The sequence below is a fragment of the Rhopalosiphum padi genome, chromosome 3, assembly GCF_020882245.1.
Source record: "Rhopalosiphum padi isolate XX-2018 chromosome 3, ASM2088224v1, whole genome shotgun sequence".
NCBI classification, from domain to species: Eukaryota; Metazoa; Arthropoda; class Insecta; order Hemiptera; family Aphididae; genus Rhopalosiphum; species Rhopalosiphum padi.
Genome location: NC_083599.1, coordinates 5,894,179 through 6,167,910, shown reverse-complemented (window position 1 = coordinate 6,167,910; position 273,732 = coordinate 5,894,179). Strand labels below are relative to the sequence as shown.

The window sequence follows — 273,732 nt, the reverse complement described above, 5'->3', positions numbered from 1 at the left end:
TTTATAATCAATCTCACATGATGTGGCTCAATCTAATATAAATATTAAATGTATTAATTGTCTATAACTATAATATATTAATATATTATTATATCATGCTACTCAGTATATATATAAATATAGTAATCTGAGCAACACTGGTTTCCCTCCTTACACTATTCATGTTGTTCTTATATATCCAATACAATCAAATTTAATCTAATAAACCTTTTTTTTCCTTGTAAATCACTACACGAGGGCCTATACAGTATATAGTATATATCATAGGTAGTACATAATATATTACAGAATTACAGAATACAATTATTGAAAACGCTACATTTTATTATAAAATTGAAATAAAAATTTGAAAAAAATATGGTTAACGGCCGTAGTCAATACACAACTTGCTTCTAAATATGTATATGGTTGAAAACAATTCGTATGGTAAATCGTAAAATTCCGTCATTATTGCCAATAACGACCCGGTTATTATCATGCTTTTAATAATAAATGTTTGGTTGCTATTTCAAAACTTAATATTGCAAGGCGAGGGCGTGTATGTATAAATAGGCATTCTAAATAATAAATTTGAATAATTAAATGGAGTACAAATAATAATTAAACCTTAAACACTGAAATACGAGTTATTACTTAATTTTATAATATAGATTATCGCATTAGTTTATTTTTAATCCAGCATAATAATTCACTACTCATTATAGTCGAACACTCACGCTATCGCCAGTGCCGAACATGTATTCACCTAGGCAAACTAGGAAGCTGCCTAGCGGCCTTTACCTTCCCGGGGTCCAGGCCTCCCGCCAAGTATCAAAAAAGGGCCCTTCTTAAGTAGCTGTATTGTGACCCTGAGACGTTTAAGTTCGAAGCACTGGCTGGTGCATTATTTTTTTACTGTTTTCGTCCTATGTATTATATTTGAATATTTATCAATAGGTACTACTATTGTAATCCTATGGTTTTTTTCATTTTATAAAAAAACTGACTATGAATAATATATCTTCAAAACAAAAGAATATATCCATATAATATATACATATATTTATGTGTAGGTACTTATTGATAATAAGTATATACATTTTCGACATTATTGAGAAACGGTGGTGATGGTAAGTATACCCCCTCCCCTCGCAGAGGAAATTATAATATGTTTGCCAACGTATACCCCCCTCTTGACAAAATCCTAAATACGCCACTGGATTACAGTGGTCGATACGATTGAGAAATGAGAACACAAAATAGGAACTCGACACAACCGATGACGCGCGACGTAGCAGCTGTTTAACATATCATGTCTATTTAACACATGAGTAAATAGATGGCTATCGGCTATCAGCTGGGTATGTCATACAATTTCTGACAATTTCCTTTGATGAAACGTTCAGACGCAATCATCATAATATGAATCTGTTATTTTCCTTAGCAATATTATACAAAATTGGCATAACAGTTGGTACGGCTTAGTATGGACGGAACTGTTTTCAATATTTCGTGGATTTTGTAGGGTCAACCGATGATTTTAAGTGGTGTCGAGTACCAGGGGCCTAGCCAGAGGGCATGTGCGTGCCTCCGTAATTTTCTGATGGCGAGTCTGCCGCCACCGTCGGTCTACGATGATAACATACAGATGCATGGGTCCCTAGTAACTTAATTACATTTTGGAGGTACTTTACAATATCGGCAACAGGTAATCGGTTATGGCGGGAACTAAGTAAAAAAATCATAGCGGCGGCATGATAGTATATATTATCTCGAAGCAGGATCGGCGCATTTAAACAGTGTACATTTTGGTGTTTTTTTAACCGGAACTAACTCAGGGCCGTGTTTATTGGGGAGGGGGGCAACAGGGGGCTGTTGCCTCGGGCGGTTAACATATATTAAAATGTGAAAATGCTCAGAAATAATGAAAAAAAACTATATCTTACTAAAAGAAAAATTTACAAACGACAAATGTAGAAATAATTGTATTTTGTAAATGTTTACCAACACCAATATGATATTTTTATACAATTAATCTTATTTTTATTTATATTATATAATATATATTTGATTTATATAAAAAAATTAGGGATTTAACTGGTTACAACACGATTGTGCATTTTTTCCTTTTTTGACCGGACTAATTACACCATAATTACGCCCGGTAAACGGTCACTTTGTACGGACCATTGTTTAAATGTCATAAAGCGGACACTTTGTACTATTATATATATATATATAAAGTACATATTAATGTATATAGTAATATACCTAAGTGTTATATTTATATAATGTAAAAATTAAATATAAATAAAGTAAATTTATTAAACGTTATAAAATATAGTATATTATACTATTAGTCAAAATAATCAGTTTAAATCAATTAAAAACGTGTACAATATAAACATATGTCAAAAAAGAGAAATAATGTTAAAACCAACATGGCAACATATATAATATATGGAATTTAAAAATTCAAAATTATTTCTTTGTTTTGGTGCTGGTTACATAAAGTTAATAGCTTATTATTTTCACCAGAATTAGATTTTTGCTTCTTATGTAACCTATTGACACATTCGTCCAATTGTATTGCCCGCAAAACTGTCCAAAAACTCAAAATATGTATAAGTTACTTAGATTTACCAAATAATATTTAAACTTAATAATAATTTTAATAAAATTGTATATAATATATACATATGAATTATGTTTATACTTTATGTATATAATAGTATAAAGTGTCTGCGTTCTGCAATGTACTTTTTTACCCGACCGTACAAAGTGTCCGCGTTTCGCACTTTTGACGATCGACCGTACAAAGTGACCTAGAACCATTGCGCCCAGATCCCTTTTTACCTCTTAAAATCACAATACTATTACGCACTAAATGATATATGTACATACTATATTACTATTTATAATAACTTATGTACAAGATACTATATTTAATTAATTAAATTAATTACAATTTCTACCAATTTTATGGGCAGATAAACCATCAGAAGAAGCTAAAACAATTAATGGTCCAAACTCTTTTGATATGCACTATAATTTGCAGTATAATGCTTCGAATTCATCTACTTTCCAAGTAATAAACATATTATTAGGTATTCAAACTGAAACATAGTTAAAAATAAATAGTGTTAAACGTAATGAAAAAAATAAATTACGAAAAGAAAAAGGGGAAGTTAACATTAAATTTATTAGATTATTTTTATATGAACAAAATAATATAGACTAATGATTATGTCAATATAGAAATACATAGTATATACAGTAATATCAGTAAGTATATATATTTAGCATGAAAATAATATAGAAAAAAAAACAATTTTAACTATGCTAACGATGATAACTTGTTGACAGTGCAAGCCAATATTAATTGGGAAGGAAAATTGTGAATTAATAGGTAATAAGTTTGAATGCATCTAAATGAAAATTATAGAAAATATGTATTGTATACATTATTTATTTTATATTGTACAAATTATTATACATCGTTTATATTATATACAGTATAGTGTATACAGTATACACGTATCATTTGATGCGCAACGGTGTTGTGATTTTAATTGGTAAAAATGAATCGGGGCACAATCGTGTTGCAAATTATTTGCGTAATCATGGTGTAATTAGTCTGGTCAAAAAAGGAAAAATTGTACAATCGTTTTGTAGTGACCTAACTAGTGTAGTACCTGAAAAAATCCCAGATCCAATTAGTTTAGCAATTTTTAATTCGGGACCCAAGTCGGATGCGGCCATTTTGGTGATCGGGCTCGCGTATATCATATATCATACGCTCCCAACCTGTACAGGTAGGTTAAGTTTAATAAAACAATATAACCGGCCCCTTGCTCCCCTCCTTTGAATACGACATTGGCTACAAATATATACGAGTAGTCTTCGCACCGTCACAGCACCGCTTATTGAAGTACCTAATGAAAAATTCCAAGTATAGATACTAACAAAATTAATAATTATTATTTTTATTTATCTTGTGTCTTGTCGTGACGTCGTATTAGAATCAAATAACAGATTTTCCTAATTAGTAACTCACGAATGAATAATGAACTGTTGACAGTTACAAGTTGACCAACATTTTTTTGGAGGGGGATCCCTGTATCTTATGACTCCGCTCACCTATAATATTAGAATACTTATAAGATATAAGTTATAATTCTTTAAGTCATAAACTAGGTACTCGTCCATTTCGATGTTTATGTATCAAAAGACTCTGAAATATATTCTGCTTAATAACATGAAATTAAAAATGTATGTTATTATTCAAAAAATGTAGAAAACCTTAAAAATTACGAGTATAATGATACAAATATTTAATTTTTTTTAATATTGTTTTATTTTGACTAAAAATTGTATAAAAATATGTTATCAAAAACGTTATTAGATTTAAAAAAAAAATTGTTCTTCAATAAAATAATCATCCAATATATTTATTATGTGTGATTTCTTATTCTATTTTGTTGACTAATAATATTTTCTATTTTAAAAGTATTTTCCGTATATTTAAATTATTTTGTTATTAAAAAATGAACAAAAACATCTATGCTGTGTGTCCTGTTGGCATTTACCAACTAAACGATCATTATTTTCGCCACCGGTTAATACTTATCTAGTATAATAATTATTCTATATTAAATTATGTATGTTTCACTACACAGGCCGGATTTAAGGAGGAGGGAATGAACCGGGGCACTTGTCCCAAAATTGGAGAAAAAAGGCAAAATGAGTTATAGTTACTGAGCAGGCTTGCCGCTTGGTGAAATACCTTGTATATCATTTGAGTATCATAATTCATGATATATATTATTATATTGCAGTCATATTATTTTCCTTGATGCCAAATATTAAGATTACCCCTCCACTTTTCCAGGGATGTAATTTCAATATTTTAGCATCCATGTTAAAAAGTTGAAATTACATCTCTAATGCCACACACCAAAATATTTTAAAGTAATAAACATAGACCTAGTAGTGCACAATGCACATGCCACATATAACTTTGTTGCATAATTATTTTAGGTATTTATTAATAATTATTTAAAATTAGGGCACAGATGTTGTTGCATTTGCATTTTTTTCTACTTTTTCAATATACTGCTAAATACGTTTTAATGTAAGTACGAATTAAAATCTAAAAGTTTAAAGTGCAATTTTTCAATTTTTGGATTTTTATTCCAATTTTATTGAATTTACTGATTTATATATAACTATTTTAGTTATATAGTCGACACTCAACCGTAGTAACATCTACATTTATCTTATAAAATAAACATAATCATTAAAATAATAATATTAAAATAATTTGTGAAATATGACTATTTAACAATTATGCGTTATATTGTTATAATTTGTTCTTCAAATAAAATACTAAATTATTTATATTTATATTTTTGGTAGAATTTTAGATTATAACAGTCAATTTAAAACATTTATAACAAAACGCTGTTATTTTTTGTGCAATTATTAATATTTTAAGTGCAATTTTTGGTAGTTTTTAGTGTAATACTGCAATCGATTTTACTAGTTTTTTAGTACTATATATCCGTGCTTTACTTATTAATAATTTTCAATAATCAATATTAAAAAATATAAAAAAAAAAATATTAAAATATATAATATATATATATATATTTTATATTGAATATTAATCAAATAAAAATCTATAAAATCCGAAAAAATTACTGCACACTTTTAAATTTTTTACTACACATTTAATATTTTCTACTGCACATTTAATATTAGCTACTGCACACAATTTTAGGCCTGCTAAGGACATAAGTTACATGTAAATTGCGCACTTAAATAATAATAAATGTAGTTTCATATCGGTTAAACGTAGTTTAAATATTATTACCTATCGTAATATCATGAGGCTGGCGCTTTCCGTAAATTTTTTATTTTAATTACTTATTACTGAACAAAATATAATAGTTTCCATGTCACAATTAATTGCAATTCGAACATATGTTATGGTACCTACACATTATTACTCGCCTTGTTGCAAAATAATATTCATAGACATTTTTTATTTTGTATCGTTGTTACTTTTTAAGATTTTTACTATTTTTAATGATAACATCCATTTTTAATTTATATTCAATAGCAGAATATAACTGATTATTTATCTTCAAAAATCAAATTTCGTACTAGAAATTTATTAGTTATGAGTATTTAAAGTTTAAATGACCAAAATATGGTTGACCAAAATTTTGTGGGATTAGCTTTTTTTACACAGAGTTATAACGAAGTGTTTTAGGTGTGATTATTATGGCTGAGAGGAAGATCACCCTCAGTGAGTGGAACAGCAGGTTGATGCGCTCAGGGAAAGCGCCGTGGACCCACCGGCTCATATCAGATCTCGTCAGGTGGATTAACCGGACCGTCCCTAAGGTGCCCTGGACGTACCAGATGACCCTGGACCTTTCCGGCCACGGTTGCTTCCAGCAGTATCTCCACTGCATGGGTAGGACTCCCACCTCGAGGTGCATGTCGAACAAATTGTATAAAAAAGCTGTAACTTATTATTTGTCTTGAGATATTTTAATATTTTATAACAAATAACAAGACGTAAGTAAAGATGTTGTCTCAATACTGTTACTACCATTAGATTTGTCATATGATAATATTATAAATCAACAAATCAACCTTATAACGTCATAATATAATATTAAGTTCTGCATACCATAATAATTTTGGTATTATACAATAAATAGATTTGTAGATGGATAAACATTTTTTGTTTGATCGGAAAATAGAAGATTATATGTACATATTATGTACTATAAAAGAAAATGTAATAACAATGTCTACTTTCAAAATTACAAATGTTTTAAAATTGTTTAGTACATTTGATCTTGAATCCAAATTTCCAAATGTATATATAGCTATATATATATATATATATACACACACCTGTATATACAGATGATTCTTTTATCATTGAACAATCATTATTTCATCAATCAAGCATTGACTTTTTTCAAAAAATTTGTTTTATGCTTTTCGAAAACTATATAATATTTTTATTTTTTTTCTCTCTTATATTTAATAGTAAGACCACTATCAACTTTTGATTTTCAAAATTACATAATATGTAAATGTATTTTTCTCGAGCACTGACACGGTTATTAAGTAAACTTACATTTTACTCTAATTGACAATAACTAATAAATAATAATATAACTATAGAAACTTAATAAAAATATAAAATATGTAATTCTATATAAATCATATTGCGTATGAACACATTAATGCGGTTCAAATGTATTTTGTACTCGTACAATATTATGTTTTTACATTTCATATTTTAACGAATTATATAATTAATATAAATAATATAATATGAAATTTTTACAATAATATTGATAAACTATTCGTTTTAATTTATAATGTATTAAAGTACAACTTAATTGTCATAAATGAAAATTTATTTTCTATTCTTATAATATTCATTTTATGGTACATTTATTGAATGCACTTATCTGTTTAGAAATATCATGTTTTTGTCACGCTTACACTAGAATTTTTCGATGTCGTTTGAAACATTGAAAAATAACCTTTTTCGTTCAACTGATAGTAAAATATGTTTTTTTAATAAAGCAAAAAATATATTTAATTATTAAATAATATAATAATTATTATTTTGTCTTATTATTTATTTATTTCACTTTATAAACTAAATACTAAATAGTAATTAGGTCATTCCCGTACTGTTCTATGAAACAGTTTAGCCAATTAAGATACCAAAAACGGTGAGAAGCGTGTGGAATAATGAATATAGATTAAACACGCACTAATATCAATTGAGGCGTTTTCAGAGGCGGAAAATCATGAAAAAATAGCACCTATGTGTAATGTGTAGCTATGGCTTGTACTAGTGTGATGGGGAGGCAACTTTTGATTTTATATATAGTTGTGCACTTAATTCATACAATTTATGAATATAATATTGTGTGAAGGTAACAAATGTACCGTTTTTATTTTCTAAATAAACGTATAAGGTACAATATTATTATCTATACATTGTAAATTAATTTCACGGATGTGAATAAGAGCACAGAGAAAGAAAATAATTTTATAAAGGTAATTTAAAATATACATATATACATCAATCGAGAATAAACTTAGGAGTAGTCTAACGGTTCCTATATAGTTTTCAGGAAAACCCTTTATACAATAGAGTAGAAAATAAAGAAGTGTACATTTATTTTTTGTTTTAGAACGCATATTTTTTTTGTATTTACTTTAAACATTAATTTCCTCTTTATAGTCATGTAGGTACTATGTTTAAATTCATTGAAAAATAAAAATATTTCCTTCGTCTTATACAGTGTCTGGCGTACACATGAAATATTTTTTTTAATTCATCACGCATATTTTGGTGTAAGTTTTCTTTTATTTTTAAATTTTAAATGTCTTAGAACGTGAGCGAATTATACGCTATTTATTCGTGTCAATATTATTTATCATCTTCGTACACTAAATTCAAGGAAAGGAAATAATTAAAACGATAGATAATAAAAAAAAAACGAAATGATAATAAGCTACGATATTATTTCCATCGATTTAAATATACTTAGGTCATTTGAACCGCAAACAGTAAATGAAATGTTGGATTGATGTTTTGAAATTCATAAATAATAATAACTACTTCAAAAATGTTATAAGAAAACATGATTAACTAACCTACTACTTACAATAAATTGTTAAAAAAAAATACTAAGTATATTATGAACAAACAAAAAACGGTAAATATAGGTACTACTTTGCTGTATAACAGATGTTGAGAGAGTCACTGTAATGGATATGTTAAATTTAAATTTGAATTCAATGTTTTATAATTTTATACGAAAAATGATTCTGATTCGGGACAGTCTTTCAGCCAATATTACTAAATACATTATTTTAAGATGCGTTAGCCTAGAATATTTTACATAATACTTATATTTCCGTTAGTAATTTATTTTACTATTAACTATGATAAGTTGATTTAATCTAATTATTTAAAACATCACATTTATTACATTAATAATATTTAATTATTATAAAAGACCCCTAGTTTATATTAATTTAATTTTTACGCCTTATCATAGATAATTGTAAAATTTTAAAGTTTCCATAGTATATATAGGTATGTAAATGTAAAATACCAGCTAATTATTGACGTGGTGATAATTAACACAGAGGTGGTTAATTGTTAATATATCTACTGCAACTCCTGTAAGTTGATTTTTATTTACAATAAAATACATACAACTATAAATAAAAAAAATGTTTAAATGTTGATTAGATTTTAGGCATGTCCTACTTAACTTTATGAAACTAGGGGCTTTCGAAAAATGTATCAAATAATTTCTGTAAATTAAATTGAAAATAAAAATTTAGAATTATTTTTTTGAGAATATATGATTGTATAATTAATTATGTAATTTCATAATATTTAATAATAAAATAAAATAATAATACATAAATAGTGAATAACTTATTACTTCAATAATATCATATTATGGTGTTTAAAATGAAAAAATATGTACGAAATAATATTCAAATTAGGGGTTTCTATTAAAAAAAATTGCAGTTTTGTTACGTATGCACAAAATACATGAGTTAAAAAAATTGTAAGTCATATAGGAATTGATCCATTAGTCTAGTTTAATGTCCTACAAACAGAATTTAAAAATAAGTATTTATAGGGTTATGACTTATGAGTGATACGGTATACACTGTTTCTGCGGACACATGGTATATGAATAAACACAGTCAGTTTTTTTTAAAGTTGTACCTAAAAAAAGATCTGCCGTTTTCTTAGATATAAGATCACATTGGATAATAGGTTTTCTACCATGCAGCATTTATATCTACATACCTACAGATTGAATATTTTATCGAACAACATTCATTTATTTCAGAATTTGTTAACGTTTTTGAAAATATTTTTTCACATAAGTCACAGTCAAAATAAAAGATTATACAATTTTTAAATTATATTTAAAAAAAATTTCTATCTTAAAACTTTTTTGAATGACAACTTGCATTTTTTATTTTATAATTCGAAGCAGAATATATTTCGAAATATTTTGAGACATAAAAACCAAAATTCGGATGAATAGTTTTTAAGTTATAAATATTTAGGGTTTAGGTTAGCGAAGTTGAGTGGTGTGAGGATGATGATATTTATAAATAGGGCTTTAAATTTCTAGAAATGATTTTTTTGGTGCTTGTGAAAAGTAGCTTTGTAAGTACATAGTTTGAATTTTATGTATCAAAATATTCCAAACAATATTCTGCTTCGAAATATATGAAATTAAAAATGTGTGTTGTTTAATATAGTTAGAAACTTAAAAAGAAATATAAAAATATATATTATTTTATTTGTCTGGAAATTACGAAAAAAAGTACTTTCAAAAACATTAATAGATTTTGAAATAATAAGTATTGTTTGACCAAAAAATCACTTTGTATATGTATAATTGGTGCATGGTATGCAGTATTTAAAAACCTAATACCTATTATTCGAAATAATTGGATAAAATATCATATAGGTAATCAATATTAATTACCGGTACCTAGCGTATAATATACTAATAAAATAAAGAAATTGCAGGCCATAAACATACATTTTTTGAAAGGCTATAGCCACGAATATGAGTACACTTGTACTTTATATTATATACTACAATATGATACCCAATAAGGTCTTTAAATAGATCTTTAAGTACTTTAATTGTCTGTGTATTTCGTCATTATTGGCTTTCGTTTTTTTTCGATTTATTGGTGACAATATAATTTTAGAATATAAAAAATCTAATGTATAATATGTATTATACTAACGTATTGCTTAAAATTTAAATCGTTAATGATAATACTATTTTACTTTTCAAATGTGATACAATTATATTATTATCTACGTTTTATTTAGGACATTTTAACTATATATTTTAGCTAATGATAACGTTTACTTCGAGGAATTTATATATTATATACCAGGAGTATTTAACATATAAAATTAATTATTTTAGATTATGGGTAGAATGATGAATGTAATGATTTTTTAACGACTGCGGGTCTTCAATGTTGATGGTGGTTTTTGATTATGAATTGGATCTAATTAGTTCTATCGTAGTTATTTTCAAAATAAATACGGAAAACATCAAATTTTATACGCAAAACTAGCTCTTGACAAAATCAATGTTTTTTATTGTATTATCTATTTTGTAGTAGAAAATTTGAACGTTTATATTAATATAATAATCTGTAAGCATTTATTAATTTATAAGTCTTTTATACATAGTGTATGGGTACAATAATTGAGTTATCAATCGAAAAAATAAAAACCTTTGTTTGGTTATTTTTATTTACTATAGGTATAATATCCTAAACCTAAAAATTATCAACATTTAAAATGGTTAATAATTTATATAAACAAAAATTAAATCATTAAAAATGAAGGTATGATCATAATTCCACATAATATATCAGATGTTTTAATTTCGGCGTGTAAGAGGACTATACTGTACCCTTTTTTATGTAGTCTAAATATATATTTGCGTACAAGAGTCTGCATAATCACTGCTCTACATAATCATATATGTTTTAAAAAAATAATTCAATTAATTAGCCTATATTACATATAATAGCAGCATACAAGAACACAAAATAAACATCTCTAAAAATTATGTATCATAAACCTAGGCTTTTTTCTACTAGTCTACTACACCATATTATACTCAGAAACGAAACTCCAAAAAAAAATTATGATATAAATAACTTTGTATTAGCTAATACAAAATAACTTAATTGACAAAGCCATTCATAACCATATCACAAGAATCTTTTAGGTATTTTACAAAATTACACACTTCAAAATATAACAGCTATTTTAATAAGTGCTTTAAAATTATACGAAAAGCTTTCTTCACAAATAAAAAACTGTCAACAATTTATGATCTTAAAATTATATAAAAATATTTTATCAATATCATAATTTATAAGTTATAACTTATAACACATATTATATTATTATTTATTATTATTTTTATTTTTACTAGGTATGTTCATTATTCTTATGCAAAAAAAAACAATGTATATTTATTATTACTATTAGTTTTATTGTTATATTCTTCTTATTATCATTTTTAAAGGAACTCGTGTATTTAAAACATTTTATCCTAAGTTATGAACGAATCACTCGAAGAAGAATAATATTAATATATGTAATTCCATTTTGTAAACATCAATACTGTTAATTAAATTATTTTTTTTTTTTTTTACGAATTTGGGTTGCAGTTTTACTGAATTTGATCAGTCTACCAGAATAAAAAATTTAAATTACTCTTTTATAACGGTTATTTCACTTAGGTATTAAAAAGCCCTATAGACGGGAATGCCAATATATGTATATATTAGATAACTGTAAACAGTGTAAACACAATTTAGCTTCTTATTGAATGTATAATAATTATTATTATTTATTATGTATTTTGATTTTTGGGTAAATACTAAATACCTACAACCAATACCAAGTCGCTTTCGATACAACACCGCATTGTACAAACAATACATTTATCCACAACCCAATATCCAGAACCGGCGGTCTGCTATGGAGTCGAAAATGTTTGCACCGTATTATAAAAATTAACATTAATAACGAGATTCCCAAATTGAGGGTCGTGACCCAAAAGTAAGTAATAATTATAGTTTTGGTGGGTCACTACTCGCTACAGAATAGTATACATTGTCTGTAATGACTAACGATATTAACATCTTGTTTCGGTATTATAAGCTATATCATTCTGAATTATTTTATTATTATAAATAATTATAAAGTAAAAAAACATTTTAAGCAAACATTTATGTTTCCCAATATGACAATTAGTATAAATGTGTTTAAAATAAATTATTTTATAATGGATTACCTATATATGTATAATTAATCATCGCTATACTTTTTTAATTACCATCTATTATAACTATACCTTTAACTTGTATATTATATATTTTAATTGACGATTTATATTTTCCGTAGACTTTAACGACCGATCTATCTGAAATACATTTTTTCCAACTTGTCCTCTAAGGAAAAGAAAAAAAAGTAAGGATTTTCCGGAGTGCCAATACGAATGATTTACAATAGTGTAATAAATAATTACAATTATTTAGTTGGTCATATTTTTATTTTGCATAAATTATTATAATTTTAATTATATTATAGCTGGTCGAATAACCAGTATATAACTAAATAAGTGTCTGAAAAATAACTAAGTGCGTAAAATTTATGAATAATTATAATTTTTAGTTAATTAGTAAGGATCTTAAATCTGCATTTAACATTTTTAATAAATAGTTTTATATAAATAATTAAAATAAACTACTCTATATACTCCATATTATATTTAGAGACTTAAAATGTGTGTAACACCTTTATAAAATGTAAACACCTAAATAAATATATTATTATTATCATTATAATTCCTTATAGAAAGATTCTTACCACAGTAAGAATACTTTATATTTGAAGTATTTTTGTTTTTACTATTGGAGATTGGTAGATAATACATTTTAATAAATAATAATAAAGTACAAAGTGTTTAAAATTTAAATCTGTAATAATTTTCTCTTTCGTAAGAATTTAAATCAACTTTCTATTATTATTGTTGCTATCAGCTGTAGTTTTCGAATGTTAACTATAATGTACAATTGTGAATATTCTTTTATTTTGTATTTTGTATTTTTATTATTTTAGTTAGGGTTGGTCATACTGAATTTGAACGAAGTATTTTCGAGTGTATAATAATATTATAAAGGTCGTCTAAAATATTTGTCGTATACAAACTAACTCAATTCGATACCAGTGGCGTCGATAATCGACCCCTCGTCTGCATGAATAATGGCTTTGGGGTTCGAAACCGAGATACAATAAATTGTCCATATATATATTTTTATTTGTACAACTACAGTACATTGTTGAGGGTAGTTCAAGGACGTCACTGCGTTAGCTATAGATATAGCTATAGCTATAGATATATCTGCTGGAATTGCTAATCCTGTTTATAGTGTTGTTACTCGATGTCTCACAGAGTTGTATGGTATTTAATAGTTATTTTATTTCGTTTATATAATAAAATACAAGAATGTACTGCAATTATATGACTTTTCTGAAGGGGATTAAAAGCAGACGATTATATTTAACAATAGGATACTGAGACGGAAACTCCGTATATTATTGTTAAACTAATATATTATATATATTATTCTTAAAATAGAAATTTAGAAATTTAGAAATTAAAAATTCGAATTCAACAATAAATCATATAATATATTAAAGAAAATTATTGGCTAAGACTGAGTTTATTTATATGATTATAGTATATTACTCTAACAGTAATATTTTATATTATTTATGCAGTACATCGAAATAATTTTGCCCAAATCATCGTATAATAAGTAAAAAAAAATTCCCGTTTTTCCGTTACATTTTTACAGTGATGAGTTCGTTTTTTTTTGTATGTCTGAAATTTTCACTAGATGTTTATATTAACGTTATCTATTTACGATTAAATTTTCAAAATATTTTGATTTTTTTAAGCTATTTATTGACAATTTAAATTTTTGATATTTCTAAGTTTTTTTTTTTGAAATGCCGATAAAAAAATTTGGTAAAATCTTTAAAATTAAATACAAGGTTTATTATAAGTTGTACTTATCGCAGTAAAAAAAAAAAAAAATCAAAAATCGTTGGTCACAATTTTTGTTTATAAGCATTTATTGTTCAAATGTTTACGAAATATGTCAAAATTTGCAAGGAATTTTGAAGTTGAAAATTCATAAAATTGTTGTGATTTATACCGAAAGTTAAAAAACCCAACAAAAAATTCTCCATAACTTTTTCTTCAAATAACTGTAAAAAAAATTAATTTTTTACGAAATCACGTAAAATAACGATATACCTATCCTAAAACGATTTAAAATACTTCTTGTTATTCATACGTCGTAGAAACTTAAAACTTTCACCAGTAGTTGAGAAAAATAAATTATATGTATCAAAAAATACTAGAAAATCTACCTACATTATGTATTATTAATTGTTTTTATTGAATTAATTTATATAAGCAAAAGTTATTAGGCTTAATAAAAACCGTAAACTATTAAATGCACCGATGCACCAATTCATGCAGCACGATACAAAGATAATACATCCATTTGAAAAAAGTAATAATTAATGATGTATTTTAAATAATAAAATATGTAGTAATATTATTGAGTGGATTATAGATGGCGTTTAAGTCGCGCCTGTATGAGGAGTATAACACACTTTGTGTGACACTAACTATATAGTATATAGTAACTACTGACATTTAGTAGTTCCACTAGTACCGTATGTAGCAGTCGCGTATACAGCCCAGTACGTTCAAGGTTCAAAAATAAGTTAGATTTTGTAAATTTAAATTCTTAGTTCGTAGCATATACGAATTACGAATCATCGTTTAATTGTTTACACGGTACTACGTAATTCAAGAATGAACGTAGACTAGTAATGGTCAATCGTTTTTTTAAGAATAGGCGACCTATTATAGGATATCATCGTGCGTAAAAAACACATTTAACATTAACATTCATTGGGTTGTGAATTCGTGACGACTAAGAGACACCATCTACGACGTTGGTAGAAAATACCAATAATGTTGGTTAGTAAATAATTATGAGTTGTACTGTTTAATTCTACGTATGATGGCATCATACCGGTCGTTAGCGGTGGTGTTAGGTTGGGTTTCAGCTTCCATTCAATGACAATGTACAATGAGTGAGTAGACATTTTCAAATTTTTATTATTTGTTTTTAATGTTATATAGGTACAAGTAGTTATTTGTACGTATTAGTAGTTTATACGAGTAGTTTTTTGGAGTTCTTAACAAATTTTGAGTAGCATGTTTGGATACCTATATTCGGTTGAGGCCAAATTGAAAAAACTATAAAACTCAATATGAAATCTGATAATCTAAAATAACAGACCATTTTTTATTTATTTTTTTTGAGTACCTATGTTCAAAATGTTTAGAGTTAACTATCAAACTAATTTTATTGAGTAAATCATTTAATTTGGTAGATACATAATTTCCTTATTAGTGTTAATACTTATACGTAGTTGTTGATAACATGAACTATATATAAATAAATTTCTATTAGTCATATCTAAGAACTGGAATTATGTGGATATATGTTTTTATATCATTAATACATTTATTCACTAAGTTATATGATTCATCAATATTTTTATGTTTGATTAAAACTAATGTATCATCAGTGAAACATAATATTATATATATTTTTTCAATTTTAAAGTTAATTAAATAACCATTTTAATACATAAAAATAAATACCTAGGTTTTAAAATATTAAAATAGCAATAGGCTGTAGATAGTACTATCTATAATTTTAAGTTTGTACACAAAATTTAAAATGTATAAATCTTGATATCTGATATCAATAAACAAATGTAACAAACCCAGTAAGAAAAGTAAATTGGATTCAACCAGAGATCAAATCATTAACCTCATTAGCAGTACCATGTAATTATTTATTTTCTTTAATAAATAATAGCTGTATAAATGTTATTAATTCAGTGTTATGTAGTGTTGCACATATAATTCTATACCATTATAGTGTATAATTTCAAACCAATTGTTGATCAACATAATTCTCATTTTTATTGTAAGAAAGTATATAAATTATAAGCTTTAACAATAAAATATGCTAAGACTCTTTAAATATGTAAAATAAAATTTGGCCTAAAAATCTGTTTTATTTTAATACCAAACCTTCATAATTGTGCACGACACTCAGTATGAATATGCAAATACATACAATTCCAATCCCTAGTCATAACTCCTAATAAATAACAAATACCTAATATTATAGTTTAATATGTTTGAATAATTACTGAATTGTAAATTTCTAATTAGTTGAATTTAAAAATATGTGTTAACTTATTCTATTACAAAATTTAAACATTTTTTTTTAATTTTAATTTTAGCACTTAATAGAATTCAAATTTTAAATCAAATAGATAACAATAACTATAACCTAATTTTATTGTTGCAGTTCAATAATAAAATACTTAATCAACAAATAATATCAATAAGACATTTTAACTTAAATAATTTAATTAACTAACCATTTAAATTATTAATACTAAATAGTTTTACTGTCTTAAGAATTAACTTATATTATGTTGTAGGTATACTTAAGTAGCTTTTATTATTTAAAATGTTTAATATCGCTGTTTATTTTCAGGTTCGTTCAGCTTAACTATTTAACTAGCTTATAAGATTACAAATGAGATGTAGAGGACAACTAAGATAAATATAATCAAAATCATACTGAAAGTAGGTCAAATAAAATAAAAAATAAAAATTAATAAAAGATTCTTGAATAAATTTGTAACTAATGATTATTTAAAAAGCTGTAGATCCAGAAAAAATTATGGCAGTAGAATTGAATAAAAATATTTAAAACTTACCAGTTATAACTTTAAATGCATGTAGAAAGTATGCATAATATAAACAAGCTCAAAAGTTTTAGAGACAGAGAGGAAGAAAACAAAGATAGTGTTCTAGCAAGTGAAAACACTAAAATTTCACCTCAAAAAACACTATCGATTGACAAACCGATTGTTGTTAATAATACTACACAATTGGTGGAGATCACTGCTGAAACAAAACAAGAAGGTAATAAAAATGAACAGTTCTTGGTTATTATTGACACTAACATGTTAACAGAGCTAATTAACTTACCTATTGCGTTATCCATGCAATCAAACACTTTAAGTACTACAATGAATATCACCCAACCAATTAATAATAAATTAATTCAAAATTCCAATAATCAAGTACAAAGCTCACCGAGTACTATGAAGTCTTCTATTTTAACTACTAAACCAAATCTAGCGACTACAATTAATGTTCCTAAACCTTCAATAATATTATCAAATCTAACTGATGATATGTTTGTTGTTGAAACTCCATCTTTTACTGTGCCTTTTATTTATGAAGAACTCCCTAAAACATCATTAAAAGAATTTATTAATAACATTTTAAACATAAAAAATAATAAAAGAGATGAAGATGAAAATGAAAAATCTTTGGATAAAAAAAATAAAAATAATCACGAAGAAAAGTGTAGCAAAAAATTGGATACAAATGAAAAAATGGATATCAATGAATCAGAAAATAAGGTATCTGGTTACAAAAAAAAATTGGATAGTAGTAAAAAAAATATTGATGAACAAATGCTTGTGGATGAATCAGATAGGTCTAAAAAAATTGACTCTAAATCAAAAAATGTGTCTGAAAAAACAGATGTTAAACCAAAGATTCAAAGTCTCAACTACTTTGAAAATCCATTTGGCAAATTTTTTATGCAAATAGGTATAAACCTTGTTGAAGAGCATGTTCAACTCGATTTATTAAGAACACAAAGAAAAAAAAAGGATCGCAAGGGTAATAAATGCCCCGAAGAAAATCACATGGCTATTAATTCTTTAATTAAAACTTTAGAAATTAGTAAAAAAAATAATCATCTATTCCAATTTGATTTAAAAATGTGTGAACTATGTAATTTTAAATCTGAATCAAATTTAGTAATGGATCATCATTTAGAGATTTCACATAATATGACAGCCAATCACTGCTATAATGTTGATACTTTCCAAAAAGACAGTTCACATAAATTATTACTGCACATGGATAAACACAATATTAAAAGGCATTTAGAAAAAGGTCCAGCCTTACATCAATGTCCAAATTGTCCATTTGAAGTTAGTCATAAGGGCAAATTAAACCAGCATTTATATTTTTGTTTGGAAAAATATCCACTTAAACTCAATCAGGTGAATACAATTTTTTTTTATATTAAATGATGTATTATGTATAATATCAAGTCCATTTTATTTATGTTTATTAATTGTTTACTTGTAGGCACCTCCATTAGATTGGGAACCTCCAGCAAAAATACCTAGAGTATTACAAAATAAAGCTTCGCTGAATTCTAATCTTGAGCGTTCTGTTTACCGAGCAGTTACGTCTAGATTTAAACAATTTTATAATCTTAATGTGCAGAACTTACAACAACAACAATATAATAAAATGTTAACTGTGTCTGATGTTAAAGCTAATGATCATACTTTTTTACCACCAAGACAGCAGTTTCCTAAAATGGCACCTTCTTTTTTAACTATACTGCCAAAACAAATTTCTGAAGGTTTGTCATTTACTTAATAAATCCAATCAATCAAAACAAATAGCCATAAATTATTAATTTAAAATATTAATGCTTTAGTGCTTACTAAATTTATTTGAGTAAATAAAATGAAATTAATTAATTGATTAAGTTTGAAAAAAATTATCAAGTATTTTGAATGATTTATAGTTGAACTATTAACTATAATTTATATTTCAATTAATATAAATGCAACTTTCAATCAACATTTATTTTATCACATTTGTTCACAGGAATTGTATTTAAGAATACTAGTATTACATCAACCAATCATCCAAATATAATCCCTACACCGTATTCAATGAACAATCACACATATCAAGTAATAAATTTGTACTATATTACCAAATAAAATTAGAGGTTTTAAAATAAATATTTTTTTAAGTACCTATTTAATCTTACCATATAACTTGGTTATGTCCCTTTCTTCAAAAGTAAATTGAAGTATTACAAATTTAATTTAATTATGTGTTATAGTTAAAGTCAACATTTTAAAACACTAAAATTCAAATTAATTTAAATTTCAAACTCTAAACAAATATATATATTTTATATATTATTCTTATTACTAATAAATACTGTGAAAGTTGATGTTTTATTTAAAGATTCAATATAAACTTAACTTTTAATGTATAATGCTACTTAAAATTGAATAAGTAGATATTCTCCCTGGTATTCTCTTTATGAAAATGTTAACAAAAAAATATATTAAAAATTAAAAACAGAAGTGTAAAATTAATAAATAATTTATTTTACTCATAATCTAAAAGGTACATTATTTAAACAAATTAAAACATTTAATTGCTTAATAATCTAACTTATAATGGTAATAATAATTTATTTATTTAAAAATATTAAAAGTAATTATCTTGATAGATTAGTTAATTTATAAGAAACTTTTTTTTTCAACAAAATTCAAATAGTAGTAAATTTTTTCAACAGGCAACTACATCTACAACTTATCTACCTCTATCATTTCCATTAAATAGCACACAATCAACTGATGCATCTACCATGTATAAACCTGAACTCAATCACACTCAGTTATCATTCTCTTCAACAAATAATAACAAAAAATTAACCTTTCTATTATGTGAAATATGTGATGACTATATAAAAAACAAAGAAAAATTGCGTGAGCATATGCAATTTATACATAAAGTTAAAATTCGGCCAAGCCTGAGTTATGATGAACCAATAATACATTGTTCAATGTGTCAGTTTAAATGTTATACTGATAAAGGTCTTGAAAGACATCTCCTAGGTTCACATGGTTTGGTCACATCCCGTTATCAAAAGGCTGCCAATAATGGGAAAGATGGTGGAAGGTAATATTATTTTATTTTTATAATTATCTAGATATCATGTATTAATATTTTTAATAATATCAAAAATAGATGTCCAATATGTAGTAAAGATTTTCTATGTGAATTATTAAAACATGTATGCCGTGACCACTCTATTTCATTAAGGCCAGCAAACATATTTTACAAATGTAAGGATTGCATTTTAACATTTAAAATGTATACAAAGTTTGAAAACCATGTATATTTAAAACACAAATCTATAGCTAAAAAATCAAGTAAAAAAACTCTTGGCAATCAACCTGTTGCTACTTCATCAACTTCTACAACTGCTACACCAAAGGTAAATTAATATGTTTATTTTGGAATTTGATGTTCAAAAAATTTAATAATAATCTTGTTTTTATTTAATTAGCCATCAAAAATAAGTGATGAAATTATTACAAAAACCACAACCACCTAAGATTCAAAATATATGTTAAAATTGTAATATTAATAAGCCAGTTACATCAACTCGTAAATGAAGTTTAACTCAAACAGCAAAGGCTAAAGTATGAAAATTTAAAATTCTATATTCTTATATAATAAATGTTTATTCTTAAACATGATATGGGTAGTAAGTAACCTAATCATTAAATACATTTAATAAAATAACTTAATAGTAATTCTTCATTTACTTATTAACTAATAAATTCTAATATATATACAGTGAAATGTCTAAAGATTGGACACCCTTGGTCGCTGACATTTTGTCCGCTATTTGGAGGTGTCTGTTAAGGGAGGTTTCGCTGTATATACTTAAAAATAATATGAAGATATTTGATTTTAAGTTTTGAAGTACTTGAAAGATATTATTAATAGTTGTTTGCTTTTCTAGTTTATTTGAGTCATATTTAATCAGATCCAAAGAATGGACGGTAACATAATTACATTTAAATTTAATAATTCGCCTAATATAATTTTTATAAGTATAATGAATATTATTGTTGTTGATTTCAAAATCGTATTGTATTTTTTGATTACACTGGACAGTGTGTAGACCTATATTTAATTATATTTTAATAAAATGTTATCTATGAATATATAATTTGTTATAAGTATTACTAGGTAATTATCAACAATTTTATATTAATATTATTCTTAAAAATATTATGTATTATCTATGCATAACTGTAAATAACAGTACCTATGTTTATTTCTCAATGGAAGTGCACTTATTACTTTTATGTATCACATAATTAATTAAAAACTGAACTGTTCCCATCCTTTATTTATTTAATTAATTATTATAATTTTTTTTTTTTTTTACTTTATTGAAAACATTTGTAAAAGCCATAACAATTTATTCTAATAATTTAACTTTAGTTTAGATAAATACAATATAATATGCCAATACCAATGCTATTATTGTACCATATTGGATGTTTATTAAAAATATAGAATAAGCTTATATTTTTTTCTGAAATGTTATTTTTAGTTTCTTTTTGTTCAGAATAATCACTGATTTAATAAAATATATTAAAGTTAGTAATAAATGAATAAATTTAAAATTACTATTTATTTGGTTATTTTATCTTCAAATAATAAATGTCTGAAATATTGCAAAAAGATACTTATATTTATTAACAATTAATAGTTTATGCTTTTCTTGACTTGTAAATTTAAATATTTTTTTAAAATAAAATCACAAACCTAATGAGAAATATTTATTACTCAAACATAAGATAAGATAAGATAAGATAAGCTTGTTAACTATGTCAAATTTTATCTAAGCAATAAATACAGAGTTTAATAATTTCTATTCAAAACAACAACAAATTTGCTTTGAATTAATTTCAAGAAATAAGTAGTTTTTAAATAACAATTAATTATACTTACTACTACTAATATACAAAACTAAAATTAAAATACAATACAATAGTAGGTTTGTATACTTCTAGTGAATCTATATTTCCATACAATTAAAATGTATTAGAATATACTTAATATTATGAAAATATACATTCAAAATAAAAAAAGCAAAGGTTGGTCTGGTTTGATAATTTAAAAGATTCAATATAATTCATAATATTGAGATTTTAATATGTTTGTATTATTTAGTAGTATGTATACAAATTGTTCACTATCACTATTATTCTGATCTATATCGAATGTCTCCATATCCTTATCAATGCCATTTTGGACTACACAACAAAAATAAACCTTTTTAGGTAGTATTTTGTTGTTTTACTAGGATTTCACCCAAATAAACAACAATGTCAGTCAAAAAATGTTACAAACACACATAAATTATTTTTATAATATGTGTATATTATATAGCAATAAATTTATACATTCAATTCTTTGCAAGGTGGCATTTTGATTTGCATATATAACAAAAAAAAAAATAAAAAATTAACCATTAACATTGTACAATAAAATTACACAAGCCAGGTGAGCCACCTATGTTTATTGTTATAGCCACCTCCACAACCATCACTATTCATTAGCAGTCTACCTCAAATTTTACTGAAATAATTACAATAATCACCAATAAAAAAAATATTTTTGGGTATATTCATTTTTTTTTTATAAAGTCAATAAAAATGTTTTCCATCAGACAAAAATCTTGGAAATTTAATACAAGGTTCTTCACAAGTTGATTTATACATTTTTTAATTTTTAGTTACAATTTGAACTACTTATTAGAAAAATTGTATTACATTTACAAACTTAGGCTATACAAATTGAAAATAATATACATTTATTACTACAAATTTTTTAAATCGACATGATTTTAGCAATTTTTTTTTTAAATCTTGAACTTCAAATACATGTAAAAAGAATTTTCCCTATATATTTTTATATAAATATATGAACAATTTGTGTGCAATCTAACATTTTTCAACAATATTGACTCAGTAAATAATTTTTTATTATTTTTTATAGAAAATAAAAGCTAAAAAAAAGTAAGCAAGTGGGTACTGCTACTGCTTTATACATTAAGTATTTGGTTGGTCGTTAAAACAAATTTATGATAACAAATTTTTGTTTAAAAAAATACATTTTGTGATGTTAGCTTTAATATTAGAGTAAAATTACCTATTATCAAATTTAAAGGTAAGAATATTATCTAGACAATGACATATGCTTTTAATGATATTATTATTTTAAAGTGAGTTATAGCTATGTGAAATATTACAACTTTAAAATATTTATAACTCACTTTAAAATGATAATATCAATAAAATCATATGTCATTGTCTAGATAATATTCTTACCTTTAAATTTGATAATAGGTAAATTTACTCTAATATTAAAGCTAACGTCACAAAATGTATTCTGCTGAACGAAAATTTGTTATGATGCACGTTAGTAAGACAAAGACAACACATGCCAGTTTGGCATCCTTTTAACAGTTACAGATAGATGAATATAGCTATATAAATGTATGTAAGTATGCGAGTAGGTTGGGACGGATATGTATGGAGATCAAAAGATCTAATTGGACAAATAACTGCTTGGAAGTCAAATGCACAGATACCTAGAGGACAAACCAGACAACGATGGACAGATAGAATTAAATAAGACTTGAAGATGTTGGGAGTAAGGAATGAGGAAGAAACAGCAAAAGATAGAGAAGAGTGGAGGCAAGTAGTTGTTGTGTGTGTTGTGGCAATGGGACTGAAAGGCCTGTAAAAAGCCAAAAAAGAAAAAATGTATGTATGCTTGTTTGAAATAATGTAACTCAATCATAGTAGTCCAGTATAGTGCCATAGTGGACCGGTTTGTTGGGCAAATACTGAGTGTATTATTTTATGAGTATGAAAATATTTTTATACTAACTATATACATATATATAATCTACCTATGTGTGTCTTAGTAAGATAATATAATATAATATGTTAACTATGATATCTATATCCTTGTTGAACATTTATTAAAGTAGACAAAATGTACCTCATATAGGTACCTCTATAAACGTTTACAATGCAATTACGGCCTTTTGGGCACAGATAATAAAATAATAAAATACATAAATTAATAAATAAATAGTTTACATAATATGCACTCACTATATAAAAACTTGTTCGGAGCGCTAACTGTTCAGACGGATCCTAGTTAAATAATAGAAATAAAATAACAATTAATCACTGTGCGATTAGTGCACACAAGACACAACATGTGACACAAGATATAATTTTATAAAGTGTTGGCGATTTGAACACACGTTGCAACGATAATTTACTATCAAAACAACTACACTGATAAAAAAAAAAGTAGGCGATCTGTGCACTTATTTTTTACTGTAAGTGCACGGCCGCACGGGTAAAAAGTACCGGCAAATAAATGCAAGTGTGTTTTTCGCACCAGCAGATAATACAAAAAACAACGCGATTCGCATTCACGATATTATGAATCTATATCTATTTTAGATAAAAATATTTGACCACTAACGTCGTAAAAGTAATGAAAAAAAGGTTCACTCTAGAAGCGCGGTATTCCAGTTTATACAATATTAATAAACTGATAATACGCAAAGTCGGCCAATTCGTATAATAGTACCGGCAAATATGTGGTATGGCAGAGACGGATTTACACAATTGCCGCTTTAAGACAAATTTTGTTTTGCCGCACCATTAAACTTATAAACGAGAAAACATACTTTTAAGTACTTAATTAACATAACTACAAAAAAAAAATAAATCAGAAATACTGATACTAAACAATAACTATTGGTTATGTTAATAAACTGTTCTAATCAAGTAAATAGTACCAATACAATATTTTTATTAAAATATAATATATCACCACGTTTTTGAATAAATTTGCTCTACCAATTAAATATAATTAAGTTCCTTCAGCGCTATAATATTATAGTGTTTACTGTTTACTCACCAGTAATTTAAGTATACTAATATCTAAATATATATCTGCCTTGAATGTTGTGTTGAAAATAATCGAATGTCTAATCAGAATAAACCTATTTTCTACTTGGCCGTCCTCTATTTCATAGTCACGAAAAAAAATAAACAATCATTATAATAATTTTATCTTTTGGATAGAAAAAGTTTTATTTTTGTACACAGTACGAGAATATTATTTAAAAATATTCACAGTGATTGGTTTATAATTATTAGATTATCGTTCAAATGCGAACTGATCGTTACCCGTATTCGTATAAAATATATCATTTATGTATGTATTGTGCGTGTAGTGTGTACGCCGTGCGATCGAACAACCCACGACCGATTATTAATAATTTTTGAGAATTAGTAAAAAAAACAAAATAACGAAATATGTTATCTATGGTTAGTGTATAGATAATAGTCAATAGATATACTTCGCATACTTCTTTGCAGTCGTTCGATAATTTACTTGGACGTTTATTATTATGTATTATAAAATAAAGAAGAAATGTTAATTATATTAACAAGAATAATATATTATATTTAAATATTAAACATTTTTATTCGCCATCCTTCAGAGTAATCACCCTACATTAGAAAATCAAAATAAAACCTAGTATTCTCAATAAAATATTGGCCTAAAATTGCCGCCCCTAAAAATTTGCCGCCCTAGGCAACTGCCTACTTTGCCTGACGCTAAATCCACCACTGCATACCGGTATAGCAAGTTTCGAGGCGTATATTGTTTAAATTACAAGAACAAAATAAGAGTGAGATTCGTAACCACTACATGGATGAGATGACCGTGAAAATGGCGGATGTTATTTGCTAGTCAACGATAATTACGCAGATAGGTTTTTTCTTTAATTGTAGCAAATGGGTGGGACCGGTTTCGGTCAGGTTACCGGAGAAGGCAAGTTTGGCTCATGGAGGAAGCGATACAATATACATACAACTCATAGAACTATAAATGTTGAAAATTTCGTTTTAAATTCCCACCAACTCAACCAAACGGAAGAGTGATCAAAAATCTATGTCACAGAAGTTGAACATGTACGTAGTTTAACTCCAAAAGTCTCAAGTAGGTATAGACCATGATTAAATAAACTATTATCATTAGAATTATTAATTATTTAGTCTTTGAATTTACTACTAGTATAATATGATTCTATTGTCCAAAGCAATATTTCCTTAGTTTCCTAACCTTTTTGTAATGATGGTGATTTAATGGAAATTTAGTGGTTTTTAAGTACGTGATCCCCATTAAAAAAAAATTGCCTAGGTTATTATTTTATATATTATTATCAATATAGTCATCTAATAAATTTACAAACCTCACGAGTCGTGACCCATAAAAACATAACGAATAATAAAAATTGAAGTATGTTCAGGCAAAAATAATTATTAATTTTATTCCTTTAGAATGAATTTTAACAATTTTTTTATCAAATGTAATCTATTGTTAAATAAAAAAAAACTTAAAAATATAAAAATGTCAAAAAATCCAAAATAAAAGTTAATTTTTTTAATTCTTTGATGTAATGAATTTTGTGCTTGGAAAGCAATATTTTCGGAAAGAAATGCAATTTGCATTAAAATCCGTTCACTAGTTATAATCATAAAGGTATTAATTGATAGGTAATTAATAAATTAATGTTATTCATATATTTAACAACGATAATAACTATATCAAATATAGGTACTATATAGCAACAAAATTAAAATTATATATAATTGTTATATGCAGTAAAAAAATAAATTTTGGAAAAATGTAGCTAAGGGGTTAGGGAATTTTTATTGAACTACGGCGCGTGATAAGGCATTAACTTGTGAATAATATATTCATGGACAAATAAAACAACTAGAAAGCGAGTGCATACTACATTCCTGTAGGAATATTGAAGTCGTGTGATCATATTATGCTAATAAGTCAATGTCTACAAAATAAATCAATAGATAATAATATACCTATACTGACGAATGATGATTATTTAAATAATGAATTTCTTTTCATGGTTTTGTATAATATCAGAGCATAGCTCTGTTAGCATATATGATTGTCAACTTCTATATTGTCACTAAGTCAACTAATATGTACAGTTGTTTTATATGTAGGACGTAGGTATATGATGATATTACATACAAAAAGTCAAAGTCTCCAGCATGGCAGCTTCGGAGATAATACGAGTAAACTTTATACCTGGCCGACGCTATCGATAATTATTTTATTATTATTATTGTAACTATTGTCATTTTCGGATGTTAACTACAATTATTAATTGTGTGCATATTATTATTATTTTTTATTTTTATCATTTTATTGAAGGTTGGTATTACTGAATTTAAAGTGCATGTTTTCGAGCATTATAATTTATAATACATAATATTATGGTTGTCTGAAATCTTTGTCCTGTGGTTTCGAAATTGAGATAATACAGATAATTGTTCATGCACGTGTTTTATTGTAAAACTGCAGTATATTATTATAGGAGATAGTTCAAAAACGTTACTGCCTTAGTTATATTGCTAGAATGTTAATTCTTGAGTTTATGTAGTATTCGATACTTTAATGGTCTACAGAGCCATAATAATTAATAGTATAATATATCTATAGCCTATAGCTCGTATTCTATTATACAATTATTTTTTTAGTTTATAAAATATCAGAGTATACAATTTAATAACTTATTACTCTGAAGGAGATCGAAATAAACCGATTTCGCCGAGTATTCGTATATTATTGTTATATTATTGTATCATTTTTGATTTTATTCCACAAACCATCGATTGAATAGAATAAAACTTTGGAACCTCGATCTGTAGTATAGAATAGATTTAGAGTGTATGCGTATTCAGCGGCTGAAAGACCGAAAACTTTACCACTTACCCGTGTAGTGGATAATTTTGGCCTCTTTTACCTATACCACTATATAACTGCAAAGTTGGGCAAAATATTATCTAGATAATTATTCGAATAAAAATATAATAGAATAATTTTCAAACATAATGCTAATACAAAATACAATTAATATATTCGAATTCTTTACTTTCTAGTTTCTTCTTTAAATAGTTCTATACTTGTTTTGTTTATATTATTTTTCTATTTATTTAAAATAAAAGAAGATTTACAATCGTGAATTTAAAGTACAATGCTAAGTATTGTTTTTTAATACGTACTCGTAAATGTTTTAATTACCAAAATAGCAACCATATGTTAACTAATAAGATAAAATTACTGAAAATTATTCAAATAATATTGTTTTCAAATTATTCGAATAAAATATTATCTAAATAATCATCTAAATAAAATTTTATTATGATGCCCAACTCTTCCACTCAGATAATAATAGTTTTCCAAATAGTCAACTTGTAAATTTGTTTAGCCATTTATTTATAACTCAAGACCAGAGGCGGACTGGGCCAGTAAAAGCCTACTGTCCTCAGCATTGTAGAAGGCCTTTTTGATAAATTCAGAGAAGCAGTTACTTTTTTTTACATTATTTTTTTTATGCATTATTAAATGCATATCCATTACACTTCTAAATCTGTACGACTGTATCCATATGACATCTTTTTCAAAATTTAAATTTAAAACATCATCAGTTTTTAATATAATTGGTCTGTTATTGTTAATTTATAAATAATTCTAATTTATATTATGAACATTAGTATTTATAGTTAGTATACAATTCTACAAAATTAAATTTTTTATTTAAACCCCAATATTTTACTATTTTATACTGGTGACATTCTATAAGCAATCAACAATTTTCAAATAAATACATTTGGTTAATATTATTTGTTTTAGATTTTATCTGCAATGTTTGCATAATTACTTTACCCAACTAGAATGCTAAAAAGTGATATACGAACTAGAGAAAATTGTCAAGTAATATAAATGCAGTGTGGTACTGTCACAGTACTACAACTGTAGTAACTATACAAAGGATTAGAAATACATATAATAATTACCTAACTTTATTCCTTTATTAGTTATTACTTGCATTATAAACTGCATCTAATATTTCCATAACTTATTTATATTTTATTTCCTTTCAAAAATGTTGTTTAGTTGTATGTGTATAATAATATGTTAATATTAATCTCATTATTACCAAAGCAGTTTTGCTAGCGTAACATATGTATATTTTTTTCTGTTTCTAAATAAAGTAAAAATAAATTAAGAGATTATTTTTTATTTTCCTATAAATAATAATTTATTATTTCCAAGCTATACAACACCTAATATTTAATATGTATAATATGTATTTTAAAAAGTAGGATGTAAATTTAAATCAAGCTATGTTATATAAAAGGGTTTGTATTTTACAAATTAGTATGTATATTAAAGTAATCAGGAGTTTTAGTCAATTAGTAAGTTGTAAGTGCAAGGCGAGTAGCCATCCGGTGACAATTTATTTTGGTCGCAAAAAAATGGTTTAAAAATTAAGAACGTCAGTGCCTAACAAATTTTTTCTTTCAAATAGATAATACTTAGATAAAGGTGTATTACCTTAATAATAATACAATATTTTTTACAGTTTCACATGCGTAGGTAACATATAGTTTTTTCTGTCAGATTATTATTTATTTCTTTATATAATTAATTAAAAATTGATTGATTGGACGGCGTAATGTATAGACAATATAGGTACATCAATGCGTCGATTAATAATAATAACACATGACTTCCGGTACAATTCGAAAGGCTAGGACTGTTGAACGAAAGAAGATTATGAAGTTTATTTTATTTCGCCATAATTTAAAATATATTGTTTGAGGTAATTTAAAATTTTTACTTATATATTATTATATTTTATATAAATATTTACTTTTTTAAATATTTAAGTTTATTCTATATTATCGTCTATTTATAACACAAACTTATTAAAATATTTTTACGGTAAGTGGGTATTGACTCAAAAGTAACAATAGTATCTATATAATATAATTAATAAATAATTTTTTTCCTGTTTATAACCAACGATGCCACATAGATTAACACGGCCACCGTAATCTTGTCTTCTGCAGTACGTCGTCGCGTGAAGTCCAAAAAGGCCGTTAAATAATATTTTCATTTATACGCACGAAGTTGCTATTTTTTGTTATAAATATTTTTCTATATATTATTCTTTTTATATTTTATTGCGTGGGCGCTAATCGCCATATTGTGGTTATTAATTTCTATCATATCTATATACTTGTGTGCGAATTGCCACATTTACATTATATTATTATTATTTATTATATATATATTAGTGTCGTAATTCTTCGTCGTATTGTCATTCAGTTATACCGTTGTGAATATATTTGTTTTGTGTGAATTTTATTCAGCGTATAGGTATAGGAAGCAGCTGGCCAGCAGTGCGCCGACAAAGCCGTGAGTTATATTTTACATTGTTATTTCTTTATTTTACTCTGTTAAACCATAAGGGCCACGCAATTTCCATACCTATTTATTAATTATACTTTTCTGTTAATTTAATTTGTGTATACACTTGCTATTATTAGGTACCTAACTATTTTAGATATTATTATTATTTCTGGTTGTGCTGAACCGGTAAACCGGTAAGTTTACACACATACACACACACATGCACACACAATCCACCCACAGGATTTGCTCTGCGACCCTCTCCACCTCCTGTTGAGTGCTATATACATAAACATACACACAAATTTATACAGGTCGGTCGGTGTGTTTGTATCGTGCGAATTTTGTTAGGTAACTGGACGTGCGTATTATTTTTATCATATACATGTTCAATGAGTGTTTGATAGAAGAATCACCATGTTTAGTAATTATTTGTAAGTCACTTTGTTAATATTCAGTACTGTATGCTATATTATTTTTAATAACTGTAACAATGTAGTTAAATAAGTAGGTACTATGTAATAAAAATTTAACAATAAGAACAACAATAAAGAAAAATATAATGTAATCGAAATTTTTTCATGTGATACTTTTATATACTTAGTTAATATGTTTGCTAAAAAAAAAAAGCATTGAAATTATCGTCTCCATGTGTGCAATTACCTGGAGAAATTACCTCTGGATGGTGAATTAGAAGATAAATCATAATAAATACGTTATATTATATCAATGTTCAATACTAATGTATAATATTTAATGTTATGGGTTATATCCAATAAGTGGTTAATGTGCACATTATAGTCATGCACTCATAGTACTTGAATAAAGTAGATACTTGACATTTAAAATTATAGTTTCGTACAGATGGTTTTGAGTACGAGATGGCTATTGTTTAAGTGGTATAATTTAGGTAATTTCTAATCAAGTCAACGCCATCCGTGGTCGCTGTTGGTCGTAAATGGTTATTAGTGTTATTACAAAGAATGAGAAGTCATAGAAATTGCATATTTTTTCTATGTCTTCTATTTGTAGTTAGGTGAGCAAAAAATATGTTCTATAACCTAGTGAGTTCATATTTGAAGTTCTTTATGCATATTTTTTTTTAGTTTTGTCAAGAATTGCATATTAATTATTTTTCATTCATATAAATTGCATTTTTAGTAAATTAGTATTTATTTTTAGTACAATTTATCTCATAAAACAATATTTTAACAATAAATTTTGAAGGGTTAAGATAATAAATTAAAATATGCAAAATAAGTTGCAAATATAAAACTTCTGTATAGATGAGCTATGAATAGAATCTAGTTGTCCCGGAGATATATGCAAAATAATAAATATCCTATGTCAAGTATTTAATTGTAAATATTAAAATTGTAGTTTTATAAAAACACAATTGATAGTTTATGAGAATCAATTCGTTTAAAAACTCCTCGAAAATTGTGTTTTTGTATTTTTTTTGTTTTTAAAAATGTACAAGACACGTAAACATTTTAAAGTAACATCATCCGAGGTAGTATCAATGTAAAATATATCAAATATTTTTAATTCATTATATAACTATTATTTGTTTTTATTAGAATAATGGAATTTATTGGAGAAGAGTGGAATTGACGGATTTACCGAAATTAAAAAAAATGATAAACAAAGAATTGAGCGAATTGTTTGGTGAGTTTGATATTGCGCGAATAATGTACGTATTATATTTTTCGTCCGTAAAATGCATGAGTGTGTGTTTATTTCTATAATCTGTTAATTTTCTAGCACCAACAACCCATTGTCGCTGTGTCAGATCAATTCCAATGGAAAAATTACTGTTTTTATGTCACTATCCGATCGCCCCAACGTCAGCTGTATCGCTTCCGATAACTGGACAGAGTGGCTAAATTATTTTTATGAGTACAGACTACTTATATTAAGATAATATTATAATGTTTTTATTATAATTGATAATTTCATAAAAACATCGATTTCTCGCGTTCATTAGTCTGAAAAACATTGAGCTAAACAACACAATGTTTATTCACGTGCTCTTGTACCGGTGTGTCGACAGTTTAATTAATTTACCGGTGTTGCTCGAAATGGTTTACGTCCAGATTCCAGAGACTAAAACTATCATACTCATCAAACCACCAGGAACGAAAATCTGTTAGCATGCATGTACACTATTGCTGTACGTATCATATATTTATTGGCAGTTGTATAACACCATGTTTTTCCACGTAATATAGGCGCAGAAATGTGTTTACCATTTTCCACTTTATCCGCCAAAAGCGTCATCGATTCAGAATTTGGATGCCCTGAGATTCTTTACCACATTAGAGAGTTCTGCATTAATAAAATCAGTTTACGGATTGCCGAGTACATACCAATATAATAACGATGAAAATAACAGTAGGTACTCGTTAAGTAAGCTACCTACACATCGTAAATTAATTTCATTAAGTAAGTATGCTTCTCTGTCGTTTACAAAATACAAGCAAGTTTATTCATCGTGAATTATGTGTGATAAAATAATTATCAAATTGATGTTTCCACTTAAAAAAATCACACAAAAATATTGAAAAAAATTAAAAGTATTAACAACTCTTACTTATGATTATACGATTGTACGTTTGCGTAACATGAATGCAACTATTATACTGAAACAGAGAATTCATATTATTACTATAGTCTGTAGATATAAGAAATAATTTTAGATATCATACTTAACTGAAATATGTGGAGTAGGTAGCTTATTATTATACTTAACGAGTGTCGAGCATCTCCAAAAATAATAATAAAATAAACGCTATTCGCGGGTGGTTTATACTTGAGACGCTGTGCCATGAACTAACACGGTATTAAATTGATATTTTCTTTATATTGATTAACAGGGTAGACGACTTTATTGACTTGAGGGCCTACTTGAGACACCGATTGGACTTTTTGGATAATTATTACGGTCAGTATAGTTTGGCGAAAATCCTCGAGTTCCCGGGCGAAGACCGTATTAATTTAGTTCCTAATGTAAGTGAAAAATATTTTATAGGTCATCTACAACACACATGATACAATCGATACGAACGCCGTACGTTCATATTATTATTTTATTCATAAGAACGAAAATTTAATAATATAGGTACGTAGAAGGCAGAAAAATTAAAAAAATAAAATTTGTCTAAATCTTCCTTCCTCATTTTCACAATTATTCATTTATTTCCATCGGTGGTTATCATTTTTTCTCTGCATGATTTAGTGTTATATATAGTAACTCGGCTTAATTTTTTTAAGATTATATATTTGTTTGAATACAATTTTTCATATTTTTTATATATTTCTTTTATTATAGAAAAACAAGAATAGGGATGTTTGAAATATAACTATATAAGAATTAAATTTGTAGTTAGTTAAAAATAAATAATTATATAACAACTATATTATTATATATACGATATAATGATTAATGACTAATGAACTTATATATATCTAAATGTAAATAATTTATTTTTAAGAATTCAAACATTATTTTATGTTCGCTATCAAAGTAAAAATCATTAAGCGGTAGCGTACCGTAAATTATTAGTAAATTATTATTACACGTTTTATTTATATTTATATTATTATATTTTAAGAATATTTTAACGCATTATTTGTTTTCTTTATTAGGCACACGCATAAAGTATAATATATTACGTATTCACATAAAATCGTTTTTTTTTGTGATTTTTGAGTTTCAATCGGTTTTATATTTTATTATTATTTGACTTCATACTAAACTTTAAAAATAAAAACTGCCAAAACCATGAGGCTTTTTTAAGAAGAAAAAATGTACTGACACATGCACACATTGCACACGAATTATTGCTTATTTAGTGGTACTTATTGATTAGGTCAAGGTTAATGGGTTGGTGACTATATACACGAATTTGGACTATCCTTTTATGGACAATGTATTTGATTTGTACCAATACACGGGACTAATAGAGTTTAAAGACGAAAAAAAAAGAGTAACCGAACCCAAAATCATATTGCGATTAGCTACAGACCTTTCCAGAATGATGGAAAAGGCGAACATTTCAAATATTCAGTCAGAAATCAATATAAATTTCCAATAGTAAATGAAAATATTATATTTAAGTGAATTTTACACGATTCCGTGAAGAGTATAAATGGAAAAAACGGTTTCACATATGACGATGTATGCAATTCGATAAAGATATTATCACAATAGTATAAAGATTTAGTGTTTCTAAAATGAAACAAAATGTATTGGTTTCTCGTTTCTTCATAATACCTTAATTACTGGTTAATTATATTGAACGAATTGCATGCAGACGTTGTGTGACTGTGTTGCAATTTGAACAGGTTGATTATTTTTCATTTAAATTGTATCATTGTACATTTACCTATTAAAGATTATAATATGGATAACCGTGTGTCTTTACAGTGAATTTATATCAAATCAGTTCAAACAACTTACCGATAAACCAATGAAACAGTTTTTTCAAAGTAATATTCTTCAGAAAGATAGTGACACATTTTCTGTAGAACAGGAATCATCTCTCAAACAAGACCTCTCCAGCACTTCCGAGAGCGAAAAAAAAATGCAGTTTTTCAAAGAGATACACAATACGGAAAATAAAAGTTGGTATTTAAATTTTTTTTCGAAAATTTAAAAGATTTAACCAATTTATAGCAATTAATAAATATTCTAATGATGTAACACTTGATAAATGGTGAACGCGATCATACACAATTTATATGATTGCGTTAATACCATATATATCATTTATATATTTATAAATAAAAATAATATTCATGCAAACAATTTAAAATTATATATAAGTGATCTCACAAATGTATTTTTGAGTTATTTATCCATGTTACTGCTTCCTCTTTGGATTTGTGCAGTCTTGCTATACCCCCATTGAACTTAGAATTAGACACACTTCAATGATGTGTTGTATCAGCAAACACAGGGGAGAGTTTATCATATTCCATTTGTAGAGGAGACTTTTACTTCTACCCAAATTAGTCAATAGTCTTTGTTCTGTTTAAAGCTGTCCACACGTGTCGAGGCAGATTGAATCCTGGAACTATCATCATTGGATTTTAAATCAATATTAAGTTTTGAACTCCTGATTCTTTCCAACGATTTTTCCACAACTCAAATATCGGAAATGTCAGGTCCCAGATAGGATGCCCTGACTTCAATCTTTTTGGCGGGTATGAGATCATGTCGTTATATAGTGGAAGTTCAGGGTTGTTTGTTACTTTTTTTTATTTCATGCTCTGACTTCATTAACCTCCTTAATTCTAGAGGGATTTTGTTCACCAACACCAGCAACCACTAAGTTTTGATCGTTCTCACAGTCTCCGATATAATTCGCATTGACTTTTTGAGTTCTATATCTACTTTTTTATTTTTTACAATGAGGACTCCTTGATCACATAGGAGCACAATACTCGCCACGCTGTAAACCAATGATAGTGTAGATATTCGCAGAACTTACGTGTTGCTACCCCAGCTTGTACGCACCAATTTTGCTATAATATTATTTCTAAATTTCAGCTTGTTTTTAATTGCCTAGATATATCATTCCTTTTAAGGCATTAGATATAATTGTTGTTATGTTGATAGTACAAGGCTTATATTTTGTATAGCTTGATTTACTTATTTATTCGTCGTTAACATACTTATACCTATTTATATTTATATTTAACACACTTAACCACATTTTATTATGAATATAGTTATTTATATTTATGCCTGTTATGTATTTATGTATTTATTCATTTACTGATTTTCTTATTTATGTATTTAATATTTTATATCTATTGCTTAGTTTTGAAATTATGAAATGAATAAAAAAAAATTTTGTCGTTCTAAAATTTAAAGCGGGTTGTATACATTATACAATAGCGGCGCGGGCCACCCGCTGTCGACCACTGCAATAAACTATTAATTATTATTATATTATAATAGCCATGAATTATTTTAATTTATTTTCATTTAAATTTACAGATATAATCAAGGATTTCCTAAAGTTTCAAGATAAAGAGTCTAAACAAGCAAATGAAATGTCCTATTATATCAGCAGTTCATATTATGATTCGTCAGATAACATGAATTATACAAAAATAGACTATAAAAGAACTGCTTTTACGATCGAATTAATGTTGATAGACCTCGACGAAGAAAATAAGTAGCCACGATTTCTTATTAAAATTATTGCTTTGATTGGTGAGCATATTTTACACAATGTTTTTAGAGCCACGTGGGACTATTTGATTTCAATTTTTATTTATTTCACCGAATTTCCTCAGTATGAATATTGTTTAATGAACTTACTTACAATTACAACTCCTCCCGAACTTAAAAAGTTTTTTTGTGTAAGCGTATAATAGCTAAACACTGTTAATTTATTTAAATTATATTTTTATTAATGACACGAATGTATTTTAGAATGCCGATTTGAAACCCAATCGTACTTATCCTATGGGACTTTACATACTGCATCGATCTTTCCTAACTGGGTAAGCATATAATATAATTGCATCTAATGTAATAACTAATAATTAGTTGATTTCAATTTAAGTTTTAAATTTGCTCACTATAATTAACTTTATTATTTTAGAAAATTCTCTTGTGTATTAGTTACAAAAGAACATTTGGAACTTATGGAACTTATGATTGAAAATCACCCCCTCAAGCATATAATTTCAAATAATATATCTAAATCGGTTTTTGAAGATACGAGATATAGAACTTATATTTTTCAATGTAACGATCAACCCATTGGATACTGTGTAATTCGGTGATTATTTATTTCAGTGTATTGTACGTAATAGTATTAGTATATTATATGATTTAGACAAAAAAAAATTAATTAAAATCCATAGTAATTATACTCACATAAATTAAGTAATGCGGCTCATACAAAATAAAGATTTAAGGTTAGTGTAATTTATTCTGAAAATGTGTGCTTAAACATAGAATTATATGTTGACATATTAGTTACCTATTTTGGTCGAAACGTTAAAGACTCTAAACAAATCAACAAAAAAACACAACCCAATAACTACCAGAAAGCCGCACAATATTTATTTATGTAGCAAAAATCTTTTGTTCTTTTAGATTAAACGATGAAATTAAATTTTTGAATAGTTACTTTGATGTGGCCAGTTATGCGTATCCCAAACTGGCTCGTAATCATATGGCTATTTTACTGAATATGGATGTGCAGAGGACATTTATTAAGAAATCTCGTGGTTTGCTTAAGTTTGTAATGGAAGACAGTGACATCAATTGTTTGTTTTATAAACTTTATACAGATCTAACCATAATGGAAGAAGTATGTAAGACAGATAATAAACGTTACATTTTAATTTTAACTCTATGAATAATAATAATAAATATAATATTAAAATATTAACAATATTTGTTAATTTTAGTGTGAATTGTCTTACATTACTGAAATAAAAGAACTAATTCCTATTAAACCTCGAATTCGCATTCAATACGATCATGAAAACGTGTCTGGTGACCATGAAAAGTTTGCGTTATTTCATATAAATACACGATTATGCAGTACTCAAACAATGTCAATAGACGCCAAGATTGTTGTGGTTGGAGCATCTGTAGTAGCTTTATCTTTTTTAGAAAGTCTCTTATTCAAGTAGGTACTTTAAAATTGAATTTAATCTACTTTGATTAAAATTTACAGTATATTATCGTTTAGAATAAATAAAATTCATTAGATTACAAAATTTTTATTTCTTATGTTTAAAAACGCTTTTATCGCTTTTATTTGTACGTTAATATTATTTCGATCTTATTGTGCTACTGTCATTTTTAGATAGGTATTTAATTATCACACCTCAGTTAGGAGATTAGAATAAATACCTACACTGTTCAATAAACAAATATAGGTAATTAGTACGTATTCTATAGCCATTTATAAAAAATGAAATGAATAAAAACATTAAACTATAATATACAAACATTTGAAACTTCAAAAAATGATAACTCATTGATTGTTGAAAACAATACAATAATTATATAATATTTTGAGTGTCGGTTGGGACGGTTGGGTTATAGCTAAATACTTGAATATTGTGTTTATTAAAAATTCACCAAAAATGACATACAACTGTATTATAGGTACACTATCAATCCACCATATTATTAAGGATTGTGAAAATGTAGCAACATTTTTTTATAAATAATAACATAGTTGTTTAATATTTTTTTTTTAATCGTACCTAATTAATTTGTTGTTTTTAGCCCATTTAGTTATTACATTAGGTTCTCCGATATAGTACTCATTTCTGATTGTGGTACACCATATCAACGTACTTTAACTGATTTGGAGGATCAAATGATTCCAAAAGTAGCACACTTTAATTACGAGTACATGATTTCTATGGGTTTTAAATCATTTGTGGATGTCATCACCGGCACAGTAACAGCAATCAACAAGTTTGTAAAATTCACTGTATAATAACTTAAAAAAAAAAAATTAAAATTCTATAGAAAAGGTAGTAAGGTACCTATCTACAATTGTAGACTGTAATTAGTATTAGTTTATAGTAATATAAATAGTATTAGTATTAAATCAAAAATTAGTTATTGTGCTGTAGTCAAATGCAAAAAAATGCATTCAATTCGATTATTTAGTTTTTAATTTATATTATCTTTGCTGAGTAGTATTATAAAAATTTACTATATTGAACTGTTTTTGTTTAGAGCCGATAAATGTGTAACCGTTAATGAAGATGAACAAATATATTACGATTATTTATTTTTATTCCATGGTGAACAATTTGGGTACACTGCTGAGGAAAATGAAACTAAAAATTCTACCGAGTAAAATTAATGTACAATATTTGATATACATGCCTAATATTTTATCGGTTGTAATTTTCATATAATAGATCAATAAGTAATGGAAATAACATGCTGGAAAATTTATTTTTATTAAACTCTGAACTTGATGTCACCTATGTTTATAAATATATTGAATTAATAAAAAATAACGAAAAAGGTAATTTTTTAAATTATAAGAATACAAGATAAATATTATGTATGATTAAATTGAGTTAGCATATTATAATAGAATAGTGAACAATAAAATTGCTTAGCTTATCCCAACGCATTTAGTTCTGTATTCAAATTTTAAAATTCAAATCAATGATAAATTAGGTAGATTCCTATATTATATTATTTTATTTCGTTACAAAAAAAACTTTTTTCAGTGAACTTAATTGTCAAAGACAATGTTTAAAACCAATAAATTAGATGCCATATATTTGACTGTTAATATTGAATGCTAATAGAGCTTTAAGAAATTGTATTACTGTTTATAGCTCCCTTTCCCTATAGTGAATTAGGTATTCGGAAAAATAATAAATGTTCTCGCCACTCTTAAAATAAAATTAGAAGAAAAAAATTTGATATGAAACAATTTGAATAGTGAATTTACATAGTTATTGTACTTATCTATTTAGTATTAGTGGTTTTGTAACAAAAATTCATATCGAATGAATTTTTTAAATCATTAAATTATTATTGTATTGTTGATTATTATTTTATTTTATTTCTTGGTGTAAAAATAAACTATTTTTTGTAAAATAATAGACATTATTGTACTTGGAAAATATTTGGGATCACTAACTGTGATTAATGTTCTTCTCGAGAGCAATATTGATGGATCTCGAATAGTTTATGTTGAAACTTATGCCAAAGAAAATATTCCATTTATTGTTAATAAGTTTGTAAGTAATTTATTCGGAAAGTTCCATTTACAATGTACGGAATTCAAAAGTATACAATAATTAAGCATAATTTAACACGCCTAATTAGATTAGAAATGCTGTTTATAATGAACTGAAAAAACAAGGAGTGCGTGTGTACAAAAAATGTGTATTCGAAAAATTTACATTAAGCGAAGATCGAACGCGTTTACGGAAAGTGACGTTTACATCGAATGATGCTCAAATTGCGATTGATTGTGGTGCATTGTTTTGGTTCGGCCAGAAGTTAATTAGTAAAGTGAATTGGTTTAGTAAGTAATTTTTCTCGATTTACGTTGATAAGTGCTTTATTTTTAACTAATTCCACAGTGCTACTCAATTGGGGTGTTATAACGATAAATGGGTAATAAAGTAATTAAAATATAATTAAGAGATTGTTCAATGTTAAAGCAACGTGGCTAGGTTAGTGAATAAGACAGTGTATTAATGTATATCGTATATAATTTTATATGATATTTTTTAAATTTATATGAATATAAGAGTTAGGTTATGTATTCATTTTGTGTGTACAGTTATCAGTTTCAGTTTTTTCCCCGGGGTGACGTGCGTTCAAGTTTATTGAAGAAATACATATTTAATATTTGTTATGCATTCCAATGGCATTATAATAATAATTATAAAATATCAAAAAAAAATGTATTACCACGAAGAAATGGTGTAGGTACCTAAAATGTATATGTAAAACTAAACACTATGTGTTTTGACCATTGTGTAATTGTGAATTCGAACACTGAAAAATTAGCTGTTATCTAGGTACTAGCGTGGCATATCATAGATATATATTATAACGTTTTTAATTAAATAACTAATATATTAGTATTAGCACAGAAAAATATGTTATTTAATATTCACATTGAAACGTAAAATTAATTATTTTAAAGTAAATATAGTACAATATATACTATGATTAGGATTTTCAAATGGATAATTATTATGATTGTAATTATTTTAATTTAAAGTTATAATTTACATTAATGTAATTATTAAAATTGATTGGATTTATGTTTTTAGCAATGTTACAGTCCGCGTTGAAGTTTGATGGACATTTAGTAGTGAATACATCGTTCGAAACTAACATCGAATTTGTGTATGCTGCAGGACCCATGACGAGATTCATGCATAATGAATATTTTATCGTGTCACAGCATATGTATTATAACAGATTAGAGATTGGAGCTCGAGTGGCCAACGTGCTGATGAAACGCTTGGGAATTGTCGAAGATTGCAAATCAAACGACGAGTACGTTCGTCCACTTTTCGTTTACTGTCAACTCCCCGGAAAGTACAATTACTTGCACGCCGAAGTGCCCGTTCTGCGATATCCAAAGACTGATACGAGAAAGACAACACTCAGTACCGGGAATGCTACTGATGGATATTTTGAAATTCTCGTAGACACTAATGGCGACGTAGTAGCGTTGTCGTGTTATTCAAATAAAGTGAGTGAATATCGAATAATTATTTGCCTACTTTAAAAATTATTATAAGTATATATTTTTTCGATGCCTTTGTAATTTATATATTTATTTCATAGGATATTAAGTATTCAAATCTAATAAATTTATGCGGAAAACACGTGAATTTATTCAACGATATGATGTATCGCTTCAAAACGAATTCCATTCCATGTTTATTTGATTATTTCAACCAGCCTTGGTCGTACCCTTTGTACTCGGAGAAGTTTTGGAAGCTGTTAGACGAGACGAAACTGAAACGAGATAATAAAGTACCACCTTATTATAATGAATTTATTTTGAGAGTAAACCTTTATAATATATGTATACAGTTTATCAAAAAGTTCTTGTGCTGTGATGATGTTGCTACGTTGATGTCTGACTTGAAAGTCAATACGGTAAAAATTCAATACCGACTATCACCCGTCTAATACATAATATTATATCAAATCTGTATTACTGGGTTTTTATTCAGATTTCCCGGTTGTCGAGGTCAACTTATTTCGATAGACGTTTTGATCAGTTGTACGGAGAAAAAATAAACACAATTTTGATGAACTTCATTGCTAATAACGTGGACGATTTTCCAATGTTTTCCCATACCATTGATCAAAGGAAAACAGAAGATGAATATAACACGGTTTAAAATAAAAATACTCAATATATTTATAGTTTAATATTTTGATGGTTGTTTGAGTAGTCATTTCTACACAAAATGTAACAGTACGTAACTATAATACATAAAGTAGAACTAATTTTATAAAATATTTTATAATTACTACAATTATTATAATCTGTAACAATATCTAATATTTATCTGAGCCTATCGGAGTGTAGCGCCAAGTAAAATCCAAGCAGTATATAATATATTATGTATCTTTACATGAATCAATTCACCCGAGTTTTCACACTATCACATACATAATAAAATGACCTGAATAATAGCCTAAAAAATGCTTTAAATTTAGAAAAAGGCAAAATAACAACTTTACCTTTGAATTACTTGTTAGGCCATGGCCTAGAATTTTTAGATGAATTATGGTATTAATATTATTATATTATATACGTTTTGAACATAAATTTCTATTTGAAAATTATTAAAAAATATATTTTATAATGTAATATAATTACTTTAATAGTTTAATATCACTTTTCTTCAACCTTTATACAGTCGATTGTTTATTGATTCGGTTCGCATCAATATTTTCTATATGATTGAAAAGTGTTTTATTATAGATAATAACTCAGAGAACTGTCATAAATTATCAAATTATGATTCATAAATTAATAATTAACTTAAAATATAAAAATCAAGAGTTTAGTAATGACCTTCAAAACTTCAACCCACCAATAGTAAGTAAGGTAGGTAATGCTATTTATGTTATTTAGTGTTTTCTTTGTATTATAATAATCACGTAATAAATATTAAATGCATGCAGAAAACACGAGTCCACTTACGTATTAAAATTCTAGAAGTTTTTTATAAACTTATTATAATTTTAATCTTAAAATTAAAAAGAAGGCTGTAATAAACTTTTATACTGTACAGTAAGTAGTCTAGTGTATCTTCCTCGTCATTGAGTAGGCCATTTTATAGATACTGTTACATTTGGATTCAAATGATTCAATGATTATTTATGAAAAACAATTTTAGGCAACAATGGCCCATTGGTCTATCAGATTATTTGCAACGTATTATCATATATAAATTTGTTTATATTAATAAAATATATTATTAGTGTACTATTTATAGTAATATCATTGATTAATTGATCAATGGTAGTATGGAATAAGCTATATATTTATAACAGCGTAAAATTAATCTATTACTTTTAAAATATTATTATTATTTTTTTTTATTATCAAATATAGTAAAATTTGTAAGAAGTTTTAATTTCCCACAAATAATGATTTTAAATTCCAACAAAATAATCAGTATTCAGTATTCTTTGTTTAAATTTGAACTTTAAATATGACGTAAATGTATTTTTTAGTTGATTGATTTAATAATTATTGATTAATAATTTAATAATTATGTAATTATTGAAGATAATATAAATGCAAATTGTGTAAAAAATATTAAATATAGAGTATAAAGTATAAACCATTTAGACTATATTATAGTGCAAATATTTGTTTATCCAGTTAGTATATTATATAATATATTCATGAAAAATATTAGAAAAATATAATAACAATAGAAATGATTATATCTGAAATACCTTCAACCACCCTAAATTTATTAGTAGCTGATTACGCTGATGATTAATTAGTAATTTTAACTATAAGATTCTCTATGGCCTCAATTAATTTACAAAACTATCTTGACCGAATTTTTTAGTTTTTTTCTCTATAAAACATCGATGAAAAAAATTTTGCTGAGTCTAAATTCTTTAAAATGTGTTATAAGATTCTTTATAATTTATTATTATAACTATTTAAAAATATTTAAGTTACCTCGTATGCACGATAAGGTGCACACCAACTGCCATAAAGGAAGGTACCTATGGTGTTAAAAATTAACATATTTTAAGAAAACGTTGGGATGACAATGACGTAATAAAAACACTCGATGCTGTACGCATCACAATATGTGTATATGCTTATAAATGTTATATTATCCTAATAATCATTATTTATCAGTAATATGTTTTTACAGTGTGTATATTAAAAACATCAAACACAACGAAAACGTCGAGTGTTCAAAAATCGGTTTTTGTTTTTCTAATGCCTTTTTTTACTTCATATAATACGTTTAATTTAACACTACGCAACTTATATGATATATTAATAATTAACTTAAAGTACTAAAATCTACAGTATAATAATAGTATATATATATATACATACATATTATATAATATGTATATAATAAAATGTCTTAGCATATATTACATAATAATAATATATAGTTACATGTTGAAAATAAAATAAACAAACGGTTGGTATACAAAAGTCGGTAGGTAGGTATATTATATATTATTATATAATATTATAATACGACGGATGGGTGACTAGAAATATATAAATATAAATAATTATATTATAATATTAACGCAATAATAATAATAATTAAATAAACATGTGTTAGTAAAGGAGTAGTGATCGATCAGAGAACGATCGCCGTATACAGATCGTGTTAGTTTGTTTTTAATTTATTCGCGGGTATGTAATATAATATACATGTATAGGTACATGGAAGAAAGCGCAAAATCGCGTTCTGGGGTCAATTTTTTTGGGGGGGTTTTCTTCGGTGTAAAAATTGAAAGTAAAAAACAAATTCAAATACAAAAAACACAGGTACAATCTCGTATAATAATAATAATAATAATAAAAATATATGTACACGCGCGCGACACGTATTATAGTAATAGAAGGATATTCAGGGTATGTTACTTAAATCGTACGGTATAGAAGCCGAAAACGCAGAAAGTTAGATGTGTGTAACCGACAATAAACGTTTTGACACTGACCGATGATGACGCGTTTCGCGTCAGGATCGAGTTTTATTTTAATTAATTAATTTTATTTTCAATAAAATAATAGGTTTTACAGTATTCATGCGGAATTGAGTAATGTTTGGGTAAAATTAAAAAATCGTTTGCACGATAGAAATTGTGGAATTGCGCATTTAGTTGTAGAATCGTGTGTCACCCCGTAAGCAATCAAATAGGTTCATCGATAAAGTCCCTGCAGCGATTCGGCTGGAGACGATCGACAAAAACCGGAAGAGAGAAAAAAATCTGTCCGGAAGTGGGTTGTGCGATCACGATGTGTTTAACTTTGGTTAACATGAAGACGAAATAACGGGTAAACGGGTGAGCGTTGACGGGCGGGTGAGTGATGGGCTCGTCGCACGACAACGATAATATTATAATACGGTGTGTGTGTGTAAAAGGTACGACGAAGTAGATTTTAAGTACATAATATAGTTTAACGATTAATTAATATTAATAATTATTATAATATTATGACTTGTGTATCGCTGCGCGTGGGTCGTATATGTAGGTGGAAAGCGACTCGTAAATCGTAATAACATCACAATAACAATAATAATAATAATAATACACAATATTATTACGATGTTGAACGCAATTTATCATGGAATGTCTTGTTTCAATAACTAACCTATAATAAATTATTATTATTATTATTATTATTATCATTATCTTATTTTGTGTTTTTGATTATCATAGGCTACACCATAATACAAAACAAAATAATATTGTGTAAGAAAGAAAAAATAATTTTGTGTACTCAACATTTCATATATCTAAATGCAACACGTGACAGTGCGTCGTTGTACGCACACGGTTTAAGATTATTTTTTGTTTTTATTCATTTACATTGAGAACGATCACTTAGACGTACAACGAATGAAAAATTATTATATAATAATAGTAAGTACGCCTATTATCGATAGGTGTTAGTAGTAATATTATGTTCGACCTGCATGCAATATAATTATATTATATTATATTACCTTTTCGGTGGCCTTAAACGTAATTTGATCATTTGGTAGCGATACACAAAATATACTAACATACTCTATGATAATATTATGCGATGACATTCGTTCGACAACCACGACGACATTTTAAAGTACAACAAGACTTACAATTATTATAATACTATCGTGGTGCAAACCGGCCGCCACGGTCGTTAATTTAGTACAGTGCGGCGACGGGACGGCGGCCAGCCTAGCACTACCGTCTCATTGCGGATACAATACAAAATGAAAAAAAAAAAAATTTACATTTTGACGCCAAGTGTGGTGGTTGTAACGTCGAACGAAACGGACAAAATAAAAAACTTAAAGATAAGTGTGAAAAAAAGTTGTAGACACGGTCATAATAATATTAATAATAAATATATATATGTAGGTATACCGTAATGTTATATAATATAATCAAATTATCAATAAATTAATGTCTACATGAAATATAATAATAGTTATCATAATATAATAATAGGTAATTTAAAATTTATATAAATAAAACTAATCGTAAACTTATCAAAATTATTAATTTAATTTAATTTTTTTGTTTTTTTTTGCTTGTTTTAATTTTTCATGTTTAATAATAATAATAATAATAATAATATATAAAATTGGAACATCAGGTTAATACGCACTAGGACAAGATTTCTCTCTCTTTATATATATATATATAATATATATACCGTCTACGTTTCGTAATATATATGTATACATTAATAATATATAAATATAATAACAAATAAGGGATCTGTGGTTGTGATGTGGGTGGTTTGGGGTGGGCGTGGGGCAAAAGGGGTTGTATGGTGTGTCGTTTACACCTATACGATATATTTATAGAACAGCTATCTATATATTATAGTGATGATATTTTGTTCAGTATACTATAATCATATTGTTATCGATTTCAGTTGAATATCATATAAATTGTGCCGGGTGAAAACAAAACGTGATGTGGTATTATTAATTTATAATATTATAGTGAACTAATTAATGTATAATTTATATGATTTCAAATATAATGTACAATATTATCGTAAAATAGAAATGATAATTATTATATTATTATGTTTAATGTATAGTAAAACATTTTTTTTCATCTTTTTTTTTCCATCGAGAGATATGTACGAAAAGATTTCAATATAACAACATAATATTATATTATATTCGACCGAACAAAAAAATTGATTTTATGATTTGTCGACTCGGGTCGTGTTACGTTTATTATATATTATAATATTATTATATGTTACAGCTGTAATTATAATATTATATTATATATTGATTCACTCGATTTACAAATATAATTCAGTGTCAAATTTATACAATATATTGTTAAACAACTATAATATTGTGTAATCTAAACAGAAATTGAGCATACAATAAAAAAGTAGCGTTTGCCCTGAATATACGAGTATAATGGCAATAATTTGACGTACACAATGTTTTTTCTCAGTTTTGTATGAATAAAAATAGTAAAAACATTCGAGTGAAAATCAATCAATAATAAAACGATTTGCTCTTATATTGAGGTAATATATATATAAATATATATTATTTAATACAAAAAAACTCGACATTACTTGTAAGAAAAATAAAAATAAAAAACTACAAGAATGATGAAAGGGGTTGATGATAGAAAAAAAATGTTAACGAAAAGTCGCAGTATGAGGAGGGTACGACGAGGCTCTATAGTATTATGCATAATATATTTTAATAATTATTACAATTTAGTCCTGCAGTGGAGTGTAGTAGTAGTAACGCAACAATGTACATTATTGCTGGGATGGGTATTATAATATTATTATCATATAATGTAATATACTATAATACGGTAAAACAAACGATAAACGGTAAGCATATTTTATATAATATTATAATAAAATGGCAGCAAAATGGGAGTTGAGATCGTCTAATAATAATAATGTATATAGTGAGTTAAGTAAAAAAAAATTAATTAAAAAAAAATTAATCATGACTAGATTTTCAGTTCAATTATAGCGGCCCTGTGTGTATGTACAACGAAAATATTATTATTATTATGCATATTATTTATTATAAATACGAGTATACGACACGACGCGTAATGTGGTGCGATACGTCGTGATGATGAAGACAATAATAATATTATATTCTACACAACAGTTAGCTGTAAACGTGCTTTTCGTCTCCTCTACTGCTCCTCGTCCATCTCGCGTTCGCCGTCCCGGCTGTACATGTCGGCCAGCTTGTCGAAATGCGAACCCCAAGATACCAAGTACTCGTAGTCCTGGTGATCGTCCTCGGTACCTGCAACCGCAAAAGTACGATTAATATAATTGTATCGATTACCAGTATTACCAGTAGTCTTTGCTACCTATAATTTCGAACAATCATCGGTGCATTAAATCTTTTTTATAGGTATATTTAAAAATCAAACGATTGTGAACGATTTGTCGAGAGAGATTTTTGCTTGGTTTTAGTATAATTTTTTGTATAGTTATATAGAAAGTATAGTAAGTTTTCTACAGTATTTTTAAAATTTAACAAAATCCTTTCTTAATAGTTAATACACATCTACACGGTGGTATTCTGGTATTAAGGTACCATGGATATTTCAAGGTTACGACTATCAAAGTTTTAGCTTTATGTCGATTATGAATCAGTCAGTTAGACATTTTTCTTTTATTCAATAATGATATAATTTGGTTCAGTACGTAGCTCACGAATCGACTTTGTAACTAACTAGTAAACATTAACTTGGATAGATAGAAAAATCTTGTGATTTCATAAAAATCTGAGCCCTAGATATACGTTTTATAAGCTATAGGTGATCAAAAAAAATACATTATATATATTATAATATTAACTGATTAGCTCATTACTGCTGATTTGACGTTTATTTATAAACAAAATTGATAGTTGGTAAATATTAAAAAAAATATTGCTAATATTTTTGTAAATATTTTAATTTAATTAGTTGAGTCATTACATTTTAGAATAGTTGAACTTGCTATAAGTCAATAAGGGAATATTCAATTATTAAAATGCATATCTAAATAATTGTTTAGAAAAAATTATAAAACGAAAAGTGATTTGAATTCTGTAGTTTTAATAATATGTTTTATATTATATTAGGCAGACATTGAGAAAATTGTAAATATTTCACCCGATAATTTTAACAACCAAATGAAAATTTCAATTAATTTGGGTATTAAAATCATAGAATTTCCTTATAAAGTATATTTACTGTATCTTTTTTTTTTATTTGATTATAGTATTTGTACTCGTATTTTCAATTTTTCAATAGAACTAACTCGGAGTATGATGGCATTTTATTATAGTTTTCCATGACTAAATACAGGTTGGGGTAAATAAAATCGTACTGTATCCAAGGTTTGGCCCTGAGTTTTGTTTATTGTCATACCATATTATGCTATTTTTATTAGAAATTTATATCTTGTAAATAAAAAGGTTTAAAACCATGCTGATGATGACACGGAAGTAGATGTAACGTCACAAAAAACTTAACTATTCTAATATCTATTTAATTATTAGTTATTTGAAATTTTTTTTTTATAATGGCTTGTCCTTATGCCGAACACTCAGTTTAAAAATAAAATCACGCAAATTAGTAGAGTATAATCAGATGTCTGTATATGTAGGTATATAGAAATCGCGTCACATTTTTATAATATCATCAATGTGTTCGTCGTGTAATTTACCTGTGTTTAATGATGACAATGATCCGGCAGTACTGCCACCTCCTTCATAAGCGTAATTGCGTAAGTCGTCAAACGGCGGGGCGTTTGGATCACCGTCCGCGCGTTTCTTATGGTCTTCTATGAATATGCCGACGTTGGGTTCTACGCCCACGGGCATTGCTGGATCTATAAAAATCGATCGTTAGGTACTTTAATGTATAGACCGTGATGCTGCGGTAAAATATGTACTGATGACGATCGTGTACTAGTGATAGAGATTTGATGTGATGAGTGGTTAAAAAATTAATTTTAATTAAAAATATTTTTTTACAACTACTTTGTCGGTTAAATATATAACTAATAATCAAAACTTTCTTTCTATTGACCCATCCATCTAGTATGTTGTGGGTAACTAGGTAAGTGGTACCTACCTATATATATTATTATTATATAATACGTACATTTATATTTCTGTGGGTGCATGTTGTTCATCGATCCGCCGATGGGTATCTGTAACGGCGTGATGTCAAAAGCGGTCATGTCGTCTTCGCCGCCGCCCTCGTCGTCGTAATTGATTATGTTTTCTCTGACGTCGTCGTCTGGTCCAGGATATTTAATGTGTGACTCGCGTCGCCGGTTGTACACGACAAACATCAACACTAGAACTGCGTGGCAGAAAAGACAAATAAAAGAGTTAAATAAGCTGTGCGGATAAACGTGTTAATAGTGACGCGCTGTGGAAAATCGTTTTTATTGCAGTGACAAAAGAGTCGGATAATAAATCATAATTAAATATTTCTAATTGAAATAAGAAAAAACTTAGGTATATCGATAAAAAAATTGAAATTAAAACGAAAACTTTTCGTTTCAATTTTAAGCACAGCTACGAACAAAATGTAAATATTTCAATTAACATCTTTATTTACATTATATTACATCTTTCAACTATTTTAAAATTTTTGCTTGCGTGATACTCATTACTGATTTATTTTTAAAAAGCTCCAACGGATTATATTGTTTTTGATTTACTTAAGATATGTCATTAATATAATTCACGCACGAATTGGAAAAAATTATCGGTAAAATGGATACATTTATCTGTGCTTGTTATAAGGCTAGGTTGGATTATAACATATCAAAACTGCACTTACTGAGTATGATGAGGAGGCACACCAGTATAGCGGCCAGTGCACCCATGCCAAGTTTCAGTTTTTGGCCTTCTTGGACCAGTTCGCAGTTTTCGCCCCAAAAGCCGTCCGGGCATATGCAGCGGTAACGTATCCTAGGGTCTTGGTTCAGGCAAACGCCACCGTTCCGGCATGGACTGTCCAGGCACTCGTTTTTATCCACGCAGCCTTTGCGATCCGGAGTCATGATCCTACCTTCACCGCAACTGTAATATAATATAATACGTAAAGTAGAAATGTGTTTCGTTTTTCGATTGTGGTGTTACAAGAGTATAATATTATTGGTAAGTATTGCCATACCAGCAAATAGAAAGGAGGAATTTGTTTTATAATCGGGAATTTAAGATTTTATTTTATTATATATTTTTATCTCTACATTAAAATTAGCAGTGAAATAATTGATCAATTTTAAATAATGAAATGAGCATATTAACTATATTTTTGCTAGTAGGCAGTGGTGCATATATACAGTTAAAATATTTTAATCTTTACAAAAGCATTTTAAACGTATACGAATAAAAAGAGTATTCATTTTGCTATTATATAAGAACGACGAGACAAAAATGACCAAAATTACGTCATTATTATTAAAAATTAATTCATAGTACAGCTCTGTGTGATAAACGAATTTTAGATACGAATACAATTTATACGATAATTATTATGATTCTTTTATGTACGAAAACTTATAAAATCATATTTATTAATACATTGGCTTCCGTTTTTAAAATATAAAACATCTATCTCTTCCATCACATTTAAAATGAAAATGTATATGTAAATTTAATTTAATTAATTATTATTATAAATTTAATTTGATGTTTGAATATTTATAATTTATACATAGGTATACATTCGAACGTAGTGAAACAGTTTTTTTTTAGGAATTTCATAATATCAAAAAAGCTTCTTAGAATTTCACTACAAATTTGAGCCCCCCCCAAAAAAAAAAAAATAATTCAAAGAATAATCGTTATTATATGTACATATTTGTCAGATTTCATGATGGTGATGAACAGATTATAGAACTCACGTGCAATCGTAATAGTTCCAAAGGTCGACGCATTCGAAAGGCTCCTGACAAATGACGTTGGCACACGGTTTGTTTGATGGGCAATTCCTTTCAACGTTTCTAGCCATGGTAGCTTGACCCCATTGTGTTCCGTTGGTCGCTGGCGGCAGTGGCAAATATCTTCCCTCCAAGCGTATGTCGTCCAAGCAACCTTGAAAGATTTTACCATATTTATAATGTATAATGTATATACATATTACACATGGTAATACGAATTTGACAAGAAACACCACTGTATAGGCGATGTAAGATTCACTTTCATATTTGTTTTACTAGCGAAACGAATTTGAACAATTTTTATAATTGTTCGTGTACCAGAAAGACGAGGAAATTCTAGTTAGATGACTAAAAGCCCGATTTCTATTGATTCACTAAATAAATTAAACAATATTCTAGTTACGACATCACTTCATACGATTTAACTCAAAACTATACATCTACGTATAGGTAACAATAATTATTACAAAATCAGACTTTTAGCTATTATCAACGAGAATGCCGCCTTTCTTACAAAATTAAATATAAAAATAGTTTTAATCAGTCTAATGATAACTTCACAAATTATTCGCATCGCGTACCTATTAGTATTTTTTTTTTTGTATGAAATTTCACATTACCTTTTTGGAAGTCACCGTATACTTCAAATGTTCGAACGCCCGTGTACTCGGCCTTTCCACCAGCGTACACTCCTTCTTGCTTGTCTACCATTAGCCACTGATGCCCTTCGAACCGATAAGTTTCGTTATAATGTTTCCCTTCGCCACCGTCTAATTCTAAAATGGCTGATGAACCGTATCTTGACACTTTGGCTGTGTGCCATTTACCGTCGTCAACGGTTACAGCGCTTAGCCACACGTCCCTTTCCTCGGTTCGTAAGCTGTTCAAGTTGTATCGGAAATGCAGTTTGCTGTCTTTAATCTGCCAACATGATAAGATATTGCGGTATAATTATTAAGTAAGTGCAAATATTTCCATTCGCATTTCAAAAATAATTTTTTTAAATCTTAGAGATTAATATTTGTTTTTATTGTTTTATTATATTATATACAAATTTATATTAAAATTAGAGGCAATAATATACTAAAAGGCCTGGCAGTGAACTTAAATTAGAAAAAAATTAAATTCTTAGTGAAAAAAAAAAAATAATAATAAATAAACAAAGGAGAAAAATCCAGGTTTGATTTTGAAAAATTTGTATCACGACATTTTAAAATGACCATAAGTTGATCTCCAAGTGGTAAACACTAGATGTATAAGGGGCCTAAAGTGGGTAAGGCCATATTTATACGTTCATTTTTCAAATTGTTAGAACAAGCTCCTTTACGTCACTCAAAACAATGTTTATGTTAAAAAACATTTAGAAATATTTTGAACATTTTAATAAATAGCTAGTATTATATTTCTGAATTTAACTTATTTTACGACCAGCAACTTCTTTCATTTCAGCGATTGCTCGTATGTGGAGTACTTACAGTACAGGTAATACTAAAATTACTAATACCAATAATAATAATAATGCTAATAACAATATCGCACCTCGAGAATGGCATATTCGCGGTTGTGTTGGTCGCTGACTCTGAACAACTCTCCATGCTCTTCGCGCGTCCTGAACCGTAGTTGGATTTTGGTCATGAATTTGTCAGCGTCAAACGATAGGGCGTACTTCACGTAACTCTGGGGCCGGAACGTGGTTGGTATAGTGGGCGTGAGGCAATCGGCACCCGACCAGCCGGGGTTGCACTCGCATCGCGGTTCCACCATACTGCCCACGCACGATCCGTGTTCCGAACACCTGTGGCCAACTAACTGCATGCATAGATCTTCGGTTTGAGGACATCCGGCAACGCTGTTCCTGGTGAGTCCTGGGTTGGCCAGATCATAAAGCTGCGAATAACAGATGTTAATTGTATAACATTTTATGTCCATTATCGGGATTATTTATATTTTATAATGCACTGAGGTACCATAATACCATAATATAATAATAATAAATTATTCTAAATATTCCAAAATATACGAAATTATGCGTACTAAAACAATGAAAAAACTTTATGGTTATATATTAATATATTTTATATATATATATATAATGTATAATATATGACTTGGAAATGAAATAAATAGTATGGTAGGTACCTGAAATATTAGAATTGTACACATTCGTATATTTTGGAAAAATAAATACACAAATAAACTTATAACAAATGTATAGTAAATACATTTTACATTAAAATAACATTTTAAAATATTTTAATTCATATGCGTCAAATATTTTGCTATCCAAATTTCCAATAAAAATATAAAAATAATAGTTATACGCACTAAAGTCTAAAACATGCAAAACAAAATGTTTTCTTTAGAGAAGCGATGTCTTATATCAAAGTTATATACTAGTATCAGTAGTATCTCACCTAATTTGTGTTAAGAATATACTTAATTTATTTATTTTAATATTAAAAATTATATGAATTCAAGTACAGTAAGTGTATAATACATAATACAATATATATGGTAATATAAAAATGAGAATATCTCATATCTATTATATATTATAATTACCTATCACCCGATAAATGCGCATAATTCAATTGAATATTAATAATAGGAATAAAAAGAAAGTCAAAGTATAACATACGCGTAGGCAGACTAAAACATAAAAATAATCACTTCAGAGGTAGGTAATTGAATTTTTTTTATCAATCTATAACGGATTAATTACGTTATTTAATTTGACACCTTCTCGGGAAATACGATCGATTGGGTCTCAATAACCATTAATATGTGATTAAATGCGATGAATTTTTGTTGAGAACGTATAGAACAAAACAAGGATTAAAGGTATAAAGAGTATAATTTAATACAATTTTATAGCAGTCTTGTATAGCTGATTATTGCTGATGAATTCGAACATAAAATATGTATAATAGTTTGCGTAATCATCGTCAAGTCGAAAGTCACTTACCTTGCTGTTGTGATAGACGTTTTTAATGCAGCCGTCGAATCCTTTGCCGTACGGGGCAGATTGCCAATGATAGTGAGTGGGGTCAAAGTCCTGTACATACCGGCCGCCTATTTGTAGCGGTGAATTGATGTTTAGGTACTCGTTGAACGGTGGTATCGTGCCCTGGGCCTGGCAAGAGGCATCGTCGAACTCCGGATGCGAACCGTCTTCCAGTTCGGAAATGTCCGCTGAACGGCAGTTGTCCACCACCAAACGGATATTCTAAAATACGGGAAGATTCGTTGTAAAGTTATCCGTTGAGGTTATAGGTATAAATAGTACAATATAATAATATAATTTATGTAGGCATGAGCGGCAAATCGCATGCAAACTCGTGAGTGATACGTACCTCCGTGTCCCAAAATACATCAATTTTATGCCACTCGCCGTCGTCCAAACTCTTTTTTGTTTTCACCTTAAGCTCTAATGTACCGGACCCAAAGTCGATGAGCAAACGCGGTTGACCCCTATCCAACTCGATTGATATGAAATCTGTGAATAAACACGTTTGAAAATATTAATTTATGAGCATGTTTCCAACGAAGTTCTACAAAATTTATTTTTTGATAATTTCAAATATCGAATCTTTTGACAAATATTGACGATAAAGATTAAAATCCTACTACATTAATTATATAGGCAAGTTTCTTTCTGCAAGATGGTATATTATATCTATTAAGTATTACATAAATAACTGATTAATATAGTTAGTTATTTTCATAGAGCTACAAATAAAAAAATAATTGTATGACTTTTAAAAGGATATAGTTTATTTAATAAATAATATTATACTACATTTTATTGTGCACGTTTATTGGTATATTTTATATTCATATTTTTCACATATATATGATCACAGTAACTACGTATTTTCAAGATATTATGCAGATATTGGTAATTGTTTTTTATTTTGATAAAGTTTATATTAGAAAAATTGACAACAATTATTTAATAATGGTAGATTATGTAACTTTATTATAATAATTATTTATTTAAATATCTAAATAGCATTTTAATATAAAATTAATTAAAATTTTACTTTTTTCAAATTTGAAATCTTATGTATTTATGTTTTTAGTTCACAAGGGGATGATCATTGAACAGTTTTTTAAATTTAAATTATTAATTTTAAATGGTTTTTTGTTCTTTTTAAAAAAAAAAACATAAACAGTTCCCAATTTTAACTTTAACACACACACACACGTTACGTACCTGATACAAGCGTTTCTTCGGGTTCAGGTGGCACTATGGGACCGTTGTACAGCATTAGCCCGTCCGCTTTTCTTGTTACGAATTCGAGGCTCAAATGAGAGTTGTCACACATCTCCAAGGGCGGATACCATGCCCATCCGCTACCCTTGAAGCTCCTGGCCGTCTGCTGGCACCTGGGTCCGTTGAAGCCATTCAAGCATTCGCACGTCGGCCCGTTTCTGGTATCCGTGCACCGACCACCGTTCAGACATGGGCTCGATCGGCACGTTTCGATTTTCGTGAAGTTTCGGGCTCCGCAGGTGCATTCTGCGTAAGTATCGATTCGGACACCGACCAGTGCCGTCTTGTTGGCGTTCACCATGTACGGTAGCGTGTTAATCTCGAATACGTTCGTGCAACTACCCTCGCAGTTTACGTACTCGTACAGACATTCGTCAATTCCGACCATAGTGATGTTTATTCCCACATCTTTTTCAATCTGAGTTTAGAAAAAATAAATAAATACACATTAACGAATCCAATAAATTACGTATTATACAATTCCAATATTTTTTCCGATTTTAACAGCCTGTCTAATTTTTCAGTGGTATATTTTAGTGTTTAATATTTTTTATTTATATTTACAAATTTTGCAAGGATATTGTAAATAAACTCTATCCTGCAGATCAAATCCTATCTTGTTGTGACGAGGTGTTCTGGGAACTTAAGCTTTGTTATGATTGTTATTAAACCACATAATAAAGCTGGAAATATTTTATATCTTTAAAACCAAGGACTTAACTATTAAGTGTCAGAGCGGTCAGTTTTAGAAGTCAACATTCAATTTTAATGATAAACCTCTCTCAAGTATAAAAGCAACCAGTAAACTAAATCGAAAACTAGTACTAGAAAAACACGATTATATGGTCTGAACACGACAATAATCAGGTAGAACAGATGAGTGGTCAGAGATGAAACAATCTTCACGTCAAACAATATTTTAGAATAATATTATATTCCCGAATAAAATAAATGTATTAAATTGATATACAATAATACCATAAAAGTGTCTATACCATTAAAGATTTTTATTTTTAATTTAATTTTTAAACTTTCAATGATTATTCAATAATATTATAAGTATTGGAGATTAAAACGATCGTCATACCTCTTCGCGGTGCATCAATACCAGGCCGTTGAGTTTCACCGTTTTGTAGTAAGGCGATCCGTGAGCAGAGAACCTAATGTCAGTTAACGGAGGGTACTTTTGTTTCAACTGAACACTAAAAATGTCGATATTTTCTCTGGGTGTGTTTAAAATGTCCACAAGTTTATCCTTGAATTTATCGGCTTTGCTCCTGACTAAGCTCTGCGTCTAATAATTTAATAAAAAAAAATATGTGTTAGCGTGCTAACTTTTAATTAACTATTTTGCGTTCGGAATTTACTCTGTAGTTCCATATTCTGATGAAATCTTCGTCCGGATATTCCAGCGATACGTATTGACCCTGCGTTCATAACTGCCTCGGGCGAAATTTCTTTAACCGTAACAGTGACGTTCGCAGAGATGTCCGTTTGCGTGTGTGTTTTCGGTCATACACCTTGAATCGCAAGTGGTATTGGCCCTCTCTCGTACCATGGCGCATCATGATCATTCCCGTGGTGTCGTTTAGCTTAAATCGCGGATGTTCGGTGCCGTCCGGATAGAATTTTTTGTCGGGCAAATCCCAGTCGTCCAAATCGTACACGTACACCCGTCCGATTTCCGTGTCCGGAGCTTGGCCCTTAATTGGTTTATAACAGTATATTATTAGTATGATTATTAATATAATAATATTATATAGTTATAACTGTTAACCACAGTAATGAGAACACAAGAAATAATATGAACGCGTTTTCTTGTACACTCTTTACTTATGTATAGTAAAATATATATAATTTATAAATTTATTTCTAAGTTGCTATTTCTCATATTATAAATACCTATAATATTAATTCACATAAATATAATATGGTAGGTAATAATGGATTAAAATTTTTCAGAAGACTGTTTGTCTAAGTATATGGTAGTAATTTTGTTTTTCATTTAAACTTATTAAATTGACATAAATCTATTATATTGTTTAGTACATTTAGTAATTGCTTTTTTCATAAAAATTAATATTTTTTTTTTGCATTAAATCATTTTAAATTATTTTTTTATATTGTTTATATTGCTTTTAAATCCGAACCCTACTATGTAACTTACACTAGTAACTACTTAATTTAATTCGAGGTACAAAACAATGACTTAATAACATTTTCAATATTATAAGGTAGTAAAATATCGGTTCAATACCTAGAGGTTAATACCTCTTTTCAGGATTTGGTATTATACCAATAATCATTGTTATCGATATCTTACTCAATGACTGATCTACTGACTACGGTTATAGTATATGTGAAAATATTGACGTTGATATTTTACAAAATATTATACAATAATATACTTAGTAATAGTTTAAATGTATATTTTAAGTCTATAATAACTATTATGAGTAGACTGTAATTGGAAAATATAGCACATGGTGCAAAAATTAAATATTTTAAAAACAGTAATGAAAATTGAAAAAAATTACATTAAAATTTGGAATATAAGTCATAAACCATTAGTTTTACTTCTATCATTTCATGTTCTATTTTCAAGTGTTAGAAAAGGAAAAGTACCTATCGTTTAACCCCCTCAAATAATATCAGAGGAAAATTGCACTACATGTCACTTCTCCTCTACACAAATGTGGTCTATGATTACAAGGCTATTTTAGTAACTCAATAACATGTTTTATACATATAATATATTTAATACATTTTTAAAAACACGTTAGTAACTCACTCCATATTGATGACAGTATTCATAGTATAAATTTTAAATATTATTATTTACCATATAATTATAAGCAAATATTTCTTTGGATCCCGGTTGCATTTTGTTATCGTTCACGTCTCGAATGATAACTGTCAGAGTACTTGTGCCCGTCATTGCAGGATTACCGGAGTCTTTGATCACAATCGGTATAAGATATTCTTTCTGTTGTTCTCGGTCGAATGACCTGAGCGACGAGATTACAGCCATACCGTCACCGTTGGCACCCTCTGAAAACGAATTTTATGAATGATTCAAGATAAAATTATTACTCTGGTGATGAATCAGGCCCGTAGCTGGGTGGAAGTGCCGGAGATGACTACTTCACTTAGACCTATCTATTACTCCTTAGCAGGATTTTGCGCTTAAAATGTCTATCCTTAAGAGATGTACAAATAGGAAAAATGTTTATGATCAACCTTGAAAGTTTTTTTTTCAAATTTAGTGTAAATCATTTCTTGAGTATTTGTTTACATGTTCAAGGAGCTTTTATATTTGTTAGGTAGCTTAGACCTCTTATTTAAGTCACTTTCATATTATATATTAATATTTAATTAAACGTACAGTGAGATATGTTCAAAAATTGGCCCTATGCTAATATTATACTCAATAATAAAATAAAACTAAATTATAAATACTTAGTAAATTGTAGTTGATGTTACGTGAAAATAAAATAAAAATAAGCTACGGTATTGTCATTTTTAATATTTCCCTCAACCCTAAAATTCGGGTTGCTCCAGTCATAGTGTTTAATTGTTGCTACAGGCCTGTAGCAGATGGAGAAAAATAGCGCTGGTTATAGGTACTTTGATCATGTTCAACTTTGAACGATGCTCTGATCACGTCATCCGCGTTTGGATCCATCCTGAATGTAAATGGCGGCCCGTTGCTTTTCGAACGGTCGTCGTCGTCGGTCGCTAAGACTTCAACAACTTTTCTGGCTGGTACGTGTTCTGGCAATACCGGTCGGTAATCACGAAGAAGCTTTGGAGCGTTATCGTTGATGTCCTGGACAATAACCGTGAGGGTGGCTGTCGCTGTTTTTGGTGGAACGCCGTCGTCGATGGCCAAGATTTTTACCTGAAATCCAAGAAAACGATAACGTAAAAGGACAGGCAGATTGCTATTTAGTTTCTTTATTGTTTTTAATGATAATTAGACGCTTGTTTCGTAAGAAATCTGTTACATACGTTGTTAAACAAGTATGTATAATAGTATTTTGAGAAATATTAATTTTACCATATTTAGAGCTTCTTGATATTTTTTTTAGAACATTTTATAAAAAAATTTGGTTTAAAAAAATATTATTTTAAGACTGCACGAATATTTTTCTCAAAGTAACATAGACTTAATAACTAAAAATAAAACTCAAATTAATTATTATACAATTAAAACTTTTTAAAAACAATCCCTATACTAGACAAGAGAAATAATTGTATAATGTTATATACTAAGGTAAGGTACTAATTATATAAATTATATTTATGTAGTCATAAAATATTATTAAAAAATCAAATATTCGGATTATTAAATAAGTTATTACATATTTTTAAAATTATTAACAATTTAAGTAAAGTATTTTGAATTTTATTATGGACTTGTACTATATTGCGCTACAATACTTTTTTTTGGTTTTTATTCATGCATTTTGTTCTGTTTATTGCATTTATTTTTAAAATTATACAATAGCAATTACACATTAGCTATAATCATGGACCCTATCTATCGAATGAAATATTTTAAAATTTGTATCTTGCAATTCCATATTATTTTTTAAAATCGTTTTATAGCAATTTTCAAATAAATTATAGGCGCTTTAATTTAAACGCAAAATATAAATTTCCTTACGTTATTATTATATAAGTATCTGTATAATAGTTAGAACTACATACTTGATGTCTAGGAGTTTCTTCCCTGTCCAGCTGCCGTTGAATGGAAACGGTTCCTTCTTGACTGATGCGGAACTGACGGCGGCGGTCGGATACACGGTCAATAGCATACGACACTTTGCTCTTGCCTCCTTGGTCCGGATCAGTGGCTTTAAACGTTTCCAAGCTCTTGCCAACTTCCACGTTTTCGTACACCGACACTTCGATGTTGGGTCGTTCAAACTGTGGCTTGTTGTCGTTGATATCGCGCAGTTTGACGACAACCCATGAGTAAGCAACGTGGTATTTATCGTGGTCGTTGTCTTCGCCCTGGAAAAATCACAAACCATCCGTGAGTTATATAATAATATAATTAATACTATTATTATACTGTTATCCGAAGAAATTTTATAGAAAAACAGTTAGAAAAAACCTAGGTGGCTTCATAAATAAAAGACAAATTCATAATATAAAACAAAATGTTTACCATAAACAGACGAGAAACATTTTGACTGTGCATAATATGTATAGCATTTTTAAATATCACTTTACGAAAAAAGTTAGATATATTAAATTTCGTAAACATAAATTCAATAATAATAAATTATTTATTTGTATATAATAATATGTGATCTCAAAAATTGAAAACGATATAATAAAATTTAAATTGTACAATCAATATTTTCCTTTATATTTTTATAGTAAACATTTGGTTGTAACAAACATGTCAAGAGGCACACGACCTGTTGACCACGTTTAACCACGTTATTATTACCTTGTCATTGACTTGGATTCTGAAACGGAATCCGTTACTCTGCAGTTGGTCCTCATAATCCAACGGTTGAACGATTTTAAGCGATCCGGTGCCGTCATTGTTTCGTACCATGGTGAATTTATCCGCTCCGTAACCGCTGTTTTCTATCACCTAAAACGTGAAAAAAATAAGCAGATATTAAAATGCGATAAAAAAAATGATTGGTTCTACACAAATATTATTACGACGTGGCCTCACTTTGTATTGGAACTTGTTGGTCTCGTCTTCATCGTGTACCGTCACGGTCAATATGGGAGTTTCCGGGAAATTAAATCCGTCGGTCTCGTCAACTTCAGTGAGCCACTCTTCTTTCGTGAACTGCGGCGGCATGTCGTTGATATCCTTCACACGAATGGAAGCGGTGCCCGTACCTGTGTCAAAACAATTGTTACATAGAAAATCAACAGTCGAAAGTTTTCCGGAGGACACGTGACGCTAATTCGGGACGTTACATGTTCACATAATATTATGCATATTAATTTAAAGCTAGTCAAGCCTATGAGTTTTTTTTTAACTCAATTAAGTTAATATCTTTGATGAAAAAAAGTTAATACGCCATATTTTTACATTTTTTGCCAAGATAATAAAAGTTTTTCTTGCCTACAATAGCGCTGTCCTACTTTATATTTTTTACTTATTCAAAATTATATAGTATGTATAAAGTATTTCTATATTATAGTACTTTGTTTAAGTTTTTCACCACAAAAAAAAAATAGTTCTCACCAAACATTATCAGAAATATTTTTTGACACAAAGACATCGATTGAAATGTAAAAAAATAAAGTAACTTCTTAAAATGAAAATTTAATTCGTTGACAGCTTAGAGTAACTAAACATAATTTAAAAAAGTTAAAATTAAATTAACTTTTTGATTCATTAATACCCTGCCTTGCATAATATATATAGTTTGCCTAACCTTTTAGGCCTCCGCCGTCCATGGCAACCACTTGGATAGAATAGTCTGGAGTGCGTTCTCGATCTAAACAGCATACAGCTGTCTTGATGACACCCGTATCGGATTCGATTTCGAATATCGGAGTGCCAGTTTCTTCTTCTATCACGTTTTTCTCGATCGAATATATCAATTTAGCGTTAGTGCCTTCGGCTGGGTCGTCGTAATCCACCGCCGTCATTGTCATCACCACCATTCCTAAAAACACACACAATTATTGTGATATACGTTGTAATGTCGATTTTCAATGTTTCAGTGGTAGTAATAGTGATAATGTTATACCATAATATTATAAGTAAAACATGAGTAGTATAATGAATACACTACATTTTCTACCTATAACTATCCATTACCAAAAGTTAATTTTGAAGAAGACTTTGAAAAAAAAATAATTAACTTTTTTTATGTTTTTATCAATATTTCCCGTATTATTTTAATTTTAATCATAATTAGATAATACTTAATAATTATATATAATATAATAATTTTTAATTGATTGAACTTTAATTTCACAAACTCTAACTCGAGTTCAAACTTTTTATCTTGAAATTAGTCTACTTTTTAGTTAATTTTTTCTAACTTTTGAACTTTAAACGGATAACTATATGATTATAAAATCATACAAGCAAACTTATATGAACTAAACGGGAAAAATATAGTATACTAGTGTACGGTTATTTAAATTTTATACTTTTACAGAATATAAATTATAAATGGATTAATTATATACTATAGTATGGATATTAAACTTGATTTAACTAGAACTATTCGAGATGTTCGAGTTTCAAAAAATATTCAATTCGATTATTAATTACTAACGAATTTTGATTTGTTCGAATTTCTCAAAGTTGGATGTCGAGATTTTTATAATAGTTCGATAACCCGTCACTGGGTATAATAATTATCTATTTGCATCCGACAAGTTCGTCAAAACAAATTATTCCGATGACTATTATATTATAATAATACTATCTATTATCGACTATCTTACCTGCCTAATATACCTATTTGAACAAATCGAGTAAATTTGATTACTTAAAGTAACAAAAATAAAGAACATTATTTGTCATGTATGTACCTACATATTCTTTAATTATCCCAGGCTTATGTATTCACCTGAAATCGTGAGAAATACTTACCAGCTGTTCCGTTTTCGGTTACATTTCCCCAGTACACTCCTTGCGGGAATACCGGCGCGTTATCGTTGATGTCTTTTAAATTGACTTGGACGTCAGCATATCCGACTAATCCTTCGCCTCCTTCGTCCTGCGCGAACACGGTAAATCTCCACTGTGGTCTACCGTTCGGCTGATCTCTGTCTAAAGGCTGTGAACGCGTTTCAAGCGTGACATTTTAATAAAATATATTTTAGTTAGTAGGCGAATATCGCCTCGATCCGTTATCATTACCTTGAGAACGAATATTTCTCCCGATGTACGATTGATGTCGAATTTACTGTTGGCCGGGTTGTCGGGATCAATTCCCTGACCCGTGAGGAAATAAACGATGTTCTGCGGACGATCTTTGTCGCCATCGGTGGCCGTTACCTATATCATATTAGATATATTATTAAGATTGCTGTTGCCATTTTCAGAAAACAAGTTGATAAATATTTAAAAAAAATCGTGTAAAATATAAAAAGGGTTGCAACAATGATCTACAGCTATATTATTATAATAAACGAGTGCTGGATAAAACCGGATGCGACAAGACTATAGGTATCCTTACCTGTGGGGATCCGATTGGTTATAGCGAGATCTATATGCGAACGGGCGATAAACAAATCAGTAAATATATACCCCTTCAATGATAAACCAGCAGTCTTGTAAAGTACTAGAGTAAAAATATTCAAATACTTTTTAAGTAAGTACTCGAATACGAATTATAAATACTCTTTCAAATAATCTGTATTCATAATCAAACGCTAATACAATTTAATCATGTGAAATAATAATAATAATAAAAAAAAAATGAGAATATTATATAACAATTGTATAAAATAATACATTTTTATACGTGATTTTACTCAACTGAAAATTTAGAAATAAAACAGAAAAAGTTTTAAAAAGAAAACAGATGAGTAATTTAAAGTTGTACCAAGTTAGTACGTAAAACGCTCACAAAATTAATATAAAATACGAAAATGCCAAAAAACATTTGGTTCAGTTGATTTATTTGGTGGAAAACAATGTTTGCAAACAATTTTAAAATACTTGAAACTATCTGTACTCAATTCCTCTTTTACTCAGTATTCATATATGTATGTATTTAAAATACATTTTTAAATAAGTATCTGTAACTTAATACTTGTATATAGTTATAAAAAGTAGTTTTTACAAGACTGTAATCTGGTGTTATTATTGGCGGGCGTCCGTCTGTTCGTTCGATCTATCGGATACGTACTTGTAATAAATGGTGTGGATACGCTCCGACCAGTTCTTCTTCCATTTCGGTGGCATACAGCGGTGAGTTGAATACTGGCGGCATGTCATTTTTGTCGTTAATGTGAATCACCACTGTCGTTTTGCTATCTTGGAAGTTGTCGGAAGCGGCCAATATCAATTCGTACTACATTACAACCATGCAAACATGTAGATACACTTATCTGTGTTCTTATTTAATTAAACTACACTGGGCGCATGAAAAAAAGGGAAACGATGAAAAGGGTTGTTGATCGTTATTGGTTTGGGGGGGGGGGGATTGTAGGAGAGTTATACTGTACTTATAAATAGCAATATTGCTATGTTATTATATACTATTACTGCTGTTGTTTTTAAACGTACATTTCTTTTGAACAAGTAAATAAATAAACACTACAACACGTGCTCATATTTTATAAAATATTATCGATTTTTACTGATAAATCGGCAATTATACATAAACAATTATAAACATGCCGCGTCAAAATAATAAAATAATGCTAAACAGGATGACTAAGTATCGTAAGCATGCTTTATCCTCTTATTTCCTTCAGTAATGCAGTTATTCAAAATCTGATTTTTGGACTTTTTAATTATAGATACTAAAAGAATATATTTTCAAATTTGAGATTGCTTGTACTACTAAAAAGTTCCTGTAAGATACAAACTTCTGTTTAATTTTTAAAAAAAGAACATCATTATCTACTAAAAATTATTTAATTGATAATTTTTCAGAAAACTTTAAAAAATCAAACTAAATTTTTAACGTGTAGTTTTTGAGTTATTAAAATTTTTATACTGATGATAATATAGGCATATGATGATTGATGATAATGGATTTGGAAGATATGAGACTATGGTGGCTTAAAATTTCAATAATAATTTAAATTAATCTATCAACATTTTTAATATTTGTAAAAATGGTCCAAAATAAATACTATTATAATGAATTTATTTTACATTCAATTTCAGATGAAGGCGTAAGATAGGGTATAATCGTATGGTACAGGTATAATAATAATAATATAAAAGTAATTATATAATATTAACTAAATACAATAATTGATATTAAACTTTTAATTTTTTATTTATGTATAGCAAAGCATTACCAGGTCAGCTAAATTATAAATTCTTATAAAGTAATTTTAAGCACTATTATCCTTAATATAAAAAGTTTTGATAACTGAATAAACTAATCGTTTAAATTTTGATTTTGATTCGTTAAAATTTTCAAAAATATTATCTAATAAATTGTATATAGTATAGGGTGGTTTTATTTGGAAAATAGAAATTTCTATATTCACACAGGACACTATTTCAGTAATGAAAAAATATTTAATATGGTATAAAAATAAGGTCTATAAGTATATTATATTTAAATATTCTAAAATATTCAGAATTTGAAAAAATGTATTCACTACAAGAAAAAATGAGAGTGAGCATGCACGATAAATCATCTCGTAGAACACAATGTATTATACGTTATCATATTATTTTATTATTATTATAATTTAGTGAAAACTATTAACGGTTAGAATGCCGTTCGTGCAAAATTATGTATAGTACAACAATATCATTGTCATTAAACGCGCATTTCAGTGCAGCGGCCGTCGACTCGCGAGTTGCAACACTCTATAGACCTAACTAAATGATAAGTATAATACTTATATAATATTATATGCATGGTGAAATACGTCATGCTGCATGCAACGGGAAATCGCCTTAAAAACTACATGTGCGTTTGGCAAACGCGCCGGACCTGTAAGACGCGTTTGGGCAAGTTCCGATCGTCCTCTTCAGTGATTTGTGTCCTGTACGTGGGCCGTTCGAACACCGGTGGATTATCGTTAACGTCTTTCACGTGGATCACAACTATCGTGTGGTTTTCTTTCAAGTTGTCCGACGCGGATAGATGTAATTCGTACTGTACACACGGTGTTTTTTCGGAAGTCAAATATTTGATCATAAACATTGTAAATATTGATATTTTTCGATTATATAGCGATTGCGCAAGTGTTATATTAAAATAATAACAAAAAAAAAACAAAGAAAAACAAAAAATAAAAATATCGCAAACGATGTTGATGAAAAATGGAAGAAATCATAATCTCAGGGACAAAAAATATAAATCGAAAATAAAGAGATATAATATAAAATAACATCAATATTATATTATTATCGTGATGTACTCCCAACGGGGTTGCACCGGATAAAAACCAGTACATATGACTGGAATTTTCAGGCGCAAGTTCATTTGGCGCCAGATTAACACTACAGGTGTGGGCAGAGGTAGGGAGGATCATTGTTTGTAACATCACGATAAATAATAATAATACAATGTGACTTTACAGCGACATCGTGGGGAGCCAAAACGGTTTGGCGACAACTGCACTTTTTGAAAAGAAATAGATAATAATAATAATAATGTAAAAGGTTTGCCTATGGGTTTAGTCTATTCATATCGGAAGACCTGTTCAAAGTTTGAACTTATTGTTTATTTACCGTGAATAAAATATGTGCCACGATGATAAAAATGGTCTTAACGAAAACATTTTTATTTTTATTTTCAAATTATTTATAATATTTCAAAGAGGTACGGTAAGTCTTAATCTGGGTCTGTTAGACGTATGGATTGTACATTATTGTAATATATCGCAGACCCACATTTGAAAACCAAGTGGTGAATTATTATTCATAATGCGCTGATTGCAAACGAGTGAATTTTATAAAAACAGGATGACATGTACTTATTCTAGCTAGGTACATGATGTTATTATGTTTATTGCATTTCAAACAGTTTAAAAAATATAGTGTGTAGTTTTTGTGTTTGTAATGATATTTAACTATTATTTTGATGATTTTTTTTTTTTGTAAAATAAATTAGCAGTAATTGTCATTATCATGTTAAATAAAAGTAATAAATGAAAAAATAAAAAAATAAAATAAAAATTGAGCGGAATTAATCGAAACTTTAGTGATGTGAACAGGGAATGTTTTAAGTAACTGGAATATTCTCAAGAAAATATTTTATATTTTAGTGACAAGTATACAGCAATTATAGTCATATTTTAACTAATTTTATAATTTTTGTTATTGATAAGTATATGTATAGATGAAAAAATGGTGAATTATTTATATGTTCCTGATAAAGTAATAGTTACTAATAACAAGGATTTTGTAGAAAAACATTTTATTACTCAACACTATTAATATTATTATGAATGCAATTCTTGAGAATATTCCTTCCCAAAAAACAATTTCCCCAGTTTCACATCGGTATACCTTCAACTGGGCTATTAAATAATAATATTATGTTTATTAATTTATTAGGTAGTAAACAATGAATCAGCGGCACGTCGGGTGACGGCCAATAATGCGTTTTTTTGTCTTACCCTTTTCCTCGTCTCGTAGTCCAATGGACCGGCGACATAAATGGCACCGGTCATATTTTTGACTGCAAACGCCCCGCCGAGATTTCCTCCTGTTATCTCGTAACGTATTCTGGACGCTGTAAACGACACGAAAAATGAAAAACATTTATTTTTACACCCGAACGTTTCCAAATGACACATGATTTTGAGTCACATATTGTTTATAAAGGTTATTATAATAATATTATTATACTATGGACGAAGAAGTGATTACCATATTAGTAATGGGTATTTCACAGAATTATACGTTTTTATTAAATATTCATATCAATTTTTTTTCAAAAACGCAACGGCGTTGTTTTACAAGCGATTGTTTTTCCGAAAAAAATCTTATGTGAAATGTGGAAATATGTGGATGGCTTGTATAACAGTGACGGGTCTAGTTTTTTTTTTGGGAGGGGAGGTATTTCATTGTCTGACCTAAACATTTTAGTCACTTTTCTTCCTCATCTATTTAGATATAATATATAATTATTATCAGTATATAGTTGTATAATATACTAACATTCATCGTGGTCCTTCGCTGTCACGGTGAGTACTGTGTGCTGTATATCTTCGTTTTCGTCGACTTCAGCCTCGTATAAGGCCTTGTCAAAGTACGGTGGGTTGTCATTCTTATCAGCAATACCAATTCGTATGAACTTAGACACTAAAAAACACATTACGAGAACATTAATATAAAGTGTTACTAATAGGTAATAATACCTATACCTATATTATATCAGAGACGCGCACATGTTATAGCTAGAGAAATTAAATTTTTTATAAAGATAATAACTGATATTCCGGAATATATTATTTAAGTTTTTGAAAATGTATTTATTTTTTTATGTTTTAATAATTTGAAGTAATTACAGAATATTTAAATTAAAAAAAAGTATTTTTACTATTTTTTTTTTAAATTTTAATTATTTTTTAATTTATTTATTATTTATTATTATTATGTGTAATACTAACACAGAACAATTGTCCGTAAATTACATACACGTAATAATATATAAAAGAAATATATCAAAAGCTGTTAAAAATGTCGAGAAAATCAGTGTATTCCATTATAAGCGATTCACCCCGCCCTTTGACGTCGTGCTGAGGCGAATGCTGTTTGAAATGTGATTGTAAGTGAAAAGATTGGTTGTGAATGAGTGAGGTGGTTTAATTATTTACGGGTGGAGTGGTAACGATTTAATGGTTTCGTGTATAGTGCACAATATACCTGAATTCGGAGCTTCGCCATTGTTGGGCCTGGCAGATGGGGCTCCGTCTCGGGCTTCAACTTCCAGAGCGTACGCGCCTTGCTTTTCTCTGTCAAAAACTATTTTCGTGAATACCTCACCGGTTTCTGTGTTTATTTCAAAATAATCCTTTCCTTCATTCCGCGGCGAATCGACCACATAATAATATACCTGCAGCCAATAATAGATATTATTAAATATTGTAGTTTAGTCTTCCCTTGTCGATATTATTCATAATATTACGTTGTATAATATTATATAATATATTTTTTCGTAAACATAGAAATATATTAAATACTAGAGATTTTCATATTACTTTCTTCAAATGTGTAAGGAAACGACAATTATTTATGTGTTTCATTATATCCATTTATTTGATATACTGTCTAATATTATAATGCCCCATATATCGTATAATATTTTTAGATAATTGCTATGCACAAATAGTATAAAAATAATTTGAGTAATGCAAATATTCGTCTGTCGTCACCACCCTTTATTTTTAAGCATGGTTGTTTATACTGCCTATGACAGTGTTGTAAAGAATTTTAAAAAACGTATTTGAAATATTATTCAAATACAATTTTTAAGTATTTAACATACTTTTCAAACATAAAACAAAATTAAATTGAATTTCAAATTATATACTATTATAACATTATGAGTTATATGTATATTTTTTTAATAAGTCGTTATATTTCAGTCATTTTTAAGAGTTTAAAATGAGTTTCGGTCATCCATACTTACAATACAATTAATAATTGTACAGAATTAAATTTTTTAGTTCGTTAGAAATTTTAAATCACGATTTAAAATATATGCCTCTTCTAATAAATACAAATATTTACGAGTATCAATAATAAGTATTGACAAATGTAAATAGGTATAAGATAATAAAACTATTTTTGAAATAATATTCGATGAAAAATAATACGATTATTCAAAAGCTGTAAAACACAAATTTTAAATGGTAAAATTGAATTTATTTTTTACTATCTAGAACAAATTTCTAATTTTAACGTTATTTAACGCAAACTCTCAACGAGCATCAAAACTCAAGATAAATATAAGTCAACAAAAAAAAAAAAAAAAATGTAGACAAAAAAAGTAAATTTGTTGTTTAACGAATCAATTTCTATACCTTCCGTAAAAAATATTGTTAAGCTAATTTAAAAAAATATATATTTTGTTTTTGTCCCTGCTAAACGCTAAAATTTTTAATTTCCAGAAAGTCATCACGACGTTTATTCGTGACAACTAAGTCGCCGTCATCAGTAAATCGTGTGGGTAAATAGTAGCAAGAGTAAGACGTACCCGGTTGTTGGGGAACGTGCCGTCTTTGTCGATTGCATTGACTTGAGTTACTTTGGTGCCAATCGGCTCACCTTCTAGGACAGTCTCTTGTTCTCGTTCGGTAAACAACGGTATTTCGTCGTTCACGTCTTCCAGCATAATGTACACTGTCGCTTCAGACGCAAGTTGTTGAGCTCCGTTATTCTGCAAAACGAGACGGATATAATTGAATAATGATTATAAAACATACATTATATGATATATTTATTTTGGCATGATAAATTTACAAGAAAATTTGGCGCACAATTACAGTATATTTGCTACAATGATACAGTTATCTAAATTTCTAAAGAAATATAATTCTTCAAAGAATATTAATGTTAATACATTTTTAAGTGTAGAGCGTCATCATTACTGCATAAAATTTATCTAGAAGTATTTGATAAATGCGCATTTAATTTAGATCGATAACATTGGTGATGACTTCTGAGGTCCGTGTTTCAGCTACAGTGTATTTATCTAAGGGTTCTAGGTCTCTAGGAAAATAGTATAATGGGAATACATCATACATTATACTTAAATATAACAGGTGAAATTATCAATATAAGATACGCATATTTAGAAAACAAATATGTCAAAAAAATGTAAACAGGTCAAATTTGAAAAAAAGAACAAGGAGCCCTATCCCAATTTACGCCAATGGGTACCCATAACAAAGTACTTATATATTGCTTTAGGTTTATCTTTTCTCGTTTTTATTAATTTATTATTAATACACGTACAAATTATGTACCAACACTACGGACTAAGTACTAACCTCCACGCGAATAGTCAAATTGTATTCCTTGATCGTTTCGTAGTCTAGCGGATGATTGACTTTTATGTCAGCCCAAGTGAAACCGTTGTCTTGCCTCTGTTGCAAGTAGAACGTGTGGAACTTGTTCGTCTGCGCTGTGGATCCCGGCATTAGCCGATAGAACACTGTCGGATTTCCCTCGATGCCCGAGCTGAAAACACCGAAATTCCAATCAGTCTGTGAGCGAACATATTCGAACGATGGGACACGATCCGCGGTGAGGTTTCGATATTATCGTCGGATCCCGTATTCGTTGTTCGGCGAAACGACGGCCCTATATTCGTACACGCGGCATGACGACGGCGGCGATGACTATCGTCATTAGCTAGTAGATATATAGACAAAATCGATCGATCGCGAAAAAACATGATAATATTAATACGGCACCGAAAATCGTTTTGTGGTAGTTAAATAATATTATATGAAGTACGCATAGGATGAGTATAATATTATAGTATGGTAATATTAATATATGTACGAAATTTTGAACATACGATATGATCAAAACAATTTGTAAAAAATTGGCTATCGGTGACACGTAACATAATATTATTAGATGTATATTAAACTATCGTAAAACACGGTTAAAACATTTACATCCCATCAAAAAAAAATTGGTTGAAAATATAACGTCATAATGATGATTGACATAATGTATAAAATTGTTGACGTTTTACGTGTAACATGATCATGTTGATTGGATCGCGACTGAACTCTTTAGCCACTTAAAAAATAAAACGTGTTACGCGTATTACCTATATCTATATTTGTTAGAATATCGATAAAAATAAAAATCGTCACATATGAATCGCATAATATAATAATAGATAATAATTAGTGGACTCATAACGGTACCGTAAGTCATATTACCTAAGTGATATTCTGTAAAAAAATATATACACATAAATATATATTTATATATATATTATGCAACATGCACTCGTAGAAAAAAAATTTTTGAGCGTAAAAAAACAAAATTGGTCGAAAAAATAAAGTGACGTACGAAAAAACGGATGGGACATTAGCAAAATACAATAGACAAAAATAAAAAAAAAAACCGATCTTCTCTGCGTATATATTATGCAATAAAGCAATGAACTTAGTACTTATACTGACAAAACAAAACACAATATTATTTATGTATAATATAAATAAGTAACAATATAGCGATATGAAAAAAAAATAATAAAACCAACCAGACATGCCAAAAAACAATGTGACTGGTCAAAATCGATTAGGTACACAAAATACAAAAATACAAAAATACAAAATAAATAAAAATAAAAATGAAAATGAAAAATACACCTACGCAGTATTATCTAAAAAAATATGAAGAAAAAAATATCAAAGAACATTCATTGATTCCGCGGTAATATTTTCTCGAAAACTTTAAACAATATCATTCTATATATATATTAATGACATATATATATACATATTAATTTATTTAATTATGTCTGATCGTCGTAATAGGATGTCGCGTTTCGAATTCGATTCGGAAAACGGGCGTCTTTCGACAACGTTTTAGGTAATCATTAAAATGTGTGTTTCGTTAGTATAATAATCATATTATTATGTGATATTTCCAACACCGATTCCCGTAATTCCAATTAAATGTGCATTGGTACGATACGATAATATGCATATTATTATAGTATTATTTGCCAGTCAGATATATCATGGTTAATCGAAATACTTTTGTATTGAATTTATAAAATACAAGGGAATTCACCAAGCGTGCTTTCCTTCTTTTTAACATTTAAGCATTAATTTACATTCTGATTAATAGGGATTTACAATTATATTTTAAGGTAATTTTTTTAAATATTTAGATTTTCTGTACCATATCAGGAGTATTCGCCGAAATACAAACTTTAATAGTCTATAAAAATGATTTTACACAAAAATATTAAATAGATATATTATTGAACCTAGTATTTATTATACTTGTACAATTTTTACGAATTATAAAATACTAAAATATTAGTATTAACTACTATGGTTGTCAAATCATCAAAGTCCCATATATTATTAAGTTCATTAACATGGACTATTATCCATAATGTTTAATAACTAGGAGACTACTAATTAAATGTTCAATATAGATACATATAATTAAGTAATTGAAAATATGGTATTTTAGTAGATAGGTATAAACCTAAAAATTCTAAAAATCAAAATTTAAATAAATGTTAATTTTAAGTAAATAAAAGCGTGAGCTAGCTTGGTGAATCAGTGTATTTTATCATAAAATATGTAATAATTAACTCGGAATTCGAGTATTGACGTTAAAAAGGATAAACTATTTACACCATTAGTTTAATTTAATAATAATTATGGTTAGATATACTATATATTGCTGCAATTTCAGTGTGCGAGTGTATATAAAGATTAACACGACGATTTGTCGGTTTTATAAACGGATATACGGAAAAATAAACGAATACCTAATCGAAGAATTGAACATCTTAACGATCCGAGAGAAATGTATAATAAGTATTCAGAAATAATAAAACATATGTAAATCTGATCGATCATTTGTGTTCAATTTCGAACTTTAGAAATCGTTATCAACAAATAAACTGCGGAAAAATTTATGAATGATAAAAAAAAAAAATTATAATAATATTCTTAACGAAAAACGAGATATAGCAAAAAATATAACTAAAATTGAACAAAAAAATGTAATTCCGTTTAGACAAGATCCGCACATACACAACGTGCATTGTTTAGTGCGGACGTGCAAATGTCTTGACCTGCATGCGTTGTTTTGTCATTTAGAGACGCACCCGGAAATCGATATGATCGGTCGGATTGCAAAAATCTCGAAATGACAAAACAATAATATTTAACTACCTATAGTCAAACGCAGGCAGAGGTATATAATATAAGTATCTATATAAAATATGCGTCGCGAAATGTACAGATTGGACTTCATACGACTAAAAATAGCAAAATAATATGATACCCTAACTATAACATAAATATTGTTTATAGATTCGTCGAGAATCGAAAACGTCACGCGTGATGTAATATACAGAGCGTTCTACAATAAATGTGTAGGTACATTTTAAAATCGAAATAACGCAGAAATTTTCAAATCAACTTTATTTAAAGTTATCACTTTGTTTTCATTCCACCTACATGGTCTGCTCTCCTCATCAAAATATCTATACATATATATATATATAATGAAGTTGAAAATTTAAATTCACGTGTTGCAATTTGTATTATTTTGCAAGTTAGATATAAAATATTAAGCGGATTGTACAAAGTCAAAAACTCTGTGAAGTTGGTCCCCCTATAAATACCTAGGTCCTCGATTGTGGTGAAAAAATGAAATTGAAAATCTAAAAATACAAGTTGCAAAATATTGACATGGTTTTGGATCTAATTGTTTAAAATTGTGGTCCAACTCTACGGACGTTGGCGACCACTGCTGTTACACAGTCTAACTGGCTAGAGTTAGTTTAGCTGGAATTCGATTAATCTCAATATCATTTGTGTGGTGGTACGGAATATAGAAATGGATAGAGAATGCTTACTATGCCCCTCCCCCCCCCAAAAAAAATAATAATCAAATCTACTATTTTAAGATGGTAATGGTAAATGGAACATTTATGAGAATCCTGCAACATGACATGCTAAATTCGTTTTTAGAATATCTCTTACCAATAAAAATATATAAACATTCAAAATCAGTTCATTGTACTCATATTTTGTGGAACGCCCTGTATAATGTATATGCTCATATTATATTATGAACGTGGTTTGTGAAATGGAAAATAAATAATAATAAAAATTATAGTTACAAACAATCTCGGTCACAATCTGTATATAATCAAAACAATATTATATGCTTGGGTATGATACAAATTCGACACGCGTCTGTCCTCTGTACACTTCGTACTTATATACTATATAAATAATACATTATATCTCTATAAACGGGTTAAAAGTAATAATATTATTGAAAAAAAAAAAAATCGTAAAATGCAATACAATTTATATTGCTAGATAAATAATACATTACATCGTAATATACGTGAAAATTACGACTCTATAGATTCTGAGCGAAGCGAGGGTAGTTTTCGACTAATTTACGTCAGTGATTGGTATTTTTTAGGGGTATGGGTATGGTATGAAACGAGAAGCGGATCAGATCTAATCGTGCTTATATCACGTTAGTAAATCGCAAAATGATTTAGATCAGTAATTTTCGAATTGTGTTACGCAGAAGGTCATGTATTATTGAAAATTAATAAATTAATATTTTTACTAATGTTCCTAACGAATTCAATATTAATACATGTTTGTAATAAATATATTGCAAATTTTTAATTTTAAATCGTTTTTTTTTTTTTTTTTAGCAATGAGATATTAATAAAAACTTTGAATTAGTTGAAAATTTAAACTCTCATTGATATTTTTATTTAATAATAATACAGCTATGTACAAGTAGTACTGAATTTCAAACGAAATCATCGAGGGTTTTGTAATGGGGTATTTCGGATTTCGCTCAAAACGCTCAGAATCGTTGTTCTGTTTACTTTATAAATTTCACTTTATTTGATTATTAAAGATTTTTTTTTTTTTTTTAGTGCCGTGCATCAACAGTATATAGTTTTGAACATAATATTATACTATTACAATCTGACGTACAATGTATAGTAGCATATTGTTATTAATTAATATATAATATTAATAAATGACTAGAGTTTTTGTTCTGTGGAAATTGTTGGACCGACCTGGCTTTAATAGATACCACTTTTGCCCCGACTGGCTTGTTTTCTTTTATGTAGATGGGCCCGTACACGACGTGGTCCCAGACCGGTGGGTTGTTGGCTCGGTCCACCACGTCGATCTGGACCTCGACACTCCGAGACAAAGGAGGGTATCCCTTATCTTGGGCAGTGGCTTCCAGCTTGTACGTCTCGCGCTATATATATACACACGCCGCAACGGTATAATCACACACGCACATGAGGGAGGGGTTTAACATAAAATACAATAATAATGCATGTACACCTTGTGTACACTGACACACATAAATATATTATGTATATAAATATATATATATCAAAGGTTTTGTCTTAAAAGACAACGCGTACCTACTTTGTCATCATTGTCATCATTACATTGTTAACTAAACCGTGAAAAAAATAACACCGAATCGTCCGACTCAGAGATCGAACTATAATAATATTATCTTAACACGATCTGTGCGTACTGCACTTAGAGATACAGTATTTAATGATAAAAAATAGTCGATAAATTTACTATTAAAATGTACCTACGTAAAGGTAAAATATAGTCAACTGGTAATTTTTTAAGTGATTTATTTTTATTTTGTTTTACCTACCTATTAATCTATTCCTGTAACTGTTTTTACATGAATATTATTAAGTTATTACTTATATCATTGATGCAATAACATTATAAGAATTATGGTATTAAATATATTTTAAAATAATTTTAAACTATATAAATAAGTAACAGTATTATTAATCCAATAATGTTTAATACGGCATTTATTTATTAACAAAGTGTAAAAATAAATAATAATAAATTAATGCAGTCTGTATGTAGTCTTATGACTACCAAAATAGTACATTATAATAGGTAAGGAACATCTGTATCACGTTTTGAAAAACAACTGAAATGAGATGTCAATCGATTTTAACAACGATAAATGAATTATAAACCGGTAAGAAAACATCTGTAAGATTTACATAAATTTACCTATTTCTCATCTCTAACTGCATATTATGCGCCTGTACTATAGAGACTTTTCTCTTCGAATAATTTACAAATAAAAAATGTATACGCGTATTATAGTTCGATCAAGAGTCGAAGGTGTTTACTGTTGAATATATTTATATAGTTATATATATATATAATATACACATATATTTATGTATATTGATATTGTTTTATAAATGCCAGTTATGCTATCTTCATTTATAGTCACACCATATATTATATAATAATTTTGTAATAACAGAACCAAAACGGATGAAAATTAATACTTTTGGATCGCCGACACGGAACCTATTCATTACCTATTTATAGGTAACATGTACTGTACTATAAGTCTATAAACATATCATCGATATTACGTAGGTATATGCCGCAAACATTAAATTGTTATAGTGGCGTCACGACGTCACACGAGTACCGTCGGGCGCCTAAATAAAGCTCTCGCGGTAAACGGGGAAGGCGGTTGAGGCCAGGAATACAAACCTGGCTTTGACTGAGATCACAATGGTACCGATTGTGACATTCTCTTTGATGTGTGTAGGACCGTACACGCTCCGTTCCCACAGAGGAGGTTTATTGTTCCGATCAACGACGTCTAATTCAATATCGACCTCAGCGTACGACGGTGGATCACCACAATCCGAAGCTCTCACGCGTAGACGATACTTTTCTTGCTACATACACAATACCAAGGCCCCCGAAGTTAAGTTATAACGTATGAAAACAAAAACAAAAATAAATAAATGAGTAAATAAAAACACAAACAAAATATAAATAATGACATTGAAAAAAAAACATACAAATAATCTGCCACAAAAGAAAAATCGAAGCAAAAACAATAGTACACATATACGTACAATACATAGTTATATATTATGTAGATAATATGATACAGACATAATATTATAATGATATATTATAATAATATGATAGGACATCGAGTCGATGGTAAGTCGGTTGGTCGGTTAGTCGGTTGGTCGGTCGATCAGTAGGTAGATGATGTATCTATGGGTTCTAAATATACATAATATTCGAATGTAGACAGGACTGTTTTCACCCAAACATTATATTCGTACGATTCCTGTTTATATTAATTTAAAATTAATTTGTCATCGGTTGATCTATTCAGTTAAAATAATGTAGTATATTTTCTATAGTAATATTATTGAAATATGTAGGTAATAGGAATTTTTTATTTAAACTTTTTGATGTAAGTGTAGTTTTTTTTTTTAAATTATGGGTATTTATAAATATTGTGGATTAAATTTAAATTTGTTAAATTTTCCATACTTAAATAGCAAAAAAAATATTTTACACATTAAATTGAACATGATTTAAGCCGCTCTCTTGTGGTGTTATCTGGGTAATGCTAAATATGCCCAAATATTACTATAAATAATTTATGTACTACATATTATGTTGACTATACCAAAAATATGAAAAAAAAATGATTTTATTTTATTTTACAAAACTTTATTGCCAACTTAAATTTGAAATTGATCTATACTAGTCTAGGCGAAACGAGTGTTTGGGCAAAATGGACTACGCCTTTGCATGCTTATTGCTTATATAATATTCAAAGAAGAAAACGGCTCAACTATTATCCGTCGCCTTAGTTCTCATCTGGCAATTTATCATAATATGTGGTGGAAAAAAGATGTTTTGAATTTTGATTAGACCATCACATTAATGACATCTTTCCAGAAAGAAAAACAGTTTTTTTTTATTTTAGCACTGCAGTATAGTATATTAGATCGAAAAAAGTTTGCCAGTGTTCCATTCGTTGTCATACTATTATTATTATAATACTATTACTGTGCACCACACTACCTATTCTTACTCACGTCTGTTTATTTCGCGTCTTTTTTCTCGTTCGTCGTTGGTATCCCCGCTCGAGGCTGTGGATTTCGAGAAAACTGTCGCTATTTATAAGGCATAACACCTAACCTAAGGCGGCTTAAAACGAATCAAATAAAGTGGTTTTGACATCGTTCAGAAAACCGTAAGGCGGCATTATTGTCGTTGTATGTTTAGATACAAAAATATCGAGAAAGAAAAAGTGTTTTGAAAACGACATTTCGTGCTTCGGTATTTTACCCGTTTTATTCGCAACATTTAAGATGAGTTGAAAATAGTACATTATACTCAGTGCAATCAACTGATAACGTTTTTAGTTTTAAAACAATCATTTTAATTGAAACGTGAAATACTAACGATTAATAGTAAGTAAGATTTAATAAAAATACTATTGTTAACATATTTTTGAGTTATAACGATAAAATACAATTTATCACATAATGACCCTATATAAATTAATTGTATAATTGTAAGTTATTTTATAACCATTAAATTCTCAGTGAATTATAAAATAATGATAATATAATTAGCATTTTAAACGGTTAATTATAGCTCAGTTGTCATTGTTGTTTAATTGTTAAATAATATTATGGTTGTAATCCGTTCGATGTCGTTATCTAGTAGGTATATATAAATATAGGTATATTATAAATATATTATAATATATACATGCTAGATATTAATTTTTACATAATTTATTCTAGAAATCATAAAAAAAAATAATCAAAATCAATAAATTAAAACGGATATTCAAAGCAATCAATAAATTAAATTGTCGATAATGTTATTTATAGTAAGTTATATTGTATACGAGTGATACTCATAACAATTTTGTATCTGGAAACATGCTTTGGCGTTGTTATATTATAACTCGTATGGATAACCGCAGTCAACACATGCTGTAAACTCTATTAAATCAGTCAAGCATTCAGACAAATAATACAACTCAAACAAAACAACTAAGTAATACCAATTTTCATTAGTTATAGGTACCTACTGAACTATTCCATTATCATTCACATAATACTGTTAGGGCAATACTTTGTTCATTTCACTCAATTCGTCGTGGAAATATTTAGACGAACAGCAGTATTTTCGCGTAGGTGTACAGAAAAAAAAAACTATAAGTCATTTCCACAAACTAAATAATCTTTTAGAAGGTACATCGATTTGTGTAAGCAACAACGTCAATAGGTGCTGAAAACGACTTATTTTTTCTTTTTGCTAATGTTGTGCGCGTAAAATTAATGACGTGTATTTCTAAAGTAAAATTATATAATATTGCGGTAAAATATCCTACTAATATAATTCTTTCGCAAATCGTCTTCGACAATATTCTATACAGCCAACGAAAACATGACGGTTTAGTGTAGAAATACGATAATATATATTATAATTACAAAGTATTTCTCTATGATCGAACGTATGACTGTTTATAATGGAATAGTTCTTCAAAAATTAAACCGGAAATGTTGTTAAAATATAATTATTTGTGATAAATCCGTGTTATATCCGTAAAAAACCACTTGCTATAACAAAAATTATTGATGCCAGACTCGGGTGACCTCTTTCACCATCAAAAACTACAGCAATAAATTATCACATTCTCTATGCGAAATTGACAAAATATGTAAAGGAAAAACTAACTATGGTTGCCCATTTGGTTAAAAAATTTTCATTGTATTTTTATATTTATTGCAGTTAATAATTTTAACGAAATATCCAGCATCAAAATTAAAAAATAAGTTTTGGTACGTTTCATAGCCGCGTTTTTTATTGTTGCTTGATTACGAAATCTTGTATAATAAATAGATAGGTACTTACTAAACCATTTTGACGCAGATCGGCTGTTACTTAATAATATACTTCTCGGTAATACGAAAGATAAGAAACAATAGTTAAAGACTGATAAGTTATCAGTAATAACCTTTTTTGAGACATCATGTATCGATTTTTACAAATTACGTAAAATTTTAGCACAATTATACACGAGTTACAAGTTTTAATATTGATAAAAACTATTACATATTTAAAACCATTACATACATCATTAAAGTGTACACAATAGATTATAAATGTCAAACATATGTAGAAGCGTATGTTAATTGGTTATTGCATTTTTAAATCTACATTATATTATTTATCATTAACTCATGAAGATTATATAATTTCAGACGGATCTTAAGACGACTTTATTAAAGAATAATATCATTGATGTGAGAAAATTTAATTTAGCATACAGAAAAGAAAATAATTTATTTTAAAAATTTGAGTTTGTTGAAAGATAGAGCAGATCAAATAGGGAATAACGTAAATCATAGGACTCACTCCTATCACTGAGACTGAGTCATTCATAATATTTAATTTTTAAATTGTTTAAGTGTTTTTTTAACGGTCGAGACTTCTTTTAAAATAATATTTAAGCTAAATAATGAACATGATATTTCAAGATGTTATTATTCTTCATTTTTATAAGAATTATTTTAACTCTACCTATATAATTGTTCTATAAGCTATGTTATTATGTTATATGTTGCCGATCTTTGTCAACTTGTTTACGTACTGAATAATTTTGATGAGATATCTTAAAAATAATTGGTGCGATATTGTCCATTAATATATTATTATTATAATAAAATATTTCGTGCATTTTTGATTTTTTTTAGTTTTTTTATAAAATTACAACATTTCCGGTCAACTAAATAGGGATAAATAGTTATAGATACTAATTCTACTTAATAGTCATACATATACTTGGCATTTATCGGGAAGATCTACATATTATTAAACTACACTGGGGAAAATCATAAAATTCACTATGTTTACCCTGATCATTACAGGACAGGTTTTAATAAAAAAAAAAAAATTAAAAAATTAAAAAACCAAATGAAAAAAGAGGGATTATTAAAAATGAAAAAGCGCAATAACAAAACGATAGTAAAAACATTGTTTGTTGCCTAATTACACAGACCATGTACGGTGGTCCCAACACAGTTTTATAAAAAAAATGTCACAATTTTAAAAATGTGTTTGCGTTCAGAGGAAAGTCTCAAAAATATCATATCGACTTTTAAAAATCACCTCTGGAGCATTCCTGAAAAATTCTCCAATAAAAACGTTCACAATAATAATTTATTATTATTGCAAACAAAAAATTCCAAAAGTATTATTTTTTTTCCTGTTTGCTTAATCTTTAAAGAAAACAAAAATTAAAAATCAAAATACTGGTACATTTTTTATAAATGTACCTATATGTTTATATATAATATATATATTATATATTATAAAAATAAATATCAGATTTTTTAGAGTTTAGAAAAATAAATAATTAGGTAATGCAATATTATGCAAATAAATAAAAATAAAATGAAAATAATGGTGTGCTTATAAATTCAAATACCGTGGTGGCCTATTATATTAAACAAGGATTGTGCGATTAATATTAGAAAATAATAAATCAGACTTGTGCGATTTCAAATTATCAAAGAAACACAAAAGAAAAGTGATGTATAGTAAAACAAAATAAGCTTGAATTATATTTACACATTAAACCTAATATTCAACTGCACATATTTAACAATTTTTTTGATTAAGATTATATTAATACCCGTTGACAAGACCAAATTTATTAATTTATTTGCAGAAGTTTTCCTTTATTACCTACATGCATGTATAATTTTGGATGTTAAAAACGTTAAACATTATTGTATCGAAAAAATATGAATTGATAATAGTAATCATTAAGTATTTTTGTGTTTAAAAAGTTAATAGGTAACAAATAAAAGTATTAAGGTTATTTATAATGAGTTTATATCAATAAATATAATTTTATTTAGTCTCATTACAAATATGCATACATTTACTTAAGTAGTTTAATTTATTAGAAGTATTTAATATTTATAAAAGTATGTGTATTGTTTAAGATTTTTAAGTTATAATTAAAAAGTAACGAACAATTGTTGAAAAAAAATCACAGTACAAAATTTATCTGAAAAATCATTACATGAAAATGATAAAAAGACAGTTTTTCATAAAAATGTGTAAGTACGAGTTATTTTTAATTTTTAAATGGGTTATACAAATAATTATAAATTAGGTATTATTTATCATGTTTGATTGCAGTTGAATATTGTGTCGTTATCTATCGAGTTGTTTTTAAATTTACGAATAAATATTATTCAAGTGTTAGATAAGTATCTAATGTTAGAATTTAGTACAGGGCGTGTCGCGAAAGTTTGATATTTTGATTTGAAATTGACTAACTTACGCGACATGCCCTGCAGAGTCTTTGATTCAGCTGACTGCGAAACCATCAAATAACCGTGAAGCAATAGGTAATATATTTTGTTTATAATGTGTTTGAACAAGACTGTTTGAACAAAACGACGATCGTAATAAAAATACATATGAAATACAGTCGTAATTGAACGTTTTAAAAAAAAGTGTAATTGCTGGTGCACGACCGCGAGCTATCGTAATAGATTCGATTGTTTCGCTTTCAGCTGTTGTTTTTTTTAAAACTAAATTATTACAACTGTCAATATTAGTAGTTAATTAATATAAACATTTCGGCGAGACTATTGAAAACTTACGTCGAGTGGTTTCTTTAAAACGATCCACCCGGATTCCGGTTGAATCTCAAAGTAGTCCAAATCATCACCCGGGTATGGGGCGGTGAGCGAATAAACGATCGCGCCGTTATTGTCGGCGTCCTCGTCAGAAGCTGACACTCTCAGGATGTTCGTACCAATGCTGGCGTCTTGTTTCACGTTTTCCACGTATTTCTAAGCAAAGTTTCAAATAATTCATCCGTAATTCATTGAATTCCAAGCGTCACGATGGCATAATATTAGCACTTATAATATTATAATTATTATATTACCTGACGGTCGAACAACGGCGGATTGTCATTTACGTCAGTGATCTCGACTGTGAAAGAGCAAACGCCTTCTAGCGACGGATCTCCCTGATCGGTAGCTTTAATTGTGACGGATACAAATTTGCCATCGTCGCCTTCTCGATCAAACACCTAAAATTGAATTTCCAAATAATCAATAGATCAAGTTGAAATTAAAAACTTTGAAACTCACAACAGGTAATAGTAAATTAATAACTAATAAAATATCAAATTAGGTTGGTAGGTACGTGCATAACACAATGTCCAAAGTATGATTAGGTACCTATATAAGTTTTAGTGTGGAGAACGAATTTTATAAGTACACCTATATATAGTATTAAATAAATAATTCCATATATATAAATTGATTTCAAGATTTTTTTTAATGTATATGGGACTGTGAGCTAATATATTCGTATTTACAATTCATAAAATAAAAATTTGCATTAAAATCATATTTAAGTGATCACATACGTCTTTATCTATTTAAATGTGCAGATCAAATACATTAATAACATAAATTAAATTTATCGTTTACGAAAAAAATACAATTATCTTATTTATTACATAAAAAAACTAAGAAGTGATGGGTTCTCATTAGACATTTTTGCTAGTTTCATAATTGTATCAACATAATAATTGGGTAAATAATTATATTTGCCAAAAGAAACACAGGGTCTTAAAAGGAACATGCGATAACTGAACGCTGGGTTTCTAAAGGTTAGGACATTTTAAGAATGCGTATAAGTTATAAAAAGGGACATTTTAGTATATAAAGCTTTAATCCAAGTTCTCGAGCCCAAACAACATTAAGATAATCTCGTAACACAAAGATTATCAAATTGTGATTGGCGAATAAATTTTCTGACCCGCAAATAAGAAATTTATTTTTTAAATTATATATTCTTTAATTGTGAATGCAATAAGGTTTTATTTTATTTTTTGATTTTGTCTTTATTATTTATTTATTTTTTTTTTTTTGATAAATGTGTACATTCAATTTTAATAAACTATCAAAAACTTCCTGAATTCCTTAAATGGCTCTCTAAAAATGAATAGTTGATTATATCCTTTGTAACATATTGAATCGTTTTCAGCTATAATCATTTGGTCACGCCGTTTCATCAATTCTAGTGAGTTCCAATAAACGCACCCAAACAAATAAAATAGCATCATACAACATGTATAATAATATATCTATCACATAACAATCGATAATGGATCCAATGTAATAAATTTACTTTTACTTTTTATATTGATAAATTGTAATCATATCGAAAACGGTGTCCATGTCAAAATATTTGTATACGAGACAAAAGCGAAAGGGAGAAAAAATTCAATGGTTAAAATTGTAACATTAGACGTCTATAAAACACTATATTATAACAGTATCTATATTGTAGTTTTACAATACCAAAGTGTGGAAAAACGTAGTAAGATACGTGTAAATATAATAGTCGTACCTTATTGGTAGAAACTTCGCCTGTTTCTTCGTCGACAGTGAACTTTGTGCCTTTTTGATTCGGCTGCTGGACAATCGAGTATTTCACTTGTCCGTTGACACCTTTGTCCTCGTCAGTCGCGTGAACCTGTGGGTCATTATTATCATATGATTTTATTACACTAGTTATTATATGAAACACTGGCATCACCTTATAGACAAACATACAATTATCACTAAATTGGCTTTTTTGACACAAACAGTTATCAAACAGAAATTGAGTCCTATTTTTAATTGTATTATGTAAATTATATTTTCAATTTCTGCATAATTATTATGTCTATAGGGATATTATTAATTATTAAATCAATATTTTTGAAACTTGAGACTGCAGGCGATAGAATTGTATTAATATTGTTATTATATGGTTAAAAAATATTGGTTATGATGTTAATGTTGTTTATAATTTATAAAAAAAATTAAGCAAGTGGTCAAAATTCGTATAATGATTCTTTGCAAAAAGTTCAAACAAATAATTATTTTTGTTATTGCAATTCTTTCATTTTTACTGTATCATAATTTTCTTCTTATTTTTGTTCCCCGACTTTTCAAACTAATATAATATGCATTACTACTATATTTCTTTGAAATTCACCCAAATCGCAATTCACGTAGTATATAACTGTAATCTTTTTAGTCTCAGAGGTACTCGGGTTGCACCAATGCTTATAAAGTTTAAAAGTAAATCACTGCCATTAAATTTACAATTATTACAGGATAGATCCGCACCTACTACACGAATGCTGTGCATTATTTTGTTTTCTTTTAAATAATATTATAACAAGAATATTTTCACGGCCTTTATTACCTTAAGCACCGGACTGCCATTTGGCGCGCCTTCTTCGACTTTGGGGTTGTATTTAGCGCATTCCCTGAACACCGGCTTGTTGTCATTGACGTCGGTGATGAAAACCACAACGACCGCGGTACTGGTGTGTATGGTCGCCGCACCGTTCACGCAACACGCTCCATCGTCCACGGCAGTTACGTTCAGTTCGTATTTGTCCCTCTCGAGCGATATCGATTTCGAGTGCAGCCGGATTACACCGGTGATCTCTTCGATGACAAACTGACCAGAGGACGTGCCGCTGCCCACGAATCCAAATCTGAAAGCACGTCCGACATGACAGTATAACGAATTATAGTTTTTATTATACTAGTCAAAACTCGTCATGCGTAAACAATTAGATACAGTTGATTTATAAAGTAAAAAAGAAAAACTCAGCATTCGTACTCAAATACGTATTTTAAATACTTTTTGTAGTATGTATCTACACGGGGTGTCCCGCGGAGATCTGACAAATGAAATAACTTTTGTTCTAATCAATATTTAACAAAAATTCTTTTAAATATAATTCATAGACACTTGCACTACATTTTTAGTTTACATTTTTTATTTTTAATACTGAAAATAAAAACTAAAAATTGATAAAAAAATTTCTAAAATATTCAAAATAGCGAATTTTTGAATCTATTTTTTAAAAAATTTAGATGCTAAAAACATTTATTGAGTGGCTGATTTTTTACAATTTTTTTAAATATCAATATTCTCGTTAAGTAAATTACGATCTAATTTATGTAAAACAATAAAAAAAATAGTTGGATTTTAACATACACATATTTAAAAATGTTCATATACAATATTTAAAAAAAAAACTATAATGTTTGAATGTTTCTAACATAAACTAGATCGTAATTTACCTAATGAGAATATTTATGTTTAAAAAAATTGTAAAAAATCAGCCACTTGACTTAAATAAATGTTTTTACCATTTAAATTTTATTAAATTTACAAATTGGCTATTTTGAATATTTTGGAAAAATTTTTAATTAATTTTAAGTTTTTTATTTTCGGTGTTAAAAAATAAAAAATGTAGCACAAGTGCCTATGAATTATATTTAAAAGATATTTTATAAAAATATTGATTAGAACAAAAGTGATATCATTAGTTCATTTGACAGATCTCCGTGGGACACTCTGTATAGTATTTGAATACTTTTAAAAAGTATATTTTACAAGACTTCGCAGCTATTATTTAATTATACTAATTGTAATAATAAGTAGGTATGTTTAATAAAATTCATGTCGAATAAGTATGTGTACCTGACATTATCACCATCCTTGTCGGAAGCCACTACCGTGGTCACAAGCGTATTGGGACCGGCGTTTTCGTCAACGTTCGGTGTGTATACTTGCTGCGAAAATTTTGGCTCCTCGTCATTTTTGTTTTTCGTGTAAATCCGTATGGTGGCCGTTCCTGTCTTTGGAGGTTCCCCTATAATACACAAAAAATGCACAGTCATACAGTTAGTCATTGCCATGTTCGTCATTGTCATTTATTTTATATTATTAAAATAATTATCGTTGTGTCTTCATCATTATCACTATAATTTAATGCGGGCGACAATCATCCATCGTCTGCCTCTGACGTAAGTACAGCGTCGTTAAATAATAAAATTACGCCTGCTCCGGGTACAAATTTATAGTATACCGAGATGGTATATAAAGAGGGGTAGTAACTCACTCTCACTGATTTAACTGAGACCAAATTTTTGGGAAATCTGTAGCCCCCATATTTTTTCCTTAGTAATCTATGTGGATATTTCCCTTACACTCTTCTATTAGGTCAATATATTTGAAAATAGTTTATAATAAATATAAGTTTACAAGAATATAATATATAATATTTATCCAATATAATTCAACAAAAAACTTGTCAGTCTGCTACAGATTTAGCTAGACTGACTTGTGTTTTTATAAACTACTACGAATAAACATGTTTTATTTTTGTCATCGCATCTGAACATTATTGTTAGTCTGTTTATAATCTTTATATAATACGATATGAATTTTAATATCTATCAATTGCTCACAGATTTGAGTAGTATTTTCAAATACAGTAAGTACATATAAATAAAAAAAATATCAAAAGTACATGAACATATTAATGATTTTATTATTACTATTTGAAATTCAAATATTATTATAACGAAATTGATAATAAACAAAAAAGATTTTATTTTCAAAAAAATTTAGTAATTTTGTTGTAATTCAAAAAATAATAAGCGAAGAACCACTGTTTTAATTATAATTCACACAACGAAATTTTCAAAATATTCAGATTAATTGTATGGTATATAATATGAATATGTACATAATATTATTAATTTATTTTAGGTATTCAAAGCATTCTATAGTACGTCGTTGATAAGTTATTTAATACACGATTTGATATTTTGGCAAAAATTAGTTAGACCAACTTATAATTACGGAAATATGCTTGTTATGATATGAAATAGAACATAAACTATTTTCAGAAATAGATGCCGATCTACCAATCTCGTTCGCTGAAAATCGTTTTTCATTGAATTCGACTTCAATACATAAAGTGACCTACTCAACAACCAAGTACATTATATACCTTTATACCAGTGATGACTAATCATTTTTTACCGATGGCCATAGAAAAATAAAAAATTTCTCGGCGGGTCATATAAATTTATTCTTTAAATTGAATGTTATATTTTGTTTTAGGCACATATTAATATAGGTATACTAATCAATTTAATTATTTGTTATACATTGTTTGTTATAAAATTAAATATAAATATTAAGTATAAATAAACGTAACTGACGATAATACGATAAGACATAGGAAATATTTTTACAGACGTTACATTTTTAGAATATATATATATATTTTTTTTAATTTTAATTATTTTGATAGGCCGGTTAATTATAAATGATCGCGGTCCGTACTTGGTCATCACTGCTTTACACTATTATTTACAGTCGAGCGACTTATCGCTGTTATATTGTTGTTCGGTATTATAATCCGTTTTCTTCGTCGAGACTACATATTCTTAAATCTATTGGACAGTAACAATTGCTATATTATACGATTGCATTGGTAGGCGAGATGATAACGATATATTATTAATTGTGCCGGATGCAATAATCATATAATAGTGATGGATGTCGTACACGTAGAAGATAAAATATAATTGTTTCAATAAAATATGAGGGTCGTTGACGGGTGGTGGTAGACGTGTACGGATTTCGAACTTTGTTTAACTATATAAATATATAGTTTTAACAACAATATATCCCATCAAATATATAATCGTGTATATAGAAAAGTAAAAAATGTTCTTGATACTTTGTCTAAATTATAGTGGTTCCCATTTAGTATTAAGGCTGCACAGACCCCTAGCTAAGACTTGAATTATAGGAATAAATTGAATCTGGGAAATCCATTATTTTTTCGTATAATATATGTGTGGAAGTTCTCTGCGCGTGTACAGTTTCAAGTTTTTTTTTACACATAAAAATGAAGAAAAATTCTTTTGCCGCGAGTTTCGTTCGGCCGACCACAACCACTGACCTCTCCCCCCAAATATCGAAACTAGTAGACAACGACTGTCTCTTGGGAACCACTGGACTTCAAAGAAAGTCAACGTTGTATTGTTTTTGAACGAGAAAAATACATTTTCATTAAAAGTAATTTTATAAAAAACGACCATACCTTTGTCCTTAGCGGTCAAAACGAATTCGTAATACGCGTTATTGTTGTCGGCGTCCAGTTGCTTGTTATTGTTGACGATTCCTGAAGCATCGACTGCAAAATGATCGTCACTCACATGATACTCGATCTCGGCGTTTTCACCTGAGTCTGCGTCCATAGCTTTCACTTTCAGTATGGAAGTTCCAAGAGGGATATCTTCGTCCACGTTGTGTGCCTGGTAATCGGGCAGCTCAAACTTGGGCGCATTGTCGTTGACGTCCGTTACGCGAATGGTGAGCTAATAATGTATGCGAATAGTAAGTTATGACACATTAATATCGGTAAAATAACATATTATGTATTTCGGGTCGGTCAAATCGGATAATTAAACGCGCGTTAGCACAAATTAATAAATATTAATAAATAGTATTATTTGTTTGGTGTTAAGCCACCTATGATATACCTATACCGAATGAATCATACATCTTCCCACTTGAGTAAAACACCTACATATAATGTATTAATAATGCTTATTATAATCATTAAAAATATTGTATTTATTCTTTTATTTTCATTATTTAATATTTATAATATAGGTAGCTATGTCTACAACGTCGTGCTTTACTTATTTACCTCTTCGCTATTTTACGCCAAATGATTTACTTAGGTCACATATATAATATGTTGTACATTTGGTTAAGGGCAACTGGAACATTTTACTTTAAGTAGTTTGGGGGCAAATGAGAATTTGTATGAAAAAAAAAGTAATTTTGAGGGCAATTGGTATATTATGCGGCTCTCACCTAATGGCTAATGTTAATAAGTGTAAAAGATATTTTAAAATATTTTACCTACTTATATACTATATTTTTTTGTTTTTGATTTAAGCTCAAATAATGATATTTAATAAAAGTTAATATATTATAATATTATAATGTAAACTGTAGAGTGTACAATACATACCTCGACGGACGTTGAAAATCCACCAGAATCCTCAGTAGCAGTGACGATCAATGAGTATACATGCGGTTGTCTCAAATCCTCGAAATCCAATTCCTTAGCCAATTTCACGATACCAGATGTTGGCCCAATATTAAACGTCCCGGCGCCTTGGCCCTGGGCTTTGAGCGTGTAACGTATCTCTCGGTCAGCAAACGATTTAGCTTTTACCGATATTATGCTGCAGAAAATAAGAATAATATTTTAAAAATAGATCATTTTGTGATTATTTATTTTTTTTTTGTTCCCCGTAAACCACGACGATTAGGTAAACTACTGTAGGTATACGTACTCGGAGTCTTTTCTTTGATTTTCCGGTATTTCCGCTTCATATGACTGCATGTAAAACTGCGGAGCTCTCTTGCCACCGACGATCGATAAACGTTCTTCGGGTGTCGACTGAAAACGGCGTTCATCCATCCTACCGTTCTGGTCTTCGGCCTTTACGTACAAAACGTATTCCATGTCCAATTGGAACGGATCGGTTCCTCTGGTTCGAACGACACCTGACCGCTCGTCCACCTCGAACCTCCCACCGGCTGTTGACGAAAGAATCATATTATTTATACCGTAAAGATCATACAAATAATATATAATACATAAAAAGTAATTTGAAAAGCTTGATAAAATGATAATCTATATGGTTTTCGCTTTCTTTGAGCTTCCCGGTATTAACACTCAAATTTCTTCTCACCCATGTTTCTCGAGCCTTATTTGTCACAATAGCCAGATTATTGACATCCAAATTATAAATTTTTAAATCTTTAGTTAACATTTTTTGAATAATTATTATGTAATATTTGATTGAAAGTAGTTTGTTTGTAAGTTTGAAAGTTCAGCCGTTTTACTTAACCATACAAATTTACACCACGACTAATTTTTAAAAACCCAACTTTTTTTTTATCATTTGTAATGTCTATGTCAAAATTGTATGCACAATTCGTTAATATTTCAAATATTTGTAAATATTAACTCAAATGTTGTATGTTATTTCATCCTTGATTACTCCTATTTTATTTTTATGATTTTATTTATTTATTTATTTATTTAAATGCATGTGTAGGCTCAAGAAAAATATAAGAAATATAACAAAACTAATACAATACGTATATGTATTTTAAAAAGTTATCCCAACTTTATAGAGCTTTTCGAACTTTTAAGTTTAAAAATTTTATGTGCAATTCGTAAGTATTTTTAAGTACAAATTTAATTTATTTCTTTTTCATTGTCCATCACTATCCTTGTGACTGTCCATCTTCCAATAACTTCTACATTTTTATTATTATTTAATATATAAAGTGATCACCACCATTGATTTTTTTTTACCACGATCTTTATAAATTGTAATATTATAACATGTAATTACTGTAAACTTATATTCCATGATGGAAAAATTTTTTTATAAATAAAAAAATATAAGAATGGGTACATAGCAAAAAAAGTATTATGACCGTCAGATATAATTTTTTCAGTAAATTTATGTATTTTTTTGTTTATTGTGTATTTTTATATATATTATATATATATATAACATAAGTACTAAAAAATATAAGGATCAGTAAAGTGAACAAAATTGATAAGATTTGTTCGCTGGTAATCTTATCATGAAAATTATAAAATAATAAAAAAAAATTCCGTCTAATTAATGGACAAGTCTTTCTAATATTCTCTAATATTTTAATCGAGACTATTGTCGGATACGTACTTCTGTCCCTAACGATGAAGTAATGTATGCTGTGATCGGTGTCCGGATCGCGTGCCTGAAGAGTGAATATTGGCGTGTTCGGTGGCGCATTTAACTGCACCACGGCTTGCATTGGCAGCGGTCGGTTGATGAAGTACGGAGGCTCGTCGTTGACGTCTTTTACATGTATTATAACTCTTTGATTGTCCGTATCTAGAAGCATAAAATACAATATATTATACATCCGATCCGTATCAGATCGTCTAATGGACGTTTGTAAACCCTAAACAATCGAAACTAAATAATTCTAAAGAGGCGCAGCAAGTAAAACAATAAGAAAAAATATAATATCGTGCAAGGTATAATATTATGCACTTATTTAATAAATAGGTATGTGCAAGGTCGAGGCGACGTCGAGGGCAAGCATGCAGCCGCTCCCAAAATCTTAGGTTTTTTTTGTTTTCTTCGACATATAAGCACCCACAAATACGTATCGATAGGCAACACTAATATAAATATATATGTATATAATATGTCTATGACAAAAGCTTAATAATAATAAAAACTTAATAATAAGTATAACTAGCCATCCACGGTGAATGAAGTGCATAACTGGAAAATTTACCTACATTACATTGAAATTCCATTTGGATGTAATATGTCAATTCTTCGTAGTGCGCCCTTAATTTATACATTATCTAGTCACGATTCATCAAAAAATGTATTTTTATGACATATGAGTACACTACTACTTTCGAATGCAAACCTAAGTTTAGCACCTACCTAACTTAACCTTCACGTTCGTATATGAAATAATAATATTTCATAATATAGGTATAGCTACTTTAAAAACTAACAAAATCATGGCGATAAACAGTCCAATCAATATGTTACTAGCTATTATATAAGTTCCCTGTGATTGGTTAGTTATAGTATGTACTATTATATTTTATTACTAATCTAAATATACGCGTATTGAATATTTAAGTATTACACTTGTTAATTACATTTTTTACTCGTTTTGTAATAATAAAAAGGTGTTCCACGTTTCAAATATAGGCAGTATGTAAGTTAATAAATAAACATAATTTTTAAAATATTGTATGTAAACAATTTATATAGAAATTTTTGTAGGTATTTTTTATATTGTTCTTATTTCTATGTATTTAACTTATCATAGTCAATATTTTTTAAAATTTGTATTCAAATTTCCATTTTGTTCTAAATGTTTGACTTATAGAATATTGTTAAATAAAATGAAAATACAATAGTTTTTCAACAGTCAATTAACCTAAGATAAAAAAATGAAAGGTTTTAACTTTACTTAAACTTTTAATTTTTTGATTAATCAATGCCCATATTTGATAGATTTTAACCGATGCGTCCGACGAGCAAATGTCGAAATTAATAGTTTTATTTTAAAATTTACATCGTTATTTCATAAAAAAAAAAGTTTATGAAATAATAACAAGATACGCAATGATTGAATTGTCTATTAAATATTTTATTTAAAATTGTATACTATTAATATGACAAGGCTATAGGGAAATGGACCATATATTGCCTCACGGAACAATAATTCACAAAGCATGCTTAATCCCTTTTATTTCTTCAATATTGGAAAAATCCGATTTTTAGGATTTTAAATAAACTTAAAAATAATATTTTTAAAGTATTATAGGAGGTATCTACTTAGAAAATTTCAGTGGAAATTAAACTTGTGTTTTTCAATATTAACACCACTATTTTGATTAAATTATTTAGTAGAAAATTTTTATGAACATTTTGATTATTAAAATCAAAATTCAAACGAGTATTTTTTTAGTTATTTAAATTTGTGTACTAAGAATTGAGAAATCTATTTTAATGATTTTGGAAGATATTTGGAAGGTATGTTGATTTTAAAATCTTAATAATCATATCAATTTATCAAAATAAACAATTTGTAATAATAGTTTAAGAGTATAATAAATGATTTTTAAAGATGAATATTATCCTTATAGTGCAATATTTTAATAACTAAGAAGCTACTTATTTTTATTTTTAAATTTTTATGTACCTAATTTAAAGGTTTTTTTTAAATTAAAAACATCTGCTTAACAATTTACAGTAAAAAAAGGTTGGATCTCATTCTTAAAATTAAATTCATATTGCCATATGATAATATAAATGTTAAAATAATTATAAATTAATGAAAATATGGTTCTTATGGTTAATTAAGTGATTCGGGCGTATTGATATAATATATAAAATCCAAAGAAAATATGTAATAATATTAGTTTTATATTAATCATCTTATTTATTATTATTTTTAAGACGTTAGTTTCCGTTTAATTTTATACCTATATAATATTTAAATTGCGCGTAATTGTTTTCAATTCGTTTCCAATAGATAAAAAAAAAAAAATTTTGTATTTATAATAAGAAATTAAAATACAGATAGTTATATATTTTTTTAAATGTATAAACTATTACAAGTAATATTCCACTGACATTGATTATAAAATCTGTCTATGTACATATAGAATTATAGGTACTCTTCGAAAATTTATTGTAACGAATAATATATAATAATATATTGTATTTATGTATGTATCTATATTTTCATCAGAAATGACCTCTGTCGTATAAATAAACAATCATAATCAATGTGAATTATTATATTCATGCGCCTTCATAAGGGGTATTTTTACAGAACAACTCGCAATATATATCATATATTTTTTTATCGCTCAGGGCTGAAACCGAAACTCTAAATAATAATTTATTTCAATGTTGTTTTCCTAAGTCGTAAAATATTTTGTGTTTTTAATAAGCTAACGAAAACATATGATATTAAATACGTTTACGGTCCTACAGCGTTTTATTGGCTAAACGCGTATATAGTTACGAATCGTGCGTATATATCTATAATACGTTTTTCGTAGACCGTTCAATGTAAAACGAGATTTCGTCTCGAATTGTACATATATATATATATATACACACGAAACGACGTTATTCAATATTTGGCAAGCAATATAATACCGGTAAATTATTATTTGGCCGCCGCCTTTTGATGACGATAATATTATATGGGGCCTGTGATCCTTTGAAACATAACGAGACATTCGTTATAATATATTAAGCGTACATGGTTCGAGTGTAACGGAAAAGGATTGGCTACAGCGATAATTGCGCAGAAATGTTGCAGAATAACTTTAGATGTTTATGTGTACCTACGAGATAAACAACGTATTCGGAATTTCACAAACGGAACGATCAGCGTATATTCGAAATAACCCGCAGCAGAAGACCTATAATACCAATAATCAACAGGCATGCTCATTCTCACTTTTCCTTTAAAAATGAATTAATTCGAATTCTGATTACGAATTTTTTAGACGTACTTTTCAGGACCCATGTTATAATTTCGTATCAATCAAATTTATCTTTACCACCAATCCACTCACCAATATATCTCTCCATAGCGTAGTATTAAAATAGTCTTTATTTTTGTTATAATTTGTGTATTATTATACAATTATAATTCTATATGTTATCTATAATACTATATGATTTAATATTATCAATATCACTAAATAAACACTATTTTCCGAGGTTTATTTTAAAACAAAAGTTAAAAAATAATTCATTGTTTTTTTTTCTTTTTAATTATAGATTTAATTTTAGATTATAAAACAATGGTGTACATAATAGCTAAAGTTCTTAAGTGACCTGTTATAAGGATTTTGGTATGCATGCATATATACTTAAAAATAATAAAAGTTAAATCGACCGCACTGATGTCCACCACTATACATTTTAATCACAATTTTTACATTAATGAATGCAAACAATGAAAAATTGAAATACCAATGTGTAATAGATTTAGTAATCAATTTTAGAGTAAATTTTTTATTTGATTTGTATTGTTATTTATTAATTTATTAATTATTTTTGAACGCATAATCGTTATATTAGTATTAATATTGTTATTTTCATTCTAAAAAATCCTATTTTGTTTAAATTCATGTCGCATAGCAAAAAAATATTAGATAGACTAAAATAAAGTGGTAATGTTTCATATAAACATTAAACATATTACCTAAAAATCTACCCATTAAAAATAATCATTAACTTTAAAATACAATTGTACAGTCCGTGTAAAATTAAAATGACACGTAGGTATTTTCTGGTACCTACGTACCTATATATATAATACGTATACGTCCTTTTCAAGCAATAAATCGTATTTTATTTTAATCAACTTTCCACAAGACTTCCGTTGAACATCAGAAAAACAAAAACTGAGAATTATAAATTAAAAGAGTGAAACAAATATAAAAATTCTACCTACTAGCCTATTAAAAAGTAAAAACGAAGTATAGCACTAACGTTTACGGAGCATCTTGAAAAAAAATTATATTAATAGTAATAATAATAATAAATTGTAAAGTTATTTGTATTGGTTTAGTTTAATTTTGTTGATTAAATGTCTACACAAAAAAACCAAGGATGGTACTAAGGCGAATTTCAGTTGACATACAAATAAGAATTGAGCAGAAGCCGAAACCGTTAATGCATTGAGCAACATTCTGAAAGAAATTATATATATATATAAGGATAAATAAATAAACAGAATATAAAAATAAAATGTTTAAATAATTTCTTAAAGTAAATCTTGTATAGGCACTACTGGAGATAATATAAAATGGCTTGAAAAGTCCATCCTAAAAATAAAATGTTATTAATACAAAATAACTATGGAAAAATGTCAAACTCTTGTACCTAACTAATTGGATTTTGAAAAAAATAACTGAAAGTTCTAATTTTAAAAGTATAGTCACTATACTAAGTGGTGCTGCTGTCGAAACTATTGGAAGCATGAGTTTTTTTTCGAAGAGCTTTCGTTATGACGCAAACTATACACAACAAGTAATAAAAACTATAAACAAATTAATCAAACAAGTTGTATGTAAGTATTATACAAACGTTTTTTTTTTCGAAGAGACTACTCGAAAAAGTAATTTTCATATTAAATGTAAACATAATTAATTTTAAAAGTAAAAAAAATTATTATTCTCTCTGACAGTGCATGATACAAGTATGTATAATAAATATAAAGTAGTGTATTTTCTTATCGACCGGAGTAAACGGTTTTAATTTAAAAAAGTTGATTACGCTGGAAAAATCGCTTTCATAATTTCTACAAAGGATTCTTTTTAAAGATAAATACCAATTTTCTCGAAAAGATGTTTTTGATAATGGTTGTTTAGATGATTAAATGTATTTAAAATCATATTTTTTCTACTGAATTTTATCGTTGTATTTTTTTATTCAAAACTCAAATGAACAAATTAGTAGACCGACATTTTGCAGGGATATACTTATTTGCTACTCACTTAACCATTAACTACTTATAGGTTTTATATAAATTATATTTTATAATCAAAATTTCTAGAAAAATATTCTGCATAGAAATATTAAATTTAAAATTTAAAAATGTATACTGTCATTCAAAAAAGTTAAAAGTTTAAAAATTGGTAAAATTTTGAGATGATTTTTAATTATGTAAAAAACAAGAGAAATTCCTAAAATGCAAATTTTTAAGGAAATTAATGTTTATCTTAAAGGTCTTTGAAAGAATCACCTTGTGCAATACACATAAAATCATAATATGAATTTACACGCACTGGTTTAACGAATGAATGATTAGTACGCGGTTAGTATTACGAATATTACGATAAACCAATCTACCAAACAAAGTAAAATTCAAAAATTCGAATTCTGTAAAATTTAATACATTTTTTCAATTCCAAAATAAGAGAAGCTATGAAATCTGCACTACTTGGGGCCACATAATATGGCGATAAATCTTTATTTTGAAAAATGGCATGATTTTTACAATATTGTGTAAGTATATGGGTATTTGTCAACTTTCGAATCGACTCAATTAACTAAAAATGATAAATTTATAGTTTATACAATTCATAAACAAATTCACTGTTGACATATATAAATACATCATACTCTGATGTATAAAGTTATTAAAAGCGTTGAGAGAAAATTCATAAAAAATAATCATTTATATTTATATTTAGCACTTTGTTATTTTAATAGTTTTTCTTAAATTATGTATTTAGCTTCAACTCGAAAAAATCAATAAGCGATAAAAATGTATGTTTACAATCATAGTTATTAAATTTTGGTTCAACTAGAAATATATGATTTAAAAATCACTACTTGATTCATATAATTTTGATCATAATGAAAACTTCTAATGAAAATATATAAACTAATATACAAACTTATTTATTGTAAAATTTACAAACACTTAGGGGGCCAAACAAAGTATGTAAAAACTGTAATATTTCATATTGTGACGGTTTAATGGTATAAAAGTTATGCGATACATATCAACCTTAACATTAGCATACAACTATATTTTTGTACGCGTCTTTCAACTCAACTCAAGTAAAGCTTTTAATTACTATTTCTATTGTTTAAGGTTTTTATAGTGCGTTGGCTTAAATATTTATTTTAGAACTTGAGCTGGTTGTTTGAAAGGACTCATTTTCAATTATAAAAGTTAATAAAACTTGTTCCCGAAATTCGACAGGTAAAATAATTTAGAAGCTTTTATGTTTCTAACTTTCAGCAACTAAAAATATCCAATACAATGTGTTTGATGAATAAATTATGTAAACAATTAAATATAAAAGCAGTCAATAACTATCAAATGTCAGATATTTTAAAAGTATACTTTTTGAAGTGATTATTATGCATTGTAATGATGTATTTAACTATGAAACTTTGAGTTTTACAATTTCAAATTAATTTACGACATAACTTCATACTAGATTAGTCACTTTATTGTCTAAAATCTAAACACGTGCAATAGAATAATTGTTGGTAGGTATACATAAAATACCAAAGAAACTATTTTTTTATTAAAAAGAAAAAAAAAGATCATTATGTACCATTTAGAATCTAAAATTTAGATTTATGTTTGCCTAAATGCTAAAAAATAAAAATAATCCCCCTCTGTGATAGTATGGGCGTATTTAACAACCATAACTAACAAAAAAAAAAAAAATGTAATTTGCGTCACTTTAAAATAGTAAAAATAATTGTTTTAACATATTTATATCTTTTTTAAATCATTCAATTAAGTTTCATTTTAATAGATACATTTAAAATTAAAATGTATATAAAGTAAAAAAAATTTTTAGCTTATTTTAATATAATAGGTATACATAGATACTTTGTGTATAAATGAATTATAAATTATTTTATTTCAGTTGATAATAAAATATGTAAAAATCAGAAATATTAAAACTCATTATTCAATTTTGTTCATGTTATTAATATGGTCCATATGTCCATATTATTTATTCAAGTCGTATGTGATAACTGATTCAAGTTTGGTAATATTATAAAGTAAACTTCGACAATTTAAATTGAAAATATGGTGCAAATTACACGATATACTATTTCTTTTCCTGGCAAATCGAAGACTACCAAACTACCAAAATGTATATTTAGATGTGGCAAAAATTTCATGTTATTATTTTTATATTATGGTGCATATTACATAGGTAATACATACGCACTTATTGGTGGTGCAAATCAAAGTACTAGAATTTGTACACTATTATATCATTCCCTTCCCGATAGTATCACTTAAATTATAGTTCAATTACAGTGTACAATAACATGCGATGTGCGACATATTTTCCTTAATACTTTTATTCAATAAATCGTGGTGAATAATAAAATAAAATAAAGCGTTACTTCTACTAGTTACGCTTTATTATTTACAGATTCTAGGTATCTATAGTGTATACTACATAATATATATAATATAATACAATATACGATATACTACTCGTGCTTTTACATGACAATCGACAATGGCTACACACAATATAATATTGTTGAAATAACTACATATTGTAAAATACACACATAAAATAGATTTACTGATACTCACATTTCACTCCTGAAATTAGCATGAAAAAAGAAAGAAAAGAAAAAACGGATTAGCATTATAATAATATAGTTATATTAGTAATAATAGTAATGACAATAATAATATATGTACACGCACACAATGCAGCGTTTAATTGTTTTTGGTTATGGCTTATATTATATATGACGTATATATTGAATTATATGGTGTTATGTGCGTATAGAGCGCATGTATATTATCATGACGTCGCCTAAGAATACTTTAATGTGATTCCAGGCCGTTAGACATTTGTAATCTAACGATCTGCAGCGTACGTATAAAGTTAGGTCGCAGCCTCATAGGTAGATGCATATATTATGTTATATACCGTATGCCTACATATATAGGATGATTCATACAGATGATCTATTATCCTTATAACAAGTACACCGAATTAAATAACTCAACAACTAATCGTTCAAATGTTGATTTTGATACATGAACATTGAACGTGTTCAGAAAAGTTATTTGCTACATTTGTTACCATAGAAAAGAAGGAGGGTGCTCTTGTTTTAAAAACAGAAGTTTGTGTTTCCACAGGACACTCTTTTGTATAGTAGTATAAAAAATCTCAAGAATTTTCCCTTTTTTCTTTAATTTTCCCAAAAATTAAATTTTGAATATATGTAGGTACTATTGAAGAAAAAAGGGATGAGCATATTTGGTGAATACTAATATGTATACTAATATCCTAATATAGTATGCTGTAGCAATAGTAGGAATGTTCGGGCCTGAATGTAATGTATATATGCGTTCGAAGCAAAGTAAACATGAGATCGCTATAGGTAGGTACATGTTGTATTTAAATAGGTATACGCATACAGTAGCGTCAGGACTACTCAGGACCATAGTTTTTGATCGGTTTTAAAAGAAAATTGCAGACATTTAATATATTTTATTATAAGTATTTATAGCATATATACGATCACTGATATAGGTTAACAAAAAGGGTTTATTTTAATTTTATTTTTATGTGACAGAAGATGAGTGGATGAGTTTGCCTAGAACAATATTATTTTCTAAATACACTTTTGGCTATTGACTCTTAATCCGGCCAGCGATGCTGTACCAGCTACCTAGAACTCTATACTTGTGTAATATTATTATATATATATATATATATTATTTACACGGTAAACGATAATAATTCAATATAATCTTACAATATAGTTGCGCGCATGCCAAATTCTTCGTGTCTTTATATTATTATTAGGTTAGATGTGTATATAAACGTTAAACCCTTCGTCGCAGCAGACTCGCGAGATATTGTATAGATGGGCAGAAAAAATCAATAATATAATATATTATATCTGTATGGAACCGGCACAATACCTTACCTATAGCCTATAGGTATAAGCTTTATAAAGCGTCATAATAACGGCGTTCGGTGGGCACGCATATTTATGTACATATTATACAGAATATTTTTACCGGTGAAGAATATAATATAGACAAACATATTTTCATATATTCTTATATTTGTATAATGTAATATTATTCTTATTGTACGCACCATCGGCGGGTTTCGAACTATACCCGAGTCTTAAGTACCTACACAATACCTACGCATAACTTATACCTATATATACGTAATAGAGTTGTCTATATTTTCTTATCCGTCATTATTATTAGTATTCGTATTATTATTAATATCAATATTATTATTAAATTATCTCAACGAGAAGAAATGAATCCGAATGATGCGCCACAACAAGACAGTCAGACTGTACACAAGGAATACAATATTACATAATATTATATACCTATATGGCGTGTGCTGTTATTAATTCATATTATATTATATGCATAGGACGACATCCGCTATCAAATACATTCACATTATACCTACCTATATAAATATATATATATATATATGTGTGTGTGTATAGGTCAATCCTATTTGTATAACGATGAACTTTAAGCTGCCCTTGTTATACGTTTGTGAGCAGTCCGTCCTGAGATTAAATTTTATATATAAAAGAGTAATAATAATAATAATAATATTTCGTCTGTTTGCTTATTACAATACACACTCACGTATATAAAATATAATAGTACATACGAGTGGACTATTCTGAATAATATTATTAACAAAATTTCAATAACCGATCGGTTCTATACAGCATATTGCGTTCGATCACAATCTAATATAAAGTCAAATTATACGTGTATACATGGCAATTTACCAAACATGCTCGTCTCAATATGTTCATACCGAGTAATCCAATCAACTTGAGACACTCATCATTATTTCAAAAAAAAATTAATGTTTTTTAAAATATTTTTGTACTCCATTATTTAAAGTCGTTAAAAACGAAATATTTATAAAAACATATTTTAATATTTTTTAAATTGTTATACGTATTTAAAGTTTAGATGAGTAGAGTGAAGTGGTACAGAGGTATCTTTATAGTGGTCCACTACTCCACTCATCATCATAACAATAAATAATTACTTATAATTTATAATCTACTTGTGACTTGTCCGAATTTTTATTTTTATAGATAAAAATAATCTGAATAATATTCTGATGTAAAATATAAAACGGAAAATGTATGTTGAAATTCAAAAGTATAAAAAAAACTTAAAAAATCATAACAACGAAAAATAGTCAAAAATGTTGTTTTGTAACGACTTTAAATTATAATAGAAATATTTTTAAAAATGTTAGTATTTTTTGAAACAATGAGAGTCCTATACTAAATGGACCACTCAATATTATTTAATAAACTTTTGATTTTTAATGTTTTTATTGATATGGGAATATTCAGATTTTTTATGCCATTTCAGGAATGTCTATCCTGTAGCGATAAAAAACCTTTTTCTTTCAAACAAAAAACAATATTATTTTATAGTAAACCGTTTAACAGATTTTTTTTTAAAGCTGATGTACATAAATTGAACAAGTAGTTTCTTAATTATTAAACTTTATGTACTAAATAATCTGTTATCCTTTGACTGTTAATAATAACTTAACATAAAATACATTTAGTTTATAATTTTTCTTGTATACCGATAATTTTTTTTATAAATTATAAAATGTTATCATAGTTTAATATTAATTACTATGATTTTCAAAACATCTTGGCACCCATATCTTACAATGTATTATCAAGAAACTCTTATATCACTATACGTATACTACTGCATTTAATTTCGATTTAGATGCATCATAATGTTCAACTAATAATCAGCTTATCAATTTATAGCGATTTATAGTAAAAAAATTCAGATTTTATACTAAAAAGAAAAAAATAATAGTTTGTATAACCACGGAACGGTTTAAATAATCTGAGTATTTATGTTAAAATATAGTCCTTAATTAGTATACTTAAAAATTCGAAGATCTGGATTTGAATAAATTATTTTTAAAGAAAAAAAGTGGGATGGTTGTGCTTGGTTAATACAATAATACTGCACGGAGGGAGAGAATGAAGTTCGGCAGCTTATACGAATTACAAACGCGAATATTATAATATAATATTGTCATATACACGAGTATATATATGTTTGCACACGACGAGTTTCTGTAGAGTTTCAAACGCCATTTTCAAACAAATGAAACGGCGTGGGTTTGTCCTTATACAATACACCTAAGTGTGTGTGTGTGTAAGTGTGTGTCTGTCTGTATTGTAGGAGTTGGACTCAGGCAGCGTCCATAAGTCGAGAAGTCGGGAACCGAAAAGTTTTTGGATTAAATGGAATTCTTCGGCATGCGCGAATAGAGTACGATGATATTTATTATATATAATAATATGCGTGTGTTTGTGTAGTTATATAAGCTGTATCGAAGAAACGCGGAGTGGAAAAACATTGCATTGATGTCGGGGGAAGGGTAACATTCCAAGCGAGTTAATAAGATACAAATGGAATTCCGTTTTCCCGGTTCAGCTTATAGTGTATATAAGCTAACGAGAAAAATTCACTTTAAAAGTTATCGGCATGGAACGTGCCCGAAAATAAAATGAAACAAACTGATAACGCATATTACGAACAGAATTATTAGTGAACTATGTACTTCGGCAAAAGTAGTAGTTGTAGTATAATATAATATTATATAGGTACGTACACCAAGTCACGAGTTACCTTCATACGCGAACAAACATATTAAATAGGGCTTAAAGTTGTTATAAATTTGTTTCGCCTTTTTATTCGCTCCGCATCGCGTTGCGCAAAGGCTGTACACAGCTATTATATATAATATAACATACACAGTATTATTATTATATTTATTAAAAGAATAATAATAATGTACACGTCGAAAAACTTTAAACGAATTGTCACAAGACCATGCGTAGGTAGAGGTACTAATAATATTATTATAGTGTGAAACAATCACATAGCATAAAAAATTGTTATTGTCAAAAACAGAAACGTATTTATAGGACAGACTCTGTGGAAGGTGTTGGAGAGGCGACAACCTTAAGCGGAAATTTTATACACGGGCGTGTTCGTGATTTTATCTACTATACATAGGTATATTTTTTGTAATAATGCGTTGTTAAAAAACTTTTTTGTTACCGGACCGATGAACGGTGAACGGAAAAACATCATGTGTCCTGCAACAGAGTGCTGCGATCACGGTTTTGACAACACAATTTAAACATTTATAAGAAGACGAAGGATGCGGAATTAAATAAAAATAGTACCAAGGCGTAATAGTCCTGAATATACGACTAGTCAGAAACTTTTGTAAAATCTTTTTTTGAATCAGGAAAGAAAATCTTCATTGAGAAGCGAACATCCACTGAAATATAATATGTATCATTATACCATCTGTTGGTTGAAGGTCCAAGAATAATTGTAGTTCTAAATTGTGTGCGAATTGGGCCCGAGTGAATAAAATATTTTGTCTAAATTATTGGATTCAGGCATGTAGTTTGGTAATTACCTAAAATATTTTCTTGGACTTCCATTCTAATTCCTTATCTTCGTATAGTATAGTTGGTGTTTTAACTCTATATAACTACTCTAAAATCAGTTAAAGCTGATTTACGTCAACGCGCGTAGGTGTATGAAAAATGTTCGATGAAACGTCCGCTTAATAATTACTCAAATAATAATTATTGTGAGACTTGAGTTGAAAAAAAAGTAGACGTATTAAAAAAAAAAAAGATAGACAATAATTGGATGACGGTACGCGCGTATATTAATTATACTGCACATCGCCGAAGAATTATTTTTACCAAACCGTTTGACGCGCTTTACATAATGTCACGGGTGTGGGTTGAAAATATTTTCATTTTCCAAAGAGAGCGACGTATTGCGTACAATTTAATTACACTATTTGATGAGAGATTATAAAGAGATTATGAATTTGTATTTACAAACGATTTTTTTGTTTTAAAAAATAAAATTAACCCCTCAAAAGTGGTTTACTGCAGTTAGTCTGTATATTATATGATATACAAACGGTACCTCAATGGATTCACTGTGTTTGATATGCGGTTGCTCTGTTTCAATAAACATTGTACGTAAAGTATACCGTTACGAGCTATATCTAACCTACCTACACTATTGCATTGCAATGTTTTTATGTGTACCTATGGAAACAAAACTTCAAAGCCACACGTCGTGGCGCCACCATTGTGACTGAAAACTATACGAATAGGTATGTGAGAATAAAAAAAAACCGATTATTTCGACATTTTCCCGTATATAATATTAAAAGCTATTGGTTAGGTTATAGTATTATAATGCTAACATTATCGGTTATTACTGATGGGTAACGCTTCATTTGTTTTTCAAACGATAACCTACTTTTTTCTACTGTTTATACATTATACATATAGTGGTTAATTTTTCTGAAAATTTTAAAGTATTAAAATCAATATTCAAACGAGTAGTTTTTGAGTTGTTAAGTAAAAAATAACTGATCCATGATAATGACTAATGAGTTTGGAAGATATGAGGTCTATGGTATTTTAAATATGTTAGTAATATACTAATATATAATATTAGTCGATAAATATTTATAAAAAATAATTCAGGTATAATAAAATATACTAGGTTCAATTATATTATATTCACCCACTACAAACACAAGCTAAACTAATTTAATTGTTATCAAGTATATTTTTATTTGTGAAATATTATTATACGAATGAATGCACATACATATGTAATTAAAATAAATATAAGATATATTTTAGATTTTAGATATTCTGAGGGGAGCGATGAATGTATTAATTGTATTGTGATATGTGTTTTTTTTTTGTGTTTATGTACGATAGATATTTGATAAAATACTTCAATTTTCACTTTAAGGGTGGTTTTGGATAGAAAATTAGATCTAATTTGTACTTTAAATAGGCAATAATTAAAAAATTGCAATTATTGTTTTTTAAATCTGGATAAACAAAACAAAATCGATTTTTTTTGGTGTAACTTTAAAATTAATAACCGTATATACATGACATTTTCACTTAATGGTTAAACTTTAATTTTATATTAACAATATTAAGTTCCCAAAATATTTTAAATCGTTATTTACTTATATATACCAAATTGTCTTTTATAAACGTTTAAGGTTAAAATCTAAACGAAATTCGTTAAAATCTCAAAAAAGTATAAATTATTTTGTAGTTAGAAATTCATAAAAAAATATTATATTTATACCTAAAGTTTTAAAATGTAATACACGGTTCTTACTTCTTTGTACGTTTTGAAACGTATAGCAATAAAAAAATGTCTACTGAAAATCAAACAAATTTTTTATGACTGAGTTTAAAATTTTTACGATTGGATATTCATCCATAAAATAATTATTTATTCTCAATCATTTTTTTTTTTGTATAAAAAAATAACCATAATTTAAAATAAAGTTATTAAAACTAAACATTTTTTTTTGTGATTTACAAATAATCTGTCTTTCTTTATTAAATAAAAAAATGTTTGTTGATTTCTAAGTTACATTGCAGATAACGAGGATGAAAAACAACAGTTATTGATAATTATTAGAAATAAGTATTTAAGCGAACATATTATATAAATTTTTTAAATTAGAAATATAAATGCAATTAGTGTCACACACAACTAAACTATCTTTGAACGCTTATTTATCTATCGACAAAGATTAAGATTTGGAAACTATTTAAACTACAATTAAAAAAAAAAATATATCAAATATTGAAAACTCAACCAAATATGCACGATAACTATCAACCATTAGATCTGATGAAATATCTAAAATTAAGATGCAAGCCGAGATACTAACCGGATTAGAGTCTCTACTACAAAAGTTCTTGCGAAACACGACGAAAAGTTGAACGCTAACAACGGAGTTAATCAATTGCAGCATTTGATTTCTATAATGACTACGATTACGATACGGCGAAGTGGTCAATTGGTCCAATGACTGATTAAAATCTATCTAAATCCATAATATTGTTTATCCACTTTAATTACACATTAGGCAACTAAATTTAATGAGTATTTACTTAATAACTTTTATGGTATTGGTTAAATTAATTACCTACTCCATATTTTCAGTAATCAAACCTTTTTTTCGAAGGGGGAGGGGTTAAAAATAACAATTTTGTTGTAGTCATTTATTACAGAAAAGCCTGACCTTATGCGTAAAGAGGCCTCACTGCGGTTATTATTATTTAAGGGGCGACATTTAGGAAATTTATAATCTCGTCTTAGCCACCCTGGATCTATGTATTATTTGTAAATGATTATTAGTGTGACTGTGTGAGTGATATTCAAACGGGTACCGGCTGGAGCCGCAGACGGATGCCACTTTCGTACGCGCATTCAAATGTCAATAATTCGATAAAAATAAAAATTCACTATACGAATTTTACGACAACTTACTTATTTATTTACCTATTTAATTTGACAAAATAAAGTTAGTTAACGTTGTTTGATCTTGATTCTGAAAATAAATGTTTAAATTCAGCAGAAAAATGTCTTTAGATCGTACGAAACACTTTCCGTTTTTAATTTTAATTATGAATTGGAAAATTCATATTTTCAAGTTTTGATTTACACTTTATTATAAAATAAGATTTAATTCTTTTAAGTATTTATAGTACGATCTATATTTTATTGACTGACAATTTTCTGTCGAGTTTAAATTTTTTTTCAAAATCAAAATCCAACATTTTAAACCAACTTTAATTTGTCAAAACTTAAGGTCTTTTAAACTAAAATTGACGGCAGTAGCGGGGCCCCTTAAGTACATTTCTTAGAAAAGTTCCTTCACTAGCTTATGTTATAAACTTATAAATATTTAAAACAAAAGTGTATAGGTAGAAATTGTAGTTCTGAGCGTTTGCAAACACCAACGTTTATGAATAAAATTGTGAATATTTAAAATAAAAACACCTTCACTAAATTGTTGAAATCCACCCACACACTGAAATACTTTAATAGTATGTTACTGAGATAATAACAAAGGTACTTTGTATAACTATGATAAGAAAAAGAGATTAATTATTACCGTAAAACAATCTAAAGACAGCCAGTTTAAACACATTTTGTTTGATCTTTACTTCTTTATAATAAGTATAAATATTCACCAACACTATAGCTAGAGGTTATATACGCCATGTATCAAAATTTATGAAAAAAACTATGTAAACCCAATTAAATATTGTTTTAACTTTACATACTCAACAAACAAAATATTTTCTTTAATCTGTTATGAGTTTTTAAGCTCCAAATAAGAACGGAAGTTCGGTATCGGTGGCCAACCGTAAACCATTTTACGGTAGGCCAATATTATATGTCCATTTCAAATGTGACAACCATATTATACCTATATATATATATTTTTTACAGACGGTAGGTATTATAATATCATATTCTTCAATGGTGTGTATTTCGTCTTATTATAAAGTTATACAAACACAACTACAATGGAAAAAAAAACCATATACGATATTGAATTCGCGAGTTCACGGCGGTGTTATATTTTGTAGAATTAGATTTACATGGCTTCACAATATAATTTCTCCAACACCGTGCATCATATTATTATTGTCTGTTGAACATTTTAGTTCAAAGACTTCCGCAGCAAGACACGTGCATATCCAGAAATCGTTTTTAATTTGCAGCATTATTTTATTTATTTTACGATTTGCCAAACATCCGATTCTTAAATATTAAATACATTATTACAATATATAATATTATGCATGACTAATTAATATTTATTTTTGCGTGTAATTATAACAAAACATTTAGTTCTTATTTAAAAAAAAAATGAAAGTTTTACAATCACACTGTTTTTGATCCATAGTGATGTTAAGAAAAAATTAATCAAGTTCTTTTTAACTGAGATATTTTGCTACGCGTTAACTTTAAATTTTTAGAGTATATTTAGTACAGTATATATTGATTTTTACTAATAGAATACTATCATATTATTATTATTGTTCTTATAAATTATAACTTAACTTTGTTAAGTTAACATTATTAAACTCGAGTATTTTTTTTTTTTTTTTATTAAATACCAGCCCATCTGCCCACCTTTGGATTTTCGTAGGAGTGATTCACTGTTATACGCTCTTGATGTCAAAGACGGTGTTTAATTATCTTACGAACAATTTAGATAGTTCATCCAGTTTATATCAACAACAAAGAATGTTTAAAGTTCTAAAAATAAAACGCTGAGCGGAGATAGTGCAAATAATTTTTTAATCAGGGTTTAATATTTGAACAGCAAAAACTTGCTCATCCTATAACTTTAAATCCTTTAATAAATAATAAACTGCTCGTTAAATATTGCATACTGTACATTTTGTGTCAGAATTCAAAATAAAAATTTAAGGCTACCATTTTAGGTTTCTAAAGAAATCAAATAAATAATTTATATCAACGCGTAAATTAATAAAATAGTATACATCATACTATTGCGTATCGATTGTTCATAAATATACTTTTTGGAATCGTATTACCCAATAATTATAAGATAAATCGTTTTCATAATAGTTAATTAATTATTATTGGTTTTTAAGACGTCAGTTTCGAAACAAAAATCCAATTAAAATACCTTCTTAAACATTTTATTTTATTGACATTTTGTCAAACTCTAAGAATACATAACGACTGGATCGATTCAATTCTGTTGTATTAGAAATTACATTTTGTGGTCAAATATTATAAGCCCAAGGGAAAACAATATAATCGACGAGTGTTGTTAACGATGTGTATAGGCACGTATAAATAGGTATTAAAATATGTACCTGTTACATTAAATATATATCTGTTGCCTACATCAATTATTATCCGCACCTAATACCTATATACCAACAACTACCCGAAGCGATACGTCGATATAACCATTGATATATTGCGAGTATATATGGGTTCCTCATAATATAATAATAAGGTGCCATGTGTAGCCGACTAGCCGTATACCATATACGACTCGTTTAAAAATCAATCAAGTAAATTAAAACATCGAACACATTTTTTTTTTAAGATAAGATTTATTCGTTTCATATGCGATCGTTGTATAAAAGCCAAAAGGACGTCCGTGCAGGCGAGACGTATCACACTCATCGGCATTATCGGTAGGGCGCGTAATATGTAAATAAATAATAATAACATAATATTATATTATTATTATTATTATTATTATAGTGGATTTGATGTTTCATAAAAAAAAAAATGTAATTAAAAATAAATACATGTACCTATACACACAACACATTGCCGTATACAAGTGGCTGGCAGCTATAATAATATTATATATAGTGTGGCGCCTGTTCAGGATTATTATTACTATTTTCGGTTTATTATTTTATGGAGTAAAAAGTGTACGCTACTGGTTTTATTCGGTATCGAGTATTTGAGTAAATGGGCTGACGCATGTTATGCACACCTATAGGTACTTGAAAAATCTTTAAAAGCCTGTCCTAAAATAATATTATTATTACTTTTTTTTATGATTGTCATTTAGTGACTATAATTTGTGTATATGTAACCTATTATAGCGCACTTAAACACGGAAATATTATTACGATGTACATTACGATGGCTGTGAATTTAAATAATTTAACACGAAATAATGTATGAACAGTCTCGTATATTATTATACATTATGAATGGCATTAAGTTCGTTTTACGGCAGTTTATTACTACCTGCGGGAAACATAATTAAATACGCTTTTATGAATAATATATATAAACAGTTTTTATTACTATTATCATTATTACACCGAGGTTTATTTCGAATGCATACAAAATGAATGATGTTATTGTATTAAAAATTATAAGGTATCCTTTTGTTGGCATTTATTTAATAGGTAGGTACCGATATTAATAAGTTCTTACGCCGTTTTATTCACGTGAACACTGTGTATTAACGAACAACTTACTGCCGGGCATTGAGAGTTGAGACAAACGTTTCATTGTACTACAGTACCGATGTTTGCGAACAATTTTACAGCTTACCAATCGACGTTTAATGACTTAAAGTTTATATTATATTGTAAATAATTATTATTTTCATACCCCATATTATTTTCGAACAACGTTGTAATACTCGAACCGCTCTCAACGCGTAACGAAGCTTTACCGTGCACTGTTATCGAGTTTTCCTTTTTGTCTCGATAAAATATTTATTACAAATTTCCTAAACAATGTGTGAGTAGGATATTAACTTACTTGTCTATAACAACGACGACATGAATAATATTTTCACTGAAAAGATAAATCGTTTGAAATAAAAGTATAAAATAATAACCTTTGTAAGTAAGCTCATTCAATATCAACAATTCATAAAATGAGATTTAATTCAAGCGAAATAAAACATTTTAGTCTTATCGATAGAACGGTGTGTAATGTTGAATGTTTATAAGTACGAAGTAAGTTGATTAATAGCATAATGCATTTTGTTACGTACCTAATTGAAATAAAAGTAAATTAAAATATTACTATAATTTCACTGCAATTTGTACAGCTAAAATGTATATTATAATGTGCTACATTGAGTGCTTTATTGTAACACAGATAGGAAAAATTGAATTAAAACGCTATTTTAATTATATTTTTATTATTATTATTTACTGAAGGTACACCTACACATATTAATTGTAAAACTGACACACAGAATGAAAAATATTATACAATTATATAATCATTATTAATGAAAAACAAATCCAATTATACACTTATCCTAACGCTTAACTTCGTTATTTCAAAATATAATTTTTATAATTATTGTACCCTATTTAAACTTTAAACGTTTACTTTATAATAATTTAAATACAATTTATTTTTAAAAAAACGTTACTGTGCTTTTGAGAGTTTATGTAAACATCTTTTAGATTATTTAAAAGTTGTTCGTGTATATAGTAGAAAAAAAACGTCGTGTATAGTTACTTACGTCTAAACTACCATTAAGCAGTCAAATATTTTTCGTCGTTCTCAAAAAAACCTTAATGGTTTCGTTTTATTCTACACGTATTGTTTAGTTTCTTTTTCGATTTAATACATATCAGGACGAATGCAATACATAATATTAAAATATAATATAGAGAGGTCTTCGCGTACGCTATCGTAATAAAACTGTTCGATCGTTTTATATTTCTATGGTAAAATGATTATACCTAACTAAAATAACGTCATAGACGTGCGCGCGTGCAGTATATACTATAATATATATTACAATATTAATATGTTCTCTTGTCGAACCTCAAAGGCGATGAATATTTGATCGGTTTTTGTTCGCCAAACTACTGTTTTGGAAAAGTATTGAAACAAGAGGAAAACATCGCCAATTTTTCCTCTAAAGCTTTTATTAAAGTGGATATTTGTAATATTAATTAACAAGTTTTGTTAAGACGCGTGCTGTATCCTGAGGAAAAGTAAATGTTTAAAAATAGTTTGATTTAAATTGTTGACAAATACGTAATTATTATTATTATTTTTTTTTACGTTTAATTTACTTTAGTTATAACTTATAAATATAGCGAAACAACATCTTTTATTCTTGTGCAAAATATAATATATAATATAATATTGTAATAGAAAAAAAATTTAAATTTAAATTCATTAGCACATAATTTGTGTAAACTTATTTTTTTTTGTCAGGACAAAAATCGTATACATCGCACATGTTATAAAACATCCCTAATAATGACCGGTTAGAGATTTCTATATAGAGTTAATGGGCATATTTTCAGTTAAATACAGGATAAAGGATACATTATAATTTGTAAAATATTCGGATAGGGATGACATCGGCGGCGGGCAATCCCGCCTCAAATTTAAGTACTTAATGCTTACCTATATCTACAAGTCATAATACGGCACTGTGGCTATATAGTACACGTCGTATGATACAATGTGCATAATTTTTCTACTGCAATATCGTACAATATAACATAATAATATGAACTACCGACCAACCAGATGTGCTATCCAACTCTGTCCCATCAATTATATAATTATTATCGTTATTATATTACCATAATGCAAACTATTATTATTATTATTATATCATAATTATATTATACGTAGGTACCTCTATAACTGGTGAGTCTATGACGTTACTTAATCATGTATCATTTCATATGACGTATAGGTAGGTGTATATAAGAAATTTCGCTGGTATAATAATCATTATAATACGCATTGACGTTCTACCACAGATGCTGGATAACATTTATCGTTCAGATAGTATCGTTCGCACCGCAATCGTGATCGCCGAAAAGAGAAATACCGAAAGGAATCCGACGTAACAAACACATAATAATAACGATAATGATAATAATCATGTAAGTATTCCCGTTGGCGCTTATAATATGTTCCTTCCCGCAGCTATACCGTTACAGTGCTGATGCAGTCGCTATAGTTATAGTCGGGTATATTAACACACTCGTGTATATAGGTAGGTACGCACATTTATAGCCATATACGATATAAAAAGTCATGTCCATGGACCGTGTGAGCCGTCGTGAATATATCATAATTTATATTGTTGTAAGACGACAATAATATTATGTGTTGCACTCATAAATGAAGTTGTGGATTCGGTGGTGGCTTATGATGTTCAAATTGGGCGGTGTTTAATTATTGCAAAAATCAATTTAAAAAAATAATTTAGCCAAATCAAAATTTAAAATGTTATTATATAGTTCGAGTTGAGATTTATTAATTATTTATAATTATTATAATATTATCTGTTGTAAATTGTATCCATTTTTACAACAAATAGCAGTGTTGCAGCTAATACAATTTAGTAAATAAGTAAAAATTAAATATGTTTACATATGAATTTTACATACAAATCCATTGGAATATTGGCAAACTGTTCTATGATTATATGATTCAAATAAATTATACTCATTAAAAAATGTCTTTGAACAGCATCACTAATGTTAATAATTCTTTCCTAATACAAATTAAATACGTACAAATTTAATTTGATATAATTTAATTATTTTTAATGTAGCAAAACACCTTTTTAATTCACAGTAGACATAGTTATTAAAATCAATTTTGGTAAGATTCATAATTAGCCGCGTACAAGCTTAAAGTAATTTAATCACCCATTGCAATAAAATTATTTGATATTTCAAAAAATATATAATCAACAATGTTTTACATGCTGTTTTTTTTTTCATTTGTATAAGATAGAAAAAATTTAAAGAACATAAATATAACATAATTTACCTGAATCAATTATAAATCATTGTTAAAATGGTAATATTTTCAATTTATTAGTTGATAGATCTTAACGTGTTATTAATTTTATCTTTTTTATAATTATAACAACGTTTTCTCCAGCAAATTAATAAAATAAAGGTTAATTTTCAAAATACTTTATTACACTTAACATATATGCTTCTAGACTTTGTTCTGTAATAGATAGATTAATAATTGAAATTCCCTCTTTAGTATTTTACTGTTAAAATACGGGCACACAATACACGTGCATTTTTAGGTAGGTATCACAACTTGTGATGTGGCTCGTATATTAGAACGAACGAATAGTTCATAGCTATGTTATATTATTAAACACGTTCGATACGTTTTATCTGATTGATATAAAGTACCAATCTTGCTCGCGGTTTGGCATTAATATTGCCGTGTAATTCATTCTCGCGGAAATAGCCAATCCCTTTATAAACTACTTAACTATATATATATACTATTGTATGTATAATAATTATATATATATATATATATATAATGTTTATATAGCTATTTAGATGGCGCATTATAGCTGCACGTTATTCAAAATTTGACGTTTGAATAATTATACTAGTCGTATATAATTTTTTAATATGTTAACGACTAATATAAAAACGAAAAGATTTACTGATCAAACCAACTACAAAACAAGCACGTTTGACGAAAACAAGGCGTGGTTTATGAGGGTTTTAGCCTATTGCCCCTTCCCATTACAGTATATTATTTAAAAGATCCAATTTTCTAGTCCATTAGATATTAAACTTAGGTATATAATTTTTTAAATATATAGTCATACCTACTTTAGTATTTAACAGTAGTTGGAGGCATTTAAAATATGCTATATAATGCGTATTATATTAACCACTTTTTATAGCTGTAAATATTCAATTTATATGACTTATAACTTATAAGCGTACTTATATATTGAGTTTAGCACCCCCACCCTGTTAGTTAATTTCTAAATCCACCACGGCTACTGCAGGTATAATAAATCGTAGGTATATGATATGTATATATATAAGCAAGTTACGCGCGTGACAGTGTGACGTGTCGTGAATAATAATCGACTGGAAAATTAACTATTTCATATTAAATCATAACATTATATAGCTACGGATACTAAACATAACGTCACAATGATGAACGCAATAATTAATGCTTATTTGAACTTCGATCAAATTCACCACTGATGGTGCCACATTCCCGATGATGATGACGATAATAATTTTAGGGTTGTTTAGGTGGATATAATGTATACCTGTATTACACTCATCATTAAATAACACGGTAGGAACCCATATTAATATTAATGTATTGTTAATATTCACGTAGTGTACACGTCATTGTACATAAAAACAGTATGAGTTTTAGAGACTATATTGTAGCCTATACAGAAATCCTTCATGACCTGCAACTAAACCATTTTTTTTTTATCCACACGCTGATGCTTTGGGCTTAGGTTATTTACAATCCATATATTTGACCGCGTATATCACGATGCAGGTTACATTTGATGAATACTTTTAATATTGATATGTAAGTATTGAAAATTGAACGAACAGTTTTAACGTTTGGATAAGTAAATGTGCAGAGTTAGCCAAATATTCTGAAAAATTGACTGAAAACATATAAGCATATAACAAGTCAAAAATAGATCACTACAAATATTATTTATATTTCTTTATAATATATTATAAATTATGAACATAGATGGGTGAGTTACTCGATTAGTAGTATCTGCAGGTTACAATTTACAGTTACAATAACTCTTCATTACATTTAAAGTAACAAGTTATCAATAAAATAATGACACTGCTATTTATATTTTGTTTGTATGAGCTTCATTAAAATATTGTATCATGTAAAATGTATAGCTAAAATTTAAAAGAATTATAATATTGAAATTGATTGAAATATCATTAGTTATAAAATATTACAAAATGTAATAAACTAATATATATAATGGTTATAGCATAATATTGCATTAATAAAATACACAAAATTTTAATGTAATATTTACATATTAAAATGTGTTATAAAGTATTAAAAGCATTAGGTTTTATAAGAAGAGATTTTGATTAATTTAAACGACTCCTATAAAATGGAATACATGTATATTTTGGAGTATGGAGCCGTTGTATGGAATCAATTTACTTTTTGCAGTATGAATGAAGTAAAATGCGTTCGACGCAAATTTCTTAACTTTGCAACGTTTATATTAAAAATCGATCACTCAAAACAAGACTTTTTACCAGTTGTGTACCGGCTTGGGTTGAATATTTTAGTTAAAATGAGGTTTGGAGGTACTTTAACTTTTCTCAGGCGTTTTATTAATGGTATTATATAATAGACTCTACCGAATTACTAGCACAGATTAACTTTATACTCTCATCCTTAAACCTTTTCTGGAATGTGTAACGAAACTAAGGAAGTTCGAAAACTAGATCTAATCATTAAAATAATTTTCGTATTTTACAGTATTCAAAACATTTTGTGACGGACCATTTGTAGGACATTGTATATAATGACATAATGTATATATAATACTGCATAAATGTCATTGTTACGATATATTTAGACTTATCGCCTAACGATCGTTTTCACGGTGACGTAGTTTTTAGTATATAGGGTGTAGACCGCAGACATTTTGGTATAATAATATTAAATATATGTGAACGTACTATTGCGACCCTACGAAATAAATAAGTTCTCTATTCGGTCATGACTCGGAAGTCACGAGATACAGATGTCACATTAAAATCGGACATTATGCATTATTATTATCGTAGCGTCTATATACTAAAGACCCCTCCAAACAGACGACTTGTCTATTTATAAACCTATGTATAGGTACATATATATACATATATTATATACAGGATGATTCACGAAGCACACTGACCCACGTCTTTACATTTAATAATACATTTATTAAAATTCTTAAGTGGCGATAAGAAATTCTGTTTTAAAAATTAGAATTAAATAGAAACTATCCTTATTTTACTGTAAATTATTTAAACGATAATTTTTTTTAAATTTTGATGTGCATAAATAAAAATTTAAACGAGTTAATTGAATTTACAAAAATATAAAAATATGTAATATTGCATCAACTCGACATCTTTATTATATTGGGGATGATAATAGATGACATAATACACTATTATCACTTATCGTGATGATAAGTTTATACAATTAAACAAAATATAGTATAATTATACCTATCTCGAATTCATAAAATGCCGTAAATTTGTTTTCGTTTTCACTCACTGACACAAAATGAGAAACACCCAAAAACACTTCATAAAGCAATACAGCATCTCTTATACAGTTATACGTAAACGCTTAATAAATACCTTATAATATTCTTGGTATCTGGGGTGACATTGTAAAAAGAACACGAAACACAACTTATTGTAGTGTGAAAATCGACTAAAGAGAATACAATAATTCTCAGTAGCTACCAATATTTCTATAAAAAAAAGATTCCCGGAGAGACTGGAAATATATATCTCGTATTTCGGTTTGAAATATATCAAATCCCGGAATTCATTGGAGTAACAGTATAATGTATTATATGTGTAAAACTTTTACAGAGAGTATAAAAGAATGTAAAAGTCAGGCGGGCTGCATAATGTGTTACATACTTCCCGAAAAAAATATTGATTGGAAATTCCAATGCTACGGAATGTAAGATGCGTCCCAATGACTATAGGACGCAAGTCACCGTGCAATCTGGTATATTACGATATTACAATAAAATGTTATTATATTATTGTAGTGACAGCTAATGCTGTTGATAAGACAAAATAAATCCATTTCCATAATATCGAAACTACGAACTTACAAGGACGACTTTAAGAAATTTAATTTATTGAAAATAAAAACTACCCATATATTTTTATATGCTATTATAAAAATACTTTTCATATCATTGCAGTAATTGACCAGTAATGTTTTACTAATAGTAAATTAGAAAAAAAAATATACCGACTGATTGATATAATTGTTCGTTCAAAGCTGTTCAACCATTTTAATGATACCTGCAGTTGTAACTACCATCTTTAAACACTATTAAACTGATTTATTATTATTTTTATTCTTTTAAATACTTAAATATATGCAGGATGATCATGGGTTTTGCGAAATTGGTACAGTGAATAGAGTTTTTCAGAGTTTCGAGAAGTATGGCAACCCGTGTACACTGTACGTAAAAGTGGAGGGTCCATACAGTGGCCAGGGGGGGGGCGCACTGTGATCGAAGAGATGACAAATTCTACGAATGCCATAACGAGACAAGTGGCGTAAAAACATATCCGATTCGACGAATACTGTTGTATAAAATATGTATAATAAATAAACCTCTAATATAATAAAATATTATTAAATACACACGTTTAGATTTTAGTGAATGTACCTCCGTATAGTACCTACTGTGCAATGTACTAATTAAATCGATTTTTGTAACTGGCTTAGTATTTTTTTTTATTAAAATTGTGCAGGATGACACGACGTGTACTTAAGGTTTTATAAATATTTCGGCTGCAGTGATTGGTGTAATTATATATTTTTATAACAAAATGTCTATATACTTATTATACGAAAAACGGACATGCGCAGACCCGGAGTCTTATTATAGGTATGTGTTTTGAACATATTTTTTGTTTTTCGAGAACATTTAGTATAATATTCACTATTTGTATCTACTAGGTATCTAACGAGGATTATTTAAAATATATTATTTTTTTCTTGTAGATGATATACCTATATATTATAAATTTCAACTAAATTCAGATGCCTTGTTATTTAAATACATATTTTGCGTGTCTGTGCATGTAGGAGAAGGGAAAAGTAATCGCATAAAATAGCAGTGTCATTTGCCAAACAAGTAGGCCCACGTCTATTTGACATAATATTGTATAATATATATTTAGCTACTCATTATTTTCCAAGACACTACCAAAAAAAATGTGATACCCAGTTTTACTAAAATAAATACAAATTATAGTTGACATTTTAAAAATAAGCGATTTTGATACATTGATAATACGAAATAGTATTTGGTTTTATAGGATCATAATTTTTCATCGAGACTATTGTAATAAAATATGTTAATGCATACCTTTACTCAGAAACATTTGAAGTGGAAAACGCCACACTAATGTTTTTATTGCGAGTTTTTAAATTTATTTCAACAAAGATTTGCATTTTGTTTCTATAACACCACTGACAAATGCCATCATATAATAATGAGTTCCTGTTTTATAAAATACGGTGTGTGTTGCATGTTATTAACAGTTTATATTTATATAGTATATACGAATACGCAACAATAAAAGCACAGGAGCCGATATGTGGGAGGTGAGACCGTTTGGTAACATTATATTGAAAATGTATTAAACGTCTTAAGATTTTTAAATTTAAATTTTGCGAAAAATTCGGCTACAACAATAATGAACTTCAATCTGTTGCACTCTGTTAAATTTGTTAGACGCATTGACAACACCACAAAGTCGTTGAATTTATAGGTAGGTAATAGATACATACTATGTATATAATCGAAATTTATTATACTCTGAAGAAAACATATTAATGATATCAAGTGAAATCAGTGGCATATATATGCTTTGTAAAGCCCCAAAAATGTTTTAAAATCACTCCGATTAAAGATAAAAAATTACTTAGATAATTAACTAGGTTAGATATTTTTTCAAAAAATATCAATTCAAAATTGGCCACGTGATAAAAGAAAAGATACATGAACAAATATATGTATACGAAAGCTGTAATATTATAATCAATTTTTTCTTGAATTTGAGAATTTTTTTATTCTATTAAAGAAAATATCGCATTAATTATTAAAAAATAAAATAAAATACACGAATGTTTTAAAAAGTGGATATTTATTTTTTTTATAATTAAATTCAGTATTCAATCGTTAAAGGCGTGGAATGAAAATAATTATTATAACCAGTAAATTTATGTTGTTTTATGTTTTTTTCATCTTAATAAAAAAATTAATAAGACAAAAACTTAGAATTAAATTCAGAGCGTAAATATATTAATAAAAGTTCATTTTAGTCGAAACAATATTATACAGCTATAAAGGATGTATAATAATAATAATAATGTGTATCCGTGTCGAACTCATGCTTTCATGCAATAATTTCGTAATTAAATGATGAAAATGTTCCGACGCCGCAAGAGTCTTGCTTAAACAGAAGCACACATGCACGCACGCATATATTAGTATACATATAATATATAAACGCCATAATATGCATATGTACGATGTGTAACGGAAGGGTGGTACGATAATCCGTGGTTGTTTGCGAATAATACGCGCATTTTATATAATATATACATACATATAAATTGCATGTACAATATAGTATGTGGAAAATCGTTATGAACGATGATACCACCGCCGTATGGTTTGTGGATATAAAGATTTTGGGAAAACATTGTATATTCATCGACGGCACTCACCTTATTTCATCGCTGAGTAATGTATCTGTTCAAATTTCGATTTTTGAAACTGTTAAGTTCACCCTACCTAGGTTAGGGCCATACTTATAAATGTTAAAATCACTATACAATTTAAGAAATGTATTATCTTTCTTTGGTTAGGACAGGTCTTATACATTAAGTTTAATAAAACAGATATACCTACTATATAGACAAATAAATATATATGTACTTAAAATTCAGAGAAAATATTATGTTTAAATTTTAACCTAATATAGACGAAAGTAGATATTTTAAATTTCCTAAGAATCTAAATATTCAAAAATATTAATATGAACATATTTAACATATGAATTGCATTTTTAATTCAAAATTCACTTTTCTCGTCTTCACTCATATAAGCTTAGATCTATTTAATTGAAATTTACGTAAAAGCAACAGTAATATAAGCTGTGATCTTTGCTAACTTTCAGTTAATAACTAACCTGTTCTTTATATCTACTCTCTAGTGTGCAATATTAATAATATCACAATTATCAATTATTCCGTGTGATATGTACATTGGAAAAAAAGAGTCTACCAGTGGATTATTAACGTTTCGTAGTGAAATATTAAACACGCTTAGACTAATACAAAATTATATATTATTGTAATATTTATAATTATATATTACATGAGATCGATTGTATACTACCAAACGTTTAGAAAACGAGTCATGTGGCAGTAGCCTGGGGTAGCGTCCCACCCCAGCTGGCAACTATACTGCACCCCTCGAAAAGCCCGCCGACACTGCGTCATATATTATTATATTAACTGCAGACGGTTACCGCAGTCGGACGTATAAAATCACCCGCGGCCGGACGACTACTGCTGATACGACGTTGCAGTGTTCGTGACGTATAAACCAGCCAACGGAAAGAATAAACAAAACGGTTTCGATGATAAGAATATAATTTCTACTTTGACTGTGATACAAATAATTTTGTAATTTAATGATCTGCAGCATCCTCACATATAATACTATATTATAATATACTTTATATCTATTCAACATTATATATATATACTGTACTATTATTATTAATATTACCATTAAAAAATTGGACTATAATTGTATTCGATTCCTCAATGCCCCGATGTATTATATAGGTCTATTATATTTTTATATTTGTATAAGTATATTTTATTTATCGTGATTAATACCATTCGGTTCTTAATAATAAAACTATAAAATCATCTTATATAACCAATAAAGTAATAAGTCATATAGTATATATAGTATACAGAAACAAATTAATTGTATTACCAGTTTTATGGTGACAGGTAAATGTTTATAAAAATAAGCCAGAACAGGAAAGGAATATGTCATGTGTGAGCGTAAGTGCGTATATATTAGTATACCACCACCGATTTGCATCGTACAGTCACGAATATGTTAGGTGATATATAAACATTATACGTGTATTACGAGTATATACAGAATGATTGACCTGACATACTCGTCCCTTTTTTTCAATAATGCATTTTAAAATTCCTTAGATTTTTTTATACTAATTAAAAAATATCCTGTGAAAATACAAACTTTTGTATTTTAAAAAAGAGCCCTTCTTTTTTACCTTAATTAATTATTTAACGAATACATTTTCTGAACATGTTGCATTTCAAAATCAAAGTTTGAACGTATCCTTTTCAAATTATTTAACTTTGTGTACAATTGTCTTCAATATAGTAAGTAGAATAAGCACATATATTAAAAATTTCAACAACCATAATTTAAATAAATATATTATCTAGTAAATAATATGGGGTGAACGATACTCGGTGAATCACCCTGTATATTATAATCGACGGTGGACGTAAAACTTAAGCCGTATATAATATATATATATATTATGCCCGGAAGACCGTATAAACGTGTTGTCGGGGCGGACGGAGGTGTGTGTATCGGTGGGGTGTCGGATGAGGGGCGTACGCGTGTGGGGTTCGTGGGACGGGAGGTGAATAGGATCCACAGCCACCACTGCCGACGATAGCAGGAAGTGCAGACCTAGACGGCCGGGCGATGTGTAATCGATTGAAATCTGCAGGGTTTTTTCTTTTTCCCTTTTTTTTCTCCCTACACACTTGCGGACATGTGCACGCGCGTATGTGTCCGTGCGTGCGCGTTTGTCACGCGACAACCGACGGCGACGACAGCTCCGTCGGATCTCTTCAGTTCTTATCGAAACACAAATCACATGTATATAATATCACGTGTAGTGTATTCTATACATGTATATTCGTACCACTGCAGTCGTACCCACACTCTCTCACACACACACACACACACACACACATACACGTGAGCTCCGGGGCACGACGAAATTGTGTTTAGCTGGTTCTTAGCCCGCGTACTATTGGGATCAAAATCCGTCTAAGGAGAATATAATAATACTATGCGGCGTGCGCTAGCTTTTCACAATAATTCAATTATTATATTATATACCATACACGATGTATGTTTATTGAATTCGAATATATATATATACGAGACGAACAATTTTATTGAAACTTGAAAGATGTATAGAGACGTAGTATTTTAGATACCTCATAATGTTGTACTACTACTTTGGTCATATTTTCAACTTGAATGCCGGAGAAGAGTGGAGTGGAAAAAATGTTTGCCCGGAAATTCATACGACCACGTCTATATGGGTCTAAGAATATTATTAGATTTGGAACGGTGCGGGGACGCTGCAGCTCTGCACCACATATATCGGTCTTACACAATATGACGTGTTTTATTATATTTTTCTTTACTCTGTTAATACTTTTGCGCGCACAAAGGGTGCTCGGAAAGTTTCAAACTCCATAAATAAGAGTGGTAATTGGACACGGTTGGTACTAAACTACTAAAGAGGTCATTTTTAAAACGTCCTTTTGCAATAGTTTTCTAGAAAATCCAGTAAAAGCAGAAAAGTGAGATTGAAAGAATACCAACGACCCATATGGGTCTCTGATGAAAATATTTCGATTACGGTTTACAGATAAACTGTGCTACGCTCTGAATCATGTCTTATGATTGCTCTCGACAAATCTCGTGCATTTCTGAGCCCCATACCTTACTTATAACATACCATACTTTATTATCCATGTACTAATTGTCATTTTTAAAACATAAACACGCGATCGTGATTCAGACGAATTTAAACGAATAATCTACACAACAACGGCAGTCACCCTCGCGTGGACACTATACATTTTCATTGCTAAATATATACGGAAAAACGCGTTGCGCTTAACGCGCGTGGAGAGCAATTTTTACGTGTCTTCGAGCAGAACGCGTGTCAATGGAATGTGACGAGTAATAATCTAGTATATACATACATATAAAATTCTAATAGTATGCGGCTTTTTTCAGTGTATATAATATAGTCACTGTCTATCAGTGGCTGTACGTTGTACAGTCGGCATGTATCTATGGAAGTGTATGTGTGTAGGTAGATAGACAGGTAGGGACACCTAAAAAAAAAAAATAAATAAACCGTTTCATCCTATCGTTACGGCGGAGGCTGACGGTCGATCGCTAACGGACGGACGTACGGAAAGAGGTGGAAAATACGCGGCTATATACGTATATAATATTAAAATAATTTATATATATAACATTAACTGCACCATATAATATGTTATAATATAATATTATTATATATTTTATATGTATACGCATATATTGAATGACTTAGGCCGTAGGTACCTACCGTACGTTACAATAATGTTACCAAGTCGAAAGTATATTATTATAATATATTTAATATAAAAGGTGTCGAGTATACTGTGCGTAAACTGTAAATGTAATTCACTTTACAGGATACATCATAATACAGACTGATTCAACATTTCTCCCTATTTCGTCCTTTGTAATTACATAATATTATGAATTTAATCAGATTTTTATTTTTGGAATACCAATAGGATGACAATAATGACATGATGATATTTTGTAAATCATGGTTATCACATATTAGTATTTTATAATTTGTAAAATTTGTATATTTTATGTGTAACCACATTGACCTCATATATTTTAAACTTTTTCTTCTGGAATAATATGATTCATATTGTTTAAAAAATGCACAATTTAAAGATACAATGTGGGAGAAGTGAGCACTGAACATGCATTTTGAATCAACTTGTATAATAATAATGCATAATGTGTATAATACTATACTATGTGTATATACTTGTACATTATTGTACATAGACGACGAGTATCCACGCGCGCGCAACAATGGATATAATAATATTATTATTATTGTTTATTCGCGTAGGACACATGTATGTATACGTGTACGCATATATATATATATATGAGCGCACATCAATCAATGGTTTTTGAACGAATTTGAAAGGGAAAAAAACGCACAAATAAACCTACACATCACCAACAACACATGGCGGTAGTGGTCCACAACAATCACATGACATCACGCTGCGTGGAAAGAAAATGTAATACGAATGACGTCTTCTCTGTACAACTATACACAATACAGAAAATATATGGTATATACGGTAGGTACGTGCGGTATATGGATGAGAGCATTTCACTCTTTAACGCTATACCTACCGTTCCATCATTCCCGTTCGCAAAATATTATACGATGACGATTTCTACGAATGCATATTGCGCGTGGTTAAAATATTTATTATCATAATATCATGTCTATACGATGACGTTCGATTTCGTTTTGTGCGATCGAATTTTTTTTCAAATATACATATACATGTAAATATAATATTTTGTATACGTCAAGCAACAGTGCAGTAACACATAATGCATTATATAGCTATAATACACAAATTCATAGGTGAAGTAACTTTAAAAAATAACTTTAATCACAATATATCATATAGTTAGGTGCGTAGTAATTGTCAGTATTACTATATAAATTGAAACAATAATACCATCACATGCTTTACAATATTGTTTTAAACTAAAATTAATCAATATCTTTTGTAAAAAGTTGTGTAACTTATTTTATACAGCTTGAGTTTGGAGGGGAAATTCAGATAGGGACGAGCTCTTCTACTGCAGTGTTTTAATATTTTTAAATCACCCTTATTATTAATTATTTTCTTTGAAATCGTGGAATGCGTTCGGCGTTCGCTATTTGAAAAATACTTTTTAATATAAACATACATCATTTTTGTAATTTAAATTTCTTGACATTTTATTTTAAAAGTATTCAAATTTCATAGTTATGACTACAAGACCGAAATGATATCGTTTATTTATAAATTCACAAAAGGATTATTAATTGAAATCAACAACTATATATAATAACATTTTCTGTTAAATCGTGTAAAATAATGTATTTTAATACATTATTATTGGCATTAACTATGCATGGGATTTATAAAGGCAGTACTGTTACTGGCACATATTGAAATTTTTATATTATGTTGTGACTTAGCGATGTATATCAAATAATTTTACACATAAAATAATTTTTTTTTAAATTGTTTATTGAGGTCTTCATCTTCATTTTTTTTTTTTTTTTTGGAGTACATGGCTACATAGTATACAATATAATACAAAATAATATATTTTGTATCAAACATATCCTTACAATGATTGGAAAAACGTCACGAACCAGAAAAGTTTAAACGATTGAACGTCAATAACAAGTTCACATTATATAATACCTCATTATATCACAACGTGATGACATTATATAACCAGTAGACGTGTGCTTAAAAAGTCATAACTCATAATAGTTGTATTAGTTATAAAATCTGCGTTATTTTTCTCATAACAATTCACATTTAATAGTTGGTGGACAATATGTACCAAATACAATACTACTTATAATCTATATTAATATATACATTATAGCTACATTATATACTATCGTGATAACTACGGCATCAGCCGTCTTTTTTTTAAGTGATTTATGTGAACCAGTGCGATATTATTTTACTCACTAGAGTTGCTTTATTACGTATAAATTACAAATAAATTATGTTTTGATAAAACGAGCGTGTTTATTTTAAAGCGTTTGGACATCGCGAACGCAGAGTATACCATAACTTGAAACTATACCTTCAACGCAACGCGTGTGCCGCCGTCGGAGGCACTTAAAACGGAAAAATCGTTGTACTCGATAAGACACAATATAATAACACGGTTTCTCAGCATGATAATTATATATATGCGATCAAAAAATATATTATTGTGTAGAAATGCCCAGGAAAATCGCACGAATATGGTTTTCCGGCGGGTCAGAGGAAACCCTCCTGCATTATAGCATTTCATAGAAACTCTAAAATATCGTGTAATAAACCGAGTCTAAAATAATATTATTATAGCGGTTCGACGGTTTTCTCGGTGGCGTGTAATATTCGAAAAATTTTAAAACTCACAACCGTGTAACGTAGTTATTATGTATTCAATGTTATGTGCGTATACATATACCCATGAATTTAAGACTACAGAGACTAGAAAGTTTTTCTGGAGTCAAGTTCTACGCATTTTCATAAATTGAATATCATTTTAAGTGCAACGAGTAATTTTAAAACAAGTTCGCCCCTTAAAAGTTAGCAAAACACTTTATACAACTCGTGTTCCGTTTTCCTTATAAACATAAAAACATTTCCATTATTATTATATAAGATGGTTTTATTTTCATTCTTCTTTTTGTTCAATTTTCAATTCGGGGAAGCGCGCTTTTATGAATGCCTTGAAATGCAGGTATTGTACAACGAATAAAACAGTTGTAGTCAAAAATCAAAATTTATTTTTAAGCGACAGCACGCTATAGGTGTTATCCGCTGTACCAACAAGACCAGTGGTATGATATAATGACACTTAATCACGTCACATGCACAACGAATTAATACACACCACGTGTGTGTATATACGTGTGGGTTTTTATAAAGGTTTATTATACATATATGAGTATATGAAATCTAAATAATTCCCATCGGATTACAAACATCACAGTGGAACGAATAATCTGGAATAATAAAAATGTTGCGTTCGATGTGTATGACGTATATACTGCATAGTGTAGACATCGCTCACAATTTCTCATAATGTAATAATCATTGCGTTTATTCAACACTCATCGTGAGAGTGTATAAACAACAAATACGCGCTATACCAGCAGTTACGATATAATAATACCATCATCTGTGAAAATTTAAACGGATAAGCAATTTTTTTTCTCATTTTCGAATATTAAATAGGGTGTTTTATACGGAAAACTTAAATTAATCCAACAGGCGTAATATAAGTGTTTACAACACAACTAAAGGTTCCTAACGGAACGAAGTAACAGCGAGCTATAGTACCCATTTAATGTGTACAATGGTCAATGACATGTTGTTTTTCTTTTCGGAAGCCATAAAAGTACTATAGGTACGAATATCCTATTGAAAGTCAGCAGTAAAATATATTGTTATATCTTATTGGATGGAGATGTAATAAAAGAAATTTGCAAAATGTCGAAAACCTGTTAACTATCTAAATGATAATGGCGACGCATTGGTCAACATTTTATTTTATAGATATATGTATTGTATTGTATTAATAAAGTTGAACCGACAACACGAGCATGCATTCCATAATACATTTTAAACGTTCGTTAAAAACGTCTTTAATCATTTGTCTGTGTTCAGTACAATGCATAATATAATAAGTTTATAACCACATTCAAATTCAATGCAAACGAATATACGATACTATGATAATATAGCATACATCCTCTATCGGTTCCACTACCATCAAAAATGGTGACCTGCCCTATCTTATATTGTATAAAGATTCAAAAAGGTATATAAATACAGTAAGTACTTATCATTAGAACCTAAATATATTGATGATATATAATTTCTTCATTTTTTTTTTTTTTAATGTATCAATGAATTTAAACGACTCCGTTCTAATTAAAAATATATTTCAACATCATCTAATCAGCTAGATCATAAATATAGATGACTAATTTTTATTTATCGACATTTTAAGGCAAATAACTACAACTTCTTTGTAAAGAACTTCAAAAATTAAACAATATATCGCTTAAGTACAAGTTTATACAAAATGTATTCTAATACACTATGTAATAGCATTAACTTTTACTAACGCAATTTGACACTTGTAAATCTTATCATTAACTTTTAAAACCTAACTTTACTTTATTATTAATTTAAAAAAGTAATAACTACTTATGTATAATTTTAACAACTTTAAGGATACTTAAAATTGTCTGTGTTATTAGATAATTAATTTCTAAGGGCAATTTATCAAGGCATTGACGCCGGCACTAATATTGTTGTACATTATTATTTATCACTATTGTTTTTGCTTACGTATACACGAATTTACATTAAATTCAGTATATCGCTATAATACAATATATTATATGTATATTGTATATATCTACACATTACAAACAAATATAAAGGCACAAAGCTAGAAGTAACTAGTGTACCTTGTGTGTAGAAGGATAATATATGTACAAAGTATATACGAGGAAATACATGTGCAGCTATTTCAAATAAACCGAATTTTCAAATAATCTCGAGTATTGTAATACTTTCGCTCAAGTGAGTTGCTAACAGTAACAATAATAATTAAATATACGACCGTATGATTGTATGGAATAATTAATTTTAATCTATTAGTATAGTTTAGAGGTACATTCATTACATATTATATAAATATTGTTTAAAATATATTTTATTTTGCGTCTTTAGGTAATTGTAATAATCGTAAGTATATGAACAATTCAAATTTATTTAATCAAAAACGAATATTGCCGTATATAAGCTATATATGATGTATCTATAACTTGCGCCTTAAACCTCCATTCACTAAAAGATGACAGCGGAACCAACGGTGTTTTAAATATTTTGTACACCAATATAATATATTATGCATTGATAAATTTAATTATAATAAAATAGTTATCAATGCTTTATTATTATTTATAAAACTATTTTTTTTTCTATATTAAAATATTAAAATATGATATAGGTAACCAAAATAATCACTTGTATTATATGTATTAAATTAGCTATTCCACTTTTAAAATTTTAAAAGAATGATATACTAAAAAGTGTATAAGTATTAAGTATACTTTGAATAGTAAATATATTATGTAATTTTATAGTTCTAATAGTTATATACTTATATAGTTGTATATTACTAGGTGATTCGACAAGCACACATTCTCTCCCATTTTTTTAATAATAAATTTATTCAAATTCTGACTTTTGCAATTTATAAGAATTCTTGATGACCATATTTTTAATAGTTTATATTTTTTACACCATTTAAGGATTGTCATGTAACGATAAAAACTTTTTTTTCTTTCATATTTAAATCATCATAACCCCTATAACTTCCAAACCTATTATTATGGACCATAAAGCTAAATAACTCAAAAACTGGTGTGCTTGAAATCCTCATGAAATACTGTAATTTAGACCCTAAAAGTTAAGCCTTTAAGTCTGGGTCACTTATTTTATCTGTCATTACTAAATAAAATGCAAATTTTTCAAAAATATGTCATAAAAAAATTATTAATGAAATTATTTTGTTATAGATAATGTAACATATCCACGTAGATACAATATTTTACACCTGTGTATAAAAACCATTATTTTTAATAGAAGAAGTATCATAACCCTAAGCTACAAAAATAAAACCATTTTGAACCATTAATTATTGTATATTTACAGAATAATAATGGTTTCAAATGTTGATTTAGATTTAGTAATAATAATTGAATTCAATAATTTAAATTGAAACATAGCTACATCGTTAATTATGCATTTTTATATTATAATATTATTGTCATTAAATTATCAAGATTATAATACACTGTACACAATTATATGGAAATAAAATAAATTAATATCTTTTTATTCATATTTATAATAATTTATTATCCTTAGATACTTTTCTTGTTAGGAAAGGATCCATAAACCTTCATAATAAATTAATAATAACTGTAGTCACTATTCACTATCTCTTTTTACCATACAAAAATCCACTTTGGCCCCGAAATAGGGTTACTACTTACTATATACATATTACATATGTTTAATATTATTATTTATTATTTAGGTGTCGATAATCACCAACAGGTAATTTCGATCAGACAGCCACATATTGTTTAGGTGGTATAACATATACTTATTAAAATGTACCTGTGTAATATTTTAACAAGCATTTTATTTTATAAAATATTATTATTCAAGTATATTTGAAAATATAGACATAGATCCAAATAATATTAAGTTATAATATTGTGGTTAAAATATTAAAATGCGTGTAAACCAGACAAAACTTAACAATTGCCAGTATTATTTGTATTTTTATAATACGACATCTTTTTAGTAATAAACTACATCTCAAAAAACCAATATAATATTTTAACATTCTGATACTTTACTAAACTCTTATAGAAAATACATGTTTTCAAATAAATAATACTACCATTATAATATTATATATTCAAATAAGCAGGTGTAGTATTTTTAACAAATTACTAAACAAACCGTGGCTATACATATATACGCATATATTTATTTTGTTATTTTCCGGTAACACTTATACAAATTGTAAAACTTTTTAAAATGTATATACCTAATACAAATATGCAATAATAATATAATGTCTTGGGAGTAATATTATTAGAAACAAAAAAAAAAATTTAACGCAAAAATAATATTATAACTTTTGAAATGATGTATTATTTTCTCATTGACTGAGCGATATTTTATATAAAAGTTCCTACCATGTAATTGTCTCACTCCATTACACAAAAAAACCTCACATTTTAAATGTAGTTACTTTTTCTGTTACACCAGTCACCCACTCACCCAACATATTTTATCTATTTTTATGTGCATTCCTTAATTCAAGATAACTTTATAGAGTCACCACTCACCGAGTATATAACAACTTAAAACTGTTTAACCTATCAATAAAAATTAAATATATTCCTTACATTAGTTTTAGTACTTTATTCAAATATTTTAGCTTTAATATTAGAGTACATTATCTATTATAAAATTTAAAGGCAAGAATATTATCTAGAAAATGACTTATACTTTTATTGATATTACCATTTTAAAGTTGTAATATTTTACATAGCTATATAGCTCACTTTGAAATGACCTCACAAATTTTGTTCTGCTGAACGCAAATTTGTTATGATCTAAACGTTAGTAAAACAGAGACAACACATGTGGGTATTGCGTCCTCTTAAAGTCTTATACCATAGTCACTAACGATTTCCTTTCAATACGCACCTAATACCTATATATATTACAGAAGGATTAAATAACGTTCAACTGAATGCAGTAATCTGCAACAGCATGCTATACACCTGCGACCTGCTATTAATAATCTGTACTTCAGTAACATCGTCGTGCATATGATTTTTCGAACCACGAAGATCAAAAAACTCTAAGCGTCTCGTACTATCTTTAGAAATAGACTGTGTACAAATTACGTTACAATTTTATCAGCTATACTAATAACACACGTCAATGTGCGAAGACTCGTTTTGGCGTTTTATATAGGGACATCTTTAACCACTGATTCAACACTTAATAATGTAAAAAAAAATAATATACATAATCACTTAAATTATAATATCACGTATGGGTGTTTCTTATGCGCGTGTGCGTGTACATAGAAACATTACATCGCACGTCATCGTACACCCCCTCCCCACACCCAGGAATAAATAACAACAATTTATTAATCCAATCGTGTATGTACAATATAATACGTAATAATATGCATGTACGCGTATAATATATCATAATATCGTATACGCGAGTAAGTATATAAACCGGAAGATTTTCCCATGGCTATATAGCGACGCCGACGAGGCTTCTTCAATACACAACCCCGCGCGCCTACGCAATAAATAATATAAAAAAAATATTATTATAATACCCATATATGTTTTTATTTATGTAGTACTACTCGGACGGGTTATTCGTATCAATTAGGCCTACGTTGTAAAGTGTACACGCACCTCATCGTATCGAGTGAATTATATAATCGTATTGGTATATAACAGCACAAACGTCGGTTGCCGAATTATAATATTATTATAATACAATAAATTGTGTGTATTGAATAGTATAGAAATCGCGTTCAAACGTTAAACTGTCTTTCGATTTCGTTCGTCGTCGTCGAACGAAAAAAAAAAAAAATCACGACTATGTGGCGATGTGTGAATAATGGGCGGATTGAGTTCACTAGCGTGCAAGATATCGCCCGTTTACGTTTTTTCCCGCGTATTATTATTACGCCCTCGGGAAGAAAATCAATTATTCATAATAATACCTATTTAGACATTACATGGTATGTAATATATTATTCAAAATTCGGATATACCTACTATAGTTGGATACACTACACGTACACCGTTCACCACTGATGCAGACGTATTATAAGTTTTATTATTGTTACATAACGCGTTTGGTTTTATATTTTTGTTTTGTTTTGTCTTTCTGTTTGTTTCTAATAGTTTCCCAACAGCCCGAGCTCGGCGGGTCCGTTAATGATGATCCGTTGTCCAAATCGAGTGATAAATGACCTATATGATATAGATCGTACATGCGCATGCCATATAAAAATATGTGGTGGGAAAAAAACTTAACACAACTGTACTGCACAATAATAATAATATATAATAAAATTGTGGCCGCAGTAATAAGTGTACAACGCGTAACGCAACGTAACGTAACGTAACGCCGTCGTTGTCGCGGTCGGCGAACGCGGACGTTCGGTGTGCGGCGTCGACGTGGGTGGGCGGGGTGACGGCGGGCAGGCGGGACGTAGCGTAAATAGTAAAAACGCATGTGTGCGACGTCGGCGGCGGCGGCGGCGGAAAAGTGGGCAATAGACTGGCGGGTAGTACACGGGCGGGGTCGTAGGACGCCGGGACGACGCCGTGCGCGCGGCGACGTTGATCGTGCGCCAGCGTGCCGGCGTATTGATTCGTTTCGCACCGGTGTGAAAACACCCCTCGCCGCCACCGATGCCATGACCGCCGCCCGTGCCTTATCCCGTTTTTAATATCAGTAATAATAATAATAATAATATCGTAAAAGTTTCCTTAGGTGAGCCACCGCCCGGCGTTTACGCGTGTGCGCCTCATGAATGGTTCGCGGCCGCATCGTATAATATTATACTATACGGTTGTAAGTACACACGCGTTTGTGAGCGCGCGCGCGCACTGAGGTTGCGTATGCGTGCGGGTGCGAGTGCGTGTGCGTGGGGTGGCGCGCGACGACAGCGGCCGCTCTCTCTCTCACTCCTCTCTCTCTCTCTCTCTCTCACACACACTCGTTATATATACGTATATGAATGCGTGCGTTGTATGCGTATTACAGTGTACCCTTCTTACCTACCACCCACCAGGCATCGCGACCACCCATCTACCCGCATACTCGCGCGGCGCACCATACCACCGGGCCCGTACGCACGCACCGCGGTCGCTTTCCCCGGGCCAAAACGGCTCGGCGGCACGGGCGCAAAAATCAAAATCTGGAGGACCGGTGGCGGCGGCGGTGGCGACTCGAAACAACAATGAACGTATTAAATAAATACGCGTGGGTGTCCGGGGCGTACCAAAAAGACCACTACCCTGGTTACCGGCAACGGTTATCGCTCAGTACAATATATTAATTATTATTATACCTATTTATCGAAATTAATACCCAACAATACATTACAATATGATCTACGTTGGTGCGAATTGCAGAGGTTCTGAAGCCGCTGAAGGTGTTTACGGTTTACCACACAGAATTTAGCGCATCGAGTTCTGCGATTATCTTAAATAATAATTAAATATCTTGGGAACGCGCCATTATGGTTCAAAATAAACTATATCAGACTTTGATAGAATTGATATATTATACGTATAGTCTTCAATGGCGAAACTATTTTATTATTAAACATGCTGAAAACAAGTACTATACTGATATAGTATGGTAAATGAAGGATGTAAAGGATGAAAGCTCCTCCTCACGGATCTGTTTTCTCTATGATTCGTTTAGTTCTTAAAATATCCTAATGATTTTAGGTGATTTGCCATTTTCACCTATAATAGGATCGAACCGTACAATGATCTGATAGTCATCACAATTCACAAGTATAATTCTGACAAATCGTTTTCATTGATTTCCCTTCGCGGCTTTTGCTATAAAAAGGTCCGAATCGTTATAGTGAGTCGATTGAGAAAGAAAAAAATATTTGTGCTCGATGAAAACACACGTTGCCACAGACGCCACTACGGCTCGGCCGAGACGACGGCGACAACGAGAAAACGTTTCTAGAAAAAAAAAACCCACTGAGCTGGATCTGAGTTCAGTGAAATTATAGGAAGTTAATATTATGCGACATCTTCGCCGCATAATATACATTACCGCTGTTTAGTTTATTCAAATTTAATCCCGAGTATTGAGCTCCGTTGTATTCTGCGTATCAGTCCCAACTATTTATTTTATTAAGCCGTATGATTTCGTTAAGATGATAAATACGAGTTAAAAACGAAAAATTTTAAACATTAAGAAAATTAAAAAATAGTAAACATTTTTTCCCCCAGAAATTTGTAATTGCTCGTGATTTTATTTATCTGAATTGCAAAAAAGCACAGCTCGTTTAAAAATTTGAATAAATTACGAGAAATGTTGGCTATTTTTTGATTGTCGTCGAAGCACAAATACGAGGAAAATAATATATTTTATAAATTAAATGACAATACATTTAAAATTATTTTATCTCAATAAGAATTTTTCTAATACACCTTTATTGGAATATTAAATTGTGATTTGTATAATAATAATAATATGATTAAGATAGTTAACTAAAATATATATACGTTATAATATATTATGTTGTGGTGTATAGGTATTTAGTTAATTCAAAGGTGACCAAAGTTTGACTGTGGTATAGCAGTATATAGTACCTAGGTGAGATCAATTTCCGGGATGCAATTTGTTATCATTAACTAGCATCCATAATTGTGTACAGTTTCATGGGGTGTAATACACCTTTTACCTTTACAGTGAACCGCGTTACGGCCGTTTGAACTCAACGTTTGCGGATTCACCTTTCTACGTCACTGCACGCTATACAACCGTCGTCTGAATATATAATGTAGTTTATTTAACTGCGTATATCATAATATTATGAACAAATACAACAGTAATATAAAATACAGTAGTTATAGGCTATAGGAACACCGGATGTGTGTGTTCGTGGAGCGAAAAAAATCTACCAGAAACTACGAAAAAGGGTGTGCACTGTGCAATAGCATTTAACGCACCCAGAGAAACATGACGAAATCGCGGTGGAAATACTCTGTATTATACTACATTATAATAGGTTGGGGCGAAATTAACGAATACGATAATATTATTTTATTATACGCGTGCAGTGTTGTGTTATACACTTATTTTGTGCGTATATATAACGTATGGTATAAATTATTATGAATATACCAGTATACACACTAAAATTAGTGACGACTTCCGTTTTTGCAATAGCTGTTCGTATTGTATATATTTTTTTTGATAATAAATCGTATACACACACACACACGACCGCAATACCTATAAGTAATGATTAAATATTTTAATCCCTCGTTTGTAGGCGCGTGCACGGACCACTACCAAACAATACGGTATTGTGTTATTCGTATTTAAACAGAACTAAACATTCGTTTAGCAGATGTACATAACATTATTGTTTATATAAAATATGCACAATGAGTGGCGAATGAAGGCGTAATTGGTTTGTTGGTATAATACTGAAACACATAATAATATGTGTGTAAAATTATATAGTTGATCCTATGCGTACGCATAGTCGACTAAACTGCACTGTTATGTATTTACTATATATTATACACGATGGCCATATCATCATTGTGTGATTAGTCCTATATCTACGCATATAACGTATGTGTATATACGTTGTCACATAAATAATATACATATATGTATTTACAAACATTTTTCCTCATTACAAAAATATTTTTGTTCGTTTTATGATGATAGTATTAATTGTGTTTTCTATGGTTCAAAATTAAATTATATACTTATACTTGATAAAAGTTCATTCTAATCTTTAAAGTGATTTTATTTTTAATATTTCTTATTATAGATGATATAAGTGCAGTAAGAATGTAATTAAGATTTATAAAGAACGTTGGCTTTCGTATTTGTGTTGCTATGAAATTACTTTTATGGTTCACTGTTGATTTAAAATATACAACGCGCCATGTGAATTATTATTAATTTTGATCTAATTGTTTTATAGTATAATTATCATATTTTATAATCGTACTATAAATTAATTGGATTACTTTTACAGGGAGTTCCATAATTGAACGAGTTAGCTTAAATATATTAAAAATTTATATAATATTTGATTATTCCTAGCGCTTTCATATCGGTTGTAGTTTTTGCGGTGAGGAACAAATCGAAATATTTCATGTTATACGATGACTACTGATTTACGATTCAGACATTATTTTTTTTAAATTAAAAGTATTATAAACATGTATTTTTTCTTTTAAAAAAATGTTGTGTTGTTATATACAATATACATATAACAAAAAACTGTGGTAATTGAGTATAGGCAATCATTTCATATTATTAAAATAATCAGTAACCAATAATACTCTTTACGGGTATAAAATATAATATTATTTAATATTAAATATACTAAGTAATAGTACCTATACCATTTATAATAAACTATAATAAACAATTATTTTTATTAGAGTAGGTATCACGACTTTCATTATAATATTTATTGAATGTAATAAAATGTTTCATATTTTCACGGTATTCAGTGAAGTACATATTTTTAAGATATTTAAGACATAATATTATTTTCTGTCTTATAATTGAGTCTTAAATATAAAAATATGCACTTTACTGAGTACCGTAAAAATATGAAATATTTTATTATGTTTAATAAAAATTTAAATATTTCAAATAATCTGACTATAATTGTATTTGTTTAATAATTTTAATGTTAAAATAAAATCTCATATTATACCTACTACAATAAATAAAATAATAATTATTTGATTACTAGAACCCCAAATATTTTTCTATTTTAGAGTTAAGATAAACTAAATAGTAATTAACTATAATATGTGACACATTTTTTTTTTTTAAATATTTTATTCTTGTTAATACTTTACAACATTTATTTTTGTCCATTTCTATAATAGGTATCTATGTATATCATGTATCTATTTTAGCTACCGTATACGTAACCTCTCTTCACGTCTATGCCCTAAAAATATCTAACAACCCTCATTTATAAACATTCGGTGAAGGTTAGAACGTTTTTTTTTATTACTGTAAAGAGCGTATATCCTATACGACACCATCTGGCAGTTTTAAACATTTGCAAGTAAGATTTTGCGTATATTATAGTGCGGGGACAAAACTGCGAGGTTATTATTATTTGATCAAATGATTTTAACGCAACGAATAAAGATATTTCACAGGATTAAACTCTATATGTATCCTGTCAGAAATATTTGAATATGGTAAAAAAAAAGAAGATATTGTGTTAAACTTCTAAGGTATATATAAGTATACATATATTATAGCCGTACAAGACCCCGGTTATTTTTATTTCAAAAGAAATGTTTAACAAACATTCTGCATTTATGTACAAGCATATATTTGGAAGTAAATATACGGTACACAATACATTATGGCCTCATGGTTTTCAAATATTTAACTGCACAATAGCACTGCATAGGCTATAGTATATACCTATTTTTAAATTGAAAGAAAACATTCGTCGAGGTGTGTGTGTGTGTGTATATATATATATGTACCCAGATACATGGACGGGTCCTTATATTTATTATACACCATTAAGCTAGAGGGTTTGAACAAGGTCTGTTGGTTGAAACCGAATAATACGGTCTATAAATGCGACGACGTTTATAAGATTTGAATTTATTGATATTGTTCACCGGTGGTGTCGTAACGAATTATACATATTGATAAACACCTGTACAAAGACGATTCCCAATCATACATAGTAAGGTACGTTTTGTATACCAAACATATTTCACACAATTAGGTACTACGAGGAAACAAATTAATTTTAATTATATCAACCAGAAAAAAGTAAGTAATTGTTAATTTTATTTTAAACGCTATTTTTCTGTTTATAACTATTATGGTATCGAATTGAAATTTCTCTATAGGTCACGGAAACTGCCATGTACATTTTGTTTTCCCACGTCAATTATTTCTTGATGATGGTTATCATTAAATTATACAAACATCTACACGGTCGCATGCCTATGTTATATGTGAGCGTGTATAATATTGTATAGTATAATATACAATACATACAGTTCATATATCACAATTTCTTTGAGATTCGGCTCTCAGTATCATTTAATTCAACAAATTATAGTGTTTAAAAGTCATTCGTATTTTATTATATTAATGACAGCGGTACAACTGCAGTAGTATATAGAGTGGTTAAGTGGAAATGCGCTAGTAAAGCTGAATAAGTAGAAAATATAATAAATAAATAGCATTATATACATTATTACTGCGTAATTTTGACTTTTAGTGAGCATCTTTTCGGTATAACTCATCTATTACCCATTTATTTAGGGAAGAAATGTAAGACAATTATCAATTATATTTATATGTGTGTGTGTGAGTGTGAGAGAGTTATTTTTCAAGTCAGAAATAACAACAACAAAAAATATATCGTTTACACCACATGACATTATGTATTTGAGGTTCAACCTTCTTACGAAACATAATGTTTAGTAATATATATCTATACAATTTTAATTGTCTGTTCAAATAATTGATAGTTGATTATTTAATAATAGTACTCTACTACTTAAATTCTATATAAAGTTAATTTTTATCTTATGTAATTGTAGAATTTATATAAAAAAAATATAATTGTAATAACCATCTAGAAGTGCCTATACCTAGTAATAATATTATATGTTTGCAAATCAAAAAGCATACATATTTTGTACTATAAATTATAATAATAATATTTAAAAACGGAATATAATAATTTAAAATCGAATAAAATAGTCCATTTCTTATTATATGTAATTTATAAACCCAGAGAAGACAATTTGTGTTTGTTGACGGTTGAAGTTTACTTTAAAAGAAAATACGGAGGAAAAATGCTTATTTATTCGTCATCAATAATAGCACATCTAACAAAACGAGCAAAGAGCGCATTCTGTTTTTCTTTCCACCCTAGCTATTACGCCCTATTCGGTCCTCACAAAATCTAGGGTGGCTCTCTTTGTAGTCTCCTCCCACTCTGAATCATTCTCCCTAATACTTATACTTTTATCCCAAACGAGAAAAATTTCAAACGCAGAAAAATGGAACATTTTCATCGACAAACACACGTATTACATCATATTTAACAACATGTACACTCAATCTGTACAACTCATGTTAGGCATATGAATTTCTTAAAAACACATGGCCAGACATAATTATATATGATATTATATTCTACCGTACTATTTCATATTTATTATGTTTGTTAGGTGTATTCACGCTTTAAAAGACATACAAATAAACGCAAGTATTCATTTTAAATGTGCAAATAATATTATATAAACGTCTTATTTTAATAATAATAATTTATTTGTGAGCCGCATCCAAAAAACCATCCGAATAAATAAGATTAATTATTGTTTATTTTAACTATTAGACATTGCAAAATAAAGCTAATTAAAAGTATATTTTGACTAATAATTCATAAAATTTAATATGTTCTTAGTAAAACAAAAGATAAAACACCAAATAGGTATTTATAATATATTATACGCGTGTACAAATTGGAATGCTATTTTAACCACTATAAACTTAAGAGTCTCAAATTTAGCAGAATTAAACTTGTAGACGGATACGCATGTATGTCTAATAATACATATATTTATTTTCTGTTGTTTATAGATTCGTTCTAAAATTAAAATATTTATTAAATTGTAATACAGTAGCGTCGCGGTAATCCGAAGGGAATTGGGGAAAGGGGTCGTTCGAATTACCCATGACTTTGTTACAAAATTGTCTTGCAATTTAAATTTAAGTTTTTTATTTTATTTATAATTTTTATGTATATAATAAACCTATTTAAATACAATAATTATAATAATTGATTACATTTTGGACGTATGGAATCTTAACGACGCACATACACGTATGATATTCAGTCGTAATAATCGTTATGATTATTATTTTATTGGTCTATGTACATATTAAATACAATAATATAACGGTGGCCACGTACACTCGAAACCGTTCGGATTACTGCATCTTTCGGATTAGCCTATGTTCGGTTAACCGCGATGCTACTGTATATAGGTAGACGATGTGGCGCATATACCTACATAACTCACTACAAATGCCACAAATCGCAATGTATATATTATTATTATTTGAACGACGACAAGACTGTTTATAACAGGGACACTGAATATTATAAGAGAGCGTGTAGAGAACGTGTAGAGAAATATACACTTCAGTATAGTAATTACGTACTCGTATTATCAGGTTATCAAGTCCTTCGCGTAAAATTGTAATTAAAATAATATTATTACGACCGCACGAGCCTTATACTGCAGTGCCTTTATAATAACGTAATAATAATTAACCATACACACACATTGTATACGTCATATTATTATAGGTAAAGGTAATATTATAATTTATAAACGTCTAGTACACTCGTATATAATATAATACATCACACTGCAGCAGTGCATATTGTAAACGCGGAATATGGATTATTCGCCATTTCATTTCATATATTACAAATAATATGAAGGATAGATCGTATTATTATTATCATCATAATCGAGTCAGTATGGTTTTAATAATCATAATATTATTTTGTCCTTTATTTTACTATTAAAACATGATGCACGCGTATTCGCTCATGTCCACGATCCCTTCACGCGCGACGAAACGGATACGTAATATGCATATACTCAGATACGCATAATATATAATATGTATTAGTTATATATATATATATTATATTGCCTACAATGACAACGGTCCCCGTACGATTACTATTTATATATATTAAATATTATTTAAACGTACACACTCGGCATCCTATGGTATAACATGACAAGCGTTGGATGGTCAGCCCACCACCGCGCACCGGTCGGGTCCGATCATCTTTCATCATCGTCATCGTGCACCACACACGGTATACACACGCATATCACCGGAAGCCCGACGCGGCCGTAATTATTATTACAATCGCATTAAAAACGTTCAACTCGTATTACGCGCTCACGCACGCACACTCGCTTTTATAGTCATATGTGTATTATTATAAATGTACGTTCGTGTGTCGGTTATGACCGGACAGACGACGTCGCGACGGGAGAGTAATGGGTGGTACATATACTACGTGTCCGTGTAATATGGACGACCTCCTATGTATAGAACCCCCGTGGACATTTTCAGATTATCAAATCAGCCGAATTATTATCGACGCCTAGCCGAACGAATAGCCAGAAAAATTCGTGCGAAAATCGTCTGCAGTAATATCCGCGGTCAATTTTTCCACAAGGTTAAAACACGTATTTAAGCGGCATGTGGGTTTTATGTCGTAATTATTTTTGAAAAAAAATGTCCGGAAAATCAGAATCAAATTTGAGCTATAAGGCGAAACTTACTTATAAAGTGGCAAATCTGAACTGACCTGATAATTAAAATAAGATAGAATTAAATTGCATTTTTATTTCGTCAGTCGGAAGAATCTATACACTTATAAATGTGAACAGTTATTTTATGTGGAGCCCGGCTTCTGCCCCTACAAAGTCTAAATATAGGCATACAGTAAACGAAACGTAGGAAACACTCGTTTTTCAGAGACGTCGTAAATTTTTCGAAAGCGCGAGCGTCTTAGAATCGATCGGCCTTTGCGCGGGCGTCACTCGGTTTGCCGAATAGATTGGGGTGGAGCGGCGGTCGCTGTATGCGAAATATAACGGTACCTACTCCGCGTTTGAGAAACGTCTGGTAGAAAAGTCTACACCGTGTACTAGCTGCGACGATATTATTTTTCGAAAGCAGACGGATCACAAATATTATAACAACGTTCGGAAACGTTGAAGCATTACCAGTTTCTCACGGACGTCCGTCCTACCCGTCATTCCGACCAACGAAAAATTTTCCCGGTTATCACTAGATGCTCATTGTGCAAATATTATAAAAACGTTTTAAACTGCCCGAAACGATTAGGTTTTATGCATGAATTAATATTATAAGGTATTATTGTATATCATATTCTTACGTTCTTGATATATGGGTTTTAAAATGTCAATATTGTACCATTATTATTGGTAGCGATTTTAAAATTAAAATATTTGGTATTATACAATGAAATTAAATATGTCATTACATATTTTATGGAAATAATGCATCCTAAAAAGTCAAAAGAATTAAGTGGAAGTTAAGATTATCAAAAATGATTCAAAATATAATAAAAATATATGTTATTATTTCTGGTGATTTAATCTACAAATTATAAAAAGTTTCAATAGTGGTTTCAGTGGTTCAGTGATAGAATGTATAGTTGTAATGCAATAATAAATTACAAATATTTATATTATCAATGTAAATTTCAAATCTCCGAGACCATTATTAATCTATAAACAGTCGTGGTTTAAACTGTAATATTAATATTCCATCGATTATACAATTTAAACGATGTGATAGCATATAAAGACCAAACTGAAATCCCCAAACACTATGTATACAATATCGATATTATAGATAAGGATTTCATCAAAGTGCAATAACCTATATAATTAAGTCATGGTTATATATATTTTAACGGATCGTTTAATGTCAATATAATATTGTTTCGGTCGTAATATTATTATTTATTATGTTATTGGTACACGGGTGCTACCGACGCAGAATGAGATTCAGACAAATGTATCTATAGAATTATGGGTGCTGCACGACCGCACGTACAACTCGCACGTCCTCAATATATTCCTTAGCCACCATTTTATTATTATATTATGTTATATATATATATACATATATGTACGGCAATAATAATTATCGCCGCCGCCAGAAGCGGTAATGTGTCGTGTCGCTGTTGTACGCGTTCTGTCCAGGATCCGCTTGACCAATTACAATTAGTTATAGTGTTTAAATTGTGTACAGACGAAAAAATGTAGGTATATAACGCGCGTACCTATAATTACATTACATACAGAGTGATTCACCGAGCATGCTCTCTTCCTATGTTTTACTGTAATAATGCATTAATTTAAATTCTAATTTTTGTAATTTTTAAGTATGATTATTAATAATTATTATATTTTCAGTTAATTTTATTTTTTATACTATTTGGAATGTCTAGTTGTGGCGGTACAAACTTTTGTTTTTTAAATAAAAATCACCATATTTTACTGTAAATTATTTAATGGAATTTTTTTTTTAATTTGTATGTAAATATCTATCTAATTTGAAATTAAAACGAGTAATTTTAGTTACGTATAAAACATTATATATAAATATTAAATAGATATGAAGAATAGTATAGTCCTTGATGGTGGACTTACAGATATGGGGATTTTGATAATATGAAATTATAGTAATTAATAAAAATAAATTTATTAATATTGTAAAATTTGTTAAAATTGTTTGAATATAAAATAAACGGATTTTGTAGGTATCAAATTAATAACTAAATTAAATATTATATCAGCTGTTTAATATTTTTGTAAATTATTATTATTATTTTTTTTTTAAATAGGGCCATTAAGTATACTATTGGAATATTAAAAATCAAAAATTAAATAAGTGCATTATTGAAGGAAAACTTGGGGATGAGCATACTTGGTAGACCATTCTGTATAATATGTACGGTGTGATGGGATAAGAACGGAGAGAAATATCCGCGTTTGTTTGTGTGTGCGCTCGCGAGTTTTTCACAGTCATCGTCCTCGCTGCAGTGTTGATATATACATGGTGTATATAATATATATATATATAGTGGCGATCTAGTCGGCAGAAAGAAAGGAAGGAAGAAAGAGTGGAAAAAAATCCTCCTCGACGACGACTACGGTCGACAGCTATTGCCCGGCGCGGATGAAATATAATATTACTGCACAGCCGGCACACCACCGCAGCTAGACGGACCACAAACAATAATCGTCAACGAACGACGATCGGCACGGCAAACGAGGTATTATATATATATTATACATGCTATTACACGCTATACGGATACAAAACGATGACAGTAATAATAATAATAATATGATATATTATTTATTATATTATTATTTATTCTTGTTCGTCCGAATTTTCCCGGTGCAGCGGGCGAACATGTCGAGACTCGTCCCGATCCGTCGCACCTCGCGACTTTACGGCCACCCGCGCTTCCATCGAAACTAATTTTTTTTTTTTGTAACATATTTTTATTCCCTTTTTTACGACCGTTGCGTCAAAAGAAAAATAATAATAATAATCGTCACAACGAATTGCGTGAATGGTATTACGTATATCACACAATGGGTACGGGGTCCGATTCTCGACAAAAAATGCAGTTGACTGTCAACCACCTCATGCTCATGCATTTTGGATATTGTACTTGGAATCGTATGGATGTGTCGCGTTATATTTTTTTATGTATTCGCGCATACAAAGAGCAAGCAAAGCGCATGATATAATATAGTTGCATAATTTATGGCGTTTATTTTGTTCGACCCGCTGAATTCGCGTACTATACCAAATCACACCGATGGCAGTCTGTACATAATATGCCTTATTTATACACATAAGAATGATGTGAAGCGACGATAATGTACGATTGTTACGTTACAATAATAGGTACTTAATATTTGCACGACTGTCTTACAAAGACTTTACCTGTTTTAAATTTTCAAACCAATGCTGAATGCAATAGGTACAATAATATTGTACGTATAATGCACATTATACACAATAAATTCTAAGGAAGTGTCGTAGAGGCTTTTGAAATGATCGTTATTCCTCTACAAAGAACCTGCGAATAATAATACAGGTGGCTGGTGTTGTGATGTACCTTTACGGGCGACTCACTATCATAATCATCGAGAAACAGACGGCGATTTTCATCAAGTTTGAAGTATGTTAAAGAGGTTGTTCGTTTAAGACTGGTTTCACCGGAATTTCGTTACACTACACAAATTCTATTGGGAAAATGGACGACAACAACCCTTTTCACGTAACAATATTGTTTTACAAACTATTGTGATATACTAGTGGATAGGTTTAGGAAATCCAAGTTAAACCTTGACTAAATAACCAAGCTTACGATGATTACAACAATACTTTAATTTTAAATATCAAGTCTTATTATGTGTTAATTATGGTAAACGTGTATCATTTATAAGCCCACGACTAAAAGCCAATCATGGAATTCATAGTGCGACGGATCCGATGTTCTTAAAATAAACATTTTAAAACAATATACATTTTATCCAAGAAATAACTCCATGGTATCTACTGATAGATAATTCCAAATACTATTTTTACGTACTAAAATTGTTATACGTGTTACGCGATATCTGTACTGACTGAGTCTATTGAAATGTTCGAGTTTACATTCTAAAATGCCCACAGGCGACGCAAACTTGCAATGACTTTTTAAAAATGTATACACTAACGCGTGGTTTATTAAATTTAGTATAATTTCAAAAATGTGCGTGAATGGTTGTCACCCTAAATTTTTCCTCGAAGTGTCTCTATATATTATACCTAAGCTATATGTATGGTTTATTCCGTTTTTATTCGTGTTTTATCGTAATAGAATATACCTATAATACGCCATACAGGCACCGTAAAGTTCAATCGATAGTTTTTCGTGTTAACACAAGTTGTAGACGTTTCACAGTGGTGATTTTCCTGTACACGAGTTTTTTATTCTCTATAGTTTATTGAATTATTGCAATTTTATTAAGTAGGTACTACAATGTTAACTATGTACTTTTACTGTGTATTATAATCTAGCTGTACTTAATAATTTAGAAAAATATGGTTGCGTGTTATTGTATTTTATATCTTCTAATAGATAATAATATCTAAAATCTAAAAAACATCTTCATAAACATACACACCGTTTGGGGCCGCTCATATCGTTACTATTATTCGATGGCAATGATAATATAATATAATATATATCAAATTTAATAACATTTATACAACTTGTACTTACGAACCGTACGAATAATATTCTTTTCTATTATATTCTTTTATTAAGATGATTTTTTTAAATCTTATGTTTATGTATATATTTCTTATACATATTTTAGTAGCCAGTTGTAAGCAGTGTTTTAACTTATGATTCGATGTATTTATATTTTTAATTAATTTAATTCTAAATAAATTGCATATTAACGAATAGTGATATTTTAAGTATAAGGTTAGGATTTTGATGCAATTAGGATTGTATTCCCAGGCTGCGGTTACGTGATATTCGTTTTATAATATTATATTGTAAGTTTCATGTTTAAAGGGAAGTAATTTTTATTTTGTATTTTAATTTTAATTATTTTCGATTTTAATTCCATTTTTTAGAATATTTAACACTAGAATTGAGATTACGAGATTACGAGTTATTTAGTCCTATAAAAATATTTTTGGGTTTTTATAAAGCTCTAAGTATAAAAGTTACATTTAATTTTAGATTTTACGCATGAACAAAATGAATAAAGGTTATTTGTTTTTGTTTTTAGTCAACTATTTTGGAATTTTTTAATAAATATCAAAGTAATTTTTACATATATTATTTTATTTTATTAATATAAAATTTGAGTTTGCTAACTGTTCTGTATGTACAAGTAAACAAATAGATACAAAAAAAGGAAAAAATTTGTTTTATGTAAACAGTTTATTATATGCATTTTCATTTCATTAAATTTAATAAACATTATTAACTATTCATCTAATTCACCGTCAGAAGACAGAACTTCAAGTATTATTATAACTAAATATGGTTGTCTCCTTTTACAACCAATATTTAAAGTAGTATGAAAAATTTAACTTAATATATTATTATATATTTTGATTTTGTATTATTTAATAAATCACTTCTAGACCATTATAAACCCGTTTCTATAAACCTTTAATGTACAGATTATAATATCGTTGATCCAACACCAAAATTAATACAAATGGTCATCTGACTCCGTAATTGCCAAGTTAATAATAATAAGCTATAGAAGAAGTCTACGTCATTACGCCAAAGAGTCTAGCAGATATAAGGCTGTTTAAAACCATCCTAAACTTACATCAATTTCCATTTATACTTATTTTTTACTAAAAATATCATTCATAATTTTATTTTTATTGATCTCACAAACTATTTTAATGCCAAGACCAAAGTATCGCATCAACTACAATGTATAATACAAATGCATATTATAACTTAGCCGTATAAATTTAATACATTTGGTTATTATTTTTAATTTAAATTATAATTTTTTCATATTTGTGGTGTCTAATGCCTATTGTATGTATTATTACTTCTAAACTGTTTCTATAGTTTATAACTACTAATATAATTTTGATTTTATAGTATTTTCATTTGAATTAAATTATCGTAATGCCCGTTATGATATATAATTAGAGAGTTATAATAGTTATATGTAGGTATATTCCCACAATGTTATTCAACCTCTGATAAGAACAGGATTGTATATTTTTTTTCCTCTACTAGGGCCCGTCCACAGCCAAGTATCGGCCCCTGGACCTGACTAAACTTAATCCGGGCATGTCAATTACACCGTTGTCAATTACAACATAATGGTCTACGAATAAGGACAAATATACGTAGCCGTTTGGACGTAAAAAAAAATATAAAGAAAATAAATAATTTTATAATAAATTATATTATCAAAATATATTAACCTAGCCTAAAAATTGTTCAAAGTTTTGACACTAGAACTAAAATATCATTTTTACGCGGAATCGCTGAAAATATTTCTCTGTATTAAAATAAAATGTTGATCATTTTTTAGTACTATAACAAATAGGTAATATCTAATTAATATAAATAACTATGTTTGACATTCAAAAACTTTTTAGATATTTTAAACAATAAATAATTTTTATATATTTTATATTCATTTTTACGTACTACAATAAATATAATTAGTATAAATAACTTTTTTTATATTGTATTATAATTGTTGGCATACCTATTATAATAAAACATTTGTTTTAGATATATTTTTAATTTTTATATTTTATGTAATGAATAATTCGAATATTTAAATATTTAATATTAATTTATGTATATATATTTTTTTACGTCCAATTGTCCACGTCTAAACAACTACGTCCATTTGTCCTAGATCAAATGGTCTAATAGACGTAGTGATATATTTATACTATGTGTCTATGTAGTAACTATATGAACATTATGCGAATCTAAAACAGTAATTTTTTAAAAAGCGCGTGATGGCAGATTATATGATATCTTTGTATAGGTATTTACATATTGTCTGTAGTGTATAATGTATATACGCATAATCAGATAATCTTATAAATTTGTGCTGCTTTAGTGAGTACCTATGTCTGTATACTCAGCAGTATATGTAGTAGATTTTTAAGTGTTATCCAGCGGTTTACTATATTTCCCGTTTTCCTGTATTATTGCTCTCGATTGAATAATAGTTTTATACTTTATACATTTATATTGACTATGAGAACTCGAGAGAAGAACTTTGCTCCACTTGACGTGGTTAAAGGAGTTGGCGGTCGATACTACTAACTTCTGGAATAAGACTTAAGGGCTTGTGTACCAAAAAGGTCAGCTATTAATTAAATAATATATTATGTACTTGTAATATTTGTTATTAAATAAACAAGGTATAATATAATTATTAATTACCTAACAGTCGTACACAAGCTCTTCGGTGATATTAGTTATTGTAAATAAACCGTAAAACGTGTGGCAAGTTTCACGTAATAATATTAGGTGCATACATGATCCACTAGTATACGTTGACAAATTATAATATAATAGTGCAATAAATTTGACTCAAACTATCCCACAATTTCTTTTGAATGATGTAAATTTTAATAACAATCTACACACACATGATTTTGAAAATTTCATATTATTATTGTATATTATGCGCGATTCCATGTGGTTTTAAATGCAACGTTGCCGTACCATTCGTTCGTATACGCTTGACAGACGCTTAGATGACAGCATTTTGTATGTCACATGGATAATATATAGATACTATATTGCTTTACTCGCACACACAGTCATACTTCTACTGAAGAGTAATACAAGTCGTATTTTATATGACAGAAAATAAACTGTAAATAATAATAGGTTATGCTATTTAATTGTATAACACTCTTGTTTTTGTTTTAACTTGCAAAATAAAAAAACGAAATCTTTTCTCTGTGAATGGATATAAACAGTTAGGTATTGGCAAATGGCAATTAAATAATTAAATGAATATGGTTTTGTTTTAATCCTAAATAATTCCATATTATACTTATATGAGCTCTGAATGATATATCAATTTTAAATAAAAGAACCATTAAAGCCTATCTCTAGCAGTATCATTTCAAGCATTTTTTTATTTTAGAAATAATTAACCAACCCGTAGGTACTTTAGCAGTGATATTCACAGAATTTTTTCCTAAGGAAGAAGCTTACAAAAGTCAATAGCTTGTTTGTACAAAACAGTAGATAGACATATAAAAAATATCGAATTTGCACTTAAGATATACAATGATTAGGGTTTTACAATTTTGTCTATTATCATTTTTTTCTAGCTGAAGTGGTGCTTTAAAAGTTTTAAGCACAAATTATTTGAAAATATACCATGTAAGTACTTAAAACTGAATAGTTTTTGATTCGTTGAATAGTTTCCTTAAGTAAAAATATAAAATGAAAAATAATTATGGTAACATGGTATGGAATTTGTGGTTTTTTACGAAATTTATTTCCGCTATTTATTGTGTACCTAATTATAAAAAAAAGGTAGACAAGTGGGAACCACTCTGCTGTACATTAAGTATCAAACGGGCCACTATTATGGGCATGTTAAATTATAATTCAATAATATATCATTGTATACGAAAAACAATTCTGAATAAAAAAAAGGATTTATGAATTATTTCTAACTACAAAATAGTTTATAATTTTCTGTGATTTTGACAACTTTCGTCACAATTCTAATTTCAAATACCTACACATAAAAAAATTGTGCCTATACATTTTTAATATTTTTATATGGATACAAGAACAACTTATGTATAATCTTTCATTAAATTTTCAAGAATTTTGACCCAATGAATATTTTTTTTCGATATTTGCAAAAAAAAATTTTAGTATATGAATGACAAATGATAATATAAGCATTATGTAAGAATTTCAATTTGTTTTTATGAATTCTCAATTTTTTTTAATTGCAAAATGAATCACTTGTTAAAAATGTTTTATCAAATTTTTAAGTATTATTACCCATTCATAAATTTATAATTGACAATTTAAAAAAAAAATTGATGAAAATGTAATTTGTTAATAAATAGCTCAATAAAATTCAAATTATTTTGTATACTTTATATAGAAAATGATAATATAAATACTTGGTGAAATTTTCAAGTTTCTGGTTATTTGTTTTTAAATTATAACAAAATAAAAAAATCAATTTAGGTAGTCAAAATCTTGTTTAGTGTAAAAAGTTCCTCTCTAAAGTACAAACTATAGATCCAATTTACAATCAAAAACTACCCTCAAAGTTGAAAATCGAATTATTTTATCAACACAACTTATCGTGTACTCGTACGAAAAAAACACATTTCATTATAAAATCAATGAATTCATCAGAGTCTAAAATAATAAAATTCCAAAAGATTTATAATATTTATCAACTATTTATTTAAGTATTAGATATGATATAATTATGTTTACAAACAATTTTTTTTTTTTTTTGGTTAAACTGTGATTTTTTTTAATTTTATCACCTAATCGCTTTATGTAATATTATGTTGTATCATGACTGATTAATGATGAATGATGATTACCTATATGATATGCGATATTATAACTAGGATTAGGTTCAAATACTTTTAAGTGAAAAAAACGATCAATGGTGAATGAAAATGGACTTGTTTTCATTTACACTACACTCTAATATAATAGTCATCTAAATGAAATAATACATATTCTAATTTTAAACATTTTGATACTTTATTTAATTATTTTCCAGTGTTTGTTTGAGTGTTACAAATAGTTGTTATCTTAAAATAGGATTCTCGATTATCAGTTAAATTGTAAAACTAATTTAAATCTGTATAAACCTTATAACATTTTATTTTAACATATCTAAATCTTTATTGATTAAATCAATAGTATTAATTGTTTACGAAAATTAATAACATTTCCAATCAATTTTACAATTATTATGTAATCATAGTTTATTATATAAGATAACAAACATAGATGACGTGTTAATACCCCTATCATATTACAACTTTGTATAACAATATTAATTGATTATAAATTTAATTTAACTTTACTCAACAACGAATATAATCCCAAATATTTTCCATCTACAAATTTACATTTTTGCTCACATACAGTTTTATTAAAGTATTTTAATTAACTAGAATTTATTGAAAATACTACATCCTAATCTACAAAATAAACTACACCCATAACAAATATTATTATTAAGTGCGTGTTTACTTTTGTATACCTTTTAATATTTCCAGTGAATTATTTTAATTTAAAGAATTTTGTTTCTAACTTTAAATATTGTAATTTCATTAAGTTTCTACCCTGATGTATTACTATATATTTTAAATAAATTCGTAAACATTACTAATTATAATGTTTCAATTTTATTTTAAGATGCACCGCTAAAAACTTTTTTAAAATCAACCTTATCATCATAATAACATATAATGCAAACTCATCATTTCTCAAGTCACACATATTTATTAATACTATTTTTAAATACTATAAAAATATTAATTTGCTATTATTATTAACTATTTAAGCTATATGACGAGCATAGATTTTCAATTAAAAATTATTAAAATATTATTCAATAATTTTAAATGTAGTTATTTTGAAATCAAAATCTAATAATTCTGTGTTATTATTCAATATCAAATTTATCTTGAACATAACTAAAATCCAAGTAAGTATTAAACATATTAGACAGTAAATATTTGTTTAATGTTTATTGTTTGTGTAATAATTAATATAGTAGTAAATAAATAAGTAAATATTAAATAAGTTGTATTAAGTATACTCATATATCTTTAAATAGAGATATACTGAAATATCTTAGTTGCTTCCAAGACGTCTAAGTTAATTCTCGACTTACTATGGAAGGTAAATATATCCGAATAATATGTTGTTACAAAAAGTAACAACTTTACGTAACAATTGGTTAATAAAATCATGTATAATATGAATGCACATAAATGTATTATGCGTATACTGTAGATATCCGTATTTGTGTATGCGTATGAATAATAGATATTATAATAATTTTCAGTTTTTTATAAAAATCATTCATTTATAAAAAAAATTATTTAAAAAATAAAAGACCATTGATGGATTCGACCTCCACATATGTCTCTGGTGGGAACTAATTTGGATGTCAATTTTTATGTATGGGAAAAAATTTGTATGTAGCCGAGTATGAATATTACATACAATTATAGTACAATTATATAATAAATTGTTATTAACAAAATGTCAATCAACAACGCTCATTTTTATACACCATGATTATGTATGATTATTAGTTCTTTGAAATCAACTTGAATAACTTGAAATTATGTTATAAGTTTTAAATATCGTTCATAGTTCAACGATAGGTTGAATTGTAGAGAGACTAATAAGTGCTAATACTGCTAACCCAACATATACGCATATTTTCATTTATCTTTGGCTACCCATATAATTAGTAAAATTTAATTTATTTTTCAAAAGAAAAATGTCGATCTCGTATTGAAAATAACAAAACGGCGAAATGAAAGAAGACACTTACCTCCTACGCCTGCGTTTGTGATGGTCACCCAAAAGTCGATAGTCTTCTCGGGACCCAGCTCCTCGTAGTCCCACTTCTTTTTGACTCGGACGGCGCCGTTCGGCTCAACCGTTACCCACGGATTCTCGTCTCGGATCTTGAACGTTTCCTTCTCAGTCTCCTTCTCCAGCGGAAACACGCTCCGGCCCTCTTGTTCGCCATCGGTCTCAGTGAACTCTATCCGTTTAGTCGGTCGCACGGCCCGCGTCACGCGGCGTTTGTACACCCGATGATCGGCCGAGTCGTCGTACGCGCCAAAGTCTTGCATGAGCACGTCGTCGTCAAGCACGACGAAGTTGTACTGGATCCAGACGGTGGCCGGTCGTTCGGCAACGCGGGACGGCTCGCGCAGGTCGTGCGCGTCCACGGTCAACTGGCACTCGAAGTATTCGCGGGACCGGAGAACGTCGTCGGACACGAGCAGTTCACCCGTTTGCGGGACAACAACGACGGCGGCACTGGGCGCAGACAATCTGTAAGCGACCCGGTCACCGTCCGCGTCCGACGCAGACACGCGGCCCACGGCAGAGTACCGGCCTGGGCCCGCCGTCCCGTTGTCTATGCCCAGCGCGAATCCGTCCACGTTGATCTTGTACAGGGCCTGTTCGAACACGGGGCTGTTGTCGTTTTCGTCCAACACGTCCACATGCACAGTGGCGTACGCTTTGTCGATGCCGCTGCCGTCAGCCGCCTGCACGATCAGGTCGTACGAAGGGCGCTGTTCCCTGTCCAGCGGCCGCTTAGTGACCAGGTGCACGCCTCGGTAGTACGACTTGTTGGTGATGTTTCCCGCAATGATGTTCTCGGCCGTCTTGAGCGCGAACGCTCCGTCGTCGTTGCCGTCTACGATCGCGTACCGTATGGGAAGTCCGGCCACGCCTTCGCCGAACGCGTGCAGCACCGGCACGCCTCGAACCCTCGTCCCTGGCGGCTTGTTCTCCGACACCTTCCCATCCGGGTAGGCTGCGTCGCCGGCGAACCGCAGCATCTCGCGCTTCTCCAACACGAACAGCTGCATGTTGTGCGTGAACGTGGCGTTTGGCGACTCTTCCAGTACCACCAAGTTGACGGGCCGCTTGACCAGCAGCCCCAGGTCGGTGGTAGTCATCAGCAGCCCGTCCTTGAGCACGGCGAAGAACTGCGAGAACCCAGTCTCCAGCAACCGGAAGTACGCATACTTATTATCACTCGCGAACTGCTTGATGCCGTACCCCGGGTACACGTCGCTAGGCAATATCGCTATGTTGTGGTGCATGTGGGGCGACAGCGGTGCACTGCCGTCGCTACAACCGGCGCCCGGTGCCCGACACATGGCGACCAGGGCCACGGCGGCCACCACGGCCGTCAGCAGGGCCGACGACCTCGATGACGACGACTTCATCGCGGGTCCGCTCTCCGACCCTCGCGTTTCTGTCGGTTCGTCCGTCTATCTGAACGTCTCGCTTTCCTTCTCTGTTTTCCGGTTATATGAACAGTATTTCAGCTTCTATAATGTGTAACTCGTCAATCGGCAACCCTTAGTGTAGACACGTCTACTCTGAAAAACAACAAATCAATACATTAAATCGTTATATTTTACAGTTTTGTACGAATTTAAACCATATAGACGGAACATTGTGTATAGTTCGCACCGGTTACTATTATAATAGACAGTAGCGTTTCACAAATCGCCTAAGCACTACGCCCATGTGCTCTCCACTAAGTCCATCGCAAGAGTCGGGGATTTGTGTATTATTTACGTGATACAGTAATAATGATGTATGCCCATTATTGTTATTACACATTTCGAGTTTAGAGTATATTATAGTGTTTCGTTTAATTTACAACTATTCATACACACGATGTCCATAACACTGTAAAAATATTTATTAATTTTTTGTGTAGAATCAGCGATGATGAACCGGTGGAAAGTAAGGTATTAGTGACAATTATATACCAATAGGTTTTAGTAATAAATACGTGACAAAATTAAATCTAGGTTTTAATTTATACAAATTAACTTTTTACTATATAACCTATTATATCCTATGCTCATGTTGGTATTTATTATTTCCTTATACTGTTTGAGACTTTACTACTTGAGTAAATCCTTAAATCAGGTATAATATTTTATTTTTTACAACAGATTTTAGGAAACAAAAACCCAACTATTCGTTAGTGTGTTACACAAAGAAATAATTAGTAATTACTATTTAGTAATCATTTATCAATAATAAGTACAATAATCTTATATTATAAAGCCATAAGCGGAAAGTATAATAAAACAGTATTCAGCTAGCTGTTCTCCGTGCACCAATAACATTAAAATAATTATTATATAAAAATAATAATAATATCGTTCCAAAGAATGAATATCACTGTAACTTGACTCGTCTTGACTCTACTATCTCATACAATGAAGGATATAGATGTTCTGTTTATAAGTATCAGGTCTATGATTTAAACACGTTTTTATGTATTTTGTTTAATATATATTGTTGTATATACTATATAAATGGTCATTACCATTATAATAAATAATATTAAATAAAAAATAAATATGTACCATTAGGACACATAAAATACTTTATAATATACAATCTGTATTAAGCAACTTCGCTCGGGTAAAATTAATCTATATTTTTGTCATTTTCTGTTTTGATTTAATTAAGTACATAAATAATTAAAACACAATTATGCAATGAATTAATTTTATGATTTTTCTATTTCTGAAAAAACAAAACAATCGGAGATAGATTCAACAAATGCTTAAAATTTAACGAAAGTCCAATATAGTTAAGATTCATATTCATCTATATGTGTTTAGATACATCAAGAATATCTCCAGTATATTAAAAAAGCAAATCATAAAAGTAATCATTTTAACAATTGTGTTCATGGTTATTTGATTTTAAAATTAATTTTTTTTATTATTTAATATATTTGCAAAAAAAGGTTTATGCTATTATATACTTATTATAATTGCAACCTAATCTGTCATAAAAATTTAAATAAACAGAAAAATATTTGGTTTTTGGAAGCCAAAACTAAATTCGCGTAATGTGAACCACCTTATATTGCAATTTATAGAGGTTGAAAAAATAAGCAGTAAACACTTTCCAAGTCTCGAGGAATCTATTGATATAACTTTTATTTAAAACGGTTGAGTATAGTTCTTGAGTCAATAGTGGACAAACATAGAAACATTTATACAGACATATAATATATATTTTAACAAGTCAGGAGGGTCCCAAGAAGAAAGTCGTGCTGAAGTGAAATAATACTTTGTTTTTTTTTAATGGCACCACCGCAGTGTGTGGGAATAAACTCCAGCTGCTGTCATGGAGTTCAGCAGGAATGTGTGTATGTGTGTATGTGTGTATATGTGTGACTATCGTCCACAGAGTTGCGAACGACTATCGCACAGACCTTAGTGAAATATTTTATGTTTGTTTAAATGTAATATAAAATTATTTCCAACCGTAAATGGCGTAAATTGTGTTAAACTTTCTTTCAATATTTTGACATTCTACATCCATTGTATATTATATCCAAACAACACCAAGGTATTAATATCATGTATGATGGTCATCAAATTTAAAAAGAATGTCGGACATAAAACGATAAACGTATATTATCGTATCTTACCTTAAAATATAGTCATTATAGCTTTGAGTGTACGAGGTTTTTAGTTCACGCCACTAATTATGAGTGAAGGCATTTTTTTTCGTTCTTTAAAACATTCAGTTTTGAAACGCGAATCGAACAGTTCGGAAGTACGGAACGTTTTTACAAAAATTGTAACGCGCATTATAAATTATACATAACATCATGTTATAAGATTTATATTGCCCCGTATGATTATATCATCATTTTTTTTATTATAAACATTCAAAAATAGTTACAATTGTGCCTCGTCTTTCCCCGCGCGCATATACATTACGTTTTACGTCTGAAGTATATATATCTATACAATAATATAATACGATAAATGCTCGTAAAATTTTAAACAAATAACCGTATACCTAAATATATATATTATAATACTATACACAAAACGACGGAACGGATTTGGATAAAATAATATATTCATTCAATAAGCGTCCTTTATGAAGCCATATGAAGGTACTCGAAAAATCGAAACTCAACGTTTAAAATTTTGTCGTTTGTATGTTATAATAATATATTTCTTGTTTGTGGACACCGAATGCAGCTAATAATAAAGATAGTGGGTACCGAATAGAGATGTCGGCGTGCATCTTGTTTCGTGACATTAACCTGAAAGAATAAATGATAATTCCCAAACACATAATATTATTATACCCCCCACGGTGAACGCTAACATAGGACATATTGTAGTTGCGGTACAATAAAACACTGTATTATACGTTTCAATTTAAAATATTCAAATAAAACGACCGGCTTGATTTTGAGACGCACAGAATTAAGGTCCAGACGATTAATTTTCCAAAATGTGTGCATTCTAAGTAACAAGCGACGTTAAAAGTATCTATTAAATTACTGTATTCTTAGATTACTTTATTACATTTTTTCACAGACATTATATTTTACTAAATAAAATATCGACCTTGCAGTTTTGGACACGACTAAATAGGTATGCCATGTGGCGTGTATTAAACTCAAACAACATTCGATCAATTGATAATAATTTGCAGACATTTGTTGACATTTTACAATATAATTGGAAAATAATGAAACATTAAGGAAGCCCTTAAATTTAAATTTAATAACTGCATAAAATATAAATAAGTACACGAATTTACCTTTTTTTTATATACATATATAATCAAAATGTAAAACGATTAACCAAATTAAGCGCAGAATATAACAGAGCTTAGAATATTATTTCACAAGTCACACTATATATTTGATATAATACAGATTTGTACTATATACCGTGCGGCGTGCACATAATACTATAATATGTTATTTACTTTTTACTTCAAAGGCGGCATATTTAATATGTTTTCTCCTTGCGAAATATCGAGAACTTTATTAATTATTATATATGTGTGTGTGATTAACTCTAATTTAGTTTAAAACGTTAGCCATAATAAATATACGCGTTCACATCACAAATCTATTAATAATAATATGCCACTGTATTATATTTTATAATTTATATTATTACGCAGCGTATAATATATTGTTAAAGTAGCATAATATTGGCATTAATCACTGTGCTATTCTGATATATATATATATATATATATATGTGTGTGTGTGTGTGTTACTACCTAAATTTTAAATCATATTAAATTGTTTTGAAAAAGTAATAATTAAACTCTTAAAGTTTTTATTACATTCGTGAACACCCGATATAATGCTATGGCGATTTCATATGGTCCAGCTGAACTCCTACTAGTCCTACTGAAGTGAACGTCCCAAACTAATAGTTCAACGAGAGTGTTCTAGCTATAATACTATTATAGATATTGATTTTACCAATCTTTTTACTACACCCTTCATAATTTCGATTACGTCATTCATTATAAAATATATATTTTTCAGCAGTACTGTTTACAGCCATAATATAGAGGGTAAACTGTAAACATTAATTATTAATAATTTACTATCGAACATAATTTCGAATTTTAGACAAGTACCTACTTCATACAGCAGTTGTATATATACACTATCTCCGTTAACTGTATCTATTTATTATATTTAATAATTCGAACATCGGTCATTATATCAATTATTTTTCATTTAAAATTATATATTTGATTTAAGAAGAAAAAACAATGTGAATAAAAATTATATTAACAAAATAAATAATTTTGTACATTACGTAGAAATAGAATACCCTGCTAAAACATGTTTTTATATCTTATATTATCTTTTATAAAACACGGGAAATTCTTATTCTGTGCTTAGGTATATAATCTTCCATAAAGATTCTTCATCACGCCTGCGTTACATTACTCGTTAATTTATTGATTAAATTCTTAAAACGTTTAGTAAACACGAAGTCGACCTGTATGTGTGTATGCGCGCGTGTACAATACTAAAGAGGTGATAAGTGGTAACTTCGCTAAAACCATCCTATCCCTATTGCATATATATGATCATGAAATAACAATATAACAATGCATAAAAATGTTTAATAATTAGTTTTTTTCCTTATATAATATCATATTTTGTTGTGTTAAATTAAATTAGTAGGTTATAATTCAATGAAGAATAAAAATCAAGAATACCATATAATTGTATAATTTAATTTAAGTTTTCATTTCATTAATTAAAACTTGAACTTTATTAGTTTAAACCCTATAAAGTGGTGAAATCACGGATTTTGAATATGCACATCAAAAGGTATGCATAATTTAGTATTAGAAACGTGAGACAGATCGAGAAAATAGATAAAATAGGACAATATTTAAGTTATATTTAAGTATGAATTTTCAAAAAAAATTTTCAATCCATATTTTATTATGACCCATGACCCAACGACAGTAATATAAACCTAATAGGTTATTAGATAATATAATATATGAATAATATACAAGTAAACTCAATTTAATAGTTTAATAGATTCTCGTTAGCATTACGTGTTATTGTAATTATTGGCCGATTTCTAGCATAATTGGTGTCGCGTTTAGACAATAGATCTACATTACAGACATGGAAGTATGGTTCTTAAAAGCATAAGGATTTCATTAAAATATTAATTAAATGATTAACATCAAGATCAGAAATATCCATATAATAATATTAAACAACATTTGATTACAAGTAATACCCTAAATATGTAGATAAGACTCGTTGAAAAATTAATTAAAAATTTAAATCAATGGATGTTAAGTCAAGATTAATTTATTACCTTAGGTTGACATTCGTACCCAACATTTGTTATATTTTATGAATAATTATTACGTGGTATAAATTTTAACTCAAAATCTCGTTTCTGTAGTAAAGTAAAGTACTTACACAATATTAAAACTTAGAACTTTTCTATTCTATAGACTACGTCATCTAATTATTATTAATGAAATTTAATATAATCATCGTTCTACATGAGTACGATTTACTCAATAACCTTATACCGTGGAATAGTTCAATCTCTAATCCATAATAAAATTACTATGCAGTTTTCATAGTTGATTGTTTAAACAAATATAATTAATATTCAATAAATTGTAGTCAATGCTAAAATATAATTGCAATATTCTATAAAAGGAATTGAATTTCAACAATTTTTATCAAGTGTTTAGTGGGATTATAAAGGAATAATTAGTACAATATTTTATATATAATATCTGTATATATATGTAGTTCCTGATTTTGCGGAAAGATTTAAGAGCACTCCACCCCAAACTTAAAATTATTCAGGGGCCCACTAACATTTTTACTCGTTTTATTATTTGTTCAAGTTAGTAAAAGCAAATAAAATAGAATATTCAAAATAGTGAAATTATACCGATTTCTTAAAATCCATGAAATATAAACAGTATAAATATAATACGCAATACGATTATTTGCAATTGTCACTTATGTTTCTGAATGAAAAAATATTATATTTAATAAACAGGTAAAATGCTGATATAATATTGCATAAATTAGATATTATTTATCATTTTAGTCATTTTTGTGTATTGTTTTTTTTAATAATATTTAATTTTGAAATTCGTCATAAGACTTTTCAGAAATAAATTTAAGAAAAAATAATGATTTTACCCGATAACAAGTCCTAAATGTATTCATGTTATACAAAATTGGTGGAATGTGTTTAAAAATTGTATGAAAGTTAAACGAACACAACTGCGAGCATATTATATAGAGGTAATAATACGCATAATTGGTGACAACCATTGAAAAAAAAATAAAAATTTTAAATTCACCAATAAGAAGTGGTGTTGTACTGTTGACACTTTTTTATATACTCGACCGATCTACGAAGTGTATGTACTATGTATCCTACATAATTTATATGAAACCACTAGGTGTGAACTGTGAAGTAATCAAACCTTCAACTTGCTATTATAGTAGGTAATAATATTTTAGCACAGTTAATACTATAGGCTGCGTGCATGACTAAAAGTAGGGGACACAGGGATACCTCAAAAAAAATTTCAACAATTTTAGCGTATCCTTAATTTGTTTTTCAGTTTAGGAAATTTAGGACAATATCTGTTTAGAACTTTTAAAATTAAAATTGCATACATGATAATTATATAATATTTACGTTTAAAGTATGATTATAAGATGATAACTGATAAATAACAACAAGTCGTAGATTAATTTATAATGCCTTTTAATTAAATAATCACGAACGATAAAATATGAGAACACAAAGAAAATATTTGTCTAAAAAACAAGATGATAACGTTATAAATGAAAAATATTCTAATTTTAGAAATTTATCAAATTTACACTAATAAAAAATGCTTGTTTGCAGTAGTAAATATATTTTGTTGATTCCATCGAAAGTTTAGGCAACTCCTGCACCCCCCCTCCCCCGCCGATCATTTATATATATGATACCTATAGGTAATACCTATTAATTAACCAGAGACACTTAATGTTTTTGTGTCATCAGTGTACCTACATATTCTATTTCTTTTCCAAATCAAGCATTATATAACGTCTATAACACAATATGTATCTGCAATTACAATGTTAATATAAATAATAAAAGTATAGGTACGTGCGTATACCTTATACCTATATAAACTAGAAAACGCAATGATTTTAAATCATATTATTATGATAAAAACACTGGAAGAGTACAATAGATATATTTTAATACGCCTAGTTAAATAACAGTGAATGCCAGCATAAAACAAGTATAAAATATATATTATATATATTCAGATGATTCGGAATTTCGGTTCAGTACGTCCACGTCCTCTTCACGTAGTGGACGGGGCTTGGTAAAATTATAACCTGCAGATCTGCGTAGAACGTGACAGCGCCGCGTGACTGACCTCACGGTCAGATAGTCAGATATAATGTAGAGTACCTACCTATCTATATTATATTGTACCTGTACACCACGCAGCGATATCGTCACTGCAGCCATTCCGTTTTCAACAGTTTATCTTGAAAAGAATCCGACAATATTATTATATATATAGTTTGTTATTAATACTGGTTAGTGGCCATCGTACAATAAGCACGACATAGGTAGGCACACTAAATGGACGGTGATTGATTTGGATATCTGTGTACACAGAGTGAATAATGAACCATGTTATTCCCTCCTCCCCGTTTTTGTTTTATAATGCATTTACTCAAACTCAAATTAGTACGAGTAATTTCTGTGATATTTAACATAATGTACCTACCAAGGATAATTTTCAATTATGATAATTGGTTTAATGATATAAAAACAATTATAGTAATTAATGTACTAATATATCAATAATTTATGATAAAATTGTCCGATTATAGCAAGTATACTAAATTAAATATTAAATTTATTTTATATTTTTGTAAAACCTTTTTAAGAATTATTACTCTTGATATCAACATTTTAATAACTCAAAAATAACTCGTTGACATTTTTATTTAGATACATAAAAGTTTTCAAAAAAATAATCGATACTAATCAATTTATTGTAAAAAAAAAAAATGGATCTAATTTGAAAATCATAATTTTGTATCGACATATGACACTCCTGATATGGATGTGAACAATTCAAGTATTTAAAAATATGGCCTTCAACTATACTTGAAACTTCAAAACATTAAAATTTTAATAAATGCATTATTTAAATGAAAAGGGAAGGTGGTAAACACACTTGGTGAATCATCCTATATAATATCATACGTATAAGTACGCGATAATTATTGTGCATAGATGTGTAAGCATACATATATATTGTGACCTTCATCTGTATTTGGTTTTTTTTGGGAGGAAATTTATCACGAAGTTTCGGCGAGTTATAAAACGAAAGTATATTATGTGTGTAGTGTACATCGTATATAGGTAGGTACATTATAACATATTGGATTAAGAATACCTGTGGCTTATGACGTTATATTCGTCGTTTACTCTAAGTCATTGCAGTGACCACCCACACGCAGGCAATGTAACATTCACCTACGAAAATTACGAGTTTGGTACAAGATGAATTACGTTTCTTTCAATAACAAATAATGAATGTTGAGCGCGTATTGTGTTGTTTGAACAATATAATATTATAACTGCCCATAGGAACCGCCACAGAAGTACGAGCTGATGTACATAAAATTGATGCGATTGATTGTAAAAACTCAAAGCATACCGCATAATACACGGCATCTGGCGCTGTAGGCATATTTTGTGACTTTATAACGAACGTATTATTTCAATGGGCTATTTTATGGTGTTTATTAGACTTGAATATTTTAAACTTTATATATTATACAATCATCATAACTTAATTAATGGTTAACCTAACTCAAAATAGGAAATTCAAACTATATAACGTGTTTTGTGCGTTTCATCATTTCGATAAGAAGTTATTGTATACTACTGCAGCAACAGTAGATTATATTATAGAACACCTCTTACGTCAAAAAAATAATTTTACTTTAAATATGAATCCCGTGGATTCAAAGTTTAAACAAGAGTTGTTTTAATCGAGAAAAAGTGAACTTCCAAAATTAAAACCACTTGTGTATAGTATCCTGCATAGAGATGAGTTGTGATGCTTATAATATAATAATACCCGTTTAATTATCGTGCCCAAATCAAAACTTAAAAGTCACAGCAATGTGTATCAAGTATAAAAGCACTATAACGATCAAGTTTAAAGCTAGTTTCATGAGCCAAGAATAGTTTGCAATTTATGCGCTACCTATATCAACTATACCAACTATGTCCAATTAATTATAACTGTCAAAATTAATAATACATTATATTATCATGGCATCAATAAGCGACGAGATATTATAAATAAACCATTATTGATTATATTAAAAATAATAGGTCAACAAAGATGTCGAAAAACGAATAGGCGTGCTTAGGATGTATCGTATTTTAATGCAATTAATAATAATATGAACATATATAGGTCATAAGCTCACGGAGTCATAACCACAAGTGATTGTAAGCATACGCAGATTTATATTAAAAAGTTGAATTAAAATGTTGATAGTTAGATAGTTATTATCAGCGCGCTAAAAACTGTTATGGATCGACATGCATTATTTTTTCAAAATTAACTTAATAACGTGCTTCTAAATACCAAAAATTTGCACAACTATGAATTTATCATTGTTTTAAAAATAAAATTACAAAATTAATTTTTAACATTTTTTTTTTCATTTTGACAATAATCAATACACCTCAACTTTGTCAGAATTAAGTTTATAATTATTCTCTTCAGTATAATGAATTTAATACTTAAAGTTTGTTGTGCGTGCTAAAATATAAGAATATAAAAACCATTACAATGCAGCTTTTTTTTTTTTTGAATCATTAATGTTTTATTGAACCATATAATGACTAAAAGATAGAATTTGTTTTAAAAATAATTTTAAATGAATCACAAGATTATTTATAGCCGATTATTTAATTAAAACTAATGGCCAAGTACCGATGTATTGATAGTGAGTTAGGTAAATTTGTGTTAAATGGTATAAGCAAGTATAAACTGAATACGGTTAACTCTGAGGTTTTGAATATGACTAGGCGAAAAATAAATGGTCATTGTTTAAAACTTCTAAAACTAATATTTATAATGTATTCACGCAATATACCTTTAAAAAAATTAAAGAAACGCACATCTTGCGTGATTCGGTTGATTAAGCTACCTATCGACTGGCTATTTAAATATTTTAAACGTCTTCACCAAAGGGTATTTTTATTCCGTTTTTTACAACATTATTTTTATAGTTAAAAAACAGATGTTATAAAACCTAGTTTCGCTTTTTAAATTAAGTAATGTTTAATAATACAGTATTTAATTAAATCAGAAACTGTAATAATAAAATACCCAAACTAATAATAATAAGTAGAAATAATCAATAAGCATTTTAATTAAATATCAATTTTATAAAGTCAATTCGTTCATTATAGACAATTTTTTTTAAATTCGTGACATTAATTGATTTATTTTCTATATTATTAGTATAAAGGGGAACCAATAATAAAATTATAAATTAATTGAAATTAAATAAGTACCTCGGTCGAGTAACCACGATGGTACCCGTGGTGTACCTACAATTTAATTTTTTTCCTCACAATTCAAAGAATTAGAAATATTTTTTAATAAAAGTATAAAACTATAAATAATAATGAACCAAATATAGATTATTCACAATAAAATGATCATTCCATGAACATAAAAATGTTGATACATAAATATCTACATAAATTGATGTATAAATTATTGTGTATCTATTAGATGCCTACATACCAACCGATGCTGTATTAAAAAAAACTAAAATTTTAATATAAACATTTATCTACTAATCATTCAATAAAAAAATTTAATATATTCCAAAATATGGTGTAAATAAAATAATATAAGACGTGAGCAATGATTATCAGTTTTGATTTTGAACATTGAATAAGTGCTCATATTTAATTATAGCTAGGTTACAACAAATATAATTTTAATTAGTGAAACACACGATTTTCATTGAAGATGTTGCGAATATAATATTGGTTATCAATTCCTTTAGAAGCGGAAGTTTCCATAATTTATTTCAAAGATACTTTAATTTAACACATTTTAATTAAAATTAAACGTTTATGAATTCAATTATTATAACAAAGTAACATGTCATGTACCGATTCATGCTCGTGTAACATCTGAAACGGTTCTATAAATTAATATTTTGATAAGTTAAATTTAAATGATGAAATATTTTTAATATAATTCAAGAAATATACGTTGTTGGCGGGTTATATACGTTTTCTATGTTCGTGAAAAATCGATAAAATGCTGTATTGATACACGTGCATCGAGTATTACAGAAATCACAGGATGCATGAAACTTCAATAAAATTAATTATATTAAACACTAAAACTCTGAACACGATGGTTTAAATCTAGAGGGGTACAAACGTCTGGAAAATGTTGGGAGTTTTTATAGTTCGAATCAGTAAATCAACACACGAGCCATGTCTTGAAACCATATGTCCTCGCATATGCGTATTATTATCGGTTAAATAACATGCTGCCTGTGTAAGTCCATGCATTGTTACATTTACTTAAAAGTGGATAATGGATATGTTTTAAAAAATGTAAAAATAAAATATGAATTCTCTGTATAACTGAATAATTATTCATATATGATGATATAAAGTATTCAATATAAATATTTCTTTTTTTAATAAACACCATAATTAAATTAACTCACTCTTCAGAAATCATTATGATATATTTTTAATAGATATTACAACGGTTTGTAAAACCATACTTTATAACGCCGAAATACTAAAATAATAATAATGGTCAGTGTTAAATGTCGTGTAATTGGTGAAATTAAAATTTGAATGGTTATATAGCGTTAAACTATTTATATTTGTAATAAAATAATCGAAAAAGAAAATTATTTTCTTTTTATAATATTATCGAAAATCAAACATTGTAATCCTTATAATCTTAATATGATAATACCAGTACAATACTATAATAATAAGCTGGTGAAAAACTTGCGTTATGAATATTTTTTGAGATTTCCACTCAAAATCCTGTATTATACATGCATTTTTGATTTATAAGTTAAAACTTAACATAAAATAAACAATATAATTTAAACTTCTAAGCAACTGAATCATCAACATACAAAGCAAACTAAAAAATACAAACAATATCATTATAGAATGGATTTATAACACTGAACCAAAGTCTGGTTCAATGATTCATAATGATTGCAGGCTAACACATGTAAAATCTAGCAATCAAAATGTAATCCATTCAAATAGTTGGTACACAAATCCATTAATTTTTTTAAGGATTTAAAATATAAATACACTATTAATAATAAATAAAAATATAGGTACTTAAATAAATATTAGTATATAGTGTTCATATAACAATTTTATCAAACTACACGAGAGAATCTGCAAATAACTATATTATTTGTTCATTAGATACAACATAATTATATTTAATTTATTATAAAAACATAGGGCTATATAATTTTAAATTAAAAAATATACATTTAATTACTAATTTAAACTATAGGTACGCCTTGTAAAAAACTATTTTTTGTATTTTTAAGAGGTCAACCACTTATTAGGTACGGAACAGTTTTATAAGTTTTTCATATGAACTTTAAAATGTTATTACTTAAACAAAAACACAAAAGACAAGTGACCCTCATAAAAATAACATTGTAAAAGTGAATTATTTGTACACTAAAAAGTTAAAAGTAATTTTAACAAAAAAAATAGTGTTTCTCTGTAATTATTATAGTTTTAAATATAAATTATTTCAAACTTGAAATTTTTATTTCTCCAAATAACTTAAGTCATACAGAATTCAAAAACTTCAATACTAAATTAAATATATACATACTTATTTATTGTACTTATGTTTCTTACATTGACAATATACATTACGTTATTATACCAGACTTTAAACGGCTTAAACAACAACTTCGTAAATTTGATTATATTATATTTGCTCTTTAAACTAACTAATTTTATTTCCACACACAAAATACAACAATAATGATAATAACAAAATAATCAAATAAGTATTGACCATAACTAGTAAAATGATTATTTTTCCACATTACGAAAATCTAGGGGTACATTTTTATTTTATGAGAAGAATGAGAAAGCGAGTATAGCCTTCTTGTTATTTTATTCTTGTTACACATGATTTTCGGCCATACTTTCTTTATAATAAAATAATAAATATTTGTTTGCTTGAACTTTGCCTGCTGCACTCTTCACGCAAAATTAAAATGGCGCCACAACCGAAGCACTCGAAACCTTTCAAAAACGTGGTGGTTATAATATTATGAGTGTTGAAAACTAACGATTTGAACTTTAAAAAAAATACATTTTATTATATAGCATGCAATATACGTATAATTCACATGTCATAAACTTATAGGTATATTAGATAGTTAGCAACGTTAGCGTTAACGAGAAACATTCTCCATAAGACACAAAATATATAACACGGACAGCTGTAATTTTAACCAGCAGAAAGATTGTCACACTATGTAATAATTTACATAAAAATAAATCACACGTTACGAAAAGACAGTCACAGCAAAAAGCAAAGGTTTAGAGTTCAGATATATCTATTCGATGGGACCAAAAGTAACGAGCAGGCAACAAGAACAAAATGTAAATTCAATACTCAATAGGCGTTTAAACACACTGAATAAAAAGGCATGTTTACAACAAAGGTGAAACACACAATAAACGTCGTGGTTTGCAATTTATGAGTTGTGTCTAGACAAAATGATTGGTACACGAATTATATTCAAAGAAAAGTAGTTTTTTTAAATATTTTTATTTGAATTTTTGACTAATACCTTTGTAAAAATTTAAAAAAATGTTCATATGATCAAAAATCTTAAATTTAACACATACATTACAGCGTAACACAGCTAGTGTACCAATTTTAACTCAAACAATAAATTTATGACTAGGTAATTCAAAGTATCGCCTTCGATGAAAACAAGAAATAAAACAATAAACCATAATCGTCATTTGTTCATATTATAATCTTCGTAAGCCAACGGTCAACAAATTTGTGTGTGTGAAAATCGTACAAAACACTGCAGTGAAATAATATCGAGGCGTAGAGAATGCACTTCCGTCTCTTCGCTCGTCAAAAGAAAACCAAGTCTCTATGACTTTTAGACACTACCAAAATCAGCCAAATATAATATTGTTATGTAAGAGATGAAAATCAAAAGAAAAGTATATTCTCCGGGAAATTAATAGGCCTGCGATGCGGAGCGACCTGTTTAAATTCGTTCAACGTAATGCAGAATTATTCGATTGATTTCCAATAACACAAGTGTGCAAATGACTTAATTTTTCATAAGAACAAATAATATAATATGAAATCACTTTACAAGATTATAACTCGTCGAATATTTCTTTCAGTCACTTTATAATATTGTAAATATAATTATCCATACACTATATAGGTACAAAATGTAGTAAAAATAGTACATCAGAATATAATTAAACGATAATATTATGGAAAAAAATTATCGTTTTGGTTAGGTACCTATATCTATCAACTCATCTGTAACAGTCACATATTAAAGTTATTATTATGTGTACATAATAAATAAATAGATAAGTCAAGACAACCAATGTCATGTGTATTATAGTATAGGATAGATATAATAATAATAATTGATTTAAATGTTCATCATGATTCCAGACATTCTATATAATTTTAAATAATTATAAATTATGAGATAAACACTTAAGCGGGGATTTCTGATTAAAATTCAACTATATAGTAAGTACCTGTAATAATTAAAATTATGAATGGTTGATTGCCAAGTGGCATAAAGATGTATAATTTACTTATTTTTATGAGGGAAATATTATTATATTATAGATAGTCCCAAGATATTATTATAAACGTATCGAATTTGTGATGATTGATTATTAATGTCGAGTTAACTGCAACTATACCATGATAATTGTGTGTAAAACGGAATACGTTACCAAAGCGCCTATGTACAAATTTACAAGAACTAATTACAATCAAAATACTCGCAACTGAAAAAAAGAATTTCATAAAAGTAACGACGACAATGTGTAACAATTATAAGCTAAATAAAAGGTATTTTCGATTTGAAAAATGCTAGGGTTACCTATACGTGTAAAAACCGAAACATAGAAGGTTGACTCAAAATTTACCTATTAAAGCATAATATTATATCATTTTAATCAAGAAATGAATCGATCGTTTTTGTGAATTTATCTTTAACATTGAATCAAATAAAAGGCTCACATGTAAAAAGAAAAGCAATAAACTAAGGTTCAAAACTAGATAAAATATTATACGTATGACTTACACAATTAATATTAATCTATCAACATTTATAATTTGTAAAATATAGTGTCATAAAAAATATTAGATCCAATATTACATCTAGTTCTTATTTAGTAAAACTATTTTTAAAGACTATTATCCTTACTATAAACAAATAACTAAGAAACTGTTATTTTTGATTTTGAATTAGGTGCATCAATATTTACAAAAATATAATTTTAAAAAAAAGAAGAGATATAGGTACCTAGATACTCATTTTAAAAATTAAAGTTTATATCGCTACAAGTCACTCTTGTAGTAGCATACAAAAATTTAAAGAATTAAAAATATTGTTTTTTTAATAATAATATTTTTTTAATGTATATTTCAAATTTTCAAAAATCATAATTTTAATAAATTCATTATTAAATTAAAAATTGGTAGGTGGTTAAATATCCATGTATACTCGTACAGTCAGCTCACTAATAACGAAGTTTACGCGATATAAATTATAACGAATGAAATTATCGTTCCCATAATAGTCTCACAAATTAATAAAAGATCAAAAAAATTGCAGTATACCCTCTATGAAACGAAGTTTTTTTTTGGTCAAAGCTCAAAGTTCTCGTAATGTAACGCAGTTTTATAGTGCTGCAATTTAGTATTATGACATTTTTCAGATAATTATGAAGCAATAATATGCTATTAAGATAGTATACTATATACACGAGTTAATAATTATTGTATATAACGGCTCTACGAAAAACGGTTCATCGGTATCTGTGACGATTGAAGGTAAAACTTCAAGACTTATTATGTGAATATACCAGCCGAAAAAGTGCTCAATACCTACGAGATTAAATTGTTTTTTTTAAATGTTTACCCGATTGAGCCTTTAAAAATGAAAAGTGGTCCGGAAAAAAGAAGCTAGTCACATTATACTTCACTATTGAATGGCCAAGTTCAGGCAACTACAATACAAACAAAAATTATAGACTTTTTTGAAAATAAACTTTACTGATCCGTGTTTACATATTTCTTGCATATGATTTTAAATTATATTTGTATTATTAAAACGAAAACGAATACCAATTTGTAGTGTGTTGATTTAAATTTTCCCTTAAATCTCTTTGTCACGGATTTTGTTGGTTTAAACTCTTGACATAACAAATAACAATGTATAACGAACTTTTTTCCGGTCCCTTGAAATACGTTATATCGCGAGTCAACTGTGTATTACAATTATAAGAATAGCACTTATAACACTAGCCGGGAGCGTATAACGTAAATAATATAATATATTATGACTACGATAATATTATATCATAACAGTAATATTGATACCTATTCAATGTATGAATATCATACTAATTTGTTATTACTATTACGCCTAATCGACGCAAATATCACACAACCCGTGCAGTATTCATTCGTAGGCGATTTGTGTGGTTCTACACATAATTACATAATTAATTGAGCCACAAAAACTGGCGCTGAAACTCAAACTACAGAAGCGCTCTTGAGGACACATCAAAACTATAAAAGTCCCTAGGCAATATAATATAACATTAAATAACACTTAACAACCAGTAACCAACTAGGTATATAATATTAGAAATATTAGAATTTCATCTCCGGAAAGAATGGTAAGTGATGGTAGCTCTGTTAGACCATCTACGGAAAATGATATTCGAAATTTTCCTCAGAAGTAATACAAAATACATATACCTATAATAATACATAACCTAGGTATCTCTTATACACATGAAATAAACTTAAAAAGTAAATATTAGTAATTACTGCTATATTACGATGGTAATGGATGGTTTTTTAAATATTACTGTTGTGGGTAAATGACATATTGTAATATTAAACCATCATAACATTACGTAATACGTAATATACAGTTTTTACAAACATTTTTGTTTACTGTCCAAAATACACCTAATATATCAAACCACTAAAGAGGTAGGTAATATAATATTATATCAATACTTGCTATTATTCCTATCGTACCTATATTGCAGTGTTATATTTATCATCACATATATATTATTAATGTATAGACCGTTTTATACCTACGAAACTCTCACCTTCAGTAGCGTCTTGATCGTCTAGAGTTTTCCGCCTACATCTTGGTCAGCGGCCACTAGATATAAATATATATATATACGAATATTATAATATATTATACGATATGTCTCCTCTCTGCAACAGTGCGCTTATCGGATGGCGTTATCGGCTGCACATCACGTCTCTCTGAAGACGACGGTCAGCGGTGACGACGACGGTAGTGCATCTCCGGGCAGCGGGCGATCCACATGGTCTGGTGCTGTGTCAGTGGCGGTGACGGTGGTGGTGGTGGTGGTGGTGGTGGTGGTGCGCTTCTGAAAGCGCCGCCCCGCGCCGAGGGCGTAAAACGGGCGAGATCGACCGGGGGTGAACGCGCGCGCGCGCGCGCGTTTCTTTCTACCGGTGTCTTACGCTGGTATATTCGTTTGGCGTCTGCACGACGGTTCGTCCGGACAGGCAGGCGCGTGTGTATATATGCGTGTGCTTCGCCGGAAATCACTGGATGGCACGATAAGGCCGCGCGGACGCGATGAATGTGCGTACTTTGCAAGAACCGCGAACAGACACGGCGTACGCTCACACGGATGAACAGCACACGCAAGACTATCAAGCGGCGGCGGATTCGTAGTCCGTAGCCGGAGTACCATAGTACGCGCGATGTCCCGAAACGTCGATAGCCGCGCGCGCCGACTCCTCATCACTGTGGAACGACGACGACGACGGCCGAGTTCCCACGAACATTGCGCGCACGCGCACGCGGCGATGCAGCCGACGGATCGTCGTGCTGGTGTGCGCGCGGGGGTGGCGGTGGTGCGGTGGCGCGGAACGAGCGAGAGATCACCGCTACGGTTGTTATTGTTGTTGTTGTTTTGTGTGTGTGTACGTGTGCGTACGTGTGTGTGTGTGTGTACGTGAAGTGTCGTTGCCGCCGCCGCCGCCCCGTGCGCGCGTGGTCTAAACCGTGAACCAGACCGCGGAGATGACCCGGCGCGTCACCCACACCGGTGTGGTGGACCTGCGACCTCAGTGCAGTGGTTGGCCAACATGTTTACACCGAAACACTGCACCGCCATGGAATCGGTGCGCGCGCGTAACTTGCCTGGCGGCAACGGCGTCGTAGACCGGCCGGCCTACGCGGGCACAACGATATTATTATTATTAAAATTCTGACGCTTTCGATTTTCTGATCTCCGTCAGTATTGGAACCCTATTTTCCCCAATTCCCTGTCATCATTTGTGGGGAGGGGCAAGATATGGGCATTTTCCCTTGTCTTAAAAAACATAAGTAATCCAATGGTCCTGGGTTATTAGTATAAATACAAAACTATATTTTTATAATTTTGAAAAGAATTTCAATAAATATTGCGTAGCAGTAGAGCATAAAAAAAAGGAAGTTGAATAAATTTGTTTATATATATTTTTATAGTATTCACGATCATTTTTAAATTAAATAGGAACCTTTGAGTATTTGGAAAGTATTTTAAACTTACATTTTTCGAACTTAATTTATTCTTCATCACGTTTCAGCTAGGTTATTTTTTGATATTTGTCATTTTATTTTATATTTTATATTTTTATTTAAATATTTATTTTTATATATTTCATCAACAATCATTTATTGTTTATTTAATAAATATTTAAGTATTTTAGAACTAAATTATTATACATTTTTATTCATTTTCACTGTTCAGTATACAATTAAGTAGGTTAACAATAAGTACTTAAATTTAACATTACAATTCTAAATTAAAAATTACTTATACTAAAAAAATAATTGTCTTATTCTTGTACAATTAAATAAAAAAAATTTTTAAAAGTATTTAAAATGTAAATATATATTCTAATCATTGGCAATTTTTCTTAAGAGCATTTGAAATTAATTTTAAACACTTTCTGATAGAATGTAATTATTATATCTGTAGACTATATTTAATTAAAATTTTAAAAGTTTTTTAACAAGGCTGTTAAGTGTAAGTACTACTAACTAGAATACAACATAATAATGACCAATATTTATAGTTTATATATGTTCGATTTTAATATAGACACTCGGGGCGTGTATACATACGATTTAGTGTAAGTGTTATGTGCGTGTATTTATTGTAAAGAAACATAATATAAAACTTTTAAGCTGCAACCTCCCCACATATTATATATATTTTTTTAATGCGAGCTATTATTATATGTATTCTACTTCTTTTATTGTCAAACGAAATAATGCTAATATAGGTATACATTTAAAAACAAATTGTACGCTGTCAATGGATGTGATACACAACATCAACATAGTTCATTATAAGCAACAGTCTTCAACATTTTTTTTTCGTGTGTTCACCAAAATATATTTTCCATAAACGTTGTTTAGATCAGTGGGGCAATTGTGCACTTGTATTTGCGCTCTCCTACTATAATTGAGATTTATATAGGTACTAAATACAAATATATTATAAAAAAAGGGATCAACCTTAAAACATTGGGATTGGGATTAACAAAAATAATAATTATAATGGTTATTGATGAATAGAAAAAAAATGATAATATAAATTATTAAGAAGTAAACAGATTATATTTTATGACAATAATAAATTTTAATAATGAACAAGGCCCACCGGACTCGTCGTCTCTTACATGTGTGGAGAACTAAGAAACTATTGATCCGTTGAACTAACTGTCAGATTGTTCTATTACAAGGATTAAATCCTTAGAACACCAAAAATCAGCTTTTTGGAGGATTTAATCCTCTGAGCGCAAAATCCATCAATAAATCCTCTCGTGTATGGGAATCTAATAATATTATCATTTAGGTACCTACTGAAATTGTATTTCTAAACTTGATTTTTCACTCTAACAATAGCTATAGTATTGTATACAAGCTAACACAATAATAATTCTAAAACCAAAATAATTAATCTTAAATTAATCTGTGATTTCTAAGATATCTGTCATTATTTTTTATTATTCATTTTTTCAGTACCTACATTTTAGCAAACGTGTTTTGTATTATAATTTAAATTATTAGACCTCTCTAAAGAAAAATCTAAAATAACGCCACTGAAATAGGTATTATATGTATATTTTATTTAACTTCTTTTTGCATGTTTTTTGCAATATAAATTATAGACTAATTTTAGTTATATATACACAGTAAAATGGGAACTGTATTGAGGTGTGATTTTTTTTGGTTACCTATGTATGTGTGGTCTGATCAAAGATACTAAGCTTTTGCCTCTTACCCTCTATTGATATCGTAATCCAAAATTATGCTACTGTAGTATTATATAATATAACAGTCAACAGGGGTAGCCACAACGTGGCTCGCGAACCGCATGTTTCTTAACATCAAGCTTAGAGTAAAATAATTAACTATTTTATAAACATCTTTGTGGCTTGCTTAGAATTATAGCTTCATAAATTTTCTGCTCCCAAATTTAAGGTTAGTAGCACCCCTGTAATATAATATGTTTCAGAGTATGGCTGATCAAAAATGTTACACATCTTCCTGGCCTGGCTCGTGTTTATTTATATTTTATATAAATGTATAATATAAGAATATATCACACATTACTTTGACCTTATGGGAGAGAGGTCCACGTAACCTATCAGGTATTTGGTATTTTAATAATACAAATAATTGAAAATTTGTTTAATAATAGTTAACATATAAAAGTTTATTACCACTTACAAAACAGTTTACTAAAATGTAGAGCTGTCTTGGAGTTCCAGTGAGCATGATAGTCATCGCGGAGAACTACAGTTCTCGTACATTTTGGGTTTTGACCGTAGCCTTACAATATACTGAATGTGGCACAAAACCAGGTAACTTAATATCTACTCAGCATATTATGCTATGTTTATAACATATAATTAAATATGTATCGATCGTTACACCACTAAGAAAAAAAACAATTTAAAAAAAACGATTACGATAGTCGATAACAAATATTAAAAATATGTTTTTGTAAAGGAAAATGTTGTTTTTAAAGATTTAAAACGATATAAAATAATTATTTTCAAAAACGTTAGTAATTTTTGAAATAATTAAGAATGTATTATGTTAAAGGGATCACTCGGTATACATAAATGGATTGTTGGCTTTAAGTTTAAAATGACTACCAATGCAATAAAAAGCATATAATAATTAATAATATATCGTAGATATGCATATTTAATACATTATTATATACACATAGTAAGATATACTCAAAGTACATAGGTACCTATATTATATGACATTGACGACATTGTGAATTGTGACAGCAACTATCAAATCGTTTTAACGGTAACAATGATTACTTTTAACTTATTACAAGTATAAACATCGAGATATTCAATAGGAATAATATCAAATAAACTGTCACGATTGCGACCATCACGTTTTACTATCATCGTGCATGGACTTTAGCGTTTAGAGTATAGGTATATAGATATATTATTATTATAGTTACATTGTATAATACATATTTATTAAATTTCAGCCATTATGTACTAATATTATTATAATGTGCGAGTGTAAAATATGTATTTAATAAAATAATCTTGTTTTTTTTGTATTAATATCAATAATAATATAATATAGGTATCTATTATATTTTTAAGCTTTTCGTAAAAACCATTATTTCCTATAAAAATTCTTTATTTTACACTTATGCAAGGTTAGTTTATCTGAACCGTACACCTCTTTCTTATTATATATAAAAAACGTGCAGGTAAACTTATAATATATTAGTATTATACTATTATGGCAATTGTTAAAAAAAACTTAATATATATTTTGACAATATAAATTTGCAGTGTTTTGATTAAACCCAGTTATAACGATTATTCACACTGTTATAGACTTATAGTACGGTAAATATTTTTAATATTTTTATGCGTCTATTAAAAAAACTTGTATAGGATTTTTCATTAAATTTTCAAGCATTTTCACTAAGAAACAAAATTGGATCACCTTTTATAGAAAATAAATTCAAAACTTTCTTATGATTATAAATAGCTCAAAGAGGGATAAACAATTTTGTAAAATTAACCATGTAACCATGTATAAGAATAGATTATAATAAATGGTAAAAATTTTAAGTTTTTAAAATAATTGACTTTTTAGTTTTATCAAAAAACAAAATTGATTTTGTTATAATTGGTTTTACATAAAAAAATCTCATTTATCCTTCATTTTTTATTTATTTTTCTCAAAAATGTTGAAAATTACTTGAAATTTTCAATATTGTCCTCTCAAAAGTATTAACTAAATTTAATTTTCTAATTTACTAAACCTAATCTTTTAAAAATTGAAGCCATTTTTCTACCAAAAATCGTGTACATATACGTACACAAAAAACACATAATTTTAAAATCAATAGACTATTATAATAAAAAATTTTAATTTAAAATTTAAAATTTAACCTATACGTTTTTGTAAATAAGATACTTAGTGTTACTTTAAAAATAAACATTATTAATTAACTTTACTACAGTTTATTAATTTCTTTTAGTTAGGTTATATATATTTTAATAATTTTGTATTTTTTGTATATGTATATGTCTAGCCTATAAAAGTTAAGTAAAAAAGTTATAGGTATTCGTTTATTTCCTGTAATTCAAAAGTTGTAGTTTTTGTAAAATGATTTTCCCAAAGTTCTAAATTGAAATATAAAAATGTCAACTTACAATTTTTGAATTTTTTGAATATAATTTTTAGATTTATAACATATAATAGCAATTCTAATCCTCTAACTCCATGATTGAGTTAAAAAATATATTTATTTTAATTTTTTACTTTGAGTTTATATTAACTTACGTAACACATACGCAACTTAAATGATTTTTAATTAATGAGAAATCAACGAATTAAATTTGCATTTTAAGAAGCTTAGTTAATTTATTTTGTTTTTAATATAATTTTTTTAAGACATTTCGATTGATTTAATTTTTATGTCAAAAATATTTTGGTCTGATGTTTAGTGTGAATTTTTCTTTTTTAGTGACAAAAAACTCCAATGAAGTACTACTTAGTATATAAATACAATATAGTTTTAAGTTAATACAAAAACTAAAGAGTAGGTTAATACAAAAAAAAAATTATAAATATTTGAAATTGTTACCAAATGCTTGCCAAAAACCTTGAAAATTTAAAAAAAAAAAATAAAGGTTGCTCATAAGTTACTCATTTACCGGCCAATTGAAAAATATCAAAATCATTGCCTCAATATTTTTCTTTTATAAACGTTTAAATTTAGAATTTGTCAAAACCAACAAAATTTGCAAATCATTTTGTTTAAAATTCATAAAATTTTTAATACCTAAATTTGAGGTAGATATATTCGACATATATACTGTACAATATGTAGTTAAGTTATCTACTTTCTCCCATATTTTTATAAATATCAGTGGAGCTTAATTTATTTTTATGTTGTCAATGTACAAATACTAACACCTATAATTATAATATTATACAAGATATTTTTTATTTTAAAAATTAGAGAAGACATTAATTGTTAAACACGTCGATTCTTTATTTTTTAAATTTATTTTAAATAACAATGCATTTTCCAAAATACAATGTATTTATAAAATAAAACTTTTTTGTCAAATAACCATTAAAAAATGTTATATTTATATTGTATTGTCAGAAAGTTGTACTTATATTTATAACATATTATTGCTGCAAATATTATCAATTATCATATATAAAAATGTATTAAGAATAAATAAAGTAATGAGTAATTTTGTAAATATAACTATGAAAAATAACTTAAATTACTTACGATAAAATGTAATCAAAATAATTAAAATAATAATTTCGTTTTATAGATAAACTAGAAATTTAAGTTAAGTTACTCCACATCACTGCTTTCTTATTATCGTTTTTTATGAAAATATTAAACAATCAGGTGCATAGCTAAACGAATTTCAGATGATTTATACATTTTATTACTACAGCATGATGTATTTTATCACGAGCGGCGTTCGATAAAAAAAACTGCATGTACTGCATATCTTAAACTCAATCAAGAGGTTATTTTTATCCAATAGGTAATAATTCACCTATCGCATAAAGCTCTACTATATCCTCACACTAAAAGCCAACAGTGTATTGTTTTCAATGATAGATTTATCTTTTAATAATTTTACATTATTATCTTATAATAATCAAAAATTTAAAAAATTAATAACGGAGAACTCGTTCGCTGCTGTATAGTAGGTTTCCAGTGTATCTCATCACCTATAACGTCACTAATAATGGTTGTGTAAATTTTTAATTCAAGGATCAATACAATATTGCACACGAAAATCGAGTCCAGCGGATACTCAAAATATATTTATATTGAGAGTTATTACTAATGTATTTTTATTAATAAAATTCCATGGGTTGAATTAATTTTTGCAAATCCAAATCAACAATTAATTCTTATAATATTATTTGTGTATCACAAATTCATAACTATCGGTTATTGTCTTACAAGTGAATATAAACCTATATATAATGACGTACTATTTAATTATAGCATTAAAAGGTTCGTTGTATACATAAACAGCAAATACATTAATTTAAATTAATAGTATTTATAATTTAAAAAAGTTTAAACCCTCAAATACGAATAACATCTTTGAAATCACCACATAATAACATTTTATTTTTGTAAAAACAACTTAATGAAAAAACATAAACATAAAGCTTTACTAGTTTATTATATATATTGAAATTTTAATTTTAATTAATTACTAATCATAAAACAATTGGCCAATTTTCATGATTTTGTCTTCATTTAATTTCAAACCTCCTTTATAAAAATAATTAATTTAAAAATTTACTATTTAATATCTTTACTTTGCGCTTTTTCCGTATAATACCATTTTAGTAGTCACGTTTGATATTGTAATTATTCAATGCTTTAATTATTGTTAGATATTTCCTCTGCAGAAAAATCTAAAATAACGTTATTGCAGAGGTAGGTATATTTAATTTTTCTAAGTGCATTTTACAATAAAATTAGGTGATCTTTGCCTACAATGATAATAAATATAAAAATATAAAATGATACAAGACATGAGTTGTATAAAAAAAGTAAATGAAAAATTGGTTGCTAGCGGAACAGTTTTCTTAGATTACCTATGTGGGCTGGTCAAAACTTTTGCTCCTTTTCCATTTCGAGTGGTATATAATTTTGACTATTTTCTAGGGGAGTTATTTATATAGCATATTTCATATTAGTCACAATTCATAAAAAGTAAAAAAAACAAACATTTATGTCTCATAATATTTATAATAATTCATACGTATTTATTAATTTTTACAATAATATTCATGATATCAATTGTAACATGGTCATTATAGTATCTATGTCGTAGCTCGTAGGCATATAGTCAAATCGAGCATTATAATAAATGGCTATAGGCATATAGTTAAAGAATTTAATTTTTATGCAATTTCACTATCCGCCTAGACATTTAGTTAAATTCTTATTTCAAGTCAGGCAAATAACAAAAATGAAACATTTTGTATTATTTAAAAAATCATTTATTCAATTGTTATTTAAAAATTCCATCGGGTGTTAATTGGAAATCAATAAGGTCAATTTGACCTCTTGAATTAAAATCTGCCGATATTATTAGTTTACAACGACGCCTTTACAAGGTTTTGATTTTTTTAAATTACAAGTTGTACACAGATTAATAAATATTTGGATTGCTATTCGAGGAATATTGTGCTTACTTGTTATATACTGTTCAACTTTATCGGCCCTTCCACCATGACTAGTTGCTTTATGACTTTCTTCGATGTTTTCAAAATAATTTTCTTATGGTAGAACATAAATAAACCTAACCTTGTTGTAATCGATAAGATTATAATTTGTCCCACGATACTCAATATAGATAAGGCTCTCATATAACCATGTACCTACGTTAATTTTCCAAGGTAAAAACCAACGGATCTTTTATTTTTATTTAATAAGAATATATACTATATATAGTACTCACAACTCGTACTATAGACCAGTGGTCTTCAACCTTTTTGGACTCGCGACCCACTCTTTAGGCCTATATTTTTCGCGACCCACGTAAGCTTGTAAAAAAACTAAAATTGCTTAATGCTTTGCAGCAGTAGTACTATTAAAACATTTAAAACTGACTAAATAAAAATTACATTTTAGTAGGTATTTTCATTTATTAATTTTCTAAGTTTAATAATTAAAAAATTATTTTTTTACCTTCTATAATTGTATTAATTTTATTTTTATTTTAAAAAGAAGGCTTATCGCGACCCAATTTTAAAGCTTACAGCGACCCACCGGTTGAAGACCACTGCAGTATAGACTATAAGGTATATAATATACTCGTCTATCTCAACTAATTATTAATATATATTTATGATTTAAGTTTTAAAACAATAGTACTGATAGACACAAAATTAAACATATTTTATGTATTAACGTGTATTATATATTAATAAATAATACATAGATTTTTTTTATACAAAATAGCAATAAATAATTAATAGAAAATATAGTTAAATTTTTTAAATAATACAAAATGTTTCATTTTTATTATTTGCCTGACATAAAATAGCCATTTAATTAAATGTCTAAGAGGATAGTAAAATGGCATAACAATTAAATTATTTGACTATATACGCCTAGGCATTTAATAAAATGCCTGATTTGACTATAATATGCCTACGACATCTATACCATCAGAGTTCATTAGTATTGTATGTGCCAATAGGAAATATTCTAAGGTAAACAATATTCATAGATCATTTAGACCAATGAAGCAAATGATCTGAGACAACAAAATGTTCTAGATATTTAAGAGAAGACAATTAATGTGAGACATGCGAGGCTCACTCCGAAACTCGTGGTACAAATAATACTACGGTCAAGAAATTAATAAATGTGTTTAATGAATAAAGATATTTTTTGGTGTTATAAATTGTTTATATTTTATTAAAAATATTCGCAACACTGTAGCGTACGTATACGAAAGTCTTAAATTATCTATGAATATTGTTTACCTTAGATTCTAAGACTTAGAGTATGCCCTATTGGCACATACAACACTGGGTAATCTTAAACAAAAGAATCTTCTAAAATCTTTATTATACCTTTAATAATATAGAAACTGCGTGATCTTAAGTTTATAGGACACACATCCCAATTAATTTTTTATCCAAATGATAAATATTATATTAACTAAAAACAAGTTAATGCAGTAAAAAAAAAAATGCTCTGGAGGTAACATATTATCAGTTTATCACCCACGTGGACTCCAGTCGATGCGTCACTGGTCCCTCTATTAAAAACTAAAATGACGCCCAGTGGTTTCATAATTAATATTTTATAATTAAATTTATTTAAGATATGATGAAATTAATTGTTGAATGTTGAATCTGATACCGTTATAAAATACGGAAAACTTTATGATGATATTATATACGATAAATAATATTTATACACCAGCCACCGATTGATAAACACGAACTTTACCGTCTCTTTCTTCATATAATTTATATATATATATAATATGCACGAAAGTTTGTCATGAGCCATTATAATATAATATTATCATTACAGGTACCTGCCTGCACAACTATATAGTTATTAGTTAGTACCTTCGCTGACAGGTTTTATATACCCGGATGTGATAAGAACATCACAACCAAGAATAATATGAAGAATGGAGACGTTTTAAAACGTGATGGTGACAGTCCGACTAAATAATTCACGACCACCTAAAAACCTAACAAAATAATAGTAATAATATAGTGTCTTCCCACGAGTTTAAACGCCACTACGTGGCGCGTTTATAGCAATTTGTCACCCCGTTACGGAAATGTATATATACTTTATAGGTACATAATGTGGGATACATAAATTGTAAGTCATTTATTATACTATTATATTATGCGAAGTAATCTATTTAAAGTAAAGACACTCATTATTTCAAAAAACAGTAACATTTTGAAAATATGTATTTTACATTTATTTTAAATGGTAACAAAATAACGTATTATTATTTTATATGTCGATAGACTTCAACAAATATTTAGTGTTGGAACAAGGAATTAAAACTACACGTAGTCATGAAAAAAGTTGATAAAAATAAAAAATAATTTTAATGCTATAAAAAATAATTTCAATGCTATAAAATGTATTATAAAACAAAAAATATTATCAAAAACGTTGTATAATAGTTTATATTATAATTTTTTAAATAATTAGTGACTGTTACGTTGAATGGATCATCAAATATATATTTCATATGCACGTGTCTTGTAGCATCATATATAATATATATACTTTATTGAATATAACTTGTCTATATATATATACAAAATTATTCAACTATATCTTAACTACCTAAATAAACTTATTCAATGGGCATCTTCAAAAAAAAATGTTCTTATCAAGATAAATTTAATTTAAATTACGCTCAATAAGATATTAATATCTCGTGAATAATATACATATTTCTATTAAAAAATACCTATTGGCTATTATACAACTAAAAAAGTATAAATTCCTAATTAGTATACATTTAAGACATCATCATTTTACGACTATGGTTGTTTAAATAAGCGTGAATAATGAACTAAAATCACAATTTAGTCTAAACTAAGTTTCGTTATTTCTTCATAATTTTAAAATTAACAAGTTTTAAATATTTTAAAATTTATACTAAATACGTGAATTATTATTACATACTGATAATGATGAATTATTCAAATTCTTTAGCTTTTTCAATTTTGGGCAATTAAAAGTAATTATAGATTAGAGATTTTTAACATTTTAAATACTAAAATATCAAATTAGTTTTGAAATTGTAGACGTCTTAAGCAATTAATAAAAATACTTTACACTAATATTCTTCAAAATATAATCTCTAAAATTTTTATTGTAAAATAAGCTAAAAAGTCTAACTTATATTATTTTTATATAGATAAAAGTTATTATATTTTTATAACTTTACCTATATAAATCTATGTATATAATACATAAAAATTTAATTATCTGTATAAGGATTTTCGAACTGCGCCCTTCCTATACCAAAATATTCAAAATGCGTTAAATTTCAAAACATATAATGTACGAATGCACTCGATCCGATCAATGAATAACACACAGTAACTAATTTAGAAATAAATGTAAAACGTGTTACTTTGTAGGGAAGAGGAATTGAAAGAAAAAAAATTAGGGAAAATTCAGTTTTTGACAAAATCAATTTTCTTATTTTGCAGTTGTAATTAAAAAATGAATAACTTTTCCCGCTCAGTATAAAAGATAAACATTTAATAAACTTAATAAATACATTTTATTTCTTAAATTAACAACAATAAAAATGTACGTAAATCCATAGTAATATTTTTATGAGCGTTTGAAGTTTAAATTATGATAAAATTGGATATTTTACGTTTAAAAATGTTTTTTAACAAAAAATTTTCTTGTTATAATTAAAATTGTTGTCAATGTTTTTGAATTATTTATACATAACACTTGCATTTTTCAATAAAATTCGATAAAATATGTTTCACTCGTTTAAAATGCTTGAAAATTGAATTCAAATTTAATGTTCCTCGTTAAAAATTCATACTGAATCCAAAATAATCTAATAACACACAAGCACAATTTTTATTAATGATATTAAAAGTTCAAATTTATACGAAATAAGATATTTAAATTAAGAATAATGATTTTAGTTATTTTTATTCAATACTATTTAAGTATGAGATTTGAAACTTTTATGGATATTATTTTATTTTAATACGCAATGGCATTTTTAAAATACGAGTATTTAGTTTAATTTTAATCCTATATGTATGTTGTTTACTTTATAACACTTAGTGTCTTAGTACTTACTATACTAGTGGTAAAATAAATAACTATAGTAGCATTATAAGTATATCATAAATTCATAAAATATACTCATAGAAAATAGGCAATCTTCACTCAAAATAATTTATCATTGAATTCAAATTTAATACATAAACGATAAAGCAGAATTGATACCTACTCGTCATTAGACATTATTTTTAAATAGTAACTATACTTTTATAGAATTCATATAATAAAAACAATAAACTTTAAATACTAAAAATAACAATTATTCTTTCGACAGATATTTGTTAAAAAATATAATATATGTAATAATCAAAACGAGTGAATTTTAACATTGTCTTTTATGCACCTGGGTGAAATTCGGCAAAAAAATAAGTTCTATGCAACCTTACCCGTCTATATCTTATTCTGATTAAATTTCAATTATTTTTTCTCGTCACTAACACGAAGCTTATACTTGTTCCCGTGTAGTTGTAGGAAAGCCCATAAAATAAAATCGCACCCGGGGTAAGATAAAAATTACTTATAAGTTATAAGCAACCCAATATACTCACTAAAAAAATATTATTAAAATAATAGTAATATACGTATATATATATATATAACAATAAAATATTAATAGTTACGTGTTTATTTATTATTAATTATTATTAAATTAAAATGAAACTCAACTTAGTTGCATACATAGTATATTCAATACTTTTTTGTTATTGAACATTTTTGCTGGTAGTGCACAATACTAAAAAACAGATTTAACATATTTTTAATTCATGAAATATTTAACTCGGAACCTAAATACTAAACTAAGCTGAATTCACGGGGGGGTGCAGTTGCATACCTTGCACCCCCCCCCCCCACCATACGCACGCCTATTCCGTATTAGGTATAGCTAATATATTATTAAAAATAAAGAGAACATATATACAAAATATAAAGTTTACCAAAATTCTTTTTTGTGTAAAGATATAATTCTAAATAGTAAATAATACTTTTTGCGTTTTTAATATAATTTATTATTTCGATTGAATATAAATAACCCAAAAATAGTCAAAATATTTTGAAAATTATACCATATATTAAATTTAAAAAAAAAAATCAGACTGATGAAAATTTCAAGTTTCTACGATTATTCGTTTTTCAATTATGACAAAATAAATTAACTATTACTTACTTTTTTCAAAAACTTATTTAGCATAAAAATTCCTATTTTTTATTACTTATTTTTCCCCTGATTATTGGGAAATTTTCATTTTTGATCCTCAAAGTACCCACTAGAATATTAGGTTCAATTTTCTACCCAGACACCTCCAAATTTAAAGTCAAAACATTTTTACTGCCCCTGATGGTGAACAATATTATTGCGTAAATCAATACATTGATCACTCCACTCAGAATCTAAAATAAGAACATTTGTTAAAAGTCTAATATAGTCAACTTTTAATATTATAACTTATCTCGAGGGACTGAGAAAAAGTTTGTAGTATCGAAAGTTCGTTACATCGAAATTCGTTTTGCTCTTAAGCAAACAAACAAAATTCGTTATAACAGGATTTAAAGGGAAATGAAAATCAACACACTATAAATTGTTATTCGTTTTCGATTTAATAATACAAATATTATGTAAAATCATATTATTATATTTTTAAACATATAATTTTCATTTTTACACGGACTTATCCTCATAACTTTTATAATCTTCGCCATTAAAAAAAAACTATTATTACCATTATTTTTAATATTATCTATCTTAGCATAAGTTTATCCAACTAGCTACATTAAACATTAGATATATTATCATTCTATTGTTTGCATATATTGTATATGCACTATTTTGCATACTCTGTTCTCAATTTCTCATTTATCTTTTTACTTATATTCTTTAAAATGTACAAACAAATATTATTATATATTAATTCATTTCATTGTTATTATATTGTTTTTGCTCTTCACATATGTATATTGTACGAGTATAAATAATCATTATTGTAAATATTATTAATCTAATATTATTATCTCACTTCCGCACAGCCAACGGCAGAACTATAGCTGGAAAATAAAGGTTAGGTTAGGTTAAAACTTAACCTTGAATTGCCTCACCTCTTGAATGATTACTATATGGGGATTTTGTATCTTTTGATTTTATCAATAATAAAGTATACATTTGACTTAAATAAAAATAATATTCTTATATTCTGCAAGTTCCAATCCGTATTTTTAAATGTTTTCATTTCCTATTTCCGTTTCATAATCTATTTCTACCTGAGGCTCTAATTGAAGTATCTTAGCAATAGATATTGATTTTGAAATAGAATAGGTTGTTAGTCCGTCGCTCAAACCCCCCCACCAGGAGCCCGCAAAGCTCGTAGCACTAATTGATAATTTTCATGATAGTATTATACTATTATATTATTTTGTTATAAAATAATTGTCGTCCATGGAAACATTTTTACCTAAAAGCATTTGAAATTATTTTTAGATTTTTTTTTTTGGGCCACTGACAATTTTTATCATATTTATATAATTATACCCTATATGTTTTTAATACAAATATAATTTGCGTATAATATATACACTGTAAAAATGAAAAAAAATGACAGCCATATAATTTTTTGCAAGTTTATAATAGACAAGTTCCAAAACATCTTTTATAAATATATAAATGTAGGACTAGATTTAAATATAAATCAGATTTAAATCTGTATTACCAATAATCATAAATTCATAAATGATATGTATACCCAATGTTCTGAAAATTAAGAAAATCATTTGAAAAAATTAAAATCATTCATTTTTTGTTTATTTTGGAAAAAAATATTTATTTTCATTTGTAGATAGTACCTACATTTATATAAAATACACTAAAAATATACAACTAAGACATTTTTAAAGAATACAAGATACAAATAAACTAATAAAATACTGCTTATCCCTAGTCATTTAATGGTTGTGTTTAATTTGAATTTAATGATGAATAATAACTAATAAAGTATAGGTATGCAAGGTTAAATAAAATATACTATGTAAAACGATTCAGATAAGTAAAATCCACGGTCTACCCACAAGTTTCTAGTGTTTTTACAGGTATTTAATTTAATATTGCTTAGTGTTTAAATTCGGAAATATTTCACAAAAACGTAAAACATTGTACGTTTTTAAATATTACTAAATGGATTGTACAATAAACACGTGTTTATTAATTAATGTCCACTTCTATTACAATCGCTTATTAAAAAAAGTCATCATATGTCTATAATAATAAGAGCCTTTTTTTTCGGTATAACCGACGACGCCACGGGCTCTGTTTTCGCATTGCTTCCGCGGCGCCACCATCATTTATTGACAATATCAAATAATTAGACATACGTGGGGGATAGACAGGAGTACAGGACAGCTCCCCGACTTAACCCCCGTTCATGCATTTTCAAAATTACACATCTGCATATCTCCTGGACCTCTTCCTGACCTTCTCGGGCCGACCAGAGTCCGCCGCCCTTGAATTCGCGTGCCTCTCATCCTGTTGGCGTCATGTTCTTCCACCGGGGAAGTCACAGCCGAGCAGTGCGCACCCTTTGCAATGCCTCATCTTCGCGTTCATCCTTTTCTTTGGCCAACAGAATCGTCTCGACCATGCGGATGAACTCCAGACGATTAATTTCGAACTGTTTGGTGATTCTCCTTCGGGTTTGGCGTCTTCTGGCAAGTCGTGTGGGAGGGGACCACACAGGATTTCTTCCACGTCGTCTGCGTTCGGAGATCGCCTCATAATCTCGGTCATTCGAGCGCAGTCGTCAAGCCATCTCAGGCAGATAATAACTGTATGCTCAACAGTGTCGTCGGGGTCGACGCAGTATACGCAATAGCTGTCATCCGCCCGGTTGAACCTCTTCAGATAGCTCCGGAAGCATCCATGCCCCGAAAGCACTTATAATAATAAGAGCCTAAATATTTTGAAAATATATCATGTCTCAGTCTGAAAAAAAAAAGGTTCAATACCACCTGGTAGATGGATTACTAACTCAGCAGTTTACTAAATAATTATTTTAACCCTTTATAATATAATATTGGTCGTATTTTCAAGGAGCTGAGAACGTTATATTTTAACTAAAATATATACTGCAATTTCTATATAGATTTAATATCAGAAATCTACCTCTACCAGGGCATTTTTCTACTAGAAAAAACGCATCTTTAGAAACGAAAATTAAGAATTAAAAAAAAAAACTAATTGTAAAACTAATATAGTAATATATCTATAAATCCACTAAAAATCTAAAGTAAATTAAAAATAGTAAGAAACCCGTCTTCGTGAATATTTCATGACAAATTCGAATGGGTTTTTCAAAAATCAAATCGGATAAATTAATTAATTACCTAATTAGTACATAAATACAATAAATTAATAAAAGATGATTAATACTTTTGACAAAAAAAAAAAACAAAAAAGGTATTCGAATCCAATTGTTTTTAAAGAGATCAATATAAACGATTTTCTAAATACTTGTGTGAGAATCGAGTAAATATATGGGCATCAGTAAGCAAAACTAACTTTCATCGCTTCCGTGAGTTACCTACTGTAAGTAAAATAATTAATAATGACACATAACCAAGCGTTATTAATTATTTTATTATACTTATTGTTAATCTTTTGAAATTTGTAATTTGTACCAATAAACATATTGTTATCTGATAAAATTTCTAAAAAAATATTTGAATTTAAATAAAAATAACCTTCTTACATTTTTTAATTAATTTTTCACTTCAGTATAATTAATGCATGTTAATTTTATTAATATTTAAAATTTTAAAATTTTATCGTGAAGGGTTAAAAGCTCAAACCACAAAAGTGTAAAACTCGTTTTCAAGTAACCGAATGATATGATAAATTCAAATATGTTTCAGAAGTTTTATTCAACAACTTAGATAATCAACAGATTGGCATGAGTTAGGATTTTGGTAAAAAACACACAGGATCAAATCCTCTAATAAGAGTATATCATCACACTTTCACTAGCTTATCATAAATTTGAGTTTAACTGAAAAAATCTTCTATGTTATGTTTTAGTTTTAATATTAAAGTGAATTGGCTTACTCAATAAAAATTAAAATTGAGGATATTATCTATGTCAATATATGGGTTTGTTCAGTTTTTTCTGTTAGATAATAGTAATAATTTTTAAATTGTAATATTTTATATATTTACATACAAATTTAAATATTGTTAAAGAAAATTTAACTTACAAATACAGTCACACATATGATCTCAATTTGAAATAATAATATTCCAGTTAATTCAATCGAATATTAAAGCTAATATCACAAGATTAGTTTTGCAGCATGTTTCATAGAACAATATTATGCTTTGATATCCTCCAGCATAACGTAATATTTAAATAAATTTATTTGTGTTATAATTCATTAAAAATTTTTATTGATATTTTTAATGGTAAATATAAATAGTTCAAGCTATTATTTCGCTTAATTGGCGTTCTATGTCTTTTGATGATGTTGGTTCTATGCTCGAGGTTTTTAATACTAAAATAAATGAATTAATCCACAAAAGTGTAATATTTTAAATACTAACTACTTAATAGTCCATTCATTAAAATGTGTCTCAGCTTTTAGCAATACATGTAATTCACAATGTGTTATTCTTGAAAATGTTAAGGAACTAAAATACCTTGGCCTAATTCTAGACTGTAGGTTTAAATGGGATAGTCATATCAATTATTTAAACAATATTTTACGTAAATTCTTTTTCATTTTTAAAGAAGTCAAATATGTTTTTAATAATTCATATAAAATAATTATTTATTTATCCTTGGTACAATCAGTTTTTACTTATGGTATAGCAATATGGGGAGGAACTTACAACAATCATCTATCTAGATTATTAACAACTATAAACTGCATTATTAAATATCTTCTAAATCTATCATTTCAAACAAGTACCACGTTAATTTATAAGGAACTAAAAGTTAATGATTGTAGACATATTTTTAATTTTAATACACTAGTTCAACTTTATAAAAATAATCATTTAATTATTACCTTTGATCATGATCATTATACAAGATATAAACATAATATAAACATATGCCTACCTAATTATAATAAAGTATTTGGTCAAATGAGTGTTTTATATAACGGTCTAAAACTGTGTCAAACCTTAAATATAAACATGAGCCATTTTAGTAATTTAAAGTCATTCAAAAATTATGTAAAAAGTCTTGATCTGTCTATTATTTAATTAATTTATTAGCCTTAATACTATGTTTTTCAATATAATATATTTTTGTTTCATACTCTTATTTTATACTCTGTTAATAATATTGTATATCTATACTTTGCTACTTCTTAATATTAGATATTACTTATTTATTTTTATGGATTAATTCTAAGTTTATATAATATAAGAACCACTCTCCCAGCACAAGCTTTGCTTTTAGGGGGTGCTGCAATTAATTATTCTATGTATTTATATAATGTATCTCTTGTTGTTTTGCAAAATAAATATTATTATTATTATTTAAAAACACTCACCAAGACCACTAAATAATACCATTTTATTTTAAATAAAGAACAATGTAATATATATGACGAATATACTGTTAATCAATTTTTATTTAGTTCGAATACATTGTGGTCTAACTCACACATTTCAAATAGTACACAGCCTAATGTTATGTACAGATTCTATATTATAATATATGCATATAAAGGTATTAAAATGTCTATAATAATACTAAATTGGTAACAAATCTCAAAAAAAAAAAAAAAACATTTTTACGAATCAATATAATATTATATTAATAACATAGTGAATTGTAACAAAAATGTACAGTAAGATGCTAAGTATGGCAATATGAAATAAACAGCAATGACACGTATAATAGTTGGTCAATGGTGGGGAGAGGTACATAATAAAAAACTGTTCGGCACTTACTGGATGGGACACACATAACACATTTTTAGTTTTAAATAAAATGAGATATACATCCAAAATCAAGTAAAGCCCACTCTCTATAATAAAATTAATATAGTAAAAACTTGCATGTAAAAAATAGGGGTTGACTGGAGGGGAAAAACATAATATATTATAATATGGGTGTTATATCACAGATGGCGACGATATATAAACAATTAAAAGGTAACAACATTGTATCGCTGAGTGGGATATAATAAAATGGGCGGAATTAAAAAAGACGCGCCACTTAAGGACTCGACTAGACTTCAAAAACAATAATAATATTAAAAATAATAATAGTAGTAATAAAAAACACGTTTTAAAAATTTCCCTACTGTATATATTATAACAATACAGTTGGAACTAATGGAAGTCTCTGGTAAAGAAGTTGCAACAAAGTTAAATTGTTAAATTGTGTTTAAAGGTAACCAACAGTTTTATTTCTTATCAGAATAACAATATTACATCTGACATTGTAGTCTTGATTATAGTTATAATAAAACGTATATAAAAATTTTAAATTTAAAAAGGTTGAGATTGTGTTGCACCAATTTTACCAGAGACTGAACATTTTCACACAAAAATACGAATAAAACAACAAAGGTATACATATTATAAATGTTTAACGATAAAACACGATATTATAAAGCTATCGGTGTGTACATTTGGTAATAAAAAAAAACTTAACAAAATTAATTAACACAAAACTGACAGGAGAGTGCGCATTAAATGCACTTATCAACAAGTTCATACTTTAAACAACTAAAAAGCTCGATGGGAAAATTTAACATCTATAATGTATAGTGTATATATATATATATCACTATTCTATGAGTATAGCATTCTAAGCGTATAATAATAATAATGATAATAATTTAATAAAATATGCAAAATGCAATTTTACAACATAAATAATATAATTTTTTCATACTCGATATAAATTATTTCACATTCTAACATCATATTTCAAACACACTATTTAATCCATTATGATATTGATATATAAATATAAAATTGGAATTAGCTTGGTAACAACAAAATAGCCGAGAAAATAATAATGCCTAATGTATTATATATGTATACTTATGTATTAAAAAATAATAATAATAATAATTGAAAACTAACTTTCAATATTTAACAAATGGTATAATAATAATTAGGATACGACCACACTCACATGCTTATATTAAATAGCCTATATCAAATAACATTTATTCAAAACCAATTTTATAACATAATATAAATATGAACTCATTTTTAAAGTACTAGTTGAATATTAGTTAAATTTTTTAGAATCAAATACACTCCAATTTCGAATCATTTAAAATCATCAACCTAATATCTTAACTCGAAACTCAACTGAATCATAAAACTAATAAACACAATACTTAACGTTTCAAACTAATAAAATGGAGAATTTGAAAAAGCAATTTGTATATTATACTCAAAATAATAAGTTAAAAATGCTTCACACGCTAATATGTATGTTGTATGCCCATAATGAACACACAAGTGATCAAATATAAGTATATTAGTATCGATCCATTATGTTTAATAAATCACCAATATAGAATAATATATATCACATAGAACTCTTCTATATATTTTTTGATAAAATGTAAATTATATTATTAAACATTTATAAACCAATTGCAAATATGGAAATAGATGAAATAAACCGAATATTATAAAGATGTATCTTAAAAAAATTAATAGGAATCATAGAAATGTAATTATAAAATATAACAATTAAATAATGAAGTGGCGATTTACTTGGTGTTCCGATACCAATAATACATTAATTATAAGACATATCATATCCAACAGAAAATAATTATTCTTAATTTAAAAATTATTATAAGTTAGCAGTATATTAGTAGTTCAACACTAATTCATCATTTTCTGTTGCATTTACAATATACATACACACTTAATAATAATTAAGTACACTTTTTAGTTTTCAACTAATATAATAAGCTATCAATTATGAATAACAATATTTTTTATTGACTATACTTTTTTATATACAGCCTGTAATTAATAAAACACAAAAAAAATGTATTCAGGAACATAATATAAGATTTATAATTCTACTCAAATTTAATTTAATGGGCAAACATTTCTTAAGATTAGAATTAAAAATTGTTGAACACATTTAGAGATATTGTAATGTAAAACATGGTTGGATTAAAAAAAATCTAACCAATAAATTGTTTTTTTTTTATATAATTAGTATAAATTACTTAAACATTATCTTCCGTAATAAATTATGAACTAGTCAATCAAGTCTATAATCCACAATTAATTATTTTTAGATAAAATACTGGTATATTTCATTTAATACATTGGTGATTTACTCTACAGCAAAAATTTCTTTGGTCTAATATTATGCTTTTTGTTTCTGAAATAGGCTGTTATCACTTACATGAAATAGAATAATATTTTTAAATACTTAAGTTGCACACATACTCATATTTTTCATTTATAGTTAATACTGTACTCAATATTATATGCAGGAACAGACAATAATTGTTTATGAAAACCCAACTCTATGTCAGCAATGAATACTTAAGGTGTAATTATTATTTTATTACAATAAAAAAATATATACCATATAATATTATGATAGTAATATTTTAATAATTGAAATAGTTTAATATATTTAAAAAAAATTTGTACTAGAACTATTTTGCATACTCAAGTACTCATTAATCAAAAATAAATCAAACTTGGATCAAATTTGTTAGTTAAATTTGAGTACTCGTGCAACCTCAAAACATATTACAATTATTAACTAAGTAGTAAGTACCTATTGTAAAAATCCAGGAACAAACATTTTATAATTGTCGTGGATTTAGTATTACAAAAATTGCTTATTCTTACTTACTAAATAAGTAACCACGGGTATAAAAAAAAAAATATATATGTATATAACTAGTAGACTTGTAACTTTTGAGTTAAATTGCTACTTGCTTTAAAGAATCCTAAAAATAAAATAAAATTATTGTTAATTTTGTAATAAAAAATATGATAACATTACCAACAAATGCAACATAATTAAATCAGTATTATTGTATTAAAAATTTTTTATGTGAATTTATTAGGTCACGTTGACCTGTGGCACTTCAGCAGGGTTTTAAAATTTAACACTTAATAATTCTGATATATTCATATTATTTTTTGAATTACTTACACGCCATCAAAACCGTAGACTTCCAAGACTTTTATTTCAAAGTCACGACTTTTACACAGTGGTGGATTGTTGAATGTAGAACAACTCTCTGTTTTTCCATACCGAACGTTTTCATCCATCCATATAGCTTGGCCATCGCTGTATTAAGAACATTAATAATAAAATTAATCATGATAAATTTCAAACTAGTACTTAATACTTAAATAAAATAACTAATCAATAATTTTACCCTCCGCCAATGGTTATCATTTTTTGATCAGCTGCCATAAACAGCTCATTAGCATGATGTACATTATCAACTTCCATTCCAACCCATGGGTATTTTGCCTTACCAGGATATAGACTGAATATAAATGTCTCACCAGTACCAAAATAAGCTTGTCTATTCCCACGATCATCCTTTTTATTTCTCTCGATCCACTTTGAAGAACAATATGCACCAAAAACCTTAAAAATAAAAATAGAATATTTAAGAATTGTTTAACAGTCTAATATATTATTTAGTGTAGGTATATTATTTTATACTTCATTAGTGCAAGTTTTAATTAGTAGAAGTGTTGGTTCGTGGTGTTCAACTCTAACATAGAATGTAGTCAAACTACAGCCATGCTCTTCAGTTGTGTAAAGAAGTATTGGTTGGTACATTGTTATCCTCACCGGTAACCAAGACCATAATGTGAACAGCTGGAATTAATTAATATAAAAATACGTTATCATAAATATATAAAAATACAATTTTATTGATTTTAAATAAAGTTTAAGGTATGTAACCATAATGATGAAATCAATTTATAAAACTGATAAAAACATGAATAGTAATTCAATGATGAAATCAGAAATCAAAACACAATTAAAATGTTGGCTCTAAATCAACTATAATGTCAAAACAATATATTTATTCAGGTTTTAACAACACACTTAATAAAAAAAGTAACATAAATAATATCATACACAGTATTTTTACCAATAATTTACACAACAAAAGTACCTAATATGTACTAAAAAAATAATTGTACAAATTGTAAGTACATTTTTCACTTAAAATGTTGATGTTGTTAAATAATATCACAATATCTTGGAGATTGACAGTAATACTGCAATGCAATAAACAAAACTAAATTTTTTTATTTCATGTAATAATGACAATTTTATAAAAAAAATATTATCATGTTATGGCATAAATAATTCTGATTACAAGCTTTGCCTTGATTTTTTTTCAATAATGTACAATATGATATATAATTTAATTTAATACTTTAACAGAATATATTTAGTAATAAGACAATAAAATAAAAACTATTTCATAAAATAATATTTGCTTTGTCAGTAATTTAAATTACTTTTAAACATCTCGTGCAGAATAAAATATTTAAAACATATACAACTTACTAAAATTAAATAATAGTTCATACAAATTGCATTGAATAAAATTAAACATGTAACAATTATTGTTAGTAAATGATAAATTTACAAATAACATCAATCAGAAAAAATAAAATATTGATTATTTTGATTCAACCTTAGTGATAGTAAAAATGTAATGAACAAAAATTATGGTGATTATAGCCAGGTATTTTTTTGGTATGTGTATTAAGAGGACATTATACGCAATACATAAAATATATAGTACTATATGTGTTACGTTGTGTGTTGTCTCTGTCTTACTAAAGTACATCATAGGAAATTTGCATTCGGCAGAACATATTTTATGTTTTTACTTTAATATTGAAGTCAATTTACCTATTATCAAACTTAAAGGTAAGAATATTATCTAGAACATGGCATATGCTTTTATTGATGTTATCATTTTAAAGTTGTGCTAAGTGCACGTGGACTCAGTGATTGCGGTTGACCGTGTGTCACCGGACGCCATATTGGAATTTATCATCGCATGTGCATCCTGAAATGCGTAAGTGTGACGCACTTAGGAATAGGCCAGAAGGGACATGAATAGTAGGTCGGGGGACACTGACTATATAAGTGGGCCCTGGAGAGGACTCCGATAGACGTGATTTACCAGAGTTAACGTAAGCACCTTCACGTCAGTTTACATCAGAATTTAGTCATTTGGACTTAGAACATTTTCAATTAAAACAATAAACGGCACTTAGTAATATTTTGACACTTTTTTATTTCGACACGACCTGTGTTTCGACAACCAGTTGTTGGTCCACTACAGTTGTAATATTTTACATAGCTATAACTGCTATAACTCACTTTAAAATGATAATATTAATTAAAGCATATGATATGCTAAAAACATAAAATGTGCTCTGCCAAACACAAATTTCCTATGATGTACATTGTACGTTAATAAGACATAGACAACACATGTGGGTATAATGCCATCTTAAGTAACATAGAAAAAGTATCAGTCAAATAAAAAAAAAATAGAAAATATTAAGCCATGAAACCATGAAATACAATAGTCAATTTTTTTTTTTGTCAATAAGTGTGATATATACAAATAATTCCTTAAATACAAATGTGTTTCAAATTATTCTGATTACGATGAAGTAAACTTAATTTTGCTCTTCCCCTAAATGAGCTTTTTTCAACCATTAACTATGTTTGTACAATTTTACCTATTTATTTCATAATTTTATTTTATTAGACTACCTACTATTGCCAAAACTAACTAGGTAATAATGGAATTATCAATAAATGATGAATATCTGAAAAAATAATTATTGGAATACCCAAATTTTAATTTTATCAGTGATAAATAATAATATACAAATACAATCAATAACATTCCTAATGATACCATTGGCGTTCACAGATCTCTTTTAAAGATTTTGTAGAATACCTCCCCTGAATATTATTTTAAGCATTTAAAGTTCAGATAAAAAATATACACAATTATTTTATAAAATGTTTAAATAAAAAACTAATATTTTTACGTTATTTGTTACTTAGTTTTAAGCCATGCACTATTAATTGTAATACAATATTATTATCATAAATTCATATTTATGAATAAACTATTCATGAATATTAAATATCTTATGTTTATGGCTGTATTAAAACCATATGGATCTTATGCTAGTATATTTACTATTCTCGGAAGGAAGGCTCTGCGTTTAGAGTACACAGCTGTAGATTCTGTAAATACCTATGAATAGCACTAAATCAAACCATTAATGAGAGTGTATAATTAAAAATATTTAGTTTATAAGAAATGTGCTTACATAACATCAGGTTATTTCAGAATTACTGTTTTTAATGTAGGTATAAAAATATATAAACACTCTCCCTACCCACACCCTACCCAATAAACTAAATTTTAATGAAAACGGTGTCACTAAATTTATGTTAGTAAATTTGTTTTTTATCTTCTTAATATATAAATTTAATATTTTTTATTTTTTAAGCTTAAATTAAATTCACGCTATTTTGGATTTATAAATATTTTTTTAACAATTTATTTTACTACAAAATTTGAGCCCCAATAATAACCAATATATTGAAAAAATTGTCGTAAGATAAACTTTAACTAGTATAAACTAATTAAGTTAATACCTCAACAAACAATTCCTTACATACTTAATCCTTGAACAAATATCAAATGCAAACATTTATTTTCATATGATAAATTGTAATATTAATATTTATAAATAAATCTAAATTCATTTATAACATACTTCAATTATAATTTTCTAATGTACATTTATGGTAATTAAATAAAAATTGTAAATTTATCTATATACAGTGATTACTTAAGTAATTGGTCTGTGTAAACATATACATAGATAACACTAAATGTCTAATATATATATATATATGTATAAATTCTAATTACTAAAACAATTTAATAACAACACTGGAATTAATCTTGCAAAATTAAAATTTAAAAAAATAAACTAAAATATTTTGCTTAGGGCACCACTCTAGATCTAATTTCTAGAGTTTTAAAATCATAATTATAAAATATAAGCTAATTGCATGTACTCAAAAATATAAAGAATAAAGCTTGGATAAAAAATAATATAAATTAATTTCAAACGTTCTGCAAAAATAAATAAATAAAAATGTATAAAATATCTGAATTCAGCTGCAGTTTAAATAATAAACTTACATCCTGATGATTAGCTATCAAAGATCTGATATTGTTAATTGGATAACTGGCCATCGTGGAAGCCCGAGGGCTTGGTGAATGTTCTCCCTGAATGTCAGCATAACACACACAAGTTTATTACCAAATGTTATGTTATTAATAAAATGCAAGTATGATTCACTATCATTTGAAGATTTTAATAACCAGATTGTATTTATTATAATTATTTTATATATTTTAAGACTAAAAACAACTATGGAAAAATATAAGATTGAACAATACAAATTAACTTAAAATAATTAAATTATTAAATATAATAGTTTTTATAGATCTAATCACATTGTATTAAGATTAATGAAATTTATCAAGTATACTTTTCATGTAAAAATAGTGAAATAAACATTATTTTTAGACTAAAAATTAAAAAAAAATGTGTATGCATACAACTAAAAAAATGACGATCAAAATGGTCTTTTTAAAATAAAAACTAAGATTTTTTTGACCATAATAAATTAATAATCAAATTGGTATTGTTTGGTCAATTGAAAGTATTTTAGAAAAATAGAATCTAGATGAATTTTTGGAGTTAGTATGTTTACTTATAGACATAAAGTATAAATTTCTTATAAAAATCATGTAGTTTTGGGCGTATAGTATCATTTTACAAATAAGAAATTATTATTTTTACATACATATTATTATGTTTATTATATAGCTATGTTTTAACAATAATATATATATTATTATTTAACAATAATTTAAAAACTATAATAGAATAAACATAACAAAATATAAAAATACTTATACTTATATGGTATATTATTATTTTGAAATAAGTTTGTTATATTTTCATAAACACAGGTTTGTATGTTGTTTATGCTAAAATATGCACATACTAGTAAATATGTAGTAAAAAACCTTTGATTGCCATACAATCTTATAAAAATGAAAAAGAATGGTTTTTAATTTATAAAAAAACTTAATTACATCCTAACATTTATTTATTTAAAACTTGTATGAATAAATATAATTTTTTTATTTATTCATGCAATTGCTTAAAATAGACTGGATGGGTAGTACCATTTAATTATATACATTGATTGATTAGACTTTTAAAATGCTGATATTTTCAATTAGAATTAGTTTTTGATTATTATCAAAACTATTAACGTGTTAAAAATAACTTAAAAAGAATTAAAATGCTCTTTAAATATGAAAAATGCATGATTATGCAAAAATATGCCAAATATGACAAAATCTTAGAAATATGCAAAGTACCTACCTATAGATGAAAATTGAAATTAAATTGAATTCTGTCACCTTGAAGTAACTAACTATGCTACTTAGTATTTAATATTAAATATGCAAATGTATGAACATCCTGTTTATAAAATTAATTTACAAAATAATAATAATTTTTTTATCAAACAACACTCATTGTTTTAAAATCTATTTAGTTCTAAAAAATATTTTCTTTACATAATTTTAATTTGAAATAAAACACATTTTTTTATTTTTATTGTTAACATTTTTTAAGTTTTTTTACTTCTTTGAATGACAACAATCACTTTTAATTTCATATCCTGAAGCAGAATATTTTTTGGAATATTTCGATACATAAAAATTAAGTTAATAAATATGTCATAAACTCATAAATATTTAAAAGAATGTCAGCGCATTGTTTGTTTTCTCTCTCTAGCCCATGTGCAACATAGATAAAATGCAGAACCTTTGTATTTAAATAATCATCAAGTAAAATCATACATTAAAAAAAAAATCGATAAAGAACAAAATTTTTGATGGTATGACATTAAATTTGTCTAAATATTATCTCAAAATAATTTAAACATCATTTAAATTTATAACATTTTTTTTAATTTTGAAAGTCAATTATAAAATCAAATAATAATAAAATATAAAACAGATGCCATTCCTTCAAAAAAATATACTTTATAATATCTATATATCATCTATAATTTTTGTAATATGTTATTTTACTCTAAGATTACTCAAAAATCATAAAAAAAAAACTGGAAATTATATAAAATAAATATTTTCAAAAACTTTAATTGATTTTGAAAAAATGAGTTGTTTGATAAGAGAATAGTGCGGTATATGATGACTACTTGAGTAATTTGCTAAAATAATTTTTCAGTAGTAATTTATATATTAAAAATTGTTATTTGACAACACTATAATTTTTATACAGTAAAAATAAATTAACTATAATTATGATTGCTGAAAATGTAACAACCCTTAGTCAAATTAATACTAATAACGCAAAAAGTTATGAAAACAATACATAATGCGACTAAATGTAGGTAGGTACCTATAAATGCTATCTCAATTTTAATATGGACTATATAAGTTTCATATAGATTATATAGATGTAATAGGAAATTGGTAAAATAGAATAAACAATAAGTTGAGAATATGATTAACAGTATTTAAGAATAACCAAAGAAAAGTAATATGCAAAAATTATTTAAGTATTTTGACTCTTTCAACATACATAGATAATGACTACTATTTAAAAATTTTCAGCAATTATAAGATTACTATTTTATTATACAATCCTAATAAATTATATTATGTTTTACAACTTACCTCACGAATAGTAAGTGTATGTGAGGACATCTGAATATTCATTTGAGATTGACTAGTAGGTAAATTTTCACTAGAACAGGAACGATTTAATTTATTGGAACCAGATAAAACAGCTTTACTCTTTAATATCATCTCAGTTTTTACAAAAACTCTATGAATGTATGCTGAACTTAAACCTCGAATTTTAAATGCTGTTTTAAGCACTTTCTGTGGATTTGCCTAAAATAAAATAAAAATTAAATTAATTGTATAAATCTTATCTATTATTTATTTCATAAAAAAACATTGGATATTTTAATTATGTACCGGCATTTGACGGCAAAAATTCATCAAAGCCACATCTACTCCATGACTATTTATTTCTTCAGCCCAAATAGAATTACTTGTAGTTGAGTATTTATAAAAAAGTTGCAAGATAGCCATAGAAATACGATACAACACTTTTATGCCTTCGTGAAGATAACAATCCATAACTCGAACCTAAAATAAAAATATTATATGTGTAGTATAATATACATTTAAATTATCTTCATCACATTATATCTAACTAACTGCATGATGAAATGGTAGTCCTTGAAATATCCACCAAATCCAATCCATGTACATTTTTTCTGTTTTTTTTATTGGACAATGTTTCCCGATGTGCCCCACAGCAGATTTCTATAAGTTATTATTTTTAAAATTAAAAAAAAAACACTTATAATATTTACAGTTTGATGAATTGTTGGTACGCACAACATGTTTTCTACATATATTTAATACAGTTTTCCATGTAACTTCATACAATAATTTTGTTTGTGTTACAAATACTAAGTTCTTGGACGAAACTAAGCTTGTTAGACTATTATAGCATTCCTCTTCTAAAAAAAACAAAAAAATAATACAATATACAAAAAACAAATTTAATGAATAGTTTCTTAGATAAAGTATGTCATTAAAATAATTATAATATTAAATTCAAACCAGGCATAAAATGTAGCAACAATGATGTTAACGAATATATAGCAGGGCTATAAGTGATGTCTGGACAAGCAAACCCCAGCACACAAACAATTCTGTCAGTAATATTCTTGCCTGTTGAATCAAGATGATGTAAATGTCTATGTTTTGACTCAACAAATGTCGGTAAAATAATTGGTTTATCTGGAAGATCTGGTATGTAAAAAATATAAAAATTATTTTCAAAAATAAAAGATTGAATTAAAAAATGTAATTTTAATTAGCATCTTAAATCAGTTTTTAAATGTTTTACTCTGAAATGTTAATAGAATTGTTTTTTTTATTTTTAGTTAAATGTAACAAAATCCAGATTAATTCATGGATAGATCAGTGTCTAACAAAACAAATACAGGCGATAGTGCATAATATACAATTTTTATATTTAAACATAAAATGAAAAAAGTTATTTTAATGTTTACTAAATACCTATAAAATATTTATCTTTTAGCATTTAAACTTAGATACCTATATGTAATAAAACATCTTAAAAAAAATATGATCATAAAATATTGAATATGTAAATTAATTATTTGAAATAACTCATAAAAGTATTAAATTATATTATTTATTTTTAAATATCTGTTAGTATTAAAAAAAAAAAAAATATTTAAAATTTAAAATTCTAAATTATCAGTAACCAATAACACCTACCCAAGAAAAGATTTAGATAAATAAATTTATCAGCATAGAATTTCTAATAAAAAAAAAAACATTGTGTTACTTATTAATAAAAATAGTAATATTGGAAAAAGCATAATTTTGTTCTTACCAGTAGACCCAAACAATTGTCGTACAAGATCCCAATAGAATCCCTCTTGCATGTTGTTACTGTTTTCAGATGCATGTTGTCTGCAAAGTGCAGGCCATAATTGAGCCCTGATAGGATGGTTGGTCGGCCAGCAGTTGTCCCGCAGTATCTTCTTGACATCCTTTTGGTAGCCTGCTGCAAGGAGGCTCTGGATGTCACTGAACGACTTGAGAGCTTGCTTCTTGGCCGTCATGGGACTGCCAGGGAATGTGGATGGCTGCGCTAGTGTCATTGGCAGTGGTGGTATACCATCCACGTTGACGTGCGGCTGATACACGTCTGCCGCAGACGACAACTCCTCCTTTGCTGTCGACAACATAGCACTGTCGGCCACCACCATGAGGACTGACTTAGGTATAGTCGTTAACAGTCACAAACTTGGTTTTTCTGACGTTTGACATCACTGCTCCTGCTCGCCTCCCGCAGCGGTTCCTGACCGAAACATGAGGGCGCGCTAGACAACGACGGACCGGCGGCAGTGGCCGGCAGGTGCGTTCATTTCACCGATCGTTAGACGGTGATATTTCACAATATCAACAGTAATTATTGTAGTCAGGCCGACGAAACGAACTGAACGTCATCCGATCGTCGTTTGCGGCGAAGAACCTCTCAAAACCCGCGGTACATTATCACTATCGACAGTGGCGGCGGCGGCGGCGGCACGCGACATTCGCCCAGCACACACACCTTTCGCGCGTGCGCGCCTGTGCTCGTGTGCGTCCCGTGGCCGCAAATTCTATGACGCCAATTTCCCGTGTTGCGTACGCGGTACGCCTTGGTACCGTAGAGACGCTACGACAATAAAAATAATATTACCTACGATTCTTCTCTCGTCGACGAAAGCCCGTTTATTCTTATCATCATATCCTGGCTATTCGTTACCGACCACGACGAAGGCCCGGTGATTTATAATATTTTTATTCATAATAATATTACGATGTTTCATTATATTATATTATATTACATTATTATAATTTATATGATAAAATTGTATATATCTAAATATTATTATTGTTAATAAGCGGCGGCAGTGGTGGTTTTATCACGACGAGACTAGACTCGACGTGATAGCGGCGCGGACAACACCTTATCTTGTTATTGATTAAATGTTCTGGTTCGCGCCGAGCAGCACTCGGTAGCAGCAGGGTCAAAGGAATAATAGGCGCCCGTGCGGAGACCTCGATGCTGATGGCGGGTAGGGGAGGGAATAAAGGGTTAAGGCGACGACGTGAAATCGGTATCTGTGCACGCACAAGCGGCGGCGTTTATACAAAGATATACAATATAGTATTATTATTATTATTATGTACTTACAATTTAGTATTTACATATTATATATATTAAATATTATGGGGTACCTAATACCTATATATATTATATATATATGTTCAACGTTATTATAACGGCTATAGATGTCAGACAACGTTATTATTATGATTACCTATGTTATAGCCGCCGCTGCGACTTTGAAACGACTATAGTTTTATTACTCTAAGCTATAGAGGTACGAAACGTTTTAAACCTTTATTACCTCTATCGATCATAAAATTATAGAGTATGAGTATACGTATACACCGACCTACCTACCTACCCGTACGCGATCGGACAACCGTTGTTTGTTTATGATGCTTTTTGGACGTACGCTGGAAAATGTTAATAATTCGGTGGGAGTGGGTAGCGACGACGTGGTGAAATTTTGTTCGGAAAATCCGATGAAAATTGTAAAAAGGATCTAACCGCGCACTGGTTACACTACCAAACACTGCAACACTTCCTTTAATATAATAAAATATCGTCACTTGGATATAATGAGATATTCTGATATTTTATAACATAATATAATATTGTACACCACGTAAAAGGAACGCGGCCGACGACTGTCTCGCCATTAGTGTTTACAATGCACATCATAATATAATAATTTATAATAATATATTATAATATATTATATTATGTATTGCACTTATTATTTTTACATCAATGATTAACATACCAGCATTTAACGGTCGTTTGCATAAAATAATATTAAACATAATATTATTATTATACAACGGTCTGTTTACGTGATAAATGATAAATGTTTATTATACTATTAGATATTCGCAATGGCGATATGCCGATATATAATTATAATTTGTACCTAACTATAATAATATGGCAATGGTAAACGGACTTCGGAACAAACCAGTGCATAAGTTTATTATAATATTGAGTCGGGGTGAGAGAGAGAGCTGCTGTTCTTGTTCTTGTACTCAAAACGTATAATATTATGGTCTTCATAATATATCGCATTATAATTATGTACAGCAGTAGGGTTTATGCGCTGAACGAGTGGTCCCGCTGACGGATTGCCAGATTTCGTTCTGCTCGCGCACGCACACGCGTTAAAAAGTATTTGCACTGTAATAATATTATACACGCGATGTGTGTATGTGTGTGTGTGTGTGTATGTGTGTGTGTGTGTGTGTGTGTGTGTGTGTGTGTGTGAATCATTTTGTTATTTTTTTTCTCGACAAGATTGAATTATTTACACAGCACCGCCGACGCGAGCAATAATAATAGCTCGTGCCGAGCCCCGCGCGGGGTCGAGCCTCGAACGGACAAAACAGCCGAGAAGAGAGAAAAATAAAATAAAGGCCGTCACTGCCGCGCCGTTTGGCCAGCGAAAATATAAATTCTGCGTTGTAATAATAATAATCGAACAATTTCGTTGTGCGTACGCGAGCATGATTTATTTCATATATATACCTACGTTATTTTTACTATTACTATTATTATCATCATCATCACTCTCGAGTCTCGAGTCTCGACTCTATTCCTCTCATACGTACCGCACCACCGCCTAAACACCATTTGCCAACCGCGCGATTTTTTCATTCGATTTCCCCTAATCACAGCAAAACGGTCCCTGCACGAAAATAAAACAGGAAAAATATAATGATAGCTTATTCGGTGACAAGGCGGGGCAAGATCAAGCTTTATTCACTTTGTTGTAAGAATGTAAGATACAATATAGGAAACTAATAATTGTGCAATATAAAATATAAATAGTGCTATTCACTAAACGAATATGTGCACTTTACAAATACATAAAATATTAAGAAGTAACTTTTCTATAAGTACTAAGTACCTACCTAATAAATATATTTGATATAATGATTGTAAAAAAAGCAAGTTAATCACTAAAATAAAAATAAATTGTTGGATATTAAAAATAGCTTAAACTAGCTGATTAACAGATATGTTAAATGTTGACAGCCGTTGCGCTACTGGAATGTTAAAAATTTATAATGTTATAAATGTTTTTAATCATATACTCGTATAATAATTGTTTGAAATACAAAAGCCTTTGATAAATCCACCAGCCACTCTGACTAACATGACCATGTCATCTTTTTCGCATCTTTTTCAGTGCATGCGCACCAGTCACATTAACACGTCGCAATAACGAATCCTGCGAGTGACTATACTGAGTGACTACTTAACGAGGTAAAACAATGTTGTATTTGTTTGAATTCACGTGTTCAAAAAATTTTTTATTTGTGTCACCTTATTATTTTACTGCATGATATATTATATACAGCTACGATTTAGGTTAGATGCATGATTATAATATACTTTATATTATTAGTATTATTTATAAATCTATTCTATATGCGGTGTATTTAAACTCTCGAATACACGACCTCAAGAGCCTCTCGAAGACCAAAAGGAAGGTATTAACGTAAATAATGTAATATAGTGGTAATATTCTCCAGAACTTTAAGTGTAGGGAAAACCCCTAGACTTGGTCCCTATTTATATCTTGTTTTAGTTCATTTAACTTTATATTTCTTTTTCTTTTACTTTTACGTTATTACAGGCGTATAGTAAAATATAATAAGTTAAAGTTCTTGATTTAATTTAATTTAATTATCTTTTAAATAAAAAAAGGCCTTTAACAAAAAGTAGTATTACAAATTGTTTAGCTATTTCATGCGAGATTTTAAAAAAATTATTGACTTTTAGAAGGTTTTAGTTAATAAAATTGGTAATTGTATTATTTGGTAATATTTGACAATTTAATAAAAGCTTTAATTATTATATATTAATATAATATTGATCATAATATAGTTCTACATTTTTCTGAGAATTTTGAAAATGTTATTTTTATCTAGCGTTTTAAGTTAATTTTTATGTAAAACTTATTTTTGGAATTCACTCATCTTGTTTTCAATGTTGTAAATATTTGGTTTGGTTTGCTATACATACCTATAATCAATTTTTCGCTAATGTATAAACACTATAAACTACAAATAAAAAGTAAACAATTTATACACTAATCATTACACCCAGGAATTAATTTCCAGTTTCCTCTCACCACACAAATCTGACCAGGTGAGTTTTGATATTTTACTGTTTTTGGTAAAAAAAAAACGTAGGAAGTGGCGTCGGCCCAAGCTTTTTAAAACAGTACTTATTTTGGATCGGTCCAGTTTAACACGGTCGACGAACAAATCAAGAATGACGCACAGGGCCGCCGCCCGTGACATTGGTTTTACTTGACAAAATACCTACTATATGTCTCTACAATAGTATTTTGTGGATATTTTATTCGTAAATTATTTATTTTTTTTGATAATATTAAAATTTTAGCAAATGATCGTGCTTTTTAATTCCCAATTATTTTGAAATATACTTTACTTTTTATAATTTTAAAGTATTTTTTATGGATATTGGTATGGTCTATAGAATCTATAACAAAAGAAATTAAAAACAATTGAAAATCACTCAAAATTATTTTCAGGTTAAAATATTTACACGTTCATAAAATGTTAAATAAATCGTCATTTGTCAAATTTAAATTTGTATACAAGTGGGTTATGGCCTAGTGGGTATCACTCTGCTGTACATTAGGTGTTGAGTGGGTTGTTAATATTATGGGTGTGTTAAATTTGAATTTAATGATATCATTGTTTGCGAAAAACAACTCTGAGTGGAGACGTTTGACAGCCTTCAATCTATATCAACAACTATATGATGGTATACTATATGGGTATTTTATGATATATTTTTTTTATACAAAGTAAAATCCTGATTAACCATCTTAAATAGGATCAAGAGAGTGATGGATAATTTAATTAGATGAATAAAAGAAAAAAATTAATTTTTACATTTATAGTTATTAATTATTATTATACCCATATTAATTTTAATGTTATACATATTAGCGTATATGAATATGATGATAAATTAAAATATTTTTGAAAAACATAGTCATTAAGTTTGTTTTTATAATCCCAAATTTTTTGCATGTAACAATACATTATACATTACTTTTTATTTTTTAATGTATAAGATTTTAGAAGGTGTGCCATTAGTATATTAACTCTATTAAATATATTTATTTCTAAATGTGCAAAAAAAGCATATTTTAATTTGAATATAACAGTCAAACTTAAAATAATATATAACTTAAGTCTAAAAACTCTTTAAAGTAATTAATATTATTTTATATATTAATAATGATTTACAATTTCTTTATTTACTTATATATTTTAACATTAAATTATAGGGAGGCAATGGAGGGGAAAAATTAAATGTTGGAGGGGGGGAATTGCACACCTTGGTCACCGTGTAGCGCTGCCCCTGATCCCATATAACCATTAGGTATTTGACGAAAAAAGTTTTCAATAATACAAAACATACAAGAAATAACCCTGCAGGTTTATTAATATAGAAATGCATTTCATTTAAACTTTTTATATAAAGACAAGAATAGATAAAATTGTTTTTTGACAAATAACAAGGTGTTGGGTGTGGATTATATTAAACAATATATAGTTAAAAATGTATTTTTCTTGCGGGAAAATCTGATTGGTAATTTGTAATTATCAGCGTTTCCATAAAATATCTAAAATTATAAGTAAAATATGGAATTAAATGCCCTAAAAAAAAAAAATGAAAAATGTTTTTCAATACAATAATGCCCTTAAAAAATGATCTAAATTCTTTGATCGGCGGCAAGCAATACTGCGATAGGGAAACGAAGGTTCAACTTTCGGCATTTTTAAAAACTTCTTTACCTTAAATAAACTATTATAATATAAAAACAAAATATCAAACTTAGGTAAGGACAATAAAAAAATCAGTATACTGGAAATAAATTCGACCTTGATATAGCTCTAACTAACCAACTAATATTGTTTCTTTCTTTCTTAATAAGACATCACACCCAACAATCGCTGGAGATAGACAGTATCGTATTCATATATCTATTGAACTTTATGAAATATAATTAATTAATGGGCATAGGTGCAAATAGTGTTTGAAATTGGGGGGGGGGGTTCAGTTTTATACTGGATTTCAAATGTATTATGTAGTTAAATTATTAGTTTTTTGGGGGGGAGGCTATAACAATTCTAGGGGAGCTAAGCCTCATCCCAAGCTCCACTTTATTTACGCCTATGTCAATGTGACAGCTAATAAATGTGTATACTCATACAGCGTTATTGCAGCAGTATTATCTGTATTATTATTTACTACTTATAAGTTATATCTATGGTCCGGATTTAAATACCCTTAAAACCATACAAATATGCTTTAAAAAATAGCCAAAAATGCACTATAATTTTTTTTTATACAATTTGTTAATATATAAATAAGCTATAGTTATTATTTTACTAAATAAAACTGAAATTTTAAAAATTGACTTGATGTTAACACGCATACACGCATATCTTTTGGGACAGTATTATTCATTTTAAAGTCTAAACATAAATTTATTTGCCTGATAAACTTATTAAACGAATAAAACTTAAATATCTAGAAAACAAATTAACTTTAGATAATATTTTGAATAGACCAAATTTGTATAGAATACTGAACGAATATGCATTAAAACTAACAAAATAACTCAATAATGCTAAAAAAAAATGCTTTAAAAATTATAAAACGTCGAAATATGTAAAAAAAAAAAAATGTAAAATAAAAGTTTCAGCTTTGAAGCATCCGTTACATGAAACAAATTATGTACTTGGAAAGCATTGTCTAAGATCAACCAAAAAAGATGCACTTTGTATTGAAATCTGGGCCCTAATACTTATGACTGTGTGGCACTGTGGCAGTAAGGTACCTACTGTTATTTTCAATACAATAATATTAAAAGTGCAACAAAAAACAACTATACCAACAAATAGCACCAACCTATATATTTTTTACAATTTTTCAATAGTCCTTTTGTAGAAATGGCACATTCAAAATAAAATTGTTTTTTTTAACAATTATTTTTTTTCACACCTACTATTATAATCTAATATAAAAAAAAATGTTTTAGTCATTTATTAAAAATCAAAAATTACGTAAATATAATTAAGTAGTACACGTAAAAACAGAAGAGATATTTTGAAAAATATTTTAAAATATGCATTAAATACGTTCCTTATATTAATATCCAAAAATCATAATTCAAAAAGAAGATAAAAGACCGCTTACAAACTTCTTGAACATACTGTGCATACGTATAGGTTGTGCGTGTAATGCACCCATTACGGCAAGAACTGAGTTTTTATAGCATGTTGGCGTGTACCTATTCCATATTATATCGTTTTGATATACCCTCGTCGTATGCTTGTGTATAGAAATAGAATTAACTATACACAGCACTATGGGGTACTACAGGAGGAGTATCGCAACGGGACCCTTGAGGAATTTTAACATGTTTTGGTAACTAATTTCATATTTTATTATGAATTTAAAAAAAAACTTTAATTACTATATACAATATACATATATATATATATAATATTTAGCCATATAGGTACGTGATTTAATTACCCAGATAATAATTTAATAATAATATATTATACCTATAAATAATTTGATATTAGAATATTATTATTATTATTATTATACCAATAGAAAGTTTATATACATATATATAGAAAACATATTATGTCACTATTATGGATTCATTTGGTCACTACACGACTATACTTAGGTACTGTATGTATCAAAATCTAAAAAAAAAATTAATCATTATTTTCAATTATTCCAAGCACGTACACGGGGGATATTTTGGGTGTTCAAACATCCCCAGAAATATTTTCGTTTTTATGTTAATTTTATTATTAATGTTTATACTTAAAAAAGTATTGTAATTGTAAGTATATCTAATTTTCATAAAAAATTGTTGTATATTTTTTATTAAAAAAAGTTCTAATTTTCAAAAACACCCGAAAACTTTTTTCGTCTTATGTCCCTGAATTATTTATTAAATCATTGTATGGTTTTATAAATGAATAAAGTAATGATATTAACATAGATTTTACGTGACAATTATTATAAAAGTTTAAAAACGTCTTTGAGGAACAAAAACTCGATACCTACTATTCATCAACAATTGTCTATGATGTTTTAAGTGTCTACTGCAAGTATTTCTTTTTTAATTACCTTCACTTTGCTTAATGTTTTATAGTATAGAAAATTGGATTTATAGTTTGTACATTGTACTTTATAGTTTGTATATAGTTATACCTTATACGTTATACAAACTTACAAACTAGTTAGATAGAAATATCTATAGTGGATACTTTTTAAAATAATCACGTAAGTAAAACTAAGATAAAAAATGTACAAAAACTAATAGGTATTATAATAATATAATATTAAAATCGAATCAAGACATTTTTTTTCTTTTTTATAATTTTATATAGTGATCCCAAATATTATATTTATTGCATTTCAGTCCTGCGCGATTCGGCACTGATGGCACGGACACTGCATATCTATTATACAAAATGAATCTGTTTTTTTTTTTCGTTTTTTCGTCATTAATTAGCAGAATTAAAACGCGATGACGACCGGCACACTCTGTATTACATTCACCCACATAGTAAAAATATGCTAACCTAACCTACTACCTACATGGCTACATCCGTATGAAAATGCGATATACTATATATTAATGTAAAGTCTAAGTAGGTATATAAAAGCAAACCGGGGTCAACTCGAGTTGAAATAGGTATATACTATATACTACAGCCAGCAAAAATAATATATACAACACATTATTATTATTGCATAATTTCATAACTGCGTATAATGTATATACAGGGTGATTAATCAAGCATGTTCACCCACATTTATTTATTTAATAATATATTTATTCAAATTCCGATTTTTGTAATTTGACGGATGCATTTATGAACGAAAATGCAGTCTATTTGGTAAGACCTGAGCCTCCTGCATCTTCATTATTAATTGTATTTTAAGTTTTTATTTAGAATTAAGTAATGATAGAAAGTAATTTTATTCAAAATAGTGATTTTTTGTTTATTTACACTTACACAGTTACACATCTGTCATCTAACATGCTTAATATATTATACGTAATACCAATTACAGTATTCGAAAAAATAGATTTTAAATATTTTAATATAATTTAAAAATGAATAATCGTAGACACTGATTATATGTATTCTATTAGTAATAGAATACTATTAGTATTTTCTAATCATTAAGTAAATATTTGCTTCATCAAATCACGAAAATTAGTAAATTACCTTATATTTATTTTTTATAAACTTGTCAGTTATTTGTTGTCCACTTACCAAGCTAGTATTACAAAAAACTTTGAAAATGTCGAGTATCGGGTGTTAAATTACAAATTTAAAGTTAAAAACGTTGTCGTTTAACCCCGAATAAGACAAAAGGGCAATCGCCTATACCGGGCCCTCGATAGTATCATATATTAATAAAAATTATAATTACCTATAAATATATTCGTGTATAAAATGTAATACTAATTTAATAGTAAATTAATTAATTTACTATTAGATATTAAAATATCTAAATATACAATATTGTTATCAGCACTATTAACTAAAAATATTTATTAATTGAAATGTAATAATATAATAGGCCCAGTTGATTAACCCCCTCCCGCGGGGGGCCTTCGATACCAAGTTTACATCTGACGCTTACCATAATACATTTTCCTATATATATTATATATTAGATCAACCAAAACAAACACGAAAAAAGTTTTTTTGTATTTATATTAAATTTAGAGCTTTATAAAAACATTTTATAATGTTCATATAAAGTTAGGTTTTTTTTATATTTTTTTCATTGCGTCTTATTTCGAAGTGTTAAACAAATTAAAATTATATAGGTAACTATTTTTATAAATACTGCGATCTCATTTTATTGTATTTTTAACTTATAAGACATAATTTTAGTATAATGTATAAATGTTTTAGCTATACCTATAAAATTAAATAATATATAGCCATAAGAAAGGCCCAGATTAAGGGGGGACGGGGGGCCATGGCCATCGGACTCACGAGAAATAGGAGCCTATAGCCTGCTGTATACTGCCCTACAACGAAAGAAAACAATCTTATGTACAGTTTGTCAAAAGTCATGTATCACCCTTAATTCATATTTCCGTATAAAATGAATATATTTAAATGTGGCTTTTTATAGTAATATAAAGTATGACTCCTATAAGATTCATTTTTTTTCAAAAATTTAAAAATCATCAAAAAAATTTGTTATGCAATTAAGTTTTTTAAATTTTTAAGATTAAAAAAAAATTATAATTGAATAAATATTAACCAAGTTAGAGCCAATAATATTTTAAAAACAATAATTTTGTTACCAAGCAAACGAATTGCGTGATTTCGTCAATTTTGAAAGGTACGCTGATTTTTTCATGACAATTTATAATTATCTAATTTAATTATTCTATAATTATAATTGAAGTTTTCAGTTAAAATTAAAAATTTCGATTTTTGATAACCGATATTTTGTATGCTCATACAATTTAAGAAAAATTAATTGTTTCATATTTCAATAATAAAAAATTTATTTTGGCCTAACAATACTTATACATATCTAAAGTGTTGATGTGAATAAAAATAACAATAGCTGTATTGTATCGTTAGGTTAGCTGAAGAGCGAAACTACTAAACTAGTAACTTATTTTTAAGTATTATAATTATTAATTATCGTTGTTTCGTTATGATAACGTACCTACGTTTCGTTAGTGAATCTAAAATTAAGATATATGAATACAAAATTGAATTTATGCCATTCAATCGGAATTTCCATACTTATTACTGTAAAAAAATCCGCATTTAAATATATTGATTTTCTACGGGTATATTATAAGGGTGATACAGGACTTTATAGGGATATACTGTATTTATCTTTTACCCATGTTAATGGGCTAAATATAAACCAATCGGCTTTTATAACAGTATTGATAATATTTTTAATATTTTTCCTAATCCATAAAACAACTTTTACAAATTAAAAATTATATTATTATTTTTTTCATCTCCCACATAATCTAATTATGAAACTTAGACTTTAGTCATTTATGTATAATATTATTAATAGCTGTGATAATTGATACATTTTACAAGATATTATTATAGTTAGAAGCAGAATTTATATGTACCTAAAATCTTAAAAATAAGATGTTTTTATGCTTTATAGTTTCATCAAAATAATCTTTTATATATGCATAAATATTAAATATTCTTCTTGGAAAAAAATAATTTTTCATAAAAATGTTTTAAATCCTAAAAAAACAATTTTATTATAAAAGTAACAGTTTTGTAAAAAACTAAAAATTATAAGATAGTTAAATTAATCCTAATCTTTAAAAAGTTATTAAATTAGCCATATTTAATCTATACTATATCGCAGTGCTTGAATTGGGAAAAATTAAGTAGTGGAGCTCAATCCAACGATTTAAAAACTGTGTTCCAAGTGCACAATTACTTAACACAATGTTTTTAATATATGTATATTAAATATATAACTTAATTTAATAATATATATTATACAAGATAAATGAACACTAATAATTTAATGGAACTATAGTTTTATTTTTATTTTGGTTGTAATGAAAAAAATTGTTTCAAAGAAAAAATATTGGTTGTATAAACAAAAAACTTTTAACGGGGCCCTTTAAAAAAATTAGCACCATTGCCACAAACAGGTATAATCCGGGCCTACCATAAAGGTAATATACTAATATAGTATATAATATAAAACACTATATTAAAATAACAATGCAATTCAATTTGTGTCTTTCCATATTAATATACACATATAAATATATAATACATTTAAATGGTCATATCGTTTGTATAATATATATTATGATTATAGTAAGTTATTAGTAACTATAGCAAGTGATTTTATGTAGATTTAGCTCAAAACTTGTTCAAGAATAAAAATTAAAAAATACTTTCTTTAAGTGTTGATGGGAAAAAAATTGTTTTTTCGTTGCCAACAAGTGGGCATATGACGATGGCTTAAATGTACCGTTACATAAACACATATGCTTCGGTGTTAGAATTCCTCCATAAAACATTTACATACGTTGACTATGTATCGAGGAATGAGAAACATTATAAATTACATTTTTATATACTCATTATTGTTTCTAAATTAGATGTATTATAATATCTATTGTTTATTTCGCGTACAAATTTGAGAATGCACTATATTTCAATACAATACCAGCCATTTATACATTTTACACATATATAGGTACCTATATTTTAAATATTATATTGAATTTATACTTACCTCGCCAGTGTCGCGGTCTGACCCACCCGGCTACCCGATGGTATTTGGATATTTTTCAATATTGGGACCCATAGCCAAATGAATGAGTGTATATTTAAATCATTTATGAGTCGTGACTGACGTTTCAAATTTTTTTTGAACTAATGACAAAGTTTGGTTTATTCAACTCATTATGACATTCACATTATACATATTATAGTATTAAAATAGGTACGTTCTTATACAATTCTAAATGCACACAAGTAAATGATTATTTTCAAAACTTAAAATTTAAAAAACCAAACTTTGATTTATATTAAGCCAACAATAACTGGATACTTTAACGGATTTAACTAGTATTTGTTTGTTGAACAAGACAATTTAATTTTTAAGCAATAAATATGAAATTACCTATACTGATAAATTAGGATCTTTCAACAATTAATTAAAACTACTATTTTAATAATAATTTATAATTTGTATTTATATTAATTATTTTTTTTTTTTACAATAAGGAATATTATTTTCCATTTTCCATTTTATGTGTGTAGTTATAAAAAAGTATGTAAGGCATTATTGACTATATTTTTTATAACTAATAACAAATAATATTTTAGCGTAAAATCTAGGGCTTGAAAGTTACAGGATGAGCTATAAAATAAGCAAAATATGCAAACAATTTAAAATTCTGAAGAAAAAAACATCTACTGCTATTAATAATAATATGTAAAAAAACAAATGGAAAATTAAATGTATAGTTAATATTTAATAAATATAACAGGAAACTGATTGGAATTTTAATATATTTTTAAATTGAAACATTTTTTTTTTTAAATACTGTAAATGTTAATCTTGTACAAAAAATGTACTAACGAATAGGTAAACAATAAATAGACTATAAGTTAATATTTCGGCATATTAACGCGGTATAGATTAAATACAGATCACGCAGTTGTCGTCAAATTAATATGCAACTTTACTTGGGTATTTTTTCCTAGATTCGTTCATCACCCTTATTATGAATTATGACATCTTATGGTTTACTGTGCGACAATAGGATCTCGTATTCTCGTTCTTTCGGATATATTTTTATTTTTAGATGAAAGTGTACACTGTATAACAATACTTACCCATAGTTCCAAATGTTCCAATAAATATTATTTATAAAAAATTCGTGAGCACGAAATTATAAATCGATAGAATCAAATGGTTCGTGAGTCGTGACACGCACGTTGCAATAATATAAAATATCATGTTTACGCAGATTTTTAGCGTATAAGAATTACATGCACGTGTACACAGTCACACAGAGCGATGATCAAAACCTATGGGAAATAATATTATTATAAATTATAACGTCGGATATTTTATTCTTATCATTTATAAATAATATATGTCAATTCCAGTATAATATAAACATTAACCGGTAAATCCCATTTTTGAACGTTTAATCGTATACAGTCATCCTATACGAGCGTAGCTTATATGCATAAAATCAGCGTACTACCCTATTTTCTTCCAGTAGAAACAATACATTTCTCTAAAATATTACGTCATTTGCTGTCGAACAAACGCCATCATAAATATTAATTACTTTTATACGAGACGCGCAACTCCACAGGCAGGCTGTAGTTTAATAATATAGCCTTTTTTCCGCGAAATTGTCTGTTCAATATACCAATATGTATTTAGATATTTCAATATTTTATGCCCATTATACCAAATTATTATGTTTAGACTGTTTAGTTTGTTTTTAGATTAAAATGTAATAATTACTATTTTCGTAACAGCTCAACGTTTCGAGCTAGAATAATGTGTAGCTAAAAGTATAGGTAAATGTAAAATTATTATTTTCTCTACAAGAATATTATAATATTATCTATTGATTATTATTTATCATCTACATACTTAGTTTAATGACAAATATATTTTCGAAGGGCAAAGAACCACATTGTTTATTAATCTTGAAATACATTTTAAAAACGTATTTTAACTAAAATACGAGTTTATAGGTAATTTATCGATCACGAAAAAACCAAGTCCAACAGTGCTATATAAATTATATTTATCATACCCCCCCCAGAAAAAAAAAAAAGAATCAATTTAAAATAAAACTGGTAAAATTCGAACCACCTATTATGAATTGAATTTATAGATATAACATTAATATAGTGTAGTGCCTATACTAGTACCTACTACCTAATGATGTTATAATAAATACATTTTTAAAAGTACAAATTATATTTTATAAAACGTTTAGTGTACATGTACAACATTATAATATATTGTAGGTATTTAAATTTCAAACTCATTTTTTTTTTCATTTGAATATTATTCCAGAACATTTTTTATATTAAACATTACTATAAAGATACCCAAATTTAACCTAAACTTTAACATGACAACAGTCAACAAATAACACTACCTTACTTTATTTGATTTTCTGTTATAATATTTAATAATATGTACCTGCCTATATTTTAATTATTATGCATATATGTATAAGAGTACAAGACACAGTGTTTACTGTTTACCATATGGTTTATTGTATTATTTACTTATTAGTTTTTTCGTAAAATTTGTCAATATTATTAAATAATATCTTCTTAGAATTTAGATAATTTTTTTCAATTGTATTAATGAATATAATATTTAAAAGAGTACATAAATAACTCTTAATGTTGTACATTTGTAATGCTCATGATTTTTAAATGTTTTTTGGTAGGTATAATTTTAATAATTATTTCTTTTAAATCTCAGCTAAGATTAACTCTATTATTATAAATATTGGGGGAGGGTCTTATACCGTAATAAATAATATTGTCTACTAAAGTTAAGTTAGAAGTTATATGCTAGTTGTTTATAAGTTCTAATAATGTTCCTATATACTTACGTGTTTTTTTTAATAACTTTTTTGGCAGTAAGCACATATGTGACCTAAATAATCTTAGTGACTGTTTAGTGATCTACATCATATGTTGCAGGCTTACAATGTATTGTATAGGTGTTTAAATATACTTTTATAATTTTATCTAACGCCGTGTGATTTTTATTGGAAATGTATGATAGATATAATTATAGGCATTATTAGGTATTTAATTATTTTAACATTAAAATATAATAATGTTCTTATTTTTTCATCCTCCAATTTGCGTTATAGTAAAATCACATTTTCGACTTTTCATTTTTTATTGGCTATTTGATTTGACTTGTTTAAATAATCGTATGCAGAATACAATCACACAAGTTTAATAAACTATAGACTACAATATTTAACGAATAATATTAAACAGCATACATTTATGGTTCACCTAACTCTGTTCATATATTATATTATAAACTTTAAACGCTTCTTAATAAAATACTATTCATTTAATTTGTTTAATGTTAATGATACGTGAGATTTTAAAAACAAAAACGAAGTGACGAAGCAACACTCGGTCACCTGCAGCCAAGTATTTATGACCACTTGACGTAAAGTTGCAATAAAAAATAATACAATTTGTATGTATGAAAAAAAATTTTAAAATATTAAGTTGTTTTAATCATAAATTGTCTAGTATAAATAATTTAAATTATCTTATTTCTTTTTGCAAGAATATAAAAACAATTGGTAAATTATGAAAAAATTAAATATAATATTATATATAGGTAAATGTTCAAACACATTTCAGTAGGTGCTAACTTTGTCCATTAAAACTGAGATATTTTTTTAGTTATTATTATTATGTGATTTTATTTATGCCATGACCTACTGCCTATAGAGAACTCCAGTAGTGACCAAATCTGGGCCGCGATCATTTATTAACCGACCTGCCAAAGTATTAAAATTAAATCAAAATTGAAAAAAATAACTTAACATTTCGTCTAAGTTTAAATAACATCGTATTTATCGTTTTTCATAAATACTTAGTCAATATTCATCACTATTCACTATTCATTAAACATAAATTATTTAGTTGCTTCTTGTTATTGTATTGTTATGGCGTATAGACGGCCGGTATAGTTGCAGTTCATAATGTTTAAAAAAAAATGAAAAATCGCCTCCGATCATCGTGTTTTTAAAAATCAATGTAAAACGATTACTTGGTTCGCTAAGATTTTTTTTAAGGCCCTCAGTCTCGGTGAAAAATGATTGGTCATCACTGGATTATAGCTTGGATTTTGATGTAAATACAATTCAAAATATTCTAAAAAAAATTGTCTAAGATTTTTATTGAATATTTTTACATATATTTCACTTCTTTTCCATATCTTTATACATATAGGTTTACGTAAAAACTTTATTTTATTCACTAACATCAATCTATAATTAATGATTGATTTTTATAATAATTTATAAACACACGGCTGTAGATTTTAACGCCTTTAGGTCATTCACTTTCAAAAATAACTGGCAACTATACCCACATGATTTTACACATACATTCGTAGTTATTATTAAATACACCAATAATACTACCTATATAAATTAAATTATAATATTATAATACTTAATTAGTTAATTCATAAATTTATCAAAGTATTCTTTAACTGAATTTTTATTTTAATCTTACTTTTGGGTATTATATAAAAAGTAGGCATACTAGGTATGTCTAAAAATAAAACCTTTTATTATATGAATTAATAGTGAATAGTGATCGTATATAGATACAGTACCTACATTATAGTAAGTATAAACTAAATATTTAATATGTGTAACAGTAATATATCCGACGAGATATTATCGTTATTTATAAATGTATAACACCTACCTACCCTAATATATATACTAATATATAATAGAACAAAATTGTGACAGTACATACAATTTTAACTATTTTTAAATACTTTTAAAGATATTAATAAACTATCTAGACATTTTGTTTTTTCTAAACTCAAAATTAATAATTTACATACGTGTACCTAATCATACAAATTTTTATCAAAAAAAAAAAATCCAATTTGGTCTAAATAAGTACTAAAATTAGGTGATTTAAAATTTAATAATTTCCATTATACCATAACCAAATTATACTCTCTACTAGTCTCTACTATTATTAAAATAATAATAATAATAATAATAATATTAAATGTTTTCTCTTTGTGTAGGTATTATTTAGAAAACGCCAGATACCCGTTATTTAAGGGGCTTAATATAGGCAATTTTAGAAATTTTTAGAATAATTAAAATGTTTTAATCTTAAATATATTTAAATACTAATTCAAATTATTTAATGTTTTGAAAGTAGACCTGGGTTAGTACTAACAATGGTTATAGCGTAATAATGAGATGAGATTATAAACTAAAACGGTTTTGCTTGAGATAAACTTAAGAGTACCTACCTACATTATTTGCAGTGCATTTAACAAATGTTCACACTACATAAAATGAAACTTAATTTGTACCTTAGCATTTTTATTTTTTTGATAACTAACGAAATAATGTTTATAAACAAATGAAAAAACAACAAAAAAAATTAATCTGTATGAATGAATAATTTTGATATTCATTAAATTATCAAAAGAATAAAAAAACTTAGAGATAAATTAATTTTAAATGTGTGATAAAAATTTGGTAAGGTTAAGATATAGGTACATTTACAGCCATCCTGATAGTAGCACACCGCGCTCACTGTGAATAGTGAATAAATAAATAATAGTTTATTCCGTGCAACACCATTTACATGAATAGATGACGGCTAACGTACTATAGCGTGCCCTTAACTGCTAATATAAAATGTATTTTTAATTTTAGATTTTTTCCATTTAATTATGTTTGGTACAATACTATATATATAATACATAATATTAAATATTAATATTAAATTATAATATAATATACATACAAATAACTCACTATAAATACAATATTTCATAATTATTATATAATTTGCAAACTTCTTATTGTATAAGACTTACAGCCTACAGGTGCTATTTGTAATTGCCTATACATTTTGGTGTAAAAATTATGTGTAAAGACTTTCGACCAGTGATAACGGCTAAACTTACCGACTGAATAATAATAAAATTAAGTACTTACGGACTACGGTGAAAACTGGGAATTTGTTTTCATAATTGTGATTATATCTCTAAATTATTTGTAATGTGGCTATGAAAATGTATTATAAACATTTTAATTAAATTTGAAATCTCAGTAAATTGTAATCACAGCAGTCGGGTACATAAAAATACTATCTTATATATATATATTTTAAATTTTTTATACCTTTAATTTTTGACTATGTTGTCATCACGATTAAAAAAATAGTTATTATTTTATTAAGTAATCTATAGTCGTGGCTGTAATAGTGATTGTCCTTTTGTTGGAGTTTCCCGGTTTCATAATTCGGACGTCTTCTTATCCCAAACACTAGATAGCGTATACAACTACAATTTTTGAGGTTATTGTTATTCTACAAAGTATTATGCTTGTCATTTTATCAAAAGGAACTTTAAATTTATGTAGTTCTACTATTAGCTATTATTATTATGAGATTTTTATAAAATATTTTATATTATTTTATAATTGGTTTATATATTACCTTTGTGAAAATAAATTCTGAATAAGCGCATACATTGGATACACTATAGGTAAGTTCAATTTCAAAAATCACTATTCATCATTTTATTCTTTAGTTATTTGTTAATAAATATTTTGTTATGTTTAAATGTATTGATAAATATAAATATAAATAATAATATTTTATTCATTGTATCTACATTATTTAAAATGTGTTGTTAGTTTCATTATTTTTAGGATATAGGTATTGATATTGTTATGTTAAATAATATTGATAATATAACTTTGAATTCATTATTGTTATTTTTGTAGGCATTTGTACATTTTTTATTTTTTTTTTTTTCTAGAACAATGTCGACTAATAAATCGCCTATATCCAAAGTGATAGTTCACCCATTGGTATTGCTGAGTGTTGTTGATCATTTTACCCGACTTGGAAAAATCGGCAATCAAAAACGAGTAGTAGGTGTATTACTTGGTTCTTGGCAGCAAAACAAAGAACTTGATATTTCTAATAGTTTTGCACTGCCATTTGATGAAGACGATAAAAACAAGTCTGTGTGGTTCCTCGATCATGACTATCTTGAAAATATGTATGGTATGTTCAAGAAAGTAAATTCTCGTGAAAAAGTAGTTGGTTGGTATCACACTGGTCCTAAACTTCACCAAAATGATATTGCTATCAATGAATTAGTACGCCAGTACTGTGTAAACAATACATCTGTCATGGTAATTGTTGATGTTAAACCCAAAGATGTTGGTATACCTACTGAAGCCTACCGTGTTGTGGAACAAATTCATGACGATGGATTACCGCCATCAAAGACGTTGGAACACATTGCTAGTGAAATTGGAGCAGAAGAAGCTGAAGAGGTTGGTGTTGAACATCTACTTAGAGATATTAAAGACTCGACTAGTGGTTCCTTAAGCCAACGTGTTGCCAACATAATATTTGGTGTTCGAGGTCTGTATAAACAAATGGTTGATATTAGAGATTATTTACAACAAGTCGTTGATGGGAAATTACCGGTTAATCATCAAATTATTTATCAACTGCAAGAAATATTTAATCTCTTACCAGACGTAGAAAAAGATACTTTGGTTGCTGCAATGCACGTTAAAGTAAATGATCATATGCTTGCTGTGTATTTAGCAACTACTATTAGGACCATTATCGCATTGCACAATTTAATCAACAATAAGATTGCTAACAGTGATGATGAAAAGAAACAATTAAGGGAACCATAAGAAAAAAAAGATGAAGTTGCAAAGAAGAAAGAAATCAAAGCAAAATAGATCGATAATATGATTCAATTATGTAATATAATTGTAAATAATTATCTTTATAATATTTTTTCTTTTTTTTTTGTCTCAAGTTTTGCAAAAATCAGACACCTAACACTTAAATTTTTATTTTATTATAATTATTTTGTTTACGACAATGTATATTGGTATTTTTTTATTTTAAATCCTTGTTTTTTTTTTATCATTATTATTAGTTTATAATATCTCAGATTAACTGTGCAACTGTGCCTATTGAAATAATTTTATAACCAAACAAAAAAATAAATATATTTTCTTCTGCTAAAATCATATATGATTATGATTTAATTTAAAAATGTTGTATTCTTAACTTGCATATTTTCAAAGTTTAATTAAATATATAATAACATTTATAGTTATAAGTTTTCTGTGAAAAAAATGAAGCTTCAAATTTATGTATAGGATGATCATTATACAACCAAATTTAAGTGAAATATTTAGAAATAGTCCAATATATTATATAGTTTTTTTTTTAAACATATATATATTTCATTAAATATAACAGCATATAAATTGAATATAGTATAAAAGTAGTTTAATCAATTATAAGATATAAGATTATTTCGAGTATTTCTAACTGATTATAATTTACTCCAATTGAGTATTTAAATTAACAATTAATTATTTGAATAAAGAAACCACTAAATAATTCTTTAAATTAGAATTATGAAAATATAAAATAAAGTTCCATCAATAATCAATGGATGCATCTTTCATCAGTTTATACCTGTTATACTTTTTATTCACTTACCATAATATATACTTAATGTTTGATTTTGACACATTATGTGTAAAAATATGAATATTATGGGAAATGCATTAAAACTTGGTATAAAAAATATAACTAGGATATGTATTGATTTATATAATGATTTGTATTAATATTGTATTAGTAGGTATTGTCGTTTTTGTACTAAATATTAACTATGAAATACAGCATATTAAGTACCTCTTTAAATGTATACATATTGTATAGTAATAAGTCATAAGATTATTTATAAACATCTTGCTTTTTAAATCTCTTGTTTGATAAAAAAAATTTTCCAATCCATAATTTATATAAAAAAAAAATTATGTACATAATACGTATGTAATATTAATCAGTAAAATGTTAAAATACACTAAGTTAAGACTTAATGTTAAACTCAATGGATTATTTAAATAATAAATTATCAAAAATTAAACACAATGTTTCCATTATTTAAAATATATTTTCAGATAATGTGTATAATTTAAGAAAGTTAAAATAGTATGTTTTGTTAAATATTGAATTGAATCACATATTATAAATAAAAAGTTACATAACAAATAGAACATTAAAAAAATAAAGAAGTACTGAAGTTTTAGTAAAATTAAAGCATCCTTAATTAATAAGATTAATGTAAATTTTTCAGATACAATAAAATGAAAAAAAATACAATCTACTTATTTAATTAATTTTTTAACACTAATTAAAAACATAATTTATTCATAAAAAAGATCAATACGACAATACCATTCTTTTAACAGCCCAAATTCAAATAAATTATAAGTAAACATACATAATATTTACTGAATAGTGAATGATATGGAAAATATTTACAATAACATTTCATATTATAAACATACAAACAAATTGGTGTCACTAAAACAAATATAATAAAAAGATATAATAATAGTTGGTTATAAACTTATAAATTAAGGATTGAAGTTGAAAAATTAAAGTTGTTTTTATTAAGATAATGAAAAAGTTAGTCATAATATAATTAATTTGGATCTTTTGTTAATAATAATTAATTATGTTTTTAAAAATTATAACACTGTTACAAGAAATTCTATCGGATATAATATCCAATACTGCAATACATAATATTATATAATATATTATTTTCTTCCAATTTTAATAATGTTAAAACAATTACACACGGCGTTTCGGGTAGGCTATTACAAGTACATCACTGATATAACTTCGTTTTACTTTCATTAAATATTTAGCCTATAGACAATAAATATTGTTATACGCTAACTATTGATAACTATATTTTTTATAGTATAAGCACTATGTTTACGTTTTCTGTTCCAAAAAGAATATATTGACCGTATATTTGGTGACAATAAAAGGCATGTTCTAACTAAAAATTCACCATCTATAAAAAATTAAAAACACAAAATATTTTAATCGCGTACAACTGAAATGCGCTTTATAAGACTGTAACGATGTATCGCAGTTGATACGGGTAACAGATGGTGTTTGAGAATGAATACAATTTTGAATTTACCAACGCTGTTGGCAAACTCCGCTGTTTGAACTTCCTTTGTTTTGTATGCGCAAAGTTAAACGAATTGAATCCAATCGTCGAGCTTATTAAAAATATATTGAAATTATCAATTCCAGTTTAGAGTATTATAAAAATATAAAATACATGAGTTACCTTATTGGAAATAATTAGGACATAGATTACTGGGAAACATATTAAAGAGGCTCAATGTTTATCATTGGGGAATAGGTCACTACTATAATATTTATTATGCATTCATGCGTATTCTATACAATATTAATTAAAAACCGTTTAAATTTTTATTATAATATGTATAGATATAATGCAATTCATCATATCATTATATTATAAAAAAAAACTTATTACTAAGCGTAGTAGTATAATAACATGCAATATTGATATTAATAACTAATAATTTTATAATAATATTGATCAACATACAATCAGTAGGTACATATACTTGACTATTACAAATGTTATACATAATATTTATTAACTAAGTACCCATATTTTTGTTTTTCGTATTTTTAAATTTATTATAAAGTAGGTGTGCGGTTGTGATACTACAAATACCTAACATATTATTATAAATATTTCCGTATTTTGATATTATCTTAAATAATATTATTATTTATAAGTGATAGTCGATATGCGTGAATTTATATGTATTTCTAGGTTCGAAACCTAATTTGTCATCGTTTTAATCACGACAACCGTTATAAATTTATTAATTTTACTCTAGGATATAGATAAATATTTTAAAAGTGATTTAAATAATTTGATTAAACACATGACTGTTGTTTAAAACGTAAATCGTTATTAACAGAAAAATTCATATAAAACGTTGGACTTGAAAAGACGATATAGTTTTCAGAGAACATATTAAAAGAAATTGTTAGAAAATAACAACAGCCAAACTTGGAATTCAAATCACATATGTACACACATGAGACGTGAATATACAAACAAATTAGATACAATAAGAATAAGATGTACCAAACATATCAATCACTGTGAGCTGACAATACCCTTTTCACGTATTTTTAACTATATTGGACGCATTTTGGAGATATCTAAATAATATATTTAACAAACATAAAAACAAATGAATCGTCTCGATTCTCCTAACCTTGAAACAATAGCTTAGAAAATATTAAATAATGTTGGCATTGCATCAAAAAATATTCGGTTATTTATAAACACGCATGATACATCATACATTCAATACTTAGTTAAAAGTTTATTTCATCTTTACTAGTAAATCATGAAAGTTTATTAGATAATACGCTAAAATAAAAATAAAAATTTAGATTACACATTCACACATAACATGTCTATATATATTATTTATTATCAATAATAATATCATGTCAGTTATAGTGCCTATAGCTTATATATTTACCTATCTATTTTTATGTTTATATTTGTGCACGTCTTTAACGGATGATTAACAATATTGTCAATATTAATAATGTAGTGTACATTTTCCTCAATAATTGTTATACGAGTACATTATAATATAGGACTGCAAATACGACTCAATTATGTTTAAATTAAAAAAATAAATAAATATTTATGTGGCTTGTATAGTTGTATTATCTATTAATAATTATTATACAAATCATTCCCGAAAAAACGTTAACTAAAAATAATACGAGTTATATTGAAAAACTTTAAAAAATACGAGATATACAAGTTAAAAAAAAAAACAATGTATATAATTCAATTACGTACGTATCTCAAATACATCACTTACTGTCCAGTTCTATATAAATTATTATAAATTAATAATAATAATAATAATAATACATAAAACATAGTATTCGTACCTACGCCAGACGTCGACGACGTATAAGCATTATACCGCGCATGAGTTTTTTTTTAAAAATCGTTCAAAATCACATGATATGGTACCTATACTTTGTAATACTGTATCAAAACAGACTGTTGAAAAAAAAAATCACTATAAATACAACACGCGTGGTACTTGGTTATAGATACCACATCGAAATCTCGAATCGCTGCTCTCAATGAGGAAATGTTTAAAAATTCTTATAAGTCAGTCGTTCGATAAAATTAATTCAACTCAAAACGTATAGCCTCCATGCGAAAAAAATTGTTGTTTTGCTGTGCATCGCGCGAGAAAAAACATTTAAAAAAATAAGTGTATAACAATATCAAATCCTATTTGTATGCAGTGAGGAAAAATTCCAATGGAATGCATGGCCACGCGTTTGTTATATATTTCGTGTTACCTTTATCGTTGAACACACTGTATACGTATATATACAATACCTACAATGGTGAAAAGGAACGCACAATGATCGTCATCGGTGACGGAGGTGGAGGGCCGGCACAACGTAACGGTTGTTGAGCCAGCTGCATATGCCATTGCGGCGGCTCTCAGAGTGGTGGCAGTGGAGCTTTTTGCTGCCGCCCGCGTTCGCGCGCACTAGCCCCGTCGCTCGCTCGTTCGTTTGTCCTCTTATTCAAAATTATTATTGCCACACCGTGTCACATTTACCCCCTACCCCCATCATGCGACAAATACTACTTATACCAATACTACCCGCCACTACCCGTAGGAAACTACTATATTCACTATACTATAATAATCGCACCACTGTCTCCCAATGTCCGGGGTGAGTATATTGAAAGATAAAAAAACGCAGCTGTTGTTTTGCATAATATGTTATAATTTTTTTTTTATATATACCTATACTATATAATATTAATTATTTATTAGTAGTTTCGAAATGTTTCGGCACATCGAGTGCTATTATACAATTATTTGTATACAACAATTACGACCAATATTTAAAATATTTGACATGAAGATGGTAATGATAGCTAACTAAGGTTAATGTCGTTAATATAGTATGAATGATGTAGGTATAATGTTAGGTATATATTGTATATAATATAATATACACTTTAACGCTTAAACTGCTATACCGTTTTACCGAATATTGGTTTATATAAGCATGCAATACAATATTATTTATAAATTATTAAAAGGCAATATTTGTGTGTGTATAAGTGATCCATAGCCGAGTCTTTCGCACTAGTGGTTTTGAAATTCGGTACACACTCCGCACTCGTAACTAAGTAGGTACGTTTTTTAGGTTACACATTACACCAAATACCAATGATCATATTGATTATATATTATAATACATTAATACGCATATAATATATTATTGGAGGACATTTTACATGTTAAGAACGAAGTATACAGTATAAATATAATAGATAATAGGCATTTGTTGTATTAATTTTGTTATTTATTTTAAATTTAAGTATATTTATATTTTACTAATATTGGGACTTCATATAAAATTATATAATTTATGAAGTAACAGTGTAACACTATACCACACTGCACAATGATAATAAATGTGTACCTACACCGTTACAACTGCAGCAGTGTTATCTGTAATTTTTATTTGAAGACTTGAAGTAAGTACCTTTTGGCTACTAGTAACCTGATATGCAATACAATTTTTAAATTTAAAAAATAAAAATAATAATAACATAGATTTATATTATACACACTAACAAAAAGTATCTCTAATTTATTTTATTTCCATTTTAAAATAATTGTACTTTTAAAGAAATGACACATTCAAAATTAAAATTGTAATCATTTTATTATCAATTATTATTTTTTTTTTATATATATAAATTTATAAGAATATGTATGAATAAAATAATTGTCAAAATTTGATACGACTTCTCGTAAAATAAAAGTTTAACCTTTTTTTTTTTTATTTATTTTTAACTTAACCTTTGAGGATTTTGAAAAATGTTTTGAAATATCTATGCATTTTATAATGATCATTATTTTTTATTATATATTATATTTATCTGAATTCAGAATTTCTAATATATACTTATAGTTTAGTTTCCAAAACGTTTTGATGTTTTGAATACACTGTATATATTTATATAGGTACATATAAATAAATAGTACATTTGCGTTTCTTCGTTATTTTGTTTTTTAAACAATGTAGGTATATTGATCTATTCGTACAATGTAATACATACGTTGAGTGGTAGCATTTTCTGTGGACTCAATTTATATGCATATAGTATATACCTATATAAATATATAGTTAATGGTCCTTAACTAGTTAACTCCTTAATAATAATATACACTTCACATTATAATATACGTTATACGCAGTGTATAGACCTCCATGATTGGTATTTTTTTTTTATAATAAAAATAATAAAATCACATCATATACATTATACTTTAATGATATAATATTATGATGTTTGTATAGCAGTCTAATTTTTCCACTTGTCTTGTCTATCGATAGTATAGTATATAAAATATATAATAAAGATTAATTTAACTGTATGTGTAATAAATATAGTTTACGCTATTATATGTATTTGCAGGATTTATATAGCAGTGATGCGTAACGCATATTTTTATTGATTTTATAGATTTTTGTAAAGAAAAGGGTACATTTATCGATTTTTAGAATCTCGAACATTGCCCATACATAATATTTTATGGTTTATATAAATTTTCTTAGGAAATAATAATATAAAATAATTATTATGCCAATAAATAACGCCATTTGTTAAGGTTAAGACTCTCTCTGATTATCCGATACACGCAGCCTGGCGTGAATTCAGGGGGGGGGCACCAACAAAATAAAGTTATATTATAAATTGTATTATTTATTATTTTTAAATAAAAACAATAATATCGATACTTTCCGCTATTGTCGTACAATAATAAATTGGTAGTTGGTTATCGATATTCGATAATAATTATTATTAGATCGCTATTCATGATTAACTTTATATTTTTATTTTATTTATATTTATAAGAAATTAATGTTGTTTTTAAGTTAATATTTAATAAATACTGATGTTTGAAAAAAAGTTAGCTCTAATAAATTAAATAGAAAGGTGTAACAATTTTTTTTCAAGCACCCCTTGTTAAAATTTTCTGGATCCGCGCCTGCACGCAATTCATTGACGTATAGATATTATGGTGCACAGTGACGGCACTATGCCACTATGCGTATTTTGGGGCTCTGGACAATATTTTTGGTGAGGCTCTTGATGATTATGGAACTAGATGGTAAATACTTAATAATAATAATAATAATAATAATAAAAGTAGACACGGAGCCCCGGTCATTTGTATGGAGTCCGCCCCCCCCCCCTAATGCCGTCACTAATGGTGCAAATATCCAAATTATAATAATATAATCTTCTATTCATTTATATGATGATTCAATATTTAATAGATCAATTAACTTGATAAAATTTCAACAATAATATTCTATAATTTCATAAATATATTGCTTTATTTAATATTATTATTTAGCTTAATGATAAATGCCAGAGAGTGTACACTGTACATTATACAGTTATAGTTTGAGATTTTGCAGTCATATTAACTATTAATAGGTATGTATTATTTAATACGTGTCTTATTTTGTGAATTTTATTTTTGGCTGTATTGACAACAATCTTCTTTCACATTTAACTTTTTTTTGTGCATTTTATATCATTTCATTTTAGCTTATATTAGTCATATTACTTCTGATTCATGTAGAGATATCAAATATTTTATACAAATATTTATATATTTTATAATTTTTTTATCAAAACTCTTGTTTGCAATGTATATACAAAGCATCCCTTGAGAATTTACCCATTGCGATATCTTCTGCAAAAATAATAGAGATATGATCATTTTGGTTTTTTTTTATAAGATTCACAAGGACAAAAACTACAAATATTTCATATTTTAATTTTAATTTATTTTAATATTTTGGTAATAAAGTTAAAAAATATATTTTTTTATTTAATTATTTTCAAAAAAAAATTGAAGATAGCCATTTTGTAGAGATCATTTTTCTGAAAATATTGACGTTTCAACATTTTAATTTCATTAATCTCCTGATTTTTAATATTTTTTCTAGTTTCAAAAAAAACTTTGAATTATTTAATACGATATAGTGGTGGGTATTATTGTCATATAACATCATGTGGCCTACGTGCTCGTACGACCGGCGAACGCTTTCAGTGTTTTTCTCGAAACTAGAAAAATATTAAATATCAGGATTCAGGAGATTAATGAAATTATATTATTTCAGGAGATATCGCAATAAGTAAATCCTCACTGGAACTCTGTATAATATGAATATATTATACATATTATATAAATATATAATATACCTAACCTAACCTATCTACAATATTATTTGTACACATGCTACTTTATTCTGAAATAATGATGATATATTATACATTATATATAGATAGTAATTGTAGTGTAATTTGTTATCATTGAGTATAATTAAAAATGCATACAAGAATGATCGTTTACAAACTTACAGTAGGTAACACTAACAATAATTAAATTTAATAAAATAAATCTAATAAATATAGAACAAAAAGAACAGTTTTTGAATATTTTTAATGAAATGTATCCTGAGTACAAATTTGAATATTTAAAAAAGTATATCTTTAGGATATATATTTTTCACCACTAATTTTTTTTAGTTTTATAATAATATTGAAAATTAACGTTAGCTAGTAATTAGTGTAATATATAATATATACATCAATATAATAAATTCTTCAATTTTATTTAATTAATAAGTAATAATATATCTATACATAAGTTAAAAAGCATACGTGATAAAATACTTTTTTTAAATAGTATTAGAATGAAAAAAATTGCTTAAAACTTTTATTTGAATATATTTAAGGAATACTTGATAAAACTATAAAATAGATACCTAGGTATACGAAAAACAATAATTTAAATAATTATGCAGAGCCAATAAGGAGTCTACTATGAATCAAGACTTACCAAAAATATTGCATATAACTTATAATAATTCAATACTGATATCCTACGGTAAAAATGTAGAATTATTATGTAAATTTATCATAATATAAAATACAAATAATAAATATATATTAAAATTAGGTAGCCAAAATATCTTTAAAACGGTTAGATTTAAAATCTCTACGGTTATAACTTTTTAAATATAAATTATAATAATTATTTTATAGAGAACCAACTAGCAATTATATCAAATTTTCTATTTTAGAAACCATTCTCAAAGCTGAAGTTTGGAACAAATTTCTATCTGAAAAACGCTATGACAGACATACAAAATATAAACATCATATTGTAAAACTAATATACCTATCTATTTTTCGCTCTGCTCAGAATCTAAAATTTCACACGCTTAAAAATTGTTGTAATAATAACTTTGGAGAAATGCAGAATTATTTAAAAATAAAATTATCATAAATATATTGTACTTATACGTTTACCATACGTATCATATAAAGCATAATATTTTACAACTGTATCTTATTCATTTTATTTAAATATCTTATGTTTTTAGACTATAATATATAGATGGCTTAAGATTTTAAACTTTAGAATACCTATTTGAGATAATTAGTACAAAATAAATTTCTTCGTATAAATACGCCCAATTATAACGCTGAAAAAAGTTTGATGCCCATTTAGACTATAGTATAATATTATATAGGTAATTATAATAATAATTTTAACCATGCGACTATGTGAGTGTAGTGTTCTCCGATAGTCTTGCTCTTGATAAAATAATATTATTACTATGGTAATATATTTTTATTTGATGTTTGTACCCCATTAATCGTTATGTGTGAAAAAAAATAAAACAATTATTATACAAATACGATAATATAACTATAGGTTATAGAATTTGAAATGAGTCACATATTGAACAGATAATCAGCAAAATAGCAGAAGCTGAAAGGTCAAATATTATTATATAATAATTATAGGTAATATGTATGTATTAAATGCTACTTTATACTAAAAATTAACAGTCAAAAAATAAAAACACATGCTTACAACTTTTTTTATACAGAAGTCACATATTATTATGTTACACTACCGCTGAGGAAGCGGGGAGTTGAATAGTGAATAATATATATTATATATTATATAATACCTACTTTTTAATTAATTTAAAAAAAGCTACGAGTTAAATATAAAAATAATATTGAAATAAACCTATATTAAATCATTTTTTAACATGACTTTCAAAAAATTATAAAATCCACTTTAAAAGTATAAAGTTAAATTTTATTCATCATGTACTCTCATAATACAATATCCTTATATTTCCAAGTGACCCACTCAATTCGAGGTATACGTTATAATTTGCAACGTATCTAATTTCAACAATACGATCAATAAAGCAATGCATCAGTAAAGCGGTTTTGAATAGGTACTGACTTAAATTCAGTGCATGTAAAATTTACTCGAGATTTTTTTAGTTTTTAATTGTATCCCTCTAAATCGAGTAATTATACTTGACAGACTAAAAAAAATTATATTGGGCCGTGTTACTAAATAGGTTTGTTAAAATATCGTAGTTACTACCAGAAAATTTTAATACATACAATATTATATTGTTTTCAGTACAGTTTTATTTCTGTTAATTAGTAATGCCAGTAATGGTGATATGAACAAAAAGATTTGTTTTATTTAAAAATGATTATGTAATTATAACAGAATAAAATTTTTAATTTACTTTTGTACAATTTTATGAGATAAAAATAAAAATGAAGTGAATTTTATCATATCGGCCTCCGTGGTGAATTCAAATCTGTTTGAAGATTTTTATCGATCTGGAAACAAAATAGTCTGAATTATTGAACTTATACAATGATAGTAAAAAAACATATACAATTTCTTATCTCCTTTAATAATTATTTTCAAATATTTAAAGTTGTTTGTGATTTACTGTTATCTGTTTTTACTAAATACAATTATAACTATGATAATTATTTAGAATGTCCACACTCCATTTAAAAAGTAGGTATTAAAAGTACCTATCCATTTTAAGTTATAAATACCACTTTGGTATATTTATAGGTATTATACTTAATTATAAAAAATACGATTACTGATTATTAGGCTCGGAAGTTGATGCATTTTGCATTTCTTTTTGGAACTTTTTAGACAATGCTCTCCTGGCCACAAATGTGTTTCTTTACCATGTGAATCTGAACAACTAATTTTTATTTTGCATTTTTTGGTTAATGAGTGATTATACATAAGGTTAAGTTATTAGATTTAGATATGTACATTTATATATACATATTACGGGCATAACCGTTTTCCTCCAAGATGACCCTCGCCCGTTATCATCATGGTTTTTTACCGCAAAAAAAAATTAATGAATTATTTAATATTGTTTTTGAGTCTTTTGAGAGCCTCTTCAGTCTTCACCTCTTGTATCAGTTATATCCCACGTTATTTATTTATTTTTTTATTGGAAAAAAATCAAACATAAACTACAGATTAGATATTACGATTAGTCATAGATTTTATTAACTTACTTCGTCTAACTGTCTAAGCTTATGCAACTTGTGGTGGAGATAGAGAAATTACTACAAAGTTATTATTATTATTATTTCATCGCAGCGTTATCCGCGGATAATTGACCATTGACAGGTTGTTAGTTTGGCCTGCGATAACATAAACGAAAATTTAAAAAAAAAATTCAATTATGTCGGAGAATATTGAAATGATATCAAGTAACCGTGGACACTGGACATATTATAAATTATAATACTAATTTACAATATTTTTAATTTATACATGACGTATGTTGCGTATATACATCTAAAAACAGCATTACTCGATGGAGGTGCTATAATAAACAATGCGCTGCTAAAATGTAAACGAAAAATAATTAGGAGTAAGATAAGATATAAATAATAGTTTATGATTAATATATACGTGAAACAAGGTGAATCCCATACATCGTAAATCGTAATCATTATTATTATTATTTGACGGATTTGGATTTATGGGGTCACTATTTAGGTTAACTAAATGGTTGATTATTTACATTTATTATTTTACCACTGACAATGGTTAGGTTAGATTAGGTTAGTTTTATGTTAGTTAAAATAATTGTATGGATAAATAATCGAATAGACAAGTATTTTGTATAATATGTATAGTGTATAGTGTATACATATAATATATACATCACATCAACACTCAACAGAGACGTTATAATATCGTTATTAATTTTGATTAACTGAATATATTATTGCATAGTTTTACAGATATAAATTAAATATTATTAAAATGTAACTCCAATAAATGGTAGAATCTCATTTGTCAAGTAGTGCGGTTTCATAAAAACTGCTTATAAAAACATAATTATAAAAGAATTTTCTATACATATTACATTTTCCAGCTTTTTGATCAAAACAATTTTTTATCAAAATTTATAAAAATAAAACTAAAAAAAACTTGATTTGGAAATAATAACTACAAATAGTTTAAAATTAGTCTAAATATTTTGAAATTACTGCAATTATGTATAAAAATAATACCTACTTAATTAAAGTAAGAATGCCGAATGGCGAATGTTTCAAGTTACTATGATTGATCTACGATAATATTTTTTGAGTTACAATAATAAATAAAATAACAAAAATCGTTTGTGGTAAAAAAAGTTTAAAAATCTTATATAACATTTTTATGCTTTTTAACATTATATGATTTTATATATCTACCATTCTTGCCTACCTGCCTAATAACATTTGCAAAATAAAAATAAATAAGTAAGACCTATAGGCTATAATACCTATGTTTATTAAAAATTGCTGTTTTTTTAAGAAAAACACATTAATTAATTTTGTATTATGTAATAAAATAATTTATAACTTTAAAATTGCAAATAGGTAATTACAAATTGTATGTAGGTACTTAGGACTTAGTGAAAAATTATTCGAAATATTATGGGGGTATGGGAGGCAAAATCCTCCACGGATCTATGTCTAAAATTTGTCCAGCCCCCTAAGTAAAAATTTGTAATCACAACTATGTTAGAGGTCCATTTAAAAATTAAAGAAGTTTTCGAGGACCATTAAAAATCAAAATGTAATATTTTTGGTAATCCATAACAAAGTAAAACAAAACTAAAAAACAAAACATTAAATAAAACTAATGAAAATACTTCAGTATTTTAAGTGAATTTATTTTATATTTAATTACGTGCATTTAAAAGGTACCTTAATTATATTTCTTATAACATTTGAGTTCAAATTATTGTTTTGTCATGCCACACCTCGTTTTTCTATAAATTTAATAATAATATAACAAAAACTAATCATATTATATCATTATGACGATTTAGGTAATTATTATTTATTTGATCACTCGAACAATAATAAAAATCTATACAAGTGCTGTCGTGCTGTCGCGTGCACTGTGTACCATGACGTGTACCAGGCACGAATGATCTTCGTCCTACGAGTCTACGACTCTTACGGTTAAATAGCGATAAAACGTCCAACTCGTCCAAGGTCTAGTCATGTATATTGTTTAATAGATATATCTATTATTAATAAGACACTACGAGCTACGACGAATGACGATTATGATTCCTAGTAGAGGTACTTAGTATTTACGTATTACTACTTACTAGTACTACCTAACATTTACGTTGTATTTCAGAAACTGCTTTTTTGACATCCCTAGCAACTGGTGGTATGGATATAACATTCCGGGCAATTGGTAGGTATAAATCAGCGAAGGAAACGAGCTGCTAAACGCGGTCGAACTGTTTATGGAGGGAATATCGTAACGTATGGACTATGGAGGTACAGCAGCAGTTTGTAGTAGACAGAAGTACCGAACGGATGACGCGATAACAGCAATATTATTGAGAACTATATTAGATAATATGTAATTACGTAGTGGTAGTACGTAGTACCTATTGTAATTTATAGTAGTAGGGCACTGGGCAATAGTAGTAACTAGTAAGTACCTACCTAGTAACTAATGAGTAATGACTGTTGTGACTTAACTTATTTTGTATTGATACCAACGGATGTCTGATACAGTCCTTCAAAATCGTCATCAATAACGTATTCTTATTACTTGTCCATAGTTGTCTATGAATTAACAGTTGTACGTTTGTTGGTTAGGTTAGATAGGCACGACTGTTGTAGCGTAGATCGTCCGTAGAACAAAGCGCGTGACGTTTGTTTGTAAGTGTCATTGATATTACGTAATGTCAATTCTTTGTTCATAAACATTAATCTATAGATCAAGTACATAACAATATATTATTAATAGGTAGGTAATATTGTTGTTACCGTGTCGACATAAAACTTAATATTTCATAGTACTACGGTTTTTAAATACCAAGAGCACACTACTTATTTTACATCTGTTGTATCATTTGAAAACAACATACCTATCGTCGGACAAGGTAAAAACATTAAAAGAAACAGTTCCGGTTTTCAACCGACCCATCATTCATCAATATGGAAAATGTGAGTACACGTCACAATTTCGATTTTCTTTAGCAGCCATCGATTTTTAATGTTTGTGATTATTGTTGCAGGATGGTGAGTGTGCAGGTGGGGTGTCCTTAGAGGGCAGCATCCAGGAGCCAGAGAAGATCAGTGGTGAAGTGGAAGTCTTGGAGCCTGAGGACAAGACCAAATTCAGACTGACTTTGGAGCCTATCATGATGCTATTGCTACTGGGAGTAAATGTCAGCAGTGAGTGCTTTTGTCATTTGACATATTATACATATATTGTTTTAAACAAAAACAGTATTTGAGGTCTGAGTTAATATTATATTATGTTGATATCAGCAGCTCAGCACACTCTTTGTTTTCTTTGGCAACGCATTCACACAAATTAATTTTTGTTCATGTCTTGGTAAAATACAAACATTTTTAATGGTATAACACAGGGTTCAACAACCTGCAGCTCTTTCGATCTTAAGTTGCATCTCTCTCGGTCCATAGTCTATACGAAAAATAATTATTTTATTAGGTATCAAAAAAAAATGTATATTATTTTACCTAACCTACATAGGCTATCGTGATGAACTAAAATTAAAAGTGTGTACAAAACTTTCCAAATGTATGCAAACCCAATGCTCACATTGATGTAACCATACATCTATTATTCAATAATTGTATTATCTATTATTATTGCTAAAATACTTGAATATGTTTTGTCTAAAAATAATTGTATGTTTTTGCATAAATATTATTTTGTGTATAAATTACTTTATTTTAAATCGAAAATCAATTATAATCGTACATAAGCAAATACTAAAATATTGAAACAAACATTTTTTAGGGTTTTTTTAAAACTTGAAAATTATGTAAATTGTAACTTTTGGCTCTGCTGTCTCAAAAGGTTGCCAACCTCTGGTATAACGTATTGATTTGTCTAAATATTGTCTCAAAGCAATTTTTAATATTCTGTTAAATCGTATTTTTATTTTTAAAGTTGAATATTAAATCAAATAATAGTTAAATAGATAACTGATAGGTATTTATGTTGCATATGAGTCTTAGAGATAAAAACAAATACTATGCTGACATCCTCTTCACAGCCTTGTCTTGCATTTTCCTAATCTAACCTATCTGGTTTTTGTTAATCAGCCTTTTGCTGTCAACTAGAACTTTTTTGCTGAAAAAACTGGACAAGTTAATGATTTTTTTTTAACTTGATTAAGTTAATAAGAGGACCTGCATGTGTTGTCTTCATCTTATACACCTATAACATGGCACATTTTTGTTCAGTAGAATTAATTTTGTGTGATTAGCTTATCAAACTTAAAGGTGAGAAGATTATCTGTGTTTTTTGTCGGCTTTATGCAATATTTTAGTTTTTAAGCGAATTATGAATAATTTACGTACTCACAACTCACTTAAAAATTAAAATATCTTAAAAATCCAACGAAAGTATGTAATAATCTTCTCACCTTTAAGTTTGATAATAGGTCATTTCAGTCTAATATTTAAGTTATCACACAAAATTAACCTAACCTACTTAACGAAAATTATCCATGTTATATGTTTGTAAGACAAAGACAACACATGTAGGTATGACACCCTCTTAATATGTATTAATAAGAAAAAACTAATATAATTCTTGGTTAATTAAGTTAAGTTTAAAGTTAATACTCAATATTTTTAACTAAAAAAAAACAGTTCTCACCAAACATTACTTAACATTTTTTAACATGAAAACAAAATCAATTAAATAAACTTCTCTAAATGAAGATTTAAGTTGTTGATTTTACGTTAATTAAAAATGTAGTTAATAGTTTTAATAATAAAAGTTAATTTGATTGAAACCCAAAAGTAACTAGTTAAGTTAATAGTTAAAATAAAATAAGCTTTTTAACTCATTAATACCCAATTTAACAACTAGAATATTGGTAAATACCAATTTTATCTGAAGAAAATCTGTTAAATGTATTATTTATAATTTTAGTGATGGTGCAGACTAACCTAATTGAAGAACGTGTATGCCTCCATAGTGATCTTGGAAAAAATAAGTCTGTGAATTGTTATAATATGACTGCTGCAGAACAAGAAATAGTTCAACCAGCTGTGGCAGATTTGCAGATGATTAAAAATCTTATCGAAACATTGGTGCCTTGTGTAACTGCATTGTTTTTAGGTCCATGGAGTGATATAAATGGTCGTTTGCCTTTGTTTTTAGCAGCGATCTCAGGTGAGAAAAAATATTAAAAAAATTTACTTGTATATTATATTAATTGAAAATATGATCTTTTAAATTAAAGGTATAGTAGTTTCTAACTGTATGTACTGTGTATTTTCTACAATACCTAGTCTACCTCCAGTTATGTTTTTGCTGTGCAGCATACCTGTTGCTATAAGTGGTGGTGGTGGTGCATTGTTTATAGCTTCATTTTGTTATATTGTTGACATTACTGATTTCAAAACAAGAGCTTTCAGGTAACAAATTTCATTTATTGAATTAAAATTTTTAGATTTCTAAAGGTTTAATGAACATTTTATAATAATTATAGTATTTATACAGTGGTTCTCAATTGGGGTGACATGGACCCAGCTTAATAGTGACACAAAATTTCCATCATGGTCAAATTTCCCATTAGATTTATACAAATAATTATTTCTTTTTATTTGCCACTTTAAAGTTTAAATGTCAACGTTTATTGAATTCAGAAACTCAAATAAAGTATATACTTATTATTTTTCTGCGTACTGTATTCTTTTTCAATAAAATAATGATTCTAAATATATAGTTAAGATTGTTTATTATATTTATCTCAGGGTGATGCAGTGTTAGATTCTAGTAATTTAAGGTTTTTGTAGATCTTTGTATAGACCACTTATTTAGACAAATTCTAATTATATTATTCTGGTTTAGTTGAAATTCATGAAGTATACTATCAACTAAACCAAAAGTTCTCAAAATTTTTATGGTACGGCCTTTGGAAATTTTTGAATTTTTGGCGATCCACAATAATATCAAATAACTTTTTTTATATAATGTTAAAAAAATTGTATTATTTAAAAATATAACAGACCTACTAAAAATATAATCTTGACAAGAGAATTAATCTAATTTTAATTATTTTTTTTTAATATTTTGGCAAAATTATTGAGTAAGGATATTGATCTATAATTATTAACATTTTTGCAATCCCCAGCTTTGAGAATAGGTTTGCTACTTTATGATGTTCTGGAAAGATGCATTAAAAATATGTACTAGCAGAATTATGATAAGTTCAATAATGTGTTGTTTTCAAAATTATCAACTAAGCTTATAATATCTGAGTTTTCTATTTTTTTTAATAAACAAAAGAAATATTTTTAGAATCGTAGAGTTGTAACAATATTACGTAATTTTTAGTAAAAAAACTAGAGATCTCAGCTATCTTCTTACCTACATTGATAAAGAGTTCAATGAAAATATTAGCCATCAACTTTGGATCTTTGTTAGTATCATATAGCTCACTATATACTCGTAGTTCTTTAATTATAATTAGTTTTAGCATAAGTAATTTCATTTATGAGTGACCAGGTAGCTTTGAGATTATTGTCTGATATGATTTTTGTTTGTAATATACCAGCATATATTAAAGTAATTAAGTTTTCACTATTGTGAATAAATATATGATCGAGACATGAATGATTCTGGTCATTTGTTAGCCTAGTATATAAGTTTATAAAAAATTCTTAACTGTTACCTGTTAATAAATCAAAATTATTTAGTGTATTGTCCCCAATTATATTTACGTTTGTGTATAGTTATTATGCACTAATTAGATACTAATATCAGATGAAACTATGAAAGTGACCTATCACCTATACAAACATAAAGTAATAAAGTAGATTAACATAAATCTTTAAAAGAGAGTTTAACAATATTAGTTTCAAATGTTTCAATGTATATTCCTGTATAATATAAGAAAAAATATAAATTAAAATTAAATTGGTACTTTTTGGTTATCCTACTGCAACAACTAGCGCGGTGGCTGAGAATACCGATTCCGTTATCGACCGTTATTATACTCTGTGCTGTATGATAAAAATAAATAATAATAATAATATTCTTTATTTTTATAAATAATTACTGATAAACTTATAAAAATTGTAAAACATAAGTACCAAAAATATAATTAATTTTAATATATATGAATAATGGTACCTGTTGTATTTTTACATCATCAATTTTAAAGAAACCTTCCTATAGCTGTGATGAGAATTAAAAAAAACTTGGGCTTAACTGACAAACTTTCTTGACTATTTCTGTTTATAAAATACCTCACTAACAATTAAAGAACAAAAAACTGCTCTACAGGCCACAGGGGATGCCATAGCTTACTCTGCATTCTCCTTACGCACTTAACTTAAAAATAAAGTAGATAATGAGATTAGAAACAGAAACAGATAAACAAGTGAGAAAACGCCCAATTTGTATCCAATAATCAACCCCCAAAAGATAACTGTATTACCATTACATTATAAGTATTTTTAAATTATACTATTTAAATGTAGTTTACTTTTAAATAACAACTTATATGTAATATAATAATTTATTTTTATCTATAGATTAGGTGTATTACAAACATTTATATCTTTGGGCTCAATTATTGGATCAATACTAAGTCCTATGTTAAACAGCAAATCGTCTACCTATGCTTTTGCCTTAAGTGCAATGTCCACAATCGCTGGACTTCTTTACACATCTCTTTTTCTCAAAGAAACCGTTATCATAAAAAAAGTATGTTTATCAATTTTAATATTTTTATTTTCTAAATTAAAAGTAGAAATTAAGTTTTATTTGAAACATTTTTTTGAGAGATTCTGTGCTTGGTAAAAAAATATATAGTTTTGTAATTATTGCGTTTTTAATTTTATCTTGTTTATTTTCAGGGTATAAATACAAAACTTTTCAATCTCAGTCTAGTAAAAAATATGTGGGAAACTGTTGTCAAAAAAAGATTTGGATATTTGAGATGCATAATTATTCTTTCTGCTGTGGTATTAACTTTTAATATAGCTATTATATTAGGTTAGTACTTAGCTTATTTATTTATTTACAATCAATTAATATAAAAATATTCTTACACTTAAAACAAAATTGTTCAATATAAATACCAATTTAAAATCATGTAGACAAATATACTTATATTCAACATTAATATTGTATTTAATTTTAGGTGAAGATTCATTGATGTATTTGTACCTACAAAAACAATTTTCATGGACTTTAGAAAATTACACTTTATTTAATGCTTATTCAACATTATTAAGTGGTTTGTATTGTTTGTAGTGTATTTCAGTCAATATTTTATGAACTATAAGGCATCAATGAAGCATTTATTTATTTTTTAGCTAGTATTCCTGCGATTGGATTGTATGTATTGAGCACTAAACTTGAAATACCAGACATGTATCTTGCTACAGCTGCTACAGGACTACGAATCATAGAAAAAGTTTGTTTAGCTTACTCACAATATACATGGCAATTTTATTTAGCAAAGATTTTTGGTTGTGTGGTATTTACCAGTGAACCATTAGTTCGGTCTCAATTATCCAAGAGTTTTCCATCAGAAGATTTAGGTAAACTACAACAAATAAATAATAAGCCATTTTTAAATTTATCTTTTGATTATTATAGTAATAATAATTTACAGGTAAAATATATGCGTTCATAAGCGTGATCGAAGGTTTTGGTACATTAGTTGGTTCTCCAATATATACCACGGCGTATAATATGACAATTCATAATTTTGCCAATTTTATATTTCTCCTATCATCAGTATTTGGCACATTTGTTTTAGGCTTATACATGTAAGTTATTTTAAATTTAAATAATGAACAATAAATGATTTTCTTTATTATTATTCTTTGTATAAAAAACGTTGAAAATATTTTAAAAATAATATAGTTTAACTATAACTATAAAAATAATATTTTTATAGTTATAAGACAGTTACAGCATTGTCCCTGATTAATTATATTGGCTAATCAATTTTTTTGTTTCAAAGTATCTGAGCAATCAAATTGAACCTAGTTTGTAAAATGTATTGTACAGCAATGGAAAAAAATCAAATAATTTTTGAATAGTTTTTATCTTCAGAAAAATCTTTTTAAAAGTATTGAATGAAAATATTTGATTTAGCATTATATATTCTTCAATTTCTATGACTTATTCTTTCATTACTGTCTACTACCTATTTAAATGATCTATACTAATGACAGTATAAAGTTTTTTTTTTCACTCAAGGTGGATTAAATTAAATTGACATTGTTTCTATCCACATTGTTATCCTTGCTACTATTATATATTTTTATAAATTATTTCACTGATTTCCTCTTGTAAAATATGAAGTATTCACAATTAAGTTTATTAAATAAAAATGTCTGTAAATGTAAACTATTTTTATTTAGCTTGACTGCCTTTATTATTCTTTTATTATTAACCAATTTTACTCTGATAAATGGTTTATAAATGTTGTCTGCGGTTACCTTTTTATTCATCAACTTAATGCAATTTTTATTTTTTCAGAATTATATTGTTCTTACTTTCAAAAAGTTTCAAAACAGAAGATTTATTAATTGTAAACTAATTATCGAACAAAGAAAATACATTTTTTTTTTTTTTTGTAACAAGTTTACCCAATCATTTTATATTGTATATTTAGTGAAGATTTATTTAATTTAAACAAATTGAACACATTTATATTATAGTTGAACACTTACTTTATATTTAAATACATGTTTAAAAATTGTATTTATTTATTTAATGATATTAAATTTTAAGACTAATGATAATATTATTATCAAAGATTATGCATGACAACCTATAATATATATATTATAAAAATTCTCAAATTTTGATACTCATGAAATGTTTTATATGATATAGTATCTGTGATCTTTTTTTACTTTTTATGAATTCAAATGTATGTAATATATATTAATATATATTTTTAATTATTTTTCTATTGTATCTTATATCATTGTTATATTATATATTTTATTTTTTATTAACTTAGAAATTAAAATTAAATATGTTTTATAATAAATCTTTTAATTATTAATTATATAATATTATTTTAGATTCTGAACGGAGTGATGAATGAATTAATTTTACAATTATGTATATGTTATTTATTATTTTTGTGTCTTAGAGTGGTAATAGTGCTTTGATTTTTGACTTCAGAACTTCTTTGAAAAGGAAAATTAATTTAGTTAGTACGTTTTTGGAGGGAGGGGGGGTTAAAAGTAAAATAATTCCAGTAATTTTCAAAAGTGTCAGGAAAGATCTTAAAAAAATGAAGGAAAAACGGGAATTCTTATGCATAATCAGTTTTCGACAAAATCGATTTTTTGAATTCCACATGGTCCTGTTGGTAGAAGCACCATCAGAAGTTAATCCGATTACTTCTCCTTCTGAATTTTCAATTAGTAAAATTGCTTTGACAAATAACTTGGCCAGATCAACTCCTATGTATAATAAAATCTATATAAACAATTATCTTTAGTCATTAATATAGTGTTTAGCATATTATATAGGACCATGTGAAGTAAAAACAGCAATAGGTTGTGCCACATTTTCACCAAAACTTGACCACATAAAAACTAATACATTATTAGCTTTCAGATCGCTTTTTTGTTTTGATTCTATTTCATCTCCACAAACTAAAAAATTAAATCATGTTGACATTTTAGGAACATTACTATTTTCCAAAATTTGACTCAAATTAGCATCTGATACTTTTAAATTCTGAACGGAGTATATATTGATTTACAATGATGTGTTTTTTTTTTTTTTTTGTTTCTTTCATCACGTTTTGGAGTACCTAGTAATAGTTCTTTGATTTTTTTACGAAATAAAATAAAATAACGATATATTACAATTTAAATATAGGTAATAAATTATTATTAATAATATAAATTATAATATATCCTACTAGTTTTCCTAGACTGACAAATCATCTCCGTTCAGAATCGTTTTTGTAGATAATGATACCTGTCATTGCATTCAAATTTAACACATTCATTATAGTGACCTACTCATCTCTATCTCTACTATACAGCATAGTGATATCCACTTGCCCACCTTTTTTTATTATGGCTATAAAATAATATGTATTTTATTTTATTAAAGTAACAAGTAAAATCTGTAATAAACACTAATATTAAAATATTTTGCTAGCACTTATGTAGTAGTATTTTATAAATTATAACATATATTTTATAAAGGGAGACAATACTAGGATCGCACTATTCATTTAATTGGTTATCTATTCTAGTTGTAGATTAACGAAGAAATCACTAGCCACTAGGTGGTATCTATTATTAAAGTTTTAATTATTCATCAAATATATCTTTTAATTTTTATTTAAACATGAATTAATTTTTTGTTGAAGATGAGCTAAAATTATAAAACAATATATAACTGTTAATATTTTATAGGTTATTATTATTATTTTTTTTTAGTATAATTATATGGGTTTGGAGGACGTTTCACCCGCATAGAAAATTTGTATTCAGTAGAATTGATTTTAAATTTAAAATATAAAATTTAAACTTTTATATTAAGGCGCCTGGTGCTAATGCGATTTTGTCTTCAAAAACATGATTTGCGGGAATAATGATACTGCCTTGTAGAATTAACCAAATTTGATTATTATTTTTTTAATTGACAGAGAAAAATATTCTACAGCCCGCATCAAACTTCTTTTTTCAATATTTTGATCTCAAACTTAATAATAAGTCTTTAAAAAAAAAGACAATTTTTATCTTTTTTTATTAATTATTTTATACTATTATATAAAATCAAATAAAAAATTTGAGTTTGATGCGGGGTGTAGAATATTGTTGTTTATCAATTAAAAAAGAAATTATATGAAAATATTCAGTTGTCAACGAGTTATCCATATTATTTTATTTTTGGTTATTCATATTCCCATGAAGTCATTTTTGTTAGATGAAACGCCCAAAACGGACAACTAAATATAGAATGTAGAATATAAACAAATTGGGTCGGTACTATTATTATGTACTCGTTGTATTGTCTATTACATTTACAAATTTTCTTATTTACTATATAAAATTAAATTAAATATGAAAACACATATTTTAAAAAGATTTACATTCAATAATTATTGTTTGTTTTAAATGTTCAGTTGTAAATCTTCGTCTATTTGGTGTTAATACTAATGTTTTTTAATATTTAAGTAGGTACCTTTACTCCGTAGTCTGTATAACCATATTAAAATCTTAACTATAAATAAGTCACTTATTATAAGTGATAACTTAAAAATACAATACAGATAATCAAACTTATTTCAGATTCGGTTAGATAATAAAATATATATTTTTCAGTATTTTGCATCAAAAACCGATAAATACGTGCTTAAAAACAGAAAAAACACAAATAATGCACTTATAAGTAAAAAATAGTATAGTATGCAATTATATTCAAAATAAAATTTTGATTTTTGAATATAGATATCATGAAACACATTTCTATATAAAAATGGAAGATATTGGACAACATAAAAAAATATGCAAAATCATAAACATCCTAACTATAGACTATAATTATTACTAATTGCCGCCCATAGCCCGTGTCATCTTTCTTACTCCTTTAAAACACAGCTATATAATTTTTTGAATTTTTGTCTATTGTTAAAATCAAGTACCTAATAAGTATGATCAATATCAATTGATATATTATTTATACATGTTTGTGATACAGTTTTTATCATTTTAGATATGGTAGATTTTTTTATAATTATATGTTTAAAGATAATAAGGTAGGTAGTAGGTACACACAAGTACACAACCTTTATAAGTATAAAGATAGTAATATTTAAATATAGTAATTTTGAATATTATTATTATTATGTTGTTTATTATGTGTTATCGTCATACGTTGTACACGACGACATTTTTTACAATATAATCTATTTTTTTTATTTTTAATATTATCTTGTGTACGTTTTTTTACGTATTTTCATGTCGCATCCCCCCATAAGACATTTCTAAATACACTCCTGATATATATATATCAACAAGTAAACTAATAACTAATAACAATTAAAAGCTCAACTCAGGCCTCAGGGGATTGGGATATGGATTTATATAAAAACTGGATCAGTTCCTAGATCTTTTTCTATTATATTATACATTTTTTTATTTATAGAATTTTATTTTTCTTGTCAAAATGCTTATATTATTTGAGTATTTGAGCTAATTTTATTATCAAGTAAAGTTTAATGCACTTATTTTCAGAAAAATGGATTAATTTAATTAAAAACTAAGATTAATTTACATTTTATTAGTTGATGTAGAATAATATAATATATTTATATTTTATTAAATTTATTAGAAAGTAAAGTGTAATGCACTTATTTTGGGAAAAACGGACACATTTGGATATTTTGTCCTAGATTCTTGTCTGCGTGTGTCGAAACTGTCGACCGACGTTTCGAATCGACCACGGTGGTCGGTGACAATAGCGACCGATTAGTTATTTTATATTTTTTAGCAGTCTAGTCTGTTGCGCCATTCGCCGAGTTGGGCGCGCAGAATTAATATACATAATATAGATGTATTATACGGTTGTTGTTTTTTTTCATTTCTTTTAAAATTTCACATCCTGACAAAATCGAATGATGAAGGTAACCACTCTCCCATCATAATATTTATTTTTCACAGAAACGACATTATTTAATTTGGTGAATAACAAAAACATTTTAAAATGGAGCAAACGAAATACGGTGAAATTAATAAATAATAGTATAAATTCAGTAGTACAATTCAGTAGCTTTAATCACGGATTTAAGAATTTCCTCCACAAGAGTTTAAAGAATTGCCTCCATAAGAGAGTTTATTTATTACCATCATATTCGTCGATAGTAACTAAACGATTTATAACCATGATAACGTCATGATAACGTTAGTTATTAACTTGTTTACTTGTCGCTATTTCACCGAAAATCTGACGATAGAATAGACTTTTGTCATTCTACTACACCAGTCTCTTTTTACGTCTTAATGATTACACGTTTTTACGGCAATACGACTAGTTTGTAATAAATAAGATCGCTATTATTTTACATACATAAATTACGCATATTAGAATATATATGTTAGATTTTGTTGCATATTGTAAAACCAACGGGTCGAGACTTAGATAACGGCGTACGACGATCATAGAACGTATCTTGTTAAGTAAGTACCACGAGACATTAGAATTGTTTAAGGGTCTATGGTCTGCAGTCTGAGATTATATAGTATGATATGACTGTAATTATGAATTGAACTGAGATTTTAAAATGTTGATGTGCACAGTCTCTCATAACTTGAGTTTTTAAGTTATTTTTATTTGTGATGTGGTATAAACGACGTCAACAAAGTTTTTATTCAAATAGATCATTATAGCATAGAAAATATACTTATTATCAAATAATAGATGTACATGTTTTCATTTACTTTTCTTCGATACTAAGACAATTATTATACATTTGTATCAAGTCAATGTATGTCTTATCAGTTTCTAATCCAACAATAAAAATTGAATACTGTGTTCAAGTACATCAAACATGAATTCAGAAAACGTAGTAAATAATGTATACTCGCAGTTGGAACAACATCATAGATAATTGGTTATACACTATTTGAGGTAATTCAGGTGTGAATAGAAAAGAAAGCAATAAACAGCCTAGTAATCTAAAACGAAAAATCCTCAAAAAAAAAAAAATATTATTTTATTGATTGATTTAACAAAAAGATGCAAAAAGACTTCTAAATTATGTACTATTTTATGTCTCTTAAAAGATTTTGCTTTAATTATGTTTTAAATTTAAATGCATAATAAATTGCTCGTTATTATTTGACAATTATAATATTAATTATTTACCAACAAATACAATGTTTAATGTTTTATAAATTTAAGACACTATTGTTTGTAGATAAATTCTTTTACTCATGTATTCATCATTAATTCATAGCCTTATAGCATAGGTTGTAAAGTATTTAATTGATTTTACTTTTTAGTTTATGCCATATTGCCAAGTTAAAGGCACATATTTTTTTTGTGAAGATAATGCTTTACGTATTTACTCTTATAATTTTAATTCTGAAATAGCATTGATATTTAATATTAAAAAAAAAATAGGTTATAACTAGTATTTGGGACTTACAGCACAAAAAACATTAAAATATGTACCAATAAACTTAAAAATATAAAAAAAAAGATAGATAATTAAACATTTTCAGTTTAATTTTATAATTTAGGAAACATGATCAATTATTTTTAAATTTTTTGTTTTAATTTTAAGTTTTATATTATAATATAAAATATATTAATTATTATTGTATGCAGTATTATACTTTTTTACAATACAACAGTAAAACTATAGATTACATAAAAAATATGTATAAACTTATTTTTTTAAATGTATTTATGTATAATATAATATAATCACTGTTATGGTCTCGTTATTAAAATATAGAAACTTATTTTTAATAAAAGAAATAACAAATAAACCGAGAAATAAACTGTTCAAAACTTCTTTATACTATATAATAAAAACAAACTTTCAACTACATACAACTGTAAATAATAGCATTCTTAATTCAGTTAATTGTCTTATCTAATGTTGAGTTTCTTTTACACTAAGTTCTTCACCATTACCCATTTTATTAATAATATTAAGAAGATGATACAAATATTATATGTGTTATTAGCTTTAATATTACAAAGAATTGACCTATTATCTAATTTATATAAAAGAAAATAATTGTAATTTCTCATTAGCTTTTTATAATATTTTAATTTTGAAGTCATTTAATATTTTACATACTCATAACTCATTTTTAAATCAGATTCTTTTTCTGGTAAATGAGAGCTATTATAATAAGAATTTGATATATATTTGCTCAAAATGTGGTGGTGTAATACTGTAATAATCATGTTAAATCTATCCAAGTTTTACATTTTTACTTGTATTACATTTTTTTAAAAATAAAATCTTATACATTTTTCCAAGTATCAATTGCCTCACTCAAAGGTGCAAGAATTTTTTCTATTTTAGTAAATGAGCCGAATATGGTTTAAAAAATTGTTAACTATTATCAATAATGCCCTTGTTTTAAAATGAAAAATGAATATAATGTAATAAAAATAATGTTAGGTAACACAATAGTTTTATTGTACAATAAACAATGCATTTGAGGTGGAAAATAATACTATCTATTACTGTTTTTTCATCTTGTACTATTGATAAAATAGTTAATAATATTATTTTAATAATTTACAGTCGTTGCCAAATAAATTAAAAAAGTGGCGGCGGCGCTTCTCAGTAAGTGTAGGCCAAACTAATCACGGTGGGTTATTATTATTTTATTTTTATTATTATTATTATTAATTAATACGATTTTTATTTTTTATTATAAAATAATAATTAATTATTATCAGAATATTTGATTTTAAATTCATAAAGTAAAATCAGTTTTAAAATGTATTACAACTATTGTTGATAATAATAATATATAAATACTGAGAACCCTTGGTTTTTCATTAGTGTGGCGCCGCCGCCACCGTCTCAATTTATCTGACAACGACTGTAAAATAATTATATTTCTGTATGAATACTGTATAAATGATATATTGTATATTATTTTTATTTTAAACAATTTAAATTTAATACTTTATTATTTTTACTATTAGTAATGTGTTTAGTTATAACAAGTATAAAACAATTAAATTATGTATTAATTAATTTTTATAATTTTAGTTTGTGGACAAGTACATAATACTTATAAAATATGGCTAACAGCAGAGGTTTTTCAAGTACACAATTTTATCTAACTGACAAAGTCATAAATGATTATGTGGATCTAATTAATGAACGTTATCCACATGTATATGTATTTAACACATTCTTTTATTGTAATCTTAGTGTAAGAGGGTATGATTATGTTAGACGATGGTTTCGAAAATATGATTTATTATCGAAGAAAAAACTTATGATTCCTATACATATACAAATTAGTAGTCACTGGGTCTTGGTGTGTGTGAACTTTGAGACAAAAGAAATTCAATATTATGATAGTCTTGGAGGGCATAATTTTGAAGCTCAACATATTATATTCAACTATTTGAATAATAAGTATATAGATCAAATAGGATCACCATTATGTGCAAAAGATTGGAGACTAATTACTGTAGAAAATATCCCTCATCAAGAGAATGGCTATGATTGTGGAGTTTTTGTATGTACCTTTGCTGAATATTTAGCAAGGGGGGCAGTGTTCAACTTCACTCAAAAAAACATGAAATCATTTAGACAATTGATTGCATATGAGCTAACGGTAAAAAGGTTAGTGGATGTAGATGTTGATGCAAAAGATATTGATTCGTTCATTATGAATGTTATAAACTCATGATAAAAAAATCAATGTTTATATCCAATGATATTTACTGACAGTTAATATAATTAAAATTGTTTTCACACTCTAAATGATTAATATATTTTTTTGGAAATATTGAGTATGATACTATATAGTTGTACTCAGTAAATATTCAGTTTTGGTACATGCAATTATTATAAGTTAAAACCGTTCTTTTGACAAGAGATATCAAACATACTATAAAATACCATTCTAAATTACAATTAAATAAAACACTACACATAATCGGATCCAATGATTATTTTTTTTTAAATTGATAGGAAAAGCTGTTTTTGTTTAAAATATATCAGTTTATTTTGTCCAACGTTGAACAGAGGAATAAGTTTGCTTTCAGTGAAGTTAAAATTAAAGATGTGTCAAAAGCATATATAGTGTTTGGAATAAATGCTGTTATTAGTTCCATGTAATTGTTTATTACATAACATTTAGATAAAAGCGTCTTCCACTAACGATATTAACTAGAAAAACTAGCCTGTCACTGTCACGAATCAAATTTTTCATCAATGGTCATCATAACAGTAAGAATAATTGACATGTTTTTTGAATATGGAATTCATTTATTCAAATACATATTATTATTATGATTCAATTTCTTTATTAAACTTGTTTCAGATGTTCTAGGCATTTCATTCTTCTAAATATTATGAAGTCAACACATGCAGGACAATAAGTTTATTCTGAGAACTCATGGTTACTAGTCATGGGATGGTGCCAGTACCACAGACCAATTTTCATGTTGTGGAGACAGTACAGCTAGGAAAATAGGAAATTTTAATTCACTTTCTTTTTTATTTGTTATGGTATGTTGTGTTTTCATATCATCAATTTTTATAAAAAACCTTCCTATAGCTGTGAAAAGAATTTTAAAAAAAAATTTATATTTTACTGACAAAATTTCATGACTGATTTCTGTTTATAAAATACTGCACTAACAAGTAGTAAAGAATAAAAAAAACTGCTCTACAGGCCGCAGGGGATGCCATGGCCTACCCTGAATTTTCCCTAAGCACTTAGCCTAATAATAAAGTAGATAATGAGATTAGAAACAGAAACAGATAAACAAGTGAAAAAACACACAATTTGTCTCTGATAGTCAACCCCCAAAAGATTACAGAATTATCATTAAATTATAAGCATTTTTAAATGTTAGTCAAATATGATAATTATACTATTTAAATGTAGTTAACTTGTAAATAACAACTTATAACTATTTTTGGAGGATTCTGTGCTTGGTAAAAAATATATAGTTTTATAACTATCGTGTCTTATTTGCAGGGTACAAAACTTTTCAATCTCAGTGTAATAAAAAATATGTGGGAAACTGTTGTGAAAAAAAGATTTGAATATTTGTGATGCATAATTATTCCTTCTGCTGTGATATTAACTTTGAATTTAGCTATTGTATTAGATTAGTACTTAGTTTATTTATTCATTTACAAACAATTAATGTAAAATAAATATTCCTAGATACACTTAAAACAAAATTGTTCAATATAAATACCAATTAAAATTCATGTAGACCAATATGCTTATATTCAACATTAACATCGTATTTTATTTCACCTTCACTATTGAACTCGTTCCAAATGTTCCAGGAATTTTAAACTTTTAAACTCGAAGTCGAAATATGCAGGGTAATTACTTTATTCTAAGAACTTATGGTTACCATTCATGGAATTTTGCTGGTGTGATGGACCAATTTTTATGTTGTGGACTTTATTGTATTGTTTTTAATTGTAAATAATATACTATGTGTTATATAATTTTTATGAAATATTAAGTATTTATCTCCGGAATCCAGATTAAATATTATAATATGTAATGAATAGTTATTTTTATTGTGTAATTATTATTTTAAATATATTTTAACAAGGAAATAATATTTATGTATAATTGATTATGTAATTTGTTAAGTACTTTGTAAATTAAATAGCATAAAAAAATAAAATCAATTGAGTATATTACAATTTTATCAAATAAATAACCCTTGTTCGTGTATTTAAAATGTCATTCTTCAAATTGGTGGTTTAATTGTATTTATAAGAAATTAAATTAAAATTGTGGAAAGGAATATAGAAAAATGTATGGTTTCTGCTATTTCTAGAACAGTAAGAAGGAACACACAATTTTATGTTTGATAAAATATCAAAAACATCCATTAGGTACAAACCGTTTGAAATAGAAAAAATGAAATTGGCACTAGCGTGAGAACGACAAGATTATAATATCATAGGTTAGGTTATAGGCTATAGATATATAATAATATTTAAATGTGATCAAATGAGTGAATATCTTATTGCAGATGATCAATTTTTAAAATTTTTGCATTAAATTTTAAAGCCAGAAAACTAAATAAATAGAACAAAAGAATTAGATACATCATAAATTCATAAGTATTCAATTTTATAAAATAGTACTTACATCTTTCAGCGACGAGTTAAAGTAATAGGTAATAAATGATAATAATAACTTGTTAAAACTTCAAAAATAATACTTTTAAAAATGAATGTTAAAACTTTTATTATTATTGTTATACCTTATGAAACAAATATGAATAAACCTTTCTTAAAATCTGAAATACCTGGTTATTAAAATTTTATTCCAGGTAAATTTGTTAATGAATATCAATTTTAATGCAACAAATAAAAATAACAAAAGTTATGTCAAAGTTTGTAAGAAAGTTTTAAATTTTACTTTAAACTTATTTGTGACTTATGTCCTATCTCTTATAGTTATAATAAATTTAAGAATTAAAATATTGCTCTATCACTCTTTACTTCACTTCACTATTGTTCTGTGCTATTATACCACAGAAATTATACATGATTTAAGATAATATTGGTTAGACGACGAAATTTGATAACATGATCTAAGGTCAAACAGAATCTTGGTTGTAATATGTTTATTAATAATATGTTAAATATACCTTTCTTTTTCTTGGAATGGTACAACTATAAGACATCACTGAGATTGAATAACTACAATTAGAATTGATAAACATTGATTGATCACTTCTTTCTATAATTATCTACATAATCTATATAATCACCTTCATACCACCTAGCTAGCTATTTAATTAACAAGTTTCATTTACATTTACATATTATATGTTTCTTAGTAAATAACACTTAATACAGTACCATTTCTGAAGTTGATAAATCGATCAATACATTTTGCTCTATTGTAATACTAATTGTAGGAATAGCTCCTTCTTGAAGTTTTGGTATTTTATAACATATCTAAAAATAATTAAAATTATAGCTATGCATAGCTTAATTAATATAAATTTAATAGATTATTTTTAACGAATGATACATAATCGGTTAATCAATTGAAATAATGCAACTCTAGGCAGGGCAGGCGGCATAGTTATGTAAAATTGATATGCCAGAGGTATTATCATCTATACACCAAATAAGAAAACCATAAAATAGTTTTTATCCTTACGCTAAATGTTAGCAGTGTTAGCATTATAGGCAACCAAAATTAATACGGGTGCATTTTGTTCTGACGACGAAGTGCACGGGCCACGGGGACAGCTAGTACTATTATAAAAAGATGAAGAATGAAAGATATTATATTTTTATATAGGTATATTTTTTATGATTCAATATTTTTTTAAATTATAGATACCGACCGTTTTTAAGGAGTTCAATATAGGCAATTTCTATGTGTATTCATACGGGTCGTGTAAATGTGTGCGTAGCAAGCACCGAATTAGCTCAGTGGTAATTTTTTAATTTTCATAATGAAAATACCTATTATATAAAATTTAAAATTTTTAAAAATTTTTCTTTTTACCATGTACTTTTTTTCCAAAGTTAAAACTTATCCATCGTGCGGTTGATAATATATTTTCACCGAATTGTATTTTTTAACTTAAACTGTCAATATGTTTAACTTTTGGCATATTTAAATACTATATAAAATAAATGTAGAAAAATACAACTAAACTACAATTGACGAATGCCAACTGACAAATAATTTTGAATTTACGCATTCAGGAGTCAGGAACTCAGGACATCCAGGATAATCTATAGATAGGTAGTATGGGTACTTTCATAAACGTAAAATTAACTTGCCATACCAGATCATAGAGTAATATTACTCTATGTAGATGTACCAAATACAAGTTGTTGACGCCGATACCGATCCTACAATTGTTGGCGGTTATCGGCAACGACTTGCGTATGTGTTACGACAGGAGTGGATGGGTTACCCAAATATATATATAATATAATAGCACGTCTAATTGCAATACGGGTGCATATAACACCACATACAGGTATATTAAACAGAAGCGCGTATAATGTATAAACCTGGAATGTAAAAATCTGGACAGTATAAATCTGGAATAACAAATTTTAAAATCCGTAAAAATCTGGATGGTACAAAACTGGACCGTTAGAATCTGGGCGGTACAAAACTGGACCGTAAAAATATGGACGGTTCAATTCTAGAATTTAAAATTTTTAAATCCGTAAAAATCTGGACGGTACAAAACCAGACCGTTAAAACCTGGACGGTACAAATCTGGACGCGCGTTTATTCGTTATTTTAAGGGGTAGGAGTAGGCCATAAATATTACTAAAATACTATTTCTATTTTAAATGCTTCTTAAACTGCCTTACGACACTCCTAAATGAATTATAAACAATAGGTAATTTTACTTATCAAAAATTATAAAAATGTTTAAACATAGACAAAGCACATACTTCACCATAAAACTTTTTTCGTGAGTCAAAAAGTTTGAAACATTTAATACAAAGTTCCTGATAAGTTGTTTTTATAACAATTTGAACATATTAAAGAATAAAGATAGATAGACATGCATATTTTTAAATAAATGCCATTAACATAAATCAGTGAAATAGAATGTGAGAGATAGAGTCACCATCGAAACTTTAAATTGAAAATTGTTATTGCCCCTCCTCACCTCTCTCTAATATATCTGATCAGCCTGCACTTTTGATGTATTGATTTTACAATGATATGTGTTTTTTTTGTGTCTGTGTACAAATTAAATTTAATAAATAGTCGAAATAATACTTTGATTTTCAACTTCGATGTCTTATTTGACATGTCTAAATTTTATTGGCATAATAATTATTTGGGAAGTCAGAATACATTGCTGCATTGATAAACCTATTGGCAGGGTATATATACACACAATGAGTTTTAGGAGATACCAGCACTCTTTAATTTAATTTTCATCGATCTTTAAAAATGTATTTAGATAATTGTTTTATATTAAAAATTTTTTTTTTAAGTTCTGCTATCATTTATGACAAATATAGTAACTACTACCTATTCATGATAAAACTTATTAAAACATGGTATACATGGTATATAACAATTATTATAATATACTATACTGCAATAAGTGTAATAGTAAAAACAAAACCAGTAAAATAATAGTGGTAAATGTTCATCCTTTTTGGACAATATAACGGTGATGCCGTGATGGGTAAAGCACTCAAGTAGGCTACATTTACAATGAGCTCACTTGGTTCACAATCATTTATTTTAAGGTATCCATTTAACTAAAATTTTTGTATTTTTGAAATATTTTTTAAAAATTATTCAAAAATTCAGTAGAGTACGTATTAATTAATTTAGATAAAAGTAATAATTAAGTACTACAATATTATGTACAATTATATTTGTGACATAGTTACTTCGCTAATTAATATCTAATACATTAATTTTCAATTAGGGTATTTTATTTTTTTGGCAGGCGAGTTTAATAAATTATGCAGTAGCAAATTATATACATTTTAGGTATTGGATTTTACTACATATTCACAATTAACCATGTTCATTCTATTTTGTTAATTTGTACATCTTCAAATAATGTGGTTTGAAAAATACTAATTATCATAATGTCCAGTTAGATATCATTTTTAAAATTTAGTCTGAATTATACATTCAAGTTTTTACTGTCAAATGAGTTATGTGTTATTTTTTATTTTTATTTGTTATTTAAAATACCAATAATTATACATTATATAATTGATATCTAAGAGAAAATTCTATGTGAATATTAAAATATTTACAAACTATAATAAATTAATAAATAATAATGTAGGTACTTTAATTGTTATGGATTATTAATTACAAAAATTTTCAATTCATTAATTAATTTAATTCTCATACTTTAACCAGGGGTGTTCACATAGGTTATACTACATATATACATCATACAATCACAAAATATTTTTACAAAATTATAGGTATAATGTAGTAGGTATTTTAGTACTTGACGGCTTAGTAATTTAGTAAAATTTTAAAAATATGTATGGGAACCCTGCATATAACTGTATTTGACACTCTAACAAAAAGGAATTGTCTACCAGAATGTTTTCTAGAACTTGTAGTGTAAACTTTTTATAACAATACATCACTTGTTTTGTATTTTAAACATAATCTCTCATCAACTTAATCCAATAATAGCAACGTGTTGCAATGAAACTTTTTTTATAATTTATTATCTATTACATTTACTTTGTTTAAATATAAATTAATAATAGGACTTAGAAGTATATAAATATAAGTATATGTATATTGTATATTGTATACTCTATATAATATATATAAATATATCAATAATTTAATGAGTCTAACAGGTATTATATAAAGTACATGTGTAGTTGTTTAATTATATCATAATTATTCATAGGTATCTACACAATAGTTATTGTGAACAAAGTATTTATATTTTTACTAAATTCTAAGCAAGTTAGTGACATTTTCACAACACATAAGACAACGTTTTGTCAAATAGATTTATAAAATCACCACACAAATTTATACATAATTTATGATGAGACCTCTGGCAGAATGAGTGGTAATGATAAAAACAGTCTTTCTCTCTTCCCCATTCCGACACATTTCCCTCTATTTTATTAATATAGTCATGGCGATGGCTTATCCATTTTTAATATATACATATATATATGTTATATGTACATGCAATTTGCAACGGGATCGAAAGGATTGAGATTATAGGTACCTACCTAGTAGTTAGTACCATTGATTTTAAATTTTTAGAATATATTAAAGTATATTCTACAATCAATACTAGTACTTACCTATTACAGCCGTAACTAGGACTTATTAGTTGTAAAAGCTAATTTTGTGTATGTAAATGCAGCCAATATTATAATAATATTATACTTACAAATTTTTTTTATCATACATTTCTATATCCGATGACTAATCAAATCCACTCATCAATGTGTATTTAATTGAAGATTGTTGTATTTAGAAATTCAGTATCTAATTAAAAAGTTGAGAACTAAATCTTTAAAGATAAACATAATAATACATCAAATTTTCTTTTTTCGAGTTGGGTATACAAACAATTTTTTATAATAAATTATCTTTAATTGAATTTTAAAACTTTTTAATTATTTTAAAAATAACAAATAATTTGTGACGTCCAACGCAAATTACACACACACACACACACACATATTATCCATAGAAGGCCAAATTACAGGTATATTACGAGCGCGGCGTGCGATAAGGCGACTTATCATATGGACCTCGAGTCTCCGCCGATCAATGACCTCACCGCCTGGGAAAATATCGCACCCACGCACCACTCCTAGTACCCATGGGTTAGGTGTAAAGGTCTCCCCGCACAGACGATCACCAATTAATTACCTAATTAGGTCACTGTAACATATCGGCCACGTAACCCCAAATAGTCATTACTATACTATAATTAATTAATCGGATAATTATCCGCACGTATGTGACCCCCTCTGTCGCCTGTCGTCTGTTTCGTTGCCAACCACATATCATGGTATGGGCCGACAACGCAAAGGCACGGCACTCCATTTTCTCCTGCCTTCCGAAGATGAACGACTGTGAGTAAAAGCCGTTTTGCTGGTGCGCCGAGGGGCAACCCATACCCACACTCCGTCTGGTAATTTGGTAATATAAATGGTTAACACCATCTTTTTTTTCATATCCTATAATATATCACCGTGGCCGTTACCTTACATGTTTTTTTAGAATTATTAATTTATTATTATATTTCTGACCGAGTTTTGTGCCAGGTGGCTTTCTCGGCACCAACTTTCAGTTTTGAAGCTAATATGCAAATAAATTAAAAATATTTCTATTTCTCTCGAATTTTTGTTTTGTTGTTTATTATATTTATCGACTACACGTATGTCACTGTCCCAATGTTATTACAATGTGTATTATCATATGTAACCAAGAAAAAACAAAAATCCACGGCACTCCGGCTTTCGGGCCTCGGTCCGTGGTTGGCGACCGTACAACCTATTCGAGGCGGCCACTTATGACTCTCGACCGGGAACAAATCTAGTCGAGTAGTCACAAATTATAAAATAATAAATAATAAAAAAAACTAATCCCAAATTCTAATTGATAAGTTGTACTCTGTGTCTGTATTACAGAGAGAACAACGCTTATCAATTAAAAGGTTCACAGAATCTTCACAAAGCACTTTGTGGCCACAAGGTACAAGTGCATGAGTTCTAGTATTATCTCTACAGACAATACAAATTGTTTCTTCATTGACATTTATTTCAATGATGTGGTTAGTATTAACTTGGACATATGGAATATCCAAATGTTCATCACTTCCATAAGTTTTCCATAAGTCTTCGGGAACAAAAAAATCCCTTTCATCCACTGTTATAGAGTATAAATAGTATATAAGAGTATAACAAGACAGTATAATTGTTTCCATTTATCTTACAATCATGTTCTGTTGGCCCAGGGATATCATCCATTGCTCTGTTAGGCAGCTCTTGAAGTTGTAAATCTATTAATTAATAATACGATGTCGAAAAATATTATATTTTATTATATAATAAACATTATTATTATATTTTATTAGTAATAATTCAGAATAAGATATTATACATTATGAATTTTATATTTCACTACATACCCATGACTTGATTATTATCTGGCACTTCAATAACAGGATTAACTGTTTCTTGTGTTTCTTGATCAAAATCTAAAATTATTCATAAGATAAAAAGTAAATAATGTAAAGTAATATCACTGTTATTAGTAGACATGTTATATTATAAGACTAATAGAGTATATATATAAAGTTATTCTAAATAATTTTTTTTGAAGTAATATAAGTGTGTCCTATGTATAAATTATAAATGTCTAAGTAGATGTTAGATTTATATTTTCATATAAATTACCTGCTAATAAAAATAAAAATAATGTGTACCTATTGAAGTTCTATAGCCCCAAAAAAATTTTTTTTTTATTCAAAATCAATTTTTTTTTTTTAATGTATATGTCATGAATTGTAAAGATATCTTACTCCAACTTTATAAATATATAAAATCATAAAACTCCGACCTTTAACATAAGATAATAAATATAAGAGATCATAATTTTTTTAGGTTTCTAACAAACAGTGGATAATATTATGTAGTTGTAATATTTTTAATGGGGATAGAACAATTATTATTATGAGGTTCATGTTGTGGTACTTCTAGGTTTTCAATATCAACTAAAATAAATTTAAAATACTCAATGAGTAGAATATTTTGAAACACATTCTTCTTCATTTCCTAATACAGAGTTTAAACATTTTTATTTTATTAAGAGTTTTAGACTTAGGATAAATTGTTATGTATTATTGTTATCTTAAAAAAAAATAACTAGTTATTACAATTATTTGATTTGATTTCGGATTCATCTTCAGTGCTACTAAAAATCCTTCTTCTACGTCTTTCAAGTACCATAATATCACTATTGTCAAAATCGATATCTATTAAAAATTAAATAAACAATAAATATACTCTATGTTGAATTTAACACGTATGTCGTATGTAATTACTAAATAAGTTGTCTGCATTAATATTTTGTACATTTTCATTGACTACAGCTGGTTCTTCTATATTGTTAGCAGGCTCGTCTACAGTAATGTCAAGATTGTCTTTAAAATTAAAAAAAAATAGTAATAAGTAATAGCTAATAAATAATAATTAAACATATTTTAAAGCTAACAGCTATTAAAATAGATTTACCGTCGTTCATAAACAAATGTTCTTCAGGTTCTTCTACATTATTTTGACCTAACGCCATATATCGCATCCTTTCTTCATACCCTGCTACAGTGAATGAACATCTTAAAAGGAAACTTTTTGTACTGATTCTACCTTGACGTAGTTGACGACTAGCTGTTTTTATTCTTGAATCATTTGTGTTTATTTTACACAAATTTCCTAAATAAATATATTGTAGTTAACTAATAATTTAATGCGTAAAAAAAAATTATTTATTTATTTCAGCACATATTACCTATGTTGTAATGTTGTATATATACGAAGCGGGAGTCAACAAATACCGATTCGACAAAAATTAATAATTAAATTGTCGACGGCGACGACAAAAACGGAGCGATCGGGCAGTCGTGGTGTGTTACGGCTGACAACTGTTTTATTTTAATATCTTTAATTATTTCGTTGTGTTATTATATGTTTATTTTATTTCAATTAATATAGCTTTGTTTTTATTCTCATATCGAGGTACGCACCTAAGCGTTTGCGGCGAGGAAACACTTTAGTAGAAAATAGCAAGACACTATAATACCTTATTTCTCTTCCAGTACTCGTTATAGTGGTCAGTTGAGAAATAGTACGATTTTGTCCAGGTTAAAGAGATCTCACTCTCAAACATTCAGACCATTCAGTACTCGTTATCGTGGTCAGTTGTTTGAGAGTAAAGTAACCTTAGAGTTGTAACGTATAAACCCTGCGAGGTCTTATTAAATTGTCCTTTGCGTAGTACTCGTTATCGTGGTCACCAAAGGATTGCTGAGTAAGCGCTTATCGCAGGTGTCGATATTACTTGTTTGACGGTTTGGGAATCGGATACCGAGATACCTATTTTATACGTTAAATCATCGCGTGACGTATACGACACCTAAAAATGCCCATATGTTAGGATGAGATACTTGAAAAGTTTGCCTTAATTTATTATGGAAAGACTCAATATTATTGTTTGTCCTATAAACTTTTTTATACACAGAAAGTACTTCAACTCCTATATTTCTTAACCAATATCTATACATAACAAATAAATAAAAATTAAATTTATCTGTTTGTAACTTAACATAAATTAATTCCAATAAACTTAATTTAGATCTATTTTTTTTTTAATTATTCAACACCATTCAATAAATTATGTAAAGTATGTCGAGAAACAATAATAATCTATTAGAGTTAAATTACCGTTCATAATAATCAAAAAGCATATGTAGATCAACATTATGTGCTTCTGCGTAACGTTTTAGTTCGTTTAATCCTTCTTCGATTCGTCGAGCGGGCAGTAAGGGAATCACCATTAACATCCGGGATTTTAACTGCCCATGAATTGTTTTTCATCAATTGTAAGTACCTTAACTTTTTCATCTTACGCCACACAGCCTTAAAGAAAATATATACATAATTTATAATATTATAGTATAATGACAAATTATTACATTAAAACAATTTTTAATATAGTATAATAAAATGTTAAACGACAATACATAAAATATTAAATATAAGATGCTATAAAATTATCATAGTATAATATATAATAGATTAACTAACTTGGTTGACGTGGAACCAACAACCATGAATAGTGGCTGAAGGAAAGTTTTAATGCTCTTTCATAATCTGTAATTGCAATTGTAGGTCAAAAATTTTGTAAGATATTTTGTTTTACAAAATTCAGTACCGAGTCATAAGCGTTGGCACTTTTTTTTCTCCATAAGTGCGTACACCAGAGGAATACTCTAGAATATAAAATCTTATAAATATTAATATTTTAAAATTATAAATATATATTATATTATTTATAGTTAATTTAATATAGGTACTATTTTAGCTCAAATTAAATATTAAATTACTTACATTATTATCTATCATAATGTGTATTATCAGAAGTTGATGGGATTTTGGTTTACTAGGCACTACTTTAAAAGTTGCATCTACATGCATTTGATAAACATCAAATGTTAATGCTTGATCAATTAATGATTGGCAAGCAAATATAAGTTTACCAGTAATATCCTCAACACAGCCTAGAAATATCAAATTGAATAAGTGGGTATCGCTCTGGTTTATAGTTATAGAGATATGGTGATAAATCACAAAAATGTTTTGAATTTTCAACTTCGAAATTCCTTGAAAATTTTCGTGATCTTGACATATTTAAATATTTTGTAAACAATTGAATTTCAAAAGCTTATCAACAAAAATTGTGACTAACAATTTTTTATTTTTTTTTACTACGATAAGTACAACTTATAATAAACTTTGTATTAATTTTTAAAGATTTTTTGGCCAATATTTTTATAGTCATTTCAAAAAAAAAAAAACTGAGAAAAATCGAAAATGTCAATTGTCTATAAATAGCTTAAAAAAATACAAAATATTTTGAACATTTAATCGTAAATAAATAACGCTAATATAAACATTTTGTGAAAATTTCAAGTTACTTTTTCAAGTCAACGATTCGCTTTCGAGTTACAGCAAAATAAAAAAATCGATATTGTCGAAAACTTATTATGCTTAAAAATTCCCGTTTTTACCCCTTTTTTTTACATATGCACTATTACACTGGTTTTAATATTATAATTAAGTGCATATTTATGAAAATGTACAAAAATGTATTACACATAGGTATTTAATTATAATATTTTCATATTCAATTTTACTGAAGATTTTACTAGATTTTACTAAAAATTATACAATTTAATGATGTAGTTAAATTAACCTAAACATTTATAATATTAATATTACTTACCTTTAAAAATTAGTTCACCACCAGCCTGACATCTATTTAAAAGATTTAACTCATTGGTCAGCGAGTTCACTATACAGTATACAGTGACATTACATAACATCGACAATGCGTCGTCATAAGCTCTTATCAATTTGTACCATCGTAAAAATTAGCGATTGGGCGTGAGACAAAAGTCGTATAATACACATATATATATATGTATATGTATATATATATAATAATAAATATATATATAAAATACGCATAAAACGGATATCGATTACAAATATATTCAAAAGAAAATTAACGAGAATGTCCGTGCGTGTAATGAAATACGAATTAAACGAGTAAAACGACGTACAACGCGAATTTGGTGACGATTTGGAAACGGTTTAATTGCTCGAGATTTGCCGTTGGTCTTCAACTCAAACTGTAGGCGATAGGATTAGGCGTTAGGCTAGGATAGGAATTAGGCAAGTGTAACGAGATCGAACCCGCTCCGGCGACATTTCCGGCGGCGCTTTGATAAACACTGCGAATCATTTTTTGCATTTTTTTTCCAATGTTTTTTTTATTTTTATATGATTTCGCTGGCAACGTCGGTATATTTTTTTTATTATTCGACTAATAAAAAGCAGTATTTCAATATTTATGTACTAATTTTTTTTTTTGAATATTGCAAGTGTTAAATATACATGTTTTGGTATCAGCTTTGTTATTATGTTTTTTGTAATAGTACTTATTGACTACCACTGAGTATGTTATATTATATTATTTATAGTATATATTATATAATATTTAATATATTGTAAAAGAGATTGGTTCCTACCTGACGAAACACAATATGTGTATGTATGGAATACTTAGAAAATATTTTAAGAGACTGTGCTATAATGTATTTATTAAAGTCATATAGATCGGGTATGCACACTAATATTTAATTACAACCTGATGTAATAAATGTATTGTGGATTATTTCACTTATAATAACTCATAATACTCATATCGTCCGCGATCCGACGCAGTCGGATTGCCTACCTGAGGGGTTTGGTAACACTTAAAGTATATTCAATTTTTAGCAAATAAAAAATTCAGATTTCATAATTTGCGCCCACGTAGTCTGCAATTCGACGCAGTAAATAGGACGTAGATAAGACGTTAACGTTCGACTTAAACTTTTTCCCTACTATACGACATCAGACTTTCGACGTCAGGAGGTATAACAATCCACCGTAGGCGGATTGCCCAGCACAGGTATCGATTTGCATCGAATGAGGACTGATAGCTAGACGCTTCATTACCATTTTCGTACTTATTTATTTTTTATACATTCAAAAAAGAACCGGGCAAGCCTCGAGACAAACTATATATGTGACCGATTTCTAGACACCCGACTACCATTTCCAACCAAATTTCCCTTGAAACGATTTTCACTCGACCCCCTCGAAGGCGGCTTCCACAAGCCGAAAATCGAGGCATTATAATAATAATTTAAAAATAATATTATTATCGACGCCACGAACGTCTTATCAATTTCCGACAACAACCGCCTTATCATCATTCATCCCGATAAAAGACTCGCAGTACTACCAATCAGCGGTAGGTCTTCCTTTTTTGAAAACTTTCCACTTTCAAGCTCTTTCATTCATCCTAGGGTATTCATTTACAGCGAGTTTCGCTCTAAGCGAGTTTCACTCAGAGCGAGGCACACCCGAATATGTATATAAAACTATCAGATCAATCGTAAATGAAACACAATTAAATTAAAAAGCCAAAAGAGATCCTATACAAAAGCTACTATGTAGGTATAACTGGTGATGATCAAAACAAGACTTTCAAAATCTTGGTCTTGCGTAAGACTCTTGCTATTTCACAATATATGAGAAAAAAATTAAATACTTGTTATAGACGTGTGTAGGTTTTTTGCTACGACTCTAAGATGAAATTTAAGCTCAATACTTATATACTATATTAATAATTCAATCATTATTCATTAACCCTTTTATGCACGTGATACCACTAAACACCACCGATAAAAATATTTGTATAAAATCGAGAATCATAGTTGTAATGTTATTACTTATTAGTGTTTTCGTATGTTGTATATGCTATACTGTTTAGCCGTATATGCAGTATCGCAACTACCGGGGGTGCTAATAATTTTATTTTATTATTATTTTTAAGAAAATATTTTAAAAATAGGTACTTAAATATAAACTATTATGTTTACCGACAATTTATTTAAAATTAAATATATTAGAGGTAATGTAAGTCTGAAGAATGTATATTCTTACTATTTTACTAACCTAACCTAACGCGGCTATGCTGTTTGCTTGACGTGACAATAATTCTAATCTGTTCTATTTCTATCATAAACGACTGTCATAATATTATATTTAGGTGTTATCTGTTTATAAGTATTATTGTTGGTCGATAATCGTCAACAATTCGACCCACTAATGCATATCAGTATTAATTTTGCTAAGATCGTTCAATACGTATACTGTATAGTGTGCAAATAGTGTATAAAAAAGTGTAAAGTACATATTATTTTTTCATTTTATATTTTTGTTAATAAATAAATAAAATAATGTCGTTTGACAAAGAAAATTAGTTTTATAAAAAAATAATTACTTATAAATGATTTTTTAGGAATAATATATTATAACAATTTGTTTTATTAAATTTTTGCTTTATGGAAATTCAAATAACGGAACAAGTTCCGTTTATGACGGTTTAGGTATCCATTTCACAAAATATAATCCATTTTGTGTAATTACGTGAAGTGGAGAAATCGCGGTTCCATTTCGTGAAATCGATGCAAACGTTGTCCATTTCATGAAACGTACAATAACGCGATATTGATGCGACGTAATATATAATAAAGATCCAATAAAATTATTACCATTTGTTCAGCTAGAACTCTGTTGTATAAACTTTATGTTGGAATTGGAAATGCTGGAACTCTTCTCACACCTTCTTTTCGTAATATACCAATATAATATGTTTCCAGGCTTCCAGCCAATCTAAAATTGGTTGCAAAGTTGGTTCTACTCGTTCAAGTTCTTTACTCAAATCCTCAAAGCTTTGGACAACATTTTCTGGAGGAACAAATGCTAATGCTACTATCATTCTAGGATATAAATTGAAGTTTGCATTATTTCTATAATCCCTAGAAAAAAAAATGTCAAGTAATCTTATAAATTATGATTAATATTTAGTTATATTTAAAATTGTAAAAAATATATTAATTTGTATTCAATTATAGGTACAATGCACACTATATTATGATTTAGCTTACGCCAGTGGTTTTCAATCTTTTTAGTACCGCGACCCAAATTTCCTTCGAAAAATTTTTTATGATTCACTTTATATTTTCACTTTTTAAAAAGTAGTTATAACTTTATTGTATTTTATCGCGGAATTCTTCAGATAACGACGTATTAATACCCGTCATAATAAATAAATGTATGACGAATTATTATAATAAATATTAACCACGTAATTTTTGGACGTGCGTGAAGTTGCCCCTCCCCCCCCACCATGACCGATTTTTTTGAAAATGATGTACTTATTTTGCAAATTGGTTTTTAGAATTTACAAATAATATCCCTGGCCACTATAAGCAAAATAAAATAGGGGGCCAACTTCACGCAGCCCCCCTTTTTAGCTACGAATTTCAGTTCCATTCGATAAGCCGACGTAATCGGTCGTGTGTTATTAGTGTTATATTTGTCAGTCTTAATAATGGCATTGTGTCCGAAATGCAAGGTTGCGGTTTCGCGAAACGAGTCCAGTACTCAATGTTCTACATGTAAAAACGTACTTCATATTAAATGCGCAAATATAAATTCAGATAGCATTGATTACATGAAATCTAACGGCATGGCCTTTGATTGCGAGGACTGTACCGAAAAATTGAAACAAAAAAGAGATGACTGCACTCCAGTCAAACCGTTTCCACTAACCCAAGGTATAAACATTAATAAGATAACAATTGATTCTGATATTAATATAATCGTCAGCAAACTAGACGATGTGTTAAAAAAAAACCAAATAACTACAAATAATACTCTTACAACTCTTAGCAATAGAATTCTAGAGCTAGAAAAAACACTAAAAGAAAATGAAAGTATAATTAGATAGTATAACTTTAGAATTTAAAATTAATGTCCTGGAACAAAACTAGAGAGCTTGTTTTATTGAAATAAGTGGTGTTAAAAAAGAAAATAATGAAAATGTCGTAACACTAGTTAATGATATAGCTTCCAAAATTGATATTGATCTTAATCTTTTTGACATTGAAAACGCATACAGAAAACCTTCACGACAAAACTCAGAAACGCCTCAGATAGTAGCGGAATTCTCATCTAAAAGGAAACGTGATGAATTTTTAAAGAAACGTGGAAAAATTGAATACAACGGCTCGAGGATTTTTATCAATAAAAGCTTGACGGCTTACAATAGGAAGTTATTCTGGGAAACCCGTACAAAGGCAAAAGAACTTGGCTACAGATACACTTGGACCTCAAATCGGAGAATATTTTGCAAAAAGGACGAAATGGCCAAAAAAATACAAGTTAGATTTAATGATGATTTACATTTTTTATAATTTTTTTGTTATTGTTTTGTTATTTTTTCTCTAACGGGTATAAAAATTATATTGTAAAACAATTTCTTATATTATTTTCATACAACATTATTAACTTACTCAGCTTTAAATTTTTATTTGTCATAAACATATGGTATATATCCGACCAGCAAAATATGATGACTCATATATTTTCCAACTATAAATTCTTATTTAAAACACAATATTGAATTTTAACGATTTTGCATTATTCCTCTAGTATTATAAACGCACACTCTTATCTAGGCCATGTAATCGTCATAATTACGTACACTAACACTTTAATTTTTAAACATTTGTATAGACTAATTAATATCAATAGATGATAGAATTAAATACAGATTTTATAGACCCTTACATCATAAACAATAACATGAATATAGTTAACACTGATTTGAATGAGTATATAACAAGCATTAAGAATAACCAACTAAATCTTTTGCACATGAATATTAGGTCTTATA

At 27.7% G+C, this 273,732-nt stretch overlaps 7 protein-coding genes, 1 long non-coding RNA gene and 1 pseudogene across 12 annotated transcripts; 5 read left to right on the top strand and 4 right to left on the bottom strand.

The window, feature by feature from the left end:
• Nucleotides 1-15,374: 15,374 nt before the first annotated feature.
• On the top strand, nt 15,375-21,609 carry LOC132927865 (MOG interacting and ectopic P-granules protein 1-like). Its single transcript, XM_060992445.1, has 9 exons — nt 15,375-15,799; nt 17,290-17,381; nt 17,459-18,883; nt 18,972-19,254; nt 19,506-19,594; nt 20,215-20,600; nt 20,670-20,919; nt 20,992-21,127; nt 21,454-21,609. Exons 3-8 carry the CDS (start codon nt 17,531-17,533, stop codon nt 21,037-21,039), a joined length of 2,409 nt encoding a protein of 802 aa, XP_060848428.1. The 5' UTR covers nt 15,375-15,799; nt 17,290-17,381; nt 17,459-17,530; the 3' UTR covers nt 21,040-21,127; nt 21,454-21,609.
• An 11,245-nt stretch (nt 21,610-32,854) lies between these two features.
• LOC132924746 (cilia- and flagella-associated protein 61-like) lies at nt 32,855-42,737 on the top strand. Its single transcript, XM_060989194.1, has 19 exons — nt 32,855-32,987; nt 33,071-33,200; nt 33,716-33,848; nt 34,712-34,935; nt 35,269-35,465; nt 36,847-37,027; nt 37,094-37,214; nt 37,288-37,358; nt 37,460-37,639; nt 37,960-38,176; nt 38,277-38,500; nt 39,109-39,303; nt 39,571-39,690; nt 39,759-39,766; nt 40,462-40,598; nt 40,687-40,888; nt 41,649-42,076; nt 42,172-42,363; nt 42,567-42,737. The coding sequence occupies exons 1-19, from the start codon at nt 32,855-32,857 to the stop codon at nt 42,735-42,737; spliced, it is 3,264 nt and encodes a 1,087-aa protein (XP_060845177.1).
• Nucleotides 42,738-44,683: 1,946 nt separating this feature from the next.
• LOC132924046 (neural-cadherin-like) lies at nt 44,684-175,569 on the bottom strand. Its single transcript, XM_060988114.1, is given in 40 exon segments — nt 44,684-48,875; nt 50,291-50,455; nt 50,731-50,934; nt 51,421-51,662; nt 52,490-52,679; nt 53,146-53,446; nt 54,065-54,412; nt 55,491-55,751; nt 55,879-56,021; nt 56,742-57,219; nt 57,889-58,095; nt 58,169-58,201; nt 58,203-58,304; nt 58,307-58,504; nt 59,644-59,852; nt 60,429-60,702; nt 61,515-61,820; nt 62,266-62,415; nt 62,503-62,675; nt 63,221-63,454; nt 64,396-64,582; nt 64,666-64,803; nt 67,436-67,600; nt 69,069-69,184; nt 69,613-69,756; nt 70,321-70,510; nt 71,654-71,836; nt 72,450-72,639; nt 77,237-77,427; nt 84,698-84,889; nt 84,988-85,134; nt 86,466-86,591; nt 87,312-87,609; nt 88,608-88,779; nt 91,030-91,306; nt 91,972-92,188; nt 92,300-92,546; nt 93,713-93,904; nt 155,915-157,490; nt 174,940-175,569. Coding segments are annotated over 39 exon segments (9,126 nt in total). The 5' UTR covers nt 157,335-157,490; nt 174,940-175,569; the 3' UTR covers nt 44,684-48,759.
• Nucleotides 175,570-194,350: 18,781 nt separating this feature from the next.
• LOC132924425 (GTPase-activating protein skywalker-like) lies at nt 194,351-207,464 on the bottom strand. 4 transcript variants are annotated; one of them, XM_060988733.1, is made up of 11 exons: nt 206,350-207,464; nt 205,545-205,733; nt 205,317-205,441; nt 205,134-205,241; nt 204,888-205,061; nt 204,582-204,800; nt 201,996-202,082; nt 198,443-198,601; nt 198,147-198,364; nt 197,918-198,055; nt 194,351-197,708 (listed from the first exon to the last, which is right to left on the bottom strand). In XM_060988733.1, the coding sequence occupies exons 1-11, from the start codon at nt 206,726-206,728 to the stop codon at nt 197,699-197,701; spliced, it is 1,806 nt and encodes a 601-aa protein (XP_060844716.1). In that variant the 5' UTR covers nt 206,729-207,464; the 3' UTR covers nt 194,351-197,698. The 4 variants fall into 4 exon arrangements, with proteins under 4 accessions (XP_060844716.1, XP_060844718.1, XP_060844717.1 ...); XM_060988735.1 differs by lacking the exon at nt 201,996-202,082 and having other exon boundaries at nt 206,350-207,463; XM_060988734.1 differs by lacking the exon at nt 194,351-197,708 and having other exon boundaries at nt 197,914-198,055.
• A 17,914-nt stretch (nt 207,465-225,378) lies between these two features.
• LOC132927679 (26S proteasome non-ATPase regulatory subunit 7-like) lies at nt 225,379-227,068 on the top strand. Its single transcript, XM_060992258.1, has 2 exons — nt 225,379-225,528; nt 225,805-227,068. Exon 2 carries the CDS (start codon nt 225,809-225,811, stop codon nt 226,703-226,705), a length of 897 nt encoding a protein of 298 aa, XP_060848241.1. The 5' UTR covers nt 225,379-225,528; nt 225,805-225,808; the 3' UTR covers nt 226,706-227,068.
• A 10,442-nt stretch (nt 227,069-237,510) lies between these two features.
• On the bottom strand, nt 237,511-240,669 carry LOC132926521 (uncharacterized). Its single transcript, XR_009661459.1, has 3 exons — nt 240,534-240,669; nt 238,429-238,557; nt 237,511-237,714 (listed from the first exon to the last, which is right to left on the bottom strand). It is a non-coding gene; the product is annotated as an uncharacterized LOC132926521 (long non-coding RNA).
• Nucleotides 240,670-240,926: 257 nt separating this feature from the next.
• On the top strand, nt 240,927-248,495 carry LOC132926520 (probable peptidoglycan muropeptide transporter SLC46). Its single transcript, XM_060990884.1, has 11 exons — nt 240,927-241,101; nt 241,190-241,389; nt 241,461-241,620; nt 243,359-243,601; nt 243,672-243,846; nt 245,971-246,142; nt 246,295-246,433; nt 246,582-246,677; nt 246,757-246,984; nt 247,059-247,215; nt 247,934-248,495. The coding sequence occupies exons 2-11, from the start codon at nt 241,381-241,383 to the stop codon at nt 247,992-247,994; spliced, it is 1,440 nt and encodes a 479-aa protein (XP_060846867.1). The 5' UTR covers nt 240,927-241,101; nt 241,190-241,380; the 3' UTR covers nt 247,995-248,495.
• Nucleotides 248,496-252,341: 3,846 nt separating this feature from the next.
• LOC132927085 (sentrin-specific protease 1-like) lies at nt 252,342-257,816 on the top strand. Of its 2 annotated transcripts, none has more exons than XM_060991540.1 (4): nt 252,342-252,612; nt 255,180-256,373; nt 256,468-256,655; nt 257,451-257,816. In XM_060991540.1, the coding sequence occupies exon 2, from the start codon at nt 255,211-255,213 to the stop codon at nt 255,829-255,831; it is 621 nt and encodes a 206-aa protein (XP_060847523.1). In that variant the 5' UTR covers nt 252,342-252,612; nt 255,180-255,210; the 3' UTR covers nt 255,832-256,373; nt 256,468-256,655; nt 257,451-257,816. The 2 variants fall into 2 exon arrangements, with proteins under 2 accessions (XP_060847523.1, XP_060847522.1); XM_060991539.1 differs by having other exon boundaries at nt 257,131-257,816.
• A 6,422-nt stretch (nt 257,817-264,238) lies between these two features.
• LOC132924745 (uncharacterized) lies at nt 264,239-271,770 on the bottom strand (annotated as a pseudogene).
• Between the last annotated feature and the right edge of the window lie 1,962 nt (nt 271,771-273,732).

Coding starts and splice junctions, on each gene's coding strand:
- LOC132926520 (XM_060990884.1), top strand. Junction 243,847..245,970: donor TTCAAAACAAGAGCTTTCAG/GTAACAAATTTC, acceptor TTTTATCTATAG/ATTAGGTGTATTACAAACAT. Junction 246,143..246,294: donor AAACCGTTATCATAAAAAAA/GTATGTTTATCA, acceptor GTTTATTTTCAG/GGTATAAATACAAAACTTTT.
- LOC132927085 (XM_060991540.1), top strand. CDS start 255,211: ATGGCTAACAGCAGAGGTTTTTCAAGTACACAATTTTATCTAACTGAC.
- LOC132924746 (XM_060989194.1), top strand. CDS start 32,855: ATGTTTATTCACGTGCTCTTGTACCGGTGTGTCGACAGTTTAATTAAT. Junction 32,988..33,070: donor ACCACCAGGAACGAAAATCT/GTTAGCATGCAT, acceptor CACGTAATATAG/GCGCAGAAATGTGTTTACCA. Junction 40,599..40,686: donor CATTTATTGTTAATAAGTTT/GTAAGTAATTTA, acceptor ACGCCTAATTAG/ATTAGAAATGCTGTTTATAA.
- LOC132924425 (XM_060988733.1), bottom strand. CDS start 206,728: ATGGTGGTGGCCGACAGTGCTATGTTGTCGACAGCAAAGGAGGAGTTG. Junction 205,242..205,316: donor ATATATGTAGAAAACATGTT/GTGCGTACCAAC, acceptor AATAACTTATAG/AAATCTGCTGTGGGGCACAT. Junction 204,801..204,887: donor ATTTTTGCCGTCAAATGCCG/GTACATAATTAA, acceptor ATTTTATTTTAG/GCAAATCCACAGAAAGTGCT.
- LOC132927865 (XM_060992445.1), top strand. CDS start 17,531: ATGCATGTAGAAAGTATGCATAATATAAACAAGCTCAAAAGTTTTAGA. Junction 19,255..19,505: donor GCCAAAACAAATTTCTGAAG/GTTTGTCATTTA, acceptor ATTTGTTCACAG/GAATTGTATTTAAGAATACT. Junction 19,595..20,214: donor TGAACAATCACACATATCAA/GTAATAAATTTG, acceptor TTTTTTCAACAG/GCAACTACATCTACAACTTA.
- LOC132927679 (XM_060992258.1), top strand. CDS start 225,809: ATGTCGACTAATAAATCGCCTATATCCAAAGTGATAGTTCACCCATTG.